This window comes from Heptranchias perlo, chromosome 5 (assembly GCF_035084215.1).
Source record: "Heptranchias perlo isolate sHepPer1 chromosome 5, sHepPer1.hap1, whole genome shotgun sequence".
Lineage (NCBI taxonomy): Eukaryota > Metazoa > Chordata > Chondrichthyes > Hexanchiformes > Hexanchidae > Heptranchias > Heptranchias perlo.
In genome coordinates, this window is record NC_090329.1 from 22,421,390 (window position 1) to 22,650,728 (window position 229,339).

General features: G+C 46.7%; 3 protein-coding genes across 7 annotated transcripts; 2 read left to right on the top strand and 1 right to left on the bottom strand.

The window, feature by feature from the left end:
- Positions 1-5,510: 5,510 nt before the first annotated feature.
- heatr5b (HEAT repeat containing 5B) lies at positions 5,511-121,847 on the bottom strand. 3 transcript variants are annotated; one of them, XM_067984111.1, is made up of 37 exons: positions 121,656-121,847; positions 108,724-108,945; positions 105,947-106,158; positions 97,016-97,124; positions 93,412-93,561; positions 92,701-92,872; positions 89,984-90,141; positions 86,226-86,475; positions 81,910-82,065; positions 77,972-78,222; positions 75,403-75,514; positions 68,599-68,751; positions 66,539-66,638; positions 65,322-65,431; positions 64,046-64,209; positions 52,094-52,269; positions 49,751-49,856; positions 48,817-49,007; positions 46,641-46,800; positions 46,358-46,547; positions 42,922-43,091; positions 37,702-37,846; positions 35,377-35,556; positions 33,269-33,520; positions 31,781-31,962; positions 23,956-24,024; positions 21,003-21,182; positions 19,779-20,013; positions 16,672-16,920; positions 15,893-16,020; positions 14,841-14,988; positions 14,136-14,408; positions 12,184-12,408; positions 10,659-10,810; positions 9,536-9,724; positions 8,555-8,610; positions 6,335-6,421 (listed from the first exon to the last, which is right to left on the bottom strand). In XM_067984111.1, the coding sequence occupies exons 2-36, from the start codon at positions 108,847-108,849 to the stop codon at positions 8,557-8,559; spliced, it is 5,877 nt and encodes a 1,958-aa protein (XP_067840212.1). In that variant the 5' UTR covers positions 108,850-108,945; positions 121,656-121,847; the 3' UTR covers positions 6,335-6,421; positions 8,555-8,556. The 3 variants fall into 3 exon arrangements, with proteins under 3 accessions (XP_067840210.1, XP_067840211.1, XP_067840212.1); XM_067984109.1 differs by lacking the exon at positions 8,555-8,610 and having other exon boundaries at positions 5,511-6,421; positions 9,511-9,724; positions 121,656-121,843; XM_067984110.1 differs by lacking the exon at positions 8,555-8,610 and having other exon boundaries at positions 6,200-6,421; positions 121,656-121,846.
- Positions 121,848-122,119: 272 nt separating this feature from the next.
- gpatch11 (G patch domain containing 11) lies at positions 122,120-143,886 on the top strand. Of its 2 annotated transcripts, XM_067984112.1 has the most exons (8): positions 122,121-122,235; positions 125,052-125,278; positions 131,829-131,870; positions 132,978-133,098; positions 136,249-136,339; positions 138,636-138,758; positions 140,582-140,663; positions 142,919-143,886. In XM_067984112.1, exons 1-8 carry the CDS (start codon positions 122,180-122,182, stop codon positions 142,972-142,974), a joined length of 798 nt encoding a protein of 265 aa, XP_067840213.1. In that variant the 5' UTR covers positions 122,121-122,179; the 3' UTR covers positions 142,975-143,886. The 2 variants fall into 2 exon arrangements, with proteins under 2 accessions (XP_067840214.1, XP_067840213.1); XM_067984113.1 differs by lacking the exon at positions 138,636-138,758 and having other exon boundaries at positions 122,120-122,235.
- A 7,118-nt stretch (positions 143,887-151,004) lies between these two features.
- eif2ak2 (eukaryotic translation initiation factor 2-alpha kinase 2) lies at positions 151,005-210,683 on the top strand. Of its 2 annotated transcripts, none has more exons than XM_067983728.1 (22): positions 151,005-151,110; positions 158,358-158,501; positions 162,014-162,146; positions 171,501-171,643; positions 174,189-174,315; positions 175,534-175,619; positions 178,709-178,796; positions 181,450-181,562; positions 185,228-185,336; positions 187,483-187,523; positions 188,876-188,954; positions 190,706-190,734; positions 191,518-191,575; positions 196,799-196,839; positions 198,452-198,571; positions 199,967-200,002; positions 201,238-201,321; positions 202,093-202,288; positions 203,854-203,982; positions 209,154-209,258; positions 210,024-210,086; positions 210,186-210,683. In XM_067983728.1, exons 2-22 carry the CDS (start codon positions 158,371-158,373, stop codon positions 210,294-210,296), a joined length of 2,022 nt encoding a protein of 673 aa, XP_067839829.1. In that variant the 5' UTR covers positions 151,005-151,110; positions 158,358-158,370; the 3' UTR covers positions 210,297-210,683. The 2 variants fall into 2 exon arrangements, with proteins under 2 accessions (XP_067839829.1, XP_067839830.1); XM_067983729.1 differs by lacking the exon at positions 151,005-151,110 and adding an exon at positions 151,128-151,227.
- Positions 210,684-229,339: the final 18,656 nt, after the last annotated feature.

The following is a 229,339-nucleotide window of genomic DNA, read 5'->3' on the forward strand; positions in this document are numbered from 1 at the left end:
GTTCTGGTCAGACTGCATCTCGAGCACTGTGTCCAGTTCTGGTCAGACTGCATCTCGAGCACTGTGTCCAGTTCTGGGTCAGACCCACCTCGAGCACCGTGTCCCGTTCTGGTCAGACCCACCTCGAGCACTGTGTCCAGTTCTGGTCAGACCCACCTTGAGCACTGTGTCCAGTTCTGGTCAGACCCACCTTGAGCACCGTGTCCAGTTCAGGTCAGACCCACCTCGAGCACTGTGTCCAGTTCTGGTCAGACCCACCTTGAGCACTGTGTCCAGTTCTGGTCAGACCCACCTCGAGCACTGTGTCCAGTTCTGGTCAGACCCACCTTGAGCACTGTGTCCAGTTCTGGTCAGACCCACCTTGAGCACCGTGTCCAGTTCAGGTGACTGAGACACAGGGGAGATTGTCAAGTGTTGGAGGCAGAGCAGAGAAGAGCGAGTAGGCTGATCCCCAGTGTTAGAAGACTGGGGAAAGTTTAACCTTCCAGCCTTGAAAGGAAGCAACTGGCAGCACCTCTTTGAGATATACGAGATAGTAAACAGTATGGGAAGAGATAGTAAACAGGGAAAACTGCTTCAAACTAAACTTTGGCGGTGCAATAAAGGAGACACAGGGTTAAACTAGGAAAAAGCAAATTTAGGACTGATCTCAGGAACTTCTTCATGAAATGAGTGATCAACACACGGAATGGACTTCCACGTGGAGTAGTATTGCACATTGGAAGAGAAAAATGGTGAACATCAGGTAATCATTTAAGAAATAGTTAGATGCTGGGATAGGAGTGGGGCATTCAGGTACCTTCTGGGTTTTATATATATATCTTTATATATGTTACATAGAGTCTACAGCACAGACACAGGCCATTCGGCCCAACTGATCTATGCCGGGGTTTAATCTCCACACGAGCCTCCTCCCACCCCTCCTCATCTCACCCTATCACCATATCCTTCTATTCCTTTCTCTCTCATGTGTTTATCTAGCTTCCCCTTAAGTGCATCTATACTATTTGCCTCAACCACTCCTTGTGGTAGCAAGTTCCACATTCTCACCACTCTGGGTAAAGAAGTTTCCCTTGAATTCCCTATTGGATTTATTAGTGACTGTCTTATATTCGTGACCCCTAGTTTAGGTCACCCCACAAGTGGAAATATCTTCTCTACGTCTACCCTATCAAACCCTTTCATAATTATAAAGACCTCTATCTAGACAAGCTGGATGGCCTTCCTCATCTGCATGTGTCTTGTGAGGTAGGGAGTTACACACTGTGGAGGGATGTGTCATCAAGAAAGGAGATTGTACCCTGGAAAATTCCTCTCCGACCCCCTCAGGCGATCGAAACCAGTCCAGGGGATCACGTGGAGGCCAGATTATAAATGGAAGCTGATGGCTGGGAGTTGGGAGTCTGATGGAGACACCTTCAATTGCTGCCAAGAGAAATGGAGCAGTATTGAGTATTGGAGATTGAAGAGGATGTAATTCACTGCCAAACCCTTTTGCTAAATATGGAAGGTAGTTGCCACTAATGCAAAGTGAACTGATGTGATCCGAAGGCCAAGTTGTCCATGTTATGCTCTGTGTCGTCCTGCTTACCCATCACCCCTGTCTTTGGTGACCTACACTGGCTCCCTGACCAGAGTAAAGGCTAGCAAAATAATTGTTGGTATAAGAAGCTGAAGATTTCGGAAATCACTAACTTCAAAAGGGTCCAACATGAGCCTGCTTTGAACCAGATTCAGATCCCAGACGTGAGTTAAATGTTGAATGAAGGTCTTCACATTATCCTTCATAAATCTGGATAAACCATCCCCAACTTGAACTCCCTGGAAAGCCAAGCGATCAGCACTAATAGCGGCCAAATGGACTCTCAGTGAGCTGGGGCAGATCGACTTCTGGCTGCACTCCTGATGACATAGAATCCCTGCTATTTACCATTAAACACCTTTCAAAACGGAGGCTTTTCTATGATGAGTGTTGGTGCTACTGGTTGTTGGAAACTCCACGTTGTTAGGCCAGCCTTCTCGAACAACTCAGTTAACTGGTGCAAAGCCTTTCAAGATTGAACCATACCCAGCTCTCCAACTGAGTGAGTAGATTGTATGTTTTGTAGGGTTCCTAAACCACTTCCATTGTCTCAAGTTGAAGTGGTATTTGCAGAAAGCACCATTTCACCAGCTGAGTTGCCTGGATCTAATCCACAACCCTCAGCACCTGGCTGCTCCGTGGATTCAGCTCATCTGCTGCTGAAACCCTCATCCATGCTTTTGTTACTTCCAGACTTGACTAATCCAATGCTCTCCTGGCCAGCCTCCCATCTTCCACCCTCTGTAAACTTCAGCTCATCCAAAACCCTGCTGCTCGTATCCTAACTCGCACCAAGTCCCGTTCATCCATCACCCCCTGTGCTCGCTGACCTACATTGGATCCCAGTCCGGCAACGCCTCAATTTTAAAATTCTCATCCTTGACTTCAAATCCCTCTATGGCTTCGCCCCTCCCTATCTCTGTAACCTCCTCTAGCCCTACAACCCTCAATGTCACTGCATTTCTCCAGACTCTGGCCTCTTTTGCATTCTTCCCTTCCATTTGTCTCACCAATGGCAGCCGTGCCTTTAGCTGACTAGGTCCAAAGGTCTGGAATTCCCTCCCTAAACCCCACTCTCCTTCTTTAAGACACTCCTTAAAACCTATCTCTTTCCTGTCCTAATAACTCCATATGTGGCTCGGTGTCAAATTTTGTCTGAATCACTCCTGTGAAGCCTTGGGACGTTTTACTACGTTAAAGGCTCGATATAAATGCAAGTTGTTGTTGAATAAAGCTTTTGAAATTTGACCGAGCTATAAGACCATAAGAGATAGGAGCAGAAGTAGGCCATTCGGCCTCTCGAGCCTGCTCCGCCATTTAATGAGATCATGGCTGATCTGATTTTTACCTCAACTCCACTTTCCCACCTTTTCCCCATATCCTTTGACTCCCTTGCTGATCAAAAATTTGTCTAACTCAGCCTTGAATGTATCCAATGACACAGCCTCCACAGCTTTTTGGGGTAAAGAATTCCAAAGATTCATGACCCTCTGGGAGAAGAAATTCCTCCTCATTTCCGTCTTAAACGGGCAACCCCTTATTCTGAGACTATGCCCCCCAGTTTTAGATTCCCCCATGAGGGGTAACATCCTCTCAGCATCTGCCCCAGAATCTTGTATGTTTCAATAAGATCTCCTCTCATTCTTCTAAACTCCAATGAGTATAGACCCAACCCGTTCAATCTTTCCTCATAAGACAACCCTTCCATACCCAGAATCAACCTAGTGAACCTTCTCTGAACTGCCTCCAATGCAAGTATGTCCTTCCATAAATAAGGGCACCAGAACTGTACGCAGTACTCCAGGTGCGGTCTCACCAGCACCCTGTACAGTTGTAGCATGACTTCCCTGCTTTTATACCCCATCCCCCTAGAAATAAAGGCCAATATTCCGTTTGCCTTTCGGATTACCTGCTGCACCTGTATGTTGACTTTTTGTGCTTCCTGTATGAGGACACCCAGATCCCTCTGTACCGCAGCATTTTGTAGTATTTCTCCATTCAAATAATATTTTGCTTTTTTATTTTTCCTCCCAAAGTGGATGACTTCACATTTTCCCACGTTATATTCCATCTGCCAAATTTTTGCCCATTCGCTTAACCTGTCAATATCCCTTTGCAGATACTCTGTGTCCTCATCGCAACTTGCTTTTCCACCTATCTTTGTATCATCAGCAAATTTGGCCACAAGACACTGTTCCTTCATCCAAGTCGTTGATATACATTGCAAATAGTTGAGGCCCCAGCACTGAGCCCTGCGGCACCCCACTAGTTACAGATTGCCATTTTGAAAATGACCCTTTTATCCCAATTCTTTGTTTTCTGTCAGTTAGCCAATCCTCTATCCATGCCAGTATATTACCCTCAACACCATGAGCTCTTATCTTATGCAGCAATCTTTTATGTGGCACCTTATCGAATGCCTTTTGGAAATCCAAATATACTGCATCCATTGGTTCCCCTTTATCCACCCTGCCCGTTACTTCCTCAAAGAACTCTAATAAATTTGTCAGACACGATTTCCCCTTCATAAAACCATGTGGACTCTCCTTGATTGTATTATGAATCTCCAAATGTCCTGCTACTACTTCCTTAATAATGGATTCTAGCATTTTCCCAATGACAGATGTTAGGCTAACTGGTCTATAGTTACCTGCTTTCTGTCTCATTCCCTTCTTGAATAGGGGTGTTACGTTTGCGGTTTTCCAATCCACTGGGACCTTTCCAGAATCTAGTGAATTCTGGAAGATTACAACCAATGCATCCACTATCTCTGTACCACTTCCTTTAAAACCCTCAGATGCAAGCCATCAGGTCCAGGGGACTTGTCAGCCTTTAGACCCTTTAGTTTATCTAGTACTTTTTCTCTAGTGATAGTGATTGTTATTAGTTCCTCCCTCCCCTTTGCCCCTTGATTTTCTACTATTATTGGTATATTATTAGTGTCTTCTACTGTGAAGACAGATACAAAATATCTGTTTAATTCCTCTGCCATTTCCTTGTTTTCCATTATTATTTCCCCAGTCTCATGCTCTAAGGGACCAATGTTTACTTTAGCTACCCTCTTCCTTTTTATATACTTGTAGAAGCTTTTACTGTCGAGTTTTTATATTTCTTGCTAGTTTACTCATAAAGAATAATAAAGAGGGGGAAATAAATTAAGTCATCCTTTGCTGGTTTTTAAAGTTTTCCCAAACTTTGGGCTTACCAGTAATCTTTGCCATGTTGTATTCTTTTTCTTTTAACCTGATACCATCCTTTACTTCCTTAGTTAGCCATGGTTGGTTCACCCTTTTTGTGGAGTCTTTCCTCCTAACAGGGATATATTTTTGTTGCGAGTCATAAAATATCTTTTTAAATGTTTGCCACTGCTTATCCACCATCATACCATCTAATCTGTTTACCATCTAATCTGTTTACCCAGTCCACTTTAGCCAATTCCGCCCTCATTCCTTTATAATTGTCCTTATTTAAGTTTAATACAGTAGTTTCAAACTGGATGTGAAATTCTATCATGTTATGATCACTGCTTCCCAAGGGATCCTTTACTTTGAGATCATTAATTAATCCTGTTTCGTTACCCATTACCAGATCCAAAATGGCTTGTTCCCTGGTTGGTTCCCCAACGAATTGGTCTAAGAAACAGTTCCTAATACACTCTATGAACTCCTCCTCAGGGCTATTTTTGCCAATTTGATTTGTCCAATCTATATGAAAGTTAATTTTTTTAAATGACCGAGCACAAACTGGTATAAGTTAAAGAAAAATATTCAGCAGTTCAGCTGACTTAATGGTACTGATGCATTCTAGGAAACTGCCTTCGACTGCTCCATCTGCATGCACAGCTCCGGATTAAACCATCAAGTGTGAGGCCAGGTTTTTGAGAGAGGCTGACACCTTCAAGAAAATACCTTTAATGGAGGCATTAAAAAGATACAAAAGACAATTTAATGGGTAAGTGGAATGTCTGTGGTGAAATGTGTCATTATTTTGAATTTTAAAAAATTTTGTTTAAAACTTTATTTTAGACATTAGAATTTTCAGTTACTTACAAGAAAATGGCAGATGAAAATGCAGGTAAATATATTACAGCACCACGTGACAGTGTGACAGGGAGCCATGGCGGACCAATGACGACATTTTTTTTTTAACATTGAAAGTTTTCAATGACCCACGTAAGAATTTAACTATATTATAGATAGACTAACGCACTTGTTAAGTTTTATAGAAGCAGACTGGTCACTGTAAACGATAAAAAGATTACAACAATTCTCTTTTTTAAAAAAATCTTTCTTTTCTCTTTATTTATAACGTACTTTGCGATATAATCATGTGATACCTATACACACACACAGAGTTTTGACCAATAAATCCCAATTGTTTCTTTCGTGGAACAATTTACATACCTAAACAGAAACCATAAACCTGTACAGAAGACAACAAGGGAGCGGACTCACACTCGCAGAGCAGGAATGGGGGAAGTCGAACTGTTCAATGGTGTTCCAAATCAGTATGAAAACACCTCCAGCTCTTTTTAGAAAAAACTGGTCTTCAGCTTGATGGTGGGTGCGGCCTGCACGGCCGGCTTGGCTTGCTGGGCCGCAGCCTTGGCCCGGGAGTTGGCTTGGCTGGCTCGGATTGCAGCCTCCAGCTTCGGTTTGAGTTCCGGCGCTGCCCCCATCACTGCCTTGAAGGCGCTGGGATAGAGGGGTCCAATGCGCATCAGATCCTGCAGCGCAAATTCATGAAGGCCCTGGGAGGCCGTGGGAGCAGAGCTGAAAGACTTCTCGCCCAGCAGGTACGAGACGAGAGTGGGGACCAAAAGAGCAAGTAGTTGGATTCCTGAGGAGGAAGAGGAAGGCTTTCATTAGGGCAATTATTTTTGAGCTAACATCTACTCATTAGTTAGTATATACATTGAATTACATCGAGTTTACAGCTCAGAAACAAGCCATTCGACCCAACTGGTCTATGCTGGTGTTTATGCTCCACACGAGCCTCCTCCTTCCCTACGTCATCTAACCCTATCAGCATATGCTTCTACTCCTTTCTCCCTCATGTATTTATCTAACTTCCCCTTAAATGCATCTATGATATTCGCCTCAAGTATGATATTCGCCTCAACTACTTCTTGTGGTAGCGAGTTCCACATTCTAACCACTCTGTGGGTAAAGAAGTTTCTCCTGAATTTCCTATTGGATTTACTAGTGACTATCTTATATTTATGACCCCTAGTTTTGGTCTCCCCCACAGGTGGAAACATCTTCTCCACATCTATACCTTCTTATATCTGTCAGCTTTTTTTGTTTTTAAGCCGCTTCCTCTTGCTACAAAAAATCCCGCGTTTCACCTCTAGTGCCAGCTTGGCTCATCGGATAGTCTCGGAGTCAGAAGGTTGTGGGGGGAGGGCCCCACTCCAGGACTCGAGCCCATAGTCTTCCATCTGGCACCATGGGAGTGCTACATTGTTGAGGTGCCCTCTTTCCAATGAGAGGATAGACTGAGAGGCCCTGTCTGCATTTTCTGGTGGATGTAATAGATGTTGCGGCACTGTATGAGGGAGGCTCTTGTCGGCCAACATTTCTCCCTCGACCAACATCACCACAAAATAAATATTAACAGCCATGAATCTGATTTGCTGCTTGTGGGAAATGATGAGGGGTTTTGATAGAGTCGATAGGGAGAAGCTGTTTCCAGTGGCAGGAGGATCGGTGACCAGAGGACACAGATTCAAAATAATTTGCAAAAGAACCAATTAGAGATGAGGAGAATTTTTTAATGCAGCGAGTTGATATGATCTGGAATTCACTGTCTGAAACGGTGGTGGAAGCAGATTCAATAGTAACTTTCAAAAGGGATTGGATAAATACTTGGAATGGGAAAATTTTGCAGGGCTATGGGGAAAGAGCAGGGGGGAGTGGGACTAATTGGATAGTTCTTTCAAAGAGCTGGCACAGGCACAATGGGCCGAATGGCCTCCTTCTGTGCTGTAAGATTCTATTAGTTCTGTATGCAAATTGGCTGCCTACACAGCAATCACTTCAAAAGTAATTTGACATGTGATAAGCCACTGTAAAAATGCAAATTTCAGATTAATTGAAGTGATTTTGAGTGGAGCCAAATAAAGCCTTGGGGTGGAGAAAGCAGCAGCTGATCTCACTAGGAACGGTGTAGCAGTGACTCAGATATGTTTAGTACTGATGCTCTTGGCAGGTTATGGGACACTTGTTACCCACAAAAGTCAAATGATCTCCCCTTATTCATTCAAACACTGGATGTTATTTGTATCCCAGAGCATTTTCAGATTCTTGCAGTGGTTTACGATCTATGTTGGTGCCCAGGGAGGAGGGAAGGCCATGGCACAATTCATCCTGGGCCACGCTGGCTAATGTCTCGCCAGTTTTGGCAGAACAAGTTGCCATCACCTTTTAAGTGGCGATTGAAGATGGAGATTAAAGGGAGCCGTGAGAAGATAAAAATCCATTTAGAACAGGGATAAAACCCATAGTTTTAATAAAATCCTTCCCGTTGCTGCAAAAAAATAATGATGGCACGGATGGGAATTACTATTTTTTACTTGAAAAACCATCGAGCTTCCCCCTACCCACACAGTTATAAATCCCTACCACATTCCCGTTAATTTTTCCCATTAGATATCTGGGTTGAATCATTACCGGTCACTTGCCAGAGTGGCAATTAACCACTCATAGTGCACTATGAGCAATATAAAAAATACTCCTCCCTCCCCACCGTATTGTAGGAAGTAGGCCTTCTGAGGACAGTTCACATTTCATGAGAAGTGTAGATATGCAAATATATTTAGAATTTTGGACCAGAACTGGGCATTCGGGCACAATGCAAATTTACTGCCATGCTTAAAGGGTAAAGACCCGTGCTTATTCTTGAAGCTATACCAATTCCCCATGACAGGATGGCAATTCTGTTTTAGTCAAAATCTAAAGCTGTTGAATTTACTTTCATGCGTAGCCGTTGCTTACAGGAGCAGAGATGCCAGAAGGTGCCGAGTTAATCTGGAAAAGAACCAAGAGGCTGATGAAAGCTCCTCATTAACCTTGGCGTAAATCTCAATACAATGAGAGTAGTGAGTACAAGGCAACCAACTTGTGTTAATGAGTACTGAAGGCTCAAGGACGTCGAGTCCAGAGGTTCCTAGCAAAGCTCTCAATGTAGAGACTGAAAACCACTCACCATGCTGGGTGAAACTCCAAAGGTAAATCTTTAAACTACAGAGGGCTCTGCATTAACTATGTGCAAAAGGGAAACTGCAACGATTCTGAGCATCTCTCGAACTGAAAGAAACCCACAGTCAGATGAGACCCATGGTCAAATGAGACAGGTACTCGAGCCTGTTAAGTAACTGTTAGGCATCAGCCTTGGCTCAGTGGGTAGCACTCTCTCGCCTCTGAGTCAGAAGGTTGTGGGCTTGAGTCCCACTCCAGGGTCTTGAGCCCATAATCCAGGCTGACACTCCCAGTGCAGTACTGAGGGAGCGCTGCACTGTCAGAAGTGCTGTCTTTTGGATGAGACGTTAATCTGAGGCCCCGTTGCCCTAAGAGGTGGATGTTAAAAATCCCACGGCACTATTTCGAAGAGCAGCAGGGGAGTTCTCCCTGGTTTCTTGGTTAATATTTATCCCTCAACCGAAAATCACTAAAAAAAATATTATTAGGTCATTAACTCATTGCTGTTTGTGGGATCTTGCTGTGCGCAAATTGGCTGCCGGATTTCCTACATTACAACAGTGACTACACTTCCAAAGTATGTCATTGGCTGTGAAGCACTTTGGGACATCCGGAGTTCCTGAAAGGGGCTGTAGAAATGCAAGTTCTTTCTTTCCAAGTTGTCCGACACTGCTCGTGGCCTGACGGGGCAGCTCACACAGAGGCCACTGCATAGAAGGACCCACTTACTATTCTTCTCCTCTCCCAGGTTTACCAGAGTCTCGAGGACTTTGATTCCTTCTTGTACTGCTAGAAGCTCAGCACGGTTGGCCGGTTTCTGATTCTCCACGGCTTTTAGCTTCTCAACCACCAGTGGAGCCAAGGCGTGGATATACGGGGTGGAGAGGGCACGGTTCGAGTGCTGAAACACTGAAAGCAGCAGCTGGTAACATTTTCCTTGAACCTACAAGGACAGGAGAGCCACACGTCTTAATTTCATGCCATGACATTAGGCTTTCAATATCTGTACACATGTAAAACCAACATTATACATGCATTATAAAGACAGAAAATGCTGGAAACGTTCAGCAGGTGAGGCAGCATCTGTGGCAAGAGAAACAGAGTTAACGTTTCAGGTCAATGACCTTTCATCAGAACTGGAAGAAGTGGATGTATATGTGCATGTACTAGAAGACTTTCCTCTGGTGGGGGAATCCAGAACAAGGGAGACACAATCTTAAAATTAGACCTAGGCCATTCAGGAGGGAAATCAGGAAGCACTTTTTCACACAAAGGGTAGTGAAAATCTGGAATTCACTCTGCCAAAAGGCTGTGGATGCTGGGGGTTAATTGAAGCTTTCAAGACTGAGATCATGAGATTTTTGTTGGGCAAGGGTATCAAGGGATACGGAGCAAAGGCAAGTAAATGTTGAGGTGCAGATCAGCCATGATCTAATTGAACGGCGGAATAGGCTCGAGGGGCTGAAAGGAACATAAGAACAGGAGTGAGCCAAAGAGTCATTTCTTTGCAGTGACTGATGAGTTGTTGGAGTAGTTGGACGTAATATATAAACTCAAAATTGAACGAGGTAAAACTGACAGGTGAAGCTGGACATCATCAGCGTACATATGGAAACTGTCATTATGCTTATGGGCGAGGTCATCCAGATGCAGCACGTACATGAGGAATAAGTGGGGCCAACAATGGGAGCCTTGGTCCAGATTTGGGGGGTGGGGGTGACCATGCATATTGGGGAAGAGAATGCACCTTGATGAAAATATTCCCAAATGAAAAGATTACATTTTCCCCCAGGCGGAGAGGAATCTCAATTTCTGTTTCTTGCACTCGGTGCTGCGAATAAAAATGCAATCGTGACAAAGAGGCATGTACGTCTTACCCAGGGATCACTGGAATTTAAAGCGCTGCCGAATTGCTCAATGCAACAATTGTGGAGGGAGGAAATCCCAAGCACCTGGTTACTGGCGGACAGCAGGAAGAGGGTAATAGCCGTGAGCATACTCACTTCATCTACACACGGCTTCGATTCATCTGAGAGAAAGAAAGGAACAGTGTCAACAGTTAGGGAACTAGCTCAGGATAAATCGGGGAGTAGACAGTACGCCACTCACATTTTCACTAAGCTTGAGGACAAGAGTTTGTGACATGACCTCGTATCTTCTCTCACAAACGACGAGAGATAGAAGTGTGGCACGGGATGAGCACAACAGTAGTGCAAGGAGGACAACAGCACTCAAAAAAACACACACAAAAAGAAATTGCATCTGCAAAACCCCTCATCTTCAGCCAACTACAGCATGCGTGCCCACAGGTAGTGGAAACACTGGATGGGCTGAATAACTCAGAGAGTGGGTGCCTATATTAATGGGCATAAAGGGAAATAGTCTCAGTGTGTTCCCCAGAAACTTCACCATCACCTTGTAGCTCAGTGCCACATTGGGGTCAGTTCAGCAACAGATGAAGCAATGTGCCCCCGGTATCTACTGTCAGTCAGGATCCCAATGTGCCCCTGGTATCTACTGTCAGTCAGGATCCCAATGTGCCCCCGGTATCTACTGTCAGTCAGGATCCCAATGTGCCCCCGGTATCTACTGTCAGTCAGGATCCCAATGTGCCCCCCCGTATCTACAATCAGGATCCCAGTGTGCTCCCTGGTATCTACCATCAGTCAGGATCCCAATGTGCCCCATGGTATCTACCAATAGTCAGGATCCCAGTGTGCTCCCTGGTATCTACCAATAGTCAGGATCCCAATGTGCCCCATGGTATCTACCATCAGTCAGGATCCCAATGTGCTCCTTGGTATCTACCAATAGTCAGGATCCCAATGTGCCCGATATCTACCATCAGTCGGGATCCCAATGTGCCCGATATCTACCATCAGTCGGGATCCCAATGTGCCCCTGATATCTACCATCAGTCAGGATCCCAATGTGCCCCTGATATCTACCATCAGTCAGGATCCCAATGTGCTCCTTGGTATCTACCAATAGTCAGGATCCCAACGTGCCCCCTGATATCTACCATCTGTCAGGATCCCAATGTGCCCCTGATATCTACCATCTGTCAGGATCCCAATGTGCCCCCTGGTATCTACCATGTCAGGTTCCCAATGTGCTGCCCGGTACACTGCTCCCCACCCCCCCTTATCTGAAACACTGCAAACCTCCATATCTCAGCGAGATACGCAGCTGCTGAAGAAAGTGAATGGCTTCGAACGTTGCGTTGTCTATCACAAAAAGCGATCCCATCCTTAAATGGCCACAACCATTTGACAGGCATTTGCGACAAAAGGGAACCATTGCTTTCAAACAGCTACACCAGACCAGTCAGGAGGAACTGGGGTTAATGTCCTTTACTCAAGGACTACTACCAAGCACTTGGCTACACATTACATGCCCTACCTGGCTTGGAATATTCCAAGATGGAAGCCAGAGAGCTGCAGACAAGACCTTTCCACTGCTTATGGATTTCATCCGATTTAGCGAGTGGGGATGTTATGATGGTTTTGATCCCTTGCAGTGCCGCAGTGACTGGGGGCGACACATGCTTATCTGTAGACTTCACCGCAGTTTCTCTCAGCACTCCCGTGATCAGGAAAAGGATTGTGGGGAGTACAGTCATACTTCCTGTGAAATTGGACCAAGTACAAGCCGTTAGCAGTCATCCTGACTACCCTTCCATTACAAGGACACGGGATGCTTTATCACAAGTGGCTGAGGCAGAGACTGTAGCTTCTTTTAAAGGGAATTGGACAAGTATTTGAAAAGGAAAAATATAAAAAGACAACAGGAAAGAGCAGGGAAACGAGAATACGGTACACAGTTCCTGAGAGCTAGCACCAGCACAGGCACGGAGGGGCTGAATGGCCTTCTGCTGTGTGCTGTAAATATTTGTGGGAGATTGAAAGATTTTAAATGTCATATTCCGATGAGTAAAGTTGGGCCTAGATAGCAAAACATTAATAAAAATATGAACTGATGTCCATTCCAGCCTAACAAGTATACCTTAGATTAATAATAGAGAAACACAAATCAACTAGAAAACACTACTGACGACTGCCACCCCTCAGTTTGAAAACGTGTTGCTGAAATTGTTGGATGGTTTAAATGTGGAATAGGACAATGTGATCTCCAAATGTTACTGCAAACTAAGCATCTTTTAGGGGCAACATGTCCTCAACATTTCTTCCCCTTCTCAAAAAAAAAATCTGGTAGAAATTCATAACATAGTAAAATCAGACAATCTACCTGGGAAAATTTACAAAGAATGCTTGCATCTTTAAGATTTTATTCCCCAACTTTGCCCCGTTTTAGTCTTTTAGTGTCAGCCGTGGCTCAGTGGGTAAGCTCTCTCGCCTCAGTCAGTAGGTCGTGGGTTCAGGTCTCCACTCCAGAGACTCAAGCACATAATCCAGGCTGACCCTTCTAGTGCCAGTACTGAGGGAGTGCTGCACTGTCGGAGGAGCCATCTTTCAGATGAGATGTTAAACCGAGGCCCCGTCTGCCCTCGCAGATGGATGCAAAAGATCCCGTGGCACTATTTCGAAGAAGAGCAGGGGAGTTCTCCCTGATGTCCTGGCCAATATTTATCCCTCAACCAACATCAGTAAAAAAAAAGATTATTTAGTCATTATCACATTGCTGTGCTGGTCTCCATATTACAAAAAGGATATAGAGGCACTGGATAAAGTGCAAAAAAGATTCACAAGGATGATACCAGAACTGAGGGGTTATACCAATCAGGAAAGATTGAACAGGCTGGGGCTCTTTTCTCTGGAAAAGAGAAGACTGAGGGGTGACCTGATAATGGACTTTAAGATTATGAAAGGGTTTGATAGGGTAGACGTAGAGAAGATGTTTCCACTTGTGGGGGAGACCAAAACTAGGGGTCATAAATATAAGATAGTCACTAATATATCCAATAGGGAATTCAGGAGGAATTTACCCAGAGAGTGGTTAGAATGTGGAACTCGCTACCACAAGGAGTAGTTGAGGCGAATATCATAGATGCATTTAAAGGAAACTAGATAAACACATGAGGGAGAAAAGAATAGAAGGATATGCTGATAGAGTGAGATGAAGAGGGGTGGAGGAGGCTCGTGTAGAGCATAAATGCCGGCATAGATTATTTGGGCCGAATGGCTTGTTTCTGTGCTGTAAATTCGATGTAATTCTAGGTATGTAAAATACTAAACACAAGGAAGCCAGGTCAGTTGCTATCAACAGGTCAGTTGCTATCAACATTGAAACGTTAAAACCTGTAGATGAAATGAATCGGTTCCACCAACTACACATTCTGTGCATTAAATAATACTCATTTAGAACTTGCTTTTTAAGTGTTTAGCTGTTCTTACCTGTCGGGGAACAGAGAGATGGCAAATCAGCCAGGATAGCAACAGTGACCGCTACAAGATGGGCACTCTCCTCTGCTAATGGCTGCGTTTTACCGAGAACGTGACTGGGAGAGTCCGTCACTCTAGGATTTAGCTGCGGAAGGTGTCGTACCAGGATGAACATGAGCAGCTCGAGTGCGGCAAACACGATGGATTTACCGGGAATCAGACCCCCGGTTTTCCCTCCTTCCCCCAAAGCAGCGAGGGAGTCCTCTACAGGAACACGTTCGTCATCTAGAAGACAACCATGTCCACTTTAAACAAAGCCGCAACATAATATTTAAAAAAAAAATCATAACTTATAATTAGAACACATTTACAAATTATTGGAGTGCAATTTTGTTTTGTAAAGAGTCAGAATAAAGTAGATTCTGTTCAAATTTGCCACCAAGAGAAAGACACTGAAGGGTATGGGTCTGGATGCCTTTTCTCGTCCTGAGTACGAAACATTACCTGTAATATTATGAAGTTGCACTCCTGGCACAGAGCCTCGCCTGCAGGAGAACAGATCAGGAAATTGGGCGGGATGCTTGTGTACAAATCCCCGGTACCTGCTCCTGTCAGGCTAGGTTCCACGACTCACCCTTCAATACCCCACGCAACAGATTTTAACACTTTTTTTTACTGGCAGGTGACAGAAGCAACTGTTTTTCGTGTCCAACTTACCGTTAGCCTTCTTCACCAGCCCATGAAGGTGATCTTGAGCAGCTCTAATTGTCTGCTGTACAACCATAGTCACTTGTCGTTGAACAGAGAGAGGCCCACAAGTTAGTAAAAGGCGATGTAATACGTTAAAAAGCTCAACCACGAGCAGCTGTAATAGAATCAAAGAAAGATTTGATTTAGAAACAGCACAGCTGGCCGAATGTGATTCTAGGTATGATTTTATTTTTGTTACTTGAAAGGCAAGATCAAGTTAATTTCCTGCTCTGTGCTAACGTTAGGAGACTCGCTGTGCTTACAGAGTTGGCTCTCTTATTGATGAAGGGATTTCCAGTCATCGCATTTTTGAATAGTTCAGGTGTCAGCCGTGGCGCAGTGGGAAGCGCTCTCACTTCTGAGTCAGAATGTCGTGGGCTTAAGCTCCACTTCAGGATCTGAGCACCTAATCTAGGCTGATTATGCGGCACCTTTTACTAGGTTAAAGACGTTATATAAATGCAAGTTGCTGCTGTAGGGTAACCCATACTGCTCCCACTATATAACACCGTTGGACAGGGTTCAGTGTTCACCCTGAGCACTCTACATATTGAGCTCATCAGGTCAGACTTTGGATCATAGGAGCAGTTTTCTGTGACGGTAACAAGTAGAAAATATCAGGAAGAGTTTGAACCATAACATGGTGAATGCAAAGGGCAGCTACAATGGGGGCGGGGGAGAGATGGTATCCAAGTATCAGCAATGCATTCTATAAAGTCACGCAATGAGTTATCTCTTATGAGCCCTCTGGTTATGGGTACCTAGCTGGGAGGCACAGAGGGTTCTTTTCATCTGTGAGACCTGCGTTGGAATCTAGACCAGTCCAATGAGATGAAATTCTTTTTCTGCCAACTGCAAGGGCTCTGAGTGCAATGAACATATTAGTCTCAACCCAGTTCCCAGTGAGCACAGGTTGACAACACAAAACGGTACCGTAATTCAGCACAAAATAGGCCTTCCCCCGCAGCACTAGTGGCACACTTAAGGAACTGACAGTATTTTCCGCATTATCACCATACCTGATCTTCTCCAATGTATGTTATAGCACATGGGGAGTCCAGCAGTGTGCAAAGAGCATTCAGGCAAGATGCAACATGTTTCAGGGGATTCTCAGGCCGAGGAGAGCATAGGAACTCTATACTAATACCTGCAAAAACAAGACCCAAATTCTTTTTTTTTGGCCCAGATGTTTAAATGTACAAAGAATAGTTTAAGAATGATCAAGTCCTTAGAGAGGTTGCAGGGGAGATTTACTAGAATGGTACCAGGGATGAGGGACTTCAGTTATGTGGGGAGACTGGAGAAACTGAGATTGTTGTCCTTAGAGCAGAGAAGGATAAGGGGAAATTTAATAGGGATGTTCAAAATTATGAGGGGTTTTGATAGAGTAAATAAGGAGAAACTGTTTCCGCTGGCATGAGGGTCGGTAACCAGAGGACACAGATTCAAGTTAATTGGCAAAAGAACCAGAGGGGAGATGAGGAGAATTTTTTTATACACAGCGAGTTGTTATGATCTGAAATGCACTGCCTGAAAGGGCGGTGGAAGCAGATTCAATAGTAACATTCAGAAGGGAACTGGATAAATACTTGAAAAGGAAAAACTTACAGGGCTATGGGGAAAGAGCGCTGGGGGGGGGGGGGGGTTGTGGGGGGACTAATTGGATAGCTCTTTCAAAGAGCCGGCACTTGTGCGATGGGCCGAATGGCCTCTCTGTGCTGTAAGATTCTATGATCAGCTGCAAGAAAGCTTTTGATTTGATGTGAAAACATGCATCACCATGAATGCATTGGCTTACCAAAAATAAGGTGGAGTCGATCTGTGTTGATCTCCTCCAGTGTTTTGGTTGAAGCACCGGATGCCTGGCTGAGAGTGGCGGCCGTTTGGTTTTTGTGTACACTGTGAAGTGGCGGACCCGCTGGCTCGCCTGCAATGGAGAATCCCGTGCTGTTCAACCAAAGCGCCACGGCGTGCAAGATTGGGGCCCAGGAAGTACGGTAGTGCAGCCTTGCACTGTCGATTGTTTCCGGAGTATAGAAGGCTCCTCCTGTAACAAAGTACACCATCAAGCAAAACACGCAACACATGTCAGAATAACAACAAATTGCATTTATGCAGCGCCTTTAATGTAGTGAAGTGGCCCAAGGTGCTTCACAGGAGTGTAATCAGACAAACATTTGATACCGAGCCAAATAAGGAGATACTAGGACAGATGGCTTGGTCAATCAAAGAGGTGGGTTTTAAGGTGCAACTTAAAGGAGGAGAGAGAGGTCGAGAGGTTTAGGGAGGGAATTCCAGAGCTCAGGGCCTAGGCAGTTGAAGGCACGGCCGCCAACGGTGGAGCAAAGGAAATTGGGAAGTACAACTATGCACACAATCATCTCTACCTTAATTACCGCACGATCGCCAACTGATGCACAACATCTACCTGCACTTTGGGACATTTTCTACAATGGATTTACAGGGCTATGAGGAAAGAGCAGGGAGAGGTGGGACTCATTGAATAGCTGTTTCAAAGAGCCGGCACAGGCACGATGGGCCTCCGTCTGTGCTTCTCATCTTCCAACTCAGGGTTTCCTCTACCAACCACAGACTAGAAATTCCAGCAGTATTCCGCTGGAAGTGGACTGGAATGTATGCATGCCCTTCGGACACGCCCATGATTCTGTCTCAAATCTCGTGCTGCTGCAAAATAATGTCAGCCGGAAATCTTGAAAATTATTTTGTATATATACATAATGTATAATGGCTCAGTGGGCACGCAACAGGCTGTGGGGTCAAGCCCCCAGTCCAGAGATTTGAGCACAAACATCTAGACCGACACTTCAGTGCCAGTACTGAGGGAGTGCAGCACTGTCGGAGGTGCTGTCTTTCAGATGAGATGTTAAACAGAGGCCCTGTCTGCCCTCTCAGGTGGACGTAAAAGATCCCATGGCCAGAAAGAAGAGCAGGGGAGATCTCCCCGGTGTCCTGGCCAACATTTACTCCTCAACCAATATCACTAAAAAAAGATTATCTGTTCATTATCACATTGGTGTTTGTGGGACCTTGCTGTGACCGCCGCATTTCTTACATTACAACAGTGACTACACTCAAAAAAAAGTACTTATTTGGATGTAACGTGCTTTGGGATGTCCTGAGATCATGAAAGGCTCTATAGAAATGCAAGACTTTCTTTTTTTCTTATGTCAGCACAGAAGAGGACAGAAGCAAGAAGCACTGCCCTCACTTCTGGTAGAATTTTAAACCGCACAAAGGGGCAAAGACCTAGTCTAACCGAGCTCCACCCCACACGCCCAGATTGAGCGATTATTTTGCCCCCAAAATGGAGGAATATCGGGGCTCAAGCAATGAGCTCTAACTCAGAAGTTTAAGCTGGAAAAACTAAACCTGTCTTAAGGATTCTCACTGAAAACATCCGTGGCCATTCTCAAGATACTGCCAAATAAATGCCGTGGCTACTATAGCAGGTCAGAGGCTGGGTATTCTGTGGTGAGTGACTCACCTCCTAACTCCCCAAAAAGCTCTCAAACCACCTACAAGGGACAAGTCAGGAGTGAGATGGAAAATTTTAAACGGACATCGGGAGGAACATGACACAAAGGACATCCCGGTAGGGCAGTCGAGGCTAAACGCTTTGATTCAATCATGAGTGTAAGGGGGAGAAATGTAGGTCTTTTATTCTTGTATGGCTTAGTTAAGGTGGGCCAAATGACCTCCTTCATCCACATCTGTCTCGTGACATTTTCAAACTAGCGATGATTTAAAACAACACATTTTAATTATTACGTTTGTCATCTCCCTGTCGCACAGGGAAAGTGAGCTCACAGGCAACAACTGAGACCAGGGCGAAGAGATCCTTCACTCCCAGTTCAAACATTGTGTTTGCTTCAACTCACTAAGCAGAATTTTATCAGTTAAATCACATCCGTCCACATTCTTGACATATTTGGCCATGGTTGGCCACCGATGCTTCTGAGCTTGGGATGAGGAAACCTGTCTGTCAGTCAGTCAGTCAGATGCTGATAACACACCTGAACCCAGTTCTGGAAAACCCCTGTGCCACATACGTGGTTGCCAAGCGACAGATTGGTGCACAGATTACATGGCAAAACCAAAAGCATTGTTGATTGACAAAGTTTCATCGATACCAAAATAAAATTATATCAAGTTTATGCAACTGCAATAAAAACACTGTGTGGCTTCTTGCCATTGTGCAATAAAACTGGGCCAGGTACAAGAAAGATAAAGGTACACTGCAGCCTCTGTGTGTTAAACATATTGAGAGATACCAAAAATGTGCTAGAGCAATCTAGGATAAAAAAAGGTTCGGTAAAACCACAAAAACAGACAACTACTTGCATTCATACACCACCTTTAACGTAGTAAAACATCCTACGGCGCTTCACAGGAGCGATTATCAGACAAAAATTGACAGAGCCACATAAGGAGATATTAGGACAGGAGACCAAAAGCTTGGTCAAAGAAGCAGCTTTTAAGGAGCATTTTAAAGGAGGAGAGGTAAACAGAGGCGGAGAGGTTTAGGGAAGGAGTTCCAGACCTTGGGGCCTAGGCAGCTGAAGGCACGGCCGCTAATGGTGGAGCGATGAAAATCACGGATGCACAAGAGGCCAGAATTGGAGGAGTGCAGAGATCTCAGAGGGTTGTAGGACTGGAGGAGGTTACAGAGACAGGGAGGGGTGAGGTCATGGAAAGCATGTAAGACTGACTGATAAAGGAGTAGGACAGAATCAAATGCTATATTGTCAGAACTTATTAGCATGGATTCGCCAATCTTACAATGCTGACTGGAGGCCAAATCCACATTATATGGACAATTAGAAATGAAGGAGAATGTTAACAATTTAAAGAACCAAGGCAAGGCTCGGGTACATCACTGCTTACCATCAGATGGCAACTGGCTGGCAAATTCAGCTGGCAGGGTTAAAAGGGCGTAGTCCTTCAGTGCAGCAAGCCAGAGGCGGCTGAGAATAGGCAGCTCTGGCTGAACTAACGTGATCAAACTGTCTGGAGGGAGCTCATCCACAGCATCAAAATCATCATCGTCATCCCTATTCTTCACAGGTGTCACCTGTTTTGTCTCTGCTTCCTTCCTGGTCTTCATTGCTACAACGTAGACCTGAAGAGGTGAAAGACAATTATCAGGTGAAGTTAAAGGAGGCATCGTGCCCTCAAGACCAGTTAAATACAGTGCTCAATTATACGTGACATGTCGATTCGTGAATTTAGTAGAATGATGGAACAGAGGGAATTGATTCTCCCAGGTTAACCCTAGTTATAAAAATATAAGATTGGGAAAAAGATATGAAGGCGAATTTATGGTACATGGGCATCTCAGAATGATATACAGGTAAAATCCCAAGCTCCCAGTGAGGAGCTGCACTCAAAGGAAGCGCAGGTGAGAGATAGAGCTACAACATTGTGGCACCGATTCGCTAACCCACACTCCCCTTTACTGGCAGTACATGGTTCCTGAGTTTACACTGTAATGAATAATACAGCTACTGTGCACAAGGTGGATCTCAATGAAATGGATGGGCATTTAACAATAAGCAGCTGTCGAAGCAATCCACTGTAAACACTTTGAACAATGAGTTACTTCGTCACTTCTACCTTCTATTGGTAGAGAGATTTCTACAGCAAAGGATCTGAACGTTGCAGGGATTAATGTGAAAGAACAAAGCTGGGGAATAAGTACTGCACGAGTTAAGCAGCCAGTACAGTGAATATTTCAGTATGCTTGAGGCTCAAATGCTGAATCTGCAGTTGATTAAACATTTGATTCCCACTACAGGTTAAAACAGACATTCATTCTCAGGGTGTGGCATTAAACAAAATCAGTCAGGATTCCCATTAGAAAGCGAGTTTTGGTTCAGGGCAAGATTGTGCCTGGCAGTGATGCACTCCACAGTCAAATAACCAGCTGCCTACGCTCAAATGGGCGAGGTACCGCAGAGAGGCCGGCACCTGTGGGCTGAGCCCAGCATAAGTCATTGATGGGTGGGGAGGGGAGAAAGGAAAAGAATCGTCTTTGTACTTGGACATTTATTCTGCTGAATGTATCAGTTTAATCCATACCCCCTTCCCCCCTCCCCCCAACAAGCTTACCTCAGCCCAAGCTTTTAGCACAGCCAGCTTCTCCATAGTGGTAGCACTCTCACTGTATAGTTGGCTCAGGGAGCCCTTTCCAGCTTGCACCTTGTCTAAAGAAGATACCAACAGATTGTGAACCCTGCGTAGATCATTCAGGTCACTAACCACTCCACTTCCAATCCAGGCGCTGCAGACCTGCAATAGGCAGTAACCACAGTCAACTCACAGGCAAAGATAGTGAACGCAGCAATCCAATTATAACGTATCAAACAGCTTTCAACAACAAAAGTACTCACCTTTAATATAATAAGGTGCTTCACAGAAGCAATCATCAACCTAAATTTGACCCAGAGCCGCACAAGGAGATAATAGGACAGGGACCAAATGCTTGGTAGGTTTTAAGGAGGAGAGAGAGGTGGAGAGGTTTAGGGAGGGCCTAGATTGCTGAAGGAACGACCGCCAATGGTGGGGCAATTAAAACTGGGGATCAGCAAGAGGCCAGAGTTGGAGGAGCGCAGAGATCTCAGGGGGGGTTGTAGGGCTGGAGGAAGTTACAGAGATAGGGAGGGGCGAGGCCATGGAGGGATTTGAAAATAAGGCTGAGAATTTTTTTTTAAAATCGAGGTGTTGCCGGATTTCACACGTTTACATAAGAACATAAGAACATAAGAAATTGGAGCAGGAGTAGGCCAATCGGCCCCTCGAGCCTGCTCCGCCATTCAATAAGATCATGGCTGATCTGATCCCAACCACAAATCTAAAGAACACAAGAAGTCGGAGCAGGACCCGGCCACATAGCCCCTGGGCCCTCTCCGCCATCCACAGGGCATTGACCGATCCGAACTCAGCTTCATGTCCAATTTCCTGCCCGCTCCCCATAACCCCTAATTCCCTTTACTTCTAGGAAACTGTCTATTTCTGTTTTAAATTTATCTAATGATGTAGCTTCCACAGCTTCCTGGGGCAGCAAATTCCACAGACCTACCACCCTCTGAGTGAAGAAGTTTCTCCTCATCTCAGTTTTGAAAGAGCAGCCCCTTATTCTAAGATTATGCCCCCTAGTTCTAGTTTCACCCATCTTTGGGAACATCCTTACTGCATCCACCCGATCAAGACCCTTCACAATCTTATATGTTTCAATAAGATCGCCTCTCATTCTTCTGAACTCCAATGAGTAGAGTCCCAATCTACTCAACCTCTCCTCATATGTCCGCCCCCTCATCCCCGGGATTAACCGAGTGAACCTTCTTTGTACTGCCTCGAGAGCAAGTATGTCTTTTCTTAAGTATGGAGACCAAAACTGTATGCAGTATTCCAGGTGCGGTCTCACCAATAACTTACCCCGTAGAATGTGGCGGCTTTATGACATACCAAGGTTATTGTACAGCCTGTTAAGATCGGAAGGTGATCGACTTTAGGTTAGCCATCTTTGCTGACGTCCAGCGGTTAAAATGGAATTTGTTCAACAGAGGTAGTCACCCCTCCCTCAATATCATATGAGGAAAGACTGACTACCTTGGGTCTTTTCTTTCTTGCAAAGAGAAGACTGAGGGGAGATGATAGAAGTCTTCAAAATTATAAAAGCTTTGGTCAAATTGGATCCCAGTAAAGATTTTTTTGTCTAGTACAGAATTTAAGCACAAGGGGTCATATTTACATATTGGTGGGATGTGACAAATGGTTTTCCCCAGGGATCTGTTCTGGGGCCTCAGCTGTTCACCATATATAATAATGACTGGGATGAAGGAATAGAGAGTTGTATATCCAAGTTTGCGGATGATACTAAGTTAGGAGGCACAGTAAGTTGTGTAGCAGGGAGCAGGAAATTGCAGACTAATTGAGTGGACAAAACTATGGCAGATAGAGTTCAATGTGGGCAAGTGTGAGATCATTTACTTTGGATCTGAGAAAACCCAATCAGAATATTTTCTTAATGGTGATAGTATGGGAGCTGTGGAGGAGCGAAGGCATTTAGGTGTCCATGTACACAAATCACTAAAGGCTAATGCATAGGTACAAAAAGTAATCAAAAGGCTAATGGAATATTGGCCTTTATCTTAAGCGGGTACAGCACAGATTCACCAGAATGATGCCAGGGCTTAAAGGATTAATCAGAGGACAGGTTGTTTAAACTTGGCTTGTATTCCCTTGAGTTCAGAAAGTTGAGGGGTGATCTAATTTATGAGTTTAAAATGATAAAGGGATTCGATAGGATTGATGCAGAGAAGCTATTTCCTCTGGTGGGGGAGTCCAGAACAAGAGGCCACAATCTTAAAATTGGAACTAAGCCATTCAGGGGTGATGTCAGGAAGCACTTTTTCACACAAAGGGGAGTGGAAATCTGGAATTCTCTCCCCCGAAAGGCTGTGGAGGCTGGAGATTTTCAAGACTACGAGATCGATAGATTGTTGCTGGATAAGAGTATCAAGAGCTATGGAGTTGAGATACAGATCAGCCGTGATCTAACTGAATGACGGAACAGGATTTCAAGGATGAACAGCCTCCTTTCTGTTCCTACGTTCCTAACAAGAGAAAATAGGAAAATACAGGTGGAATTTATTTTTTACTAAGAGGGTGGTAAGTATGTGAAACAGATTACCCGCACAGGTGGTGGAAGAAGAAACCTTAATGGGTTTCAAGGAGGAACCAGACAGGTTCTTGTCAACGAATGGGATTCAGGGGTATTACAAATGGGCCAAGGGAATAGTATGGTTAGGTGGGCTAGATGGGCCGAAGGTCTGCTTCTGCCTGAAACCATTAATATGTTACCTACACAACATTAATGCAAGGTGTTGTTAACCAGATGGTTCATTGCGGGGGCTGTTATCAGAGAACGTGTGTTTTATTGATGAAAAAAAATGTGATAACTGCATTGGTGATCATCTAGATATGGTTAACTTCCAGTGAAGTTTGAGCATGTTAACGATCAGTTACTGCATTGTGGATTTCATAGTGACTAACTAATTACCTGGCAGGCTTTAGCGGTGATATCCGATGGAGTATCCTGGGAAAAAGCTGGTCTCAAGGCTGCTCCAACCTGAATTAAAACAAAACATGTCACTGCCACTGAAAACCCAGGTTACCATTGATACAGCACAAGCACTCTCTCGTCAGCAGAATAACACCATCGTACTGCAGGCACGTTCCTCCTCATTCTCTGCAAGAGGTTCAACCACCACTAACAAATAGGACCAGGGCATCGTTGCATGGAGCGTACAGGATAAATTCACTCACACGTGCTCCCTTATTCTGACAGTGATAACACCTGAGTGTACAGGGTAAATTCCCCCTCGCCGTACTCCCTTATCCTGACAATGATAAAAGACCTGAGTGTACAGGGTAAATTCCCCCTCGCCGTACTCCCTTATCCTGACAATGATAAAAGACCTGAGTGTACAGGGTAAATTCACCCTCGCCGTGCTCCCTTATCCTGACAATGACAAATACCAATACCCGACATATAGAGTAAATTCACACACACCGTGCTCCCTTATTCTGACAGGCATAAACACCCGGGGATGCAGGTTAAATGCATCGATCCAATGCTCCCAGGGGAGTGTGGGTTGCAGAATTTGGCGCTAGACTGTTGCAGGCTCATCTCTGACCTGAACTGCCCCTCAAGTCCGGCTCCTTGCTGAGATTGTGGAACCGGTCATTTTACCCTTCAATTCCTATTGAAAACTTGCTGCCTGTATGGTCAGGTGAGATTTCCCCATCACACTGTCGAAGCCCTCATTTTGAACCATACCCGGGCTCCCTATAGAATTAATATTTGTTAGTGGAGACTGAAAATAAGAATCATTTATTTATCAAGATTCTATACAATCTCAGAAAGGTATTAGGGTAAGTTCTCCAAACCTCAAACCCTTTGGACAAGGCTCCCCTGGGATCGGCGAATCTGCCTTGCCTATCATTGAGGCAGCGTTTGATTGTGCTTGCGTGTGGGTGCATGTGGTACGTGTTTGTGTGGGTACATGACCTTTTTTTAATTCATTCATGGGAGGTGGGTGTTGCTGGCAAGGCCAGCATTTATTGCCCACCCCTAATTGCCCTAATTGGTGAACCACCTTCTTGAACCGCTCCAGTCCGTGTGGTGAAGTGCTGTTAGGTAGGGGGTTCCAGGATTTTGACCCAGCGACGAGGAAGGAACAGCGATATATTTCCAAGTCGGGATGGTGTGGGACTTGGAGGGCAACGTGCAGGTGGTGTTGTTCCCATGTGCCTGCTGCTCTTGTCCTTCTAGGTGTAGAGGTCGCAGGTTTGGGAGGTGCTGTCGAAGAAGCCTTGGCGAGTTGCTGCAGTGCATCCTGTGGATGGTACACACTGCAGCCACAGTGCACCGGTGGTGAAGGGAGTGAATGTTTAGGGGGGTGGATGGGGTGCCAATCAAGTGGGCTGCTTTGTCCTGGATGGTGTCGAGCTTCTTGAGTGTTGTTGGAGCTGCACTCATCCAGGCAAGTGGAGAGTATTCCATCACACTCCTGACTTGTGTCTTGTAGATGGTGGAAAGGCTTTGGGGAGTCAGGAGGTGAGTCACTCGCCGTAGAATATCCAGCCTCTGACCTGCTCTTGTAGCCACAGTATTTATGTGGCTGGTCCAGTTAAGTTTCTGGTCAATGGTGACCCCCAGGATGTTGATGGTGGAGGATTCGGCGATGGTAATGCCGTTGAATGTCAAGGGGAGGTGGTTAGACTCTGTCTTGTTGGAGATGGTCATTGCCTGGCACTTGTCTGGCGCGAATGTTACTTGCCACTTATCAGCCCAAGTCTGGATGTTGTCCAGGTCTTGCTGCATGCGGACATGGACCGCTTCATTATCTGTGGGGTTGCGAATGGAACTGAACACTGTGCCATCATCAGCGAACATCCCCACTTCTGACCTTATAATGGATGAAGCAGAAGATGGTTGGATCTAGGAACTGAGGAATTCCCGTAGCAATGTCCTGGGACTGAGGTGATTGGCCTCCAACAATCACTGCCATCTTCCTTTGTGCAAGGTATGACTCCAGCCACTGAAGAGTTTTCCCCATTGACTTCAATTTTACTGGGGCTCCTTGATGCCACACTCGGTCAAATACTGTCTTGATGTCAAGGGCAATCACTCTCACCTCACCTCTGGAATTCAACTCTTTTGTCCATGTTTGGACCAAGGCTGTAATGAGGTCTGGAGCCAAATGGGTTCCGCCAGGACCAAACTGAGCATCGGTGAGCAGGTTATTGGTGAATAAGTGCTGCTTGATAGCACTGTCGACAACACCTTCCATCACTTTGCTGATGATTGAGAGTAGACTGATGGGGCGGTAATTGGCTGGATTGAATTTGTCCTGCTTTTTGTGGACAGGATATAACTGGGCAATTTTCCACTTTGGCGGGTAGATGCCGTGTTGTACCCTTTGGGTACATGTGTTTATTTAAATAAGAATAGGTGGTGCAACACAAATCATCCAGTGGTAACTGTGAAGAAGAGCCATGTCTGATCAATTTCATCTTGGTACGTTTTGGGAAGACATCGGAGAAATTATATAATAGTGCTAAATGTACTATAGTACTAACTGTAACGTATTAAGTGTAGTGTAGTACTAAATGTTACATACTGTACTAATTGTACTGTAATACTAAATGCAGCACAATTTTAATTGTAATTGAGTAAATGTAATGTAGTATTAATACACTATACCACTGAATATAATCTAAAGTAATTGTTGTACGGTACTAAATGTACTATACTAATTGCATTGTATAAAATGTACTGTAGTATTAAATGTACTAATTGCACTGTAGTACAAATTGCCCTGCCACATATTCTCATAACTTAATACAGGCTTCTGGAGCCCTGGTTCAGAAATGGGTGTTTAACAACATTTGAACGTCTGTGTGCTGTTCTGTCCGGGATATGGTTCCACATACAGGACATCAATGTGTCCGCGGAGCTTCCCCACTGGTAGTCTGTGCAAACTTTTTTGAATTGATACAGAATAGAATCATAGAAAGGTTATAGCACGGAAGGAGACCATTCAACCCATTGAGTCCGTCCCGGCTCTATGCAAGAGCAATCCAGCTAGTCCCACTCCTCCGCTATATCCCTGTAGCTCTGCAAATTTTTCCTTTCCAGTACTTATCCAGTTCCCTTTTGAAGGTCATAATTGAATCTGCCTCCACCACCCCCTCGGGCAGTGCATTCCAGATCCTAACCACTCGCTGTGTAAAAAGGTTTTCCCTCATGTCGCCTTTGGTTCTTTTGCCAATCACCTTAAATCTATGTCCTCTGGTTCTTGACCCTTACGCCAATGAGTTTCTCTCTATCTACTCTGTCTAGACCCTTCATGATTTTGAACACCTCTATCAAATCTCCTCGCAATCGTCTCTGTTCCAAGGAGAACAACCCCAGCTTCTCCAGTCTATCTATGTAATTAAAGTCCTTCATCCCTGGAATCATTCTAGTAAATCTTTTCTGCACCTTCTCTACGGCCTTCACATCCTTCCTAAAGTGCGGTGCCCAGAACTGGACACAATGTTCCAGTTGTGACCGAACCAGTGTTTTATGAAGGTTCATCATGACTTCCATACTTTTGTACTCTATGCCTCTATTTATAAAGCCCAGGATCCCGTATGCTTTAACTGCTTTCTCAACCTGTCCTGCCACTTTCAGCGATTTATGTATGTACACCCCCAGATCTCTCTGTTCCTGTATTCTTTTAGAATTGTGTCCTTCAGTTTATATTGCCTCTCCTCATTCTTCCTGCCGAAATGTATCACCTCGCATTTTTCTGCGTTAAATTTCATCTATCACGTGTCCGCCCATTCCACCAGCCTGTCTGTGTCCTCTTAAGACCATAAGAGATAGGAGAGCAGGAGTAGGCCATTTGGCCCCTCGAGCCTGCTCCGCCATTCAATGATATCATGGCTGATCTGATTTTTACCTCAACTCCACTTTCCCTTTTCCCCATATCCTTTGACTCCCTTGCTGATCAAAAATTTGTCTAACTCAGCCTTGAATGTATTCAATGACACAGCCTCCACAGCTTTTTGGGTAAAGAATTCCAAAGATTCACGACCCTCTGGGAGAAGAAATTCCTCCTCATTTCCATCTTAAACGGGCGACCCCTTATTCTGAGACTATGCCCCCTAGTTTTAGATTCCCCCATGAGGGGTAACATCCTCTCCGCATCTACCCTATCAATTCCCCTCAGAATATAGTATGTTTCAATAAGATCTCCTCTCATTCTTCTAAACTCCAATGAGTATAGACCCAACCTGTTCAATCTTTCCTCATAAGGCAACCCTTCCATACCCGGAATCAACCTAGTGAACCTTCTCTGAACTGCCTCCAATGCAAGTATGTCCTTCCTTAAATAAGGGCACCAGAACTGTACGCAGTACTCCAGATGTGGTCTCACCAGCACCCTGTACAGTTGGAGTATGACTTCCCTGCTTTTATACTCCATCCCCCTAGAAATAAAGGCCAATATTCTGTTTGCCTTCCGGATTACCTGTTGCACCTGTATGTTGACTTTTTGTGTTTCATGTACGAGGACACCCAGATCCCTCTGTACTGCAGCATTTTGTAGTATTTCTCCATTCAAATAATATTTTGCTTTTTTATTTTTCCTCCCAAAGTGGATGACTTCACATTTTCCCACATTATATTCCATCTGCCAAATTTTTGCCCATTCGCTTAACCTGTCAATGTCCCTTTGCAGACACTGTGTCCTCATCGCAACTTGCTTTTCCACCTGTCTTTGTATCAGTAGCAAATTTGGCCACAAGAGACTCTGTTCCTTCATCTAAGTCATTGATATACATTGTAAATAGTTGAGGCCCCAGCACTGAGCCCTGCGGCAGCCCACTGGTTACAGATTGCCATTTTGAAAATGACCCTTTTATCCCGACTCTGTTTTTTGTTAGTTGGCCAATCCTCTATCCATGCCAGTATATTACCCCCAACACCATGAGCTCTTATCTTGTGCAGTAATCTTTTATGTGGCACCTTATCCAATGCCTTTTGGTCCACATTTGCAGACTTTTGAAGTCTATTACTATCCTCCTCACTGTTTACTACACTTCCAAGTTTTGTGTCATCTGCAAATTTGGAAATTGTGCCCTGTACACCCAAGTCCAAGTCATTAATATATATCAAGAAAAGCAGTGGTCCTCGTACCGACCCCAGGGGAACACCACTGTATACCTTCCTCCAGTCCGAAAAACAACCGTTCACCACTACTCTCTGCTTCCTGTTACTTAGCCAATTTTGTATCCATGCTGCCACTGCCCCTTTTATTCCATGGGCTTCAATCTTGATGACAAGCCTATTATGCTTTATCAAACGCCTTTTGAAAGTCCATATACACATCAACCGCATTGCCCTCATCAACCCTCTCTGTTACCTCATCAAAAAACTCTATCAGGTTAGTTAAACATTATTTGCCTTTAACAAATCCGTGCTGGCTTTCCCTAATCAATCCACACTTGTCCAAGTGACTGCTAATTCTGTCCCGGATTATCGTTTCTAAAAGTTTTCCCACCATTGAGGTTAAACTGACTGGCCTATAGTTGCTGGGTTTATCCTTACACCCTTTTTGAATAGAGAGGTGGAGAAATGCCTGGCATTAATTTAGAGGAAGGGTGCATGGTGAAGTCAAGAGTCCCGTGCAGATTGTGTTTAGAATCCCTGAAGAGCATCTCAGGATTTGGAAGGGCAGATTTGCTCAATAACAGTGACCTATATTCCTCTCCAATTGATTTTCTATCACCCTTTTGGTAATCCTCTACCATTTGGCTCAGGTATTTGAAACTCTGTATGCACTAAACTGGGAGTTGGAATGTAAGACTAAAATTCAAAGCCAGTAATCCAGTGTTGATGATATTTCATACTGTGCAAACTCCTCATACACACAGGGAGTCTGACACTACTCCTCTTAGTTCGTTCCGGTGCCCCTTCCTGGCACCAATCCCAAGTTTAAAATGCTAGGCTCAAAACCCCATAACGCCTCTGTAATTAATAAGAGGAAAAAAAGACTAGAGCTGTAATTTTGTGAGGGTCTGTGGCTGGCACAGAACCTCGCTAGTGGTCAGAATATCAGAGCGATAATGTTATAACTCTATCTCCAACCTAAGCTCATATCGAGTGAAGTGGACTCTCACTAAGTTAACCTTTAGATGCATAATGAATCACACTTTAAAAGAAACACAGAATTACACTGGAATTATAAAACAGAAATAGGCCATTTGGCCCAACCAGTCCGTGTTGGTGTTTATCCTCCACATCTTAATCCTATTTGCCCACCCTGTTCCCATATCCCTTTATCCCGTTTCTTTCAACCACCTATCTAACCTGTTCTTAAATGTTGACATAGTCTCTACTCAATCGCTAACTCTAGTAGTGCATTCCACCGCCTCACAATCCTCTGTGTGAAAAAGTTTCTCCTGCTCTGTCCTAAATCTCTTACATTTAACCTTATATCTAAGTCGCCTTGTTTTAGACCCTTCAAATCACAGGAGAGAGTCTGTTTCTATCTACTGTGCCCCATCTGTTAACAATTAACGAATCATTCCATAATCTCCGAATGAGTCCAAATTTTTCAAATCTTTCTTCGTATTTCTATTTCTTAATACCAGGCAGTGTCCTTGTGAATCTGCACTAAACCCTCTCTACTGCCTCAACAACCTTCTTAAATCATGGAGCATAAAACTCAACTGTGGTTTTACTAAGGTTTTATACAGATTCACTATTACATGACTTCTTTATTCTATATCTCTAGCCATAAAACAAGCAAAATATCAATGTTTACGTGCTTTAGTTTAAGTTTTCCGGAATCCGTGAATTGTGCAATTGTTTATACACTTATTCTGAAGATAACTTATATATCTTAGTGCACAGTTACAATTATTTCACTTCGCACCCCACTAGTGTAAATCCGCAGTCGTGGCCCGACATAACTGCGGAGTGGAGCAGGAAGAGTTTATCCGTGGCCCCCTTTTGCTCTGAAGTCAGGCTGGGTCTCTATTCTAGATTTCTAATACTGCAATGCACACAGTTGCCCAATCGTGGGCAGTAAATCGTACACAGTGTGCCATCATTTCCGATAACCACCCTCAGTGGCTGAGGCTCCCTGTCAGGAGCTCAAAATCAGTGATAACTGTATGAAGCGAATAGATCGACATGCATCTCCTGCTGTCTCACCATGCCCAATATTATAACTCCATTTCATAGTGCACATGTTTCCGCAAATTTTACACTGTTTGTTGCTGTGAATCAGGTTAATAGTTGGAATTGATCAATCACGTGTACTTAAACTCTGTTTAAAGTGCGCTTGCACTCAATGGCAAATCAATAAGACTCGCTGATCTCTCAATGTATTGCGCACTGGGAGTCAAACCAAATGCAATCTTCAGGTGAAACAAGGTTAGAGGGCAGACAATATTGAACAAGAGCGCGTCCACATAATTCAGTCCCCATTTTAAAGTTATATGCTGTCCCTGTTTTTAAAGTTTTGTTATAAATTCCCACGTGCACATTTGTAATGGAAAGTGCAAACATGTAATGTTGTATATACACCCTCCTGCCAAGACACTGCAGCACCTCCATGGTGAAAGGGTGTAAGTACAGCACGACGAATTTACATGGGCAGTTTCCATTATAAATGTGGACATAGGAATTTATAATGGCAAAAGCTGGCAGAAAGTGCACACAGACACCTCCTCGTTTAACTGCTTCACTACCCTGATTAATTCATATTATTATTGTGCGACAAAGTACATTACAGGCATGCGCTTTCTGGTCGTGCTAATCTTACATTTGCCTGATACTGCTCCAAGATCACATGGCCTGGAAACTCGGGCTCTGGGACAGAAGCAAATTCCTTGATGATATCCTCGAGTGCCTGAAGTCCGGCCATTCTCAGCTGGTTGCTGTGGTCAGTGGCCGCCATGAAGGCCATGCGAATGAGGTCGGAAAGATGCAACACCAACAGGTCACCTGCATAATGGTCAAAGAGTGGAGAATAAAACACTGGATCTCTGGGGAAATATATGCAGTGTCAGAAATCCCCCCCTCCATTACCCTGGACTGTTTCAAAAGCACTTGCTTTGGTGGTGAAAATAGCCTGTTTTAACTTTTGCTCTGCATATCAACAAAAATTAAACACTGTAATTTAAGCAAAGTATATAAAGGGGCTAATAATTCTTATGTTATAAAAGTTGGTGTATGATGACGGGCATGTCGCTGATACACAGGCACTTTCAAGTCGATGCACAGTTCTGGTCTCCATATTGCAAAAAGAATAGAGGCACTGGAGGAGGTGCAAAAAAGATTTACAAGGATGATTTTTATGCAGTGACTTGTAATGATCTGAAATGCACTGCCCGAAAGGGTGGTGGAAGCAGGTTCAATAGCAACTTTCAAAAGTGAATTGGATAAATACTTGAAGGGATAAAATTTACAGGGCTATGCGGAAAGAGCTATGGGACTAATTGGATAGCTCTTTCAAAGAGCTGGCACAGGCACGATGGGCCAAATGGCCTCCTCCAGTGCTGTACCTACTATGATACCAGAACTGAGAGGTTATAACTTATTTCAGGAAAGACTGAACAGCCTGGGGCTCTTTTCTCTAGAAAAGTGAAGGCTGAGAGGTGACCTAATAGAGGTATTTAAAATTACATAGAATTTACAGCACAGAAACAGGCTATTCGGCCCAACTGGTCTAAGCCGGTGTTTATTCTCCACACGAGCCTCCTCCCACCCTACTTCATCTCACCCTGTCAGCATATCCTTCTACTCCTTTCTCCCTCACACCAATTATGAAAGGGTTTGATAGGGTAGGCGTAGAGAAGATGTCTCCACTTGTGGGGGAGACCCGAACTAGAGGCCATAAACATAAGGTAGTCACTAATAAATCCAATAGGGAATTCAGGAGAAACTTCTTTACCCAGAGAGTGGTAAGAATGTGGAACTCGCTACCACAAGGAGTAGTTGAGGCGAATAACAGATACATTTAAGGGAAAGCTGGATAAGTACATGAGGGAGAAAGGAATAGAAGGATATGTTGATAGGGTGAGATAACGAGGGTTGGGAGGAGCCTCGTGTGGAGCATAAACACCAGCATAGATCAGTTGGGCTGAATGGCCTGTTTCTGTGCACTAAATTCAATGTAATTTTATGTAATAGCTTCATGGAATTATTTGTGACAAGTCACCAATTTCCAGAGCCGCGCCAAGCGAGTGATGCTTCACCCAGTGGGAAAAGGACAGCAATCAATGGTTAACGACATGAGCAGGGGACCTACATTTGGGACTCTTCAGTCTCGTGGCCCGAGCCTTGGCAAGATCAAAGTGACCCTTGTCTGCGTTCTCACAGAGCAGGATGATACGGCACAGACACTCGGCAGCAAACACGCGGGTGGCCCACCGTGGGGCTACAGAGGGCTTCAATTTCTCATCGTCACCCGTGCTAGTGAACATAACCTCATCGTCCATTTCATCCTTTTTCTCTCCATCTTCATCCCTCATTGCTTCTAATTGACCTGTAGCACTTGCATCTGTAAAAGCCATGACAAAAAAAATCCCAATTAGAACATCACTTTATTTTTTAATACTGCTTTACTGTCGCCTCTATGAGTCAGATGGTTGTGGGTTCAATTCCCACTCCAGTGCAGTACTGAGGGAGTGCTACACTGTCAGAGGTGCCGTCTTTCAGACGAGGTTTTAAACCGAGGCCCCGTCTGCCCCCTCAGGTGGACGTAAAAGATCCCACGGCCACTATTCGGAAAAAGAGCAGGGGAGTTCTCCCCGGTGTCCTGGCCAATATTCATCCTTCAACCAACATCACTAAAAACAGATTATCTGGTCATTATCACATTGCTGTTCGTGGGGTCTTGCTGTGCACAGATTGGCTGCCGCATTTTCCTACATTATAACAGTGACTACACTTCAAAAGTACTTCATTGGCTATAAAGTGCTTTGTGAAGTCCTGAGGTCGTGAAAGGCATGATAGAATTACAAGTTCTTTCTTTCTTCCTAGATATTTTCACAGGTTCAGTGACGTCAATCATTGCCAGAAGTAGATCCCTTGCCACTTATATGCCAGGGTAGACTCACGTTGCCCAATATCTACTTACATGATAGCGGAACCCAGGGGAAAAGCAATAGTACCCCCTTGCGATCTAAACCTGTATTTGTGCCTTTCAACGTGCCTCTAAAAGCCTCTCCAATCTTTTTCAGGCAGACGGATAAAATGAGACCAGATCTGAATCGCTAAGCTGCTTTATTTCCCGAGGCCGGGAAAGAAGGTGTATAAATTCCAAGTTCTTTCTTTTACTACAGTAGATTAGATCTTAAAATCATTCAATATAAAATTGATTACACAATTAACACTCAGAAATGTCCACTTGGCTGCCATTATACGGTGGTGGGCATATATAGCATATGGTGCGCCAATGACCTATGGAGGAGGCTGGTCCCAGGTATGGTGGCCAGTCAATGTGGAGCCACCCAATGCCAGCTAGGAAAGTGGTGGGGGCACTACAATTAGTGCCAGCGTCAGGAGGTCCCAGAGGGACAAAGTAAAGGCCCGTGCTCCTGATCTGCAGGAAGTGTGGGGCGAGAAGGTGATTGGGCCAGCTCTTCCATGACATTTTCTACCGAATGGTTCTCCCTGTTCCATTGACCATCCTTGGGCCAGGAGGCCCTCTGAAAGTGGCCAGTGATAGCAAACCGGGGATGGCTCTCCCTCCGACACTCCCATCCTCTTGGGGGTGGGGGGGGCTGTGGTAGGTGGTGGGGGAGACTCAATGCCTCTCCCCTGAAATCCAAGGCCAGGTCCCCTCAGTGAGTGGAGGATTTACCACAACAGGGCTAAAAGGATTAAATTATGAGGACAGCTTGTATAGACTAGGTTTGTATTCCCTCAAGCATAGATGATTAAGGGGTGATCTAATTGAGATGTTCAAGATGATTAAAGGACTTGATAGGGTAGATAGAGAGAAACTATTTCCTCTGGTGGGGGAGTTCAGAACAAGGGAGCATAACCTTAAAATTAGAGCTAGGCCGTTCAGGGGTGATGTCAGGAAGCACTTCGCACAAAGGGGAGTGGAAATCTAGAACTTATCCCTCAAAAAGCTGTTGAGGCTGGGGGTCAATTGAAAATTGATAAGGGTATTAAGGGTTACGGAACCAAGGCGTGTAGATGGGGTTAAGATACAGATCAGTCATGATCTAATTGAATGGTGGAACAGGCTCGAGGGGTTGAATGGCCTCCTCCTGTTTCTATGTTCCTAATTCTCTGACCTGGACCCCTATGGGGGAGGGTTATATAGAAACAAATAGCGGGCACAAAAATATGAAGAGTTTTCCAGAAACTGCAGGTTACTTGCCACATGCTGATTTGATTTCTTACCAGTTGATGCAGCCAGGACGTCTTTGCAGAGCTTCAGCCAATGAGAAAGCTTTAGTACTGCCAAGGATGAAAGCATGTGGCCCAACGTGTCGTGGATGTCAGCACACAGTTTACGGTCAGTCTCACGGTCCAGCATTCCAAACAACACTCCTTCCAGGCCCGTCTCCGTGATATTTACATCTGAGGTGGAAAAGCAGACTTTAATCACCTCACTGCTGCAAATGTTGAAATTCCAGCTGCACCGGTTTCTCAGGATTCCTCTCGGGGGCCATGGCTTAAGACAGAGACATTCCCGTGCACAGACTGCCTTATCGGACCTCTTCAGAAACGTCTCGAAGAACTTTGCATGCAATGAATTACACATCATGTAGGCATGTATAGAATTTTAGTAGAGGAGTTCACAATAATGGAGGGTTTTAATAGAGTAGATAGGGAGAAAGTATATCCTGTGGCAGGAGTGTCGGTAACCAGAGGGCACAGATTTAAGATAATTGGCAAAGAGCCAGAGGGGAGATGAGGAGAATTTTTTTTTAATGCAGCAAGTTACGATGATCTGGAATGCACTGCCTGAAAGGGCGGTGGAAGCAGATTCAATTGCAACTTTCAAAAGGGAATTGGTTAAATACTTGAAGAGGAAAAAATTGCAGGGCTATGGAGGAGTGGGACTAATTGGATAGCTCTTTTAAAGACCTGGCACAGGCACGATGGGCCGAATGGCATCCTTCTATGCTCCATGATTCTATACAAGAGGCAAGTGACCAACCTGCACCTTGGTTTTTAAACCAAAAAACCTTACACCACCTCACACTCTCACTCACTCATTGACCATCTCCAGTGAAGCTTTTCCAAAGCACTTGGTATTTTTTGGAGTGGGTGCGGAACCCCTTTTGGGTAGCAAGACAAGAGTACGGTATAAAACTGGGAGGCGCAGACTATGCAGTGGTAGCTAGATCACTGGGGTCAAGGGAGCCTCACACTGGTGTAAAAGCAGCCAGTCCGAACGTGTCCTTAAAAATAAAGTCATTCACATCTTAGTGATCAGGACAAAAAACAAAAGACAAACGTCAACTCTTTGCAATCATTAAACTCACACCAGCAGCTGGAGACTGACGGGCAGCAGCCTGAGCTGGTGCTCTACTGGAGCCAGCTTCATAGCAGTGTGAACGAGTACTGAAGACACTGCTTGCCTCTCTGTGGAAACACGACGTAAGTCGTAGTTCATTAGTTGTTTCAGTGACAACTGTGGTGGGGGGGGAATTTTTCCAAATATGACCTGCAGGGTTTCGACTGGTGGCAACACATGCCAAAAAAATTCTTGCGAGACCATGTTATGTAAAACGCACCATTTTCTGAGCAAATGCAGAAGGGCCAGAGGCTCAAAATGACGGTTGATGATGGTTGTGGACAAATGATCGGCAGACAACCCATAAGACGTTTCTCTTGGTGCTATCTTGAGAGGGGAGTTAAGTTTTATCTCGGAGTGAATATTGACACCACTGTGTCAGCCAATGAGTTGGATGCGGGACTTATAGTTTTAATTTACCGAACTCATGACTGAAACTACAGCAAAGTCTCCCGATTACAGCAGGATTATTTCTCCAGAAAAATGTAGTGAGTGGAGGATAGTTACATAATACAAATTGTGTGCGTAAAATCAATCCCAGTCACTTACAGCAATATGGCTGCATATAGTGACACCACAAGTCCTGGCCAGAATGGAGACGATTGGGTAATTTCCCTGTCAATCATATCTAGAGATTGCTATCCTGTAAGTGATTGGGGCTGATTTTATGCATATAATTTGTATTATGTAACTATCCCCCACTCAGTATTTTGCTGGAGAAATAATCCTGCTTTTATCGGGAGAAGTTGCTGTAGTTTCGGTCATGAGTTGTGTTTGCTGTAGTGCGTAGAAATTCTTTTAAATAGACTCTGTAGACTGTTTACTGTAGTGCGTTGTTTGAACAGACTCTGTTTGCTGAGTAAATAGACTTTGTTTCCTGTAGACAGCTTGCTGTGAGCCCTGCCATAAGTCCTGCCCTGCCTCCAACTCATTGGCTGATACAGTGGCATCAATAGACACAGCAGTGTGGGCTCCAGGCATGATTGACAGGGGAATTACCCAATCATCTCCATACTTGTGGTGTCACTATACTCAGCCTTTTTATTTTTTTAAAACAAGGGGTCAGACGAATGTCACACAAACGTGTAATGCCCATGCCTGGTATTCTCAGCAGCAGTGACTGCTGGTCTTAAAACATTCACACTGAGCTACGTTCAGAGAAGTTTCTTCCCCCACCTGCTCTAAAACAGAGAATTACTCACCGATGCCACTGCTTTCCTTGTCTCCGGCGCTCCGCGCAAGGCTCATGGCATAGGCACACACCTCGGCTGCTTCTCTCTGAGCGAGCTGGCGAAGGCACGCGACCGCTGCTCTGCGAAGCAGCAGGTGAGAGCTGCACAGATGGACCTGCGGAAGGGTTATTGCCGGCGTCAGTCAGGTAGAGTATCAGGTGCTGTCAGTCAAACCATGTCTTTGCTACAAACTCCTCGAGCGTGATGGGACTGTGGGCATTAAGTTTGTTGGACTGCACGGCCACTTTGTATAATTGTAGTCAGCCTCTGATTTGGAGTCTGCGCATTTAACCTTACAGTCTGAATTATTCATCCTTTACCGTTACATAAAATTACATAGAATTTTACAGCTTGGAAACAGGCCATTCGGCTATGCCTGTGTTTATGCTCCACATGAACCTCCTCTCACCTTACTTCATCTAACGCTATCAATATATCCGTCTATTCCTTTCTCCCTCATGTACTTATCTAGCTTCCCCTTAAATGCATTTTTGCTATTGGCCTCAACTACTCCTTGTGGTAACGAGTTCCATATTCTCACCACTCCCCGGTAAAGAAGTTTCTCATGAATTCTCTATTGGATTTACTGGTGACTATCTTATATTTATGACCCCTAGTTTTGGTCTCCCCCACAGGTGGAAACATCTTCTCCACATCTATACCTTCTTACATCTGTCAGCTTTTTTTGTTTTCAAGCCGCTTCCTCTTGCTACAAAAAGTCCCTCGTTTCTCCTCGAGTGCCAGCCTGGCTCATTGGATAGTCTTGGAGTCAGAAGGTTGTGGGGGGAGGGCCCCACTCCAGGACTCGAGCCCATAGTCTTCCATCTGGCACCATGGGAGTGCTACATTGTTGAGGTTAGACTGAGCCTGCCTTTTCTGGTGGATGTAATAGATGTTGCGGCACTGTATGAGGGAGGCTCTTGTCGGCCAACATTCCTCCCTCGCCCAACATCACCACAAAATAAATATTAACGGCTGTTAATCTGATTTGCTGCTTGTGGGAAGTGATGAGGGGTTTTGATAGAGTCGATAGGGAGAACATAAGAACATAAGAAATAGGAGCAGGAATCAGCCATATAGCCCCTTGAGCCTGCATCGCCATTCAATAAGATCATGACCTCTACTCACTTTCCTGCCTGATCTCCATATCCCTTGATTTTTGGACTCCAGGGAAATCTATCGATCTCAGTCTTGAATATACTCAACGACTGAACATCCACAGCCCTCTGGGGTAGACAATTCCAAAGATTGACAACCCTATGAGTGAAGAAATTTTCCCTCATCTTGGTCTTAAATGGCTGATCCCTTATCCTGAGGCTATGACCCTTAGTTCTAGGCTCTCTGGCGAGGGGAAACAGCCACTCAACATCTACCCTGTCAAGCCCTCTAAGAATCTTATATGTTTCAATGAGATCACCTCACATTCTTCTAAACTCCAGAGAGTATAGGCCCATTTTACTCAATCTCTCCTCATAGGACAATCTTCTCATCTCAGGAATCAATCTAGTGAGCCTTCGTTGCACCACCTCTAAGGCAAGTATATCCTTCCTTAGATAAGGAGATCAAAACTGTATGCAGTACTCCAGGTGTGGTCACACCAAAGCCCTGTACAATTATAGCAAGATTTCCTTTCTCTTGTACTCCAAACCCCTTGCAATAAAGGCCAACATATCATTTGCCTTCCTAATTGCTTGCTGGACCTGCATGCTAACTGTGTTCCTTGTATGAGGACACCCAAATCTCTCTGAATACCAACATTTGAACATTTCATTATTTACATTCTCACCATTTAAAAAAACATTCTATTTTTCTATTCTTCCTGCCAAAGTGAGTAACCTCACATTTGCCCACATTATACTCCATCTGCCACCTTTTTGCCTTCTCACCTGTCTATATCTCTTTGTATTCTGCTCACAGCTCACTTTCCCAACTAGGTTTGTATTGTCAGCAAACTTGGATACATTATACTTGGTCCCTTCATCCAAGTCATTAATATAGATTGTAAATAGCTGAGGCCCAAGCACTGATCTTTGTGGCACTCCACTAGTTACAGCCCGCCAACCTGAAAATGACCCGTTTATTCTGTTTTCTGTACGTTAACCAATCCGCTATCTATGCTAACATATTAACCCCAACTCCATGAGCCCTAATCTTGTGTAACAACCTCTTATGTGGCACCTTATCGAATCCTTTTGAAAATCCAAATATACGACATCCATTGATTCCCTTTTATCTACCCTGCTAGTTACATCCTCAAAAAACTCTAATAAATTTGTCAAACACGATTTCTCTTTCATAAAACTATCATGACTCTGCCAAATCATACTATGATTTTCTAAGTGCCCTGTTACCACTTCCTTAATAATGGATTCCAGCATTTTCCCACCGACTGATGTCAGGCTAACTGGCCTGTAGTTCCCCATTTTCTCTCTTCCCTCCTTTCTTGAATAGTGGGATTACACTTGCTACCTTCCAATCCCCTGGGACTGTTCTAGAATCTTGGGAATTTTGGAAGATCACAACTAATGCATCCACTATCTCTGCAGCCATCTCTTTTAGAACCCTAGGATGTAGGCCATCAGGTCCAGGGGATTTGTCAGCTTTTAGTCCCATTAGTTTCTCCAGTACTTTTTCTCTACTGATATTAATTACTTTAAGTTCCTCACTCCCATCAGTCCCCTTGGTTCCCCACTATTTCTGGTATGCTTTTTGTGTCTTCTACTATGAAGACAGATACAAAATATTTGTTTAACATCTCTGCCATTTCCTTATTCCGCGTTATAATTTCTCCTGTTTCAGCCTCTAAGGGACCAACATTTACTTTTGCTACTCTCTTCCTCTTTACATACTTGTAGAAGCTCTTACAATATTTCTTGCTGGTTTACTTTCCTATTCTATTTTCTCCCTCTTTAACAATTTCTTGGTCATCCATTGCTGGTTTCTAAAACCCTCCCAATCCTCAGGCTTACTACTCTTCTTGGCAACATTATAGGCCTCTTCTTTCAATCTAATACTATCCTTAACTTCTTTAGTCAGCCACGGGTGAATCACTTTTCCCGTGGAGTTTTTATTTCTCAATGGAATGTATATTCGTTGAGAATATTGAAATATTTCTTTACATGTTTGCCATTGCTTATCTACCGTCATACCCTTTAATCTAATTTCCCAATCTACCGTAGCCAACTCGCCCCTCATACCTATGTAATTGACTTTAAGTTTAAGACTCTAGTTTCTGACTTAAGTACTTCACTCTCAAATTCAATGTGAAATTCTATCATATTGTGATCACTCTTCCCCAGAAGATCCTTTACTGTGAGATTACTAATCAACCCTATCTCATTACACAATACAAGATCTAAAATAGCCTGTTCCCTGGTTGGTTCCATCACTTCTAGGAAACCGTCTCGAATACATTCCATGAACTCGTCCTCCAGACTACCTTTACCAATTTGATTTGTCCAGTCTATATGAGGATTAAAGTTCCCCATGATTATTACATTACCTTTGTTACAAGCTCCTATTATTTCTTGATTAATACTTTGTCCAACAGTATAGCTACTGTTAGGGGCCGAAAAACTACTCCCACCAGTGCTTTCTGACCCTTGTTATTTCTTATTTCCACCCATAATGATTCTACTTCCTGATCTTCCTTTCTCAGAGAAACTGTTTCCACAGGCAGGAGGGTCGGTGACCAGAGGACACAGATTTAAAATAATTTGCAATAGAACCAGACGGGAGATGAGGAGAGTTTTTTTTAGGCAGTGAGTTGTTATGATCTGGAATGCGTTGCCTGAAAAGGCGGTGGAAGCAGATTCAATAATAAGTTTCAAAAGGGAATTGGATAAATACTTGGGAGGGGAAAATTTTGCAGGGCTATGGGGAAAGAGCATGGGGAGTAGGGCTAATTGGATAGTTCTTTCAAAGAGCAGGCACAGTCACAATGGGCCAAATGGCCCCCTTCTGTGCTGTAAAATTCTATGAGTTCTGTATGCAAATTGGCTGCCTACACAGCAATCACTTCAAAAGTAATTTGGCACGTGATGAGCCTCTGTAAAAATGCAAACTCTTCAAATTTCAGATTATTTGAAGTGATTGAGAATGGTGTCGCCTCAAACACTCCATGTGGTAGTTGTTGTATAAGGACAGACACAATGAGGTCACTATTGCATCCATCACTGTACCTGATGCTAAGGGAACACAGAAGCAGGGTAGCCCTGCTCATTAGAAGAGTTCTCCAAGTAACACGGGACATTACTGGCGATAGCGAGTCAACCTCTTACACCAATGATTTCCTGCATTACTGTCACCAGCAACAACCGTAGGCCCGAGATCAATGTGGTTAGATCCTGTGTCACAGGACAAAAGGTTAGAAACTTCACCACAAAACCTAAAGCACCATTAGAAAAAAATAACACCACTTCAGAAAGTAGCGGTAATAGCTGGGATTATTGAACGTAGCAAGATAGGCTACACTGGGAACACCTGTCGTAGCGTGTTGCTCAGTTGCATTGTACTACACTTGTCTGTCCTACTGAGTCCAAAGCCAGTCTGAAGTCAACAATCCAGGATGTTTTATGAAAGAGATTGATTTTACGCTGGACTGCAACTTAAACACAGACATGAGAAGAGCGCTTAGAAGGAGCTCGGAACCAATCATCCAAACCAACTGCAACTCTTCTATATATAAAAAAAATAAAGGCGTGAATTACTTTCATTTATACAGCGCCTTTCACGACCTCGGGACGCCCCAAAACGCTTCAGGGCCACTGAAGTATTTTTTGACGTGTGGTCACTGTTGTAATGTAGGAAACGTAGCAGCCAATTTATGCACAGCAAGATCCCACAAACAGCAATGTGATAATGACCAGATTGAGGGATAAATATTGGTCCAGGACACCAGGGAGAACTCCCCTGCTCTTCTACGAATAGTGGCCATGGGATCTTTCATATCCACCTGAGGGAGCAGATGGGGTCTCGGTTTAACGACTCATCCAAAAGACAGCACCTCCAACAGTGCAGCATTCCCTCAGTACTGCACTGGAGTGTTAGCCTGGATTACGTGCTCAAGTCTCTGGAGTGGGATTTGAATCCACAACCTTCTGACTCAGAGGCAAGAGCGCTACCAACTGAGCCACGGCTGACGGACTGCATCTGCACCGAACCACACTGCTTTTGCTAAATTCCACTTACGCAAAGGCTGGGCACGAGACTGGACAGATTGACGTGACGTGGTGCAAACATATGAAGCTGCTGCAGGCAGGATATGGCTGCTGCCTGGGCGAGGGAGTCCGAATGGTCCTGCATAATGGCACAGCCCACAAGGCACGAAGAGCGTATTGTAGATGTAGAGGCTCCGTTACCTAGAAGGAATCAAATCCCGTTTACTGGCACTGATATCAATTCCAACAGTAAATCATGCCACTGTACCACTGGGTAGTTTCCACTTCAGAGACTTCTAGACTGACATTCTAGTACCGGCACTGAGGGATTGCTGCACTGTCAGAGGTGCCATCTTTCGGATGAACCGAGGCCCTGTCTGCCCTCTCAGGTGGACGTAAAAGATCCCATGGCACTATTTCAAAGAAAAGCAGGGGAGTTCTCCCTGGTGTCCTGGCCGATACTTATCCCTCAGCCAACATCACTAAAACAGATTATCTGGTCATTATCACATTGCTGTTTTTGGAACCTTGCTGTGTGCAAAATTGACTGCCGCATCTCCCATATTACAACAGTGACTACACTTTAAAAAATAATTACTTCATTGGCTGCAAAGCTCTTTGAGTCGTCCTGAGATGGAGAAAATCGCGATATAAATGCAAGTCTTTCTTTGCAAACACTTCCATAATAGAGAAGGGGTAACTTTTCCTAATGACGGATCGTTGTTCCAATAGGATTTCAATAAAGGAATCCACAACAGGTAATAGTTGGATCATTAACAGAAAGAATGTGCATCTATAGAGCACCTTATCACATCATCAGCACATTTCAAAGCACTTCATACCCAATGAAGTACTTTTAAAGTGTAGTCACTGTTGGAATGTAGAAGAACGCATCAGTCAATATACACTCAGCAAGATCCCACAAACAGCAAACGAGATAAAGGACCAGGTAATCTGTTTTTAGTGATGTTGATTAAGGGGTAAATATTGGCCAGGACACCAGGGAGAACCCCCCTGCTCATCTTCGACATACTTTGCATCTGTCTTTACCGAGGAACATAAGAACATAAGAACATAAGAACATAAGAAATTGGAGCAGGAGTAGGCCAATCGGCCCCTCGAGCCTGCTCCGCCATTCAATAAGATCATGGCTGATCTGATCCCAACCACAAATCTAAAGAACACAAGAAGTCGGAGCAGGACCCGGCCACATAGCCCCTGGGCCCTCTCCGCCACCCACAGGGCATTGACCGATCCGAACTCAGCTTCATGTCCAATTTCCTGCCCGCTCCCCATAACCCCTAATTCCCTTTGCTGCCAGAGTCTCAGTAAAGAAAGATATAGTTGAGATACTGGATGGGCTAAAAATTGATAAAGGAGGTACTAGAATGGCTAGCTGTACTTAAAATAGATGTCACCTGGTCTGGATGGGATGCATCCTAGGTTGTTGAGGGAAGTAAGGGTGGAAATTGCAGAAGTACAGGCCATAATCTTCCAATCATCCTTTGATACTGGGTTGGTGTCAGAGGACTGGAGAATTGCAAATGTTACACCCTTGTTCAAAAAAGGGTGTAGGGATAAACCCAGCAACTATAGGTCAGTCAGTTTAACCTCAGTGGTGGGAAAACTTTTAGAAACGATAATCCAGGACAGAATTAACAGTCACTTGGACAAATGTGGATTATCAGAGAAAGCCAGCACAGATTTGTTAAAGGCAAATCGTGTTTAACTAACCTGATAGAGTTTTTTGATGAGTTAACAGAGAGGGTAGATGAGGCAATGCAGTTGGTGTGGTCTATATGGACTTTCAAAAGACGTTTGATAAAGTGCAGCATGGTAGGTTTATTATCAAGATTGCGGCCCAGGGAATAAAGGGGGCAGAAGCAACATGGATACAGACTAAGTGACAGGAAACAGACAGTAGTGGTGAACGGTTGTTTTTCGGACTGGAGGGAGGTGTACAGTGGTGTTCCCCAGGGGTTGGTGCTGGGACCACTGCTTTTCTTGAATATATATATATATTCCCTGTACACCCAAGTCATTTATTTTTATATATATATATATATATATATATAAATAAATGACTTGGGTGTACAGGGCACAATTTCCAAATTTGCAAATGACAAAATTTGGAAGGGTAGTATACGGTGAGGAGGATAATGATAGACTTCAAGAGGATATAGACAGGCTGGTGGCATGGGCGGACATGTGGCAGATAAAATTTAATGCAGAAAAATGCGAAGTGATACATTTCAGTAGGAAGAACGAGGAGAGGCAATATAAACTAGAGGGCACAACTCTAAAAGGGGTACAGGAACAGAGAGATCGGGGGGTATATGTGCACAAATCGTTGAAGGTAGCAGGGCAGGTTGAGAAAGCGGTTAAAAAAGCATACGGGGTCCTGGGCTTTATAAATAGAGGCATAGAGTACAAAAGTATGGAAGTCATGATGAACCTTTACAAAACACTGGTTTGGCCACAGCTGTAGTAGTGTCCAGTTCTGGGCACCACACTTTAGGAAAGATGTGAAGGCCTTAGAGAGGGTGCAAAAGAGATTTACTAAAATGATTCCAGGGATAAGGTGCTTTAGTTACATGGATAGATTGGAGAAGCTGGGGTTGTTCTCCTTGGAACAGAGACAGTTGCGAGGAGATTTGATAGAGGTATTCAAAATCATGAAGGGTCTAGACAGAGTAGATAGAGAGAAACTGTTCCCATTGGCGGAAGGGTCAAGAACCAGAAGACATAGATTTAAGATGATTGGCAAAAGAACCAAAGGTGACATGAGGAAAAACGTTTTTACACAGCGAGTGGTTATGATCTGGAATGCACTGCCTGAAAGGGTGGTGGAGGAAGATTCAATCATGGCTTTCAAAAGGGAATTGGATGAGTACTGGAAAGGAAAAAACTTGCAGGGCCATGGGAATAAGGCGGGGGAGTGGGACTAGCTGGATTTGCTCTTGCACAGAGCCGGCGCGGACTCGATGGGCCGAATGGCCTCCTTCTGTACTGTAACCTTTCTATGATTCTATGATAGTGGCCGTGGAATCTTTTATATCCACCTGGGAGGGCAGACGGGGCCTCGGTTTAACGTTTCAACAGAAATAAGGCACCTCCAACAGTGCAGCACTCCCTCAGTACTTCACTGGGAGTTTCAGCCTGGATTATGTGCTCATGTCTGTGGAGTGGGGCTTGAATCCACGACCTTCTGACTCAGAGGGGAGAATGCTACCCACTGAGCTACACTGAGTACTAAATAGTTGCCTCTAGTTGCACCATCAATAAATTGAACAACTCCTTCTTATGAAACCGTAGAACTGGGACAGCTAACCATGCAAAATAACACAAATTAATGACATTCAGAACATTTCACATTCCTAGAAAGCTTAAAAAAAAGTTAGACATAGCCATGTCCAGTAACAGATCCACTGGCTGTTCCCATCCCACCACTTTCCCCGCCACCCTACCTTGCAGCTCTGGTCCAACTGTGGTGATTAGCGCACCCAAACAACGGCCCAAACACTGATGTACTTCCGTGTGTGACGGGGGAACGGTCAGCAGCAGTGTCAGGACGAGCGACAGTGTGGGCTCCACATATCCACGGTACATGGGACCACTCGAATCCACAATCAGAGCGAGCGAGTGAAGAGCCCAGGTCTGAAAGATGTAAACACACCCACCCAGTCAACATCACTTAACAACCTGGAACCAACTTACTAGGAATTCCGACTTTGACTGACTGGACTTTACCTGCACTTCAGGGGAAGTACCGTCCTGTGCAAGAGCCAAAAGGATACTGACACTGGTCTTCAGATGCTGCCCGGAGCCTATTCCACCAACATATCGATGAAGACAGCCAAGGGCAAGTGAGTGACCCGTCCTAGACACCACATCTCGAGCAGATTTCAGTCTATCACAATAGAAAACACACTCCGTCAGACCCAATAACTACACACAGTAGAACGCAGGAATTGACTAGTTCTTAAATGAAGCGGGTTTATTCAGATTAAAACTGTGTTGTCTAGCTGTTGCTTGTCCTCAGTAAGACTGTACTGTAATAATATGAATAGAGTTCCTGTTTATGCAGTGGGGGTATGGGATTCAAGATTTAAACAGACATTTGTGGAACAAGGCAAATGGTCGTTATTACACAGAACGAAACAGTGGTCAAAATGGAGCCTTATTTCATAGGAACAGGAGGAAGCCATTCAATTAGATCATGGCTGATCTGTATCTTAACTCCATCTACATACCTTGGTTCCATAACCCTTAATACCCTTGCCTAACAAAAATCTATCAATCTCAGTTTTGAAATTTTCAATTGACCCCCAGCCTCAACAGCTTTTTGGGGGCGAGAGTTCCAGATTTCCACTCCCCTTTGTGTGAAGAAGTGCTTCCTGACATCACCCCTAAATGGCCTAGCTCTAATTTTAAGATTATGCCCCCTTGTTCTGGATTCCCCCGACCAGAGGAAATAGTTTCTCTCTATCTACCCTATCAAACCTTTTAATCATATTGAACACCTCAATTAGATCACCCCTTAATCTTCCATACTTGAGGAAAAAAATTCAAAAGCATTTAAACAGAACTAGTGCCAATGGAATCACATACAGACAGCAAGATGATAGATAAAACTAACATTATGAAATAAGCAAGTTGCTTTTACAGTAATTGCTACTGCAATTGTGCAGTGGCTTTCAGAATGCTGCCCATAAATGAGATGTGGACTGTTGTGGCTTAGCTGCATAACTTTTGCTTTTGTTGTTCACCCGCTATGCTCACTGACCCACAATGGCCCCCGTCTGGCAATGCCTCAATTTCAAAATTCTCATCCTTGTTTTCAAATCCCTCGGTGGCCTCGCCCCTCCCTCCCTATCTCTGTAACCTCCTCCAGCCCTACAACCCACTGAGATCTCCACGCTCCTCTAATTCTGGCCTCTTGCGCATCCCCGATTTTCATCTCTCCACCATTGGCGGCCGTGCCTTCAGCTGCCTAGGTCCTAAGCTCTGGAATTCCCTCCCTAAACCTCTCTGCCTCTCTCTCCTCCTTTAAGATGTTCCTTAAAACCTACCCCTTCAACCAAGCTTTTGGTCGCCTGTCCTAATATCGCCTTATGTGGCTTGGTGTCAAATTTTGTTTGAAAACGCTTCTGTGAAGCCCCTTGGGTCGTTTTACTATGTTAAAGGCACTATATAAATGCAAGTTGTTCCAGTACTTTTCTTTAATTCCATACACACACCTCAGTGGTGTTCTTGGGCCATCTACATGCCAGTGCTTTACTTTTCAACCATGTTTCTAACAAGTCACAGGTGTCTCAAAAGAACTAGCAATAACCTCCCACCGATATCCAGAATAAATAAATCCCAGTCAGGGAACTTTTGCACTAAGATGTATAGCAAAGCCTACCTGGAACGAAAGGTGATGAGGGAAAGAGTGAGGAAAGGGGAGGGCGAAATAGGTGGAATAATGTTTCCACTTGTGGGGCAATCCAAAACTGGGGGCCATAACTGGCTAATAAATCCAATATGGAATTCAGAAGAAACACCATTACCCAGAGAGTGGTGAGGATGTGGAACTTGCTACCACAAGGAGTAGTTGAGGCATAGATGCATTTAAGAGGAAGCTAGATAAGTACATGAGAGAGAAAGGAATAGCAGGTTATGCTGATAGGGTGAGATGAAGTAAAGTGGGAGGAGGCGTGTGTGGAGCATGAACACAGGCATGGACTAGTTGGGCCAAATGATCTGTTTGTGTGTTGTAAATTCTATGTATTGTAAGTCTACGCAAAAAAAAGTGACAACGAATGATGAAAAATGAAGTGGTCTGTTGAAAGGATCTGTAAGGTTTGGTGGGAGAGGAGCAGCAAATGGGACAAGACACTAGAAAAGACAATAACTGAAGGGCCACTGTCACATCAATCCATACTTGTCAAAACTATGCTGTGCCATCCTGGCAATGAAAGTGGCCTCTCCGACCACCTGGGCCATCCTCCCCAGAGCTTCGCCAGCAGCACATCGCAAAATTGGATTGGGGTTGTCGAGAGCACCCATAACTAGTGCCAGGGCTGACTTCCGCACCTCGTCAGGGCCCAGGGTGCTCTTGTTCTCCGCTAGACCCTAAGAAAGAAAAAAAAAAGGACCTTTAGTAACGGTGCTCTCGGCTGCTTCACTTTCACAAGACAGGATTGTTGGACATGCACAGGATGGGAAAAGAATCTGGCCAGTTATTTTATTAAAAACGGACTTGCGATTTGTGAAAAGTCCTGCAGGGGGTATTGTAGGAATATCCTAAACCTGCATTGAATTCCAGATGTGGACTTGTGTTGGGAATCAGTGAGCTGTTAGCTATGGCTCAGTGGGTAGCACCCTCACCTCGGTTCAAGTCCCACTCCAGAGACTTGAGCACGTAATCCAGGCTGACACTCCCAGTGCAGTACTGAGGGAATGCTGCACTGTCAGAGGTACCGTTTTTCGGATGAGATGTTAAACTGAATCCTTGTCTGCCCTCTCAGGTGGATGTAAAACATCCCATGGTACTATTTGAACATGAGCAGGGGGTGTTCTCCCCAATGTCCTGGCCAATAGTTATCCCTCAACCAACACCTCAAAACAGATGACCTGGTCATTATCACATTGCTGTTTGTGGGAGCTTGCTGTACGCAAATTGGCTGCTGTGTTTCCCTACAATACAACACTTCAAAAAATGTACTTCACTGGCTGTAAAGCTCTTTGGGATGTCCTGAGGTCGTGAAAGGCGCTATATAAATGCAAGTTCTTTCTTTCTGCTTAAACTCTGATAAATATATCATAAGGGAACACTCGTTCCAAGCTTGAATAAGGCTCCGATGAAAGAAGCCTACCTTCAGTGCGCTGAGCACAGCAGTGAAGATGTTGATCTGTACAGCCTGCTGACGCACTCCCTTCGCCTGCTTGATGCATTCGGCAAAATGATCCAACATTTGGAGCCTGTGGAAACACAGCAACTTATCACAAGTAGCAACCGTAGGACTCACGTCTTAAAGTTATAGGTTACATTAAGATTTTCCAAATTAATTTAAAACAATCAACAAATGAACAGTAGTTTCAGAGCTCTGAAAGGAATACTTAGCCACTGTTGGCATTGACCTGGCCCCCTGCCAGACTACAGCCCCTGCAATTGGTAGGGCGCGACTCCGTGACGGCCAGTATCGCTCAGAGTAAGTTCCCAATCTCAGTCACAAAACTGGGAGACTCTTCAAAAAAACAGACAAGTTTGTAGAGTCACTGCAGGCCGGTCCTGCACATATCCTCGCTCAGTGACCAGGTGTATTGTGGCACTGGGTGAATGGCTCACACGTCCAGATTATTAGGTGAGGACGCGTGACATACAAAATGAAGAGGGGGAAATAAAAATGTGCAAAAACAGGAACCGTCCCTGTTTGTTCCTCCTGCCCTCGCTATCTTTTCCTAACGTCTGATTCTGCATTCACTGCCTCTCTGCACTGTTATAGACCAGTCCTTTTAGAACAGCGTTCTTCACCACACTCTTGAAGCTGGTGTGTCACATCTCCATCACGGCACAAATCAGCCTTTTGGCCATGGGTTTTTGCAGCAGGAGAAGGACGTTAGTCCCAAAGACTTTACCATGTCTTCACCCATCGATCCCATCCAGCCACCATCTCACAACAGCCCTCAATACCTCTCTGCCCACAAACCTATCTTGTTTTCTTGAACCTATTTGTGTTGTCTGCTTTAATGCCCTCATTTACTGCACAACCCTATTACTCTTTGGGTGAAATTTCCATTTGCCCTCCTTTCTTACTCCAATGATCTTGTTCTTCACTTGTTGCCCCTGGTGTTTGAACCCTTCACCAGGAATAGATGTTAATTCTCTTCATAATCTTGAAAACCTCAACTAAGTTTGCTCACATAACAATGACTACACTTCAAAAGTCATTCAATTGCTGTAAAGTGCTTTAGGATATCCTGAGGACGTGGTATGATGCGAGCTATGTGCAGGTTCTTTCCCTCTTCTATTAAGTTATGCCAAAGGCTCCTCTTTGTAAAAGAAAAAAGCCCAACTTCCTTAATCTTTCCTTAGCACCAATCTTTGCTACCCCTCTATCGTAACTCAAGGGCAGTAATTTCTATCCTATTAGGTGACCAGAACAGCTGACACAGGTCTTCTGCCCATGTTTGAGGCTGATGTGCCAGATAACCTGCGCATCTATTAAGAGAGGACAATTGTTTCCCAACTGGACTATATGCCCAAGACCTTAAATGCAGCTGGAGGCCATCGTAACTCCTGCAGGCTGCTGAAGGAACCCTTCCCAGCAAGTGTAACCTCGACACACAGGGTCACCGCGACTCCAGCAGGCACTCATCACAGTTGTAGTACTTGATATGCTCCACATTGGATTTTAATCTGAATAAAAAGGCAGCACTTTGCTACCCCTTTTCTCTCCACGCCTCACGGCAGTCCTCCACCCTTCCCCCCCATTCAGCAGGGATGAACTGCAAGCCCAAATCCAGCTCCCGACAAGAAATAACCATGCCATTTCTTTGAACACTTGATACACTTCACAATTGGTTATGGTTGAGTTTTGTACATAGGGGGACACCATGAAGCTCGGTTTTCTGCCCGTTCCTGTTAACTCTCTCACACACTATTAATGAAGGCAGCCCCTGAGCCAATCACTGTCAATGTATCAATGTCATTTTAGAAAAATTAAAAGGGCTTCTTTGCTGTGATACAAGGAAGTTAGTTACTACATTGGTGAGTACAGGAAATTGAACTGCCTAAAATAGCCAGTGTGTTTAATAAGCGGCGGTTTTGTAATTAACGCCTATGGTACTGGCAAATGGTTAGCGCTTTCCGCCCAATATAGGTGGCCGCCTGTGAAAAGTGTGGACAGTGTAAGTGATGGGGGCTATATATCTAATAATTATGTAACTACTCCATGGACGTCCCTCTCTGAAGTGAAATTTTAAAACAGAAAGCATCTCTAAAATGCCTCTTTCTACTTCACTTACTCAAAGAGCCAAAGGGATCGAGGCTGGTGTTCATTTGTAGGTTACAATTTACGAACATACAAAATTGATGGGCAGGAAAAGACCAGCTGGTCCATCAAGCCTGCCCCAACATAACCCCCACATAATCCCAAACTCGAAGTACACAAATATCTGCTTCGATAAATGGTAAAGTCAAGCCTACCCTCACTTACCGGTGTTTGAAAGAGACGTGAGGAAACACCACTCCGAAGAGGGCAACTGAGGCATCGATGACTGACACACCGAGCGGCAGAGGCCCGGGCACAGCCTCGCCCACCGGAATACGCAGGTAGATCGAGGATGGGTCGTGCTCCAAGGCCCCACTTCCTGACGCACTGTTTGGTTGGAGCTGCAAAGGAATCGAAGGGAGTCTCAATAAAGCAAGCACTTCCACTAGCCATTCCCCCAACAAGTAAAAACACGGCCCTTATAAGTTGGGCAACGCTTTCTGTTTCAGAATGAGTTCCATTGTGTAAGATTTGTCCACGCAGTGAAACATTCATCAAGAAGGCTCACCACTTGTCTCGAATTTCCTTGTCTACCCTTTATGTTTCAAAGAATCGCAGCCATTTGGTTAATTGGAACAGTTATTGTAAAGATGCCCAATTACTATTTCTTGACAAAAAAGAAAAAGGAAAAACTTGGATTTCTACAGCGCCTTTCATGACCTCAGGACATCCAAAAGCGCTTTACAGCCAATGAAGTACTTTTTGAAGTGTAGTCACTGTCATAATGTAGGTAGAGTGGCAGCCAATTTTGCACACAGCAACAGAAGAGCAGGGGATTTTTCCCCAGTGTCCTGGGCCAATATTTATCCATCAACCAACATCATTAAAAACAGATGACCTGGTCTTTATCACATTGCTGTTTGTGGGACCTTGCTGTGCGCAGATTGGATGCCACGTTTCCTACATTACAACAGTGACTACAGTTCAAAAGTACTTCATTGGCTGTGAAGCATTTTGGGACGTCCTGAGGTCATGAAAGGCGCTATATAAATGCAAGTCTTTCTTTCCTTTGCCAAATGAATTGAGCGAGATTTTCATTGATTTATTTCTAATTCTAGCCCTTCAACAACTCCTCTGCTTTATCGCCTCAAAACAGGCTTCTAACATCAAATTTTTATTGCAGGAAACACCACAGTGACTGCAGGCTGCGTCCTCCACTCTCAACAGCTATAAAAATAGACCTGTGGATGGGACTAGCCACCTACAAAACGAAATTCCTTGGCAGGGAAAGAATATTTCCACTTTTCCCTAGGAGCAGGAGTAGGTTGCTGGGTTCATCAAGCATTCTAAGAACACAGGAAATAGGAGCAGGAGTAGGCCATTCTGCCCCTTGAGCCTGCTCCACCATTCAATCAGATCATAGCTGATCTTCGACCTCAACTCCACTTTCCTGCCCGATCCCCATATCCCTTGATTCCCCTAGAGTCCAAAAATCTATCCATCTCAGCCTGGAATATACTCTTTTATTTGAAATCACAAGCTTTCGGAGGCTTCCTCCTTCGTCAGGTAAGTGTAGGATTCCATAAAGGTTATAGCATATATAGTCAGAGAACAATGCCTGGTGATTACAGATAATCTTTCCAACTGCCCGTTATCAAAGCAATCAAAGGACTTGAATGGTGTTCAGACAGGGAAACATTACATACACGAGAGGACACCACCCACCGGGTACATGGTTCATACTCCTGCGACTCGGCCAACGTTGTATACCTCATACGTTGCAGGAAAGGATGCCCCGGAGAATGGTACATCAGCGAGACCGTGCAGACACTGCGACAACGGATGAACGGACACCGCGCAACAATCGCCAGACAGGAGGGTTCCCTCCCAGTCGGGGAACACTTCAGCAGTCAAGGACATTCAGCCTCCGATCTTCGGGTAAGCGTTCTCCAAGGCGGCCTTCGAGACACACGACAACGCAAAATCGTCGAGCAGAAATTGATAGCCAAGTTCCGCACCCATGAGGACGGCCTCAACTGGGATCTTGGGTTCATGTCACGCTACATGTAACCCCACCAGCGAAAAAAGAGTTATCTGTTTTTAATACAACTGGTCATTCTGTCTCTTTCTCTGCCTTTCGGGTGTGTGTCTCTCTCTCTCTGTCTGTCTTTGTGTTGTGACCGTTTGTGTATTCGGTAGTCTTGTATGTAATGTTCCCCTGTCTGAACACCATTCAAGTCCTTTGATTGCTTTGATAACAGGCAGTTGGAAAGATTATCTGTAATCACCAGGCATTGTTCTCTGACTATATATGCTATACTTTTATGGAATCCTACACTCACCTGACGAAGGAGGAAGCCTCCGAAAGCTTGTGATTTCAAATAAAACTGCTGGACTATAACCTGGTGTTGTAAGACTCCTTACATTTGTCCACCCCAGTCCATCACCAGCATCTCCACATCTTGAATATACTCAATGACTAAGCATCCATAGCCCTCTGGGGTAGAGAATTCCAAAGATTCACAACCCTCTGAGTGAAGAAATTCCTCCTCATCTCAATCTTGAAAGGCCGACCCCATATCCTGCGATTATGCCCCTTAGTTCTAGACTCTCTAGCCAGGGGAAACAATCTCTCAGCATCTACCCTGTCTCTGCCACTTTGTTAGGAATAGATGCTTTAGCGCTTCAAACTCTATTTTCTGTAAACGCTCTGTATCCTTCACTTCACAAAAAAGGTACCCATCTCCTTTTTCGTAGATCGAGAGAAACTATTTCCTCTGGTGGGGGAAGAGTCCCGAACAAGGGGGCACAACCTTAAAATTAGAGCTAGGCCATTCAAGGGCGATATCAGGAAGCACTTCTTCACACAAAGGGGAGTGGAAATCTGGAACTCTCTTCCCCAAAAAGCTGTTCAGGCTGGGGGTCAATAAAAAATTTCAAAACTGAGATTGATAGATTTTTGTTAGTTAAGGGTATTAAGGGTTACGGAACCAAGGTGGGTAGATGTAGTTAAGATACAGATTCAGCCATTATCTAATTGAATGGCAGAATAGGCTCAAGGGGCCAAATGGCCTCCTCCTGTTCCTATGAAACACCTCAATTTATTCTGCATCAATGGCCTCCCGGGACAGTGTCTTCCACATTCTCACGCAGAAATATTTCTCCTTAGCAGTTTACTTCTAATTCTGAGATTATGTTCCCTTGAACTGCTTGACAATTGAACAGAAGTTAACCCAAGAGCCCTTCATAAATCAGGATGTACAGTAGCCCCATTTTGAAGTTCCTGGAAGGTTCTTTTTTTGCTTGGACACGGCACTCTGCCACCATGATTTTACTGAATGATACGCTTGTAGGCGTGGTAATCTGCTGAGGACTGCAGGTGAATCAAATCTTTATCTACTCAGAGGTGTGGCAATCGCCTTCTGCACTCGAGACCCATGAACAGAGGTTGTCTGTTCTGCCTCAAACTGACGCCGAAAGTGTATCTGAAGCAAAAGGCAGAAAATGCTGGAAACACGGAGCAGGCAGGGCAGCATCTGCCGAGAGCACAGACAAGTTGATGTTTCAGACGTGGACCCCTCATCGGAACTGGGGGATATTACAGATGGACAACGTTTAAAAAGGAAAAGTACGAAGGGAATGGGGAGTTGGGGGGGGGGGGGGAATAGCCACACATACGCACACGAGAGGTGAAATAGAATGATCTGTAAATTGCTTGATGTGGAAAATAGAAGCTGGTTAAATGGTAGAAGTGATATTAGCATGAGACCACAGGGAGGCATAATGAGCGAAAACAAAGGAATTAAAGACAATTATGTGACAAAGAGAATGTGAGAGTAGCTGAGGAGATGGGGGGAGGGCAGGTAGAAATGGAAGGACGAAAGACTGTCTCCTCATCATCTGAAACAAAGGAGGTGAGGGCAAGTCTACCAGCTGCACAGCAGCTCTGCAGTCAGCTGCTTCTACGAACGCCAATCTTGATGGGCGCTTCAATACCATGGGACAGTTCATGAGTTGCTCAACTTAATTCTGCGCTTGTGTGCACTTAGTTCCTTAAAAAAACTTTCAGGGCCCGCTTGTTCTCTTGGAGGTCCACAGAAGCAGGAAATAAGAGTTTGCGGGAATATATTAGACAAGCCAATCGTCGGGTTGTGCAGGTTGTAGGAGAAAGCTTAAATTATTTCATGTTACCACCGGCACTTCGCTGCTTGATCGATGAGGAGACTTGGCCTCCATCATCAGCTGGTGGAGGTGTGAGGTTGGGAGTTCTTTTGTTCACTCATGGATGGGCTGGGACTCTCGCAGTTATCCTCAACTCCCTGTCTGTGGGACTGGCTTCATTCCGTAGACAGGGACACTTTAAATAGGTGAAGCAATAGATGCACGGGAAGCTCATTCGATTGCTGTGCCCTACCTAAAATCAAGTGTTCTCAATTAGTGCCGTCTCTCTACTTTTGGTTTCCTGAAGTGCTGATTGAACGTGTTGATTTATGCAATGTCATTTCATAAAAGGAATCTCATTTGTATTGACACAAAACCCAGACAGTCAGAGAGGATTATACAAACACAGCGTTGAATCGGCCCAGTTCCTGCAGGTTCTTCTTTCCTAGAATGATCGTAGTGCACGACTGCGTGTCCTAGACGAGGTCTAATGCATGAACATGCCAATTACAAGATTTATATCATCGTCCCCTGCCAAGGGAGTCTGAGCTCTCTGATTTCCCCCCCCCCCTTCACGTTCTTCACAACGGTGGGAAGTTGTGTGCCAGAAGCTGCAGCTTCATCATCTCCCCTTTTCATATATTGCCACATAATAGGCTTGTCATCAAGACTGAAGCCCATGGAATAAAGGGGGCAGTGGCAGCATGGATACAGAATTGGCTAAGTAACAGGAAGCAGAGACTAGTGGTGAACGGCTGGTTTTCAGATTGGAGGGAGGTGTACAGTGGTGTTCCCCAGGGGTTGGTACTAGGACCACTAACTTTTCTTGATATATATTAATGACTTGGACTTTGGTGTACAGGGCACAATTTCAAAATGTGCAGATGACATAAAACTTGGAAGTAGAGTGAACAGTGAGGAGGATAGTGATAGGGATAGTAACATTCACACCAGACAAGTGCCAGGCAATGACCACCTACCCTTGACATTTAACGACATTATCATCGCCGAATCCCCCACCATCCACATCCTGGGGGGTCACCATTGACCAGAAACTTAACTGGACCAACCACATAAATACTATGGCTACAAGAGCAGGTCAAAGGCTGGGTATTCTGCGGCGAGTGACTCACCTCCTGACTCCCCAAAGCCTTTCCACCATCTACAAGGCACAAGTCAGGAATACTCTCCACTTGCCTGGATGAGTGCAGCTCCAACAACACTCAAGAAGCTTGACACCATCCAGGACAAAGCAGTCCGCTTGATTGGCACCCCGTCCACCACCTAAACATTCACTCCCTTCACCACCAGTGCACTGTGGCTGCAGTGTGTACCATCCACAGGATGCACTGCAGCAACTCGCCAAGGCTTTTTCGACAGCACCTCCCAAACCTCTACCACCTAGAAGGACAAAGGCAGCAGGCACATGGGAACAACACCACCTGCACCTTCCCCTCCAAGTCACACACCATCCCGACTTGGAAATATATCGCCGTTCCTTCCTCGTTGCTGGGTCAAAATCGTGGAACTCCCTACCTAACAGCACTGTGGGAGAACCTTCACCACACGGACTGCAGCGGTTCAAGGCGGCGGCTCATCACCATCTTCTCAAGGGCAATTAGGGATGGGCAATAAACGCTGGCCTTGCCAGCGATGCCCACATCCCACAAACGAATAAAAAAAAGGATATAGACAGGCCGGTGGAATGGCGGATACGTGGCAGATGAAATTTAATGCAGAAAAATGTGAAGTGATACGTTTCGGTAGGAAGAACGAGGAGAGGCAATATAAACTAGAGGGCACAACTCTAAACGGGGTACAGGAACAGAAAGATCTGGAGGTACATGTACACAAATCGTTGAAAATGGCAGCGCAGGTTGAAAAAGCGGTTAAAAAAGCAGACGGGATCCTGGGCTTTATAAATAGAGGCATAGAGTACAAAAGCAAGGAAGTCATGATGAACCTTTATAAAACACTGGTTCGACCACAACTGGAGCATTGTGTCCATTTCTGGGCACCGCACTTTAGGAAAGATGTGAAGGCCTTAGAGAGGGTGCAGAAAAGATTTACTAGAATGATTCCAGGGATGAAGGACTTCAGTTACATGGATAGACTGGAGAAGCTGGTGTCGTTCTCCTTGGAACAGAGAAGGTTGCGAGGAGATTTGATAGAGGTATTCAAAATCATGAAGGGTCTAGACAGAGTAGAGAGAAACTGTTCCCATTGGCGGAAAGGTCAAGAACCAGAAGACATAGATTTAAGGTGATTGGCAAAAGAACCAAAGGCGACATGAGGAAGAACTTTTTTTTTTTTAAACACAGCGAATGGTTGCGATCTGGACTGCACTGCTGTGGGTGGGGTGGGGGGGGGGGGGCGATGGGAGGGTGGTTGGTGGAGGAAAATTCAATCGTGGCTTTCAAAAGGGAACTGGATAAGTACTTGAACGGAAAAAATTTGTAGGGCAACGGGGATAGGGTGGAGAAGTGGGACTAGCTGGATTGCTGGTAGATAGGGCTTTAAACTAAATAAGGGGGGAGGCGGGGGGAGGGTCCCGGTGGAGAGAAATCTAGAATGCTAAAGGGAAAAGACAAGGAAGCAGTGCAGGAAAGTGATTGGAGTGAGGATAACCGGATTGTGTCAGGAAGGGGCAGAGCGTACAAACAAAAGACAACAAATAGGGTCCAGGTAAGAAAAAATGGTAACAAGACAAACAGGGCCATAGTACAAAAAAATGTTAAGATGTCTAAAAATGTTAAAAAGACAAATCTAAAGGCACTGTATCTGAATGCACGAAGCATTCGTAATAAGGTAGATGAATCAACAGCGCAAATAGATGTAAACGGATATGATATAATAGCAATTACAGAGACATGGCTGCAGGGTGACCAAGGCTGGGAGCTGAATATCCAAGGGTATTCGATATCTAGGAAGGACAGGCAAAAAGGAAAAGGAGGTGGGGTGGCGTTGTTAGTAAAGGATGAAATCAGAGCAATAGTGAGAAAGGATATTGGCTCAGAAAATCAAGATGTAGAATCAGTCTGGGTGGAGTTAAGGAGCACCGAGGGGCAGAAAACACTGGTGGGAGTTGTCTATAGACCTCCGAACAGTAATGTATGGGATGGGATCAAATAGGAAATTAGAGATGCATGTAACAACGGTATTACAGTAATCATGGGTGACTTTAATCTACATATAGACTGGCCAATCCAAATTAGCAATAATACTGTGGAGGATGAATTCCTGGAGCGTGTCCTAGATTGTGCAATGAGAAGTGGTTAAATAATAATATTGTTGTGCGGGGTACTTTAGGGAAGAGTGACCAGAACATGATAGAATTCTTCATTAAGATGGAAAGTGAAGTAGTCCAATCCGAAACTAGGGTCCTAAATCTAAACAAAGGAAACTACGAAGGTATGTGGAGTGAGTTGGATATGAAAGAATGGGAAGCTTCATTAAAAGGCATGACTGTGAATATGCAATGGCTAACATTTAAGGAACAAATACATGAATTGCAACAATTAAACATTCCTTTTTGGCGCAAAAACACAAAAGGAAATGTGGCCCGACCACGGCTAACAAAAGAAATTAAGGATAGTATTAGATCCAAAGAGGAGTCATATAAAGTTGCCAGAAAAAGTAGCAAGCCTGAAGATTGGGAGCAGTTTAGAATTCAGCAAAAAAGGACCAAGAAATTGATTAAGAGGGGAAAAATAGATTATGAGAGTAAACTTGCAAGGAACATTAAATTGGACTGTAAAAGCTTTTACAAGTATGTAAAAAGAAAAAGATTAGTGAAGACAAATGTAGGTCCCTTACAGTCAGAAATGGGAGAATTTATAATGGGGAACAGGGAAATGGCAGAACAATTAAACAAATACTTTGGTTCTGTCTTCACGGAAGAGGACACAAATAACTTCCCAGAAAGGCTAGGGAAACAAGGGACTTGTGAGAAGGAAGAATTAAAGGAAATTAGTATTTGTAAAAAAAAGTGCTGGAGAAATTAATGGGACTGAAAGCCAATAAATCCCCAGGACCTGATAATCTGCATCCGAGTACTAAAAGAGGTAGCCATGGAAATAGCGGATGCATTAGTTGTCATCTTCCAAAATTCTATAGATTGCGGAACAGTTCCTGCAGATTGGGTGGCAGATGTAACCCCAATATTTAAAAAGAGGGAGAGAGAAAACAGGGAACTACAGACCGGTTAGCCTAACATCAGTAGTAGGGAAAATGCTAGATTCTATTATAAAGGATGTGATAACAGGACACTTAGAAAATATCAATGGGATTAGACAAAGTCAACATGGATTTATGAAAGGGAAATCACGTTTGACAAACCTACTGGAGTTTTTTGAGGATGTAACTGGTAGAATAGATGAGGGAGAACCAGTGGATGTGGTTTAATTGGATTTTCAGAAGGCCTTTGATAAAGTCCCACATAAGAGGTTAGTGTGCAAAATTGAAGCACATGGGATGGGTGGTAATATACTGGCATGGATTGAAAATTGGTTAATAGATAGGAAACAGAGTGTAGGAATAAATGGGTCTTTTTCGGGGTGGCAGGCTAGTGGGGTACCGCAGGGATCAGTGCTTGGGCCCCAGCTATTCACAATATATATCAATGATTTAGATGAGGGTACCAAATGTAATATTTCCAAGTTTGCTGACGACACAAAATAGGTGGGATCGTGAGTTGGGAGGAGGATGCAAAGAGGCTTCAAGGCGATTTAGACAGGTTGAGTGAGTGGGCAAATACATGGCAGATGCAGTATAACGTGGATAAATGTGAAGTTACCACTTCGGAAGGAAAAACAGAAAGGCAGAGTATTATTTAAATGGTGATAGATTGGGGAATGTTGATGTACAAGGGGACCTGGGTGTCCTTGTACACCAGTCACTGAAAGCAAACCTGCAGGTGCAGCGAGCAGTTAGGAAGGCAAATGGTACGTTGGCCTTCATTGCAAGAGGATTTGAGAATAGGAGCAAGGATGTCTTCCTGCAGTTATACAGGGCCTTGGTGAGACCACACCTGGAGTATTGTGTGCAGTTTAGGACTACTTACCCAAGAAAGGATATACTTGCTATAGAGGGAATGCAGCGAAGGTTCACCAGACTGATTCCTGGAATGGCAGGACTGTCGTATGAGGAGAGATTGGGTCGACTTGGCCTGTATTCACTCAAGTTTAGAAGAATGAGAGGGGATCTCATTGAAACGTATAAGGCGGCTGTGGAGGCCAAGTCACTGAATATCTTAAAAAGGAGCTGGATAGATTTCTAGACACAAAAGGCATCAATGGGTATGGGGAGAGTGGGAATATGGTACTGAGATAGAGGATCAGCCATGATCATATTGAATGGCGGAGCAGGTTTGAAGGGCCGAATGGCCTACTCCTGCTCCTACTTTCTATGTTTCTTGCATAGAGCCAGCACAGACTTGATGGGCCGAATAGCCTCTTTCTGTGCTGTAACCTCTATGATTCTATGACTCACACACCCTCACTGTCTTGACACTCACAATCAGCAGGTTTTACACAGTTTAAAAAAAACACACAGCGACTTCAGAACTTCCCTATATGGTTTAAAACCGTCTTCGCAGACTATGAATCAACAGCTTTTTAAAAGAAAATAGCTGTCAGTCAATGATGCAGGAACGTGCACTGCTGGTTATAGCAGAAATCTCTGACTCACCACAAATTGTTAGTCAAGAGTTACCACTCCTTAAAATTACCATTTAACTTCAAATCACAAAACAGAATATTTACTCACTATAAATATTCACACTTTGGAATTCCCTCCCTAAACCCCTCCACCTCTTCACCTCCTTTAAGACCTTCCTTAAAACCCACCCCATTGACCAAACCCCTCCAAATATCTTCTTCTTTGGCTTGGGGTCCATTTTTTTCCTTTTGCCTGTGTCTGTGCCGGCTCTTTGAAAGAGCTATCCAACTAGTCCCACTCCTCAGCTCTTTCCCCATAACGCTGCAATTTTTTCCCCTTCAAGTATTTATTAAATTCCCTTTTGAAAGTTGCTACTGAATCTACTTCCAGGCAGTGCATGTGATTGTATATGATATTTCATCTCAACAGTCGTTTTTTTTAAAAATGATTCATATTGGTAAATGAATAGAATTAACTGGGCGTGTTGAACCCATCAATGAGCATTGTTGAAAAGTGACTCATTTTTCATGTGATGCAATCAATACAAGTACTAGCCTGGTTCAGCTAGTAGCACTCGCTCGCATGAGTCAGAAGGTTGTGGGTTCAAGTACTACACCAGAACTTGAGCATGTAACCTGGGCTAACACTTTGGTGCAGCACTGAGGGAATGTTGCAATGTGCAGAGATGTGATCCTTTCGATGAGACATTAAAACTGTCTGCCTGTTCAACTGAGCATAAAAGGTTCCACGGCACGGTTCGAAGAAAGGAGTTCTCCTGTGTCGACATTCCTCTCAACCAACACCACGGAGAAACATTCATTTCACTGCAGTTTGCAGCACTTTGCTGTATGCAAATTGCCTCCATAACAGTAGCTGTTCAAAGTAATTCACTGTGGGTGGTGCGCTTGGATGTTACTAAGAGAGGCGTTTCCTACATTGCGTCAGCCGTGGGTCAGTGGGCAGCACTCTAGCTGAGTCAGAAGATTGTGGGTTCGAGTCCCCACTCCAGAGACTTGAGCACATAATCCAGGCTGACACTCCAGTGATGTTCTGATGGAGTGCTGCACTGTCGGAGGTGCCAACTTTCGGATGAGATGTTAAACCGGGGCCCCGCTCTGCCCTTTCAGGTGTAAAAGATCCCACGGCCTATTAGGAAGTAGAGCAGGGGGAATTCTCCTGGCCAAGATTTATCCCTCAACCAACACCACTAAAAGCAGCTTATCTGGTCATTATCACATTGCTGTTTGTGGGACCTTGATGTGCGTAAGTTTGCTGCCACATTGCCTATTTAACAGATACTGCTCTTCAGAAGTAATTAATCAAGGTAAAACACATTTGGTCCCGAGGCACGTGGTAAGGGCGCTAATAAAATCAATAAGGGAGAAAGGAATAGAAGGATATGCTGATAGGGTTAGATGAAGTAGGGAGGGAAGAGGTTTGTGTGGAGCATAAACGCTGGCACAAACTTGTTGGGCCGAATGGCCTGTTTCTGTGCTGTAAATACTTTGCATAGTTACATAATTTAGGATTAAAATGACAGTAATTAAGCAACTTCTGGCATGTCAGTAACTTTTCTGGTATCACAAGGGTTGCCACTCCCAGCAGGGACCGCACTGGTATGTATTGGAGATCACTGCACCCAATTCGCAGCACTCCCAATTTTCCTGTCATTAACCGGGAAGCAGAGCCATACAAAATTTACCCTGCCATGCATGACAGCAAACAGATCTGGAGAAATTTCTGCCTCCTGAGGCCAACCAGTTTTCTAAGAGCTAAAAGCATGGTATTCCCTTTTTTTGATTTAACTTCAAGTACAGATCCTTGGCTGAAAGGGCATTACAGGTCTGTCTTGATCTGGCCAAAAGAAGTGGTGGGAAATTGCCGTGAGGTAACCCACAGTCCAATTGTATCTTTCTCCCTGTGGGGAAGCACTTGGCCGCCCCTTCATGGGTGCACTGGGTACTTGACAACTGGCCAATGCCTCATTTGAACCAGAACAGGTTATCTGGTCATTATCACATCGCTGTTTGTGGGATCTTGCTGTGCGAAAATTGCTGCGCTGCCTACACTACAACAGTGACTATGTTTCAAAAGTACTTCATTGGCTGTAAAGCACTTTGGGATGTCGTGAAAGGTGTTATAGAAATGCTCGTTCTTTCTTTCGCTAAATTACTCGAGGTTCACTGTGGGCACCCACGTAGTGTCCTCCCCCAGCAAACAAACTCCTGCAATCGTTGACATGAATTCAATCAAGCGCTCTCTTGGCAAGTGTGAAAAAGTTTGAGAGCTCAACTGGCTTGGTCAATAAGGGAAAATATAAAACAGGTTGTTTGGAAGATAAGCTTTCTCATTACTCACCTGATCTTCGATTGACTTATGGTCAGTCTCTTGAAGCCAGGAACCGAGGAGGACACTGTCATCATAGTGACAGAGCGACCGCAGTAGGGAAGTAGTTGTATTGGCAGAATTATCAGTCAACGTAAATTCTGCAACCAGTTCTCTAAGCAGAGCGTTGAAGCTTCCTGTTAGGAAGGAATTACAACTGAGTGGTAACAATTATCTTTGACTTCTCCATATTTTCACAAGATAGTGACAGAAATGTTGACACGTTATTTAATTAGGTCACGTAGCCAAAACCAGAACCAAATTCTCCAATGGTCTTTTCTATGTAGCCTTTTCACTGTCATTTTCATTATTTGCTCTATCTCGAACGCAGCCAGGTTAAAGTCTGCCAATTCAGCAGCAGGAAGTGCCAAGCGTGATCAGCTTTTGAACTAAATTGAACACTGAAGGACATTGTAAACTACTGCTGCAATAGTAGTAACAGCTGTGCAAACAGCGATAGCCAGCTTTCAGTTACCGTGCCCAGAGTGTGGATCAATGATATCAGAGTTAAGAGGGGAGCCATTAACTTGCAGAATGCTACATTCCAAAACTAATGGGTAACTCAGCACGCCCACATTCTGCAACATATAGGATGGTAAATTGGTGGGTCCATTACATGGGTGAGGTAGTTTGGTACTGTGCACAGTTCCGGTCTCCATATTACAAAAATGATATAGAGGCTCTAGAGAAGGAGCAAATAAAATTCACAAGGATGATACCAGAACTGAGAGTTTATAATTATCAGGGAAGGCTGAACAGGCTGGGGCTCTTTTCTCTAGAAAAGAGAAGACTGAGGGGTGACCTGATGGAGATCTGTAAAGTTATGAAGGGGTTCGATAGGGTAGACATAGAGAAGATGTTTCCACTTGAGGGGGAGACCAGAATTAGGGGCCATAAACATAAGATAGTCACTAATAAATCCAATAGGGAATTCAAGAGAAACTTCTTTACCTAGAGAGTGGTGAGAATGTGGAACTCACTACCACAAGGAGCAGTTGTGGCAAATAACATGGATGCATTTAAGGGGAAGCTAGATAAACACATGAGGGAGAAAGGAATAGAAGGATATGGTGATAGGGTGAGATGAAGAAATGTGGAGCATAAACACTGGCATAGACCAGTTGGGCCGAATGGCCTGTTTCTGTGCAGTAAATTGTATGTAATTCTATGTCCTATAGATGGCAACCCCAATAAAACACATCAGTAATAGCATACTACTTCAAAAGGGAAAGAACTGCATTTCATTTACCTTCATAGGTTTTTGGAGGCAGCAGAGCCAGAATGTCATAGAGACGCAAACGCACCATTGCTGCACTCGCCTTCAGCTGAGCTCCATAAGCCTTTATGACTGACGGGATGCTGGTAAACAAACAACTTGTGGTTACAAGAAGGGATTTGGTTCCACTGAGTGTTACCACCCACACCCGAGATTCGTTTCAGCTTCTATTTTTAGTCATTCTTTGGGTTTTTACAAGGAGATGTAGATACTGACTTTATTCACACACTGACCTTTACACATCTCTGGTGTCAGGTGGCAAACTACTTCAAAACCAAAACAATGGTCATCATCAGTAAACACAAGTGATATCCGTCTATCTGGGTTGTAGATTATGGGGTAAAGCCATTGTCTTCAACCCCCGCCACAAATTCCGCATCCTTACTACCAAATCCAACCCCCTCCTTGGCACTATTTCAGACTGTACGCAATCTCAGCGTCTTGTTTAGCCAGAGCTAAGTTTCCGACCCCGTATCCTCTCCATCACAAAGACTGCCTACTTCCACCTCCGTAACACTGCAACACCCTCTGTGCCTACCTCAGCTCATCTACCACTGAAACCCTCAAACATGCTTTTGTCACCTCTGGACTCCACTGATCCAATACTCTCCTGGCCGGCCTCCCATCCTCCACAAACTTCAGTTCATCCAAAACTCTGCTGCCTATATGCTATCTCACACAAAGTCCACTCGCGCATCTCCCCTGTCCTTGCTGACTGATTTTGGCTGCCAGTCCTCCATCGTCTCAAGTATAAAATTTTGATCTGTAAATTTAAATCCCTCCATGACCTCGCCCCATCCCATCTCTGTAACCTCCTCTGACCCTACAATCCTCCCAAACTCACATTTCTCTGACTCCAACCCTGCACATTCCTCACTCCCACTGCCCCATCATTGGCAGCCGTACCTTCAGCTGCCTAGGCCCTAAGCTCCTTCCCTAAACCTCTCCGCCTCTTGGGCTCTCTTTAAAACCCATCTCCTTTGACCAAGTCTTTGGTCATCCCTCCTAGTCTCTGCTTCTTCCGCCTCACCATTGATTTCCTTACGCTTCTGTGAAATGCCTTCAGAAGTTTTTCTACATCAAGGACACTGCATAAATGTAAGTTGCTGTTGTTGTTGTTGTTTAAGAAGTCTGTTCTAAGTGCTGGAATGTGTCTCAGATGTTGTGGAAACTTGCTGTGAGTTACTCACTGAGACAGCATCAGCATGGCACATTCAATGGGGGTCATTAGTCTGCGAATCACATCTTCGGTGAGAAGCTCAGGGCAGTGGGCGACAAAACTCCTCATAGCTGCAGGGGAAGAGGAAGAGGTAGATTTTTTCATTTAGTTGGTTTTCTTAAACGTATTTTCCCCACAACGCAGTAAAAAAAATTCAACAAAGAAAAAGCCTGAAGAGTTGGTAGCGAACTCAGCTTTTAAGTTGTGTTGTTAGCTGACTGTAGCTCAGGCACTGCCCCTGGGTGGGGGATCCTATTCCCGATCGCTATCCAGGTGAGGATCGACCGGGACGCGGTCCCTGAGGGATGCCAGTGCTATGCTGCACCAGGCTTCATTGCCTTCAGCGGAGATGGGGACGGAGTTAGAATCATAGAAAATTTATGGCACAGAAGGAGGCCATTTGGCCCATCGTGTCCATGCCGGCTAAGAAACGAGCCTCCCAGCCTAATCCCACTTTCCCGCATTTGGTCCGTAGCCCTGCAGGTCACGGCTCTTCAGTTATTTTTTTAAAAATGAATTGAGGGTTTCTGCCTCTACCACCCTCTTAGGCAGTGAGTTCCAGACCCCCACCACCCTCTGGGTGAAAACATTTTTCCTCATTTCCACTCTCATCCTTCTACCAATCACTTTAAATCTATGCCCCCTGGTTATTGACCCCTCCGCTAAGTGAAATAAGGTCCTTCCTATCCACTCTATCCAGGCCCCTCATAATTTTGTACACCTCAATCAAATCACTCCTCAGCCTCCTCTGTTCCAAGGTAAACAACCCCAGCCTATCCAATATGTCATCATAGCTAAAATTCTCCAGTCCTGGCAATCTCCTCTGTACCCTCTCTGGTGCAATCGCATCCTTCCTGTAACGTGGTGACCAGAACTGTGTGCAGTACTCAAGCTGTGGCCTTACTAATGTTCTATACAGTTCCAGCATAACCTCCCTGCTCTTATATTCTATGCCTTGGCTAAAAAAGGAAAGCATTCTATGATTCTAAATCTTCAGGCTTTTTCTTTGTTAAATTATTTTTTTTACTCAGAATGTGGAACTCGCTGCCACTTGGAGTGTGTGAAGCAGAAAGCATTGATGCATTTAGGGGGAGGCTTGATGCGTTAGTGAGGTAGAAGGGAACAGAGGGCTATGAGGGCACAATGGGAAGAGGTAATTAAAGTGGGAGGAGGCTCCTGTGGATTATAAACACTGGCATAGACCTGTTGGGCCAAATGGCCTGTTGCTATGTTCTAGATCCTATGTAATTCTAAATTTGTTGGAGGTTCAAGCTCTACTCTGGGGCCTCAGCACATAAGCTATGCTGACACTCCAGTGCTGAACAGTCGAACAGCAGGGGAGTTTATTTATCTCTCAACCAACACCGCTAAAAACCGATTAACTGTTTATTTATCCCATCTAGAACCAAGGGGCATAGTCTCAGGATAAGGGGGTCAGCCATTTAAGACTGAGACGAGGAGGAATTTCTTCACTCAGAGGGTTGTGAATCTTTGGAATTCTCTACCCAGAGGGCTGTGGACGCTGTGTTGTCAGGGCTGAGATCGATAGATTTTTGGTCTCTAGGGGAATCAAGGGATGTGGGGATCAGGCAGGAAAGAGGAGTTGAGGTCGAAGATCAGCCATGATCTTACTGAATGGCGGAGCAGGCTCAAGGTGCCGTATGGCCTACTCCTGTTTCTTACATTCTTGCTGTTTGTGGGATCTTGCTGTGGACAAATTGGTGGCCACATTTGCATACATTACAACAGTGACTACGCTTCAAAACTATTTCATTGGCTGTAAAGCACTTTGAGACCTCCCGAAGGATGTGAAAGGCTCTACATAAATGCAGGTTTGTTCTTTCTTAGCAGAAACCGGTGACAAAAGGAACTTGGGGCAGGGTGCAAAATTCCTCCTGTCGATAATTCTGGTGAAAAAGTTGATGTGGATACAAACTGGGAAATTGCGCAATTCTTTTCATTAAAGTGATCATTTCTGCAAGAGGACTGTTACATTTGTACATAAGCGTTCCATCTGCAGTTGGCCCTTACCGCTCAATGCACCAGCTCGTCCTTCCAGGGTCACTTGCCAAGTAAAGGAGTCTCCTCGAGCCTTCTCCGCCTCCAACTCTTTTAGGGAACGTGGAAACACATTGCGCCACAGCAGCAGCATCTTGGGGAGATGATATCGAACTACAGAAGGCCCTGGGGGAGAAGGTTAACCTTTCCACTTCAGTTTGCCATTCAGCACACCAACCCATTGAAGTTTACAACCTGCCTGATTCATGGAACCGTAAGCCATTCAAACTCCTGAAGGAGGTGACGAGCCACCGAGCACCACCCCCAAAATGATCAGCAGAGTCAAATTCCCCTCCCCCACCCCCCCGACCCCCCGATTACTAAAGACATTCAAGCAAAATTCCTGGATGCGAATCCAATCTGTATCAGGATCAACCAAAGAGCCAAACCTTGAAGCAGTGACATCAACTCAACACTTAAGAGCTTAAAATACTCTCTCCTGTGACACATACTATCAACTGTGAAATAGCATTCGCGGTCTAAGGGAGTCCCTGACATGCGTGCAATGACTCTACAATTGTGAGCCAAGTTCAGACGTTGACTCCAACTTGACCCACTGAGGTGAGGGAGAGGCTTGTCTTGGGGACTGGTGCTAGAGGAGATTTTGGCTTTGGCCAGTACCTCATCAGTCTAAAACCCTGCTGAGAAGGTATTTATGCGGCAAAACCAATGTTCTGAATGCACCTGCACTTGGGACAAGTTTTAAATCCAAAGTATTCCCACCCCGCCCCAAGCAATTAGATGCTTTTTAAAATCGCTGGTGGAAATCCCACTAGCCTTATCAGTGAAATTAAATCTCTTGGGGGGCCGGGAGGGGAATGAGTGGTGCAGTGGGTTAGACATTGGCCATTTATCTCTACGACCTGTTTGCTGGATACAAGAGTCCTGAGTGAGATGAGTTTGGCCAGTCTCAGTCCACTTTCTATTAGCCCCTAATTCAGCAATAGTTGGCAATATCACCCAAACAGGCTCAAGGATGGTCAGTGTGGGAAAGGGAAAAGATGTCAAACTGGTTGGTTGCTCTTTTGGAGGGGGGGAGGGGGCCAGGGGCACGCCGTGGGCTGGGGGGGGGGCGGGGCACGCCGTGGGGGGGGGGGGGGGCGGGGGCACGCCGTGGGGGGGGGGCAGGGGGGGGGGCAGGGGCACGCCGTGGGCTGGGGTGGGGGGGGGGGGGAAGGGGCACGCCGTGGGCTGGGGTGGGGGGGGGGGGGCAGGGGCACGCCGTGGGCTGGGGTGGTGGGGGGGGGCGGCAGGGGCACGCCGTGGGCTGGGGGGGGGGGGGGGGGGGGCAGGGGCACGCCGTGGGCTGGGGCAGGGGCACGCCGTGGGCTGGGGGCAGGGGCACGCCGTGGGCTGGGGCAGGGGCACGCCGTGGGCTGGGGCAGGGGCACGCCGTGGGCTGGGGCAGGGGCACGCCGTGGGCTGGGGCAGGGGCACGCCGTGGGCTGGGGCAGGGGCACGCCGTGGGCTGGGGCAGGGGCACGCCGTGGGCTGGGGCAGGGGCACGCCGTGGGCTGGGGGGGGGGCAGGGGCACGCCGTGGGCTGGGGGGGGGGCAGGGGCACGCCGTGGGCTGGGGGGGGGGGGCAGGGGCACGCCGTGGGCTGGGGGGGGGGGGCAGGGGCACGCCGTGGGCTGGGGGGGGGGGGCGGGCACGCCGTGGGCTGGGGGGGGGGGGCAGGGGCACGCCGTGGGCTGGGGGGGGGGGGCAGGGGCACGCCGTGGGCTGGGGGGGGGGGGCAGGGGCACGCCGTGGGCTGGGGGGGGGGGGGGCAGGGGCACGCCGTGGGCTGGGGGGGGGGGGCAGGGGCACGCCGTGGGCTGGGGGGGGGGGGGCAGGGGCACGCCGTGGGCTGGGGGGGGGGGGCAGGGGCACGCCGTGGGCTGGGGGGGGGGGGCAGGGGCACGCCGTGGGCTGGGGGGGGGGGGCAGGGGCACGCCGTGGGCTGGGGGGGGGGGGGCAGGGGCACGCCGTGGGCTGGGGGGGGGGGGGGGCAGGGGCACGCCGTGGGCTGGGGGGGGGGGGGGCAGGGGCACGCCGTGGGCTGGGGGGGGGGGGCAGGGGCACGCCGTGGGCTGGGGGGGGGGGGGCAGGGGCACGCCGTGGGCTGGGGGGGGGGGGCAGGGGCACGCCGTGGGCTGGGGGGGGGGGGGGGCAGGGGCACGCCGTGGGCTGGGGGGGGGGGGCAGGGGCACGCCGTGGGCTGGGGGGGGGGGGCAGGGGCACGCCGTGGGCTGGGGGGGGGGGGGCAGGGGCACGCCGTGGGCTGGGGGGGGGGGCAGGGGCACGCCGTGGGCTGGGGGGGGGGCAGGGGCACGCCGTGGGCTGGGGGGGGGGGCAGGGGCACGCCGTGGGCTGGGGGGGGGGGGCAGGGGCACGCCGTGGGCTGGGGGGGGGTGCAGGGGCACGCCGTGGGCTGGGGGGGGTGCAGGGGCACGCCGTGGGCTGGGGGGGGTGCAGGGGCACGCCGTGGGCTGGGGGGGGGTGCAGGGGCACGCCGTGGGCTGGGGGGGGGTGCAGGGGCACGCCGTGGGCTGGGGGGGGGTGCAGGGGCACGCCGTGGGCTGGGGGGGGGTGCAGGGGCACGCCGTGGGCTGGGGGGGGGTGCAGGGGCACGCCGTGGGCTGGGGGGGGGTGCAGGGGCACGCCGTGGGCTGGGGGGGGGTGCAGGGGCACGCCGTGGGCTGGGGGGGGTGCAGGGGCACGCCGTGGGCTGGGGGGGGGTGCAGGGGCACGCCGTGGGCTGGGGGGGGGGTGCAGGGGCACGCCGTGGGCTGGGGGGGGGTGCAGGGGCACGCCGTGGGCTGGGGGGGGGTGCAGGGGCACGCCGTGGGCTGGGGGGGGGTGCAGGGGCACGCCGTGGGCTGGGGGGGGGGTGCAGGGGCACGCCGTGGGCTGGGGGGGGGTGCAGGGGCACGCCGTGGGCTGGGGGGGGGTGCAGGGGCACGCCGTGGGCTGGGGGGGGGTGCAGGGGCACGCCGTGGGCTGGGGGGGGGTGCAGGGGCACGCCGTGGGCTGGGGGGGGGTGCAGGGGCACGCCGTGGGCTGGGGGGGGGTGCAGGGGCACGCCGTGGGCTGGGGGGGGGTGCAGGGGCACGCCGTGGGCTGGGGGGGGTGCAGGGGCACGCCGTGGGCTGGGGGGGGTGCAGGGGCACGCCGTGGGCTGGGGGGGGGTGCAGGGGCACGCCGTGGGCTGGGGGGGGGGTGCAGGGGCACGCCGTGGGCTGGGGGGGGGTGCAGGGGCACGCCGTGGGCTGGGGGGGGGTGCAGGGGCACGCCGTGGGCTGGGGGGGGGTGCAGGGGCACGCCGTGGGCTGGGGGGGGGTGCAGGGGCACGCCGTGGGCTGGGGGGGGGTGCAGGGGCACGCCGTGGGCTGGGGGGGGGTGCAGGGGCACGCCGTGGGCTGGGGGGGGGTGCAGGGGCACGCCGTGGGCTGGGGGGGGTGCAGGGGCACGCCGTGGGCTGGGGGGGGGTGCAGGGGCACGCCGTGGGCTGGGGGGGGGGTGCAGGGGCACGCCGTGGGCTGGGGGGGGGTGCAGGGGCACGCCGTGGGCTGGGGGGGGGTGCAGGGGCACGCCGTGGGCTGGGGGGGGGGTGCAGGGGCACGCCGTGGGCTGGGGGGGGGTGCAGGGGCACGCCGTGGGCTGGGGGGGGGGTGCAGGGGCACGCCGTGGGCTGGGGGGGGGTGCAGGGGCACGCCGTGGGCTGGGGGGGGGTGCAGGGGCACGCCGTGGGCTGGGGGGGGGTGCAGGGGCACGCCGTGGGCTGGGGGGGGGGGCAGGGGCACGCCGTGGGCTGGGGGGGGGGGGGCAGGGGCACGCCGTGGGCTGGGGGGGGGGGGGCAGGGGCACGCCGTGGTCTGGGGGGGGGGGGCAGGGGCACGCCGTGGGCTGGGGGGGGGGGGCAGGGGCACGCGTGGGCTGGGGGGGGGGGGCAGGGGCACGCCGTGGGCTGGGGGGGGGGGGCAGGGGCACGCCGTGGGCTGGGGGGGGGGGGCAGGGGCACGCCGTGGGCTGGGGGGGGGGGGGGCAGGGGCACGCCGTGGGCTGGGTGGGGGGGGGGCAGAGGGCACGCCGTGGGCTGGGGGGGGGGGCAGGGGCACGCCGTGGGCTGGGGGGGGGGGGCAGGGGCACGCCGTGGGCTGGGGGGGGGGGGCAGGGGCACGCCGTGGGCTGGGGGGGGGGGGGCAGGGGCACGCCGTGGGCTGGGGGGGGGGGGCAGGGGCACGCCGTGGGCTGGGGGGGGGGGGCAGGGGCACGCCGTGGGCTGGGGGGGGGGGGGCAGGGGCACGCCGTGGGCTGGGGGGGGGGGGGCAGGGGCACGCCGTGGGCTGGGGGGGGGGGGCAGGGGCACGCCGTGGGCTGGGGGGGGGGGGGCAGGGGCACGCCGTGGGCTGGGGGGGGGGGGGGCAGGGGCACGCCGTGGGCTGGGGGGGGGGGGGGGCAGGGGCACGCCGTGGGCTGGGGGCAGGGGCACGCCGTGGGCTGGCAGGGGGGGGCAGGGCACGCCGTGGGCTGGGGGGGGGGGGGCAGGGGCACGCCGTGGGCTGGGGGGGGGGGGCAGGGGCACGCCGTGGGCTGGGGCAGGGGCACGCCGTGGGCTGGGGGCAGGGGCACGCCGTGGGCTGGGGCAGGGGCATGCCGTGGGCTGGGGGGGGGGGGGGCAGGGGCACGCCGTGGGCTGGGGGGGGGGGGGGCAGGGGCACGCCGTGGGCTGGGGGGGGGGGGCGGGGGGGCACGCCGTGGGCTGGGGGGGGGGGCAGGGGCACGCCGTGGGCTGGGGGGGGGGGGCAGGGGCACGCCGTGGGCTGGGGGGGGGGGCAGGGGCACGCCGTGGGCTGGGGGGGGGGGCAGGGGCACGCCGTGGGCTGGGGGGGGGGGCAGGGGCACGCCGTGGGCTGGGGGGGGGGGGCAGGGGCACGCCGTGGCTGGGGGGAGGGGCAGGGGCACGCCGTGGGCTGGGGGGGGGGGCAGGGGCACGCCGTGGGCTGGGGGGGGGGGGCAGGGGCACGCCGTGGGCTGGGGGGGGGGGGCAGGGGCACGCCGTGGGCTGGGGGGGGGGGGCAGGGGCACGCCGTGGGCTGGGGGGGGGGGGGCAGGGGCACGCCGTGGGCTGGGTGGGGGGGGGGGGCAGGGGCACGCCGTGGGCTGGGGGGGGGGGGGGCAGGGGCACGCCGTGGGCTGGGGGGGGGGGGGGGGCAGGGGCACGCCGTGGGCTGGGGGCAGGGGCACGCCGTGGGCTGGCAGGGGGGGGCAGGGGCACGCCGTGGGCTGGGGGGGGGGGGCAGGGGCACGCCGTGGGCTGGGGGGGGGGGGCAGGGGCACGCCGTGGGCTGGGGGCAGGGGCACGCCGTGGGCTGGGGGCAGGGGCACGCGTGGGCTGGGGCAGGGGCATGCCGTGGGCTGGGGGGGGGGGGGGGCTAGGGGCACGCCGTGGGCTGGGGGGGGGGGGGGCAGGGGCACGCCGTGGGCTGGGGGGGGGGGGGCGGGCAGGGGCACGCCGTGGGCTGGGGGGGGGGGCAGGGGCACGCCGTGGGCTGGGGGGGGGGGGCAGGGGCACGCCGTGGGCTGGGGGGGGGGGCAGGGGCACGCCGTGGGCTGGGGGGGGGGGGCAGGGGCACGCCGTGGGCTGGGGGGGGGGGGCAGGGGCACGCCGTGGGCTGGGGGGGGGGGCAGGGGCACGCCGTGGGCTGGGGGGGGGGGCAGGGGCACGCCGTGGGCTGGGGGGGGGGGGGCAGGGGCACGCCGTGGGCTGGGGGGGGGGGGCAGGGGCACGCCGTGGGCTGGGGGGGGGGGGGGGCAGGGGCACGCCAGTGGGCTGGGGGGGGGGGGGCAGGGGCACGCCGTGGGCTGGGGGGGGGGGGCAGGGGCACGCCGTGGCTGGGGGGGGGGGGCAGGGGCACGCCGTGGGCTGGGGGGGGGGGGCAGGGGCACGCCGTGGGCTGGGGGGGGGGGGGCAAGGGGCACGCCGTGGGCTGGGGGGGGGGGGGGCAGGGGCACGCCGTGGGCTGGGGGGGGGGGGCAGGGGCACGCCGTGGGCTGGGGGGGGGGGCAGGGGCACGCCGTGGGCTGGGGGGGAGGGGAGCAGGGCACGCCGTGGGCTGGGGGGGGGGGCAGGGGCACGCCGTGGGCTGGGGGGGGGGGGCAGGGGCACGCCGTGGGCTGGGGGGGGGGGGCAGGGGCACGACCGTGGGCTGGGGGGGGGGGGCAGGGGCACGCCGTGGGCTGGGGGGGGGGGGCAGGGGACCGCCGTGGGCTGGGGGGGGGGGGGCAGGGGCACGCCGTGGGCTGGGGGGGGGGGGGCAGGGGCACGCCGTGGGCTGGGGGGGGGGGGGGCAGGGGCACGCCGTGGGCTGGGGGGGGGGGGGGGGGCAGGGGCACGCCGTGGGCTGGGGGGGGGGGGGGCAGGGGCACGCCGTGGGCTGGGGGGGGGGGGGGGCAGGGGCACGCCGTGGGCTGGGGGGGGGGGGGGGGGCAGGGGCACGCCGTGGGCTGGGGGGGGGGGGGGGGGGCAGGGGCACGCCGTGGGCTGGGGCGGGGGGGGGGGTGGGGGGGCAGAGGCACATCTCATCGGGCCACAGTTGAGGCAGCTCGGCTCTGCATCTGGCTGCTCTACACTTGACCTGGGAATGCTTGACGCCGACACCAACATCCTTCATGAAAGAACAAAAGGAGAACATTTCTTCAGATCGCTCAATAGGCGAAACTTAATTTAACGAAAATCCGTAAACACCATTAAAGTCTATCTGCTGCATCCAGCATCCTCTGTATACAAACCTAGGCTCATCAGTGCCCCGAGGAGGAGCCACCCGGCCTGCGTACGTTGCAGCGACAGGCGGCTGTTCTGAGAAGCCGTGCGCAACAGGTCCTCCGCAATACTCACCACCATCTACGGAGAAAAAGATCGGAGCAAATCAACTCACATCACAGAACCGCAATACTGAAAACTAAATATAAGCTTACATCATAGGAGATTTACTAGAATGGTACCAGGGATGAGGGACTTCAGTTATGTGGAGAGACTGGAGAAACTGGGATTGTTCTCCTTAGAGCAGAGAAGGTTAAGGGGAGATTTAACTATCAAAACATGAACGGTTTTGATAGAGTAAATAAGGAGAAACTGTTTACAGTAGCAGAAGGGTCAGTAACCAGAGGACACAGATTTAAGATAATTGGCAAAAGAACCAGAGGGGAGATGAGGAGAAATGTTTTTACTCAGTGTGTTGTAATGATCTGGAATGCACTGCCTGAAAGGGTGGTGGAAGCAGATTCGATAATAATTTTCAAAAGGGAACTGGATAAATACTTGGAAGGGGAAAAATTTGCAGGGCTGTGGAGAAAGAGCAGGTGGGTGTAGGACAAATTGGATAGCTGTTTTCAAAGAGCTGGCACAGGCACGATGGGCTGAATGGCCTCCTTCTATGCTGCAAGATTCGATGATCAGGAAAACAAAGCAGTCAGCAACAAACTGAGATAACTTGACTTAAAAGATTTATGCGCGTGCACAAGTTTACCAAGTAGAAAAAAATGGAGATGATCTGTATATTTTTCTGAAACAGGGAAGACAAGTTAATTGGGTTTGAAAAAGAGTAGATATGAAAACAGTCTTTAATGGCGCCAAGGTTAATTATCTGAATACTGAGAATTCCACCATAAAGCAGGAGCGACCAGGCCTTTGTGGGTCACACCGATGCCACATATAAAGTTTAATCAATGTTCCCTCCATTTAACTAATCTAACTCGAGCTGTAGTCCTCGCTGTTCTGATGTAGGATTTACCCAGCAATCAGGCAGCAACACTGAAAGCAGCATTTCCGAATTGCCTGGCCCACAAAATTCAAACAGGACAGACCCAAAAATCAACATTCGTACAATTCGGAGAGTTTACTGGGGAGCTCAAGAGGATTATCAGGGGCTGCGTGTGGTCTACGGGCTGCAGTTTGCACACTCCTGGTGATAAATAATTCAAAACGGGCAGGGCCAAACAACGTCTAATTCTATTTAATATAAACAATTCAAAATGAATGAGCAAGGCCAAACATTAAAGACCATTATTAAACACCAATCGTTTAAAAAAATTGAGGGGGACAAAGAGGGAAGGAGGGGATCCTCCTGCAGGTTGAGATTTATTTTAGGGTACAGTTCCACTTCATTAGTAGCCTCCAGTACAGCCATTCTTCACCTGATGGGCGGTTGCAACATGCAGTGGGACCCCACAGCTAGGACAACTTGAACAGTGCAGGAACCTTGACTGATCACCCTCCTCTCTAGACAGGAGGCACTGAAGCAAATTGCAGTGCCCCTACCCCACTACCCTGACTCAGATCAGTTAACTCACTTAGCATTGGAATCGAATCTGGGATCTTCCAAACCTGTACACCTCAATACAGACAGTATTTACCCACTAAGCCACTTGGAAACCCTCTAGAAATACCAGTGCTGCAAATCGATATTACTGGGAAAGTTTAGCTCAAGGTAAGAGATGTTAATGTTAATGCCAGTACACAGTGGCAGCAACAAGCACTCCCAGGTCAGGTTTAGCACAGACAGATGCAGAGTAAAGCTCCCTCCACTCTGTCCCAACAACATTCCTCAGCCCCGACCTCAAAAGGACATTCATTCCCTACTACGCCAGTGGGATACTTCCCACACCAGACACACTTGGGCTTGTCCGAGTCAGCGTCAATCTGCTCCAAATTGGGGTATGTCTGTGCTGTAAAGCCAATGCCCTCAAGGAACTGGATTGAAACTGCTCAAGATTCATTTCACTTTGGACCCTCAGAGCCAGCCGACAGACAAGACCTTGATCTCATCAGACTGGGCTGGATTTGACCCCTGGTCCCAGAGACCAAAAGCCAACATCAAACCCAGTTTGCTTGCAATACCGGTATGCCTCAGTGGGCAGCACTCTCGCCTCGGAGTCAGACGGTCATGGGTTCAAGTCCCAATCCAGAGGCTTGAGCCCATATTCCTGGCTGACACTCCCAGTACAGTACTGAGGGGGTGCTGCACTGTCGGAGGTGCCGTCTTTTGGATGAGACATTAAACTGAGGCCCCGTCTGCCCTCTCAGGTGGACGTAAAAGATCCCATGGCACTATTTGAAGAGCAGGGGAGTTCTCCCTGGTGTCCTGGCCAATATTTATCCCCCAACCATCACTAAACAGATTATCTGGTCATTTATCACATTGCTGTTTGTGGGACCTTGCAATGTGTGTGCAAATTGGCTGCTGGATTTCCTACAACAGTGACAATACTTCAGAAAAAAAGTACTTCATTGGCTGTAAAGCACATTGAGACATCCTGAGTTCGTGAAAGGCGCTATAGAAATGCAAGTTCTTTCTTTTACCTTTCCTTTGGCATGAGGAATTCCAAGAGGGCACTGGTGCACGCTGCCTAGCAACGCTGCCATTGCGAAGCTGTATCCGGTGACGGCTTCTGGCGATGTCTTCAGACTGTTGATGCGTTCTGCACATCTGTCCAACAGTGGGGTCAACTGGTAAGGCAATGCCACAGCTATACAGCGCAGACACCATGCTGCTCCCAGCCTGGCCGCCATACTCGGATGGAGCAGGACGGAGGTGACTGTCTCCAGAAGTCCTTCGAGAAGAAAGAAAAAATTCTGAATTGGTTAGCTAGATTAAACTGGTTCCTGAAACAGTAGCAGAGCAGGGCTGACTCATCTGAGTCACAAACAGTAGAAATACAGGGGCCTGTGAGTGCTACCGGCACTGAGTGAAGAGGGCACAGAGTGAGCAACTAGAGAGTTTGGTAAATGTGGGAGTTTGGTGCAGTGGGGGAAGGAGGTGCTGCTTTGCCTTGCTTTTCCAAACTTTTTCCGCAGAACAGCGGCGGACCTGAGCAGCAGCAGACTGAGAACAGGGATAAAAGCAGCAGGAGACCTGCAACAAGAGAAAACTGCAGTGTGACATCACAGGTGAGACAGGTAAGTGATAAGTAGTGACTGTGGACTAAGTTTTAAGTTAACATATAGCATATAACTAAATTTTAAAAACTAAACTTAATTTAATTAATCTAATAAATTAAACAAGGTAAATAATTTGATTAATACTAAATTGATTAATTAAATAAATGAAATAATGGGAGATTAGGAGATGTGTTGCTTCTGCAATACGTGGGAGCTTGTGGACATTTTTGTCCAGGGCGACGACATCTGCAGTAAGTGTCTGCGGCTCGAGGAACTTCAGCTCCGGGTTGAGGAGCTGGAGTCCGAGCTGCGGACATTGCGAGACATCAGGGAGGGCGAAGCGACCTGGACCTTTTGCTTCAGGAGGCAGCCACACCCCTTAGATTAAATACTTTAGAATTGACACGTGGTCAGGGACAGGAGAGTGTGACTGCGAGTGAGGCAGGTTCGGGGATCCAGGAGGTAGTATTGCAGGAGCCTCAGTCCCTGCACTTGTCCAATAGATTTGAGGCTCCTGCAACCCTTGTGGACAAATGTGGGACTGCGGGGAGGATGAGTAAACTGACCATGGCACCATGGTACAGGAAGTCATTCAAGTGGCCGGGGGGGGGGGGGGGGGGGGGGGAGAGTGAAGAGGAAGGTGGTTGTAGTAGGCAACAGTATAGTTAGGGGGATAGACACTGTTCTCTGCAGCCAGGAGCATGAGTCCCGAAGGCTATGTTGCCTACCCGGTGCCAGGGTTAAGGACATCTCCTCCGGGCTGCAGAAGAATTTGGATTGGGAGGGGGAGGATCCAGTTGTCATGGTTCACGTAGGTACCAACGACATAGGTAGGACGAAGGAAAACGTTCTGCTGAGAGAGTTTGAGCAGCTAGGGACTAAATTAAAAAGCAGAACCACAAAGGTAATAATCTCTGGATTATTACCTGAACCACGAGCAAATTGGCACAGGTTAAATCAGCTCGGAGAGATGAATGCGTGGCTCGAAGATAGGTGTGGGTGAAGTGGGTTTTGATTCGTGGGGCATTGGCACCAATACTGGGGAGAGAGCTGTTCCGTTGGGACAGACTACACCTGATCCATGCTGGGACCAGAGTTCTAGCGAATCGAATAACAAGGGAGGTAGATAGGGCTTTAAACTAAATAAAAGGGGAGGGGTGGAGAGAAGGTCCCAGTGGAGAGAAATCTAGAAAGCTAAAGAGAAAAGACAAAGAAGCAGTGCAGGAAAGTGATTGGGGTGAGGATAACCGGATTGTGTCAGGAAGGGACAGAGCGTACAAACAAAAGACAACAAATAGGGTCCGGGTAAGAAAAAAATAGTAAGAAGACAAATAGGGCCATAGTACAAAAAAATGTTAACATGTCTAAAAATGTTAAAAAGACAAATCTAAAGGCACTGTATTTGAATGCACGAAGCATTCGTAATCAGGTAGACGAATTAACAGCACAAATAGACGTAAACGGATACGATATAATTGCGATTACGGAGACATGGCTGCAGGGTGACCAAGGCTGAGAGCTGAATATCCAAGGGTATTCGATATCTAGGAAGGACAGGCAAAAAGGAAAAGGAGATGGGGTGGCATTGTTGGTAAAGGATGAAATCAGAGCATTAGTGAGAAAGGATATTGGCTCAGAAAATCAAAATGTAGAATCAGTCTGGGTGGAGTTAAGGAGCACCAAGGGGCAGAAAACATTGGTGGGGACAGCATCAAACAGGAAATTAGAGATGCATGTAACAAGGGTACTACAGTAATCATGGGTGACTTTAATCTACATATAGACTGGCCAAGCCAGATTAGCAATAATACTGTGGAGGATGAATTCCTGGAGTGTGCACGAGATGGTTTTTTAGACCAGTAGGTCGAGAAGCCAACCAGGGAACAGGCTATCCTAGATTGGGTATTGTGCAATGAGAAGGGGTTAATTAATAATCTTGTTGCGTGTGGTCCTTTAGGGAAGAGTGACCATAACATGATAGAATTCTTCATTAAGATAGAAAGTGAAGTAGTCCAATCCGAAACTAGGGTTCTAAATCTAAACAAAGGAAACCATGAAGGTATGAGGAGTGAGTTGGCTATGATAGATTGGGAAGCTTCATTAAAAGGCATGACGGTAGATAGGCAATGGCTAACATTTAAGGAACAAATGGATGAATTGCAACAATTATACATTCCTTTCTGGCGCAAAAACACAAAAGGAAAAGCAGTTCAACCATGGCTAACAAAAGAAATTAAGGATAGTATTAGATCCAAAGAAACATAGAAAATAGGAGCAGGAGTAGGGCATTCGGCCCTTCGAGCCTGCTCTGCCATTCAATATGATCATGGCTGGTCCTCTATCTCAATACCATATTCCCGCTCTCTCCCCATACCCCTTAATGCCTTTTGTGTCCAGAAATCTATCTAGCTCCTTCTCGACTCGGCCTGTATTCACTCAAGTTTAGAAGAATGAGAGGGGATCTCATTGAAACATATAAAATTCTGACAGGGCTAGACAGACTGGATGCAGGGAGGATGTTTCCCCTGGCTGGGGGGGTCTAGAACGAGGGGTCACAGTCTCAGGATACGGGGTAGAACATTTAGGACTGAGATGAGGAGAAATTTCTTCACTCAGAGGGTGGTGAACCTGTGGAATTCTCTACCACAGAAGGCTGTGGAGGCCAAGTCACTGAATATATTTAAGAAGGAGCTGGATAGATTTCTAGACATAAAAGGCATCAGTGGGTATGGGGAGAAAGCGGGAATATGGTACTGAGATAAAGATCGTATTGAATGGCGGAGCAGGCTCGAAGGGCTGAATGGCCTACTCCTGCTCCTATTTTCTATGTGGCACTCTCGCCTGAGTCAGAAGGTCGTGGGTTCGAGTGCCACTCCAGAGTCTGGAGCACAAAATCCAGACTGACACTCCAGTGTAATACTGAGGAGGTGCCGCACTGTCTTTCGGAAAAAACGTTAAACTGAGGCCCCATCTGCCTTCTCAGGTGGATGTAAAAGATCCCATTGCACTATTTCGAAGAGGAGCAGGGGAGTTCTCCCCGATGTCCTGGCCAATATTTATCCCTCAACCAACATCACTAAAACAGATTATCTGGTTATTATTGCTGTTTGTGGTGTCTTGCTACGTGCAAATTGGCTGCTGCGTTTCCTACATTACAACAGTGACTACACTTCAAAAATACTTAATTAGCTGTGAAGTAGTTTGCAATGTCCTGAGATCGTGAAAGGCGCTATATAAATGCAAGTCTTTCTTTCTGTGAGGCGCCTCAGGACAGTTTGCTATGTTAAAGGTGTCATAAAAATGGCTGTTTTCACCAAAGCGCTTGTCTGCGATTTTGCGGCATTTGCTCGACTACGTACCAACGGAGGGTTCCTGGAGAAGAGGAGAGGCCGTGGCACTCAGGCTCTGCACCAGGCTGCCGAGTTCCTGCAGGGCACACACCATTACATGCTGACTGGCTGATACGTCGGCTGCACCCGATTTATTGTCATTGTTGGCATCGTTCACCACAGATTCTACCAGAACAGAAAGAACACAGGCATGGGATCATTAACATGGACACCACATTCCAAATATTAATCTGCTTGAAAACAAAACAAAATCTCACAGAATTTTTAAAAAAATGACGATTCTCGCAGTTAGCATATTACAAATCATGAGCAATGGACATTTTAGTAGCGTGGATTCGATTTCATAGAAAATTTACGGCACAGAAGGAGGCCATTCGGCCCATTGTGTCCACGCCGGCTGAGAAACGAGCCACCCAGCCTAATCCCACTTTCCCGCACCTGGTCCATAGCCCTGCAGGTCACGGCTCATCAGGTGCATATCCAGGTATTTTTTTTTAATGAGTTGAGGGTTTCTGCCTCTACCACCCTTTCAGGCAGTGAGTTCCAGACCCCTACCAGCCTCTGGGTGAAAAAATCTTTCCTCATTTCCACTCTAATCCTTCTACCAATCACTCTAAATCTATGCCCCCTCGTTAATGACCCCTCCGCTAAGGGAAATAGGTCCTTCCTATCCACTCTATCCAGGCCCCTCATAATTTTGTACTCAATGAAATCACCCCTCAGCCTCCTCTGTTCCAAGGAAAACAACCCCAGCCTGTCCAATCTGTCATCATAGCTAAAATTCTCCAGTCCTGGCAACATCCTCGTAAATCTCCTCTGTACCCTCTCTAGTGCAATTACATCCTTCCTGTAACGTGGTGACCAGAACTGTGCGCAGTACTCAAGCTGTGGCCTAACTGGAATTTTATACAGTTCCAGCATCACACCCCTGCTTTTATATTCTATGCCTCGGCTAATAAAGGAAAGCATTCCATATGCCTTCTTAACCACCTTATCTACCTGTCCTGCTACCTTCAGGGATCTGTGGATATGCATTCCAAGGTCCCTCACTTCCTCTACACCTCTCAGTATCCTCCCATTTATTGTGTATTCCCTTGCCTTGTTTGCTCTCCCCAAATGCATTACCTCACACTTCTCCAGACTGAACTCCATTTGCCACTTTTCTGCCCATCTGACCAGTCCATTGATATCTTCCTGCAGTCTGCAGCTTTCCTCCTCACTATCAACCACACGGCCTATCTTTGTGTCATCCGCAAATTTCTTAATCATGCCCCCTATGTTTAAGTCCAAATCGTTAACGTATACCACAAAAAGCAAAGGACCTAGTACCGAGCCCTGCGGCACCCCACTGGAAACAGCCTTCCAGTTGCAAAAACACCCATCGACCTTTGCTTCCTGCCACTGAGCCAATTTTGGATCCAATTTGCCACTTTCCCTTGGACCCCATGGGCTTTTACTTTTTTGACCAATCTGCCGTGTGGGACCTGGTCAAAAGCTTTGCTAAAATTCATGTAGACTACATCAATTGCGCTACCCTCATCGATCCTCCTGGTCACCGCCTCGAAAAATTCAATCAAGTTAGTCAGACATGACCTCCCCTTAATAAATCCGTGCTGACTGTCCTGATTAGTCCGTGCCTTTCTAAGTGACAGTTTATCCCGTCCCTCAGAATTGATTCCAATAATTTGCCCACCACTGAGGTTAGGCTGACTGGCCTGTAGTTACTCGGTCTATCCTTTGCTCCCTTTTTAAACAACGGTACAACGTTAGTAGTCTTCCAATCCTCCGGCAGCACGCCTATATCCAGTGAAGTTTGGAAAATGATTGTTAAAGCCTCCGCTATTTCCTCCCTGGCTTCTTTTAACAGCCTGGGATACATTTTATCCAGCCCTGGTGATTTATCCACTTTCAAAGATGCTAATCCCCTTAATACTTCCTCTCTCACTACGTTTATCCCATCCAATATTCCACACTCCTCCTTAACTTCAATCCCTGTATCATCCCTCTCCTTTGTGAAGACGGATGCAAAATATTCATTAAGAACCATAACAGAACTGTAATGGAAAATGAGAAACATAAGCATTTGCACTCGGAGTTTGATACAACTGAGGGGTTTGCTAGGCCACTTTAGAGGGCAGTTAAGAGTTGACCACGTTGGTGTGGGGATTGGAGTCACATATAGGCCCAGACAGATATAAGCATGGCAGGTTTCATTCCCTAGAAGTCATAAGTGAACCAGTTGGCTTTTTTAATGATAATTTGACAGCTTCATGGTCATTTTTACTGATCCCAGATTTTTAGTTTCAGATTTTTTAAAAACTGAATTCAAATTCTCAAACTGCCCTGTTGAGATTTGAACTCTCTTTCGCTGGATTATTAGTCCAGTTATATAACCACTACACCACCGTACCCTGGTGGGGAGAAAAACCTTTCACCCAAGCAGTTTGGTGAATCACCCGAGTCAGATCCAGGTGCCGGAAATGAATGAAAAGACAGGAACCATCCCACAGCCACATAAAAGTCATGACGTAGAAACAGGTCATTCGGCCCAACCAGTCCGTGTTGGTATTTACCCTCCGCACGAGCAAATAGTTCTAATCACATTTTCCCATCCTGCTCCCCTGATCCTTCATCCACCTATCCAATCTCATCTTGAATGTTGACATAGTGTCTGCCTCAACCATTGACCCGGGAAGTGAATTCCACAGATTCACAACTCTCTGTGTGAAGAAGTTTCTCCTGGTTCTAAATCTCAAATTTAATCTTGTATCTATGGACCCTTGTGCTTGATCTCCTCAACTATCAGAAGCAGTCTGCTTCTATCTACCACATCCCATCCTTTCATCGTTTTAAACACTTATATCATATCTTTAATCTGAGTTATTCTAATGAAAAAAGACCCAATTTTTCAAGTTTTTCTTCATATTTGTATTTCCTCATACCAGGGAACATCCTGGTGAATCTGTGCTATACTCTCTCTAAAGCCTCAATATCCTTCCTAGTGTGGAGCCCAATACTGCAATTTTTTTTATCATTACAGATACCACTTCTGGAAAAGCTTGGTCCCCTGGGTCACTGCACCCACAATTGTAGCTTGGAGTCCTCCATTCTCCCTAACCGCATCCCCCCACAAAAGTGTCTGCCCAATCATCATATAGGAAAAAAACTTCACGTACAGCCACCATGACAGTTTGCCACACACCTCATTATATATAAAAACTCACAAAAGAAATCAAACACAACCACCCCACCCTCCATTACCTTCTCCCTCCCCCACTCCCCGTTAAACAGAGGGCAGTTTTTGACACACATTGCTGAACAACCTCAACCAGGATACATCTAATCTGCTGACTCAGAGCCCGGGACCCACCCACACCCCTCTACTCAAGCCTGTGGGCCAGCTGAAGTCTAACATTCTGTGGAAAATAGCGCAGACCTGGGGAGGTAGCAGAGGGAGTATTGGAAGGAAACATCTGCAGGGCTGTGGGGAAAGAGCAGGGGGGGGGTGGGATGGGACGAATTGGATAACTCTTTCAAAGAGTTGGCGCAGGCATGATGGGCCGATTGACCTCCTTCTGTGCTGTACGATTCTATGAAGTTGTCAACATAATCCAAATCCACTTCCTGATGCTTGGAAAGCAACTTCAAGTAGGAGAGACACATAATAAGCACAGTAGATAGAGAATTAGATGAGAACATCTCATCTTCCACCCTCCATAAACTTGAGCTCATCCAAAACTATGCTGCCCGTATCCTAACTCGCACCAAGTCCCATTCACCCATCAACCCTGTGCTCGCCGACCTACACTGGCTCCTGGTCTGGCAATGCCTTGATTTTAAAATTTTCATCCTTGTGTTCAAATCCCTCCATGGCCTCGTACCTCCCTATCTCTGTAACCTCCTCCAGCCCTACAACCCTCCAAGATCTCTGCGCTCCTCCAATTCTTGCCTCTTGCGCATCCCTGATTTTAATCGCTCCACCATTGGCGACCCTGCCTTCAGCTGCGTGGACCCTAAGCTCTGGAATGCCCTCCCTAAACCTCTTCACCTCTCTCTCCTCCTTTAAGGCGCTTCTTAAAATCTGCCCCTTTGACCAGTCACCTGTCCTAATATCTCCTTATGTGGCTCGGTGTCAAATCTTGTTTGATAATCGCTCCTCTGAAGCACCTTGGGACGTTTTACTACTTTAAAGGTGCTATATAAACATAAGTTGTTGTTGTTACATCCAACAGCTTACCAAATTAGAAACATTAGGGTGAATTTACATTTGATAGACAGGGATGCATCGCTACAACCAATGTGTAACCGTCGAGCCTTCCCCTTACCCACTGTCTTCATCTGTTTAGCAATAGCCTGGCAGATCTCCTTTGCGGCTGCAATCTGAGCTTTCTCTCCGAGTAAGCTGCCCACTGTAGCCCGAAGGATGAACGAAACGCAGCGGCGAGAGTACACCGCTTCCACATGGCTTTGAGTGGCCCGAGGATGGGAGACGAGCTCCAGTACATGGGTAAGGAAGGTGGCGAAGTTACGTTCCAGCCACTGCCCTCCGAGCGTGGTGACAAAAACAACATACGCCTGCAACAGAAAGAAAACAGAAACTGGTCGCCTCAAACAAAAGGATTGCAGCAAAAAAATATACCAACACAGTCCCCACAGTCATGGCAGGCAGCAGCCTATACCGGGTAAATAGAGAGGCAACTAGTGAGGGATGGGTGACAGGTTGTTGACAGAGAATTAAAACAAAAAGGTGCAGGTTGGTGACTTGCTTCTTCTCGTTTGCCAAATAACAACAATTACAGTACGTGAATTGGTCCGACAGCGCGGCCCCTCCGACAGCGCGGCCCCTCCGACAGCGCGGCCCCTCCGACAGCGCGGCCCCTCCGACAGCGCGGCCCCTCCGACAGCGCGGCCCCTCCGACAGCGCGGCCCCTCCGACAGCGCGGCCCCTCCGACAGCGCGGCCCCTCCGACAGCGCGGCCCCTCCGACAGCGCGGCCCCTCCGACAGCGCGGCCCCTCCGACAGCGCGGCCCCTCCGACAGCGCGGCCCCTCCGACAGCGCGGCCCCTCCGACAGCGCGGCCCCTCCGACAGCGCGGCCCCTCCGACAGCGCGGCCCCTCCGACAGCGCGGCCCCTCCGACAGCGCGGCCCCTCCGACAGCGCGGCCCCTCCGACAGCGCGGCCCCTCCGACAGCGCGGCCCCTCCGACAGCGCGGCCCCTCCGACAGCGCGGCCCCTCCGACAGCGCGGCCCCTCCGACAGCGCGGCCCCTCCGACAGCGCGGCCCCTCCGACAGCGCGGCCCCTCCGACAGCGCGGCCCCTCCGACAGCGCGGCCCCTCCGACAGCGCGGCCCCTCCGACAGCGCGGCCCCTCCGACAGCGCGGCCCCTCCGACAGCGCGGCCCCTCCGACAGCGCGGCCCCTCCGACAGCGCGGCCCCTCCGACAGCGCGGCCCCTCCGACAGCGCGGCCCCTCCGACAGCGCGGCCCCTCCGACAGCGCGGCCCCTCCGACAGCGCGGCCCCTCCGACAGCGCGGCCCCTCCGACAGCGCGGCCCCTCCGACAGCGCGGCCCCTCCGACAGCGCGGCCCCTCCGACAGCGCGGCCCCTCCGACAGCGCGGCCCCTCCGACAGCGCGGCCCCTCCGACAGCGCGGCCCCTCCGACAGCGCGGCCCCTCCGACAGCGCGGCCCCTCCGACAGCGCGGCCCCTCCGACAGCGCGGCCCCTCCGACAGCGCGGCCCCTCCGACAGCGCGGCCCCTCCGACAGCGCGGCCCCTCCGACAGCGCGGCCCCTCCGACAGCGCGGCCCCTCCGACAGCGCGGCCCCTCCGACAGCGCGGCCCCTCCGACAGCGCGGCCCCTCCGACAGCGCGGCCCCTCCGACAGCGCGGCCCCTCCGACAGCGCGGCCCCTCCGACAGCGCGGCCCCTCCGACAGCGCGGCCCCTCCGACAGCGCGGCCCCTCCGACAGCGCGGCCCCTCCGACAGCGCGGCCCCTCCGACAGCGCGGCCCCTCCGACAGCGCGGCCCCTCCGACAGCGCGGCCCCTCCGACAGCGCGGCCCCTCCGACAGCGCGGCCCCTCCGACAGCGCGGCCCCTCCGACAGCGCGGCCCCTCCGACAGCGCGGCCCCTCCGACAGCGCGGCCCCTCCGACAGCGCGGCCCCTCCGACAGCGCGGCCCCTCCGACAGCGCGGCCCCTCCGACAGCGCGGCCCCTCCGACAGCGCGGCCCCTCCGACAGCGCGGCCCCTCCGACAGCGCGGCCCCTCCGACAGCGCGGCCCCTCCGACAGCGCGGCCCCTCCGACAGCGCGGCCCCTCCGACAGCGCGGCCCCTCCGACAGCGCGGCCCCTCCGACAGCGCGGCCCCTCCGACAGCGCGGCCCCTCCGACAGCGCGGCCCCTCCGACAGCGCGGCCCCTCCGACAGCGCGGCCCCTCCGACAGCGCGGCCCCTCCGACAGCGCGGCCCCTCCGACAGCGCGGCCCCTCCGACAGCGCGGCCCCTCCGACAGCGCGGCCCCTCCGACAGCGCGGCCCCTCCGACAGCGCGGCCCCTCCGACAGCGCGGCCCCTCCGACAGCGCGGCCCCTCCGACAGCGCGGCCCCTCCGACAGCGCGGCCCCTCCGACAGCGCGGCCCCTCCGACAGCGCGGCCCCTCCGACAGCGCGGCCCCTCCGACAGCGCGGCCCCTCCGACAGCGCGGCCCCTCCGACAGCGCGGCCCCTCCGACAGCGCGGCCCCTCCGACAGCGCGGCCCCTCCGACAGCGCGGCCCCTCCGACAGCGCGGCCCCTCCGACAGCGCGGCCCCTCCGACAGCGCGGCCCCTCCGACAGCGCGGCCCCTCCGACAGCGCGGCCCCTCCGACAGCGCGGCCCCTCCGACAGCGCGGCCCCTCCGACAGCGCGGCCCCTCCGACAGCGCGGCCCCTCCGACAGCGCGGCCCCTCCGACAGCGCGGCCCCTCCGACAGCGCGGCCCCTCCGACAGCGCGGCGCTCCCTCAGCGCGGCCCCTCCGACAGCGCGGCGCTCCCTCAGTGCGGCCCCTCCGACAGCGCGGCGCTCCCTCAGTGCGGCCCCTCCGACAGCGCGGCGCTCCCTCAGTGCGGCCCCTCCGACAGCGCGGCGCTCCCTCAGGACTGCACTGGATGGTCAGAACGCCCTCAGTACTGCGCTGGATGGTCAGAATGCATTACTTGTTCAAGTCTCTGGAGTGGGACTCAACCCTTCTGACTTAGAGACAAGAGTGCTACCAACTGAGCCAAGGCTGACACCTAACATTGGAGACATTTGGTGCTGATCTCCACAATCGGAAAAACCCTGCCAAAGATGGTGCATGGACTGCTGCAAGGGGGAGGGGAGATAATACTGACAGAGGGAGACATTCCCTCTCCAGTGAAAAGAAAACAGAAAAAAAAGTAGTAAAGACTTGTATGTAAACTATTTCTCCTGCATAATATGCATTTTTTCTGGATTATCGTGGTGCTCTTTCTGTATAAAGACATTTCAGCAGACACTAATCTGCTAAGATATTTTTCAGTTATGTTTTGCTATGCACACCAGCTTGCTTGTGCGTTCACACACTACTATAAACATGTAATACGCACGTTTACAACAATATCACGCATAAGTACAGATTGTACTGCGAGAGGTGTGATCATTGTCTCAGAACACCACAATTCAGAAATAAAAACAGAAAATGCTGGAGAACACTCAGCAGGTCGCGCAGCATCTGTGGAGAGAGAGAAACAGGGTTAATGTTTCAGGTCAATGACCTTTCATCAGAAAGGAGAGAAATTGAGACGGCCGATGTCAGGTCGGCAGTTCCCAATGAAAAGATTCAAAGAGAAGAGCAGGACTTCTTCAAGGCGAGAAGTGGCCATGAATTAAACACTAAATCAAAAGCAAAATACTGCAGATGCTGGAAATCTGAAATAAAAACAGAAATTCAGCAAGTTGGGTCTTGGAGCGGTCTTAACTTAAGACAATCCTCCGTCTCCTTTAATTTTAAAATTCCCCCGACACCAGACGGTAAAATGCTGCGCTGTGCTCGGTGCTACAAGCTCAAAGTGCTCACCTGCGTGACGCCAACTCGCACCTCTCGGCTGACAGACCCTCCACCTTTCAGTATCTCGCCACCACTTCTCAGAAATCCCGAGCCCCCACGCAAGAATCCTGTTGCCATCAGTTCTAACACCTCCTCGAGGGTCGCACGCTTCACGTTCTGGCGCATCACTGCATCAATTTAAAAAAATAAATATGTATAATCGATCAGGAAAGACCGAACAGGCTGGGACTCTTTTCTCTAGAAAAGAGAAGGCTGAGGGGTGACCTAATAGAGGTCTATAACATTATGAAGGGGTTTGATAGGGTAGACGTAGAGATATTTCCACTTGTGGGGGAGACCAAAACTAAAGGTCATAAATATAAGATAGTTACTAATACATTCAATAGGGAATTCAGGAGAAACTTCTTTACTCAGAGAATGGTGAGAATGAGGAACTCGCTACCACAAGGCGTGGTCGAGGCGAATAGCAGAGATACATTTAAGGGGAAGCTAGATGAGCACGAGGGAGAAAGGAATAGAAGGTTATGATGATAGGGTGAGATGAAGAAGGGTGGGAGGAGACTCGTGTGGATCATTAACACCAGCATGGAACTGATTCTGTGCTGTACATTCTATGTAATTCGATGTGAAGATGTCCCCTTGACTATCGGGTACATAGCAACAAGGTTGTGAACTACTACAATACTGGGAGAGGCAGGGTTTTCCAATATAATATCCAGAAAACACTGACCTAAATATGGCCCATAATGAAAAAGATTAACTGTGTCGCAGGAAATTCAGGCCTTGGGAATCTCAGTATTTCAGACCGCTAAAGAAGGCGGTCATTCATTTAAAACAAAAGTTATATGAATTCTTTCTAAACGAAGTAAAAGAAACGTGTTTGGTAAAGTTCCTAAGCACACCATATACAATCCAATGTTTCATCATCTTTGTCAATCTCACTGCTAAGCATCAAGACTATCTATAGTCCTATATTTAGTATCCTTTCTAATCAGTTCTGATACCAGTCTCTTACAGGATTTCACAATACTTCTTAACTTAAAGGCTACAGAGAGTGTACAACTTAGTTCTGTACAGGTTAAGAACAGGCACTAACAGAATATACATGGCACCCTCTCACTGTGGTTCTTAATATTGCACTATCAGATAAGATTACAAAGGATGATACCAAGATTTATAAGGATGATAACAGAACTGAGAGGTTAGAACTATCAGGAAAAATTGAATAGGCTGGGGCTCTTTTCTCTAGAAAAGAGAAAGCTGAGGGGGTGACCTGATAGAGGTCTAAGATTATGAAGGGGTTTGATAGGGTAGAGTAGAGAAGATGTTTCCCCTTGTGGGGGAGTCCAAAACTAGGAGCCATAAATGTAAATATTTATCAATAATTCCAATTAGGAATTCAGGAGAAACTTCTTTACCCAGAGGGTGGTTAGAATGTGGAACTTGCTACCACAAGGAGTAGTTGTGGCGAATAACATAGATGCATATAAGGGGAAGCTGGATAAGTACATGAGGGAGAAAGGAATAGAAGGTTATGCTGATAGGGTGAGATGAAGAAGGGAGGGAGGAGGCTCATGTGGAGCATAAACACCGGCATAGATCAGTTGGGCCAAATGGCCTGTTTCTATGCTATAAATCCAAGTAATCCTATGATAAAAGCTTTAGTGCTGATATTAATCAATTACCTTGTGGCTGTGCACACTGGTATTTACTCAATGCAGCTAGGCCACCACAGCACTATAATCACAACATCTCATCTCTTCCAAAGGGTTTGCTTTTACTTAATAAGTAAGGTCACAAAAATGCTCATTTGGTAAAGGCAGTTTGTAACTGAGTGAATTTGACCATTCGATCCAAAGTCTGTGCTGAGTAAACTTAGCTTCTTTAAGCCAAGATGGTGGGAGGAGTGTTGCAATTGGAGTCAGTGTCCCACGACAGCAAGGGAGGGGGGGGGGGGGGGGGGAAGAAATCAGGCAGGGTTCCTGAGTCCCATCATCACTCCGTGATTCCTGCTGGAAAGCCCATCAGTTGAGGTCAGGATTGGGCTTGGCTGCGATGCTTCTCATAGCTGAACAGCCAACAGACAAGCTCACATGGAAGGAACGGGGACTCAGGCGAGGTACAAGAGGGAACCTGGCACACGTGCAACTGCACCCCAGGCACAGTCCGCATGTTGGGAAGAGAAAAAAAAATCACGGAGAAGACTCAAGACAGTGACTGCTCCTTAGTGCAGCTGAGTGCCTATTGTATTAGCATAGGCCACGGGAAGAAACATACATCTGCAAAAAGGTCCAATACACATTTCAGTATTTTTGGAAGTACAATTAACCACGAATATTACATTTTCAAATGAATTATTTTTGCATTCACAGCTATGTGTTAATACATTTTAAAACTACTGCACACATTTCTCTGTTAACCTCAGACTTCAACCTGACATTTATGTTAGCATTCTCCTCCTCCTATAGAATCACACAGCACAAAAGGAGGCCATTCGGCCCGTCATGCCAGGTCTCTGAAAGAGCTATCCAATTAGTCCCACTCCCCCTGCTCTTTCCCACAGCCCTGCAATTTTTTTTCCTTTTTAAGTATTTATCCAATTCCCTTTTGAAAGTTACTACTGAATCTGCTTCCACCACCCTTTCAGGCAATGCATAATTTAGCAAACCTTTCAGAGATGTTTTACAGGCACAAACCAGTGCATTACTTTTATGGGATGCACGCACCTACTGCTTGTTTAGGCGTTAAAGCCGTTGCCATGACGGTCCCGAGTAACTTGGATACTGCAACACGGACCCCATAATTAGATCCTTCCAGGGCCTTAAAGCAAAGAGTAGCTACGTTTTCCAGCTCCGTGGTCCACATGAAGACCGATTCCTTCTGCAGTTCCAGGAGGCACTAGGATATAAACAGACGCATCTTCAGGAATACACTGAGCTCTCAGGAACACGTATGGCGAGAATCAAATATCCACAGTAACCGAAGGAGCCCTTCTCTCCACCTTGGTGGATAATCATATGTCAGCCGTGGCTCAGTAGGTGGCTCTCTCGCCTCTGAGTCAGGTGGTCATAGTTTCAAGTCCCCACTTCAGAGACCTGAGCACAGGCTGAAACTCCCAGTGCCACTACTGAGGGAGTGCTGCACTGTCGGAGGTGCCGTCTTTTGGATGAGATATTAAACTCCCCTTTCAGGGAGATGTGAATGTTCCCACGGCCACTATTCAAAGAACAGCAGGGGAGTTCTCGCCGGTGTCCTGGCCAATATTTATCCATCAACCAACATCACTAAATACTGATTAATTCATTCACTTCAGTTAGTGAGACCTTGTGTGCAAATTGGCTGTCACATTTATGTAACAATATTGGATGTGAAGCGCTTTGGGATGTCCTGAAGACATGATAAGGTGCAAAAATATAACCAAACAAACAACTCCTTACCTTAGCTACTGCACATCGTACAGCCATGGATCTGTCAGTCAAACCTGAGCGTGCATTTTTGTAGATATCTCGATGGCAGGAAGCAGCTGCGCCTCCCAATCCACTTAGTATCTTCTGCAGACTCAGCAGAATCTCGCTGCGGCCCTGTGACTGTTAAAAGCACAGACAAACTTTAGAAACAAGCAGACTTCTTGTGGCATTGCACATGAGGAGTCAAGACCAAGTGTAGCCATCAGGTGAAGCGGGGTTAGAAGGCAAGGGGATAATTCGACCAGGACGTGCAGACATAATTCAGTCCTTAATTTAAGGTTATAGATTCTGTCCAGATATTTATATTGGCGTTACAAATCCCTATCCCCGGATTTAGAATGGAAACTTCGGTTGACAATTTATTACATAGAATTTTACAGCACAGAAGCAGGCCATTCGGCCCAACTGGTCTATGCCAGTGTTTATGCTCCACACGAGCCTCCTCCCACCTTACTTCATCTAACCCTATCAGCATATCCTTTTATTCCTTTCTCCCTCATGTACTTATCTAGCTTCCCCTTAAATGCATCTATGCTATTCGCCTCAACTACTCCAATTTCTATCCACTCTCTGAGTAAAGAAGTTTCCCCTGAATTTCCTATTGGATTTATTAGTGACTATATTATATTAATGGTCCATAGTTTTGGACTCCCTCCACAAGTGGAAATATCTTCTCTCTGTCTACCCTATCGAACACCTTCATAATTTTAAAGAAGGCTACCTCTCAGTCTTCTCTTTTCTAGAGAAAAGAGCCCCAGTCCGTTCAGCCTTCCCTGATAGATGTACCCTCTCAGTTCTGTTGACTCAAAAGTTAAAATAAAAGCCAAGGTCATAGTTTTAGACTTTATCGGAGTCAATTCTATATGGTGCATGCTGATTCATGGACTTTCAATGGAGACTAGTCTTGACTGAGAATTTCCTCCCTTCAAGGTCCCTCCAAGAGCACCATCTAGGGGCCCAGCTAAGAACCACCAAGCTTGTTCAATGAAGTCGTGCGATTTCCTCAAGAATCACGGCAAGGATGCTTTCACAAGTTTAATAGTCTTCAAAAGTAATTAACCCTTTGGTTGGGGAGTGAAGTTGATTCTTTTGACAGGACCTCTGCAAATTACAACGTATTAGCATCCAGAAAACTGGCAGGTCATATGACAATTGAAGTGAGAGTTTTTAAAAAAAAAAGTCTTAGTTCCAGAAAAACTGCTGGTCCAGTTAACACGAGCTCAGAATCCCAAATCCTTGTTTGAGGGCTCAGCCACCCCAAGTGCCCATTTGTTTCAGCTGCCCCATTACCACCGGTGGTGTTGCATCCAGTGGAAAGCAGGCATCTTGCTTGATCAACAGAAGGGGTCAATGTCAGGTCCTGGCTCGGACTCACCGGTGCAGATATTGCTTCTGGTGTGAGAGTAATTGATGTAAGAGCATCTACTGTACCTGCTTAAATACAATAGCCTATCTTCGCAAAAGCTCAACTTCAGGACAGAGTGATCAGCTTGTGACATGTGGTTTCTGGGATGAATCTCTCGTATCCAGCACAAAATCTGAGGCAGTAGTGACACTGGCAGAGCATTCCACCAGGGTATACCGAAACCAACTGTTAGTTGTATCCATGTGATTTATATCAATTAGTGTTAATTGTATTCAGGTGGTGCGTATCAATTGGGGACTCTCTTGAATCCATTTTAAAAAAGCGCTACTCTAGGGGGTGGTGTGGGTATAATGTGGAACTCTGTGAATAAAGGCTTGGAAGCAAAAAAAAATGCCATCTCTGCTTCGACGCTCACACTGACACATTCACCTTCTGGGAAAATCTTATCATTATGCACTAGGATAGACACCAATGAGAGAGTGGCAGCGAAGATTCACTCCATTACCATGGATGAGGGGTTACAGATTTGAGGAGAGATTTTGGAAGCTGCTGCTTTTTTTTCCTACTACGGTTGAGAAGATTAAGGGGTGACCTAATTGAGGTTTTCAAGATTACAATAAGTGGTTGTATTGTTTCCACTGGTCATTTTTCAAGTTAAAGCCATCTATAAGGTCTTGACTTTTCATATCCAGAATATGTTGTCAGCCTTGGTTCAGTGGGTAACACTCTTATCTGAGTCAGGAGGTTGTGGGTTCAAGGCCCACTCCAGGATTTGAACACACAACCCAGGCTGACACTCCCAATACAGTATTGAGGGATTGCTGCATTGGCAGAGGTGCCGTCTTTCAGGTGAGACGGTAAACCGAGTCCCCGACCGCCTGTCCGGAAGGAAGGAAGTGATCCCCTGACACCATTTCAAAGAATATGGAGTTCTCCTGGTGTCTTGGCCAACATTCACCCCGTGCTGTGTGTAAACTGTCACGTTTCCCTACAAAGCACTTCATTGGCTGTGAAGCACTTTGGGATGTCGATGACATGAAAGGTGCTGTAAATGTAACCTTTTCGTTCAATAAAAATCACCAGCTTCAATTCACTACTTTGCTGGGTACTCCCCACTCAGCTGCACTCCTGTGCCCCTCTCCACAGCACTCCTTTCTCAATGCTGCTCATTCCCCTCCTCGTTCTCTCCTGATGCTTCCCACTTGACCATGATCCCCACTCCTTTCAAGACAATATGTATGACTGCTGTGATCGGCCAATTAACAGCCAGCACGGGGTCATGCCAGCAATGGCTCGGCCAATGATGGAGGGGCTGGGCCAGTGGCGGAGGGGTTTAAATGCAGCAATCAGAGGGGAACATATAAGAGTTACACTTTAAATAACCAGCTTACTTTTCAACTGAAATGGAAAACAACTGTATTTCAATGACTGAAGAACCTCATGTAGTTAGAGACTCACCAATTGATCATCCCAATGGTGGGTAGTACTAACTCTCCATTTGAAAAGGCAAGCAGTGCATATGCACAGTGATAGATACAGGTGTTATCTTTAGTGCTGAGACTAAGACAGTAATTATCAAGAAAGTTTGACTGCATCACTGATCACCGACTTCTCTTTGTTAATGGGACTGAAGTCTCTTCCATTACAGGCTCCATCTCGTAGCTTGTTGACCATGTCCAATCTACATTGGGGTGAAAGCGACTGAAAGAGGTCAGGAGAGTGGATATTTGAGAAAGATCAGCCCTACTTGTCGGTGTTCTACAAAACCGATCCCTGCTCAGGGACGGAGTCGTGCCCTGTTTGGCCAGTTGTACAGAAAGCCACTCTGTGGCACCTGGACTTGCTGGAGACCATTGATCAAGGGAACTGGATGTGCCTAACTTACTCCAGTTCAGAGTCCATCCTCTACAAAGTGTAGTTACGTTGCCAAACTATAAGTCCACCAAGAGATCTCGAGCATGTCCAAATTCAGAACAGTCATATCCTACTTTACATCGCCATAATTTCCTACAATTTTGAGCGTCCACAGCATCTGCTCACCTACAATTGATTTCCAACGCTCCTAGATCAACTCAGATTGATTTTACTTAGCAGGGGACTCCTGGAGGAATGAGGCAATTTAGTTTCGGTAATTTAGTTTAGGCAATTAACAGAACTACAGTCTGCAAATTCCATCCCCCACATGAGATTTTTAAACAACCTACTTACCTCTGCACTTTTCAAGGCCTTTAAAAGGTTGCTGACCGTTTCGGGGAAGGAACTGCCTAACATTCGGCCCATCTTCTCGTAGAACGCTCCGATGCAGGCCACAGCCGCCCTGTCAACAGCAAAACGCACCTAATGTCAGTTTCATCCTCTCCCGAGGTGGGTGTGAAACACATAGGAACAGGAGGAGGCCATTCTGCCCCTCCAGCCTGTTTCGCCATTCAATTAGATCACGGCTGATCGGTTTCTTAACTCCATCTACCCGTCTTGGTTCCGTAACTCTTAATACTCTTACCTAACAAAAATCATTCAATCTCAGTTTTGAAATTTTGAATTGACCCCCAGCCTCAATAGATTTTTGGAGGAAGAGAGTTCCAGATTTCCACTCCCCTTTGTGTGAAGAAGCGCTTCCTGACATCACCCCTGAACGGCCTAGCTCTAATTTTAAGGTTATGCCCCCTTGTTCTGGACTCCCCCACCAGAGGAAATAGTTTCTCTCTATCTACCCTATCAAACCCTTTAATCATCTTAAACACCTCAATTAGCTCACCCCTTAATCTTCTATACTTAAGGGAATACAAACCTCGTCTATACAACCTGTCCTCAATTTAACGTTTTGAACGCTGCGACTGTGAAACCGTAAGGGGAAACATGTCGGTGAAAATGCCACTTGGTGAAAGTGGAACGTTATTAAGGGAGGATGCAAAGTGAAGTATACGCCGTAGAGTGAGAGGGTACGTCAAGAACGAGATCAAAGTGGGGAATAGAGGCACGTAAAGGAAGTAGAGAGCAATTGCTTAAGAAAGCAGTGGAAAGAAGTTGGAGATATTACAAAAGGAGAAAGATTTTAGTCATTTAATGGGGCTGAAGAGAGAAATGTGGACAAAAGCGGCATTGGACATCAAGGAGAAGAATAATTTATGCAGATTGTTTGGAGAAGGTAAAGGGTTGTGAACACAAGGGACAGAGGGAACCGCAAGTAACCAAAAACAGTGTGCGGGGCGGGGGTGGGGTGCGGGCGCGGACGCAGGTGGATAACTCTTGGAAAAGTCACACATAGCTCTTTGGAATATGGAGAAGATCAATGAAACAGCTAGTGGAAGTCAGATCCAAGTCACAGGGGTCACGCCAAGAACAACAAACCACTCCGCTTGGTCCTATTATAGAACGTTGCAGCACAGAATCCAGCCGTTCGACCCATCAGTTTGCATCACTGTTTCTCTACACAGGTCACGAGGGCTAATCCCACAGTCCCGCTCACTCCCCATAAATATTTTCTTCTTCAAGCAATCATTAGTAATTGAGAACCATTCTACGGAGGACAAAATAAATCAAAGCAAGTATGGGCGAACAACTGGGGGGGGGGGAACGGTGGGGCTTGCTTAATAAATTTCCTGGAATTCTTCTGAGGACGTACCCAAGTCTAAGCATATGATTAATTTTATACATCAGAAGGCAATTGACAACCCTTCGCAAAGTTAAAAGCTCCTGAGCTCATGGGTCGGCCGTGGCTCAGTGGGTAGCACTCCCGCCTGAGTCAGAAGGCTATGGGTTCAAGCCCCACTCCAGAGACATGAGCACCTAATCTAAGCGGACACTTCAGTGCAGCACCGAGGGAGCGCTGCACCGTCGGAGCGGCAGTACCGAGGGAGCGCTGCACCGTCGGAGCGGCAGTACCGAGGGAGCGCTGCACCGTCGGAGCGGCAGTACCGAGGGAGCGCTGCACCGTCGGAGCGGCAGTACCGAGGGAGCGCTGCACCGTCGGAGCGGCAGTACCGAGGGAGCGCTGCACCGTCGGAGCGGCAGTACCGAGGGAGCGCTGCACCGTCGGAGCGGCAGTACCGAGGGAGCGCTGCACCGTCGGAGCGGCAGTACCGAGGGAGCGCTGCACCGTCGGAGCGGCAGTACCGAGGGAGCGCTGCACCGTCGGAGCGGCAGTACCGAGGGAGCGCTGCACCGTCGGAGCGGCAGTACCGAGGGAGCGCTGCACCGTCGGAGCGGCAGTACCGAGGGAGCGCTGCACCGTCGGAGCGGCAGTACCGAGGGAGCGCTGCACCGTCGGAGCGGCAGTACCGAGGGAGGGCTGCACCGTCGGAGCGGCAGTACCGAGGGAGGGCTGCACCGTCGGAGCGGCAGTACCGAGGGAGGGCTGCACCGTCGGAGGTGCTGTCTTTCAGATGAGACATTAATCCGAGGTTCCGTCTGCCCTCTCAGGTGATACACACACACACACACACACACACACACACACACACAAACACGTTATAAAAAGGTTTTGGAGAAGGTAGCTTCTTTAGGACAGAACATAAACTGGCTAACAAGGCTAGCCTTTCTCAAATGTACTACATCGTATCCACTGTACATTGTAATATGGTGCCCTGCTGCATATTCATAAGACACCACAATGAACGTCCAAGCACCAATAACTCCCGAGCTTAGTTTCCCACCCTCAGTTATACGCCAGTATCTTATAGTGTTAATCTGTTCATTCAGTGTGTGGCGTGCCATACTGTGGACACGCCCTTGTGTTGCATTTTAAAAGCTGTCTCTAATATGGCCTGAGGCATTTTCAATTCAAATCGAAATGTGACTGATTTCTTCCGGATGTCAAGAGCCATTACACAAGCCAGGTCTATTCCAACATTCTTTGATAATACATTTCAAGGGATTTGAAAAATACTGAATGCTACCTAGGTGATAGCAAGCACCAATAAGGAAAGTCACTGTAGCTAGCTAGGCCTGCATCAGTGTTTCCTGTTCCGTAGAGGATACGGTCAATGGGGACTAATGCAATACCTAATTAAGTCTTGAGGAACAGACCAGGGACTGGGAACTGCAGTGGATTAGCACACCATCTTCTCACCTCTGCGACCTGGGCTTGAACACAGACCAAACTAGCAGGGCAACAGTCTGCCCTCTCCAGTGAGTGCAAAGTCCTAGGTGAAAGGATTTGGGCAGTCTCAATCCACTGTCAATTGGGTGAGGATCCACATAACAACAACTTGCATTCATATAGTGCCTTTAACATTGTAAAACGTCCCAAGGCGCACCAAGGTACATAAGGATATATTAGGACAGGTGACCAAAGAGGTGAGTTTTAAGGAGCATCGTAAAGAGGAGAGAGAGACAGAGAGGTTTAGGGAGAGAATTCCAGAGCTTAGGACCTAGACAGCTGAAGGCACGGCCACCAATGGTGGAATGATGAAAATCAGGGATGAGTAAGAGGCCAGAATTGTAGGAGCACCGAGATCTCGGAGCATTGTAGGACTGGAGGTGGTTACAGAGATAGGAAGGGGCGAGGCCATGGAGGGATTTGAAAACAAGGATGAGAATTTTAAATTCGAGGCACTGCCGGGCTGGGAGCCAATGTCGGTCAGCGAGCACAGGTGGGCGGTTGAACAGGACTTGGTACGAGTTAGGATACGGGCAGCAGGGTTTTGTATGAGCTCAAGTTTAGAGGGTGGAAGGTGAGAGGCCGGCCAGGAGAGCATTGGAATAGTCAAGTCTAGAGGTAACGAAGGCGTGGATGAGGGTTTCAGTGGCAGATGAACTGAGGCGGGGCGGAGAACGGGCAATGTTACGGAGATGGAAATAAACTGGTAATAATTAGGCACAAATGATAGCTCTTGCTTGAAGAGGTTATAAAAATGTCTGGCATAGTGAAAAGAAAAATTCACATTAGTACAATAGGTGCCAGGGACAAAGCAGAGGGAGCTTTACTTGACTTCCCCTAGGAGTTCTGGAATCTGAACAAAAAAAGACCTATTGCTGACACCACCTAACTTGATGAGCAGAAAATTCATCAAAAATATATGTACGTGTGTGACACAGCCACAAATGTGTCAACACCACTCAAGTCCCATTTATACAGTTGTAAGGAATCTTACAACACCAGGTTATAGTCCAACAATTTTATTTTAAAATCACAAGCTTCGTCAGGTGAGTGAGTGAAAGGTTCTCAAATCGCATATCTTATATTAGGCTGGGACAGCATCACACCAATCAAAAGGTGTCGTTGGCGTTCAGACAGGTTAGCCACGGAAAACAGTAGGTCCCAGTATGCTGAATATACATTGTGTCAAATTACACAGACAGAGAGAAATAGATCCGAAAGGTAGAGAGAGAGAGAGAGAGAGAGAATATTAAAAACAGATAACTTTTATCCCCCCCTTGCTGGTGGGGTTACGTGTAGCGTGACATGAACCCAAGATCCCGGTTGAGGCCGTCCTCATGGGTGCGGAACTTGGCTATCAATTTCTGCTTGACAATTTTGTGTTGTTGTGTGTCTCGAAGGCCGCCTTGGAGTACGCTTACCCGAAGATCGGTGGCTGAATGTCCTTGACTGCTAAAGTGTTCCCCGACTGGGAGGGAACCCTCCTGTCTGGCGATTGTTGTGCAGTGTCCGTTCATCCGTTGTCGCAGTGTCTGCATGGTCTCGCCAATGTACCATGCTCCGGGGCATCCTTTCCTGCAACGTATGAGGTAGATGACGTTGGCCGAGTCACAGGAGTATGAACCATGTACCTGGTGGGTGGTGTCCTCTCGTGTGATGGTGGTATCCGTGTCGATGATCTGGCATGTCTTGCAGAGGTTGCCGTGGCAGGGTTGTGTGGTGTCGTGGACGCTGTTCTCCTGAAAGCTGGGTAATTTGCTGCGAACGATGGTCTGTTTGAGGTTGGGTGGCTGTTTGAAGGCGAGTAGTGGGGGTGTGGGGATGGCCTTAGCGAGGTGTTCGACCCAGCTTTCAGGAGAACAGCGTCCACGACACCACACAACCCTGCCACGGCAACCTCTGCAAGACATGCCAGATCATTGACACGGATACCACCATCACACGAGAGGACACCAGGTACATGGTTCATACTCCTGTGACTCGGCCAACGTTGTCTACCTCATATGTTGCAGGAAAGGATGCCCCGGAGCATGGTACATTGGCGAGACCATGCAGACACTGCGACAACGGATGAACGGACACCGCGCAACAATCGCCAGACAGGAGGATTCCCTCCCAGTCAGGGAACACTTTAGCAGTCAAGGACATTCAGCCACCGATCTTCGGGTAAGCGTTCTCCAAGGCGGCCTTCGAGACACACGACAACGCAAAATCGTCGAGCAGAAATTGATAGCCAAGTTCCGCACCCATGAGGACAGCCTCAACCGGGATCTTGGGTTCATGTCACGCTACACGTAACCCCACCAGCAAGGGGGAAAAAAAAGTTATCTGTTTTTAATATTCTCTCTCTCTCTGCCTTTCGGATCTATTTCTCTCTGTCTGTGTAATTTGACAAAATGTGTATTCAGCATACTGGGACCTACTGTTTTCCGTGGCTAACCTGTCTGAACACCAACGACACCTTTGATTGGTGTGATGGTGTCCCAGCCTAATATAAGATATGCGATTTGAGAACCTCTCACTCACTCACTCACCTGACGAAGGCGATAATCTCCGAAAGCTTGTGATTTTAAAATAAAATTGTTGGACTATAACCTGGTGTTGTAAGATTCCTTACATTTGTCCACCCCAGTCAATCACCGGCATCTCCACACCATTTATACAGTAGATGTGGGAATACTTTTATTTGAAATAAAATCAATATTAAAGCTTTATTATACACAACTTAAGCCTTCTATATATAGTGCATAACGTGTTAAATCTGTACGGTAGCTTTTCTCATTAGATTAAATAACAAACTTAACCACACTGAGGTGCTGAAATATGGATCAAAGATCCCTTGTTAAACCAATCACTTGAAAAGCTGTAATTTCAACCATTACTGTTTATATTTTCAAAGTGGTTGTTCCGCTCCTGATTTTATCACTGCTGATCCTACTGTTCTTCACCTTGTAACTTTGGTGATCAGCGCCCGCCCTCCTCTTTCTCTCCTCCCACCCCCCCCCCCCCCCCCCACAAACAATCTCCTGGCTCTGCTCACTGCTCCAGGTCTCTGCTCCCCCATTTTGCTCTGATCCGGACTGCGCTTGAAGGGGGTAAATTCAAAACTAATCTGCAGAAACAATATTTCAATGAGCGAGTGGGCAATCCATGGAACAGGCTTCCTAGGGAGACAGTGGGAGCAGTTAGTATTGATTCATTCAAATGCAAATTACATAAGAACATAAGGAATAGGAGCAGGAGTAGACCATACGGCCCCTCAAGCCTGCTCTGCCATTCAATCAAATCATGGCTGATCTTCAACCTCAACTTACCCGCCTGATCCTCATATCCCTTGATTCCCCTGGAGTCCAAAAATTTATCGATCTGAATCTTGAATATATTCAACGACTGAGCATCCACAGCTCTCTGGGGTAGAGAATTTCAAAGATTCACAACCCTCTGAGTGAAGAAATTCCTCCTCATCTCAGTCTTAAGTGACCGACCCCTTCTCCTGAGACTATGCCCCCTAGTTCTAGACTGTCCAGCCAGGGGAAACAACCTCAGCATCTACCCTGTCAAGCCCCTTCAGAATCTGATATGTTTCAATGAGATCACCTCACATTCTTCTTACTCCAGAGAGTATAGGCCCATTCTACTCAATCTCTCTTCATAGGACAACCCTCTCATCCCAGGAATTAATCTATTGAACCTTTGTTGCACCGCTTTTAAGGCAAGTATATCCTTCCTTAGATAAGGAGACCAAAACTGTACACTGTACTCCAGGTGTGGTCTCACCAGAGCCCTGTACAATTGTAGCAAGACTTCCTTACTCTTGTACTCCAACCCCCTTGCAATAAAGGCCAACATTCCATTTGCCTTCCTAATTGCTTGCGGTACCTGCATGCTAACTTTCTGTGTTTCTTGTACGAGGACATCCAAATCCCTCTGAACACCAACATTTAATAGTTTCTCACCATATAAAAAATATTCTGTTTTTCTATTCTTCCTACCAAAGTGAATAACCTCACATTTCCCCACATTATACTCCATCTGCCACCTTCTTGCCCACTCACTTAACCTGTCTAAATCCCTTTGCAGACTCTGTGTCCTCCTCACAGCTTACTTTCCCACCGAGCTTTATATCGTCTTCAAACTTGGATACATTACACTCAGTCCCTTCATCTAAGTCATTAATATAGATTGTAAATAGCCGAGGCCCAAGCACTGATCCTTGCGGCACCCCACTAGTTACAGCCTGCCAACCTGAAAATGACCTGTTTATTCCTACTCTGTTTTCTGTCCGTTAACCAATCCTCTATCCATGCTTATATATCACCCCCAACTCCATGAGCCCTAACCCCTTATGTGGCACCTTATCGAATGCCTTTTGAAAATCCAAATATACTACATCCATTGGTTCCTCCTTATCTACCCTTCTAGTTACATCCTCAAAGAACTCTAATAAATTTGTCAAACACGATTTCCCTTTCATAAAACCACGTTGACTCTGCCTAATCATATTTTGATTTTTTTTAAGTGCACTGTTACCACTTCCTTAATAATGGATTCCAGCATTTTCCCGACAATTGATGTCAGGCTAACTGGCCTGCAGTTCCCTGTCTTCTCTCTCCCTCCTTTCTTGAATAGCGGGGTTACATTTGCTACCTTCCAATCCGCTGGAACTGTTCTAGAATCTAGGGAATTTTGGACGATCACAACCAATGCATCCACCATCTCTGCAGCCACCTCTTTTAGGACCCTAAGATGTAGGCCATCAGGTCCATAGGATTTGTCAGCTTTTAGTCCCATTAGTTTCTCCAATCATTTTTCTCTACTGATATTAATTACTTTAAGTTCCTCACTCTCATTTGCCCCTTGGTTCCCCACTATTTTTTGGTATGCATTTTGTGTCTTCTACTGTGAAAACAGATACAAAATATTTGTTTAACTTCTCAGACATTTCCTGATTCCCCATTATCATTTCTCCTGACTCAGCCTCTAAGGGACCAACGTTTACTTTTGCTACTCTCTTCCTTTTTACATACTTGTAGAAGCTCTTACAATCTGTTTTTATATTTCTTGCTAGTTTACTCTCATTCCATTTTCTCCCTTATCATCAATTTTTTGGTTATCCTTTGCTGGTTTCTAAGGCTCACTACTATTCTCCGCAACATTATAAGCCTCTACTTTTAATCTAATACTATCCTTAACTTCTTTAGTTGGCCACAGGTGGATTGCTTTTCCCCTGGAGCTTTTATTTCTCAATGGAATGTATATTTGTTGAGAATATTGAAATATTTCTTTAAATGTCTGCCACTGCTTATCTACCGTCATACCCTTTAATCTAATTTCCCAATCTACCTTAGCCAACTTGCTCCTCATACCTATGTAATTGATAGATTTCTTTCAGAAAATTACATTTTGGGATATGGTATAAGTAATTTGAGACATGACATGCAGTAAGTGTAACAGGCTTGGGAGGAACAGGTAACTTTGGACCTCTGGTTCCCAAAGCTCTCCACCACTGGGGGTTTTCCTCGCCTCATGTCTGGGTCTGTTGTAGACTAATTGATAGAGATTGATTAGTCAACAATTCCATTATCGTTGTATCATGCGACTACCAGGATGGTAGAAGGCGAACTAGATGGAGCTTGGTCTTTTATCGTCCAGCAATTCCTATGTTCCTAAAATAAATATTTGCCAATTTTTTATTAAGAGTTCACCCACTCACAAGGCTAATGGAAATTAAATATCAGTCACTTTATTCATTCTCAGGATGTGGGCGTCACTAGTAACTTTCAAAAGGAAATTGGTGTTATACTTGAAAAGGAAAAATTTGCAGGGCTATGGGGAAAGAGCAGGGGAAGTGGGACTAATGGGATAGCTCTATCAAAGAGCTGGCACAGGCACGATGGGCTGAATGGTCTCCTTCTGTGCTAGAAGATTCCATTATTCATGCAATCTCCAACATCAGCTTTCATACTAACCATTTAAACCAGTCAGACCAGCTGAAACAGAAGTACTTTTTTTCCTCAAATGTTTCCATAACTCACACTTACAATTTGGTGGGCAGGTATGCAGTTGTGTCATCCTTACTCTTGACGATGTCGTTACATTTGTCCAATGTTTGGAAGACAGTGAAGGTATCCCCAATGCTGTAGAGAGTAGCGAGATTCTTAGCCAGCAGCTTGCGAGTGGGGGGTCCTGGTGAGCTGCTGATCAGGTCAGTTAGTTGTTCCACCAATTTCTTTTGCTTTTCTCTCACATCCACCTTAAATTGGCAAGCAGCGAAAAAAAAGAGACAAATCAGTTGAGACTGATCCTCAACACCACTCCTCAATCTAAGTTCCATCATATTTGCTGATCTGTTCGGTGATATGTACAGCTGCACTGCTTCATTGTACAACTATCTGTCACTTCCCATCCTCGCACGCTCACCTGCCGAGACACCCAAGGATTTATCCTTGGTTCCCTCCTCTTCCTCACCTTATCGCTGTCCTGTGATGATATTATGGGGTCAGCTTCCATATATATGCCGATGACACCCAACTCTCTGGACCCATGACCACCTCTGTATTGTCAGACTGCCTGCCCGACAACAAGCCATGGGTGAGTCACAACTTCCTCCAACGTGAACATCAGGAAGGCTGAAGCCATCACTTTCGGCTCCTGCCATCAACTCAGCTCCCTTGCTACCGACTCCATCCCCTCCCTACCTGAAGCATACACTCAAAACCTTGGTGTCCTGTTTGACTTAGAGCAGAATTTCAAACTTCGCATCTCATGCATCAAGGCTGCTTATTTCCACCTGGGCAATATTGCCTATTTCCACTCCTACCCCGGTCTCTGCTGCTGAATCCCTGATCCATAGTTATGTCACCTCTAAACTCTATTATTCCAATGTTCTTCCTCACTGGCCTCCGATTCTCCACCCTCCAGAAACTCCAACTTGCCCAAAACTCAGCCACCTGTGTCAGATCCCACTCAGCTATCACCCCGTCCTCTCCGAACAACATTGCTCCATTTCCCCCAACATTTAAAATCTTCACCTTCCGTTCTTTCTAAGCTCTCACCGCACCCTTGCATCCCCCTCCAGATCCTTTGCTCCTCTGACTGTTTGTGCATCTCCCCTTTCCCTTTGCCCTACCCTTGATGGAGAAGCTTTCAGCCACTTTGGCCCTACTCTCTCTCCACACTTGATTTTATTTCAAGTAAACAACTATTCTATTCCAAAGTCTTCACTGTTTGGCAAATGTAACGCTGAAATTGTGGAGCAGTTAAATTTCCTCTCGGGTTGATGAGATTCACGAGGGTACCTCTGAGGTGATGGGCTGCCCTCACTCTCATCCTCGTCCACAAATCTCCCTGCGGCCTCACTCCTCCCCACCTCTTTGACCTCCCCCGCCCCCACCCTCACCTTTGGTCCACTGCATGTCCCCCCTCCCTCACCCATCAATGGCACAGCCATCAGCCATCTCAGCCATCCCCACACTCCTAAAGTCTCTCGCTGAGCCCCTACACTTTGCTTTTTCTCACCCCACCCTCAAAAGCCTCCTCAAACCGTCTCACTTTGATCGAGTTTTCGGAGGCCTTCCCTAACTTCCCTCCAACTCCTACTTGGATCGGACCCCGCACTGTGAAGCTGCGTTAAGTACACTAGAAATAATTGAAATAGAATCAGCAGCATATCAACGCTATCGGTGTGGGAACTAAATTTCCTTGAAAGAAAAATGGGAGAATCCTAATGTTTCTCCAGAATTACGAATTGTTAATGAAATAGTACGTTTCAAAGGAGCGCATTCCCACAATTTCATTAACATGTAATTACACAGCAGAACACGTACTCTACTATTTTCATTGAAAGAAAGTTTGGGCCCACAGTATTAGAATGCTGTTGAACAAATTTGATTTTATAAATACATCTTGTTGCAAATAATTACGATTAAAACCCACATTTTATGTATTTTATAAGGCTGTTAATAAACAGTTGAAAAACAATTCATATGGGAAAAAAATGCACAAATTTTTTATATTACAAACATTTCACTTTCCTGGGACTTGACTTTATATTTTCCTCACAATTTTACAATTTTGTATTTCCCTTTAAAGAAGTCAGTTGTAGAAAGACAAGTTTATGGTGACACTTTTAGGAGCATAATCTGCATAAAAATTAATTAGTTCCTTAACCAAACAAAAGCTGTTGTACACTGAAAGCTAGAAGGGCTGATCATTTATGATTAGTGTTCTTGTTTCCCAATTTCTCAATATACTATAGCTGCATTTCTCGTTCCAACTGCTCTTTCTTTATAAAACTAATCTGCCCGTATCCTAACTCGCACTAAGTCCCTTTCACCCATCACCTGTGCTCGCTGACCTACATTGACTCCCAGTCCGGCAACGTCTCGATTTTAAATTTCTCATCCTTGTGTTCAAATCCCTCCATGGCCTTGCCCCTCCCTATCTCTAACTTCCTCCAGCCCAACAACCCTCTGAGATCTCTGCGTTCCTCCAACTCTGGCCTCTTGCACATCCCCAATTTTAATCACTTGGCGGCCATGCCTTCAGCTGCCTAGGCCCTAAATTCTGGAATTCCCTCCCTAAACCCCTCTACCTCTCTCTCCTCCTTTAAGCTCCTTAAAACCTACCTCTTTGACCCTCTTTGGTCACCTGTCCTAATATCTCATTATGCGGTCCGATGTCAAATTTTTGTTTGATGATTGCTCCTGTGAAGCACCTTGGGACATTTTACTACATTAAAGGCGCTATATAAATTCAAGTTATTATTGTAATCTCACAAATCCACTTGTAGTTCTGAATGATCCAGGTTTGTACATACCTTATTAGCAGCCACAAGTACTTTGTTCAAGAAACGTAACCATTCAAAGATAAACACAGGTCTCTTTGCCTCAGTAATTTGTGCCAGAGCTTCCTCATTTAACAATAAACTGTGGGCCAGTTCCATCCCACTAAATAATTTGGACACAAGTCCACAAACGCGGAGAAACAGTCAGATTGAGTCTTCAGCCTCTAGTAATGATTCCAGGGTAAGAATTCAGTCCTGTTGTAGATAATAAAAAAAACAAATTACAACTTATTTAGATTAACTATAGACTGGCTATCCAGAAAGCACAAGTTGAAAATGAAGTATGTAACTGCACAGAATGACTAGTCTAAAAGTCCTTTTACTGGAGTTTTACTTGTCTGATCATAGCAGTCAGATTAACAAGACCATAAAAAATGCAAACAAAGCACTGGGGTTCATTTCTAGAGGAATAGAATTCCTCTTGTTAAACTTGTATAGAACCTTAGTTAGACCACACTTGGAGTACTGTGCACAGTACTGGTCTCCATATTATAAAATGGATATAGAGGCACTAGAGAAGGTGCAAAAAAGATTTACAAGGATGATACCAGAACTGAGAGGTTATAACCGTCAGGAAAGGCTGAATAGCCTGGGGCTCTTTTCTCTAGAAAAGAAAAGGCTGAGCGGTGACCTGATAGAGGTCTTTAAAATTATGACGGGGTTTGATAGGGTATATGTAGGGAAAATGTTTCCACTTGTGGGGCAGTCCAAAACTAGGGGTCATAAATATAAGATAATCACTAATAAATCCAATGGGGAATTCAGGAGAAACTTCTTTACCCGGGGAGTGGTGAGAATGTGGAACTCACTACCACAATGAATAGTTGAGGCAAATAGCATAGATGCATTTAAGGGGAAGCTAGATAAACACGAGGGAGAAAGGAATAGAAGGAAATGCTGATAGCGTTAGATGAAGTAAGGAGGGAGGAGGCTTGAGTGGAGCATAAATACCAGCACAGACCAGTTGGGCCGAATGGCTTGTTTCTGTGCTGTAAATTCGATATAATTCTATGGTCTAACAATGCCTACAGTTCAAACAAAACAATATGCCATTCACAGGTGAAATTCAGCAAATGTAAAACTGCACAACTAAATGGTCGGGTGTCCTATCGTAGCTGTTAGACTTGTGATCCCTCCGTGGCAGAACTTGAAAACCCCTTGGAAATCACGATAATATTGTAAGATTTACCCTTCTGACCAATCCTGCGTGTCTGATTTGCACATTTTCACGTAATGTTCAGTGGAAAAAATAGTTTTAGTTTACTAAAAATGATTGGACGAATGGGCTGGCTCAATCATGTATTCGGTGAATCAGAATCATATCAGCCAATGAGAAGTGCTGTTTTAGAGTGTTACGGCATGTGACAAAGAAAACAAAATGCGTCACATGGTACAAACAACATCAGAACCTATAATCAGATCTGCTGTTTATGAATAAGCTTTCAGAATCTATAAGTGATCCTTCAGAATTCAAAAAAATTCTTTAATATTATGGCCGATTTGGTAGTGATAAATTCTTCGATTAAAAGGTGTTATGCCCACATTTCTAATATTGTTGGAGATATCAGACCGTTCACAGAATCAACGTGGGCAACATTTTTAGGTAGTGTAGAGATTTGGTTGGAAATCAGGCTGAAATAGCGAGTGCTTTGTGCAAGATCATAATCTACGGAACATTCCTATGTCTGAAAACGATGGTTGCCATCGAAAATGCTACCGATATTTCACCCATTCATCAAAACAGAAATGGGGTTTAGTCGCCAAGAAGAAGCATGAAGCTACATCTGTTGCAGGTAGGCAGAATGTTTAAATTTATCTGATATTTTTATTATGAAAACTGAACAATTGTCAAACAAACTCGGACGAATGAATAAGCTTACAATTTCGTGCAGTTTTAAAAATGAAGTCTCATTTTCCATTTGTTCATCTTTTGGTTTATATATTTTAGTGCTCGATGACTTGTTCTTTATATTCAATGTTCTTAATGCGTTTTCCCTTTCTCTCTCTTTATTTTCAGCAGCCAATACAAGTCCACTCTCCACAGAGAGTGGAGAGCCACCAGAGCCTGCCAAGGAGCAAACTAAGGTGCTGCGTTCTCGTTCTGGACTTGACCAAGCAGTTCGATCTTACATTCTCCCCAAAGTCTGCATCATCTGTCGTGGCTCAAAGTATACCACAGACTTTAACTGTAACAGACATCCTGAAGTTCTGGTGCAATGTGAGTTGGTCAATGGCGGGCAATTACTTGAAGCTGCCCATCTCAAGCACGACCAGGGCCGCTGCCACACGTCGAGAACCAAGATTGTGTGGCAATAGAAATTTGCTACCATGCCAGCTGCATGCGCTTCCTCACAAGACATGAACTGACAGGACAGCGATTGGTACCACTATATTCAATTCATTTCCAGTCATCAGTAGCAGTTGAATACTGCATTTTCTTGCATATTAGCTGATAACAATGAATACTGTTCTTGAACATTACTTGCTCATGGTGGTCCATTTTTAAAAAGATCTACTTGTTTGACATGTTATTTTCGATGGGAACTGTGGGTTAATGTGCAACTTTTGAGCGTGGGATCGGTTAAAATCTTGATGAGGCACACACTGCATATACTTTTAACAACATTTCATTCCCTGCCAAAGAGGGGACCACAATAAACAATTTCTGAACGGCTTTGAGTTGCACACCTTATAGTCTAAACGGAAAATGTTACTTTACACAATCCTGACATTTGAGAACAATCTGTAATAACAGAGCTATATTTTCAAACATTCTCTAATTTTAGCAAAGATGACACAGTTAACTCTAAGAACCCTGTTTTGTACTCACATCGACTGTTTCATCAAAATAGTGGAGAGGGGAAAATATCTCAATCATTTCTTCACATCGCTGTATTACTCTACGGGCACTTTGAATAATAATGACCTCAGTTACTCTGGGTTAGGGAAGACTCCTGCTCCTCATTATCCAGCTATCTCTGCCAGAAGTAAGCATCTATGAACAGGCCTCTGTGTAAAGAAATTTCATCTAACCTCTCTCCTCACTCTCAGTGACAATTTTAAATTGATGACCCCTCGTCACCGACTCCCCAACCAGAGAGAGTGGCCCAACAAGAAGTCAACAACTTCAAAAAAAGGAGAACTTGCCAGTGGAAGAGAAAAAAAAAAGCTAGTCACAAATAGAAAGCAGCAAATGCTTGACACTTACTAGAAGTGAAACCCAGAAAAATATATTAGTTTGTCAAGACCAGGAGGCTTGGATCAGAATTTTTACAAACTGAGAATACAATAGCTAACAAATCTATGTACCTGTCATTGTAAACAAACTGAAAACAAAAATCTTAAAGAATGTACCTAAAATGAACAGTGATCTTAGATGAAAGATTATCTGTTACATGTTAAGGAATAAAGAATCGGTGGCAGCAAAGCAAGACACATCATTAAGATACCAGTGGTAAGATAACATCCTTAGCTCAGAGGGTAGCACGCTCGCCTCTGAGTCAGAAGGTCGTGGGTTCAAGTCCCCACTCCAGAGACTTGAGCACATAATCCAGGATGACACTCCAAGTGCAGTAATGAGGGAGCGCTGCACTGTCGGAGGCTCAGCGCTGCGGGAGCGCTGCACTGTCGGAGGCTCAGCGCTGCGGGAGCGCTGCACTGTCGGAGGCTCAGCGCTGCGGGAGCGCTGCACTGTCGGAGGCTCAGCGCTGCGGGAGCGCTGCACTGTCGGAGGCTCAGCGCTGCGGGAGCGCTGCACTGTCGGAGGCTCAGCGCTGCGGGAGCGCTGCACTGTCGGAGGCTCAGCGCTGCGGGAGCGCTGCACTGTCGGAGGCTCAGCGCTGCGGGAGCGCTGCACTGTCGGAGGCTCAGCGCTGCGGGAGCGCTGCACTGTCGGAGGCTCAGCGCTGCGGGAGCGCTGCACTGTCGGAGGCTCAGCGCTGCGGGAGCGCTGCACTGTCGGAGGCTCAGCGCTGCGGGAGCGCTGCACTGTCGGAGGCTCAGCGCTGCGGGAGCGCTGCACTGTCGGAGGCTCAGCGCTGCGGGAGCGCTGCACTGTCGGAGGCTCAGCGCTGAGGGAGCGCTGCACTGTCGGAGGCTCAGCGCTGCGGGAGCGCTGCACTGTCGGAGGCTCAGCGCTGCGGGAGCGCTGCACTGTCGGAGGCTCAGCGCTGAGGGAGCGCTGCACTGTCGGAGGCTCAGCGCTGAGGGAGCGCTGCACTGTCGGAGGCTCAGCGCTGAGGGAGCGCTGCACTGTCGGAGGCTCAGCGCTGAGGGAGCGCTGCACTGTCGGAGGCTCAGCGCTGAGGGAGCGCTGCACTGTCGGAGGCTCAGCGCTGAGGGAGCGCTGCACTGTCGGAGGCTCAGCGCTGAGGGAGCGCTGCACTGTCGGAGGCTCAGCGCTGAGGGAGCGCTGCACTGTCGGAGGCTCAGCGCTGAGGGAGCGCTGCACTGTCGGAGGCTCAGCGCTGAGGGAGCGCTGCACTGTCGGAGGCTCAGCGCTGAGGGAGCGCTGCACTGTCGGAGGCGCTGTCTTTCTGATGAGATGTTAAACCCCCCGAGGCTCCGTCTGCCCTCTCGGGTGGATCTAAAAGATCCCATGGCACCATTTCAAAGAAGAGCAGGGGAACTCTGGTCAATATTTATCCCTCAATTAACATCACTGAAAGAGATAATCTGGTCATTATCACATTGCTGTTTGTGGGATCTTGCTGTGCACAAATTGGCTGCAACGTTTCCTACATTACAACAGTAACTATTCTTCAAAAGTAATTTACTGGCTACAAAACACATTGGTACATCCTGAGGTTGTGAAAGGCACTATATAAATATAAGCTCTTTCTTCATATAGGACATAGGTTTAATACCCCAATTTGAGCAACACTGTATGGGAGATGCAGAGCGGAGACATGGCAGGGATTAAAACCAGACAAGACAGTGATGTACTGGTCCACTGTTGCATGTTCCTGACAGTCCAACGACCATATTGGTGGGGATCCAAGAAGCCAGAGCCCTTTAGTTAGCTTGCACATCAGAAATGCGTACAGCCCGGGGGAAACTTGATGGTTACTTACAAGTGCTTGTACTTACTCGTCACCTTCCCCTTTGAGTAAGTACATGCCCATAGTTTGCTTCCCCTTTAAGCAACTCTCGGTCAATATGAAGGGAATTACATCCAAAAAACGATATACCTACTTGATGCTCAAAAAGAAAAAGATTAGTGAAGTCAAATGTAGGTCCCTTACAGTCAGAAACGAGAATTTATAATGGGAAACAAGAAATGGCAGAACAATTAAACAAGTACTTTGGTTCTGTCTTCACGGAAGAGGACACAAATAACTTCCCAGAAATACTAGGGAACCAAGGGTCGAGTGAGAAGGAGGAATTAAAGGAAATTAGTATTAGAAAAAAAAGTGCTGGAGAAATTAATGGGACTGAAAGCTGATAAATCCCCAGGGCCTGATGATCTGCATCCCAGAGGTAGTCATGCAAATGGCTAAATGAGGTAGCCATGGAAATAGTTGATGCATTGGTTGTTATCTTCCAAAATTCTACAGATTATGGAACAGTTCCTGCAGATTGGAGGGTGGCAAATGTAACCCCAATATTTAAAAAAGGGAGAGAGAAAACAGGGAACTACAGACCGGTCAGCCTTACATCAGTATTAAGGAAAATGCTAGAGTCCATTATGAAGGATGTGATAGCAGGACACTTAGAAAATATCAACGGAATTAGACAAAGTCAACATGGATTTGTGAAAGGGAAATCGTGTTTGACAAACCTACTGGAGTTTTTTTGAGGATGTAACTTGTAGAATAGATAAGGGAGAACCAGTGGGTATGGTTTATTTGGATTTTCAGAAGGCTTTGATAAAGTCCCACATAAGAGGCTAGTGTGCAAAATTAAAGCACTGGGATTGGGGGGAATATACTGGCATGGATTGAAAATTGGTTAACAGACAGGAAACAGAGAGTAGGAATAAATGGGGTACCACAGGGATTAGAGCTTGGGCCCCAGCTATATCAATGATTTGGATGAGGGAACCAAATGTAATATTTCCAAATTTGCTGACGACTCAAAACTAGTTGAGATTGTGAGCTGTCAGGAGGATGCAAAGAGGCTTCAAGGCGATTTAGACAAGTTGAATGAGTGGGCAAATACATGGCAGATACAGTATAACGTGGATAAATGTGAAGTTATCCATTTCGGAAGGAAAAGCAGAAAGGCAGAGCATTATTTAAATGGTGATAGATTGGCAAATGTTGATGTACAAAGAGGCCTAGGTGTCCTTGTACACCGTCACTGAAAGCAAACCTGCAGGTGCAGCAAGCAGTTAAGGCGGCAAATGGTATGTTGGCCTTCATTGCAAGAGGATTTGAGTACAGGAGCAAGGATATCTTACTGCAGTTATACAGGGCCTTGGTGAGACCACACCTGGAGTATTGTGTGCAGTTTTGTTCTCCTTACCTAAGAAAGGATATACTTGCCATAGAGGGAGTGCAGTGAAGGTTTATCAGACTGATTCCTGGGATGGCAGGACTGTCGTATGAGGAGAGATTGGGTCGACTTGGCCTGTATTCACTCAAGTTTAGAAGAATGAGAGGGGATCTCATTGAAACGTATAAAATTCTGACAGGGCTAGACAGGCTGGATGCAGGGAGGATGTTTCCCCTGGCTGGGGGGTCCAGAACGAGGGGTCACAGTCTCAGGAAAGGGGGTAGGACACTTAGGATTGAGGTGAGGAGAAATTTCTTCACTCAGAGGGTGGTGAACCTGTGGAATTCTCTACCACAGAAGGCTGTGGAGGCCAAGTCACTGAATATATTTAATAATGAGATAGATAGATTCCTAGACACAGAAGGCATCAAGGGGAATGGGGAGAGAGCGGGAATATGGTATTGAGATAGAGGATCAGCCATGATCATATTGAATACCGGGTACGGTAGCATAGTGGTTATGTTACTGGACTAGTAATTCAGAGGCCTGGACTAATAATCTGGAGTCAGCTGGGGAATTTAAATTCAATTAATTAAATAAAATCTGGAATTAAAAAAAACTAGTATCAGTAATGGTGGCCATGAAACTACCGGATTGTCGTAAAAACCCATCTGGTTCACTAATGTCCTTCAGGGAAGGAAACCTGCCGTCCTTACCCGGTCTGGCCGATGTGTGACTCCAGACCCACAACAATGTGGTTGATTCTGAATTGCCCTCTGAAATGGCCTAGCAAGCCACTCAGTTGTAAAATCTCACTGAAAAAAAAGTCATAATAAGAATAAAACCGGATGCACCACTAGGCACCGGACACAACAAAGGCAAACCAAGCCCAGTCGACCCTGCAAAGTCCACCTCACGAACATCTGGGGACTTGTGCCAAAATAGGGAGAGCTGTCCCACAGACTAGTCAAGTAACAACCTGACATAGCCATACTCACAGAATCATACCTTTCAGCCAACATCCCAGACTCTTTCATCACCATCCCTGGGTATGTCCTGTCCCATCGGCAGGACAGACCCACCAGAGGTGGCGGGACAGTGATATACAGTCAGGAGGGAGTGGCCCTGGGAGTGGCACCACTTGGAGGAAGCACTGAGGGAAGCAAGAGCACAGAATGTACTCTGGGTGGGGGACTTCAATGTCCATCACCAAGAGTGGCTCGGTAGCACCACTACTGACCGAGCTGGCCGAGTCCTGAAGGACATAGCTGCCAGACTGGGCCTGCAGCAGGTGGTGAGCGAACCAACACGAGGGGAAAAACCTACTTGACCTTGTCCTCACCAATCTACCTGTTGCAGATGCATCAGTCCATGACAGTACTGGTAGGAGTGACCACCGCACAGTCCTCGTGGAGACGCAGTCCCGTCTTCGCACTGAGGACACCATCCAACGTGCTAAATGGGATAGATTCAGAACAGATCGAGCAGCTCAAAACTGGGCATCCATGAGGCGCTGTGGGCCATCAGCAGCAGCAGAATTGTATTCCAGCACAATCTGTAACCTCATGGCCCAGCATATTCCTCACTCTACCATTACCAACAAGCCAGGGGATCAACCCTGGTTCAATGAGGAGTGTAGAAGAGCATGCCAGGAGCAGCACCAGGCGTACCTAAAAATGAGGTGCCAACCTGGTGAAGCTACAACTCAAGACTACATGCATGCGAAACAGCGGAAGCAACATGCTATAGACAGAGCTATGCGATTCCACAACCAACGGATCAGATCAAAGCTCTGCAGTCCTGCCACATCCAGTCATGAATGGTGATGGACAATTAAACAACTAACGGGAGAAGGAGTCTCTGTAAACAACCCCATCCTCAATGATGGCAGAGTCCAGCACGTGAGTGCAAAAGACAAGGCTGAAGCGTTTGCAACCATCTTCAGCCAGAAGTGCCGAGTGGATGATCCATCTCAGCCTCCTCCCGATATCCCCACCACCACTGAAGCCAGTCTTCAGCCAATTCGATTGACTCCACGTGATATCAAGAAACGGCTGAGTGCACTCAATACAGCAAAGGCTATGGGCCGCGACAACATCCCAGCTGTACTGATGAAGACTTGTGCTTCAGAACTAGCTGCGCCTCTAGCCAAACTGTTCAAGTACAGCTACAACACTGCCATCTACCCAACGTGGAAAATTGCCCAGGAATGTCCTGTCCACAAAAAGCAGGACAAATCCAATCAGGCCAATTACCACCCCATCAGTCTACTCTCAATCTTCAGCAAAGTGATGGAAGGTGTCGTCGACAGTGCTATCAAGCAGCACTTACTCACCAATAACCTGCTCAGTGATACCAGGACCACTCGGCTCCAGTCCTCATTACAGCCTTGGTCCAAACATGGACAAAAGAGCTGAATTCCTGAGGTGAGAGTGACTGCCCTTGACATCAAGGCAGCATTTGACCGAGTGTGGCACCAAGGAGCCCTAGTAAAATGAAGTCAATGGGAATCAGTGGGAAAACTCTCCAGTGGCTGGAGTCATACCTAGCACAAAGGAAGATGGTAATGGTTGTTGGAGGCCAATCATCTCAGCCCCAGGACGTTGCTGCAGGAGTTCCTCAGGGCAATGTCCTTGGCACAACCATCTTCAGCTGCTTCATCAATGACCTTCCCTCCATCATGAGGTCAGAAATGGGGATGTTCGCTGAAGTGGCAAGTAACATTCGCACCAGATAAGTGCCAGGCAATGACCATCCCCAACAGAGAGTCTAACCACCTCCCCTTGACATTCAACGGCATTACCATCGCCGAATCCCTCACCATCAACATCCTGGGGGTCACCACTGACCAGAAACTTCACTGGACCAGCCATTAAATACTGTGACTACAACAGCAGGTCAGAGGCTGGGTATTCTGCGGCGAGTGACTCACCTCCTGACCCCCCAAAGCCTTTCCATCATCTACAAGGCACAAGTCAGGAGCGTGATGGAATATTCTCCACTTGCCTGGATGAGTGCAGCTCCAACAACACTCAAGAAGCTCGACACCATCCAGGGCAAAGCAGCCCGTTTGATTGGCACCCCATCCACCCCCCCTAAACATTCACTCCCTTCACCACCGGCGCACTGTGGCTGTAGTGTGTACCATCCACAGGATGCACTGCAGTAACTCGCCAAGGCTTCTTCGACAGCACCTCCCACACCCGCGACCTCTACCACCTAGAAGGACAAGGGCAGCAGGCTCATGGGAACAACACCATCCCAACTTGCAAACATATCGCCGTTCCTTCATCGTCGCTGGGTCAAAATCCTGGAACTCCCTTCCTAACAGCACTGCGGGAGAACCTTCACCACAGGGACTGCAGCGGTTCAAGAAGGCGGCTCACCACCATCTTCTCAAGGGCAATTAGGGATGGGCAATAAATGCCGGCCTCGCCAGCAACGCCCCGTATCCCATGAACGAATAAAAAAAAAGCAGGCTCGAAGGGCAGAATGGCCTACTCCTGCTCCCATTTTCTATGTTTCTGTGTTTGGTGCCTGTTTTAAACACAGAACATCCAGGAGTCTCAGCAGGTAAACAATCTGCAGTATTTAAAAGAAAATCTTTGCTTTGAGGAATATTCCTGTTCAAGATCTGTGGGGCACAATTTAGAACGGTGTCAATTCAGTGCTGTGTCTGGCAAAGGCCACTCAGTGTTCCACAAACAAATGCTTTGACCAGTGCTTTTAGCAACAATGCTCAAATATTTGCCAATCACATAATCCGGTACATATCAACCGAGCTCACTGATATTGGATCGGGAAACAGAATCGCGTCAAAAAGTCAAATATAAAAGTTCAAAGCAAGGGCAATCACAGCTGGGTCTGGGAGGTTAACGTGCCGAGGGACGGAAATTTGCATCAGATTTGCAGTGATGAATTGCGTGCCGAAATGCAGGGAATGGTACGCGTCCTGATGTACATGGGAAATGGAGAAGTACTAACTGCAAACCCTGCTGAGATCACTACTCAGTTCATTCCAACTTTCCCTGCTCGGCGTTGAAGTGTACAGAGACTGTGCAGAGGTCATATATAAACCAGCGGGTCTGCCTGGGCAACAGTGATCTTTGAAGTATACAGAGACTGTGCAGAGGTCATATATAAACCAGCGGGTCTGCCTGGGCAACAGTGATCTTTGAAGTATACAGAGACTGTGCAGAGGTCATAAATAAACCAGCGGGTCTGCCTGGGCAACAGTAATTATCTTTGTTAGACACAGTACTGGGTTTACACCGTTCTCAATTGTGTCCCGCATAACTTGAACAAGAATATTCCTCTCAGCAAAGATTTTTTAAAAATACAATTACTGGAAACAAGAAAAGCATTCATTACTATAAATCAAGACAGGTAGCTTAACTGCAGAAGGATTGTGCAGGAAATGGTTCTGAATTTAGTGGAAAACCAGGCTCTGCGGGTACCTTCCTCCACATTGAATCATAGAATGATGCAGCATAGAAGGAGGCCATTCAGCCAGTCATGCCTGTGCCGGCTCTTTGAAAGAGTTATCCAATTAGTCCCGCTCCCCTACTCTTTCCCCATAGCCCTGTAAATTCAAGTATTTATCCAATTTCCTTCGGAAAGTTATTACTGAATCTGCTTCCACCACCCTTTCAGGCAGTACATTCCAGATCATAACAACTCACAGCATAAAAACATTTCTCCTCATCTCGATTCTTTTGCCAATTACCTTAAATCTGTGTCCTCTGGTTACTGACCCTCCTGTCATTGGAAACAGTTTCTCCTTATTTACTCTACCAAAACCCTTCATGATTTTGAGCACCTCTATTAAATCTCTCCCTAACCTTCTCTGCTCTAAGGAGAACAACCCCAGTCTCTCCACATAACTGAAGTCCCTCATCCCTGATATCATTCAGGTAAATCTCTTCTGCGACCTAAGGCCTTGACATTCTTCCTAAAGTGTGGTGTCCACAATTGGACACAATACTCCAGCTGGGGCCTAAGCAATGATTTATAACGGTTTAGCATTAATGTCCTTGTTTTTGTACTCCATGCCTCTGTTTATAAAGCCAAGGATCCTGTATGCTTTTTTTTAAAAACAGCCTTTTCAACTTGTCCTGCCACCAACAAAAACTCAAACATCTTGGGTAAGGGTGTCAAGGGATATGGAGCAAAGGCAGGTAAATGGAGTTGAAGTACAGATCAGCCGCGATCTATCTAATTGAATGGCAGAACACGCTCAAGGGGCCGAATGGCCTACTCCTGCGTCAGGATGGATCAGCAAGGAATAAAGGTAATGCCTGCTTCAGCTGCAAGCCTTGAATTTGCGCACAGTTCACTAAAATCCACACTCTGGTCCTATCGTACTTTTATAGGATCCCGCACTCCAAAGCACCTCAGGTCCCAGACTCTAGGGAGCTTCTCCGCTCTAAGGAGACCCAAGGACTGCAAGAGATGAAAATGTACAATTCACCAAGCGATGGTCTGAGGAAGTACACTACAATGATGATAATGCTGATGAACGCAGTGCATTCTTTACACTCTGATCCAATTTGTGAACTGGTTGTTTTCAGAATTTGGTGCCCTGGCCAATATTTATCCTTCAATCAACAGATTATCTGGTCATTATCACATTGCTTGCTGTGCGCAAATTGGCTGCCGTGTTTCCTACAATACAACAATGACAACATGTCAAAAGTACTTCATTAGGTGGAGTGATGATAGAGTAGGGTGGGTAAGTGGGTGGCAAGGGTGTGTAAGTGGGTGGCAGGCAGGGCATGTAAGGGGGCAGGTAATAGGATGAGCAGGGCGAGCAAGGGGGCAGAGTGGGTAAGGGGGCAGGCAGTGCCCATAAGGGGTCAGGCACGGCAGGCGGAGTGGTAAGGAGACAGGGCAGGGAGGGGGGTGGAAAGGAGACAGGGCAGGGAGGGGGGTGGTAAGGAGACAGGGCAGGGAGGGGGGTGGTAAGGAGACAGGGCAGGGAGGGGGGTGGTAAGGAGACAGGGCAGGGAGGGGGGTGGTAAGGAGACAGGGCAGGGAGGGGGGTGGTAAGGAGACAGGGCAGGGAGGGGGGTGGTAAGGAGACAGGGCAGGGAGGGGGGGTGGTAAGGAGACAGGGCAGGAGGGGGGGTGGTAAGGAGACAGGGCAGGAGGGGGGGTGGTAAGGAAACAGGGCAGGAGGGGGGGTGGTAAGGAGACAGGGCAGGAGGGGGGTGGTAAGGAGACAGGGCAGGAGGGGGGTGGTAAGGAGACAGGGCAGGAGGGGGGGGGGTCTGATCAATAACCCTCCCTCCCCTCACCCATCGGACATTAAGCAGCCGCTGACAGTCTCGGTACCCAGCTCCCGGGCCCGGGCAGCACCTGGTCGGTGGAGGGCCCTCTCTCCAACCCTAGGACAGGGATCACTGTCGAGGCTGGGGCCCACATCCCGGGGGGCCGCCTGCCGCGCTTCCTCTTGCGGCCCAGGTACTCACCGCATTCCGGGGACACGCTTCCAAACCACAGACTGGAACCGGGAAACACTTCGCACCGCGGCAGCGGCGGACAGGAGCCGGCCGGCCGCTCACTCGGTGCTGTTCTTTAACCACAGACCCGCAGCCCCGCCACTCTCACTGCCAACATCAGAAGCCCGTCACCGCCCGCAGCTCCTCCCCTCCCCTCCCCGGGGAACAGGGCGCGTGCACGCTCGGCGCCGTGCGTCCTCTCCCTCTCCCCGCGCGCGCACGGCGCCGTGCGTCCTCTCCCTCTCCCCGCGCGCGCACGGCGCCGTGCGTCCTCTCCCTCTCCCCACCCTCGCGCGCACGGCGCCGTGCGTCCTCGCCCTCTTCCTCTCCCCACCCTCGCGCGCACGGCGCCGTGCGTCCTCGCTCCCCGCACGCGCACGGCGCTCTGCGTCCTCGCCCACTCTCGCCGCGCGCGTGCGCGCGCAGACTCACGCCCCCCCCCCCCCCCCCCCCAGCCTGCGGGTTAGGGGTTCAGACGGACCCGAGCGGGGAAGATGGCGGCTCAGGAGGAGGATGAGGATTACATGTCGGACGCGTTTGTCAATTTGCAGTAAGCGCTCGGATTGTTGACCCGGGGTCCGGGGGTTGGGCCTGGTTTGGGGGGAAGGGAAGCATTCATGTCACGTTGAATATTACAGCAGAGGAACAGGCCCGGCCATTGTTTATAGTTCCAGTCACATTTCCTCACCCCTCAACCCCCTTTTCCTTCATCCACCTATCCAATCTAATCTTGAATCTTAACATAGTTTTCTGCCTCAACCAGGGTTATATATATTATATACTGCCCAGTGGTTGAGTGGGTGTGTTACTGAGGCACTCAGAGCAGAGGTATCTCTGAAATAAAAACAGAAAATGCTGGAAACACCCGGCGGATCAGGCAGCCTCTGTGGAGCGAGGAAGAGAGTTAACTATTAAGGTCAATTCGTCAGAACTGGAAGAAGTTTTAACAGTTTTTAAGCAAGTACGGAGCCAGGGGGAGGGGAGAAAGGAACGAAAGGGAAGGTCAAGAGTGATTAAATGACAAAAAAGGGTGATGTTGCAAGGCAAGGAAGGTTAAGAAATAAAAAGATGGGAGCTGTAAATGGCAACATCAGAACAATTACCAGCATCTGCTGTCTGGAAAAAATGGCAGCAGTGGTTATGACCTGAAATCAATGGTGAGTTATGAAGGTTTTAATGGCCTAATCTGAGGTGTGCAGGACTGCCCAAACCATCCCTGCTACTGCAGCAGAAAGCCTGCCTGTGTTGACCGTGTAGAATGTGCCAGTAATTCCCAGCAGTTGCAGTCTGACATATTGAGCCCTAACTTCCTTAGCATCTCAAACCGGGCCCGATTCCTGTGCCTCCAGAATGGAAAAGACCGAAGTAAATCCCCCCTGAGCCATGTCAGAATAAATCAGGAACACACACTCCGACGCAGTTCGCCTGTCGGGGGCTTACAAATTTCGGGCCACACCGTGGCCCAGACACAAGTTCCGGGGGGTGGGGGAGCCAATAAATGACCATCTGTTTTATTGAGATTGGTTGAGGGATAAATATTGGCCAGGACATCAGGGAGAACTCCCCTGCTCTTCTTCGAATAAAGCCATGGGATCTTTTACGTCCACCTGGTTTAACATTTCATCCGAAAGACAGCACCTCCGACAGTACTATACTGAAGTGTTAACCTAGATTATGGGCTCAAGTCTCTGGCGTGGGAATTAAACCCGAAACCTTCTGACCCAGAGGCGAGAGTGTTACCCACTGAGCTATGGCTGACACCTAAATCTAATCTTGAATGTTGACATATTTTCTGCCTCAACCACTAACCCTGGAAGTAAATTCCACAGCCTCACAACTCTGTGAAGAAGTTTCTCGTGGTTCTAAATTTCTTACATTTAATCTTGTATTTCTGGCCCCTCAACTATTTTAAACTGCCTGCTTCAAACTGCATTACGATGAGTGAAATGTTCGAGTCAACATAGATGAAGATAGACACAAAGATTTGTTCACGGTACTTTAGCAACTATGATAACAGAACTAAACGCCATATTAAGGTTACGTAGAGGGTTGGAATAATACTTAGCCATATAATTTGCAGAATATTGAGCAATATAGGCTCAATTGTAAGAAAGAACTTGCAATGATGGCTTTTACGTCCTCAGACATTCCAAAGTATTTCACAGCAATGAATTACTTTTGAAGTATAGTCACTTGTAGGCAAATATGGCAGCCAATTTTCGCACAGCAAGCTCCCACAAGCAGCAATGAGTTGAATGACTAGTTAATCTGTTTTGGTCGTGGTGATTGAGGGTTGAACGTTGGCCAGGGCACTAGGAGAACTCTCTGCTCTTTGAATAATGCCATGGGATCTTTTGCATCCACTTGAAAAGGTACTTGTTTTTTGTTCTCGGGATGTGGGCGACGCTGGCAAGGCATTATTTATTGCTCTTCCCCCAGTTGTAAACTAAGGTGGGCACTCTCTACTTACGAAGCCCAGGAAGTGATGCCAAACTTTTATAAATCACTGGTTAGGCCTCAGCTGGAATATTGTGCCCAATTCTGGGCATCACACTTTAGGAAGTATGTCAAGGCATAATACCAGGGCTGAGGGACTTCAGTTATGTGGAGAGACTGGAGAAGCTGGGATTGTTCTCCTTAGAGCAGAGACGGTTAAGGGGAGATTTAATAGAGGTGTTCAAAATTATGAAGGGTTTTGATAGAGTAAATAGGGAGTATCTGTTTCCACTAGCAGGAGGGTCGGTAACCAGAGGACACAGATTTAAGATAATTAGCAAAAGAACCAGGGGGGAGACGAGGAGAATTTTTTTTTGTGCACCGAATTGTTATGATCTAGAATGCACTGCCTGAAATGGTGGTGGAAGCAGATTCAATAATAATTTTCAAAAGGGAATTAGATATATACTTGAAAAGGAAAAATTTGCAGGGGAGTGGGACGTATTGGATAGCTCTTTCAAACAGCTGACACATGCACAACGGGCTGAATGGCCTCCTGCTGTACTGTATGATTCTATAGGTCACAGTTTCATCCCTTGTCTGTGCTGAGTTTGTTGATCTCAGCCAATGCGGCAGTAGAGTTGCTTCAATTGCCCTCAGTGTCCCTGGGTTAGGGAGGAGGAAAATTGCTTGGGCTTCCTGCTCCCAATCACTGTCCAGCAACACCAGATGGAAATGCATGCGTTGAGATGTCAGTCACAGCTGAGATGTACACCGTGGTCAAATAGGCACCCACATACATGAAGAATGGTCCCTTGTGGGGAACTACTGGCTGCCATGAAACTGTGCCCCAGCAGGGAGTCAACGTGTCTGAGAAAGAAGGGAAGGGGGTGATAGTAAAAGCTAATGGTGCCATTCTTATTCCCCTAGGCAAGATGTCAAGCCAGGACTGTTAATGATCAGAAGAGTGAAAGAAGCAGCCCTTAAGAGAGATCGTGAGCTGGAGATGATCCTGGAAAACAAGCAGAAGAGCAAAAAAGAAGTGGAGGAGGAGAGGCGCGATAGCATGTTGAAGAGTTCGTTGGGAAGTGAAAACAAGGGCTTTGCATTGCTTCAGAAGATGGGCTATAAAGAAGGCCAGGGCCTTGGCAAGAGTGGTACATGTCCAGTCATCCTAGATTGTCTTTGAATTTGTCTCTGAAGGGATGTATGTGCCAAGAGCAGCATTTAATCAAAGGATTTTTGTACTTTATTGCAAATGGTAAAATCTTGCTATAATATATGACAACTAAAAATACACAATTTTAAATAATGTAGCTTATGTAGGGTTTGAATCATTCCTATCATTTCATAGGATAACAACAACTTGTATTTATATAGCGCCTTTAATGGAGTAAAATGTCCCAAGCCGCTTCACAGGAGCGATTATCAAACAAAATTTGACATGAGCCACATAAGGAGATATTAGGACAGGTGACCAAAAGCTTGGTCAAAGAGGTAGGTTTTAAGGAGCGTCTTAAAGGAGGAGAGGTTTAGGGAGGGAATTCCAGAGCTTAGGGCCGAGACAACTGAAGACACTACCGCCAATGGCGGAGCGATGAAAATCAGGGATGCGCAAGAGGCCAGAATTGGAGAAGTGCAGAGATCGCGGAGCGTTGTAGGGCTGGCGAAGGTTACAGAGATAGGAATGAGCTGAAGTTTATGAAGGAGATATCAGATAACTGCTCTGATGTCAATATGTATAGCAAAGCAGAAAAGGCTGCTGACGAGTGAGTGATGGCATTGGTGTCCCTCCTTAGTGTTAGATCAGGGAAAGATGAGTAAGCTTGACGATAGCTTACTACAGGTTAAAGGAGCTGTGTCCTTTAACCCTCCGAGGCCTCTGCGCTCCTCCAATTCTGGCCTATTGCATATCGCTCTGAACGATGGAAATCTGCACGATTTACATCGCTACACTATTGGCAGCTGCGCCTTCAGCTGCCTAGGCCCTAAGCTCTGGAATTCCCCCCTTAAACCTCTCTGCCTCTCTCCCCTCCTTTAAGACGCTCCTTAAAACCTACCTCTTTGACCTTTCCTAATGTCTCCTGTGTCTGGCTGTAAAATTTTGTCTAATAACGCTCCTGTGAAGTACCTTGGCACGTTTTACTATGTTAAAGGTGCTATATAGATACAAATTGTTGTTGATTATCTGTCCAATACATAACCACTACACTACCGTACTCAATCAGGATGTGGAGATGCCGGTGATGGACTGGGGTTGACAATTGTAAACAATTTTACAACACCAAGTTATAGTCCAACAATTTTTATTTGAAATCTACAAGCTTTCGGAGGCTTCCTCCTTCCTCAGGTAAATGTCAAGAGCTCTTGACATTTACCTGAGGAAGGAGGAAGCCTCCGAAAGCTTGTAGGTTTCAAATAAAAATTGTTGGACTATAACTTGGTGTTGTAAAATTGTTTACAGTACTCAATCAGGCAAGGCAGGGAGTTATTATTGCTGGCAAATCAAGGGTACCTTATATGGGTACTGACATAGGTAGAAAGAGGGTCCTGTCGGCAGATTTTAAGGAGTTAGGAAAGAGATTAGGAAGCAGGTCCTCAAAGGTAGTAATCTCCGGATTACTCCTGGTGCCACGTGCTAGTGAGTATAGAAATAGGAGAATAGAGCAGATGAATGCGTGGCTGGAGAGATGGTACAGGAGGGAGGGCTTTAGATTCCTGGGGCATTGGGACCGGTTCTGGGGAAGGTGGGACCTGTAAAGGCTGGAAGGGTTGCACCTCAATGGAGCTGGGACCAATGTCCTCACGGGGAGGTTCACTAGTGCTGTTGGGGGGGGAGGCAGGGGGGGTTTAAACTAATTTGGCAGGGGGATAGATACCAGGATGCAGCATTGGAAAGGAGAAACAAGGGGCATAAAAGATTGGGGGAGATAAATAGCACTAGAGCAAGTAATAGTACAGTATTAGGTGAGATCAGACTAAGAGTATAAGAAAGTCTAGGATCAGTTTGCAGTGCATGTGTGTAAACGCACGAAGCGTGGTAAACAAGGTCGGTGAGCTGCAGGCTCAAATAGCCATATGGGAATACAATGTCATGGCTCAAAAAAGGGCAGGATTAGGTACTAAATATTCCTGGATACAAGGTGTTCAGGAAAGATAGGGAAAGAAAGAAAGGAGGGGGGGGTGGCAGTATTGATTAAGGAGAATATTACAGTATTGGATAGAGAGGATGTCCTGGAAGGGTCAAGGACAGAATCTATTTGGTTAGAATTAAGAAATAAAAGAGGTGCCATTATACTACTGTGTGTATTCTATAGGCCGCCAACTAGAGGAGTAAATTTGCAGGGAAATTATGGAGAGATGCAAAAGCTATAGAGTAGTGATAACTGGGGACTTCAACTATCCTAATATAGACTGGGATAACAATAATAATATAAGGGGTAAAGAGGGGGAGGAATTTTTGAAATGTGTTCAGGATAATTTTCTTGACTAGTATGTTTCTGGCCCAACGAGGAAGGAGGCAATGCTGGACTTGGTTCTAGGGAATGAGGTGGGCCAAGTGGAACAAGTGTCAGTGGGGAGAGCATTTAGGGAGCAGCGATCATAGTATCATAAGGTTTAGAATAGCTATGGAAAAGCACACGGACCACTCTAAAGTGAAAATACTCAATGGGAGGAGGGCTAGTTTCAATGGGATGAGAACAGATCTGGCCTGGGTAAATTGGAGTCAAAGATTGGCAAGCAAAACTGTAATTAAACAGTGGGCGGAGGAGATGGTTTGGGTACAGTCTAGGCACTTTCCCACGAGGCAGAAAGGTAGGGCAACTAAAGCCAGACTCCCTGGATGACAAAAGAGATAACGAGTAAGATGAAACGGAAAAAAGGGGCATATGACAGATGTCAGGTTGTTAACACAAGTGAGATCGAGGCTGAATATAGAAAGTTCAGAGGGGAAGTGAAAAAGGAAATAAGAGGGGCAAAGAGAGGTTATGAAAATAGACTGGCAGCCAACATAAAAGGGAATCCAAAAGTCTTCTACAGGCATCTAAACAGTAAGTGGGAAGTAAGAGGATGGGTGGGGCCGATTAGGGAACATAAAGGCGATCTACTCATGGAGGCAGAGCAGATGGCCGAGGTACTAAATGAGTACTTTGCATCTGTCTTTACCAAGGAAGAAGATGCTACCAGAACCTCATTAAAGGAAGATATAATTGAGCTCCTGGATGGGCTAAAAATTGATAAAGAAGAGGTAATAGAAAGGCTAGCTGTACTTAAAGTAGATAAGTCACCCAATTTTTTTTTTATTCGTTCACGGGATGTGGGCGTCGCTGGTGAGGCCAGCATTTATTGCCCATCCCTAATTGCCCTTGAGAAGGTGGTGGTGAGCCGCCTTCTTGAACCGCTGCAGTCCGTGTGGTGACGGTTCTCCCACAGTGCTGTTAGGAAGGGAGTTCCAGGATTTTGACCCAGCGACAATGAAGGAACGGCGATATATTTCCAAGTCGGGATGGTGTGTGACTTGGAGGGGAACATGCAGGTGGTGTTGTTCCCATGTGCCTGCTGCTCTTGTCCTTCTAGGTGGTAGAGGTCGCGGGTTTGGGAGGTGCTGTCGAAGAAGCCTTGGCGAGTTGCTGCAGTGCATCCTGTGGATAGTGCACACTGCAGCCACGGTGCGCCGGTGGTGAAGGGAGTGAATGTTCAGGGTGGTGGATGGGGTGCCAATCAAGCGGGCTGCTTTATCTTGGATGGTGTCGAGCTTCTTGAGTGTTGTTGGAGCTGCACTCATCCAGGCAAGTGGAGAGTATTCCATCACACTCCTGACTTGTGCCTTGTAGATGGTGGAAAGGCTTTGGGGAGTCAGGAGGTGAGTCACTCGCCGCAGAATACCCAGCCTCTGACCTGCTCTCGTAGCCACAGTATTTATATGGCTGGTCCAGTTAAGTTTCTGGTCAATGGTGACCCCCAGGATGTTGATGGTGGGGGATTCGGCGATGGTAATGCCGTTGAATGTCAGGGGGAGGTGGTTAGACTCTCTCTTGTTGGAGATGGTCATTGCCTGGCACTTATCTGGCGCGAGATGGATGGGATGCAACCTAGGTTGCTAGGGAAGTAAGGGTAGAAATTGCAGAAGTACTGGCCATAATCTTCCAAACATCCTTAGATACGCGGGTGGTACCAGAGAATTGCAAATGTTACACCCTTGTTCAAAAAAGGGTGTAAGGATAAACCCAGCAACTACAGGCCAGTCAGTTTAACCTCAGTGATGGGGAAACTTTTAGAAATGATAATCCGGGACAGAATTAATAATCACTTGGACGAGTGTGGATTGATTAGGGAAAGCCAGCACAGATTTGTTAAAGGCAAATTGTGTTTAACTAATCTGGGCCACTGCTTTTCTTGATATATATCAATAACTTGGACTTGGGTGTACAGGACACAATTTCCAAATTTACAGATGACACAAAACTTGGAAGGGTAGTAAACAATGAGGAGGATAGTGATAGACTTCAAGAGGATATAGACAGGCTGATGGCATGGGCGGACACGTGGCAGATGAAATTTAACGCAGAAAAATGCAAAGTGATACTTTTCGGTAAGAAGACTGAGGAGAGGCAATATAAACTAGAGGGCACAATTCTAAAAGGGGTACAGGAACAGAGATCTGGGGGTATATGTGCACAAATCGTTGAAGGTGGCAGGGCAGGTTGAGAAAGCAGTTAAAAAAGCACACAGGATCCTGGGCTTTATAAATAGAGGCATAGAGTACAAAAGCAAGGAAGTGATGATGAATCTTTATAAAACACTGGTTCGGCCACAGCTGGAGTATTGTGTCCGGTTCTGGGCACCGCACTTTAGGAAGGATGTGAAGGCCTTGGAGAGGGTGCAGAGGAGATTTACTAAAATGATTCCAGGGATGAGGGACTTTAGTTATACAGATAGATTGGAGAAGCTGGGGTTGTTCTCCTTGGAACAGAGACGGTTGCAAGGAGATTTGATAGAGGTATTCAAAATCATGAAGGGTCTAGACAGAGTAAACAGAGAGAAACTGTTCCCATTGGCGGAAGGGTTAAGAACCAGATGACATAGATTTAAGGTGATTGGCAAAAGAACCAAAGGTGACACGAGGAAAAACTTTTTTACACAGCGAATGGTTAGGATCTGGAATGCAGTGCCCGAGGAGTGGTGGAGGCAGATTCAATCATGGCTTTCAAAAGGGAACTGGATAAGTACTTGAAAGGAAAAAATTTGCAGGGCTATGAGGATAGGGCAGGGGAGTGGGACTAGCTGGATTGCTCTTGTATAGAGCCGGAGCATACTCAATGGGCCGAAAGGCCTCCTACCGTGCTGTAACCTTTCTATGATTCTTATTAAGTGGGTAAGGATAGCGAAGCTGAATATGATGAATGCATCTACAAATTTCCTTTCTGTTTGACTGGCACACAACATATACCAATTGAGTCATTATATATTCTCAGCTAACAACACTTTGCATTTATGAAGCACCTTTAACATTCCAACACACCTCTCAAATGGAAATGGATAGGAGCAACTAGATGCCAAACCGTGAGAGGTGATCGAAAGCCTGGTGAAAAAGATGGGTCTGGAGGAGCTTTTTAAAGGAGGAGACTTTAAATACAAATGCTGCTTTGTGTCCAGTATTGCTAGTAGGCCAACATGCTTAGAATCGTTGAATCATACAACATAGAAAGAGGCCATTCGCCCCATCCTGCCTGTGCCGGCTCTTTGAAAGAGCTACCCAATTAGTCCCACTCCCCTGCACTTTTCCCATAGCCCTGCAAATTTTTCCTTTTCAAATATACACTTCCCTTTTGAAAGTTATATTGAACCTGCTTCCCTTTCAGGCAGTGCATTCCAGATTATAATAACTTGCTCCGTAAAAACAATTCTCTCTCCTCTGGTTCTTTTGCCAATTACCTTAAATCTGTGTCCTCTGGTTACCGACCCTCCTGCCAGTGGAAACAGTTTCTCCCTATCAAAACCCTTCATAATTTTGTACACCTATTTAAGGATAAAGCAAAAACACTGCAGTTGCTGGAAATCAGAATCAGAAAATGCAGGAAACATTCAGCAGGTCAGACAGGAAGGGTCCACACCTGAAACATTAACTCATCTGTTCTCTCCACAGATGTTGCCTAACCTGCTGAGTGTTTGCAACGTTTTCTGTTATTGTTTTCATGCTTATTGAAGTCTCTTTCTTTATAATCCTGTTATATAGGATTTTACAACACAGAAACAGGCCATTCGGCCCAACTAGTCTGTGCCGGTGTTTATACTCCACACGAGCCTCCTCCCACCCCTCTTCATCTCACCCTATCACCACACCCTTCTATTCCTTTCTCCCTCATATGTTTATCTAGATTCCCCTTAAATGCATCAATGCTTTTCGCCTCAATTATTCCACTGTGGTAGCAAATTCCACATTCTCACCACACTCTGGGTAAAGAAGCTTCTCCTGAATTCCCAATTGGATTTATTAGTGACTATCTTATATTTATGGCCCCTAGTTTTGGACTCCCCCCCCCCCCCCCCCCCCCCCCCACAAGTTATACAATGCGTGTGTATCATTTAAAATTATTAAAAAGTTACTCCACTGATAAGAGTTCATACTGTGTTTTAACATCAACTTCAGGAGTGAACTGACATAGTAATGATAAAATCTCTTAACTGCAATGTTTGCTTTTGCAGGAAACGGAATTGTTGAACCTATTCCACTACAGATCAAAACAGGTAAGTTAAACACAGTTCACCATGATGTTTCAGATGGACCACCGCTTTCTCACTTCAACAGCTCTGGTCCCGAGTCTGTTCATTTGTATTTTAGATGCACGTTTAAGCATTCAGATCCAGTACTTAACCCACATTGAACATGCCAAAGATTGTGATGCGAATAGATTATGCTGCATCATTTACAATGTCAGTGAGCAAGGAAAAGTCGTTGAGTTGTCAGGAATTGGGTGGGGAGGGATTGAGAGAGGCAGGAGATGGGTTTCACAGAGATGATGAGCCTGGTGAGGACTAGGGGAAGGGAGATGGGACCGGGGTGATATATCAGGTCTGGAGAGAGGAAGGGGCTGAGAGGTTGGAGGAGGAGGTGACGGGGGGAGATTGAGGCAGCTGCATAGATAATTTGGAGTGTCCCTTCCTTCTGATAGATTAAGTGAGGAGGCAAAACTGTGGCAGATGGATTTCGATGCTGGAAAGTATAAGGTCATCTAATTTGAACCAAAATAAATCAATCCGAGTATTTCTTAAATGGTGAAAAGCTAGGAACAGTGGAGGTCCAAAGAGATTTAAATCTGAGAGTGATAGATTATTGCTAGCCAAGGGTATTAAAGGATATGGAGCCAAGGCGGGTGGATGAAGTTAGGAAAGAGATCAGCCATGATCTTAATGAATGGTGGAACAGGCTCAAGAGGCTGAATGGCCTCCTCCTGTTCCTATGTTCTGGGGGTTTCTCCCTGATCATTTCAGCAGACACAAATTAAGGCAAACTGCAGTATGTCAGTTTAGGATTACGTACAATAATTAGACATGGACTTTGAGGGAGTGAGTCTATAATACAATAATAAGACGTGGACTTTGATTGAGGGGGATGAGTCTATGATAGAATAATAAGACATGGGCCCTGGATGGAGTGGGGCTCAATTATCGTTGTGTTGAATTTCAAGTTTTTGTACTTGAGGAACAAGCAAATAAAACATAATTTACCTCAGTAATAAACAGCAGCGCTGCTTCCTGCTTTATAAAAGGGCAGCAACATTGCTTCCAATCTTGTTGCAATGTGTGGTTGACTAGTACGCAGGCTGTTTATTGTGTGACATTTTACCGTTGAAGGACGCAGTGGAATTGGCCATGAGGCGGCAGTAAAACGGAAAGCTGAAGAAAAATCGGAACATCACAGACGAATGTCACAAGTGAAAAAACAAGCGGAGGCACTCGCCCTTAATGAATATAGGTACAGTACATGGCTGCCTGAATCATATATATTTAATGCAAAGCGTGTTTTTGTAGAACTTTGAAAATTAAGCTAAAGAGAAAAAAGTGCAGTTTGTGAACCATAATCTATTTTAATATGTTAAAACTCTAATGACTGCACACTCTTCTTGTCAACTTTTCCATTATAAATTCCTATGTCCATATTTAGAATGGAAACTGCCTATATAAACTTGTCACACTATAATCATACCCTTCCCCAACAGTGGGGCCACTGCAGTGCCACCACTGGCAGGATGGTATAATTACAGTGTGATAAGTTTACGTAGGCAGTTTCCACTATAAGTGTGGACATGGGAAGTTATAATGGAAATATAAAAAGGATAGAGTGCATGATTTTAAAATGGGGACTGAATTACGTCTGTGCATTCTGGTCTGATTATCCCCCGCTTCAGCTGAGCACTACACTTGGTCTTAACTTCCTGTGTACAACACCATGGGTAATTGACTAGTAATATTAATCACTTTCAGCATTTGATGTCTTGGTTCAATTACTCATTGGCCCAGAATTTGCTGGGAAAATAACAGTGAGTTTATTGGCGCCCACCATTATTAATGCGTAAATAACCCAGCCTTTTGTGGTGAGGAAGAGATAAGCCGTGAATTGCGAATCGCCACAAATTGCTGGACAATTTGTGCCACTCCGCCGTTATCCTCGCAAAAACGGGAGCTCGCCCTCAATCTCCTTGAGAGTGTCAAGAAATTGCTGGATTTATGCCGTAACTATGAATGAATCTCGCCATAGACAGTTAGGGCTGGTAATTCATGTCGTAAGGATCATGTTAATGATGGTCCTGACATGAAACTCAACATTAGGAGACCCAGAAAGGGAACAGTTGAAACTATGGAGTCTCACTCCTGCAGGTAGTAAATTATTCCTACAGCTTTTTCAAATTTTACATTTTTTTCTTATTTTTCCTTTCTGTCTTTTTTTTCCTCTCTCTCAATCCAATCTTTCTTTCCCTCTCTTTATTTATTTTTCTGTATTTAATTCAACTTTAATTCACCCGATTTCCTTCTCAGTCGTTCGCTCTGTTTCTTTCTCTATCCTTAAATCTCATTGATTAAGGAGATAGACTGTTGGTTCCGTTATTCGCCAAGGTCCCAGATGCCCCATTGTTCTCACCGCCCCGTTATAAGCTCGCACAGCCAGCAAGTTACGGTGCAAAAAATAATACGATTTGAAGGGTGAGGGAAAAAAAATCAAATTCACTGCGTTTGCTGCGAGATGCCCCACTCCAGCAATTTCTGGGCCATTAATGTATTTTCTTCTCCTCAGAACTGCCTCACTGTATAACCCATTGCATCTAATGTACAGATTCTAGTCACTATAATGCTCGGGGTTAACTCAACAAATATGTCATGAAAATCATTATTGTGAGGTTTATCACTCCCCTCATATCTACCAGTTCCTCAAGAAAGAACTGAAGGTCAAGTTTAAAAGCACAAGAATATCCAGAGTGAGAAAGGGTCACCCAGCCCATCGACCCTGGTGCGCCCAGAGTCCAGGTCTGATTATTGTATCACCGACTTCCCTCTCGCATCACCCGTCCTTCCCCGACTTTAGGGACACTGATTTCCTACCCCTTCTTAGCGGAAACCATTCTCGTTTAATATTAAATGTTTGTTCTGTCCATCTAGATGCGAGCAAATGTTGGGACAGTCCCTATGCCCGTTTCGGATTGACATCACAGTGAGGTGGGGGAGGGTATGAGCTGATGTTCCCCTGACTTCAACACATGAGCTGAGCCCAGCATTGAAATAAAGTTTTACTGCATTATAATTTAATGTGTGATGACAAAATATTCCATAAATTTCAGAAGAAAGAACAGCACCGTATTGTGTTCTTAGAAACTCCCACAGCACTTGGCATTTTTTAAAAACTTTTTTGGAGTGCAATGATTGTTATTTAGGCAAATGTGGCAGCTATACTGCACACATCAAGATCCCACAAATAGTAATGGTCTGCTTTTAGTGTCGCTTGAGTGATGAATGTTGGCCAGGACATTGGGTGAACTCCCCCACTCTTCTTTGAGCAGTGCCGTGGGACCTTTTACATTTTTATCTCATCTGACAGACAGGGCCTCAGTCTTAATAGAATCTTAAAGCACAGAAGGAGGCCATTCAACCCATTGTGCCTGTGCTGGTTCTTGGAAAGAACTATCCAATTAGACCCACTCCCCTGCTCTTTCCCCATAGCCCTGCAATTTTCTCCCCTTCATGTATTTATCCAATTCCCTTTTGAAAGTTACATTGACTCTGCTTCCACCACCCTTTCAGGCAGCGCATTCCAGATCACAACAATTCGCTGGGAAAAAAAAATTCTCCCCATCTCACCTCTGGATCTTTTGCCAATTACCTTAAATCTGTGTCCTCTGGTTACTGACCCTTCTGCCACTGGAAACAGTTTCTCCTTATTTACTCTATCAAAATCCTTCGTGATTTTGAACACCTCTATTAAATCTCTCTTTAACCTTCTCTGCTCTAAGGAGAACAATCCCGGCTTCTCCAGTCTCTCCATGTAACTGAAGTCCCACATCCCTGGTACCATTCTAGTAAATCGCCTCTGCACCCTCTCCAAGGCCTTCACATCCTTCCTAAAGTGTGGCACCCAGAATTGCACACAATACTCCAGCTGGGGCCTAACCAGTGATTTATAAAGATTTAGCATAACTTCCTTGCTTTTGTACTCTATAGCTCTGTTTATAAAGCCAAGGATCCCATATGCCTTTTTAACAGCCTTTTTAACAGCCTTCTCAACTTGTCCTGCCACCTTCAAAGATTTCTGTATGTAAGCTCCCGGGTCTCTCTGTGCCTGTTCCTCCTTTAAAATTGTACCATTTATTTTATATTGCTTCTTCTCATTCTTCCTTCCAAAATGCATCCAAGTCTTATCTTTTTTTAAATTCAGTCCTCCTGTCACCACAGTTGGTTTACTTGTATTTGCTTTTTCTTTGACTTAAAACAAATAAAATTAAAGTAAGTCGAGTCAGGAAATCCAGGAAGCGATGATTAATTTCTTCATTTTGTGTCATTCAATCTTGGCTGTGCTTATATAAAAAAAAATCATCTATTGGTTTCAATTTGGCTATTTTTCCTTCTGGCTTTCCAGGCTACATGTCAGACAAAAACAGGAACAGCTTCAGATGGAAGGAGATCTAAGGAAGAGCCAGGGTGCCTGTCAACAGCTAGATACAGAGAAGGTATCCCAACTGTGACTTTCTGCATGATTGGAACGTAGGAACAGGAGTTGGGCATTCAGTCCCTGGAGCCTGCTCCGCCATTCAATTAGATCATGGTTGATAGGTACCTCAACCCCTCAAATAGGTACCTGCCATATCCCATGATACCCATACCTAACAAAAATCTATCCATCTCAGTCTTGAAAGCTCCAATATCCCTCAGCATCCACAGCCTTTTGGGACAGAGAGTTCCAGATTTCTGCTACCCTTTGTGTGGAAAAGTGCTTCCTGATTTCACTCCGAATAGCCTAGCTCTAATTTTAAGATTATGTCCCCCTCGTCCTTGATTCCCCCTAACAGAGGAAATAGTTTCTCTGTATCTATCCTATCCAATCCTTTTAACATTGTAAACACCTCAATCAGATCACTCCTCAATCTCCTCCTATACGCACTGGAATACAAGCCAAGTTTATGCAACCTCTTCTCAGAAACTAACCCTTTAAGCCCTGGTATCATTCTGGTGAATCTGCGCTGCACCCCCTCCAAGGCCAATATATCCTTCCTGAGGTGTGGTGCCCAGAACTTAACCCAGTGCTCTAGATGGGGTCTGAGCAAGACTCTACACAATGAAAGCATAATTTCCTCCCCTTTGCAATCCAGCTCCCTTGAAATAAAGACCAGCATTCCATTAGCCTTTTTCATTGCTTTTTGTACCTGTCTACTAGCTTTACACGATTTGTGTACTTGGACTCACAAATCTCTCTGCTCCTCCACAGTTCCTAGTTTCTCACCATTTAGAAAATGCTCCGATTTGTCTTTCTTGGGTCCAAAGTGGATGACCTCACACTTGCCCATATTGAACTCCCATCTGCCATAGTTTTGACCACTCACATAATCTAAGACATTCAAAATGATTGACGCTAATTTGATCCAGCTCTAAAAGGCCACAAGGATAGAAAAATTGAACTGATAATGATGTCACTCTTTGATTGGAATCACAGTCACTTTCAGGGTTGAGTATGGAAAGCCTCGAATGACATCTTATTCTGCTGACTTTTCTCACTTTAAACTGTCCAACACTGTTCCAGTTTAAATTTGAAAAATATTCTTTTTTTAGTACTTTCCTTTCTCATTAGATAATCTGTCTTTCGGATGAGACGCTAAACCGAGGTCCTGTCTGCTCTCTCAGGTGGCCGTAAAAGATCCCACTGCACTATTTCGAAGAAGAACAGGGGAGTTCTTCCTGGTGTCCTGGCCAATATTTTTTCCCCAACCAACATCACTAAAAACAGATTATCTGGTCAATGATCACATTGCTGTTTGTGGGACCTTGCTGTGCGCAAATTGGCTGCCACGTTTCCCTACATTACAACAGTGACTTCAAACGTACTTCATTGGCTGTAAAGCGCTTTGGGACGTCCTGAGGTTGTGAAAGACGCTATAGAAATGCAAGTCTTTTTATACAGCAACCCACCCATAGAACCACCATTTGCAGCACTACTGCGTCTGTGCTGGCTCTTGGCTAGAGCAATCCAAAACTAATCCCGCAGCCCTGTCTCTTCCCGCAGCCCTGTCTCTTCCCCTGCTTCAAATATTTTTCCCCTTCTTTCTCTCTCTTTTTCTCACAGCAGTCCCTTTTTCTGACTCAAGTTTCTTTCTTCACAACTCGTCTGATGATGGGATCTGCAAATGTTTTGTTTTGTTGGTGTACCAGAGAAAGCAAACTGCACCTCGAGGCAAGGACTGTCGATTTGATAGAACGCGTTCACTGTTGCCATGAATGCTGGCAATATAGACAACCAACATGACCACCGGTAAACAAAACTTCTTCCCTCCCCCCTCCCCCCTGCCCCCACCCCAATCCCTTGGCTCCCAGGTCCTCAGAGACCAAGAGGTAACAAGTTACCTGAGCTCTTTGACCGCCCCCCCATTTGCTCCTACAGCCATGCTGAGGAACCTGAATATATCAGCGCACTCCTCCCGCAAACACTGCGCAACCAAACTGTACAACGGTGTCACGATATAGATGTGTGATTATACGAAAACTTAAATTTGTTTACTTATTAATTCTCTACCACAGAAGACAGTGGAGGCCAAGTCATTAGATGTATTCAAAGAAGGAGATAGATATATTTCTAAATGCGAAAGGGATCAAGGGATATGGGGAAAAAGCGGGAACAGGGTACTGAGTTAGATGATCAGCCATGATCATTTTGAATGGCGGAGCAGGCCCGAAGAGCCGAATGGCCTACTCTTGCTCCTATTTTCTATGTTTCTAAGTGCCTTTCTAAATGTCCTCAATTACTGTCGTGCACAGGGTATAGTTACCCCACAGGGAGCATGGTATTGGTTGCCCACTTCCGTTGTAGAAGATGGAGAGGAGGAGGAAGAGGAAGAAGAAGAAGATGAGAAGGACTGGGATTATAAAACGTTTTATACAGTACGACAGTTTTTACTTTAACTTTTATCAGTCTGCATTGTAAGCTGCATTTGTGGATCGTGTGTAATAATTGAACTGGCAGCACTGAGAAATGACCAGGAGGAATTTTCCTGTCAGTTAACTTTGCACATTTTAATTTCAATTGCTGAACAGTCTAGAGGCTTGCATGTTCTGCAAGTAGATAAATGGGTTGCTGCTTCACAGGGCCCTAAAAATCTTTAATAATCAGCTGCCCCACAAACAACGGCTCAGCAAGTTTTTCCAGTGAGTAGGTGAGCCGTACAGATCAGGAAGTTGCCCGGTTCAAACTCTGGGCTGATAGGGGTGTTACAGTCATATTTGTTGCGGAAGGGAAAATGATCCACGGGGTCATTCCAGTAGCCCCCCCCCCCCCACACTGGACATACGGAGCATGTGGACGTTGGGAAGGACCTGTCCAGGTTCGGCTATGATTTCCCCACCCCGTGTGGTAGATAGGCCACACTCACGGTCAAGGTTGTCGTAAATTGTGGTCACTGGTGGGGGAGGAAGGGAATCGCACTCGTCCACAAGACAGTACCTTCAGGAGGGAAGGAGCCAAATTGGAGAGGGGCAAAATATCCCGACAGTCGTGTGTCTTTATTTTATACCTCTGTCATACGCACTGCTTGGAAAGTCCTTATTGTGAAACCCTTCCATTCCTTCTTGGAATGACTCCGTTCTGGTTTAAAGTTTTTTGTGTGTAAACCTTAAATTTTTTGTGGATGATTGAAATTGCCTATAGACTGTGGCCCACTCATTAAGGTTTTGCTGAGGGGCACCATTCCCAGCACAGTGACTCAATCGGGAGAGACACTGGTCAAACTCACAGCGGGGATTATTTCCAACAACCTGTCACATGCTTCCCTCCCTCCCTGCCCTGTCCCCAAAACAAGACCCACGCTCTTCCCTCCCGTCCCTTCATTGAGCCCATCCACACGCTTCAGTCTGTAGTTCTCTCGCCTCTGAGTTAGAAGGTCGTGGGTTCAAGTCCCACTCCAGGGACTTGAGCACAAAATCTAGGCTGACACTCCCGGTGCCAGTACTGTGTCAGAGGTGCTGTCTTTCGGATGAGATATTAAACCGAGGACCTATCTGCCCTCTCAGGTGGATGTAAAAGATCCTGTGGCAATATTTCAAAGAAGAGCAGAGGAGTTCCCCCCGGTGTCCTGGCCAATATTTATCCCTCAACCAAAACCACTAAAAAAAAACAGATTATCTGGTCATTTATCACATTGCTGTTTGTGGGACCTTGCTTTGTGCAAATTTTCTGCCGGGTTTCCTACATTACAACCGTGACTACACTTCAAAATTACTTCATTGGCTGTAAAGCGCTTTGGGACGTCCTGAGATCATGATAGACCCTATATAAATGCAAGTCTGTTTAATCACTTGATCATTTGCTTTGGTTATTGCCATCATCCCGCCCTGGGCATTTCACATTGCCTGAGGCCATCAGGCCAAGAATCAAACCCTCACCTCACTATGATGCATAGGAATGCAGTGAGTTATCACATCTGGAGTGCAGGGAAAGGCAGTGAACTATCACATCTAGAGCAGAGGAATGCATGAGTTGTCACATCTGGAGTGCAGGAATGCAGTGAGTTATCTCATCTGGAGCAGAGGAATTTAGTGAGTTATCTCATCTGGAGCAGAGGAATGTAGTGAGTTGTCACATCTGGAGCACAGGAATGTAGTGAGTTGTCACATCTGGAGCATGGGAATGCAGTGAGTTGGTTATCAGGTTGCTCTTTTGAAGAAAGTAACCTTGTTAATTGAAAAAATGTTTGCTTTCTTGTTTTCAGACTGAAGAAAAGCTACAGATTTTGACCCACTATCTGAGAAGGGAATACTTCTACTGTATTTGGTGTGCAACTTCCTACCAAGGTAGAAATGGACTGTGCATATCAGAAAGTTTATAGTTGAGTGCATGCTTCCTTTTAATCCTATGTTGAAGGAGCAATTTGTTCCAACCCATAAAGTTAACTTTAATATTGAGTTGATATCCCGTAAACGATGCTTTAAGAACATTAAAAAAAGTCACGGTCAAGGAAAAGCCCCTCAACCCATTGAAGGCCCAGTCCCCAGGCTCTCCCGTTTCAATATCCAACTGCATTTTGAATATCCCTCATGTTTTTGTCTCTATTTGGCAAATGTTCCAAAGCATTTATCTCGCTTTTGAGATGAGTTCTTCCTAATTCATTAATAATAAATAAAAACAGAAAATGCTGGAAATACTCAGCAAGTCAGGGAGCCTCTGTGGAGAAAGAAACAGAGTTAATGTTTCAGGTTGATGACCTTTTGTCAGAACTGGAAGATGTTAAAGATTTATTTAACATCTTCCAGTTCTGACAAAAGGTCTTAGGCCCGAAACATTAACTCTGTTTCTTTCTCCACAGAGGCTCCCTGACTTGCTGAGTATTTCCAGCATTTTCTGTTTTTATTTCAGATTTCCAGCATCCGCAGTATTTTGCTTTTATCTTCCCAATACATGTTTTAAATTTACTTTTAAGAAAAGGAAGGACTTGCATTTATATCGTGCTTTTCATGACCTCGGTGCTCTGCTGGCAATTAATTGCTTTTTGAAGTGTAGCCACCGTTATTTTGTAGAGCTTGGGCTTAGGCCACTGAAGGCACAGCCGCCAATGGTGGGGGAGAAGGAAGTAGGGGATGCACAGGAGGCCAGAATTGGAGGAACGCAATGATCTCGGAGCGTTGCAGGGAGAAGGTTGCCGACCGGGACCTGTTCAGTTCTAATGCTTCTGCCCTGACCCCACCATCTCCTCCCTCAACCCTCATAGAGTACCCCAGACCTCACCTTCCACCCCGCTAGTCCCCATATTTGCCCGATGACCACCTGCCATGTCTATGATCCTGTTACCAAACACATTGTTTCCTCCCCTGCACACTCTACTTTCCGGAAGGACAGTTCCCTTTATGACACTCGGCTTCACTCTTCCAAACAAGCACTGGGGTTCACTTCTAGAGGGATAGAATTGAAAAGCAGCAAAGTTAAGTTAAACTTGTATAGAACCTTGGTTAGACCACACTTGGAGTACTGTGCACAGTTCTGGTATCCATATTACAAGAAGGATATAGAGGCATTGGAGAAGGTGCAAAAAAGATTTACATGGGTGACACCAGAACTGAGAGATTATAACGATCAGGAAAGATTGAACAGGCTGGGGCTCTTTTCTCTTTTTAAAAAAAAGAAAAGGCTGAGGGGTGACCTGATAGAGGCCTGTAAGATTATAAAAGGGCTTGACAGGGTAGACGTAGAGACGATGTTTCCACTTGTGGGGAAGTCCAAAACTAGGGTCTATAAATATAAGATAATCACCAATAAATCCAATAAGGGAATTCAGGAGAAGCTTCTTTATCCAGAGAGTGTTGAGAATGTGGAACTTGCTACCACAAGGAGTAGTTGAGGCAAATAACATTGATGCATTTAAGGGGAAGCTAGATAAGTACATGAGGGAGAAAGGAATAGAAGGATATGGTGATAGGGTGAGATGAAGTAAGGAGGGCGGAGGCTAATGTGGAGCATAAACACCAGCATGGACCAGTTGGGCTGAATGGCCTGTATCTGTGCTGTAAACTCTATGTAACTTCCAGCTGCCCCTCCCTTGTACCTTGCCGTGCAGACGCAGGAGATGGAACACGTGCCCATATAACTCCTCCCACACCGCTGTCTAGAGACCCAAACACATACTTTACACGAACTTCCCCTTGCGCAGTATGCCGCAGTTGTTGTTTGTGCTGCGTTCACCTCTGCATTGGACAGATCAAACGCTGATTAGGTAACCGCTTGCTGAACACCTCCATTCAGGTGGATGTAAAAGATCCCATGGCACTATTCCGAAGAAGAGCAGGGGAGTTCTCTCCGATGTCCAGGGCAATATTTATCCCTCAATCGACATCACTAAAAAAACAAAAAATTGCTGTTTCTGGGATCTTGCTGTGCGCAAATTGGCATTTCCTACATTACAACAGTGACTACACTGCAAAAAGTAGATCATTGGCCCTGAAGTGCTTTGGAATGTCCTGAGGTTGTGAAAGGTGCTTTATAAATGCAAGTCTTTCTTTCTAATAAAAATCTTATCGATCGCAGCCTTGAAAATGTCACTTCTGTCTTGTTACAGATAAGGAGGACCTTTCTAATAACTGCCCTGGTGATTGTGCTGCTGATCACTGCTGACTGACCCTGAGTGCACTACAGAGCAGTAATGGCATTGCTCGCTGTCTCTCTCTCTCTCTCTCTCTGGAGCTGGCCTGCAGCGGATGGAACAGAGCAAAATGCTGAATACAAACAAAACTGCACAGCACACTTGTCAACTCAAACCTGAATGTTGGTGGTGGCAGCGGGCACTCCATGTTGTGTTGGAAAGGAAAGGAGCTGAAAAATGCACAATGCCATTTCCATTGCGATCCCAGGCTTCTCTCATCTTTACGAGCTGCTTGACAGACAGGCAGGCAACTGTATACGTAAAATATTTTTGCCTCCATTGCTTTTTTTTAAGTTTCTCTGTACATTGATCTGTATTAAGTGTGGCTTTTTTTGCCTGTGAACGATTCACTGGGCAGATCTGCCTTGTCCTCTTGATTGATCCACACAACCCGTGTGTGGATCAAAACCCGTTGAGTTGAATCCCAGCAAGGTGCAGATAGAGGTTTTCTGGCTCTGAAGTGAAGGCAGGTGCATGTGTAAAGGCAGTCAGACAAATGTAGGAAATGTGGAAAGGCTAAAAAGGTACAACACTTTTATTCTCACTAACAATTCTCCTAGTGGGATTGTTCATTGGTAGTCTGGGCTTAGAACGCAGTTATAATGTTCATTTAACCTAGCCTGTGCCCGAGATCAGTCAGAGGGCAATTGTAACTGCTTGTAACTTTCAGGCTCCCGGTCAATCTTTCCTTTTGCATTCATTATTAAAGGGGAAAACCTGGGATGTGATTGACACATGCTGGACTAAAGATTAATATTAAAATTCAGTTGTGCTGTTTTTGATCGTACTGCAGATTTGTTTCTAGGTTCTGTATTCCTTACTGCTCTTTTGCCGTTCGTGTTTGTATATTTAAGTGTTACAAATAAACACCTTTATTTGCTTCACGTATTTTACCTCCTGACACTGAAGTTGAATCGTAATACAATAATGATATATTACTCCAGTAAACTTAGTCCTTCACCTTTCCTACATCACAACAGTGACGACACTTCACTGAGGTCGTGAAAGTTTCTATACAAATGCAAGTCTTTCTTTCTTTATATACCAATGTTCATATCATTCACCTGCCCTTATTTTTGCCTCATTTTGCCTCTGCTAACTGAATGAAAGAAAGACTTGTGAAAGGCGTTATATGAATGCAAGTTCTTTGTTTATTTACACCTCAAATAAGTCATTGGCTGTAAAACGCTTTGGGACGTCCTGAGGTCGTGAAAGGCGCTATATAAATGAATGTCTTTCTTTCAGTGCTGAGGTGATGCTCCATTGGTGGTTTAAGTGTATATTAAAGGTACAATTGGCACACTCTGAAGAAGAACAGGGAGTTCTCCCACTTACCTGGTCAATATTCCTCCCTCGACTGAAACCATTTGCCAGTCATCTCATTGCTGTACGTGGCATCTTGCTGTGCATAAAATAGCTGTCACGTTCGCCGAGAGAATTACAGAGCATGAACTGTTAATTGTGCATGTGAAGAGCTTAGAGATGTTTTGGGAGAAGTGATCAAAGGCTTTATAAATGCCAGTCATCAGTTTAGACTTATATAGCGCCTTTCACATCCTCAAGACTATACAAAGCACTTCACAGCCAATGTTGTACTATTTTGAAGTGTAGTCACTTAGTACAGCAGCAAAAACCACAAGGTCTAAAATATATAATACAAGACACCTACCTATCTGTATAATTAAAAACCCAGCATCTAGCCCATGTCTGTCACAACGTGTCATCCAGATGTGTTGTACCTGATAGTGTCACACTTTTTTATTTGTTCATGGGATGTGGATGTCGCTGGCAAGGCCAGCATTTATTGCCCATCCCTAATTGCCCTTGAGAAGGTGGTGGTGAGCCACCGCCTTGAACCGCTGCAGTCCATGTGGTGAAGGTTCTCCCACAGTGCTGTTAGGAAGGGAGTCCCAGGATTTTGACCCAGCGATGATGAAGGAACGGCGATATATTTCCAAGTCGGGATGGTGTGTGACTTGGAGGGGAACGTGCAGGTGGTGTTGTTCCCATGCGCCTGCTGCTCTTGTCCTTCGAGGTGGTAGAGGTCGCGGGTTTGGGAGGTGCTGGCGAAGAAGCCTTGGCGAGTTGCTGCAGTGCATCCTGTGGATGGTACACACTGCAGCCACTGTGCGCCGGTGGTGAAAGGAGTGAATGTTTAGGGTGGTGGATGGGGTGCCTATGAAGCGGGCTGCTTTATCCTGGATGGTGTTGAGCTTCTTGAGTGTTGTCGGAGCTGCACTCATCCAGGCAAGTGGAGAGTATTCCATCACACTCCTGACTTGTGCCTTGTAGATGGTGGAAAGGCTTTGGGGAGTCAGGAGGTGAGTCACTTGCCGCAGAATACCCAGCCTCTGACCTGCTGTTGTAGCCACAGTATTTATATGGCTGGTCCAGTTCAGTTTCTGGTCAATGGTGACCCCCAGGATGTTGATGGGGGATTCGGTGATGGTAATGCCGTTGAATGTCAAGGAGAGGTGGTTAGACTCTCTCGTTGGAGATGGTCATTTCCTGGCACTTGTCTGGCACGAATGTTACTTGCCACTTATCAGCCCAAGCCTGGATGTCCAGGTCTTGCTGCATGCAGGCACGGACTGCTTCATTATCTGAGGGGTAGCGAATGGAACTGAACACTGTGCAATCATCGGCGAACATCTCCATTTCTGACCTTATGATGGAGGGAAGGTCATTGATGAAGCAGCTGGAGATGGTTGGGCCTAGGACACTGCCCTGAGGAAGTCCTGCAGCAATGTCCTGGGGCTGAGATGATTGGCCTCCAACAACCACTACCATCTTCCTTTGTGCTAGGTATGACTCCAGCCACTGGAGAGTTTTCCCCCTGATTTCTATTGACTTCAATTTTACTTGGGCTCCTTGGTGCCACACTCGGTCAAATGCTGCCTTGATGTCAAGGGCAGTCACGCTCACCTCTGGAATTCAGCTTTTTTGTCCATGTTTGGACCAAGGCTGTAATGAGGTCTGGAGCAGAGTGGTCCTGGCAGAACCCAAACTGAGCATCAGTGAGCACGTTATTGGTGAGTTAGTGCCGCTTGATAGCACTGTCGATGGCACCTTCCATTACTTTGCTGATGATTGCGAGTAGACTGATGGGGCGGTAATTGGCTGGATTGGATTTGTCCTTTTTGTGGACAGGACATACCTGGGCAATTTTCCACATTGTCGGATAGATGCCAGTGTTGTAGCTGTACCGGAACTTGATGACACCTCATGACATCATTACTCCAGAGGACAAAAATCAGTGATTGGCTGAAATGAGGGTTTATCTCTTTTAAATCATAGAATCATAGAAAGGTTACAGCACGGAAGGAGGCCATTCGGCCCATCGAGCCAATGCCAGCTCTATGTGAGAGCAATCCAGCTAGTTCCATTCCTCTGCCCTATACCTGTAGCCCTGCAATTTTTTTCCTTTCAAGTACTTAATCTAGTTCCCTTTCGAAGGCCACGATTGAATCTGCCTCCAACACCCCCTCGGGCAGTGCATTCCAGATCCTAACCACTCGCTGCGTAAAAAAGCTTTTGCTCACGTCACCTTTGGTTCTTTTGCCAATCACCTTAAATCTACGTCCTCTTCACCCTTCCGCCAATGGGAACAGTTTCTCTCTGTCTAGACCCTTCATGGTTTAAAATACATCTGTCAAATCTCCTCTCAACCTTCTCTGTTTCAAGAAGAACAATCCCAGCTTTTCCAATCTTTCCCCTTTATGTTGGCTGCCAGTCTATTCTCATACTCTCTATTTGACCCTCTTTTTCACTTCCCTTCTGAAATTTCTATACTCAGCAAGTATTCAGCAAATCACCAAGTGTCTGATTGATTAAACGTGGAGACTGTTAAACTGTGATGCAGTCAGTAACTGCCAATGAGGAGTGGGTAAAACACTGTGATCAGATCATTCAGTTTCTTGTTATTAAAGCTACCAATCCTGAAGTGGTAAGTAGCAGGAAGCAATTAGTGGTTTGTGTCACCATATTGATTCTTTCAGTTGAAAAAGTAAGATTTGTAACACAATATACCGTAAAAAATGTAAATCTTACTCCAAAGAGTTGCCTGGATATTGATTTGTTGTAAATCCCTGGAAAATTCAATCTCGAGAGGCCTGCTCCTATGCTGAGAGCCTGAGGCTCAATTTGCCTCCAACTTGGCTGTAGCTTTAAGTACTGGGATGGGTTTTGTTGACCATTTTTTCCTCCAAGTGCCTTGATTCTTGCTAATGAACGCTATTGGAACTGGGGGCAAGTAATACACCAGGATTTAATTTTATAATTGTCAGCAAGATTAGTTATTCCCAATGTGTGCCAGGACTTGGTGTTAGTAAGCCCACCATCTCCTTCCTCTGTCTAATAGTGGAAATTGTAAACAATTTTACAACACCAAGTTATAGTCCAGCAATTTTATTTTAAATTCACAAGCTTTCGGAGGCTTCCTCCTTCCTCAGGTAAATGTTCAGGAGCTCCTCGAAGCCTACGCATTTATACCTGATAAATGCGTAGGCTTCGAGGAGCTCCTGAACATTTACCTGAGGAAGGAGGAAGCCTCCGAAAGCTTGTGAATTTAAAATAAAATTGCTGGACTATAACTTGGTGTTGTAAAATTGTTTACAATTGTCAACCCCAGTCCATCACCGGCATCTCCACATCATAATAGTGGAAAAGTATGGAAGCTTGTGAGGTAACTGAATTTTTTTGCATTAAAAGCAACACCATCACCACCAATAACATCTTGCATTTATATGGCACCTTTAATATAGAAAAATGTTCCAAGATGCTTCACATGGACGTAATGAAAGAAAAATGGATGCTGAGCCAAAGAAGGAGATATTAGGAAAAGATTGATCAAAGAGATGGGTTTTAAGGACAGTCTTAAAGGGGTTTAGGGAGGGAGGAAACTCCTGAGCATGAGGCCTAGACAGGTGAAGGTACGGCTGCAAATGGTGGGTAAAGGAATTCTTGGGGATCCATGAAAGACCAGAATCAGAGGACAAAGAGTTTGAGGGGGAGTTGTAGGACTGAAAGAGGTTACAGAGTAGGGAGGGCGAGGCAGTGAAGGGATTTAAGCACTAGGATGAGAATTTTAAATTGGAGGCGTTGGGAGACCGGGAGCCAATGTAGGTCAGCAAGGACAGGGGCGATAGGTGAGTGGGACCTGGTGCGTGATAGGATATGGGCAGCAGAGTTTTGGATGAGTTGAAGTTTACAGGCAGTGGGAAACCAGCCAGGAGAGAATTGGAATAGTTGAGCCTGGAGGCGACAAAGGCGTGGATAAGAATTTCAGCGGCAAATGGGCTGAGGCAGGGGCGGAGATGGACGATGTTATGGAGGTGGAATAGATGGTTGTGATGGGAGAGGATATGAGGGCGGAAGCTCAGCTCAGAGTCGAGATTGCGAGCAGTCCAGTTCAGCTTGAGACGATGGCTGGGAGGGGGGTGGAATCGTTGGGAAAGTTTCCACGGAATCTCCGTCCATTTTCAGGGGGAAGGGAATGTACACCAGAAATAGGTGGAGCTTCGTTTAAAGGCAAAGAGTGCCCAGCCAGACATACCTGGACCTGAGGAATAGGTTATACGCAGACTAAGATTCACCAGGGAGATTGTGCCAGAACAGTGCCTTGAGCAGTCCAACCTCCAGGACAGATGTGACACTGCCAGTTGCTGATGGCAACGGACTTGGGCCAGTCCGATTTAGGATTGACCCACCAATGAAGGGAGCTATGCAACAGTCATTACCAAACCTTACAGGCCCACAAAGTTCGAACAGGACACGCCAGCGAGTAAAAAAGAAATATAAACACAAAATACTTCAGTCGCATGGGCTCTAGTTTGGACATGCCTGGTTTAACCACACGTACCAACACGTCACACCCTGATGACTCAACAGGCTCATTGAAGACGTACAAACCACAGGGAGTCCTGGGATTCAATCACCCACCCCAGCGAAGTCAGCTGATCTCAAGGTCTAGTGGAAACCTCTGGTGATCATTGAGATTGGAACATTTGGGGGGCAGGGTATGCCCACCTTCTCCACTGGTGCTACCAGTGGGCGAGGCTCCCCACCTGCACCGTAGATTTGTAAAATTACTCCTATTAAATTAAAAATTTTATACGGGATTTTATTCTGCTTGTGATCAGTTTCTGTGTTGACTGTGATTATCCAGGTGTTAGGAACATAGCAGGAGTAGGCCATTCAGCCTCTCGAGCCTGTTCCACTATTCAGTTTAGATCATGGCTGATCTGCACCTCAACTCCATTTACCCGCCTTTGCTCCATATCCCTTGATACCTTTACCCAACAAAAATCTATCAATCTCATTCTTGAAAGCGCCAGTTGTCCCCCAGCATCCACTGCCTTTTGGGAGAGAAAGTGCTAGATTTCCACTACCCTTTATGTGAAGAAGTGACTCCTGATTACACCTCTGAACGGTCTAGCTCTAATTTTAAGATTATGCCCTCTTCTACTGGATTCCCCCACTAGAGGAAATAGTTTCTCTATATCTACCCTATCGAATCCCTTCATTATTTTAAACACAACTAGATCACCCCTCAACCTTCTGAACTCAAGGGAATACAAGCCAAGTTTAAACAACCTGTCCTCATAATTTAACCCTGTAAGCCCTGATAAAATTCTGGTAAATCTGCACTGCACCCCCTCCAAGGCCAATATATCCTTCCTGCGGTGCAGTGCTCCAGATGGGGTCTGATCAAGGGTCTGTACAACTGAAGCATAATTTCCTCACCTTCACATTCCAAGCCTCTTGAGATAAAGACCAATATTCCATTAGCCTTTTTGATTATTTTGTGCACTAGCTTTTTATGATGTGTACCTGGACACCCAAATTTCTTTGCTTCTCTATAGTTCCTTATCTCTTACCATTAAGAACATATTCCGATTTGTCTTTCCAAAGGTCAAAATGGATGACCTCACATTTTCCCACATTGAACTCCATCTTCCACAGTTTTGCCTGCTCACTTAATCTGTCTATGTCCTTTTGTAACTTCCTGCTACGCAACTTACTGTACCGCCTAACTTAGTTTCACATGAATTAAAGATTGCAACACACTACTGGAAATCTATCAGAGAAGGAGTGCAAGGAAATTTAATGTTTTTGATGACATCATGTGTTAATAGCAAATAGCAACAAAGCAGGGTCCATTTTAAACTTTTTCAAAAGTCCTCTTTTATAAATGTTAACATGGTGCCACTTATTTTATTCAAGATTTGCAAAGTTGATACCAGAACAGAGAGTTTATATTTATCAGGAAAGGCTGAACAGGCTGGGAACTCTAGAAAACAAAAGGCTGTGGGGTGACCTGATAGAAGTCTTTAAAATCATGAAAAGGTTTGATGGGGTAGATGTGGAGATGTTTCCACTTCTGGGGGAGATCAAAACCAAAGGCCATAATTATAATAGTCACCAATAAATCCAATAGGGAATTCAGGAGAAACTTATTTACCCAGAGAGTCGTTAGAATGTGGAACTTGCTACCACAAGGAGTAGTTGAGACGAATAACATAGATGCATGTAAGGGGAAGCTAGATAAACACGAGGGAGAAAGGAATAGAAGGATATGCTGATAGAGTTAGTTGAAGAGGGATGAGAACTTAGGAACAGGAGGAGGCCATTTAGCCCCGCGAGCCTGTTCCGCCATTCAGTGAGATCATGGCTGATCTGTGACCTAACTCCATATACCCACCTTAACTCCAGATCCCTTAATACCTTTGGTTAATAAAAATCTATCAATCTCAGATTAAAATTAACACTCTCACTCTCACTCTCCCCCGGGGTCGTCATACTCACCTTTTATATTCACCCTCTCCCTCCATAAACACCCTCTCCCTACTTGCTCATATTAACCCCTGTTTGTAGTTTCTCGCTCTAACACATGAACCCAGCGATGCTCCCTGTTAGGTTCCGGAAAGCTGCACCGGGCTGTAACCTCTTCTTTCTCTGTCAATAGGGGGAAAGCGAAAGTGAAAGTAGCGGAGCCCGAGAAACGAAACTCTGCGTCCGGAGCCGAGAGGAGGCAGTGAGCTGGGGAGAGAGCACAGACATCTCCGGCTGGAGGAGACGGGCTCGGACACCGGACACCGGCTCCGACCGTGAGTTGCTACATTTTTCACTGGGGGTCCCCCGTAGATGTGCGCAGAATCGTGTTGCAGCGAAATAACAACCAGTTATATTGGCCTGTACTTGTGAGCACTGCGTTTGATACAAAGGTGGGTGAGGGAATTCACAGCGAACCTCTCAAAACAATAGTTAAAGCTGCACTGATCGCTCCATCAATTAACTGATTAATAGTGAATGTGATTAGGTGCCAGCCGTGGCTCAGTGGGTGGTACACTCTCCTCTGAGGCAGAAGGCTGTGGGTTCTGCACAAAATCCAGGCCGACACTCCAGTGGGAGTACTGAGGGAGCGCTGCACTGCCGGAGGGTCAGTACTGAGGGAGCGCTGCACTGCCGGAGGGTCAGTACCGAGGGAGCGCTGCACTGCCGGATGATCAGTACTGAGGGAGCGCTGCACTGTTGGAGGATCAGTACTGAGGGAGTGCAGCACTGTCGGAGGGTCAGTACTGAGGGAGCGCTGCACTGTCGGAGGGTCAGTACTGAGGGAGCGCTGCACTGCCGGAGGGTCAGTACTGAGGGAGTGCAGCACTGTCAGAGGGTCAGTACTGAGGGAGCGCTGCACTGTCAGAGGGTCAGTACTGAGGGAGTGCTGCACTGTCGGAGGGTCAGTACTGAGGGAGTGCAGCACTGTCAGAGGGTCAGTACTGAGGGAGCGCTGCACTGTCGGAGGGTCAGTACTGAGGGAGCGCTGCACTGCCGGAGGGTCAGTACCGAGGGAGCGCTGCACTGCCGGATGATCAGTACTGAGGGAGCGCTGCACTGTTGGAGGATCAGTACTGAGGGAGTGCAGCACTGTCAGAGGGTCAGTACTGAGGGAGCGCTGCACTGTCGGAGGGTCAGTACTGAGGGAGCGCTGCACTGCCGGAGGGTCAGTACTGAGGGAGTGCAGCACTGTCAGAGGGTCAGTACTGAGGGAGCGCTGCACTGTCAGAGGGTCAGTACTGAGGGAGTGCTGCACTGTCGGAGGGTCAGTACTGAGGGAGTGCAGCACTGTCAGAGGGTCAGTACTGAGGGAGCGCTGCACTGTCGGAGGGTCAGTACTGAGGGAGCGCTGCACTGCCGGAGGGTCAGTACTGAGGGAGTGCAGCACTGTCAGAGGGTCAGTACTGAGGGAGCGCTGCACTGTCAGAGGGTCAGTACTGAGGGAGTGCTGCACTGTCGGAGGGTCAGTACTGAGGGAGTGCAGCACTGTCAGAGGGTCAGTACTGAGGGAGCGCTGCACTGTCGGAGGGTCAGTACTGAGGGAGTGCAGCACTGTCAGAGGGTCAGTACTGAGGGAGCGCTGCACTGTCAGAGGGTCAGTACTGAGGGAGTGCAGCACTGTCAGAGGGTCAGTACTGAGGGAGCGCTGCACTGCCGGAGGGTCAGTACTGAGGGAGTGCAGCACTGTCAGAGGGTCAGTACTGAGGGAGCGCTGCACTGTCGGAGGGTCAGTACTGAGGGAGTGCTGCACTGTCGGAGGGTCAGTACTGAGGGAGCGCTGCACTGTTGGAGGATCAGTACTGAGGGAGCGCTGCACTGCCGGAGGGTCAGTACTGAGGGAGTGCAGCACTGTCAGAGGGTCAGTACTGAGGGAGCGCTGCACTGTCAGAGGGTCAGTACTGAGGGAGCGCTGCACTGTCAGAGGGTCAGTACTGAGGGAGTGCAGCATTGTCGGAGAGTCAGTACTGAGGGAGCGCTGCACTGTCAGAGGGTCAGTACTGAGGGAGTGCAGCATTGTCGGAGGGTCAGTACTGAGGGAGCGCTGCACTGTTGGAGGATCAGTACTGAGGGAGCGCTGCACTGTCGGAGGGTCAGTACTGAGGGATCGCTGCACTGTTGGAGGGTCAGTACTGAGGGAGCGCTGCACTGTTGGAGGATCAGTACTGAGGGAGCGCTGCACTGTCGGAGGGTCAGTACTGAGGGATCGCTGCACTGTTGGAGGGTCAGTACTGAGGGAGTGCTGCACTGTCGGAGGGTTAGTATTGAGGGAGCGCTGCACTGTTGGAGGATCAGTACTGAGGGAGCGCTGCACTGTTGGAGGATCAGTACTGAGGGAGTGCTGCACTGTTGGAGGATCAGTACTGAGGGAATGCTGCACTGTTGGAGGATCAGTACTGAGGGAGTGCTGCACTGTCGGAGGGTCACTACTGAGGGAGCGCTGCACTGTCGGAAGATCAGTACTGAGGTAGTGTTGCACTGTCGGAGGGTCAGTACTGAGGGAATGCTGCAGTGTTGGAGGATCAGTACTGAGGGAGCGCTGCACTGTCGGAGGGTCAGTACTGAGGGAGTGCTGCACTGTCGGAGGATCAGTACTGAGGCAGTGCTGCACTGTCGGAGGGTCAGTACTGAGGGATCGCTGCACTGTTGGAGGATCAGTACTGAGGGAGCGCTGCACTGTCGGAGGGTCAGTACTGAGGGAGCGCTGCACTGTCGGAGGGTCAGTACTGAGGGAGTGCTGCACTGTCGGAGGGTCAGTACTGAGGGAGCGCTGCACTGTCGGAGGGTCAGTACTGAGGGAGCGCTGCACTGTCGGAGGGTCAGTACTGAGGGAGTGCTGCACTGTCGGAGGGGCAGTACTGAGGGAGTGCTGCACTGTCGGAGGGGCTGTCTTTTGGATGAGACATTAAACCGAGGTCGCATCTGCCCTCTCAGGTAGACGTGAAAGATCCCGTGGCCACTATTCGAAGAAGAACGAGGTGACTTGCATTTATATAACGCCTTTCACGACTTCAGAACATCCCAATGTGCTTTACAAAAATGAAGTACTTGAAGTGTAGTCACTGTCGTAATGTAGGAAACACGGCAGCCGATTTTTGCACGACAAGATCCCGCAAACAGCAACGTGATAATGAGCCAGATAATCTGTTTTAGTGATGTTGGTTGAGGGATAAATATTGGCCAGGACACGGGAGAACTCCACTGCTCTTCTTTGAAATAGCGCCACGGGATCTTTTACATTTACCTGAGGGGGCAGACGGGGCATCAGTTTAACATCTCATCCGAAAGATGGCATATCTGTAAGTGCAGCTCTCCCTCGGTACTGCCCGGGCGTGTCGGCCTAGATTATGTGCTCAAGTCTGTGGATGGGGATTGAAAGAAAGAAAGAAAGACTTGTGTTTATATAGCACCTTTCATAACCTCAGGACGTCTCAAGGCGCTTTACAATCAATGAAGTACTTTTGAAATGTCGTCACTGTAGGAAATGCAGCAACCAATTTGCGCACAGCAAGTTCCCACTAACAGCAAAAACAACAACAACTTGCATTTATATAGCGCCTTTAACATAGTAAAACGTCCCAAGGCGCTTCACAGGAGCGATTATCAAACAAAATTTGACACCAAGCCACATAAGGAGATATTAGGACTGGTGACCAAAAGCTTGGTCAAAGAGGTAGGTTTTAAGGAGTGTCTTAAAGGAGGAGAGAGAGGTAGAGAGGCGGAGAGGTTTAGGGAGGGAATTCCAGAGCTTAGGGCCTAGGCAGCTGAAGGCACAGCCGCCAATGGTGGAGCGATTAAAATCGGGGATGCACAAGAGGCCGGAATTGGAAGAGCGCAGAGATCTTGGAGGGTTGTAGGGCTGGAGGAGGTTACAGAGATAGGGAGAGGCGAGGCCATGGAGGGATTTGAAAACAAGGATGAGAACTTTAAAATCGAGGCGTTCCCGGATCGGGAGCCCATATAGGTTAGCAAGCACAGGGAAATGGGTGAACGGGACTTGGTGCGAGTTAGGATACAGGCAGCAGAGTTTTCATGAGCTCAAGTTTATGGAGGGTGGAAGATGGGAGACCGACCAGGAGAGCATTGGAATAGTCTAGTGTGGAAGTAACAAAGGCATGAATGAGGGTTTCAGCAGCAGATGAGCTGAGGTAGGGGCGGAGATGGGTGATGTTATGGAGGTTCAGGTAAGCGGTCTTGGTGATGGAGTGGATGTGGGGTCGGAAGCTCATCTCAGGGTCAGATGGGACACCAAGGTTGCGAATGGTCTGGTTCAGCCTCTGACAGTGGCCAGGGAGAGGGATGGAGTCGGTGGCCTAGGGAACAGAGTTTGTGGCGGGGACCGAAGACAGTGGCTTCGGTAATGTGAAACTTTTTTAGTGATGTTGGTTGAGGGATAAATATTGCCTAGGGCACAGGGGAGAACTCCCCATGCTCTTCTTTGAAATAGTGCCATGGGATCTTTTACATCCACCTGAGAGGGCAGACAGGGCCTCGGTTTAACATCACATCTGAAAGACGGCACCTCCAACAGTGCAGCACTCCCTTAATACTGCACTGGGAGCATCAGCCTGGATTTTGTGCTCAAGTCTCTTGCATGCGACTTGAACCCACGACCTTCTGACTCAGAGGCAAGAATGCTACCCACTGAGCCACGGCTTATAATTACACTGTGCTCTGTCCCTGTAGTTAGAATGTAAATATTTAGAGAGTGGGGACGAGACAGTGCCTACTGTTTAAATATTTAAATTGAGGCCTACAGATTTACAAAGTGCCCAACAGACTCCCTGAGCACTTTGTAATCCTGGTTTAACACCACACTGGATTTACACTCCACCTGATGTGAGACTCTGGAACCAGGTTGGGTTTTGACTCTGGGTTTACGCTGCAAGTTTAATGCCTGCTTTACTCTGGATTCAGATCAGGCCAGGAAATTTCTCTGCGCGGATGCTAAGTTTGTGGTGTAAATGCACCTTAAGGGTATTGCAGAAGAACCATGCCATGTTTGCAATTCGGGACCCCTTTCCATATATGTTTCCCTGTGCAAAGGGCCATTTCCTCAAGCAAGCTCACGTATCCCATGAGCCGATAAAAGACCTTATGTGGGAAGTAATCAGGAAGCGCGCGTCCGTTTCTGGGCTGATGTGTGCCGCCCGCTATATTGGTGACGGGAAAAAAATAGGCATCCAGGGCCCATGCCTGAAAGAGTCGTTAGGCCCTTTATATGCATTGCAGCAACTCGCCAAGGTTTCTTCGACAGCACCTCCCAAACCCATGACCTCCACCACCTAGAAGGACAAGAGCAGCAGGCATATGGGAACAACACCACCTGCACGTTCCCCTCCAAGTCACACACCATCCCGACTTGGAAATATATCGCTGTTCCTTCATTGTCGCTGGGTCAAAATCCTGGAACTCCCTTCCTAACAGCACTGTGGGAGAACCTTCACCACACGGACTGCAGCGGTTCAAGAAGGAGGCTCACCACCACCTTCTCAAGGGCAATTAGGGATGGGCAATAAATGCTGGCCTTGCCAATGAAGCCCACACCCGATGAACGAATCAAAAAACCAGCCAGTTTGAGGCCCCCTCTGCAAGACTAGTTTGCCCTGCACTCAGGAAAACCAGGTCTACATGTGGCTTAACAGTCGATCCTTAAAGGGACCAACAAGGTTAGGTCTTAAAATATACTTACCGGAATGTGGAGCAGCGAGCCAGGAAGGAGGAGGAGGAGGAGGAGGAGACACTCAAAGCCATGCAGGCCACCCCCGATTGCCAATGCTATCTCCCCCGCCCCCCACCTCTGCCTCCTGACCCGATCACCCCCTCTTCCGGTCACACCCCTTCGTCACTGAGCTGAAGTTTCGGGGTCCCAACCCTCCAAGATTGCCCTGGAATCTTCAGGAATTGAAGATTAACTTGCTCTCAGCTAAAAAGCCCAGGAGAAAAATCATCGGGACATTAAAAAAATTGCGCTTTTAAAAAAACATCCTTTGAACACTTTTGTTTGTTAGTCATAAAAATATTGGACATGGGAAAAAGACTGACAGTCAAGAATGATCCAATCGGGTAACGAAGAGTCTGTTTACTTTCCAATTGGCTGCGGGAAGGCAGGGCATCGCAAGGATGGACGTGTCAGGTGACCAATGGCGGAAGTGTTGGGGGGGTGGGGGGGCGAGGCACCGTGAGGATGGACATGTTGGGCGACTAATGATGGGAGTGTGGGGTGAGGGGGAGGGCGCGGTTGGAGATAGGAGGTCATGCGATGAAACCTCCAGGAATACGTCTAACCAGAGTTGGCAACCCTACTGAGGGCCCGCTCTTCAATCCCACTTCGCCGGTGAGCTGCCTGTTGCTGTCCGCAGCTCGTCGGCCCGATGGTAATGAGGCCCAATATCGGGTGCCCCTCGGGCCTCACCATTCGGCAGTGGGGATTGTTTCCCTGCGCCTGAATGTTTAGACCAAAGTGTCTTGGAATCAGAGAAATCAGCCCACGATTTACTAATCCTAGAGGAAGCTGTGTACAGAGAACATTTGTGGGAGCCATGTTAAGTTGAGTTACAAAGCCAACAGGTCAGGTAACTGATATCAACTGAGACGCTCTGTGTTGTTACTGGGAAGCTAAAATCCTGGGTCCCCGTGGATGAGGGAACGTACTGTGCATTGTCAGATTAGAGTGTCAATTATTTTTTTGAATGTGCCCACTTATTTGACCCTGGAAAGAGGGAGAAGTGAGGAGTTTACACTGAAAACTGTTTAACTGTTCTCCCCATTAACATCTCAAGGAAGAAATTAACAATTTAACCTCCACGGTGTCAGCTGTGGCTCAGTGGGCAGCACTCACTTGTCTTTGAGTCAGAAAGTTTTGGGTTCAAGCCCCCCTCCAGGATTTGAGCCCATATTCTAGGTCGACGCTTCCCGTGCAGCACTGAGGGAGTGCTGCACTGTCGGAGGTGCCATCTTTCGGATGCGACGTTAAACCGAGGCCCCCGTCCGCCCTCTCAGGTGGATGTAAAAGATCCCACGGCACTATTTCGAAGAAGAGCAGGGGAGTTCTTCCTGGCATCCTGGACAATATTTATCCCTCAGCCAACATCACTAAAAAACAGATTAATTGGTCATTTATCTCATTGCTGTTTGTGGGACCTCGCTGTGCACAAATTAACTGCCTTGTTTGCCTATATAACAACAGTGACTACACTTCAAAAATAACTCGTTGATTGTGAAGCGCTTTGGGATGTCCTGATGTGGTGACGGGCAGCCACCATAAATGCTTTTCTTTTAGACGGATATGCTGATAGGGTTAGATGATGGAGGGAAGAGGCTTGTGTGGAGTATATGCCAACACTGGCATAGACCTGTTGGGCCCAATGGCCTGTTTCTGTGCTTTACATTCTATGTAATTCTTTCTTCGAACCCTTGCTTGATGTAATACCCGCACTGAAAAAACATTGAAAGGGTGGATTATGTATCACCTCATGACATATCATGTGCGCTTTGACTAAAAGAACTTTAATTTTCGCAGCCCGTGGAAGAAAATGGCAACTTCAGTGACAACAGATCCTGATGCTTCACACAACTATGTGGAGCACCTCCAACTGTATGCAGGAAGAACTAAAGAGCTCTTGAATTGGGTACAATCGCAAAGTGGACCCCCACATAACATTGTGTGAGTAGATTAGGAAAATATATGTCTTTAACCTTGTCATCCACAACTGCACAATGCTAGACTCCGTAACAAGAATCCCTCCATGGCCTCGCCCCTCCCTATCTCTGTAACCTCCTCCAGCCCTACAACCCTCCGAGATCTCTGCACTCCTCCAATTCTGGCCTCTTGCGCATCCCCGATTTTCATCGCTCCACCATTGGCGGCCGTGCCTCCAGCTGCCTAGGCCCTAAGCTCTGGAATTCCCTCCCTAAACCTCTCCGCCTCTCTACCTCTCTCTCCTCCTTTAAGATGCTCCTTAAAACCTGCCTCGTTGACCAAGCTTTTGGTCACTTGTCCTAATATCTGCTTATGTGGTTCAGTGTCACATTTTGTTTGATAACGTTCTTGTGAAGCGTCTTGGGACGTTTTACTACGTTAAAGGCGCTGTATAAATGCAAGCTGTTGTTGTTGAGTGCATATTGTAAATTCTCTTGAAAGTTCAATACCAGTTAGCCAGGGACATATACGCATAATAATGAATCAAGGACTGGAACTCACTAAAGTTAACAGAAGCAAGAAAACAGTAGTGAAAATATAATGGCACTAAAGACTAAAGACAAATCCCCAGGACCTGATGGTTTCCACCCAGGGTTTTAAAGGAAGTAGGTGAGGAAATTGCAGATGCTTTATCCATAATCTTCCAAAGCTCTCTCGATTCAGGAATTGTCCTTTTAGATTGGAAAATTGCAAATGTAACACCATTATTTAAGAAAGATGGGAGAGAGAAACCAGGAAGTTTTAGACTTGTTAATCTAACATCTGTTGTGGGGAAGTTATTAGAATCTATAATTAAGGACAAAGTGACTGAACAATTAGAGAAATTTGAGCTGATTAGAGAGAGCCAACATGGATCAACATGGATTTGTAAAGGATAGGTCATGTCTAATGAACCTAATTGAATTTTTTGAGGAAGTAACTAAAGTAGTAGACAGGGGAATGTCTATGGATGCATTTTATATGGACTTCCAGAAGGCTTTTGATAAAGTCCCTCATAAGAGACTGTTGGATAAAATTAAAGCTCATGGAATTGAAGGCAAATTATTGACCTGGTTAAGAGATTGGTTCGGCAATAGAAGACAGAAAGTAGGAATAATGGGTTTGTACTCGAATTGGAAGGAAGTGACTAGTGGTGTCCCACAAGGATCTGTGCTGGGGCCTCAACTATTCACTATATTTATTGATAACTTAAAAGTTTTAATAATCAGAGTTGACTATACTAAAGTGGACAAAATTGGAAGACAACAGAATAACAATAGAGAGCCATGTATCCAAGTTTGCCGATGACACAAAGATTGGTGGCACAGTAAGTAGTGTAGATGGGACCATAAAATTACAAAGAGACATTGATAGATTAAGTGAGTGGGCAAAATTGTGGCAGATGGATTTCAATGCAGGTAAGTGTGAGGTCATCCATTTTGGACCAAAAAAGGATAGATCAGAATATTTTTTAAATGGTGAAAAGCTAGGAACAGTGGAGATCCAAAAAGATTTAGGGGTCCATGTACCCAGATCACTAAAATGTCGTCGTCAGGTAAAAAAAAATCAAAAAGGCTAATGGAATGTTAGCCTTTATAACTAGAGGGCTAGAATATAAAGGGGAGGAAGTTTTGCTACAGCTACACAAAGCCTGGTTAGACCATATCTGGAGTATTGTGTATAGCTCTGGGCAGCCCCGCTTAGAAAGGATATATTGACCTTGGATAGAGTGCAGTGCAGATTCACCAGAATATTACCAGGGCTCCAAGAGTTAGATTATGAGAGGAGATTAAATAAACTAAGCGTGTATTCCCTGGACTATAGAAGGTTATTGGATGATTTTATTGAGGTTTTTAGGATTTTGAAAGGAATTGATAGCGTAGAGAAAAACTTTTTCCCCTGGTGGGGGAGTTTAGGACAAGGGGACATAACCTTAAAATCAGAGCCAGGCCATTCAGGAGAGAAGTTAGGAAACATTTCCTCACACAAAGGGTGGTAGAAGTGTGGAACTCTCTTCCACAAAAAGCAGTAGATGCTAACTCAATTAATAATTTTAAATGTGAGATCGATAGATTTTTGCTAGCAAAGACTATTAAGGGAAATGGAGCCAAGGAAGATAGATGGAGTTAGGATACAGATCAGCCATGATCTTATTCAATGGCAGAACAGGCTCGAGGGGCTGAATGGACTCCTCCTGTTCCTATGTAACATAGGAATTGCTAGACTAAAAAACACGAGGTCCATCTCGTTTACCTTCTACCATCCTTGTAGTCGCATGGTACAACGATAATGGAGTTTGTTGACTAATTATAGCAATCAATCTCCATCAATTAGTCTACAACAGACCCAGATATGAGGCGAGGAAAACCCCCAGTGGTGGAGAGCTTTGGGAACCAGAGGTCCAAAGTCATCTGTTCGTTCTGAACATATTACACTTACCACATGTCATGTCTCAAATTACTCATATACTGTATCCCAAAATGTCAAATGATAAATGTTAAATGACAAATCGAATTTATTGCAATGTGTAAATTTATACAAAACCAAAATAATTCCATAGTTAACCTAGTGGTCTTGTACTTAACTTACTGATACTGTAAACTGAGACCAAAATGAGAGTCATTTTGAAATTCTTGGAGTTCTTTTTCAGAGTCCTTTAACTCTGTGATGATTAACTTCGATGATTAAAGCAAGGCCCCATGCTGAGAGCCCAGGGTCACTGAATTACCCTATATTTCTGCGGAGCTAGACAATCTCAATCAGTGATTGGAGAAATGGCAGGTGCAGTTTAATACAGCGATATGTAAGGTTATGAGATTTGGCAGAGGGAAGATTGATGTGGATTATGTGCTAATTCTTTCTTGAAAATTCATTCTTGATCTGTTTGATATTACATCGAATTACAGCACAGAAACAGGCCATTCTGCCCAACAGGTCCATGCCGGTGTTTGTGCTCCACACGAACCTTCTCCTTCCCTACTTCATCTCACCCTATCAGCATATCCTTCTATTCCTTTTTCCCTCATGTATTCATCTAGCTTCCCCTTAAAGACATCTATGCTATTCGCCCCAACTACTCCATGTGGCAGTGAGTTTCACATTCTCACCACTCTCTGGGTAAAGAAGTTTGTCCTGAATTCTTTATTGGATTTATTAGTGACTATCTTATATTTAAGGCCTCTAGTTTTGGTCTCCCCCACAAGTAGAAACATCTTCTCTGCGTCTATCCTATCAAACCCTTCATAATTTTAAAGACCTCTATCAGGTCACCCCTCAGCCCCTCTCTTTTCTAGAGAAAAGAGCCCCAGCCTGTTCAACCTTTTTGGCATACTGGTTTCTGCTCCAACGCCCTTGTACCGATCGAGCGGGTCTGTGGGAATTTCGAGGCCCCTAATCTAATATTCTCAGCCGTCTCATGCATCAACAACATTCGAGGCAGAGAAGAGGAAACATGTGCTTTGCTGCTCTTAGTCCAGTGCTCCTTTGCTTTACCTTAGCTTCACATGCTGTGCAAAAATCGGTGAAGAAATATTCCCAGAAGCCCATGGCAAAACCAAGAAGGAGGCGAAGAAAAATGCGGCTAAAATTGCTGTTGAGAAATTGAAACTTTGGAAGCCGATGAATGATGTGGTGAGTAGCATACGTTGCACCTTATATCTTAACTCCCATTTTAAAAATGTCATTATGGTTTTATTTTTAGACTTACTCTTTAAGTTTTCTTCAATGAGGAAGTACTGCAATGTCTTTCGGATGAGAAGTCCAACCCAGGCACAAGTCTGCCTGCTCAGATGGGCGTGAAAGATCCCAGGGCCACTACTCAAAGATGGGCAGATATATTATATTTAAGGCCTCTAGTTTTGGTCTCCCCCACAAGTAGAAACATCTTCTCTGCATCTATCCTATCAAACCCTTCATAATTTTAAAGACCTCTATCAGGTCACCCCTCAGCCCCTCTCTTTTCTAGGGAAAAGAGGCCCTGCCTGTTCAGCCTTTCCTGATAGTTCTAACCTCTCAGTTCTGCTATCATCCTTGTGAATCTTTTTTGCACCTTCTCCACTGCCTCTATATCCTTTACTGCCGCTCCCCACCGGCCCCTCGTCCACCATTCCCCCACTCGACCACCATTCCCCCACTCGACCACCATTCCCCCACTCGACCACCATTCCCCCACTCGACCACCATTCCCCCACTCGACAACCATTCCTCGCCTCGTCCACCATTCCCCGCCTCGTCCACCATTCTCCCCCCCTCGTCCACCATTCACCCCCCTCTCGTCCACCATTCTCCCCCCCTCGTCCACCATTCTCCCCCCCTCGTCCACCATTCACCCCCCCTCGTCCACCATTCTCCCCCCTCGTCCACCATTCTCCCCCCCTCGTCCACCATTCTTCCCCCCCTCGTCCCACAGTCTCCCCCCCTCGTCCCACAGTCTTCCCCCCCTCGTCCCACAGTCTCCCCCCCCTCGTCCCACAGTCTCCCCCCCCTCGTCCCACAGTCTCCCCCCCCTCGTCCCACAGTCTCCCCCCCTCGTCCCACAGTCTCCCCCCCTCGTCCCACTTCCTCCCCCCCTCGTCCCACTTCCTCCCTCACTCGTCCCACTTCCTCCCCCCCTCGTCCCACTTCCTCCCCCCCTCGTCCCACTTCCTCCCCCCCTCGTCCCACTTCCTCCCCCCCTCGTCCCACATCCTCCCCCCCTCGTCCCACATCCTCCCCCCCTCGTCCCACATCCTCCCCCCCTCGTCTCACATCCTCCCCCCCTCGTCCAACTTGAGCAAAACCAGATTAGCTGCTCGTTCACCTCGTTTGCTGATTGCCGTGCACACAATTGGCTGCCGTGTCTGCCTACCCGGCAACAGTGACAGCTCTTCAAAAGGCATTTGTCAGTTGTGAAGCACTGTGGGCCACCCTGAGGACACTGTAAGGCGCTACATCACTGCAAGTTCTTCCTTTCTATTGGGGTAACATTCCCGGAATCTCAAGGCACAAGCAAGCCTTTGACACGGTGCAACTCCGTGCAGTTCCAAACAAGTCATTACCCTTATGATCTACCAGAAAATCCATGTGATCCAGTTCATTTTCAAATTGTTCCATGTGATGGCTCGTCCTCTCCCTCTTGTTCTTTTAACTTTCCCCGCTCTCTTCTCACTCTGATCCTTATTCTTATCAGGGATCTCTTCCTCTCGTTGTCCAACCCAATCCACTCTTTTGCTGATGACCCTTCAGATTGTACCACCTCGTTGCTCTCAATCGTAATTCCAGTCACCCCTTGGTACCCTCCATTTCTGCGAACGGGACGATGTAAATATTTCCCCGCATTCTTTAGCAACACCGTTTGTTCTCTTGTAAGTCAGACCCAGTGGCCTTTTATCTTTGGTTTCACCTATTGTGCCCGTTCATCTACTGACATTCTTGGACTCTGTGTTTTCTCCACTCTTAAACAGAACTCTCCCGTCTCCTTCATTGCTAAATGGTTTCACTTTACTGTCAAATACTACTCCTTAACTGCCAATAAAGCCCACGTACATCCATTTACATAGAATTACACAGAAACAGGCCATTCGAGCTTCCTCCCACCCTACTTCATCTAACCCTTTCAGCATATCCTTCTAGTCCTTTCTCCCTCATGTACTTATCTAGTTTCCCCTTAAATGCATCTATGTTATTCGCCTCAACTACTCCTTGTGGTAGCGAGTTCCACATTCCAACCACTCTCTGGGCAAAGAAGTTTCTCCTGAATTTCCTATTGATTTATTAGTGACTATCTTATATTTATGGCCCCTAGTTTTGGTCTCCCCCACATTATAAACCAGCCACTTGAAACGTTGGCGGTGCAATGGGTTAGTGCACACCGGTCTAGGGCTTGGATTGAATTGAAGCCTAGGCTTATGGATGAAAAGTCATGATTTTAAAGACCTCTATCAGGCCACCCCTCAACCTTCTCTTTTCTAGTGAAAAGAGCCCCAGCTTATTTCCTGATGAGTATAACCTCTCAGTTCTGGTATCATCCTTGTCAATCTTTTTTTTGCACCTTCTCCAGTGCCTCTATATCCTTTTTATAATATGGTGACCAGAACTGTGCGCAGTACTCCAAGTGCTTTAGATCCAGAAACTCCTCTCATGCTCCCTGATGGTGTGGAGTGCGGCCAGTTGCTCCTTGGACCCAGAGATCCTCTGTTGCAGACCCTCAATTATCTGATACTTGGGCTGAATGTACTGATCCTACATACGTTGAGGCTCCGTGATGGCGTACCTGTCCCACTCCACACACGGGGTCCACTAATCACAAGGGTTCCCAGCTCTTCCATCTCTCTGGCCATTCTTGGCTAAGGGGCATCCTTGGCTAACTTAAAGATATGGTTACTGTTAGCCCGAATGGTAAAATGGGTTACTGACCTCACCCTCACCTTCTGCTCAGAGTCCAACATGCTATATTGACCAGGCGAGTGTTTGAGGTCACAGAAACCGCTTGAATTGTGGTTGGCCAACAAGGACTTCTAGTTCTATATGTGTCCCTGAGTCGATGGTTAGCACCATTTTCCCCTCCTCGCCAACTACAGAAAGATCATAAGAACATACAAACATAAGAAATAGGAGCAGGATTGGCCATACGGCCCCTCAAGCCTGCTCTGCCATTCAATAAGATTATGGCTGATCTTCGACCTCAACTCCACTTTCCCTCCCGATCCCCATATCCCTTGATACCCTAGAGTCCAAAAACCTATCGATCTCAGCCTTGAATATACTCAATGACTAGGATAAAGAATTCCAAAGATTCACAACCCTCAGCATTAAGAAAATCCTCCTCATCTCAGTCTTGAATGGCCAACCCTTTATCCTCCGACTATGTCCCCTAGTTTCTAGACTCTCAGCATCTACCCTGTCAAGCCCCCTCATAATCTTATATGTTTCAATGACATCACCTCACATTCTTCTAAACTCCAGAGAGTATAGGCCCATTCTACTCAATCTCTCCTCATAGGACAACCCTCTCATCCAGGAATTAATCTAGTGAACCTTCATTGCATCGCCTCCAAGGCAAGTGTATCCTTCCTTAGATACTGTACACAGTACTCCAGGTGAGGTCTCATTAAAGCCTTGTACAACTGTAGGAAGACTTCCTTACTCTTGTACTCCAACCCTCTTGCAATAAAGGCCAACATTCCATTTGCTTTCCTAATTGCTTGCTGTATCTGCATACTAACTTTTTGTGTTTCTTGTATGAGGACACCCAAGTCTCACTGAACACCAACATTTAATAGTTTATCACCATTTCAAAAATATTCTGTTTTTCTGTTCTTTCCACCAAAATGAATAACCTCAAATTGCCCCACATTATACTCCATCTGTCACCCTCTTGCCCACTCACTTAACCTGTCTAAATCCATTTGCAGGCTCTTTGTGTCCTCCTCACAGCTTACTGTCCCACCTAGCTTTGTATCGTCAGCAAACTTGGATACATTACACTCGGTCCCTTCATCTAAGTCATTAATATAGATTGTAAATAGCTGAGACCCAATCACCGATCCTTGCGGCACCCCACTAGTCACAGCCCGCCAACCTGAAAACGACCCATTTACCCCTACACTCTGTTTTCTGTCCTTTAACCAATCCTCTACCCATGCGAATATATTACCTTCAACCCCATGAGCCCTTACCTTGTGTAACAACCTTTTATGTGGCACCTTATCGAATGGTTCCCCTTTATCCACCCTGCTAGTTACATCCTCAAAAAACTCTAATAAATTTGTCAAACACTATTTCCCTTTCATAAAACCATATTGACTCTGCCTTATCATATTATGATTTTCTAAGTGCCCTGTTACCACTTCCTTATTAATGGATTCCAGCATTTTCCCGACGACTGATGTCAGGCTAATTGGCCTGTAGTTCCCTGTTTTCTCTCGCCCTTCCTTCTCAGGTAGCGGGGTAACATTTGCTACCTTCCAATCCACTGGGACTGTTCCAGAATCTAGAGAATTTTGGAAGATCATAACCAATGCATCCACTATCTCTGCAGCCACCTCTTTTAGGACTCTAGGATATAGGCCATCAGGCCAGAGGATTTGTCAGCTTAGTTTGCCCAGTACTTGTTCTTTAGTGATGGTATTTGCTTTAAGTTCCTCACTCTCATTTATCCCTTGGTACCCCATTATTTTTGGTATGCTTTTTGTGTCTTCTACTTTGAAGACAGATACAAAATATTTGTTGAACACATCTCCCATTTCCTGATTTTTTTTATTCGTTCATGGGATGTGGGCGTCGCTGGTGAGGCCAGCATTTATTGCCCATCCCTAATTGCCCTTGAGAAGGTAGTGGTGAGCCGCCTTCTTGAACCGCTGCAGACCGTTTGGTGAAGGTTCTCCCACAGTGCTGTTAGGAAGGGAGTTCCAGGATTTTGACCCAGCGACGATGAAGGAACGGCGATATATTTCCAAGTCGGGATGGTGTGTGACTTGGAGGGGAACATGCAGGTGGTGTTGTTCCCATGTGCCTGCTGCCCTTGTCCTTCTAGGTGGTAGAGGTTGCGGGTTTGGGAGGTGCTGGCGAAGAAGCCTTGGCGAGTTGCTGCAGTGCATCCTGTGGATGGTACACACTGCAGCCACTGTGCACCGGTGGTGAAGGGAGTGAATGTTTAGGGTGGTGGATGGGGTTCCAATCAAGCGGGCTGCTTTGTTCTGGATGGTGTCGAGCTTCTTGAGTGTTGTTGGAGCTGCACTCATCCACGCAAGCGGAGAGTATTCCATCACACTCCTGACTTGTGCCTTGTAGATGGTGGAAAGGCTTTGGGGAGTCAGGAGGTGAGTTACTCGCCACAGAATACCCAGCCTCTGACCTGCTCTTGTAGCCACAGTATTTATATGACTGGTCAAGTTAAGTTTCTGGTCAATGGTGACCCCCAGGATGTTGATGGTGGGGGACTTGGCGATGGTAATGCCGTTGAATGTCAAGGGGAGGTGGTTAGACTCTCTCTTGTTGGAGATGGTCGTTGCCTGGCACTTGTCTGGCACGAATGTTACTTGCCATTTATCAGCCCAAGCCTGGATGTTGTCCAGGTCTTGCTGCATGCAGGCTCGGACTGCTTCATTATTTGAGGGGTTGCAAATGGAACTGAACACTGTGCAATCTCAGCGAACATCCCCATTTCTGACCTTATGATGGAGGGAAGATCATTGTTGAAGCAGCTGAAGATGGTTGGGCCCAGGACACTGCCCTGAGGAACTCCTGCAGCAATGTCCTGGGGCTGAGATGATTGGCCTTCAACAACCACTACCATCTTCCTTTGTGCTAGGTATGACTCCAGCCGCTGGAGAGTTTTTCCCTTGATTCCCATTGACTTCAATTTTACTAGGGCTCCTTGGTGCCACACTCGGTCAAATGCTGCTTTGATGTCAAGGGCAGTCACTCTTACCTCACCTCTGGAATTCAGTTCTTTTGTCGATGTTTGGACCAAGGCTGTAATGAGGTCTGGAGCCGAGTGGTCTTGGCGGAACCCAAACTGAGCATCGGTGCGCAGGTTATTGGTGAATAAGTGTCACTTGATAGCACTGTCGACGACACATTCCATCGCTTTGCTGAAGATTGAGAGTAGACTGATGGGGCAGTAAATGGCCGGATTGGTTTTGTCCTGCTTTTTGTGGACAGGATATACCTGGGCAATTTTCCACATTGTTGTAGCTGTACTGGTACAGTTTGGCTAGAGGCGCAGCTAGTTCTGGAGCACAAGTCTTCAGCACTACAGCCGGAATGTTGTCGGGCCCATAGCCTTTGTTGTATCCAGTGCACTCAGCCGTTTCTTGACATCATGTGGAGTGAATCGAATTGGCTGAAGACTGGCTTCAGTGATGGTGGGGATATTGGGAGGAGGCCGAGATGGATCATCCACTCGGCACTTCTGGCTGTAGATGGTTGCAAACACTTCAGCCTTGTCTTTTGCACTCACGTGCTGGACTCCGCCATCATTGAGGATGGGGATGTTTACAGAGCCTCCTCCCGTTATTTGTATAATTGTCCACCACCATTCACGACTGGATGTGGCAGGACTGCAGAGCTTTGATCTGATCCGTTGGTTGTGGAATCGCTTGGCTCTGTCTATAGCATGTTGCTTCCGCTGTTTAGCAAGCATGTAGTCCTGAGTTGTGGCTTCACCAGGTTGGCATCTCATTTTTCGGTACGCCTGGTATGCTCCTTTACTCCTCATTGAACCAGGGTTGATCCCCTGGCTTGTTGGTAATGGTAGAGTGAGGAATATGCTGGGCCATGAGGTTACAGATTGTGCTGGAATACAATTCTGCTGCTGCTGATGGCCCACAGCACCTCATGGATGCTTAGTTTTGAGCTGCTAGATCTGTTCTTAATCTATCCCATTTAGCATGGTGATAGTGCCACACAACACATTGGATGGTGTCCTCGGTGCAAAGACGGGACTTCGTCTCCACGAGGACTGTGCGGTGGTCACTCCTACCAGTACTGTCATGGACTGATGCATCTGCGACAGGTAGATTGGTGAGGACGAGGTCAAGTAGGTTTTTCCCTCGTGTTGGTTCGCTCACCACCTGCCGCAGGCCCAGTCTGGCAGCTATGTCCTTCAGGACTCTGCCAGCTCAGATCAGTAGTGATGCTACCGAGCCACTCTTGGTGATGGATATTGAAGTCCCACACCCAGAGTACATTCTGTGCCCTTGCTACCCCTCAGTGCTTCTTCCAAGTGGTGCTCAACATGGAGGAGGACTGATTCATCAGCTGAGGGAGGACGGTAGGTGGTAATCAGCAGGAGGTTTCCTTGTCCATGTTTGACCTGATGCCATGAGATCCGGAGTCAATGTTGAGGACTCCCAGGGCCACTCCCTCCTGACTGTATATCACTGTACCGCCACCTCTGGTGGGTCTGTCCTGCCGGTGGGACAGGACATACTCAGGGATGGTAATGGAAGAGTCTGGGACGTTGGCTGAAAGGTATGATTCTGTGAGTATGGCTATGTCAGGCTGTTGCTTGACTAGTCTGTGGGACAGTTCTCCCAATTTTGGCACAAGTCCCTCGATGTTAGTGAGGAGGACTTTTCAAGGTCGACTGGGCTCAGTTTGCCTTTGTCGTGTCCGGTGCTTAGTGGTCCGACCAGTTTTATTATTGTTTTGACTTTTTTTAGCAAGATTGTGTAACTGAGTGGCTTGCAAGGCCATTTCAGAATCAACCACATTGCTGTGGGTCTAGAGTCACATATCGGCCAGACCAGGTAAGGACGGTAGCTTTCCTTTCCTAAAGGACATTAGTGAACCAGATGCGTTTTTACGACAATCCGCTAGTTTTATGGCCACCATTAATAATACTCGCTTTTTCATTCCAGATTTTATTTAATTGAATTTAAATTCCCCAGTTGCTATGGTAGGATTTGAACTCATGACTCCAGATTACTAGTCCAGTAACATAACCACTATGCTACCGTACCTGTAGTAATTGCTCCTGTCTCAGCCTCTAAGGGACCAACGTTTACTTTTGCTACTCTCTTCCATCTTACATACTTGTAGAAGCTCTTACAATCCGTTTTTATACGTTTTGCTCGTTTACTTTCATATTCTATTTTCTCCCTTTTTATCAATTATTTGATCGTCCTTTGTTGGTTTCTAAAACTCTGCCAGCCCCTGGGGCTTACTACTCTTCTTGGTAACATTATAGGCCTCTTCTTTCAATCTAATACTCTCCTTAACTTCTTTAGTTAGCCACGGGTGGATTACTTTTCCCCTGGAATTTTTATTTTTCAATGGAATATATATTTGTTGAGAATATTGAAATATTTCTTTAAATGTTTGCCATTGTTTTTCAACTGTCAAACACTTTAATTTTCCAATCTATCTTTGACAACTCGCCCCTCATACCTATGTAATTGGCTTTATTTAAGTTTAAGACTCTAGTTTCTGACTTAAGTACGTTACTTTCAAATTCAGTGTGAAATTCTATCATATTGTGATCACTCTTCCCCAGAGGTTCTTTTACTGTGAGATTACTAATTAACCCTGTCTCATTACATAATACAAGATCTAAAATAGCCTGTTCCCTGGTTGGTTCCACGACGTATTGCTCTAGGAAACCGTCTCAAATACAATCCATGAACTCATTCTCCAAACTGCCTTTGCCAATTTGATTTACCCAGTCCATATGCAGATTAAAGTCCTCCATGATTACTACATTACCTTTGTTACAAGCTCCTATTATTTTATGATTAATACTCTGTCCAACAGTATAGCTACTATTAGGGGGCCTATAAACTACTCCCACCAGTGTTTTCTGACCCTTGTTATTTCATATTTCCACCCAGACTGATTCTACTTCCTGATCCTGTGAGTCGTGATCCTTTATTATTAGGGCTACACCCACTCCTTTTCCAATCTGCCTGTCTTTTCTAAATGTCATGTACCCTGGAATATTTAGTTCCCAAACTTGGTCATTTTGCAACCATATCTCTGTAATGGCTATTAGGTCAAACCCATTTATCTCTATTTGTGCAATTAGTTCATCTATCTTATTACGAATGCTCTGTGCATTCAGATAAAGAGCCTATAATTTTGACTTTTTACCATTTTTTCCTGCTTTGACCTTACTTCTTGTTGCGCTATTATTGGTAAACTCTCTGTCCCTTCCTGCCACACTCTGCTTATCTTTACCCAAGTCACTACACTGTTCTGTTGTTTTAATTTTTCTCATTAGATTTCTAAATTTCCCCTCACCTGATCCCTCCCCTCGTCTGACCCAACAGGTTTGACAGTTTTAAAGTCTCATTAAGTGACATTTCCCAATGGAATGGTGGCAATATCCTATTAGTCTGTGGATTGTTAATGCTCTGTCAAAGAATGAGGCCTCACCTTCGATAGGTAATTAAACGTGTCTAATGCTTGTTGCACACAGATGAGAACTTTTTAAGCACCTTCAGTGTGAGTTGGTGTATGGTTGTAAAAAGAGAGGCAGTTCCTTCTGATTTGTCTTTGCTGTAGTCTCTTGACAGTACTTCTCCAATACCATCCCCAGTCAGCTCGGGAAATTACATCAGCAAGCTCAACGAGTACGGGCAGAAGAATGACATAATTCCTCAATACATTTATAAAACGCTGGATACAGGGATTCCTCACAAGCCAAAGTAAGTTTATCGTTTTTAAAAAAAATTATATTTCTGTCCTTCCTCTTTCTCAGCCGCTCCATACAACAAACTATCCTTGGTTAATGGACCTCCCCATACAACAAACCATCCTTGGTTAATGGACCTCCCCATACAACAAACCATCCCTGGTTAATGGACCTCCCCATACAACAAACCATCCTTGGTTAATGGACCTCCCCATACAACAAACCATCCTTGGTTAATGGACCTCCCCATACAACAAACCATCCTTGGTTAATGGACCTCCCCATACAACAAACCATCCTTGGTTAATGGACCTCCCCATACAACAAACCATCCTTGGTTAATGGACCTCCCCATACAACAAACCATCCTTGGTTAATGGACCTCCCCATACAACAAACCATCCTTGGTTAATGGACCTCCCCATACAACAAACTATCCTTGGTTAATGGACCTCCCCATACAACAAACCATCCTTGGTTAATGGACCTCCCCATACAACAAACCATCCTTGGTTAATGGACCTCCCCATACAACAAACCATCCTTGGTTAATGGACCTCCCCATGCAACAAACTATCCTTGGTTAATGGACCTCCCCATACAACAAACCATCCTTGGTTAATGGACCTCCCCATACAACAAACCATCCTTGGTTAATGGACCTCCCCATACAACAAACCATCCTTGGTTAATGGACCTCCCCATGCAACAAACTATCCTTGGTTAATGGACCTCCCCATACAACAAACCATCCTTGGTTAATGGACCTCCCCATACAACAAACCATCCCTTGTTAATGGACCTCCCCATACAACAAACCATCCTTGGTTAATGGACCTCCCCATACAACAAACCATCCTTGGTTAATGGACCTCCCAATACAACAAACCATCCCTTGTTAATGGACCTCCCCATACAACATACCATCCCTCGTTAATGGACCTCCCCATACAACAAACCATCCCTGGTAGGAGGCGGTACCATTTCAAATGAAGTCATTTTTAATGGTCTTGCTGTGGACCTTTTGATGTAGGATTTCTACTTTTGAATAGGGGAATAGTTTGATCTTCAAACATGCAATGGAGAAAGTAATGGCTGAAGAGTTACCCTGTTTCTCAGGTTATCGTCATTCCTTTCACCTGTGCTCACCGACCTACATTGGCTCCCGGTCTGGCAACGCTTCGATTTTAAAGCTCTCATCCTCGTTTTCAAATCCCTCCATGTCCTCGCCCCTCCCTATCTCTGTAACCTCCTCCAGCCCTACAACCCTCCAAGTTCTCTGTGCTCCTTCAATTCTGGCCTCTTGCGCATCCCCGATTTTAATTGCTGCACCATTGGCGGCCATGCCTTCAACTGCCTAGGCCCTAAGCTCTGGAATTCCCTCCCGAAACCTCTCCGCCTCTCTCTCCTCCTTTATGAAACTCCTTAAAACCTACCTCTTTGACAAAGCTTTTGATCACCTGTCCTAATATCTCCTTATGTGGCTTGGTGTCAAATTTTGCTTGCTAACGCTCCTGTGAAGTGCCTCGGGACGTTTTACTCTGTTAAAGGTGCTATATAAATGCTAGTTGTTGTTGTAGAAGGATGTGCTAGTTTGTGAGGTTCTCTGCTGAACAATGGGACTGGGATGGCACACTTTGTTATTTTGAAGTATTCCATCTATTAGCCCAATCTAGCACTAACCATACTCATACATCTGGGGAACCGGGTTTAAATGACACTTAAAGCTGGAGTTTGAATTTACAGCCCTGTGAATAGCAGCCCCATTAGAGGTACTTAGTTGCCCTGGTGCCAATCTTCTGTGTTGGCTCTTGATCTACCAATGGCTCAGGTTTAACATTCTCATCCTTGTGTTCAAACCCTCCATGGCCTTGCCCCTCCCTATCTCTGTAAGCTCCTCCAGCCCTACAACCCCCTCCCTGCCGAACTTTCTCTTCCTCTGCGTTGGGCAACCCCCACTTCCTTTGCCCCACCATTGTTGGCCGTGCTTTCAGCCATTCGGGCCCCATGTTCTGGAATTCCTTCCCAAACCTCTCCGCCTCTCCACCTCCCTCTTCTCTTTTAAGATGCTTTGACCAAGCTTTTAGTTGCCTATCGTAACAGTTCTTCTTTGGCTTGGCAGCAATTCTTTTTCTTTATGTCTCTTTATGTGAAGTGCTTTGGGATTTTTTTTAGGTTAGAGGAGATATAGAGGGAGACTAAAATTAAGGGCCATAAATTTAAGATAGTCATTAATAAATCCAGTAGGGAATTCAGGAGAAACTTCTTTACCCAGAGAGTGGTGAGAATGTGGAACTCACTACCACAAGGAGTGGTTGAGGCGAATATCATAGAAGCATTTAAGGGGAAGGATGGATAAACACATGAGGGAGAAAGGAATAGAAGGATATGCTGATAGGGTGAGATGAAGAGGAGCATAAACACCAGCATAGACCAGTTGGCCTGTTTCTGTGCTGTAAATTCTATGTAATATGTTGAAGGAGGTACATAAATGCTAGTTGTTTTTTTTTGCACAGGGTAATGTGGCAATAGCTAATGTACCTGTTGTTGTGTTACAGGTTTTCTTGTAGAGTTGTCACTGATAAGGAATATCCAATAGCCATTGCTGGAAATAAACAAGAGGCCAAACATGAAGCAGCAAGACTTGCCTATGAGGAAATTCACAAAATCCTGTCACCTTCCGAGGTATGGGAATAGATCAGTGCAATTACTCGGCCAAAGTGCACAACCGCTATTGGACTAATGCAGCAAACAGGGCCGGGCAGCCTGGGGGAGAATGGGATACAAGATCGCAAATTATATTGGCTAAAAACTATTTATGAAACCTAGTGGATATTCTATTAGCGTATTATTGAGGTAAATTAGCTGGTAACATGGAAATATTAATGAGTGAATTTTCCACTCCTGTATTCTGCTTCTAACAATTTCTAAACACCTTCAGTTCAGGGATTTTGAATGCTGCTCAAATTTCTCATTCCACTTTTAAGAGGAAGGCGATTTACTTTAACAATGAAACACGGGAAGAAAATACAGTCCCCGCCTTCTAATAACAGGCCCGTTTGTGCGAACACGATTTGCCCGGTATAACATGGTAGCGCTGTTACAGTACTTGATAATATATCAAGAATGATCCTTCTATGTAGTGACCTTTTGCCCAGTTGTTTCCAGCTCCACTCTGACCTTAGTACAAACTGTAGCCCCCACACCACTGAGAGGGGATTAGAAGGACTTAAGCACACAAAAGGTAGTTGAACATTAACGAGGTGTTATTTGCTTATTTACTTAATTATGTAGGTGCATTCATTGCACCTTAACGAGTAAGCACAACTGTTTCTGCCCGAAATAAACGGCTCACTTAAGATGCTATAACTGGCAAAAAAAAATGCCCAAGCCCACACAGCACACCCACACGCAACTATAAAATGCTTTGGTAGAGAAGAGGAGATGGTTAAATGGCGGAAGTGATGATATCATGAGATAACAGGAGGTATAATGGGGGAAATTAAAAACATTTAAGAGACATGGAAAACACTTGAATAGCTGAGGAGGTGAATGGAGGGCAGGTAGAAATGGAAGGAGGAAAAAAACTGGGAGAAGAAAAAGCAGGTCAACACCAAGGGTGCAGACACCTCCCCCCCACCTCCCCCCAACACCACCACCAGCATGGGGGTCCCCACCCCAAACACTCCCCCCGGGAATACCGACAGATCCATCCCACATCGCCAGCACGTGCTGCCAGAGAGATACCAGATGCAATAGTCAAGCGTTACTAAGGTCAATGTTAAGGCCAGAAGGCGACAGGGTGCCTAATAGAAAGATACAGTGCTGTTCCTTGAACTTGTGTTGGATCCAAGGTCTGCTTGGACTCTAAGGTCCTCCATGTTTTCTCCCTTTATGTATAAGAATATGGCAAAACCATTACCAGGTCCACAGAAGGAGGAAGAGTCCAAGAGTATTTCAGAAGACTCCCCTGGACAGGATCCCAAACGGTACGGTCAATTTTTGTTTTAAATGGTATCTTTTTCTTGTGACCTATTCTAAGAGAAGGAATGCTGTATCCAAAAACCTGATTCGCAGTGACTTAATATCTGATTTTCTTTAACAAAACTTGAATAATAGTGTGTTCTCTCTCTCTCTTTCATACGAACATAAGAAATAGGAGCAGGAGTAGGCCTTTCGGCCCCTCGAGCCTGCTCTGCCATTCAATGAGATATGGCTGATCTTCGACCTCAACTCCACTTTCCCGTCCGATGCCCATATCCCTTGATTCCTTTAGAGTTCAAAAATCTAACTATCTCCGTCTTGAACATAACTCAACGACTGAGCATCCACAACCCTCTGTGGTAGAGAATTCCAAAGATTCACAACCCTCTGAGTGAAGAAGTTTTTCCTCATCTCGGTCCTAAATGGGCGACCGTTGTCTCTCTGTCTCTCTCTTTCACTGTCTCCCTGTGTCTCTCTTTCTGTCCCTCCTCTTTCTGTCCCTCCTCTCTCCCTCCCTTCCTCTCTATCTATCTTCCTCTCTCACCCATTCCCTCTCCTCTCCCCTCTCCCTCCCTTTCTCTCTATCTCTATCTCTCTCTCTCCCTTCCTCTCCCTCTCGCTCCCTCTCTTTCTCCCCTCCCTTCCCTCTTTCCCTCTCACTCCCTTCCTCTCCATCTCGCTCTCCCTTTGTCTCTCTCTCCTTCCCTTTCTCTCTTATTGGACTTCAAGTGCCTTTTGAATCTGCACTGGATGATACTGGTTTGCGAGCCTGTTCTTGTGTCCATCGTGCGTTGTTATGGCAAATAATCACTTTGGGTGATGAACTATAATGTTAATTGCCTACTAATTAAACAGCTTTTCAGACGTGCAAGGTTCATCGATGGTACAATTTCCTGGTTCAGTTACGTCGGCAGTTTCCTGCGCGAGAGGAAATCTGTGATGGTGGTGGTGGTGTTGCGGGGGGGGGCAGGGGATGCCTACGATTTCACAACTTGAGCTCCCAGTGGGTGAAGCTCCATGGAGGGAGCGTGCATTTGTAAAATTTGCCCTTGTGACCCTTCCTTGCATCACTTCCGTGGGCATGTACGCTTCCCTGGTACCTTGGACACTGGAACTGAAAGCAGCATTCAAAGGGCAGTCTGAGCAGAGCTCTCTCCTCCACCAGCTTCATGGAGTGAAGTTTCAGAGGGAAGGTTCTCTTCCACCAGCACCTGTGAGAATGAAGCTGCCGTGGGTTTCCTGCCTTGGGACATTTGCTCGTCTTACAAAACTTGGGAAGCAGGGCATTCGCTCTCTCTCTTTCTCCCCCCCCCCCCCCCTCCTTTCCTTCCTTCCTCTCTCTCTCTCTCTCTCCCTCCTTTCCTCTCTCCCTGCCCTTCTGTCTCTCTGACCCTCTCCCTCCCTTCCTCTCTGTCTCTTTTTCTACTCTCTCCCTCCCTCCCTCGCTCTTTCCACCTCTCCCTTCCCCCTCTCTCTTTCTCTACCTCTCTCCCTCCCTTCTCACTTTCCCTCTCTCCCTTCCCCTTCTCTCTCTTTACCTCTCTTTTCCTCCCTTCTCTCTTTCTCTCCCTTCCCTTCTCTCTTTCTCTCCCTTCCCTTCTCTCTCTCCTCTTTCCCTATCTCTCCTTTTTCTCTTGCCCTCTTTCCCTCTCTCTCTCAAGTATTCAAAGGGCAGTTTGAGCAGAGCTCCATTCCACACCAGCATCATGGAATGAGGCCTCGAAGGGAAGATTTTCTTCTGCGGGCACCTGTGAGGAGTAATATCCTGCCTTGGGCCGTTTGCTTTGGTCTGGGTGCACTCCCACTTCCTGGCTGGAGGGAGGGGAACCTGCGAGCACAGCACAGGTCTGAGAGGCCCACAGCTGAGCTCCTGTCTGCTGACACCGAGTCTTCCTGAAGGATACTTCCAGTCACCCTGGGGGGTGAGGAGGAGAGGGGCTGGGGGAGGATGAGAGGGGGAAGGGGGCGGAGGAGAGGGGGGAGGGGGGGAGGGAAGGGGGGGTTAAATAGAAATTTTGCACTCGCCCTTCACGTCTTCAGACTGTCCCCTGGTCCCCTGCAGGGCCTTGGACCTGCAGCGGGTAGGAGAGGAGGGGTGGGGGTGTGCAGGCCCTCATTCTGCGTCTCTTCAGGCCCTCCTCTACTGGGGCACTGAACAGTCACAGTCCTGGGATAGTGAGGCAAAAGGCTGAGTGCGCCCCCCCTTTTCACCGTGCAGATAGGTACGTTGAACCTGTGCCTACTCCATGTGAAGGCCCTCTGGAGGCAGTGGGGGGATGGGGGGGTGGGGGGGGCAGCTCTAGGAAATCTCAGGGCAGAGTGAGGGGCGGGAGGGGACAACTTGGGCAGAGCTCCATTCCACACCAGCATCATGGAATGAGGCCTCGAAGGGAAGATTTTCTTCTGCGGGCACCTGTGAGGAATAATATCCTGCCTTGGGCCGTTTGCTTTGGTCTGGGTGCACTCCCACTTCCTGGCTGGAGGGAGGGGAACTTGCGAGCACAGCACAGGTCTGAGAGGCCCACAGCTGAGCTCTAGGAAATCTCAGGGCAGAGTGAGGGGCGGGAGGGGACAACTTGACGTGACCAGGGGACGTGACGCGGTGAAGTGACAAGTGTCCGCCCTTTTCTCCCCCTCTTTCCCTGCACCTGGACAATGTTGATTCTCCAGAAGCAAAGTCTACCCTCATAAGTCAACAGATACTAAACATGAGCATTTGTCTGTCAATTTTAATCTTGATTTTACTTGAGCCCATAATCCAGTGCATTACTGAGGGGGTGCTGCACTGTCGGAGGTGCTGCCTTTTGGATGAGATGTTAAACCACGGCCCCGTCTGCCTTCTCAGGTGGACGTAAAATATCCCATGGCACTATTTCGATCAGGAGCAGGGGCGTTCTCCCTGGTGTCCTGGCCAATATTTATCCCTCAATCAACAGATTATCTCATTGCTGTTTGTGGGATCTTGCTGTGCGCAAATTGGCTGCTGAGTTTCCTACATTACAACAGTGGCTACACTTCAAAAGTAGTTCATTGGCTGTAAAGCGCTTTGGGATGTCCTGAGTTGCTATATAAATGCAAGTCTTTCATTTTTTAGATTAACTGAAGATCAAACTGGCGAGAATGGAGAACGTACACCCACATTGAGTATGGATGGAAGTCCAACAGATTCTGAATCCGGAATGGTACAGTACCTTTCAAGATGTTCTACTTTGCTAAGGATAAATGTTTATAATTGTGCTGCCTTTTCTGAGAGACAATCTATTATCATTGCAATCCGACCTGGACTGGATCAGCTAGCCGCTGAGAAAATGAGAATGATTCGAATGGAATACAGTTTCCCAACTGAAAAACTTCCAGTGAATACAATAATCCTCTAATATACGCTGGCCGATTTTTCTCCTTACTGGCTGGAAATTTCCTTATGGATTCTCCCGATCTGCCGCTCATGTAACTTCGACAGATGCCCTGTTTACATGTCGTGATCGAGGTTACCACCAGAAACGCCTCAATTTTAAAGTTCTCATCCTTGTTTTCAAATCCCTCCATGGCCTCGCCCCTCCCCCTCCCTGTAACCTCCTCCAGCCCAACAACCCTCCAAGATCTCTGTGTTCCTCCAATTCTGGCCTCTTGTCCATCCCCTACTACCATTGGCGGTCGTGCCTTCAGCTGCCTAGGCCCTAAGCTCTGGAATTCAGTCCCTAAACCTCTCCTTCTCTCCACCTCTCTCTCCTCCTTTAATGCGCAGCTTAAAACCTACCTCTTTGACCAAGCTTTTGTCCTAATATCTTCTTAAGTGGATCGGTGTCAAATTTTGTTTGATAATTGCTCCTATTAAGCACCTTGGGACATTTTACTATGTTAAAGGCGCTAGAGAAATGCAAATTGTTGTTGAATTACGGTGGCCGATCGCGAGACCTTCCGAGGAAATTCCCACCCACTTAAAGGACGGTCCTGGGTGCTGAGCAGAGCCTAAAACTGGGCTTGGAGAAACGCTCGTCCATAACAATCATTTAAATCGAGAGAATGCTGGCGGGTTCTGTCATGGGCATGTGATCCTTGGTGCCTGATTTTCTGCCCCGTGCCCAGCCCATCCTTTACACCCAAGAGGAGAATCTGCCCAATGGTCTTTTCAACGTCCTCACCCTCTTCCTGCAGTGGGTTCTCCCACACCCTCAACTTGTGTCGTTCCCCACATTCAAGGGCAGGCGAGAGGTTTGTTCCCAGTCCTCTATAACTGGACAACAGGAGATACAGAAGGGTGCAAAATGCACAGGGGTTAAGGAATCCCTTTTGTCCCGGCTCCTTAATCAGATAGTTTTGTCGAAGTCTTTGATCCAGTTTAGAAGGTAAGCGTGTGAGTTGTGAAATGCACGGAGTATCCAACTGCAAACTAGTGGGGTTTAGAAACTTGGTGTCAACTGACACCATTCAGATTCAGTACACCAGGAATCTATACACCAGGAATCTGTACACCAGGAATCTGTACACCAGGAATCTGTACACCAGGAATCTGTACACCAGGAATCTGTACACCAGGAATCTGTACACCAGGAATCTGTACACCAGGAATCTGTACACCAGGAATCAGTACACCAGGAATCTGTACACCAGGAATCAGTACACCAGGAATCTATACACCAGGAATCTGTACACCAGGAATCTATACACCAGGAATCTGTACACCAGGAATCTATACACCAGGAATCTGTACACCAGGAATCTATACACCAGGAATCTGTACACCAGGAATCTATACACCAGGAATCTGTACACCAGGTATCTGTACACCAGGAATCTATACACCAGGTATCTATACACCAGGAATCTATACACCAGGAATCTATACACCAGGAATCTGTACACCAGGAATCTGTACACCAGGTATCTGTACACCAGGAATCTGTACACCAGGAATCTGTACACCAGGAATCTATACACCAGGTATCGGAAACCAGGTATTGATACACCAGGTATCAGAAACCAGGAATCTATACACCAGGAATCTGTACACCAGGAATCTATACACCAGGAATCTATACACCAGGAATCTGTACACCAGGTATCTGTACACCAGGAATCTGTACACCAGGAATCTGTACACCAGGTATCTGTACACCAGGTATCTGTACACCAGGTATCTTTACACCAGGAATCTGTACACCAGGTATCTGTACACCAGGAATCTGTACACCAGGTATCTGTACACCAGGTATCTTTACACCAGGTATCAGTATACCAGGTATCTGTACACCGGGTATCTGTACACCCTATGCCTGTACACCAGGAATCGGTACACCAGGATTCAGTACACCAGGATTCAGTACACCAGGATTCTGTACACCAGGTATCTGTACACCAGGTAGCAATACACCAGGAATCAGTACACCAGGAATCTATACTCCAAGTATCAGTATACCAGGTATCAGTACACCAGGAATCTATACCCCAAGTATCTGTACACCAGGTATCGGAAACCAGCTTTCTGTATACCATGTATTGGGAACCAGGTATTTGTACACCAGGTATCTGTGCACCAGGTATCTGTACACCAGGTATTGGTACACCAGGTTGCAATACACCAGACAACTGACATGAGGTGAGGAAAATCCACAGTGGTGGAGAGCTTTGGGAACCAGAGGTCCAAAGACACCTGTTCCTCCCCAGCATGCTTCACTCACCACATCATGTCTCAAATTACTCATAATTGACTCAGCCCTCCTGCCCGGTTGAGACTTGAAGGCAGGAGTACACATATGCAAAATACACCCTTATTTAAAGAAATAAAGCAGAAATAAACTCCACTTTTTAAATGATATGTTCTTTAATCATCTGCAGTTGAATATTGTGGCAAGAAATGTGGTGGGAGACTTGAACGAATATTGCCAAAAGAGAAAATTGTCCCTTAAAACTGTGGAAGTGGACAAGATTGGGCCCTCTCATGTTCCAGAGTAAGTAAATGAGAATGTGATACAGGCAAAATCGTACCGATGCAGCGAACCAGAAACAACAGCAGAGAAAGACTGAACAGGCTGGGGTGCTTTTCTCTAGAAAAGAGAAAGCTGAGGGGTGACCTGATAGAGGTCTTTAAAATTATGAAAGGGTTTAATAGAGTAGACGTAGAGAAGATGTTTCCACTTGTGGGGGAGACCAAAACGAGGGGCCTTAAATATTAGGTAGTCACTAATAAATCCAATAGGGAATTCAGGAGAAACTTCTTTACCCAGAGAGTGGTGAGAATGTGGAACTCACCACCAAAAGGAGAGTTGAAGCAAATAATACAGATGCATTTAAGGGGAAGCTGGATAAACACATGAGGGAGAAAGGAACAGAAGGATAGGGTGAGATGAAGTAAGGTAGGAGAAGGCTCATGTGGAGTATAAACACCAGTATAAACCAGTTTGGCCAAATAGCTTGTTTCTGTGCTGTAAATTCGATGGAACACTCAACAGGTCAGTATGCAGCTGTGGAGGGAGCGCTTTCAGGAGCTGACCCTTGTTCACAACTCTAAAATGTCTTTACACAGAGGGTTGTCAAAGCAAGGGAATGCTTTACCACAGGGAGTAGTTGGGGCAGAGACCATTGCACCTTTTAAGGGAAAATGTGATAAACATTTTCCCGTAAATGGGAATTTAAATTTGAAGGTGATCATAATATGATTGAATTTCACATTCAGTTTGAGGGAGAGAAGAGTAGGTTTAAGATTAGTGTTTTAAACTTAAATAAGGGCAATTATGAGGGCATGAAGACAGAGCTGGCTAAAGTGAACTAGGAAATTAGGTTAAGGGATGGGTCAGTAGAGATGCAGTGGCAGACATTTAATGAGATATTTCATAACACTCAGCAAAGATACATTCCAGTGAGAAAGAAAGACTCTAGAGGAAGGACGTACCATCCGTGGCTAACTAAGGAAGTTAAAGATAGTATCAAATTGAAAGAAAAAGCATACAATTCCATGAAGATTAGTGGCAGGTCAGAAGATTGGACAGAATATAAAGAACAGCAAAGAATGACTAAAAGAATAATGAGGGAGAAATTAGAGTACAAGAGAAAGCTAACTAGAAATATAAAAGCAGATAGTAAGAGTTTCTACAGGTATTTAAAAAGGAAAAGAGTAAGTAAAGTGAGCATTGGTCCTCTAGGGGAATGAGTCTGGGGAATTAATAATGGAGAATAAGGAAATGGTGGATGAATTGAACAGATACTTTGCGTCCGTCTTCACTGTAGAAGATACAAATAACGTGCCAGAAATAATTGTGAATCAAGAGGTGAAAGGGAGGGAGGAACTTAAAACATTTACAATCACCAGGGAAAGGGTTCTGAAAAAAGTATTGGAACTAAAAGCTGACAAGTCCCCAGGTCCTGACTGATTTCATCCTAGGGTCATAAAAGAAGTGGCTGCAGAGATAGTAGATGAATTGGTATTAATTTTCCAAAATTCCCTAGATTCTGGAAGGGTCCCATCAGATTGTAAAACAGCGAATGTAACTCCTCTGTTCAAGAAAGGAGGGAGACAGAAAGCAGGAAACTACAGGCCAGTTAGCTTAACATCTGTCATAGGCAAAATGCTAGAATCTATTATTAAGGAGGTTATAGCAGGGCACTTAGAAAATCTCAATGTAATCAGGCAGAGTCCACACGGCTTTGTGAAAGGGAAATCATCTTTGACTAATTTATTAGAGTTCTTTGAGGAAGTAACAAGCAACGTGGATAATGGGGATCCTGCAGATGTGGTGTACTTGGATTTCCAGAAGGCTTTTGACAAGGTGCCACATCAAAGGCTACTACACAAAATAAGAGCTCATAGTGTAGGGGGTAGCATATTAGCATGGATAAAAGATTGGTTAGCTAACAGGAAACAGAGAGTAGGCATAAATGGGTAATTTTCAGGTTGGCAAGATGTAACGAGTGCCACAGGGATCAGTGCTTGGGCCTCAACTATTTACAATCTATATCAATGACTTGGATGAAGGGACCGAATGTATGGTTGCTAAATTTGCTGATGAAATAAAGGTAGGTAGGAAAGTAAGTTGTGAAGAGGGCATAAGGAGTCTGCAAAGGGATATAGATAGGTTAAGTGAGTGGGCAAAAATTTGGCAGATGGAGTATAATGTGGGAAAATGTGAACTTGTCCACTTTGGCAGGAGGAATAGAAAAGCAATATATTATTTAAATGGAGAGAGATTGCAGAACTCTGAGGTGCAGAGGGATCTGGGTGTCCTAGTACATGACTCACAAAAAGTTAGTATGCAGGTACAGCAAGTGATTAGGAAGGCAAATGAAATGTTGTCATTTATTGCAAGGGGAATAGAATATAAAAGTAGAGATGTTTTGCTACAGTTGTTCTGGGCATTGGTGAGACCACATCTAGAATACTGTGTGCAGTTTTGGTCTCCTTATTTAGGAAAGGACATAATTGCTTTAGAGATGGTTCAGAGAAGGTTCACTCGACTGATTCCTGGGATGAGGGGGTTACCTTATGAGGAAAGTTTGGACAAGTTGGGCCTATATACACTGGAGTTTAGAAGAATGAGAGGTGATCTTATTGAAACACAAGATCCTGAGGGGACTGGAAGGGGTAGATGCTGAGAGGATGTTTCCCCTTGTGAGAGAGACTAGAACTAGGGGCCACAGTTTAAAAATAAGGGGTCTCCCATTTAAGACGGAGATGAGGAGAAATTTTTTCTCTCAGAGGGGCTTGAGTCTGTGGAACTCCCTTCCCCAGAGAGCGGTAGAGGCAGGGTCGTTGAATGTTTTTAAGGCTGAGTTAGATAGATTCCTGATTAACAAGGGGGTCAAAGGTTATAGTAGGTAGACTGGAAAGTAGGGTTGAGGTCACAATCAGATCAGTCATGATCTTATCAAATGGCAGAGCAGGCTCGAGGGGCCGAATGACCTACTCCTGCTCTTAATTCGTATGTTCGTATGTTCATTTGAAGCAGAGGAACGTACAGGGCTGTAGGGAGAGGGAGCGGGGCAGTGGGATCATGGAATCATACAGTATAGAAGGAGGCCATACAGCCCACCGTGCCTGTGCTGGCTCTTTGAAAGAGCTATCCAATTAGTCCCATTCCCCTGCTCTTTTCCCATAGCCCTACAAATTCTTCCTTTTCAAGGATTTATCCAATTTGCCTTTGAAAGTTATTATTGAATCTGCGTCCACCACTCTTTCAGGCAGTGCATTCCAGATCATTACAGCTCGGTGCGCAAAAAAAAAGATTTGATTTTTGAATTGCTCTAGCAAAGAACCAGCAAGACACGATGGGCCGAATGGGTCCCCTTCTGTGTTGTTCCATGCTCTCCTCTGAAGTAAAATAATTTGATCTGGAATGGTTGTTGTGATCTGGAACACACTGCCTGAAAGGGTGGTGGAAACAGCAAGTAACTTTCAAAAGGCAATTGAATATAAAAATTTACAGGGCTATGGGGAAAGAGCAGGGGAGTGGAACTAATTGGACAGCTCTTTCAAAGAGCCAGCACAGGCACAATGGGCCGAATAGTCTCCTTCTGTGCTGTACGATTCTATGATTTAAGATGTATGTAGGCATGTATTTTAAGTCCTGGTAAGTATTTTGTTCTGAAAGTTCCTGACTAAACATGCTGTTCTCTTCTCCAGGTTCATCATACAATTTGAAATAAATGACAAACTTTTTCCATCTGCATCTGGAAGAACCAAACAGGAGGCGAAACAGAAAGCTGCTCATCTTGCCTTGGACATTCTTAAGGTTCTGCTCGAGCTGATTCTCTCTCCTCCCAGCTATTGAACTTTTTTTTTTGTCCCAAGCAGATATTTGGGCTTCAGTATAAATGTTCACCTTGAGGATAAAGGTCCTTTATTTTGTTTAAGTCGCCCAGTCCTACAAAAGGAAAAAAGTTTTTAACATGGTTTATCGCAGTTAAGCGAGTTTCACTTGCAGATAAATCGTGGAACAATCAAAGTTTCAGCGCAGATGGGAGGCCATTTGGCCCATTGTGCCTGTGCCAGTGCTGGCTCCACATCTGCACCATGGGCACAGTAGCCTACTGGTTGTGGTACTGAACTTGCAATCCAGAGGTTGTGAGTTCAATCCCTCCCTCCCACCTGCCCAATGGCAAGTTGCGAAATTGAATTTAATAAATTTGGTTAATTTATCGGATGGTGCCGGGGAAGCATTTGTTAGCAAGGCCACCATTTTATTGTAAAACCCCAACCAATTCCCTAATGTCCTTCAGGGAAGGGAACCTCCTACCCTTCCCCAGTCTGGCCCACGTATGACTCCAGCCCCATTCTATGTGATTGATTCTTGGTGCCCACTGATGTGGCTTAGTATAGGCACTCGGGTCAATTTTAACCCAACCAGTGTCAGCTATGGCTCAATAATAGCGCTCCTGCCTTTGAGTCAGACGGTTGTGGGTTCAATTCCCATTCTGGAGACTTGAGCATAAAATCCCAGTGCAGTACTGAGGGAGTGCCGCCCTTTCAGGCAGTGCATTCCAGATCATAACAACTCGCTGCATAAAAAAAACTCCTCATCTCCCCCCTGGTTCTTTTGCCAATTATGTTAAATCTGTGTCCTCTGGTTACCGACCCTCCTGCCAGTGGAAACAAGTTCTCCTTATTCACTCTAACAAAACCCCCATGATTTGGTCACCTCCATTAAACCTCCCCTTAACCTCCTCTGTTCTAAGGAGAACAATCCCAGCTTCTCCAGTCTCTCCACATAACTGAAGTCCCTCATCCCTGGTACCATTCTGGTAAATCTCTTCTGCACCCTCTCCAAAGCCTTAATTAACCCATTACAGACTTTTGTGTTAAATGTACGTTCAGACATAGTAAGAGTGGATTTTCATCATCGATGGGACGATAATCTAGCTCATCGAACCGCTCTTGGGTCATGGTCAGTCTGGGTATCTTTTTAATCCTTTTGCCATTGAAGCTTCGGGCCCTGAAATTCCATAGGGTTTCTCCCGGTCTTGTCCCAACGCTCTAGCAGGAAAACCTCCAGATAAAAACTGGGGGAAACCTGCTGTGACGGTTCTGCTGGGTTCTGCCTTCCACTGAAGGTTCCATTGGTCTTGCGCTGGAGATGGTCTGGGGGAATCCCTACGGCATTTTGTGGTTGCTGGGTGGAACTGGAACCATCTCTCAAATTTTCCACCTACATACCCGCTTAGCACCTTCATTAGGAATTCAGGAGAAACTTCTTTACCCAGACATTGGTGAGAATGTGGAACTCGGCTACCACAAGGAGTGATTGAGGCAAATAGCATAGATGCATTTAAGGGGAAGCTAGATAAACACATGAGGGAGAAAGGAATAGAAGGATATGTTGATAGGGTTAGATGAAGTAGGGTGGGAGCAGGTTCATGTGGAGCATAAACACCGGCATGGACCTGTTGGGCCGAATGGCCTGTTGCTGTGCTGTGAATTCCATGTCTGTAATTACTGCAGAGGATGAAAGAATTTCAAAAATACAAATCGTGGTATTTCTCACTAATATCGCACGGTGGATAGTCTGATGCTACCCGGACAGACCATGACCCAAGAGAGGTTCGATGGGTTAGATTATCATCCCATCGATGATGAAAATGTACTGGAAAAAAAGCCTAAATAGGTCCGAACATATATTTAACAGGAAAGTATGTAATGGGTTAATTACCCATGGTAATTACTTTTTGGTAAATTGCAGAATTGGCTGCAAATCTACTGACTGAGTCCGTTACAAAGTATGCAGAGTTCACAATGTAAATAAAGTGATTCAATTTAGGACCTCAGGTTTTGGGTTTGATCAGTTCGTTTTCTCGAACTTTAATTTAATGTTTTCTTTGTTTCCTCCGATTCTGTTTCATAAACTTGGCAAAATACGGCGTCTGGTATCATGTTTGTCACAGAACCAATTGGTCAGCATTTCACAAGATGGACATTTACTCAAGTAAGTGTGTGAAATACCCTGGGTAATTGTACTTTAATCTCAGCAGCAAGTAAAATTCCAAAAAACGTGTAAAATCTGTTCCAGACAATTTAGAATTTTAGATTTCAGCTTTCAACAAATCTGTTTTATAAATTTGAATGAAACTGCACGTGCGAGATGTGTTGGGTGGTTTATGGTCATTGTTTTTATTAGCCCAAATTATGGTGATCAGTGATTCCCTTCTGGCCTGGGAGGTATTTCCTTTTTGATATTCAGCCCTCAATTGCATGATCTGATTTGTCGACATCCAAAATTGGATGAGCAGAAATTTCCTCCAATTAAATATTGGGAAGGCCGAAGCCATTGTCTTTGGTCCCCGCCACAAACTCTGTTCCCTAGCCACCGACTCCATCTCTTTCCCTGGCCGTTGCCTGAGGCTGAAGCAGACCGTTCACAACCTTGGCATCCTATTTGACCCTGAGATGAGCTTCCGACCACATATCCGCTCCATCACCAAGACCGCCTACTTCCACCTCCGTAATATCGCACGTCTCCGCCCCTGCCTCAGCTCATCTGCTGCCCTCATCCATGCCTTTGTTACCGCCAGACTCCACTATTCCAGTGCTCTCCTGGCCGGCCTCCCACCTTGCACCTTCTGTAAACTTGAGCTCATCCAAAACTCTGCTGCCCCGTATCCTACCTCGCACCAAGTCCCGTTCACCCATCACCCCCTGTGCTCACTGACCTACATCGGCTCCCGGTCCGGCAACACCTTGATTTTAAAATTCACATCCTTGTTTTCAAATCCCTCCATGGCCTCTCCCCTCCCTATCTCTGTAACCTCCTCCAGCCCTACAACCCTCCGAGATCTATGCGCTCCTCCAATTCAGGCCTCTTGCACATCCCCGATTCTCATCACTCCACCATTGGTGGCTGTGCCTTCAGCTGCCTAGGTCCTAAGCTCTGGAATTCCCTCCCTAAACCTCTCTGCCTCTCTACCTCTCTCTCCTCCTTTAAAACACTCCTTAAAACCCACCCCTTTGACCAAGCTTTTGGTCACCTATCCTAATATCTCCTTATGTGGCTCGGTGTCAGATTTTGTCTGATAATTGCTCCTGTGAAGTGTCTTTGAGATGTTTTACTATGTTAAAGGCGCTATATAAATGCAAGTTGTTGTTGTTGCATGCTTACTGGATTCAATTGGTTGAATGAAATTGTTTGTTGGAAAGGTGTTTGATGCTCATTGCGGAGTTATAATTAGTTTTGATAACAACTCTCAGGCATGCTCTGCGAAATGTGTTTGAGTAGCGGCAGGAAATGAAATAAAATATATTCAGTCGCGATGAATGACCTTTTATCTCTGATTCACTTAGATTTAATTGTGACTATTCGGATGGTTCGGGTTCTATCGTGTTCCGGTCCAGTACAGCGGACTCTTCTACTCCCAAAGGGGTACGGTACTTGTTTAAGAGAGACTGCCAGACGCCTTGTCTGTGTTGGTGTGCTAGTTTTACTTTGCGTTCTCGTCTTTCAGATGAGACGTTAAACCGAGGCCCTGTCTGCCCTCTCAGGTGGACGTAAAAGATCCCACGGCCACTATTTGACGAAGAGCAGGACAGTTGTCCCCGGTGTCCTGGGCCAATATTTATCCCTCAACCAACATCACTAAAACAGATTATCTGGTCATCTATCACATTGTTGTTTGTGGGATCTTGCTGTGCACAAATTGGCTGCTGCGTTTCCTACATTACAACAGTGACTACACTTCAAAAAAGTACTTCATTGGCTGTAAAGCGCTTTGGGGCATCCTCAGGTCGTGAAACATGGTATAGAAACGCAAGTTCTTTCTCTACTTTAGAATTCAAGGCTAAATTCAGCGTTCCGGGCTCCCAGCAGGGAGCAGGGTCGAAGGGAGCGCAGGCCAGATAATTGGGGCTCCCTTTGAATGTGGAGAACGGGATCTCTGATTTACCACTCAGTAACGCTAATAAACCTGCCCAGGTAACTGGCAGGGCTCAGTGGCAGCAACTCTGTGCAGTGCCTCAGGGCACGCCCATTCTCCCTTTGGAGGGGAGACTCTCTGATTTGGCACCTTTTAAGATGAATAATCTTGACACCAAAATGTTAATCAGAGAAGTTAGCATTTTAGAATATTCTTCAAGGACCGCCCTTCAATGCCGATACAAATGGGTGGGGCGTGCGTGTGCTCCGCCCATTCGTACCTCAAAATTACAGTCATATATCATAGGACCCCAATATGCTTATTACAAGTGGCCTCCCACATGAAACAGGCTGGCACTCCGGCTGCCCATCACAGGACCCCGTCCGAGATGGAGTCCGCCCATCACAGGACCCCGTCCGAGATGGAGTCCGCCCATCACAGGACCCCGTCCGAGATGGAGTCCGCCCATCACAGGACCCCGTCCGAGATGGAGTCCGCCCATCACAGGACCCCGTCCGAGATGGAGTCCGCCCATCACAGGACCCCGTCCGAGATGGAGTCCGCCCATCACAGGACCCCGTCCGAGATGGAGTCCGCCCATCACAGGACCCCGTCCGAGATGGAGTCCGCCCATCACAGGACCCCGTCCGAGATGGAGTCCGCCCATCACAGGACCCCGTCCGAGATGGAGTCCGCCCATCACAGGACCCCGTCCGAGATGGAGTCCGCCCATCACAGGACCCCGTCCGAGATGGAGTCCGCCCATCACAGGACCCCGTCCGAGATGGAGTCCGCCCATCACAGGACCCCGTCCGAGATGGAGTCCGCCCATCACAGGACCCCGTCCGAGATGGAGTCCGCCCATCACAGGACCCCGTCCGAGATGGAGGACTTTTTTTTCATAAAATATACTTTATTCATAAAATTTGCAGCAATACATACAATACAGTTGTTATATCACATTCCAAACGTACACGCCAGACGCCAGCACAATCGGGCGGTAATTGACCTGATGTCATTCTCAGGCTGCTACCGTCCCGTTTATTCCAGGTGGGGCCACTTTAAAATCGGCCTAGCCTATGTCGGGGGGGGGGGGGTCACCTGGGATCCGGCACGCAAAGAGACACATCATATCTCTGACGAGGTGCATCTTGGGAAAGCAGGCGAACCGGCCATCTCCATGATTACAATGAGCCACTTGGCACCTATGTTTCATATTATTCCGTATTAGGAATTATTTTAATTTATTTTTGTTTTGTAGGAAACTACTGGCGGAAGCAGATCGAAAAGGTACGATTAATCATCACCTTAGTTTATATCCTGATTGTGTTTTTTATAAACATCTAGTTCATACTTAATGGTGTCAGCACTCTCACTTCTGAGTCAGAAGGTCGTGGCTTCATAGTCCCACTCCAGAGACTTGAACCCATAATCTAGGCTGACACTCCCAGTGCAGTACTGAGGGAGTGCTGCACTGTCAGAGGTGCCGTCTTTCGGATGAGACGTTAAACCGAAGCCCCATCTGCCCTCTCAGATAAATGTAAAAGATCCCATGGCACTATTTCGAAGAAAAGCAGGGGAGTTCTCCCCGGTGTCCTGGAATATATTTATCCCTCAACCAATATCACTTAAAAAAAATAAGCACTTTTCTGGATGTTGCTGAGTGGTCATTATCACATTGCTGTTTGTGGGATCTTACTGTGCACAAATTGGCTGTTGTGTTTCCTACATTACAACAGTGACTACACTTCAAGAAAGTACTTTATTGTCTGTAAAGCGCTCTGGGATGTCCTGAGGTTGTGAAAGGCGTGATATAAATGGAAGTTCTTTCTTTCTGATATCTTTTAAGGGTTACCCCTTATATTTGAAAGGGTTAATATGTTGACTGGGAGGGGTGATTGTACCCGCTGATTTTACAGCAATATTTCATCCTTCTCGACTCGATGAAGCTTCCTTAATTCCATCCCTTTGTAAGTTACGAGCTCTTTTCTGGATGTTGCTGAGTGATGTTTGGTTATTTTGAAAGTCAGATTTACAGGATTTTATTCAAATCATCTCTTGTTTTCTCGTTAGGCGATTGGCACCCATCTTTACCACACCAGGATGGAGTAGTGATTGCACATCTTCTCAGGTACAATTGCTTATTTGTCAATAGACCAATCATGTGGTGAATTTCTGGTTGATCTTAATGCTTTCTTTAGTCATAGAATGACAGAAATTACAGCACAGAAGGAGGCCATTCAGCCCGTCGTGCCTGTGCTCACTCTTCAACTGGAGCTGTTTACTCCAATCCCCTTTCCCCATATCATTTTCTATTATTCCTTTTCAAATCCTTATTCAATTCCCCTTTCAATGATGCTCTAGCCTCCGATTCAGCATCCACTTGCGATAGAGCATTCCATATTCTACTAACTCTTTACGCGAGAACATTTCTTCTAAGTTCTCCCTCCATTCTTCCAAAGAGAATCCGTAGGCTATGCCTTGGTCCTGGTTCTCTAGCCCTGGGTCAGTGGATAGCAGTCTCTCCTCTGAGTCAGAAGGTCGTGGGTTCAAGTTCCACTCCAGACACTTGAGCACGTAATCCAGGCTGACACTCCCAGTGCAGTACTGAGGGAGTGCTGCACTGTCGGAGGTGTTGTCTTTCGGATGAGACGTTAAACCGAGGCCTTGCCTGCTCAAGTGAATGTGAAGAGCAGTCAGGTCTCCTAGTGTCCTGGCCAACATTTCTCTATCAACCAGCACCACCAGAAAAAGAGCAGATTGTTTGATCACTTGCCTCATTTGCTCCCTCAGTACTGAGGGAGTGCTGCACTGTCAGAGGTGCTGTCTGTCAGATGAAATGTTAAACCGAGGCCCCGTCTGCTCTCTCGGGTGGACGTAAAAGATCCCACGGCGAGGGTGCTACCACTGAGCCGAGGCTGACATCAGCAGAGCGCAGTTGGAGCCCAGAGTGTGCTACCAGATCAGTGCGATCATAGAAAACATAGAAAATAGGAGCAGGAGTAGGCCATTTGGCCCTTTGAGTCTGCTCCGCCATTCAATATAATCATGGATGATCCTTTATCTCAATACCATGTTCCCGCTCTCTCCCCATTTCCCTTGATGCCTTTTGCGTCTAGAAATCTATTTAGCTCCTCCTTAAATATATTCAGTGACTTGTCCTCCACAGCCTTCTGTGGTAGAGAATTCCACAGGTTCACCACCCTCTGAGTGAAGAAATTTCTCCTCATCTCAGTCCTAAATGTCCTACCCTGTATCCTGAGACTGTGACCCCTCGTTCTGGACCCCCCAGCCAGGGGGAACAACCTCCCTGCATCCAGTCTGTCTAGCCCTGTCAGAATTTTATATGTTTCAATGAGATCTCCCCTCATTCTTCTAAACTTGAGTGAATACAGGCCTAGTCGACCCAATCTCTCCTCATTCGACAGTCCTGCCATCCCAGGAATCAGTCTGGTGAACCTTCGCTGGACTCCCTCTATAGCAAGTATATCCTTTCTTAGGTAAGGAGACCAAAACTGCACACAATACTCCAGGTGTGGTCTCACCAAGGCCCTGTATAACTGCAGTAAGACATCCTTGCTCCTATACTCAAATCCTCTTGCAATGAAGGACAACATACCATTTGCCTTCCTAACTGCTTGCTGCACCTGCATGTTTGCTTTCAGTGACTGGTGTACAAGGACACCCAGGTCCCTTTGTGCATCAACATTTGCCAATCTTTCACTATTTAAATAATACGCTGCCTTTCTGTTTTTCCTTCCGAAGTGGATAACTTCACATTTATCCACATTATACTGCATCTGCCATGTATTTGCCCACTCACTCAACCTGTCCAAATCGCCTTGAAGCCTCTTTGCATCCTCCACACAACTCACGATCCCACCTAGTTTTGTGTCGTCGGCAAACTTGGAAATATTACATTTGGTACCCTCATCCAAATCATTGATATATATTGTGAATAACTGGGGCCCAAGCACCGATCCCTGCGGTACCCCACTAGTCACTGCCTGCCACCCCGAAAAAGACCCATTTATTCCTACACTCTGTTTCCTGTCTATTAACCAATTTTCAATCCATGCCAGTATATTACCCCCAATCCCATGTGCTTTGATTTTGCACACTAACCTCTTATATGGGACTTTATCAAAGGCCTTCTGAAAATCCAATTAAACCACATCCACTGGTTCTCCCTTATCAATTCTACCAGTTACATCCTCAAAAAACTCCAGTAGGTTTGTCAAACATGATTTCCCTTTCATAAATCCATGTTGACTTTGTCTATTCCCATTGATATTTTCCAAGTGTCCTGTTATCACATCCTTTATAATAGATTCTAGTATTTTCCCTACTACTGATGTTAGGCTAACCGGTCTGTAGTTCCCTGTTTTCTCTCTCCCTCCTTTTTTAAACAGTGTGGTTACATTTGCCACCCTCCAGTCTGCAGGAACTGTTCCATAATCTATAGAATTTTGGAAGATGACAACTAATGCACCCACTATTTCCATGGCTACCTCTTTTAGTACTCTGGGATGCAGATTATCAGGTCTTGGGGATTTATCGGCTTTCAGTCCCATTAATTTCTCCAGCACTTTTTTTGCTAATACTAATTTCCTTCAATTCCTCCTTCTCACTAGTCCCTTGTTTCCCTCGCATTTCTGGGAAGTTATTTGTGTCCTTTTCCGTGAAGACAGACCAAAGTATTTGTTTAATTGCTCTGCCATTTCCCTGTTCCCCATTATAAATTCTCCCGTTTCTGACGGTAAGGGACCTACATTTGTCTTCACTAATCTTTTTCTTTTTACATACTTGTAGAAGCTTTTACAGTCCACGTTTATGTTCCTTGCAAGTTTACTCTCATATTCTATTTTTCCCCTCTTAATCAATCTCTTGGTCCTTTTTTGCTGAATTCTAAATTGCTCCCAATTCTCAGGCTTGCTACTTTTTCTGGCAACTTTATATAACTCCTCTTTGGATCTAATACTATCCTTAATTTCTTTTGTTAGCCATGGTCGGGCCCCTTTTCCTTTTGTGTTTTTGCCCCAGAAAGGAATGTATAATTGTTGCAATTCATGCATTCGTTCCTTAAATGTTAGCCATTGCCTATCCACCCTCATGCCTTTTAATGAAGCTTCCCAATCTATCATATCCAACTCACTCCTTATACCTTCGTAGTTTCCTTTGTTTAGATTTAGGACCCTAGTTTCGGATTGGACTACTTCACTTTCCATCTTAATGAAGAATTCTATCATGTTATGGTCACTCTTCCCTAAAGGACCCCGCACAACAAGATTATTAATTAACCCCTTCTCATTGCACAATACCCAATTTAGGATAGCCTGTTCCCTGGTTGGCTCCTCAACGTACTGGTCTAAAAAACCATCTCGTGCACACTCCAGGAATTCATCCTCCACTGTATTATTGCTAATTTGGTTTGGCTAGTCTATATGTAGATTAAAGTCACCCATGATTACTGTAGTACCCGTGTTACATGCATCTCTAATTTCCTGTTTGATGCTGTCCCCTACATTACCACTACTGTTTGGGGGGCTGTAGACAACTCCCACCAATGTTTTCTGCCCCTCGGCGCTTCTTAACTCCACCCAGACTGAATCTACATCTTGATTTTCTGAGCCAATATCCTTTCTCACTATTGCTCTGATTCATCCTTTACTAACAACGCCACCCCACCTCCTTTTCCTTTTTGCCTGTCCTTCCTAGATATCGAATACCCTTGGATATTCAGCTCCCGGCCTTGGTCACCCTGCAGCCATGTCTCTGTAATTGCTATTATATCATATCTGTTTACATCTATTTGTGCTGTTAATTCGTCTACCTTATTACGAATGATTCGTGCATTCAGATACAGTGCCTTTAGATTTGTCTTTTTAACATTTTTAGACATCTTAACATTTTTTTGTACTATGGCCCTGTTTGTCTTGTTACCATTTTTTCTTACCCGGACCCTATTTGTTGTCTTTTGTTTGTACGCTCTGTCCCTTCCTGACACAATCCAGTTATCCTTACCTCAATCACTTTCCTGCACTGCTTCTTTGTCTTTGCTCTTTAGCTTTCTAGATTTCTCTCCACCGGGACCCTCCTCCCCCCCTTATTTAGCTTAAAGCCCTATCTACCTCCTTCGTTATTCGATTCACTCGAACTCTGGTCCCAGCATGGTTCAGGTGTAGTCTGTCCCAACGGAACAGCTCTCTCTTTCCCCAGTACTGGTGCCAATGCCCCACAAATCAAAACTCACTTCTCCCACACCAATCTTTGAGCCACGCATTCATCTCTCCGATCTGATTTACCCTGTGCCAATTTTCTCGTGGCCCAGGTAATAATCCAGAGATTATTACCTTTGTGGTTCTGCTTTTTAATTTAGTCCCTTGCTGCTCAAACTCTCTCAGCAGAACCTTTTTCTTAGTCCTACCTATGTCATTGGCACCTACATGGACCATGACAACTGGAGCCTCCCCCTCCCACTCCAAGTTCTTCTCCAGCCCGGAGGAGATGTCCTTAACCTTGGCATCGGGTAGGCAACAGAGCCTTCGGGACTCATGCTCCTGGCTGCAGAGATCAAGAGGGTTAGCTGACATTGTAAAACTCAAGAATGGTGAATTTACGAACACTCAAAAGCATTGAAACAAGTTAGGGCTAGGTATCATAAGAAATAGGAGCAGGAGTAGGCCATATGGGCCCTCGAGCCTGCTCCGCCACTCAATAACACCATGGCTGATCTTCAACCTCAACTCCACTTTCCCGCCCAATTCCCATATCCCTTGATTCCCTTAGAGTCCAAAAACTTATCGATCTGAGCCTTGAATATACTGAACGACTCAGCATCCACAGCTCTCTGGGGTAGAGCATTCCAAAGATTCACAACCCTCTGAGTGAAGAAATTCCTCCTCATCTCAGTTTTAAATGGCTGACCCCTAATCCTGAGACAATGCCCCCTAGTTCTAAACTCTCCAGCCAGGGGAAACAATCTCTCAGCATCTACCCTGTCAAGCCCCCTCAGAATCTTATATGTTTCAATTCGATCATCTCTCATTCTTCTAAACTGCAGTGTGATTTCTCCAAGCCTTCCTATGCTTCAAACTGCCTGAACAGTTGCCCTTGCCCTTGACTGTTTTTGGGCTAAATCTCCATTCTCAATATCCCTGGCACAGAGTTTCGGGTCCTGGGAGCGCTCATCGGGAATTCAGGCGCTTGCCCTCAAAAGGCCGGAAAATCGTGGGAGTTGTGTGCCCGAATTCCCCGTGCACTCTGAGCTTCGAAGCACTGTAGGTGAAAATGTCTCCCTAATGTCCAAAGCAAAGCGGAAAAGTTAATCACTTCTAAACCTTTAAACTTGCAGACCGACGGAAACAGTGAACAATGTCAAAGTCTACAAGTGAGGTAAGGACAATTCAAACATTGATATGCTGTATTTCTAAATATGGGCAATATGCCCTACAACGGCCCATACAATGCATGGCTCAGTGGGTAGCTCTCTCGCCTCTGAGTCAGAAGGTTGTGGGTTCAAGACCCCACTCCAGAGACTTGAGCACATAATCCAGGCCGACACTCCCGGTGCCAGTACTGAGGGAGTGCTGCACTGTTGGAGGCGCCGCCTTTCAGATGAGATGTTAAACCGAGGCCCGTCTGCCCTCTCAGGTGGACGTAAAAGATCCCACGGCCACTATTTCGAACAAGAGCAGGGGAGTTCTCCCCCCAGTGTCCTGGACAATATTTATCCGTCAGTTAAGAGCCAGCCACGTTGGTCTGGGTCTGGAGTCACATATAGGCCCAGACCGGGTAAGGACGACAGGTTTCCTTCCCTAAAGGACATTAGTGAACCAGTTGGGTTTTCATGACAATCTGACAGCTTCATGGTCACTTTTACTGAGACCAGATATTTATTTCCAGATTCTTTTTGAAACTGAATTCAAATTTTCAAAATGCCCCCGGAGGGATTTGAACTCACGTTCTACTGGATTATTTGTCCAGGCCTCTGGATTACTAGCCCATTAACATATCTACTACACAGCCGTACCTTCTAGAATGACGTGGTGATGAATCTATTACCAATTCCCTTTTCCCTGTTTGTGGAGGCACCCCTGCTTCTGCCCAGTTCCATTGGAGAACTTGGTGTGGGACACGGCGGAGTAAATTAGTGCTCCCTCTTCAGAGCTTTGCCTGCCTGCAGTGCATGTTGGGAGTTCGGGCCTGCGCCTGATTAGTATGCCCATGATTTTTCCATTGGTTATTTAATGGCCTGGGAAATGGGGGGAATGCATGCAGAGTGCGCTCAGGATTGTTGGCAGAATCCCGTGCGTGCAGCCCCCTTGTCTGATTCTCTGTCCAGAAAAGTTAAACAGAAAAGGAAAACTTTCTTGTCCCTGTGTGTTCACGTTGTAATCCAACATGCTGCTGAAATGGGGCCTGTAACTCTAACTTGCACCAAGTCCTGATCACCCATCACCTCCTGTGCTCGCTGAACAACATCGGCTCCCGGTCCGGCAACACCTCGATTTTAAAATTCTCATCCTTGTTTTCAAATCCCTCCATGGCCTCGCCCCTCCCTATCTCTGTAACCTTCTTCAGCCCTACAACCATCTGAGATCTCTGCGCTCCTCCAATTCTGGCCTCTTGCGCATCCCCGATTTTAATCGCTCCACCATTGCGGCCGTGCCTTCAGCTGCCTGGGCCCTAAGCTCTGGAATTCCCTCCCTAAACCTCTCCACCTCTCTACCGCTCTCTCCTCCTTTAAGACGCTCCTTAAAACCTACCTCTTTGACCAGACTTTTGATCATCTATCCTAATATCTCCTTATGTGGCTCGGTGTCAAATTTTGTTTGATAATCGCTCCTGTGAAGCGCCTTGGGACATTTTCCTAAGTTAACGGCGCTATATAAATGCAAGTTGTTATTGTTGTTGTAAATGAAATGGGGGAAAAGGTGGGGACATTACAAAAGTCTGTGGTCTCCTAATGTTTTTTTAATTGCTCTGATAAAATGAACATTCTCAGAATTGAGGGATTTTCAGATATCTCGACAATCGGACAAGGTGGCTTTGGCCGTGTTTACAAAGCAAAGTACGATCTCGACCACAAGTACTACGCTGTCAAGGAAGTCGCAGTGCAGAACGAGTGAGTCCATTTTTAATCTTCTTCGTATATTTGTTATTGTTAAAAGGGGTGGAGGCCTCACTCTCCGAGACCCCCCGCCACACACACACCACCAGCTGGGCCTCGCACGCAGCCCGCCTGGATCTGAGAAATTGCGGGGCACACTGGCCCCTCATTTTCCATCCATTGTTGGTTAGGTGACAGCGGGAGCATTATGTGGGGTTTCATTCACCACATTATAGGAAGGAGCTAAAAGCAATGGGAAAGGTGTAGAGAATGAGAGACTTCAGTTATGTGGAGAGACTGGAGAATCTGGGATTGTTCTCCTTAGAGCAGAGAAGGTTAATGGGAGATTTAATAGAATTACATAGAATTTACAGCACAGAAACAGGCCATTCGGCCCAACTGGTCTATGCCGGTGTTTATGCTCCACACGAGCCTCCTCCCTCCTTACTTCAGCTAACCCTATCAGCATATCCTTCTATTCCTTTCATTTAGCAAATTGTTATACCATTCTCTTGTCTGAAGTTTTTTGTATTTCCAGTACTTGCTGAATTTACTGACACAAAGGGAGTCCTGGTTTCAGATTAGTTGCTCAACCAGTTTTCTGTCAGAATTCTAAATCACAAAAAAGCCTGCAAATAGAATTTATACGAAATAAAAAATTAAAAATGTAATACTTTATCCCAAAGCCATATCACTGTCTGAACAACTTTAAAGAAAGCAAATTCCATCAACTTAGTGGCTGAATTACTGAAAGCGTTCTCCTATACAGAGAGATTTTGCACAAAAATTTCCTTTTTTAAAAAAAAAGGCAAAGCAAAATATAAACGTTTGATGAATATTTTAAGTTAAAAGTCCTGGGGCAATACTATATTTTCAAGCTTTTTTTTAAAAGCGCACATTTCAAAGATCTTTTTACACACTTCTAAACGATGGGAACTTTGTGTTGAGATAAGGCAACAAAAGGAAAGATCAGTTAATTGTTCTCAGGGTAAAGGGACACCTGAAAAGCAACCATTTCAATTTTCAACGTCCTGTATTCACTCATTCATCCTTCGTTGTTTAAAAACCTGCATGTCTTGCCTATTTTCATCCCTGGAATCAAAGTTATTGCCCGTTATCACCAACTGCACAGTATGATGGCAGGAAAACAGGAAATATATACACAAATATTTGGTTCTGAAGTGATGCCAAAATTTCAGATTTCTATGACTCTCTTCTCTTCTGCCCTAAAAAAGCCAATATGCAAAACATGATATGTCACCGTTGTTTAAAATCATACAAAGTTATCGGAAACAAAATAAAGGGGGAACATCTTATGTTCAAGTGCGAGGGCTCAAGCAGTTCAGCTCACAACAGATTTCCCTGCCTAAATTTTCTGCACTTGCTGCCCAAATTTCCTTTTTCTTCCAGGAGTACTCCAAACACAGAGAAGTCCTGCAGAAACAGGTACAGTCTCCTCCAAGGAGGGCAAGTGTTCCAGGGTGCCTGGAATCTATGTTGCAACGTTCGTCCCATCCTCGGCAGAATAGGATTTCAACTACACATTTTAATTTTTTCTTAATTTTTTAAAGACGATGTAACACAAGGATAATGATTGACCACTACACATAGCTCAATAGAAACTGCCACATCGAGCAGTTCACTCTTGTTATTTAATTTATTTACACAAATGCACTAGTGCCCACCGTGGAAAGAGAGATGGTACCATGGATACAGTACTTCAATTATGTGGAGAGACTAGAGAAACTGGGGTTGTTCTCTTTAGAGCAGAGCACGTCAAGTGGAGATTTAATAGAAGTGTTCAAAATTACGAGGGGTTTTGATAGAGTAAATAAGGAGAAACTGTTTCCACTGGCAGGAGGGTCAGTAACCAGAGGACACAGATTGAAGATAATTGGCAAAAGAATCAGGAGAGAGATGAGGAGAAATTTTTTTAAGCAGCAAGTTGTTATGATCTGGAATGCACTGCCTGAAAGGGCGGTGCAAGCAGATTCAGTAATAACTTTCAAAAGGGAATTAGATTTATACTTGAAGGGGAAACATTTTCAGGGCTATGCAGAAAGAGTGGGGGATTGGGACTAATTGGATCGCTCTTTCAAAGAGCCAGCACAGGCACGATGGGCCGAATGGCCTCCTTCTGTGCTCTATGACTCTATGATCCTAGTAGACTCACCAGGATGTTATCGGAGATGGCGGCATGGTAGGGGGCGGTAGGGGGGGAAGGGGGTGTTACAGTTACGAAGAGAAGTTGAGACTTTTCTTCGCAGCAACTGAGAAGGTTCAGGTCCTGATAGGGGTCTTCAAGATAGTGAAGAGTTATAATGAGGTCCATGGTAAGGGATTGCTTCCACTGGTCAGTGAGACAGTAATGAGGGGGCACACATTTAAGATAATTCAAAAAGAATTCAACGGGAGGTTAGAAAAATGTCTCCATGCAGAGGGTGGTTAGAAAGTGGAATTCTCTGTCACAAACCATTGTTGAGGCAGAGTCCATAAATTCCTTTCAAAGGGAATTGGATAGTTGCTTGTAGAATAGTGGATGGGGAGCGAGCAAGAGAGTGGGATTGGACTAGGTAACTCACATTGAGAAAAAATACTGGCACAGACTTGATGGGCCGAATGGCCTGGTGTGTAATGATTTTATCATTCTTACATGTTGCTTCAATTTTTAATCTAATCAGGAAAACGATGCGTGAAGTTGTTTCCTTGGCAGAGATGGATGATCTCAACATTGTTCGATACTACCATTCCTTTATTGGGCCAAGGTGACTAGAGATAAGAGCTAACCTCTGCTAGCTATGTTACTGTGCAAAAGGGTCTCAGAATTTCTAATCTTTTTAAGAGAAAGGTGCCATCTGTTTCAAAGCCTTGTCTCAGTGGGTAGCACTTTCTCACCTCTGAGTCAGCAGGTCATGGGTTCAAGTCCCACTCTAGAGACTTGAGCACATAATCCAGGCTGACACTCCCACTGCAGTACTGAGGGAGTGCTGCACCGTCGGAGGTGCCGTCTTTCGGATGAGATGTTAAACCGAGGCCCCGTCTGCCCTCTCAGGTGGATGTAAAAGATCCCCCAACGCTATTCGAAGAAGTGCAGGGGAGTTCTCCCCGGTGCCCTGGCCAATATTTATTCCTCAATCAACATCACTAACACAGATTATCTGGTCATTATCACATTGCTGTTTGTGGGATCTTGCTGTGTCTAAATTGGCTGCTATGTTTCCTACATTACAACAGTGACCACTTCAAAGGTACTTCATTGGCTGTGAAGCGCTTTGGGATGTCCTGAGGTTGTGAAAGACACTGTAGAAATGCAAGTCGTTTCTTTCTTGAAGGCATTATATAAGTGCAAGTTGTTGTTGTTGTTTGATCTGCACTTCAAACAAAATAACTCACCGGCTTTAGGACATGGCATGGTACAAATGCACAGTATGTCCTTCTTAATGCAACCTATTTGGAAAGTGAAAAATTGTTTATTATTAATGATAATAATAAAAAATTCTGACCTAATAAATTTTATTTTTGCATTTTAAATTCAGAACCCAAGCTGGCTGCCAGGGCAGAAAGTCCCTTTTTATTAAAATGGCGTTGTATGAGAAGAACTTGAAAGAATGGATCGAAGATCCTGATAATAATAAACCTGCGCAGGAGGAAGTTGCTTTGTCCATATTCTGTCAAATAATAGATGGCGTTGTGTATATTCATCAGAAGAAGATGATTCATCGGGACCTGAAGGTCAGACCATTAAGGTTACGGCCCTCACACATTCACTTAAAACACAAATTTATTTTCTATTAAGTAATTTTTGGTCACTGCTCTCCACACATGTACATTTCCATCTAGTGATGTCCATCCTCCACTTCCTTTGCCCTACCATTGGCGGCCGTGCCTTCATCCGCCTAGGCCCTAAACTCTGGAATTCCCTCCCTAAATCTCTCTGCCTCTCTCTCCTCCTTTAAGACGCTTCTTAAAACCTACCTCTTTGGCTAAGCGTTTGGTCAGCTGTCTTAACGTCTCCCTATCTCTGTAACCTCCTCCAGCCCTACAACCCTCCGAGATCTCTGCGCCCCTCCGTTTCTGGCCTCTTGCGCGTCCCTGATTTTCATCGCTCCACCATTGGCGGCCGTGCCTTCAGCTGCCTAGGCCCTAAGCTCTGGAATTGCCTCCCTAAACCTCTCCGTCTCTCTATCTCTCCTCCTTTAAGACGCTCCTTAAAACCTACCTCTTTGACCTGTCCTAATATCTCCTTATGTGGCTCGGTGTCAAATTTTGTCTGATAATCTTTCCTGTGAAGCGCCTTGGGACATTTTACTACGTTAAAGGCGCTGTATAAATGCAAGTTGTTGTTGTTATTATGTGGCTCAGAGCAGAGCACTCATAAGCTTCCTGGTTCTTGTTCGGATCGGATCACTCTTCCCGTTAGAATATTGGATTGAAGGGCTATGTGGAAGCTGAGTGGGCCAGAATCCCAGCCCTTGTGACAGGTGAACTCTTCCAGGTTCCATTAGTGATCCAGGCTAGCTGGTCAATCACCAACGGTGACCTGATGTACCTGCTTCAGCTGTTGGTTACCAGGCCAACCACAGACTTGCTTCCATCGCCAGGTATGTCACCCAGACCCCAAAGAAATTCTATTTCCCTCCCCCCTCAAAAAGAGGGCCGTTGTTAGTTAGCAATCCGTGGATTTGCTTCTCCCTCACTTGAAGGACCACATAGACACCCGACCGTACCCCATTGAGCGGTGGTTCCGCCAGTTAGAGTTGAGAGCTTTAGCTGCATGTCTCTCTGCCACTCACTTAAGGTGTGCCTCGGGCACCTCAGTATACGAGCCTGTGCTTTCATACCCAGCCTCCGGGTACTGCCTTTCAGCAGCAACCATTCAAAGCCTCAGGGTTTCTCATTGTCCACACACTGAGTTCTGGGTTCAGTTCTGGGCACCACACCTCAGAAAGGACAGATTGGCCTTGGAGGGGGTGCAGTGCTGATTCACCAGAATGACACCGGGGCTTAAGGGGTTACAATTATGAGGACAGGTTGCATGAACCACAGGCTTGTATTCCTATGAAGATTAAGGGGTGATCTAATCGAGCTGTTTAAAATGATAACGGGATTTAATAGGGTAGATAGAGAGAAACTATTTCCTCTGGTGGGGGAGTCCAGAACAAGGGGGCATAACCTTAAAATTAGAGCTAGGCCGTTCAGAACGGAGGTGCTGGTTTGAATTTTTCTATTGTTGAAAAAAAGTAATGTTTTCAAATGCAGTAAATTGTCTGAATAATTCTTTATTTTTTTTTAAAAAGCCAGAGAATATCTTCCTCACAGAAAGAAATATCGTAAAGATAGGTGACTTTGGTCTTGTTACAACACTGGATGATGAGAGACCACTTACCAGGGGCATCGGAACCATTCGATATATGAGTCCAGAACAGGTAAGGAGAACAGGCTGAGCCCCTCGTCACCAGAGGGTTTATAAAATAGAATCATAGCATCTTACAGCACAGAAGGAGGCCATTCAGCCCATCTTGCCTGTGCCGGCTCTCTGAAAGAGCTATCCAATTAGTCCTGCTCCCCTGCTCTTTCCCCATAGCTCTGCAAATTTTTCTTTTTCAAATATTTATCCGATTCCCTATTGAAAGTTATTGAATCTGCTTCCACCACCCTTTCAGGCAGTGAATCCCAGATCATAGCAACTCGCTGCGTAAAATAAAAATATCATCTCCCCTCTGGTTCTTTTGCCTGTTATCTTAAATCTGTGTCCTCTGGTTACCGACCCTCCTGCCAGTGGAAACAGTTTCTCCCAATCGACTCTATCAAAGCCCTTTATAATTTTGAACACCTCTATTAATTCTCCTCTTAACCTTCTCTGCTCTAAGGAGAACAATCCCAGCTTCTCCAGTCTCTCCACATAACTGAAGTCCTTCATCTCTGGTACCATTCTGGTAAATCTCCTCTGCACCCTCTCCAAGGCTTTGACATCCTTTCTAAAGTGTGGTGCCCAGAATTGAACACAATACTCCAACTATTAGAACCTTTACTGCTGTTACTTTGCTTTTTGTGATTAGCTCAGCCCCAAAAGTGTGAGACTGGGCCTGGCACGGAGTCTCGATCGATGGGAATGCAGAACGGCAAGGAGGGGGCGATTTAATGCACCCGATTTACTTGGTTTTCCCAAATCCCCCATGTGTAGAAAGTCATTGGGGTCACAGCTTGGGTCAGGCTGTTCCACACCTGAGTGCCCCATAAGCCCTCTCATTGCAGGGAGCTCCACAACTCCTTTAAAATTACCCCGTAACAACAAGCTGCATTTATATAGCGTTCCTCGTGTGCAGGGAGATATTTCAGAGCACTTAAAGCTGACCTTTTCCCACTGGTTCCTGCACCCCAGTTGCCTTTGAGTCAGAAGGTCATGGGTTCAAGCCCACTCCAGAGACTTGAGCACATAATCCTGGCTAACACTCACAATGCAGTACTGAGGGAGTGCTGCACTGTCGGAGGTGCCGTCTTTCGGATGAGATATTAATCCGAGGCCCCGTTCCCCTCTCAGGTGGACGTACAAGATCCCATGGCACTATTTTGAGGAAGAGCAGGGGAGTTCTCCTTGGTGTCCTGGCCAATATTTATCCCTCAACCTATATCACTGAAACAGATTATCTGGTCATTATCACATTGCTGTTGTGGGACCTTGCTGTGCGTAAATTGGCTGCTGCGTTTCCTACATTACAACAGTGACTACACTTCAGAAGTACTTCATTGGCTGTGAAGCACTTTGGGACTTCCTGAGATCGTGAAAGGCACTATATAAATGCCAGTTATTTTTCCCAATGACTGCCCAACAGATAAACATAACTTGCCAGCCATTTTGCCACAGACAGTATGAAAGATTCACTTTTTCCCCAGATCTTAAGACTTGTTGCAGGTCTGATCGGGGCCTGTAAAAGTGCAGCGCATTTTCATTTTTCGGTGAGTTTTAAGCACGCCCTTCGAACACACTGATGTCGTGGGTCGGAGGAGAGCCGGAGGCAGCTCCCAAGGTAGGTTCAGGAGAGAGCGTTGTCAGGTTGCTCCCCCGAACCCCAGCCAGTAATACCATAGGCCCTTAAAAGTGTACATGGTGAATGGACTAGATCCTCTATGGGGTTGCCAACTCTCCAGGATTGCCCTGGAGTCTTCAGGAATTGAAAAATTGGAGTTAAGAAGCACCAAGGGGCAGAAAACACTGGTGGAGTTGTCTATAGGTCTCCAAACAATAGTGGTTATGTGGGGGATGGGTTCAAACAGGAAATTAGAGATGCATGTAACAAGGGTACTACAGTAATCATGGGTGATTTAATCTGCATATAGACTGGCCAAACTAAATTAGCAATAATACAGTGGAGGATGAATTCCTGGAGTGTGTATGAGATGGTTTTTTAGACCAGTACGTTGAGGAGCCAACCAGGGAACAGGCTATCCTAGATTGGGTATTGTGCAATGAGAAGGGGTTAATTAATAATCTTGTTGTGCGGGGTCCTTTAGGGAAGAGTGACCATAACATGATAGAATTCTTCATTAAGATGGAAAGTGAAGTAGTCCAATCCGAAACTAGGGTCCTAAATTTAAACAAAGGAAATTATAAAGGTATGAGGAGTGAGTTGGCTATGATAGATTGGGAAGCTTCATTAAAAGGCATGACGGTGGATAGGCAATGGCTAACATTTAAGGAACGAATGCGTGTATTGCAACAATTATACATTCCTTTCTGGCGCAAAAACACAAAAGGAAAAGGGGCCCGACCATGGCTAACAAAAGAAATTAAGGATAGTATTAGATCCAAAGAGGAGTTATATAAAGTTGCCAGAAAAAGTAGCAAGCCTGAGGATTGGGAGCAGTTTAGAATTCAGCAAAAAAGGACCAAGAGATTGATTAAGAGGGGAAAAATAGAGTACGAGAGTAAACTTGCAAGGAACATAAACGTGGACTGTAAAAGCTTCTACAAGTATGTAAAAAGAAAAAGATTAGTGAAGACAAATGTAGGTCCCTTACCGTCAGAAACGGGAGAATTTATAATGGGGAACAGGGAAATGGCAGAGCAATTAAACAAATACTTTGGTTCTGTCTTCACGGAAGAGGACACAAATAACTTCCCAGAAATGCTAGGGAAACAAGGGACTAGTGAGAAGGAGGAATTAAAGGAAATTAGCATTAGTAAAAAAAGTGCTGGAGAAATTAATGGGACTGAAAAACGATAAATCCCCAGGACCTGATAATCTGCATCCCAGAGTACTAAAAGAGGTAGCCATGGAAATAGTGGGTGCATTAGTTGTCATCTTCCAAAATTCTGTAGATTATGGAACAGATCCTGCAGATTGGAGGGTGGCAAATGTAACCACACTATTTAAAAAAGGAGGGAGAGAGAAAACAGGGAACTACAGACCGGTTAGCCTAACATCAGTAGTAGGGAAAATGCTAGAGTCTATTATAAAGGATGTGATAACAGGACACTTAGAAAATATCAACGGGATTAGACAAAGTCAACATGGATTTATGAAAGGGAAATCATGTTTGACAAACCTACTGGAGTTTTTTGAGGATGTAACTGGTAGAATTGATAAGGGAGAACCAGTGGATGTGGTTTAATTGGATTTTCAGAAGGCCTTTGATAAAGTCCCACATAAGAGGTTAGTGTGCAAAATTAAAGCACATGGGATTGGTGGTAATATACTGGCATGGATTGAAAACTGGTTAACAGTCAGGAAACAGAGAGTAGGAATAAATGGGTCTTTATCGGGGTTGCAGGCAGTGACTAGTGGGGTACTGCTGGGATCAGTGCTTGGGCCCCAGCTATTCACAATATAGATCAATGATTTTGATGAGGGAACCAAATGTAATATTTCCAAGTTTGCCGACAACACAAAACTAGGTGGGATCGTGAGTTGTGTGGAGGATGCAAAGAGGCTTCAAGGCGATTTAGACAAATTGAGTGAGTGGGCAAATACATGGCAGATGCAGTATAGTGTGGATAAATGTGATGTTATCCACTTCGGAAGGAAAAACAGAAAGGCAGAGTATTATTTAAATGGTGATAGATTGGGGAATGTTGATGCACAAAGGGACCTGGGTGTCCTTGTACACCAGTCACTGAAAGCAAACATGCAGGTGCAGCAAGCAGTTAGGAAGGCAAATGGTATGTTGTCCTTCATTGCAAGAGGATTTGAGTACAGGAGCAAGGATGTCTTACTGCAGTTATACAGGGCCTTGGTGAGACCACACCTGGAGTATTGTGTGCGGTTTTGGTCTCCTTACCTAAGAAAGGATATACTTGCCATAGAGGGAGTGCAGTGAAGGTTCACCAGACTGATCCCTGGGATGGCAAGACTGTCATATGAGGAGAGGTTGGGTCGACTCGGCCTGTATTCACTCGAGTTTAGAAGAATGAGAGTGGATCTCATTGAAACATATAAAATTCTGACAGGGCTAGACAGACTGGATGCAGGGAGGATGTTTCCCCTGGCTGGAGGGTCTAGAACGAGGGGTCACAGTCTCAGGATACGGTGTAGGACATTTAGGACTGAGATGAGGAGAAATTTCTTCACTCAGAGGGTGGTGAACCTGTGGAATTCTCTACCACAGAAGGCTGTGGAGGCCAAGTCACTGAATATATTTAAGAAGGAGCTAAATAGATTTCTAGACACAAAAGGCATCAAGGGGTATGGGGAGAGAGCAGGAATATGGTATTGAGATAGAGGATCAGCCATGATCATATTGAGTGGTGGAGCAGGCTCGAAGGGCCAAATGGCCTACTCCTGCTCCTATTTTCTATGTTTCTATGTTTCTGTTAATCTCCCAGACACTGCTGGGAGCAAAAACACGGGAGAGAAATCATAGAGACATTAAAACAAATTGTGTTTTTTAAAAATTTTCTTTGAACACTTTTGTTTACTGGTTCTAAAGATATCAGAGATGGGAATAAAGGCTGTTAGCTGTGGGAGGTCGGGGCACCGCAAAGATGGACGCATTGGGCGACCAATGGCGGGCATGTGGGGGCAGGGCACCTCGAGGATAGACGTGTCGGGCGACCAATGGTGGAAGTCTGGGGACGGGGCGGTTGGAAGCGGGAGGGTCATTTGATGAAACCTCCAGGAATACGTCCAACCAGAGTTGGCAACCCCCTAATCCTCTATAGAATGTTGGTTCCAACATTGCTCGTTGCCATGGCCCACATGGAACTTTTCAACAGATTGTCACTGAAATTTTTTGTTCAGAAGAATGTTTCCCTGAACTTAAAAACTGTCAACAGCTGAAAGAATTTTTGGAGCAGGAAAAGAGCAACTAGGCCCATAAAAGCCTGACCCTTTCCTCATAGCAACAACAACTTGCATTTATATAGCGCCTTTAAAGTAGTAAAAAAACGCCCTAGGGTGCTTCACAGGAGCGATTATCAGACAAACTTTGACAGTGAACCACAAGAGGAAATATTAGGGCAGGTGACCAAAAGCTTGGTCAAAGTGGTAGGTTTTAAGGAGCATCTTAAAGGTGGAGAGAGAGATAGAAAGGTTTAGGGAGGGAATTCCAGAGCTGTCATAGGCTGATTTTCAGCCTTCTTGCCTTTCTCTCTCTGCAGCGTAAATCGGAGGAATACAGCCATAAAGTCGACATCTTTGCACTGGGGCTGATTTTCTTTGAGCTTCTGTGGATACGTCTTGGGACTGCATCGGAAAAAGCCATGGTACGTCAGTCATTTGTACATGGGGTGGGGGGGGCGGTGGCTGACCATTGGTGGCCCTTCCCCTGCAAGACCAGCAGCAAAGGTGAGACCAGACGCCTAGTACCTGGGGCTCCCTGGGCCTCGGAGTTCCCATATCCCCAGCCTAGGAAAGGAGCAGGTCGGGTGAACGTGGGGGCTGCATTGAGGGGGGTCCAGACCAGTGGCCCTGCTCGACCCCCCCCCCCCCACCCCCGGAATGCTGGTAATACCTGCACAGTACAGCAAGGGCAAGAGTTCAGGAGAGGTACAATATGGCCACCTGTCCAGCACAATCATAATGAGACACGCCTTCAGTATCCTGGAACCATGATCCCAATGCTTGGATCGGAGATGTTTGTAGCTGAGTCAAGGCCTGTAAACTTGTTGCTAGCGACTGTGTCCTCCTAACTGTACCTGGCTGAGGAGTCCCAGGTCCAATCCTTGGCCTATGCTTAAATAGCCTTTCGACCAAGATGACCATTGGGTATCAGCACCCCAAGGTTCGGGATGGGAACGTGGTCCTTATCGCTCCCGAGCAGCCTCGATTGGATGTGCGGGCATGTGGATGAGGCAGGGTTGGGCTTTGCTCTGATGCCCTCTGCAGTCCCTACATTCCAGGCACAGTCCCCTAGGAGAGATCCCTGGGGGATGGATAACTGTACTGAGGGGAGATAAGTTGGTGAGAAAAGAAATAAAATAGAAGAATTATCAGTTGCTGCCATTGATGTCTATTTTTGGTTTATTTAGAAATGGGAAGACATTCGAAACAGCAGGTTTCCATCGCCGTTTGAGGAAACATACCTCACCCAGGTAACAGTGCGACATTTAAGCTTAATCTAGGACCGCTGTTTCTGTTGCCTGGTCCATGGACAGTTGATGCTAAAACTGTTTTGTGTCTCTCGCCCTCAGAGCTTCTTAATTCGAAAAATGCTTTGTGAAGATGCAAGTGCGAGACCAGAGGCAGACACCATAAAACGGAGACTGGAATTGGGATGTGAGCAGGAATCAAAAACCATTTAAAGAAATCGGAACCGAGGAGACACCTCCCAGTTAACAAGCTAGGATTGGGAATACAATCAGTTAGCGTCTGCTTTTTAAGAAAAAATCCTATCACGTAATCGTTGAAATTCACTTTTAATACTGTCACAATCTATGCATTATCACTTTGTCAGTTCCAGTAAGCTATGGTTAATGTGTAGCCCGATCGTGGAGCAGTAATAAGGGTCTAGTTTTTGAACCAATGTCACAAGGGCCAGGTCAGTTACACTACAATTTGAATGTTATGTGGGGTATCACATCCATAGGCCCTGGAATTCTACAGAGATTCTCCTAATGTCCAGCTGTATGGTGTTTCACAATCTCAGGACGACCCAAAGCTCTTTACAGCCAATGAAGTACTGTTTTGAAGTGCGTTCACTGTTGTAATTTAGGAAACGTTGCAGCCAATTTGCGCACAGCAAGATCCCACAAACAGCAATGTGATAATGACCAGATAATCTGTTAGTGATGTTGGTTGAGGGATAAATATTGGTCAGTGCCATTTTGTCACTGGTAACTCTGAATATATTTTCTCAGTCTTTCAAAATGCAACAGTTTCTATCCAGGGGATACAAACTGAATGAGGAACCAAGCATAGTTAAACATTGTATTGGTGTGAACTTGAAGTGTGCACATGGCCCCCCGAATAGATATTGTCTGCTATTTGTTAATGTAGGTGTCTCCTGTGGCTCAGTTGGTAGTACTCTTCCCCCCAGAGTCAGAAGGTCATGGATTTAGACCCCACTCTAGAGACTTGAGCCCATAATCTAGGCCGACACTCCCAGTGTAGTACTAAAGGAGTGCTGCACTGTCGGAGGTGCCGTTTTTCAGCTGTGACGTTAAACCGTTTGCCCTCTCAAATGGACATAAAAGATTCCACGGCCACTATTTCAAAGAAGGGTAGGGGAGTTCTCCCCGGTCTCCTGGACAATACTTATCCCTCCACTAACATAACCTGCTGATTTATCTCATTGCTTTTTGTGGGATCTTGCTGTGCGCAATTTGGCTGCCACGTTTCCTACATTGCAACAGCGACTACACTTCAAAAATACTTCATTGACTGTGAAGCACTTTGGGACGTCCTGAGGATGTGAAACATAGAAACATAGAAAATAGGAGCAGGAGTAGGCCATTCGGCCATTCAAGCCTGCTCCGCCATTCAATATGATCATGGCTGATCCTTTATCTCAATACCATATTCCCGCTCTCTCCCCATACCCCTTAATGCCTTTTGTGTCTAGAAATCTATCTAACTCCATCTTAAATATATTCAGTGACTTGGCCTCCACAGCCGTCTGTGGTAGAGAATTCCACAGGTTCACCACCCTTTGAGTGAAGAAATTTCTCCTCATCTCAGTCCTAAATGTCCTACCCTGTATCCTGAGACTGTGACCCTTCATTATGGACCCTCAGCCAGGGGAAACATCCTCTCTGCATCCAGTCTGTCTAGCCCTGTCAGAATTTGATGTTTCAATGAGATCCCCTCTCATTCTTCTAAACTCGAGTGAATACAGGCCGAGTCAACCAAATCTCTCCTCATACGACAGTCCTGCCATCCCAGGAATAAGTCTGGTGAACCTTCGCTGCACTCCCTCTATGGCAAGTCTATCCTCTCTTAGGTAAGGAGACCAAAACTGTACACAATACTCCAGGTGTGGTCTCACCAAAGCCCTGTATAACTGTAGTAAGACATCCTTGCTCCTGTACTCAAATCCTCAGATGAGTCAGCGTGCTCTGCTACTGTTTCAGGAACCAGTTTAATCTAGCTAACCAATTAATTAACTAAAGCAGCTCTCCAGTAGGAGAGCTTGCTTGTTTGTCTCTGCTTAAGCCTGACAGAAACTTAAAAATTTAAAGTTTAAAATTGAACTTAAACAGTTGATAGCAATTTACACTAGATTTTAAAAGAGATTAACCCTTAAACTTCCACACTTACCAAACTCTCAAACTGTTCACTCTGTGCCCGCTGCACTCATATATAAATGTGGGTTCCTATTTTAGTGGGTTCCTCTGTTTTATACTTGTGAGAAAAGTACCCACCTGGGTAAGTTCTCTAACGGCCCCCTCCCAGTGTAAAGCTTCATCAAACGGGAGCGCAGATCGGAGAATCAGATCCCATCTTCATCAGATGAACCGATCTGCAATCCTACGATCCTGTCTGGTGAGGCTCCATGCCAGGAGTGGGGTTACTCACTGAGTTTACCTGGTGCTCTCGTGATGTGATGCTTCAGTTGTACAGAGCCTCGATCAGACCCCATCTGGAGACTGCGTTCAGTTCTGGGCACCACACCTCAGGAAGGATATATTGGCCTTGGAGGGGATGCTGCGCAGATTCACCAGAATGATACCGGGGCTTAAAGGGTTAAATTATGAGGACAGGTTGCATAGACTAGGTTTGTATTCCCTTGAGTATAGACAATTAAGGGGTGATCTATTTGAGGTGATTAAGATGATTAAAGGAGTTGATAGGGTAGATAGAGAAAAACTATTTCCTCTGGTGGGGGAGTCCAGAACAAGGGGACATAACCTTAAATTAGAGCTAGACCGTTCAGGGGTGATGTCAGGAAGCTCTTCTTCACACAAAGGGGAGTGGAAATCTGGAACTCTCTCCCCCAAAAAGCTGTTGAGGCTGGGGGTCAATTGAAAATTTCAAAACTGAGATTGATAGATTTTTGTGAGGTAAGGGTATTAAGGGTTATGGAACCAAGGCGGGTAAATGGAGCTAAGACATAGATCAGCCGTGATCTAAATGAATGGCAGAACAGGCTCGAGGGGCTGAATGGCCTCCTGTTCTTATGTTCCTACAGTGTCAGGGTACAGCTTTGTATCATTGCAATTTGGGGCTCTTCCTAATCTGCTTCTCCGCATCACCCCAGTTTGCAACTGAACCAGAGTCCCACAGACTGAGGACTTGAACTGGACTCACTCTGGTACACATTCCCTCTACTGAACAATGCTGGTGATTAATCAATTTGCACTAGACCTGCAATAGTTTGAAAGGTTGAGTGTAAATGGGGTTCTAGAGAATAGGGGGGTAATTCTAACCCCAAAGAACAAGTGGGTTAGGGCGGATGGGAGGTAAAAATGCCAATTTTTGAAATAGGACCATATTCCGCCTTCAACGTGCCTTAGAGGCAGTGCAAAGAAGGTTCACTAGATTAATTCCTGGGATGAGAGGGTTATCCTCTGAGGAGAGATTGAGTAGAATGGGCCTATACTCTCTGGAGTTTAGAAGAATGACGTGATCTCATTGAAACATATAAGATTCTAAGAGGGCTTGACAGGGTAGATGCTGAGAGGATGTTTCCCCTGGCTGGAGAGTCTAGAACCAGGGGGCATAGTCTCAGGATATGGGGTTGGCCATTTAAGACTGAGATGAGGAGGAATTTCTTCACCCAGAGGGCTGTGGATGCTCAGTCATTGAGTATATTCAAGACTGAGATCGATAGATTTTTGGACTCTGAAGGGAATCAACGGATATGGGGATATGGCGGGAAAGTGGAGTTGAGGTCAAAGATTAGCTATGACTTTATTGAATGACGGGGCAGGCTCGAGGGGCCATATGGCCTACTCCTGCTCCTATTTCTTATGTTCTTATATGGGGGCAGTGCCAGAGGACTGGAGGATTGCAAATGTTACACCCCTGTTCAAAAAAGGGGAGAGGGACAAATCCGGCAATTATAGGCCAGTCAGCCTAACGGTGGTGGGGAAACTTATAGAGACAATAATCCGGGACAAAATTAATTGGCATTTGGAAATGTATGGGCTAATAAATGAAAGACAGCACGGATTTGTTAAAGGCAAATTGTGTTTGACCAACTTGATTGAGTTCTTTGAAGAAATATCGGAGAAGATTGATGAAGGATGATGTAACAGACTTCAAGAGGACATAGACAGGCTGGTGGAATGGGCAGACACATGGCAGATGAAATTTAACGCAGAGAAGTGCAAAGTGATACATTTTGGCACGAAGAATGAGGAGAGGCAATATAAACTAAAGGGGTGCAGGAACCGAGAGATCTGGGGGTATATGTGCACAAATCTTTGAAGGCGGCAGGACAAGTTGAGAAAACGGTTAAAAATGCATACGGGATCCTGGGCTTTATATATAGATGCATGGAGTACAAATGCAAGGAAGTTATCTTGAACCTTTATAAAACACTGGTTCGGCCACAACTGGAGTATTGTGTCCAGTTCTGAGCACCACACTTTAGGAAGAATGTGAAGGCCTTAGAGAGGATGCAGAAGAGATTTACTAGAATGGTTCCAGGGATGAGGGACTTCAGTTACGTGGATAGACTGGAGAAGCTGGGGTTGTTCTCCTTAGAGCAGAGGAGGTTGAGAGAAGATTTGACAGAGGTATTGAAAATCATAGAAGGTTTAGATAAAGTAAATTAAGATAAACCGTTCCCATTGGCACAGCTTTAAGGTGACATGAGGAAAACGTTTTTTACGCAGCGAGTAGTTATGATCTGGAATGCGTTGTGGGAAAGGATGGTGGAAACAGATTCAATCATGGCTTTCAAAAATGGAATTGGATAAATACTTGAAGGGAAAAAATTTGCAGGGCTATGGAGAAAGAGCGGGGGAATTAGACTAACTGGATTCCTCTTACAAAGTGCTGGCAGGGGCTCGATGGGCCAAATGGCCTCCTTCTGTGCTGTAACCATTCTGTGATTCACACTGGCATAATTGGGCCAAATGGCCTGTTTCTGTATTGTAAATTCAATGTAAAAAATAAGGCACCAGGCAAACGCACGCTGCTGATAACATGTTATCTGGCGAGGACTTGAGCGAATAAAGGGGCAGTTGAATGGCGTGGTGACAAGACCATGGGTTTCTTTGGAAGGGTGAGCTGGACCGGTCGAACGCTCTCTCACTCGTTCTCTCTCACTCTCTCGTTCTCTCTCACTCTCTCGTTCTCTCTCACTCTCTCGTTCTCTCTCACTCTCTCGTTCTCTCTCACTCTCTCGTTCTCTCTCGTTCTCTCTCGTTCTCTCTCGTTCTCTCTCACTCTCTCGTTCTCTCTCACTCTCTCGTTCTCTCTCACTCTCTCGTTCTCTCTCACTCTCTCGTTCTCTCTCACTCTCTCGTTCTCTCTCACTCTCTCGTTCTCTCTCACTCTCTCGTTCTCTCTCACTCTCTCGTTCTCTCTCGTTCTCTCTCGTTCTCTCTCACTCTCTCTCACTCTCTCACTCTCTCTCACTCTCTCTCACTCTCTCGTTCTCTCTCACTCTCTCGTTCTCTCTCGTTCTCTCTCGTTCTCTCTCACTCTCTCGTTCTCTCTCACTCTCTCGTTCTCTCTCACTCTCTCGTTCTCTCTCGTTCTCTCTCACTCTCTCGTTCTCTCTCACTCTCTCGTTCTCTCTCGTTCTCTCTCGTTCTCTCTCACTCTCTCTCACTCTCTCGTTCTCTCTCACTCTCTCTCACTCTCTCGTTCTCTCTCACTCTCTCTCACTCTCTCTCACTCTCTCTCACTCTCTCGTTCTCTCTCACTCTCTCGTTCTCTCTCACTCTCTCGTTCTCTCTCACTCTCTCACTCTCTCTCACTCTCTCTCACTCTCTCTCACTCTCTCGTTCTCTCTCACTCTCTCGTTCTCTCTCACTCTCTCGTTCTCTCTCGTTCTCTCTCGTTCTCTCTCACTCTCTCACTCTCTCTCGTTCTCTCTCACTCTCTCGTTCTCTCTCACTCTCTCGTTCTCTCTCACTCTCTCGTTCTCTCTCACTCTCTCTCGTTCTCTCTCACTCTCTCGTTCTCTCTCACTCTCTCGTTCTCTCTCACTCTCTCTTGTCTGTGCTCTGATATGTTGGGGGAGCATTTTTTGTATTTGTGGAAGGTTTTAAGGGACTGCTATATGTGAAGAAACCAGTTCTGTCCTGTCAGTTGCCTTCTACATTGTCAGTAGTTTTGGGCACTTAGAAGCTATCATCGCGTCATGTTGTGACATGTGACTTGTATAGATCACTCTCACACAATAAATTCCATATTCGTGGGTAGATTTTGAGAATTCCACTCTACGGTACCACAATTGCATGTTTTTAGACTCACAGGTGATTTTTTTTACGACTTTTAAATAAATAGTTTTGCAGACGTTTCCCCCAATGCAAGGAATAGCATATTTTATTGAACACGAACATCTAAAGTCAGGAAGACTTGTAATAATACGGGAAGATTCTCATCGTTACAAATAAAGCCGACACTTTATCCTCATGGGAAATATTTTATTTTAAAAACTGCTCGGTGGGCGTCACTCTCGCCTCTGGTCAGAAGGTTGTGGGTTCAAGCCCCACTCCAGAGACTTGAGCATGTAATCCAGGCTGACACTCCTGTGATATACTGAAGGAGTGCTGCACTGTTAGAGGTGCCATCTTTCAGATGAGACGTTAAACTGATTCTATGTCTGCCCTCTCAGGTGGATGTAAAAGATCCCACGGCCACTATTTCGAAGAAGAGCAGGGGAGTTCTGCTCGGGGGCGTCAAGATTGGGACTGAGGATGGAGAGAGAGGGGGGACATGGGGGTCGGGTGATGGGGAAGTGGTCAGAGAGAGGAGAATGGGGGACTGGGGCTCGGGCGGGATGGAGAGGGGGGCTGGGGACAAATATTTCCTGCAGAACCGGGAGCAGCAGCAATAACATAGTGAGTGGGAGCGGCACTGAGAGAGGAGCAGCCGGTAAAGGGGCTAGTAAAACTTGGGGAAATAGTGAAAGATTGTTTCCACTGGTGGGCGAATGGGGAACAAGGGGACCGAGGATTCTTACTGGAAGAAACAAGGGGGAAGGGAGGAGGAAAGTTCTTGAACTGAGAGGCTATTAGACCGTGGGATGCTTCACCACAAGCAGCTATTGAGATAAGGACTAAAACATAATTTAAAAGGGAATGGGTTAAATATTTGAAAAGGTGGATAATTAAAAAGATCTTTGGGGGGAATGGGGTTACAGGAGAGATTGTCAGCACTGGCACAGGTGTCGGGGGCCGAGTGGCCTCCTCCTGTGTTATAATTTCTATCATTCTATGAAAACTCTGCTTTATTGAGACTGAGCCCAGGGAGTAGTTTAGAAATGTTGGTGCTGGGCTGAGTTTAGGACGATGTGCCCTGTGAGCAGTGCCCCATACACCGAGCCCGTTGCCCTTTGTGCGATCTCTCGGTTTGGTTCAGGTCAGTCTGTGCCAGCCGGTTTTGACGTGTGAAGTCCAAGCACAGATCGGCCCTGACTGAGGCTCCCTGTTCAGAATTGTCTCCTTCACACAGAACCAGAGTCCAAGGAGATAGGGAGAGAAATGCAATAACATTTGCAGATGTCATGTGGTCAGAATGTCACATGATCAAACCTCCAGGAATATCTCCAACCAGAGTTGGCAACCCTAAGCAAGGGCCCAAAGCCCACATTTATCGGTTATTTAATGATCAACTAGTTACTATCCTACTTGGTGTAGGGAAGGTAAGGGAGGGTCTCTTTGGTGCCAAGTTGGCTCCACAAGGACACGCCTAGTGATGGAAGATTGGAACCAAGTCAACACTCAACAGAAGACTTCATAATCTGATATCTGTACCAGGCCGTAGTCCAGGGTGCTGTTGATGGTTGATCAGCCAGTCTGGCTCAGTATTGACACATGCAGGGTTAGATCTATCACTGGAGACTGCAATTACTGCCGGTAACCCAGCAGGGCAATGCCTTAGAAGGTAGATCGGCTGGACAATCAATGGAATGGTTATCAATGCTCTGTGGATGCAGTACACGCACAAGGTGATCCCTAAGCCTTAGCCTGTTCCACACTGCGTCTAACTTCTCACGATTTAGGTGGGTTTATCTTTATAGGAAGAGAGCATGCTGTAAGAAAATTTGAATCTGACACCAAATATGGTTGCAACTAGTCCGATTATTGTGTGACAAGTCGTCTTAATATTGGTCTCAGTATAGACAATGTTCAAGCAACAGTATACAAGAAAAGAAACGACAATTACCCCTTTTCTTTCCCCGGTTACATGGATCCACATCCAGCGTCCCTACAAAACCTAAGCTGTCTAAAGTGTTAGTGTTCTTGTTGCGTACACACAAATTGTTGTTCACAGCTGCCCGTTTTTTATCTCATTCGTTTTAGGCTAGGGACTGTATAAGCCTCCTTTATCAGTGTCTGAACTCCCTCAGTGCCTTGCTTCTCATCCTTGAAACAGACCACTGTAAAAACAACTTTTAGAAGCATCCTTTGTTAGCTATATCCCTCTGCCTTATGGGTAGTTTAACTTGACTCAAGTTAAATGCTTAATCTAATTTCTATAAGTGTGAGCTGGTTATATGTATTATAGTGCCTAACCCAAAAGTGAGTGTTTTACGTGTTAAAAACACCTACTCTAAACATAAGTTTTACATACTAGAAAAATATCATGTCATAGAATCATTACAGCACAGAAGGAGGCCATTCAGCCCATCGAGCCTGTGCTGGCTCTTTGTAAGAGCAATCCAGTTAGTCCCATTCCCCCGCTCTTTCCCCGTAGCCCTGCAAACTTTTTCCCTTCAAATATTTATCCAATTCCTTTATGAAAGCCACAATTGAATCTGCTTCCACCACCCTTTCAAGCAGCGCATTCCAGATCATAATTACTTGCTGTGTAAAAAAGTTTTTCCTCATGTTGCCTTTGGTTCTTTTGCCAATCACCTTAAATCTGTGTCCTCTGGCTCTCGACCTTTCCACCAATGGGAACAGTTTCTCTTAATTTACTTAATCTAAACCCATCATGATTTTGAACACTTCTAGCAAATCTTCTCTCAACCTTCTCTGCTCTAAAGAGAACAACCCCAGCTTCTCCAGTCTATCCACGTAATGGAAGTCCCCTCATCCCTGGAATCATTCTAGTAAATCTTTTCTGCACCCTCTCTAAGGCCTTCACATCCTTCCTAAAGTGCGGTGCCCAGAATTGGACACACTACTCCAGTTGTGGTCGAACCAGTGTTTTATAAAGGTTCATGACTTCCATACTTTTGTACTCTATGCCTCTATTTATAAAGCCCAGGATCCCGTATGCTTTTTTAACCACTTTCTCAACCTGTCCTGCCACCTTCAAAGATTTGTGCACATATACCCCCAGATCTCTCTGTTCCTGCACCCCCTTTTAGAATTGCACCCTTTAGTTTTTATTGCCTCTCCTCCTTCCTGCCAAAATGTATCACTTCACACTTCTCCGTGATAAATTTCATCTGCCATGTTACCGCCCATTCCACCAGCCTGTCTTTGTCCTCTTGAAGTCTATCACTATCCGCCTCACTGTTTACTACACTTCCAAGTTTTGTAATTTTACAGTGCGCTCTGTACTGTGAAAGCAGAAACCACACGTGTAGATTCCTCAGTAGCCTACCTTCGAGACTCTGAAGCGTGGCCCTCTGTACGCCAGATACTTGGCTGACTAAATGAGACAATGGGGAGCCGATATGAACCAACAGCAGTGACACACGTTCCTTGTAAATGCCAATCAGTACCTCCTGAGATTTGTAATACCACACCTGGGGACACCCATCATCACATCCCAATGATTAGTCTTATCTTCAAGATGGAAAGCAACAACCCCGCAGGCAAGTCCGCACCAACGCTGCAATTCTTTCTGAAATGTCCGTCACTTAAGGTACCATCATAATCATCTGGGTTACAGTAGCATAACATTTATATACCACCTTTCATGATCTAGGGACATCCCAAAGTCCTTTACAGCCAATTCAGTACTTTTGAAGTGTAGTCACTGTTGTAATGTAGGAAACGTGGCAGCCAATTTGCGTTCAGCAAGATCCCACAAACAGCAATGTGATAAATAACTGGATGTGTTTTAGTGTTGTTGGTTGAGGGATAAATATTGGCCAGGACATCATGGAGAATTCCCCCGCTCTTCTTCGAAATAATGCCTTGGGATCTTTTACATTCACCTGAGAGAGCAGACTGGGCTTCGATTCATCCAAAAAACAGCATCTCCGACAGTGCAGCACTCCCTCTACTGCACCAGAAGTGTCACCCTGAATTACGTGCTGAAGTCTCTGGAACAGGACTATGAACCTATAACCTTCTGATTCAGAGGCGAGAGTGCTACCCACTGAGCCACAGCTAACACAGTAGCACTGATAGTGTGTGTATAACAACATAAGAACATAAGAAATAGGAGCAGGAGTAGGCCAATCGGCCCCTCGAGCCTGCTCCGCCATTCAATAAGATCATGGCTGATCTGATCCTAACCTTAAATCTAAAGAACACACGAAGTAGGAGCAGGACCCGGCCACTCAGCCCCTGGGCCCGCTCCGCCACCCACAGGGCCTTGACCGATCCGAACTCAGCTTCATGTCCAATTTCCTGCCCGCTCCCCGTAACCCCTAATTCCCTTTACTTCTAGGAAACTGTCTGTTTCTGTTTTAAATTTATCTAATGATGTAGCTTCCACAGCTTCCCGGGGCAGCAAATTCCACAGACCTATTACCCTCTGAGTGAAGAAGTTTCTCCTCATCTCAGTTTTGAAAGAGCAGCCCCTTATTCTAAGATTATGCCCCCTAGTTCTAGTTTCAACCATCCTTGGGAACATCCTTACCGCATCCACCCGATCAAGCCCCTTCACAATCTTATGTTTCAATAAGATCGCCTCTCATTCTTCTGAACTCCAATGAGTAGAGTCCCAATCTACTCAACCTCTCCTCATATGTCCACCCCCTCATCCCCGGGATTAACCAAGTGAACCTTCTTTGTACTGCCTCGAGAGCAAGTATGTCTTAAGTATGGACACCATACTTGTGTGAAACACCCAATAGGCTACATAATCTGCTGGGTTGGAACTACACACCCAAAGATACCTCAGTGTTCCTACTGGGATAAATCACCTGAGGTATTACAGAGCTTGTCTGATGGGATTATATATACTGATACACCACAGAGTCTGCTGGGAATCAACACCTACGAGTACAATCCTTGCTGGGGAGGCAGATGTTTCCCACACTATAACCGGGGTGGTGGGGGGGGGGGGGGGAGAGCGGAAGAAAACCCTGGTCAGTGGCATCACGCGACCATTCGTGCCATTTCTCCAGGGCTTCCAGCCACGTTCGGTCCACGTTCTGGTGGGAAATTGTGAGTTTTCCCCCAGTCCTCCTCCATATAAATCCCTATCCTCTTATATGTAGAATCAGGTGCAGAATGTTTATTGTCTTCTGTGAATTTTGTCTGCTTGAACTGCCCCAGTGTTTGCCTTGCGCGCTGGGCAGCAGGGATTTACTCATAGCCAGTTGGCTCCTGGTGACCGTAGACCATCTTACGATGCGCACTGCAATGGCCCTACATCTAGGTCAGCCCCATTCACTGGTTGTATCGTGCTGCTCATTTCAGGATCAGGAAGAGGCCATTCAACCCCTTGAGCCTATTCCGCCATTCAATCAGATCAGGGCTGATCTGAATTTCAACTCCATCTACCCAACTTAGTTCCGTATCCCTTGATACCCATACCCAACAAAAATCTATTGATCTCAGTCTTGAAAACTCCAATTATCCCCCAGCCTCTCCAGCCTTTTGGCGGCAGGGGGCGGGGGGGTTGGAGAGTTCCAGATTTCCACTACCCTTTGTGTGGAAAAGTGCTTCCTGATTTCACTCCAGAACGGCCTAGCTCTAATTTTAAGATTGTGCCCCATCACCCCCTGTGCTCACTGACCTACATTGGCTCCGGGTCCATCAGCACCTCGATTTTAAAATTCTCATCCTTGTTTTCAAATCCCTCCATGGCCTCGCCCCTCCCTATCTCTGTAACCTCCTCCAGCCCAACAACTCTCTGCACTCCTCCAATTCTGGCCTCTTGCGTATCCCTGATTTTCATCGCTCCACCATTGTCAGCCTAGGCCCTGAGCTCTGGAATTCCTTCCCTAAACCTCTCCAGCTCTCTAACTCTCTCTCCTACTTTAAGACGTTCCTTAAAACCTACCTCTTTGACCAAGCTTTTGGTCACCTGTCCTAATATCTGCTTATGTGGCTCGGTGTCAAATTTTGTTTGATAATCGCTCCTGTGAAGCACCTTGGGACATTTTACTATGTTGAAGGTGCTGTGTAAATGGAAGTTGTTGTCGTTGTAATGTCTCAGTGTTACAAAGCGCTGGGAGTTTTGTAGTCCAGTTCTGGTTGTACTTGATTTTAATATAATAACCCCTTCGATATCAGGGGTCGTTTTGCGCCAAATCATGCAGAATTCTCCAGAACAGTTTACCAAATGCTGCAGTAGTTTTTCGAGATTCTTGTCCTTACATAGAATTTACAGCACAGAAACAGGCCATTTGGCCCAACTGGTCTATGACGGTGTTTATGCTCCATTCGAGCTTCCTCCCACTGTACTTCATCTCACCCTATCAACATATCCTTCTATTCCTTTCTCCCTCATGTACTTAACTAGCCTCCCCTTAAATGCATCTATGCTATTTGTCTCAACTACTCCTTGGGTTCCACATTCTCACCACTCTCTGGGTAAAGAAGTTTCTCCTGAATTCCTTATTGGATTTATTAGTGAATATCTATATTTATGGCCCCTAGTTTTGGTCTCCCCCACAAGTGGAAATATCTTCTCTATGTTTACCCTTTCATCATTTTAAAGACCTCTATCAGGTCACCCCTCAGCCTTGTCTTTTCTAGAGAAAAGAGCCCCAGCCTGTTCAGTCTTTCCTGATACTTCTAACCTCTCAGTTCTGGTAAATCCATGTAAATCTTTTTTTGAAACTTCTCCAGTGCCTTTATATCCTTTTAAAATATGGAGACCAGAACTGTGCACAGTGCTGTAAGTGTGGTGTAACCAAGGATGACTAAAAGAATAATAAAGAGGGAGAAAATAAATTGTGAAAGTAAACTAGCAAGGAATATAAAAACTGACAGTAAAAGCTTCTACAAGTGTATAAAAAGGAAGAGGGTAGCTAAAGTAAACATTGGTCCCTTAGAGCATGAGACTGGGGAAATAATAATGGAAAACAAGGAAATGGAAGAGGATATTTTGTATCTGTCTTCACAGTAGAAGACACTAATAATATACCAATAGTAGTAGAAAATCAAGGGGAAAAGGAGAGGGAGGAACTAAAAACAATCACTATCACTAGAGAAAAAGTACTTGGTAAACTAATGGGTCTAAAGGCTGACAAGTCCCCTGGACCTGATGGCTTGCATCTGAGGGTTTTAAAGGAAGTGGTACAGAGATAGTGGATGCATTGGTTGTAATCTTCCAGAATTCACTAGATTCTGGAAAGGTCCCAGTGGATTGGAAAACGCAAACGTAACACCCCTATTCAAGAATGGAGTGAGACAGAAAGCAGGTAACTATAGACCAGTTAGCCTAACATCTGTCATTAGGAAAATGCTAGAATCCATTATTAAGGAAGTAGTAGCAGGACATTTGGAGATTCATAATACAATCAAGGAGAGTCAACATGGTTTTATGAAGGGGAAATCGTGTCTGACAAATTTATTAGAGTTCTTTGAGGAAGTAACAGGCAGGGTGGATAAAGGGGAACCGATGGATGCAGTATATTTGGATTTCCAAAAGGCATTCGATAAGGTGCCACATAAAAGATTGCTGCATAAGATAAGAGCTCATGGTGTTGGGGGTAATATACTGGCATGGATAGAGGATTGGCTAACTAACAGAAAACAAAGAATTGGGATAAAAGGGTCATTTTCAAAATGGCAATCTGTAACTAGTGGGGTGCCGTAGGGCTCAGTGCTGGGGCCTCAACTATTTACAATATATATCAATGACTTGGATGAAGGAACAGAGTGTCTTGTGGCCAAATTTGCTGATGATACAAAGATAGGTGGAAAAGCAAGTTGCGATGAGGACACAAAGTGTCTGCAAAGGGATATTGACAGGTTAAGCGAATGGGCAAAAATTTGGCAGATGGAATATAATGTGGGAAAATGTGAAGTCATCCACTTTGGGAGGAAAAATAAAAAAGCAAAATATTATTTGAATGGAGAAATACTACAAAATGCTGCGGTACAGAGGGATCTGGGTGTCCTCATACATGAAGCACAAAAAGTCAACATACAGGTGCAGCAGGTAATCCGAAAGGCAAACGGAATATTGGCCTTTATTTCTAGGGGGATGGAGTATAAAAGCAGGGAAGTCATGCTACAACTGTACAGGGTGCTGGTGAGACCGCACCTGGAGTACTGCGTACAGTTCTGGTGCCCTTATTTATGGAAGGACATACTTGCATTGGAGGCAGTTCAGAGAAGGTTAAATAGGTTGATTCCAGGTATGAAAGGGTTGTCTTATGAGGAAAGATTGAACAGGTTGGGTCTATACTCATTGGAGTTTAGAAGAATGAGAGGAGCTCTTATTGAAACATACAAGATTCTGAGGGGACTCGATAGGATAGATGCTGAGAGGATGTTACCCCTCATGGGGGAATCTAAAACTAGGGGGCATAGTCTCAGAATAAGGGGTCGCCCATTTAAGACGGAAATGAGGAGGAATTTCTTCTCCCAGAGGGTCGTGAATCTTTGGAATTCTTTACCCCAAAAAGCTGTGGAGGCTGAGTCATTGAATACATTCAAGACTGAGTTAGACAAATTTTTGATCAGCAAGGGAGTCAAAGGATATGGGGAAAGGGCGGGAAAGTGGAGTTGCGGTAAAAATCAGATCAGCCATGATCTCATTGAATGGCGGAGCAGGCTCGAGGGGCCAAATGGCCTACTCCTGCTCCTATCTCTTATGGTCTTATGGTATATGGAGACCAGAACTGTGCACAGTGCTGTAAGTGTGGTGTAACCAAGGTTCTCTACAAGTTCAACATAACCTCTCTGCTTCTCTTGTGATCTCTGGCCTGGTTCTCACACAAGGGTTGAGAGCAGTTTTAACTCTCAGCCAGACATGGTGAAGGGTGTGCGGAGAAAATATTTGAAAGACAAAGAAACCACCAAGGACCAAAAATCTTACCAATGCATTTTATTGTTGCTTTTTGCAATTTCGTGTAAAATAGACAATCATTTTTCATCATTATTTTACATAATTAAAACAGTTGTGCAGATGAATGAATTTCATCCTTTCCAGATAAAAGTGGTTTTAAAAATAATAACACAGTTTCAGGCAGGAGAAGCCCTTCGGCCCATCTAGCCCACCTATCCACAGTGTTCCTATGGCACATTTCTAATAACCCCGATCCCCATTTGTTGACAAGAACCAGTCTGATTCCTTCTTGAAACCCATCAAGGTTCTTTGTTGCACCACTCGTGCCAGTAATCTGTTCCACATACTTACCACCCTTTTAGTAGAATGATTCAGCACAGAAGGAGGCCATTTGGCCCATCTTGCCTGTTCCGGCTCTTTGAAAGAGCTATCCAATTAGTCCCCCCCCCCGCTCTTTCCCAATACCCCTGCAAATTTTTCCTTTTCAAGTATTTATCCAATTCCCTTTTGAAAGTTATTATTGAATCTGCTTCTACCACCCTCTCAGGCAGTGAATTCCAGCTCGTAACTCGCTGCATAAAAAAAGATGTCTCCCCATCTCCCCTCTGGTTCTTTTGCCAATTACCTTAAATCTGTGTCCTCTGGTTACTGACCCACCTGCCACAGTTTCTCCTTATGTACTCTATCAAAACCCTTTGTTGTTTTGAACACCTCTATTAAATCTCCCCTTCAACCTTCTCTGCTCCAAGGAGAACAATCCCAGCTTCTCCAGTCAAGAAACATTTAGCAACTTGAGATATCTGCACATTGATGGGATTTAAACCTGACAGCGAGGAATCTCGTCTGATTGGAGCAAGAACTCAGACGATTCACCTCTGTATATGCCCCCCTCTCCCCCCGAAGCTCCATGGTACTTATCTATGTGGTCCATGAGGAAGCCAATACCCCCCCCTTGTTTATAGCACAGTCCGTTCATTAAGTATTCAGGTGCAATAATAAAGTGAGGCTTCAGCCGTCGCTCTGCTTCATACCGTGATCACATTAGTGCCGTAATAAACAGAAACCCGTGTCTTTTCATTACAAACTGCAACTGCTACCTGTTGTTCAACTCACAGACTGCAAGGTCAGCGGGAACAAAAATTACGGAAGCTCCTTGAGAGAAAAAAACAAAGTTTTAATTGAAAGCCTTCTCTGGGCCTGTTCCTAGTCATCTGATATGTGGAGAGATATCGCTCGGGGCTGGGAGGGGGTTCCCAACCCTCCAGGATTGTCCTGGAGTCTCCAGGAACTAACGATTAATCTCCAGGACACTGCTGCCAGCAAAAAAAAAACTCGGGAGAGAAATCATAGGGGCGTTAAAAAAAATTGTGCTATTTTCACTATTGTTGAACACTTTTGTTTATAGGTTATAAAAATTAGGAAGGATGTGAAGGCCTTGGAGAGGGTGCTGAAGAGATTTACTAGATTGATTCCAGAGAAGGGGGACTTTAGTTACATGGACAGACTGGAGAAGCTGGGGTTGTTCCCCCTGGAACAGAGAAGGTTGCGAGGAGATCTGATGGAGGTATTCAAAATTATGAAGGGTCTAGACAGAGTAGATAAAGAGAAAATATTACCATTGGTGGAAGGGTCAAGAACCAGAGGACATAGATTTAAGGTGATTGGCAAAAGAACCAAAGGCGATATGAGGAAAAACTTTTTTAGACATCTGGAATGCACTGCCCAAGGGGACGGTGGAGGTAGATTCAATCATGGCCTTCAAAAGGGAACTGGATAAGTACTTGAAAGGAAAAAATTTTCAGAGCTACGGAGATAGCGCGGGGGAGTGGGACTAGCTGGATTGCTCTTGCCTTGAGCTGGTACGGACTCGATGGGCTGATTGCTGCAACCATTCTATGATTCTATATTGGGAGACGGGGTGGGGGGGGAGCAGGAAAAGGCTGTTTGATTGACAGTCGAGAATCATCCAATCGGGTAATGAAGAGTCTGTTCGCTTTCCGATTGGCCATGTGGAAGGCGGGATGTCACCAGGATGGACGTGTTGGCTGACCAATGGCCAGAGTGTGGTGGTGGGGCTGTTGGAGGCAGGAGGTCACGTGATGTAACTTCCAGGAATACGTCCAACCAGAGTTGGAAACTAGTGGCAGGGGAGTGGGTTTTGGCAGTGAGGACCATGCAGATACCGATTGTGTTTTATACCCGAAGGTCATGCTTTGTTTCCGGCCACCGTTAGATTTATTTTAAAAGACCACATACATTCAGAGGCATTTAATTAGAATATTTCGAATGACACATGCAAGCACTACCTAAATTGGCTTTGTCTTGGTTTCTATCAGTAGAAAATTCAAACTCCCAAGAGACAACCGAGTATCTGGTACTCGGGTGCACATTCCCAAAATGTGATAGTCCTCTTAGTGTTTAATGCCATGCCATATATCACAAGGTGTGATGTTTTTGTTAAATATAAAAAGGACCATGACATGTTAGTAGATCATCGTTGAAGGGTGGTTGGATTGGCAGAGAGATTTGCCCTTAAAAAATAGTGTCAGTCGTGGCTCAGCGGATAGCTCTTTTGCCTCTGAGTTCGAAGGTCGTGGGTTCAAACCCCACTCCAACGACATTAGCACAAAATCCAGTGTGACACTCCCAGTGCAGTACTGAGGGAGAGCTGCGTTGTTGGAGGTGCTGTCTTTCAGATGAGACATTAAACCAAGGCCCTGTCTGCCCTCCCAGGTGGATGTAAAAAAATCCCTTGGCACTATTTCGAAGAAGAGCAGGGGAGCGCTTTATGATTTAACATCTCATCCAAAAGACGGCACCTCCCTCAGTACTGCACTGGGAGTAGCGGCCTGGATTTTGTGCTCAAGTCTCTGGAGTGGGACTTGAACCCATGACCTTCTGACTCAGAGGCGAGAGAGTTACTCACAGAAAACCATTTGGCGGGGGGGGGAAGAGAACTAAGGGCTTATTTTATGACGTTGGTCTCCAGGCGATGAGCATCACCCGCTGGAAACCTGTAGCGGAAATCCGGGGACGTGGTCACATGACATTCTGACCGTTTAAATTAAGCGAACATCCAATACTGGAGCATTCAGTCGGGAAGCGACCCCTCGAATTCTCACCCGACTGCTACTAATACGGAATAAAACGTACAGTTTGTGACTAGCAACACATCGAAAAGTAACCTCACGATAAATGAGATGGCGGGGGTGGGGGGGTGTTTCAACTTCCGCGTAGAATGGGCGTAAAACCGCCCACCCAAACTTATATGAGAGCGGTGGGCCAATATCGGGTGCCAAATGGCCACTACGGCTGCATGGGATATTGGCCGGGTTCAGCCTAGTACCTGGGCAGGGGTAAGGGGGGTGGCCAGAGGAGCCCATCCCACAGGGAGGGTTGCAGGCCGTGCAATCCTGCCCCCCCTGGCCCCACAATAGATAAAAGTTGAAAATTAAAAGCTTGTGGCCCCTTTAAGGGCCGCTCATCGCTGCGACAGAAGTGGGTGGAGTCTGGGCCGCACAGGCTCCGCCCACTTGTCCTTTGAATCGTGTAGGACCCAAAATTTGCATATTTAAATACCCGTCATTTAAAGGTCTTTAAACTCTAAATTCTTTACCAGCGGCCAAAAGAAAATAAATATTATGTGGCCCTTAAAGGGACGGCTCGCACTAGCCCTTATAATTGAATTGGTACAGTCCTGGGGGTCATGGGAATAAAGAGTTTAAACATAAGGGCGTAGATTTCACGATCCAGCACTCAGTGATTCATGCGTTGGGATCGTTAATCGGAATACCGAGGATTTGATAGAGGGGGGAAAAGAATCAGGCAGGCCGTGAAAGGGTTACGTTAATCTCTTCGAAAAATCAGGTGATTATCTCACCCGAAAAGCTGTTTCACCCCAAGTCTGAAGTGCGGACGCAAACCCCCTCCCCCACCCCTTCCCCCGGCTCCCTCGCTTCTCAATTGCTTCTAACCTCGAGTACAGAAGGAAACATATGAATAAAGTATATTTTTTGAAAAAAAAACAGCGAGGGATTGGGGGTGGCGGGGGGGGGGAGGTGGGAGGTGAGGGGGCGACTGGGAGAGAAGATGGAGGTGAGATGGACGGCGGGAAAGGAAAATCGGGAGC

Coding starts and splice junctions, on each gene's coding strand:
- heatr5b (XM_067984109.1), bottom strand. CDS start 108,849: ATGGAACTGGCCCACAGTTTATTGTTAAATGAGGAAGCTCTGGCACAA. Junction 43,092..46,357: donor AGTTGGACCAGAGCTGCAAG/GTAGGGTGGCGG, acceptor GATTCCTTCTAG/GTAACGGAGCCTCTACATCT. Junction 16,021..16,671: donor TCGACTCCACCTTATTTTTG/GTAAGCCAATGC, acceptor TTGTTTTTGCAG/GTATTAGTATAGAGTTCCTA.
- gpatch11 (XM_067984112.1), top strand. CDS start 122,180: ATGGCGGCTCAGGAGGAGGATGAGGATTACATGTCGGACGCGTTTGTC. Junction 131,871..132,977: donor TCCACTACAGATCAAAACAG/GTAAGTTAAACA, acceptor TTACCGTTGAAG/GACGCAGTGGAATTGGCCAT. Junction 133,099..136,248: donor CTCGCCCTTAATGAATATAG/GTACAGTACATG, acceptor CTGGCTTTCCAG/GCTACATGTCAGACAAAAAC.
- eif2ak2 (XM_067983728.1), top strand. CDS start 158,371: ATGGCAACTTCAGTGACAACAGATCCTGATGCTTCACACAACTATGTG. Junction 175,620..178,708: donor CCTGGACAGGATCCCAAACG/GTACGGTCAATT, acceptor TTCATTTTTTAG/ATTAACTGAAGATCAAACTG. Junction 181,563..185,227: donor GGGCCCTCTCATGTTCCAGA/GTAAGTAAATGA, acceptor TCTCTTCTCCAG/GTTCATCATACAATTTGAAA.